General features: G+C 39.5%; 13 protein-coding genes and 1 long non-coding RNA gene across 17 annotated transcripts; 9 read left to right on the forward strand and 5 right to left on the reverse strand.

The window, feature by feature from the left end:
• Window positions 1-8,470: 8,470 nt before the first annotated feature.
• pth4 (parathyroid hormone 4) lies at window positions 8,471-12,454 on the forward strand. The gene is made up of 3 exons (XM_084745670.1): window positions 8,471-8,534; window positions 11,570-11,669; window positions 12,089-12,454. The coding sequence occupies exons 2-3, from the start codon at window positions 11,584-11,586 to the stop codon at window positions 12,357-12,359; spliced, it is 357 nt and encodes a 118-aa protein (XP_084601796.1). The 5' UTR covers window positions 8,471-8,534; window positions 11,570-11,583; the 3' UTR covers window positions 12,360-12,454.
• A 4,148-nt stretch (window positions 12,455-16,602) lies between these two features.
• On the forward strand, window positions 16,603-32,736 carry cept1b (choline/ethanolamine phosphotransferase 1b). 2 transcript variants are annotated; one of them, XM_084739817.1, is made up of 10 exons: window positions 16,603-16,818; window positions 18,686-18,994; window positions 20,478-20,652; window positions 23,309-23,456; window positions 23,546-23,687; window positions 27,318-27,402; window positions 29,522-29,653; window positions 29,874-30,032; window positions 30,854-30,979; window positions 31,814-32,736. In XM_084739817.1, the coding sequence occupies exons 2-10, from the start codon at window positions 18,804-18,806 to the stop codon at window positions 31,934-31,936; spliced, it is 1,281 nt and encodes a 426-aa protein (XP_084595943.1). In that variant the 5' UTR covers window positions 16,603-16,818; window positions 18,686-18,803; the 3' UTR covers window positions 31,937-32,736. The 2 variants fall into 2 exon arrangements, with proteins under 2 accessions (XP_084595943.1, XP_084595935.1); XM_084739809.1 differs by lacking the exon at window positions 27,318-27,402 and adding an exon at window positions 29,101-29,185.
• An 8,094-nt stretch (window positions 32,737-40,830) lies between these two features.
• dram2b (DNA-damage regulated autophagy modulator 2b) lies at window positions 40,831-47,555 on the forward strand. The gene is made up of 8 exons (XM_084739829.1): window positions 40,831-41,032; window positions 42,410-42,604; window positions 43,159-43,226; window positions 44,304-44,446; window positions 44,538-44,715; window positions 46,286-46,368; window positions 46,662-46,754; window positions 47,049-47,555. Exons 2-8 carry the CDS (start codon window positions 42,474-42,476, stop codon window positions 47,181-47,183), a joined length of 831 nt encoding a protein of 276 aa, XP_084595955.1. The 5' UTR covers window positions 40,831-41,032; window positions 42,410-42,473; the 3' UTR covers window positions 47,184-47,555.
• A 2,899-nt stretch (window positions 47,556-50,454) lies between these two features.
• Window positions 50,455-56,753, forward strand: c2h6orf89 (chromosome 2 C6orf89 homolog). Its single transcript, XM_084739842.1, has 8 exons — window positions 50,455-50,590; window positions 52,615-52,893; window positions 53,109-53,274; window positions 53,482-53,630; window positions 54,064-54,215; window positions 54,737-54,872; window positions 55,388-55,511; window positions 55,946-56,753. The coding sequence occupies exons 2-8, from the start codon at window positions 52,705-52,707 to the stop codon at window positions 56,026-56,028; spliced, it is 999 nt and encodes a 332-aa protein (XP_084595968.1). The 5' UTR covers window positions 50,455-50,590; window positions 52,615-52,704; the 3' UTR covers window positions 56,029-56,753.
• A 2,781-nt stretch (window positions 56,754-59,534) lies between these two features.
• LOC146332150 (uncharacterized) lies at window positions 59,535-60,604 on the reverse strand. The gene is made up of 3 exons (XR_014772104.1): window positions 60,476-60,604; window positions 60,151-60,229; window positions 59,535-60,072 (listed from the first exon to the last, which is right to left on the reverse strand). It is a non-coding gene; the product is annotated as an uncharacterized LOC146332150 (long non-coding RNA).
• Window positions 60,595-69,789, forward strand: nfs1 (NFS1 cysteine desulfurase). The gene is made up of 13 exons (XM_084739854.1): window positions 60,595-60,931; window positions 62,973-63,049; window positions 63,177-63,293; window positions 63,485-63,568; window positions 65,302-65,454; window positions 65,590-65,683; window positions 65,887-66,021; window positions 66,608-66,765; window positions 66,909-67,014; window positions 67,183-67,264; window positions 67,939-68,022; window positions 68,238-68,327; window positions 69,217-69,789. Exons 1-13 carry the CDS (start codon window positions 60,826-60,828, stop codon window positions 69,278-69,280), a joined length of 1,350 nt encoding a protein of 449 aa, XP_084595980.1. The 5' UTR covers window positions 60,595-60,825; the 3' UTR covers window positions 69,281-69,789.
• Window positions 69,790-72,686: 2,897 nt separating this feature from the next.
• On the forward strand, window positions 72,687-82,102 carry rbm12 (RNA binding motif protein 12). 2 transcript variants are annotated; one of them, XM_084739882.1, is made up of 3 exons: window positions 72,748-72,828; window positions 76,030-76,096; window positions 77,988-82,102. In XM_084739882.1, the coding sequence occupies exon 3, from the start codon at window positions 78,016-78,018 to the stop codon at window positions 80,728-80,730; it is 2,715 nt and encodes a 904-aa protein (XP_084596008.1). In that variant the 5' UTR covers window positions 72,748-72,828; window positions 76,030-76,096; window positions 77,988-78,015; the 3' UTR covers window positions 80,731-82,102. The 2 variants fall into 2 exon arrangements, with proteins under 2 accessions (XP_084595999.1, XP_084596008.1); XM_084739873.1 differs by lacking the exon at window positions 76,030-76,096 and having other exon boundaries at window positions 72,687-72,828.
• A 5,651-nt stretch (window positions 82,103-87,753) lies between these two features.
• Window positions 87,754-99,193, forward strand: cpne1 (copine I). The gene is made up of 16 exons (XM_084739895.1): window positions 87,754-87,893; window positions 90,830-90,955; window positions 91,051-91,230; window positions 92,040-92,114; window positions 92,251-92,322; window positions 93,313-93,396; window positions 93,741-93,830; window positions 93,929-94,027; window positions 94,120-94,206; window positions 95,200-95,259; window positions 95,495-95,628; window positions 96,048-96,102; window positions 96,279-96,333; window positions 96,624-96,757; window positions 96,842-97,078; window positions 98,768-99,193. The coding sequence occupies exons 2-16, from the start codon at window positions 90,830-90,832 to the stop codon at window positions 98,882-98,884; spliced, it is 1,605 nt and encodes a 534-aa protein (XP_084596021.1). The 5' UTR covers window positions 87,754-87,893; the 3' UTR covers window positions 98,885-99,193.
• A 5,538-nt stretch (window positions 99,194-104,731) lies between these two features.
• On the forward strand, window positions 104,732-136,721 carry fer1l4 (fer-1 like family member 4). Its single transcript, XM_084739907.1, has 49 exons — window positions 104,732-104,908; window positions 106,379-106,434; window positions 109,551-109,639; window positions 109,798-109,897; window positions 110,274-110,368; window positions 110,592-110,636; window positions 111,705-111,869; window positions 112,019-112,079; window positions 113,361-113,492; window positions 113,590-113,652; window positions 114,187-114,271; window positions 114,352-114,520; window positions 114,780-114,960; window positions 116,032-116,218; window positions 116,731-116,810; window positions 117,449-117,574; window positions 117,834-117,903; window positions 119,111-119,214; window positions 119,432-119,540; window positions 119,954-120,161; window positions 120,643-120,775; window positions 120,878-120,978; window positions 121,106-121,193; window positions 121,311-121,427; window positions 121,542-121,694; window positions 122,077-122,275; window positions 122,491-122,615; window positions 123,399-123,533; window positions 123,694-123,867; window positions 124,523-124,633; window positions 125,356-125,517; window positions 125,661-125,835; window positions 126,361-126,473; window positions 126,572-126,688; window positions 127,161-127,203; window positions 127,418-127,518; window positions 127,847-127,981; window positions 128,095-128,214; window positions 129,686-129,813; window positions 129,907-130,077; window positions 130,785-130,939; window positions 131,192-131,373; window positions 131,463-131,548; window positions 131,631-131,729; window positions 132,045-132,162; window positions 132,339-132,462; window positions 133,274-133,575; window positions 134,915-135,015; window positions 135,573-136,721. The coding sequence occupies exons 1-49, from the start codon at window positions 104,830-104,832 to the stop codon at window positions 135,751-135,753; spliced, it is 6,153 nt and encodes a 2,050-aa protein (XP_084596033.1). The 5' UTR covers window positions 104,732-104,829; the 3' UTR covers window positions 135,754-136,721.
• Window positions 136,722-138,646: 1,925 nt separating this feature from the next.
• unm_sa1614 (un-named sa1614) lies at window positions 138,647-176,336 on the forward strand. Its single transcript, XM_084739919.1, has 29 exons — window positions 138,647-139,598; window positions 145,146-145,218; window positions 145,293-145,438; window positions 146,225-146,299; window positions 146,615-146,664; window positions 149,246-149,375; window positions 149,629-149,714; window positions 149,815-149,890; window positions 151,136-151,216; window positions 151,340-151,437; window positions 151,573-151,642; window positions 151,890-151,977; window positions 153,723-153,771; window positions 153,897-154,069; window positions 154,378-154,511; window positions 155,433-155,524; window positions 155,636-155,822; window positions 156,554-156,639; window positions 156,760-156,875; window positions 157,161-157,228; window positions 157,325-157,432; window positions 158,132-158,411; window positions 158,566-158,729; window positions 158,890-158,954; window positions 160,367-160,410; window positions 161,287-161,441; window positions 161,733-161,858; window positions 162,459-162,728; window positions 174,571-176,336. Exons 1-28 carry the CDS (start codon window positions 139,473-139,475, stop codon window positions 162,531-162,533), a joined length of 3,021 nt encoding a protein of 1,006 aa, XP_084596045.1. The 5' UTR covers window positions 138,647-139,472; the 3' UTR covers window positions 162,534-162,728; window positions 174,571-176,336.
• A 2,469-nt stretch (window positions 176,337-178,805) lies between these two features.
• On the reverse strand, window positions 178,806-186,814 carry st3gal8 (ST3 beta-galactoside alpha-2,3-sialyltransferase 8). The gene is made up of 8 exons (XM_084739930.1): window positions 186,647-186,814; window positions 185,235-185,370; window positions 185,009-185,147; window positions 182,515-182,708; window positions 182,253-182,432; window positions 180,869-180,914; window positions 180,370-180,489; window positions 178,806-179,007 (listed from the first exon to the last, which is right to left on the reverse strand). The coding sequence occupies exons 1-8, from the start codon at window positions 186,795-186,797 to the stop codon at window positions 178,840-178,842; spliced, it is 1,134 nt and encodes a 377-aa protein (XP_084596056.1). The 5' UTR covers window positions 186,798-186,814; the 3' UTR covers window positions 178,806-178,839.
• A 31,503-nt stretch (window positions 186,815-218,317) lies between these two features.
• Window positions 218,318-242,826, reverse strand: LOC146332157 (protein SSUH2 homolog). Its single transcript, XM_084739937.1, has 12 exons — window positions 242,777-242,826; window positions 239,860-239,940; window positions 239,697-239,772; window positions 238,304-238,433; window positions 234,018-234,078; window positions 232,783-232,904; window positions 230,734-230,796; window positions 230,523-230,602; window positions 226,403-226,495; window positions 225,619-225,724; window positions 220,920-221,027; window positions 218,318-219,227 (listed from the first exon to the last, which is right to left on the reverse strand). The coding sequence occupies exons 1-12, from the start codon at window positions 242,787-242,789 to the stop codon at window positions 219,087-219,089; spliced, it is 1,074 nt and encodes a 357-aa protein (XP_084596063.1). The 5' UTR covers window positions 242,790-242,826; the 3' UTR covers window positions 218,318-219,086.
• A 9,969-nt stretch (window positions 242,827-252,795) lies between these two features.
• rem1 (RAS (RAD and GEM)-like GTP-binding 1) lies at window positions 252,796-264,817 on the reverse strand. 2 transcript variants are annotated; one of them, XR_014772120.1, is made up of 6 exons: window positions 264,570-264,817; window positions 260,935-261,335; window positions 258,425-258,507; window positions 256,450-256,657; window positions 255,916-256,346; window positions 252,796-254,026 (listed from the first exon to the last, which is right to left on the reverse strand). XR_014772120.1 is itself a non-coding variant. In XM_084739946.1 (5 exons), the coding sequence occupies exons 2-5, from the start codon at window positions 261,299-261,301 to the stop codon at window positions 256,069-256,071; spliced, it is 936 nt and encodes a 311-aa protein (XP_084596072.1). In that variant the 5' UTR covers window positions 261,302-261,335; window positions 264,570-264,817; the 3' UTR covers window positions 255,607-256,068. The 2 variants fall into 2 exon arrangements, 1 of the variants encoding a protein (XP_084596072.1); XM_084739946.1 differs by lacking the exon at window positions 252,796-254,026 and having other exon boundaries at window positions 255,607-256,346.
• Window positions 264,818-273,695: 8,878 nt separating this feature from the next.
• On the reverse strand, window positions 273,696-284,278 carry pnp4a (purine nucleoside phosphorylase 4a). Its single transcript, XM_084745682.1, has 7 exons — window positions 284,083-284,278; window positions 281,290-281,453; window positions 280,018-280,121; window positions 277,208-277,383; window positions 276,757-276,947; window positions 274,379-274,458; window positions 273,696-274,241 (listed from the first exon to the last, which is right to left on the reverse strand). Exons 1-7 carry the CDS (start codon window positions 284,103-284,105, stop codon window positions 274,095-274,097), a joined length of 885 nt encoding a protein of 294 aa, XP_084601808.1. The 5' UTR covers window positions 284,106-284,278; the 3' UTR covers window positions 273,696-274,094.
• Window positions 284,279-288,358: the final 4,080 nt, after the last annotated feature.

Genomic DNA, 288,358 nt, shown 5'->3' on the forward strand with positions numbered 1-288,358 from the left:
TATTTCACCCAGAAGCATTTTAGATTATGAAACCAGAGTTCTCGAAGCTTTGGGCTTTCACTTGGAATTTTGTCTGATATTCCAAATGTCGCAGCAAACCAGCAACTCCAGCGCATTTTATCCCTCGTTCAGACAGCGCGGTGCACATTTTGCATGTTCGTTGTTTAATTATTTCCATGCAGAGCTGGTGTTGTGTGTCTAATTTACATGATAAACAGGCCGCAGGTTAACTGCATTAACTGTCATAAGTGTTTGAGTTCACGGTGCTTTGTGCCTGTTATCTAATTAATTAAAGTGCTGGCTGTGTTCGATAAGTGTCGCACACAAGACACACACAACACCTCATCATGTAAATTAAATATGAAGAATGATGCAGCATACAAAATGACTTTATTAGTAATCCTTCCAAACACCAATGAAACTCATAAGCCTATATGGCGATTTTTCAACTAGTTTTCCTGTTTTGCCTCAGGAGAGATTTACCTGGCGGTGACGGGCTTAATCAGGATTCTGTGAACTTGTTTTGTAAGGGCTTGATGTTCATTTACAGTATATAAGTTCACAAACTTCAGCTTTAAATGTTTACATCTTCAATGGCGACAGACAGTGCACAGACAGGAAGTCAGAAAATACTCAGAGATGGATGTTTTTAGTCTTGTTGAGCTGACATTAATAAAAGTATAGAATAAATCCATTTATCTTTTATTTTATTTATTATAACCTTGTCTGAATCAATTTACTTTGAACAGTTTTTTATTATATGCCTTAGTGTGTTATTGCCATTATTACACCCAAAAGAACAAGACTCATCGTGTTTGATCCCTGTGTAATTTGGAAACTTAATGAAGTAAGTTATTTTTCTATGTTGTATCTTTTTGTTACACATCTTATACTCTGTAATATATAAATATATATATTTACAGCAGGATGGTAAGCAGCACAGAGCTCCTCTGCAGGATTGAAAGCCAGAAATCATATTTATATGGTGGGCATCTTAGATCACTACGTTACCATGGAAACGCAGCTGTGATCAACACCTGTTACAATGAGTAATAACACTCAGAGAATATTCCTGTGTGCCATTAATTGGTTTTTGTTGAAGGTGCTTAGGAAGACGACGACGCTGATGATGATGGTGATGATGATGGTGAGGATGTTAGTGAGTTCAACACTTCGGCTCAGAGAAACATCTCAACAACTCGTGGCCAGATGTTGGTGTTTTTCTTTGACCTGCTGAATCTTAGGGGTCATTTAGTGAATAATTAACACAGGAAAGCAGGAGGAAAATACTAAATTGTATTTACGATATCTGACTTTTTGCTTTTTCTTGTGAAGATTCTGAATATTTTTACCAGAAATCACTGTTTGCCTTCTATAGGGGCTATAAAGGGTCAGCAAGAGCAGGTGCTGATGGTCACATATTTAAGGGAAGACGACCTCGCCACACTTTTTTTCTCAGCTTCAATATAAATCCACACTTGTTGATAAAACACAATCGCTCGACATCCACATATATTTTTTGACATCGTGGGCGGCGCAGTGGTCCAGTGGTTTTCGCACTGTCCTGGGTTCAAACCTGCGGGTCGGCTGCCGGCTGAGGTCTTTCTGTGTTGAGTTTGCATGTTCTTCCGGGTCTGCACTGGTTCTCTCTGGGTGCTCCAGCTTCCTCTCACAGTCCAAAGGCATGCAGGTTGTGTGTGATTGTGAATTGTTGTTGTTGGTCTCTGTAGGTGTTTTCAGAGTAAACAGTTCTCGGGACTCTTTGAAGAGGAACTGCTCCTCACCAGGCAGCTCCCCAAGAACTAAACACCTTCAGGGACGTTTTTCTGTTTGCATTTACACCGACAAAGGGAAGGTTAAGGTGTGACGTAAGCTGGTCGCCAACAGTTCTTAGAACTCTGGAAAAGTTCCTTCCGTCTGAAAAGACCTCAAGTGTCAGCCCCGTGATGACCAGGCGTCCTGTCCAGGCAGTAATCGGCCTCTCACCCGGTGTCAGCTGGGATCAGCTTCAGCCCCTCACAACCCTCCAAAAGATAAGCGGTTATAGATAATGGATTGAATAATTGATTTCTGACACCAGGAGATCTTTCTATCTTCAGTGCCAGGGACTAAATCTGTGCTGCTGAGATGGAGTTATCTTAGCCTGAGTGACCTGGACTCATATACATTCATTTTATCATATAATACACTCAGATATCCTTCTTTCTGTCTTTCAAGACCCTCCCATCATGGTACTTTAGTTAATCTGCGACTTAACTGAGAATCACACCAGATTTACTGGTTAAAAACTTAAAAACACAACACAGAGTTTCGTCTCAAATCCTTTTTGTTAACTGGTTTGATCAATAATTCATAATGACCCTGTTATAAATTAACATCTGAACTTTTCAGATTGAGATAATCTTACATGCTTGTGTCTTTTCGATACTGATGAAATTATCTGTTAATGATGTTTGTGCTACATCTTATATTTGTGAATAATAAGATTTAATAAGATTTTATTTGAGCCACCAAATAAATCAAAGAGCATTTTTGAGACATACCCCAGAAGGTATAGTCTTTACAGTGTGTGTCTTGGTATCAAATATATATATGAAATGTTCAGTGTTAAAAATGTAATCTTAAAAGGATCCAGGTGACTCAGACAGAACTCCACCTCAGAAACACAACATTTAGTTCCTGGCAGCGGCGACACTTCGAACTCCAACAAATTTAGGTTGTAGTGTTGGTGGGCAGGAAGCCGGTGAGGGATCATGTCCAGGTCTGTGAATCTTCTCTCTGGCCAGTTTGGAAAACTTTTAAAGTTTAAACTGAACTTTATGATTAATTTGACTGAAAGAGACCTGAGCAGTCAGAGTCCAAAATGCAGCTGATCAGAGAAAGAGAACTCAGACTTTCCTTTAGAGTCACTGTCAGGACAAACTTTACATCTTTATAAAATTATGGCTGTAATGATCACTGCTGCATGTAGGGGGCGCTTTCTAACGGTCCTAATGTGTAATATGTTACACATTAGAAATTGTTTTTAGTCTCCTCCTAAATCTGCAGCTCCAGTTATGGAGAAACAAGACTTCCTGTTCCTCAGCGGCACTCAGCTGCTCGGTACAACACTGCCACCATGTGGATATAAGCTGCTTTACACCTGACAGACCTGCTGCTGCAGAACACCAGCTTTATAAACTGAGGCTGTGTATGAATGACAATAATAAATCTGTAAATAAAACAAGCCGATGGCAGTAAATATTGACTTGATAGAGATCATTGATCACCAGACGTCTGCAGGTCCTTAAAAAGTCTAAAATCCAATCATCTGAATTTAAGGCCTTAAAATATGATTTTGACAGGTCCTAAAAGGTGATTGATTTATGAAGTTTACTTTTGTAAAGTTGCCTTCATACAGCTTTTTGGGAAAATCTGTACAAATGACACCACTAATGCAAAGTGTGCTTGTTCTTTTTGGCCAGTATGGATGTGACTTGCATTCATAATGGTCTAAAAAGTCTTTAAAATCTTGAATTTACCTTTTTGAAACTTACAGAAACCCACTGATCTGTGCAGGAGGAGTAAAGTGCTGCCTTTGATGTTTGAACCACTGATACTAACACTTGACTACTTTTAGCTCTCCGACACGTCTGGTGGTTACTGCACTTGACAGCTGAATGAAATGTGGATGAGATTTGTAAATTAAGCTCTTAGACTCGAGACTCGGCTCTTTTTAACCCTGGCTGCTGCACCAACGCTCCTACTGATCCAGAGATACTTCAGCTCCTTCCCAGGTTATAAACAAGCCCTGATTTTAATGTCTGTATCATAAACACAGGTCTGTTACGCCTCTCTGGAACAAAAAGGTGATCTGTTAACTGTGTAAACATTATATGAAATACTCATCATCAATATTTGGATTTAAATCTGTATGAACTGATTAGTTAAACTGATAACAGCTTATTTGAATGAACAACTATTTGATCATTACCATTATAGCATTTTACATCTTTCTGCACATCTTTATCAGGGAGTTCCAATAAGTGGATCTGAATTTATAATCATGTTAACACCTGACCCAATTAATCAATTAAGTGTAATAATTTCTCCCTCTCTTTTATCATTGTCTAGTCAAGTCTTATACACTCCACACACACACCTGAGATCACCAAGGAGTCAGTCAGGAGCAGGTGAGTACGCTGATAAACTCCCTCATGGTCCCCCTCTCTACCAGGTTTGGACTGTAGTGGAGTAAAAAAAAGTATAAAAGTATTAATACCACACTGTAAAAATACTGGGTTACAAGTAAAACTGCATTGAAAATTGAACTTCAATAAAAGTATGTAAGTATAACATGGAACATGTGCTTAAAGAATTAAAAGTAAAAGCACTCAATGCAGACAAATGTCCCTTGGGACTGTTATACTATCATAGATACTCACTGGCCACTTTATTAGGTAAACCTGTTCAGCTGCTCATTAACGCAAGTATCTAATCAGCCAATCACATGGCAGCAACTCAATGCATTTAGGCATGTAGACCTGGTCAAGACGACCTGCTGAAGTTCAAACCGAGCATCAGAATGAAGAAGAAAGGTGATATAAGTGACTTTGAACATGGCACAGTTGTTTCTCTGGGAGAAAATGGGCTCGCCAAAATTGGACAACAGAAGATCGGAAAAACGTTGTCTGGTCTGATGAGTCTCGATTTCTGCTGCTACATTCAGATGGTCGGGTCAGAATTTGGCGTAAACATGAAAGCATGGATCCATCCTGCCTTGTATCAACGGTTCAGGCTGCTGGTGGTGTAATGGTGTGGGGGATATTTTCTTGGCACACTGTGGGTCCCTCAGTACAAACTGAGCATCATTTAAACACCACAGCCTGTCTGAGGATTGTTGCTGACCATGTCCATCCCTTTATGACCACAGTGTACTCATGATGGCTACTTCCAGCAGGATAACGCACCATGTCACAAATCTCAAATCATCTCAAACTGGTTTCTTGAACATGACGGTGAGTTCACTGTCCTTCAGTGGCCTCCACAGTCACCAGATTATAATCCAGTAGAGCAGCTTTTGGACGTGGTGGAACAGGAGATTTGCATCATGGATGTGCAGCCAACAAATCTGCAGCAGCTGTGTAATGATATCATGTTGATATGAACCAAAATCTCTGAGGGATGTTTCCAGCACCTTGTTGAATCTATGCCACGAAGAATTAAAGCAGCTATGAAGGAAAAATGGGGTCCAACCCAAAATTAGCAAAGTGTACTTAATGAAGTGGCTGCTGAGTTTATTATATCATTAGATTATTATTCTAATCTATAATTATTTTGTATAATTGTTTAGTTCAGTCAACTTCATCTCTCATCTCAAACAATGTATGTCATCAACATCAGTCTCACTGCCCTTTGTGACATCATCTTACCTGAAGTGTTTTATCAGTGGCTGCTGGTCCTTTTATCAGAGGTGGTATTGAGTCTGAGCTACGGGTGCACAAACTCTGCCTGTCAGGACATGAAGTCTGCCGTTTTCCTGACAGGAGAAGAGCGGGCGCTAGCTCTCACTCCTGGGTGTGTTTTGTGCAGGTGAAGAGGCGGGACGTCACTGCTGCCTCCGAAACTAAAATGGCGGTCTGACTGCCGGCTGACATTGACCACACAAGAACCTGACGTACAAAAAGTTTATCAGAGAACTGTTGTTCATGTCTCCCTCGCCCTCTCTTTCTCGCTGCTGCGGCGCTGCGTGTGGATTTTATAGGAGACAAGCCGATGCAAGACATGACTGATAAAAGCAGATATTCAAATATGAGCTGAACACAGGATTAGCTGTTGGCTAATCATCAAGACACCTGCCCGGTTCTCTGTTGACTCTCCTCACACCACAACTCGATTTCTCTCCCTCGCCCTCGCCTCGGAGGCTCATAACCATGAGCTTGTGGTCCATCATATTCATAAGAATATACATTTCCAACCTTTTCAGATTCAAAACTTGCATTGGGATCCATATTTATTCATGTTAATTATGATCTAATTCATCCTGTCCGCCTCGAACCATTTCACTTCCAGTTCGTTGTTTTTAGACGTGGAAAAGTCACTGTAGAAGCAGAAGTCACTGTAGTGTGTGTATATGTTTTATTTTTTTAAATCAAGTTTCTAAATCATTACACTGAAGACTGATTCACTGGAGGCTCCAACCTGCGAGTTACGCCTTAAGTCCTGTACTGTATTTGTACACAGATTGAAGAGACTGTTTAATATATTAATTATGAATATATTAGATGATGAAACGATACGAAATCAGCTGAAAACAAACTGATGCATGGAAGAAATTCTGCTGCTGCTGGTAGATGACGTACATCAGAGAAATCATTTAACAGGAGAATTTACTACCTCATTGACTGCAGACAAGTGACTGCCTGCAAAAATCGATGCAGCTTTATTTGTTGTTTGCACCCCTGATGAAAACCTCTGCGAGAACCTGAAGATTAATTTACGATGCGGCTCAGTAGAGTGTAAAGTTTTTCTCGTCATAAATCTGCAATAAATATTCTGCTTTCCTCAGGCGCCTCTTCACATTTGGAAAGTTTAGCGAGTATAAGGGCTTAGAACATCATGGTGGAAGTAAATGATGGTCATTCCCATGATGCTCTGTCATACGTTGTTGCAGCAGGTTTGGATTAAAGATTAAGATTTGGTGCAAAATTTAAAGGCAGAATCAGTAGACTTTGTGTGAGCTGTTCCTAAATGCACCAGAAAGATTGGTGATTGTTGAGTGTCATTCAAAACAACAACAACAACAAAACAACAACAACAACAACAACAATAATAATGACAAGCAAAAGTCAAAGGAACATAGAAGAACTAAGACAGAACGACAGACGAGATAAGACCAATAAGAGCAATAAAAATATTATTTTATTTCTTAACTCCTAGAAACAAAAGAATAGAAGGATAAAAAGGAAAACGTTGCATATAATGTCAATAGAAATAAATAGAAATGAAAAAGAATAAAATATTTAAAAGAATAAAAAGTCAACATTGTTTTTTAGGAAATGTTGCATATGATGTTTTTAACCATTTTTGACAACTCAATAATTAATTAAAATGATCAGAAATCTCTCAAAAATACCACATCAACACACCAAGGCCTCGAGCAACACCTTAAAAATTTCAAAAACCTCTGATAATTTGAAGATTTCTGCAAGAAAGAGGAGAATTTTTGGTGAATGGATGGCGAGAACTTGTGTTCTGGGGATCGTGCAGAGACCCCCTTACTATCATTGTACTCAGGAAACCCAAATATCCTCTGAATGCCACAGATCTCTGGTGTGTGGTTATAAAGCTTCATTAACGTTGTGATTATCCTGGAGATACAGTTGAATTCTTTCTCACACGATGCCAGTATTTTCAGTCCAGTGTGCGCTCACATCTGTTTTTGTATGGCAGCCATCTTGGATCTCCTCTGAACCAACAGACCCGGAGCTCTACTATTTTTAAGTCATTAAAAAAAACTTAATAAGTACATTATACATGTATGTATGTGTTTGAACTTGATCAGATTCAATCTGCTGTTAGAAATGTTTCTCCTCCTCACCACTCCTCTCCTTCCTCTCCGTCTGTCTCCATTTGCCTCTGAATGTCTTCACACCGCCGTCATTCGCTCCCTGATGGACTTGATCACTTGTCCTCGCTCCGTCTCTCCACCCACGAGCCTCTGACGGCAGCCTGCATTTCTCACCGAGGGAAACTCGTCCTGGAAGGTGTTGTCAAGACGACTGCGTCTCTAACGGCGACTCCGGTGACACCGCGGCAACCGGTGACTCCAGTTTATTTGAGTTCATTAGCGTTGTGGTGGTTGTTGGAGAGCAGCTCCAGGCGACAAGCATCTTAAACGTGTTTGGGAAAAGTTTAAACCTGAAGTGACAGACAGTTTGCTGACGTTCGGTTTATCCACACTGACTCATTCCTCTGTGTGCGTTTGCACCATCAACATCAATACAAACCATTCAGACTCCATTTCTCTAAACTCCTCTTTGTCAGGCGCCTGAATCTATCCGAGAGGAACGGGCCGGATTAGACCAGAAAATAGAAAAATGATAATCCCCCAATTGAATTTCATCCTCCTTTGCAAAACACCTGCTTATGTAAAGAGCGTGTGTGAGTGTGTAAACCTCTTCCACTGTCACACCGAGGTGCAGGAGGCTGTTTGTGATCGAATTAACACAAATAACCCGAAAAATGTTTGAGATTTTCCCTCAACAGACACAAAACCACATGTCAGAGAGACAACGGTGCTGACGTTTGTTTCATGAACAAATCAGACGCAACACTTTGAATTATTTGTGACACTTAAGCCTGTGGGAGGTCTGAATCCCGTGTTTGTGTGTGTGTGTGTGTGTGTGTGTGTGTGTGTGTGTGTGTGTGTGTGTGTGTGTGTGTGTGTGTGTGTATGGGTGTGTCAGGGAGCTTTATAAAAGGTCTGGAGGTCGAACCTGAAGTCCATTCAGCGTCTGATCATCAGAGGAACGTCTGTCACCAACAGGGACGATGTAAGTACCTTTAAAATACTCAACATTTAATAAAGCATGAAGGGTGATTTTTATTTTATTTCATTTTAACTGGATTTGTCAGTTTGTATTCTAGTTTTGTTTTTTTTCTGTGTTTTCTTCTGTAAAAGCAGCTTTGTGATTCTTTCAGTCAACAGAACGGATAAATTTCCCTCAAAAATCACAATAAACTCCAAAGCGCTCTCTTTTAAAACTAAATAAAATGCCTTTATTGTCATGCCGTGATCCTGTTAGGCTCCCTGACGAAGGCTTGATGTTGAAACACATCAGTTTCTTTGTTTTAAGGTTTAATATGACCATGATAGTAAAGGCATTTTAACTCCTTTGAAGGAGAGGATTTCACATGTCCCACATGTCCAAAAAGCAGCTCTAGCAAATGCTTTTTGAGTCCAGGAAGTGCTTCCTCCCAAACATTTGAAAGTATGATTTTTTAGGTCAGCAAAAAATAAAAAAAAAAAATCAATAATAGGTAACTGCATAGTTGAATTAACTCTCTAAAATGTCTGATTGCAGCTGGGGTAGGCGGTTTATTTTTGGCATCACTGGGACAAAGTTCTACAATAACCTTTAAAAATAATGTCATTCAAGTGGTTTAAGAGAAACTAGACTTCTGCTCCTCCTCTTGGCTGTTTTTAGGCTTAAGAGATCAAGACATCAGTATTTGACAACCTGGAAATGAGATGCAACAACATAATTTAAAAAAAAAAGAAGAATATTGAGAAATAGAAAATCAGAGTAGGTTCTGTTTCTATTTGTAGACGTCATTGATTGTCATGAAAGCAAACAGAAACAGTTTGCATGTTTTTTTCTTTTCCACTTTGGACCAATAGCAGTTCAATCAGTTGATCGGTTTGCTCAACGCTCAGGTCCAAATGATTTATTCTTAATATTTGGTAGGTGTCTTTGTCTCCTGTGTGACCTACAGTAAAGTAAAACTGCGTAAACCTGCAGATATGTTTACATGTATCTTTGGAAAAATTCAAAATCTTGATTTGGAGTCGATCTGTTGAAAGCGAGGATGTAGGTTTTCACTCGCGCTCGAGGTATAAGCTGACAGCCCTGATAACTTAACATCGTCAGGACACCAATCACCTCTCGCCTCCTCGGCGTCTGACAGCTGATGTTTCAAAAATCACAAGCTAAGAGCCTTCAAGCCAACTCCTTCTCAGCCAATCAAATAATGACATAGCGTGCCTAAACTTCTCGACTTGTCTCTCTGAGAGCGCACATTCAAATGATCTAATATGACCACACAGATAATGTGAACAAGTTCACTCAAATATTGATTGGAACAGTTCTGTCCTTCCGAAGTGTGTGTCCCTGCTGTGCATAAACAAACCCACACCTTGAAAGAAGAAAGCTCTGAAAAGTTTGTAGTTCAGTGTCAACGTGTGCACAACACATATTTAGGTGTAAAATGTAGATTATCTACACACTGGATTAAAGCTCCTAAAATTATATCCTGCTGACATCAGAGTTTATGATCAAACAAATAATCTGAGCATACAACCCTCCTACATTATCAAAAAGTCTGAAAATTATCACGACAAGCCTCCTAAATACTTCTGTCTGTGCTGCAAATGCAGAAACCAACACCCCCAATTACTATCTGGTTGTTTTGTGGTATTTTTTAAGGGAATTGTGGGGTTTTAGCAACCTGTAATTTAACACAGTGGTTTCCGACCTTTTTTCCTTGGATCCCACCCTGCTTGTATCTGAGGACAGCTGAGCTTAAAGGTTTGAAAAGTGCTTGAAACTGTTTGAAATTGTAATCACATTACTTTCATAATAAATTGCTGCCTGAATGAATTAGTTAACTTTTTAGATAAAGAAATAAAATAAGCCCAATATTTACTTAGCAAGATTGTACTTGATGTTAATGACTAGTCATTAATAGATTAATTACCAGGCAAGAATTTAACTGGTTAAACGTGTAATAATTGATCATTAATCAATAGTCTAAAAGCATTAATTTCTCATTAACTGTGCCTCATTTGACATCATTTTGTCTGGTGGAGCCACTCATTGGATAAGGGAAGTTAAGATTAAACTTGAAATAAGAAAAAAAGAGAAAAAAAAAATCAACTATTTGTTAAAATGCACAAAACTCACAACCCTAATAGGAAGTCAAGTCTACTTACAGACAGGTGACACATTTTGAAACATTAAACTTTGTCATGTTTTCATTTAATTTGTCTCTTGTCTGTAGAATTCTGTAACAAAACATAATTTTGGTTGGTAACAGCACAATAAAATCTGATTTAATCTGATGAAGAGGTGAAATAATCATTTTGTAAATAAATATGTAATTTATCAAAGCTGTAAGGTGCAGAAAAAGCTTGAAAGCTCAGAGCTCAGAGTCTTGAGGACCCCCTGTGACTTCTGGTGCCCCTCTAAGGGGTGCCCGGACCAAAGGTTGGGAACCAGTGTTTTAAAGCATAAAAACATACACGTGGTGGGTTTTGTTTGGCTGATTCCATTATATTTATATTAAACGGGGGATATTCACTGTGGATTTGCAGCTCATTTTAGACACTAAACAATCAAGTCTTATTTGTCATCATTTACTAAAGAACAAAACTTACTTGTGCAGGAAAAATGGAAAAAAAAATCTGTTGAGAATTGTGCATATAATGCATGTGTACTGTAAGGAGACACATAGTGACTTATCTGTCTCTGCTATAAAGAAATTATATTTATTTTGCTGACTTCTTAAAAACTCAAAAATAACACGAACAGCAATGACAGTGAGTCTTTAGGAGCACTGTGGTAGATCACTTGTAGACTGTGCAGCCCATGTCCTGTGCAGTGACTGTGGTTTGTTTCTACACTTTCTGCACTCTCTCTCCCTGCTTTCCTGTCCATCTTTGGCTGCACTCTATAATAAAGGCAAAAATACCCCAAACATATAGAAAATCTATCTTTGGTTGAACGGGTCACCACATGTAACCAATGATGATGAGAGAATAAAAGTCATATATCTTTATTTCTGACGAGTTTTGATGTGTTTCTCACAGTTTAGTTACAGAAGATGCAGATGTCCCACAGGCCGGTGCAGTGGCTCGCTGTCATGCTTCTCGTCGTTTTTACAACCGTCCGGTGTCAACAGAACGAGAGGTGAGATGCCTGATTTCTGCATTTTTACAAGATGCAAGCGGTGAATGATTTGTAATTGCTTTGACACAAAAAGTGTAGCAGTATGAAATGCTTGGCGTCAGCTGCAGTTTCAAAGAATGCTACACTGATGATTATATTTTTAAGATCCAAATCACAACAAAATACTTTTACATTTACATTAAACCATCAAAACTGGGGTTTGTGGGTCACTAATGAGAACTATAACAAAATCAAAATGAGTTCTCCTTGATGTAGTTTTTCAGTGAAATGTGAAAACATTGTTATATCTAGAAATGTCACTTTGTATGTGTGAGGATGTTTGATCCAAGAGAGCAACTCAAACCACATGGTTGAACAGCGAAGCCATGAACTGACGCAGTCCTGACAAACAGATGCTTCCTGCTCTCTCCTCCCTGCAGCCGCCGAGCTGTGACTGAACACCAGCTGATGCACGACCGCGGCCGAAACATCCAGAGTCTCAAGAGGCTCATCTGGCTGTCCAGCGCCATCGAGGGTCTGCACACCGCCCAGACTCGGTCCGCTGTTCTCAACCCTACAAAGGTCATGAACCTGGCTCTGAATCCAGCGCTGGCCCCTGCTGCTGGGAGCCCCCAGCCCACCCGGGTGCAGAGCCTCCTGAGAGACTTCTTTGATCCCTACCTGACTCAGCTGCCAAACACAGAGCCATAACATCACACTGATACACTAACATGAGGCTACTGTGTACACACACATCAAAAATTATTATTTGTGTCCATCGTTTGAACAATAAACCACTGAAAGGGCGACTCCATCTGCGTTCTTTAACAGGTTTTTCAAATGGAAACACTCACGCAGCCTTAGAGGTTTATATGTAACAGCAACTATAGACTGTATATAAAGATGGACGCTGCATCTCTACGTCCTCCAGCTGTAAAAAATGAAACCAAAATTTTCCGGATATGAACATTATCTTGCTGGTGATGTGCAGTAGAGATCAGGGTTGAGCCGCTGTTTTGCAGAAACCAACCAAAAATGTATTTGCAATGATTTTTCACTTCAGCTCATATCCCACCTGCGAACATGGAGGGGCGGGGTTTATGACCTGTACTGCAGCCAGCCACCAGGGGGCGATGAAAATCAAAATATTTTGGCTCTGAGTTGTCATGTCGTCCATCTTTATATATAGTCAACGGTAGCAACATCATCAGGTAGAAACATCTGGTCATGGAGGAGGAGGAGCCTTTAGAGGGGCTTGAGAACAAAGTATATTGATGCTAAAACATACGTAGTTTACGTAATAATATTTGAGTTGGAGCTGCCTGAGGGTAGTTTATCAGTGGGCAGAATCATAGAAACACTTTTTTTTCTTAACGTACGATCACATTATGGAGGGCTGGGTGATACAACAAAAACATACAAATGTTTCCAAGCATGTAGACACAGTTTTTAAGTGGAAACTGACTGACATGACTTTTTTTTGTTTTAATTTATCATTATTCAGTAAACACTGATTGCACAGAGCAATGGTTATATAGAATAATGACCGGGTTCCATATTAGCCTCACTTTCACAATACAAATCCGTTCCCATAGGGCACAATTTTTTCTGGGAAAATGATGTCTATATCATAAGCAAAATTAATCAAAAGAATTCTTGCTCATGCTTTCTCATGTTTTCTTCTTCCCTGAGGACAACCATGCTGTAGTAATTTGTTTGTGCAACGTAATAGGCTGACATTACTCAAACTATATTACTACTATGTAATGCTTTGAATTTGTCTCATCAGTGAACCTGCTTCTTTCCCCTTTATTATTTCCAAAGTGGTGTTGTGTTCAGGTGTTGTCTCTGGGGACAATTTCTTTTTTCTGTGTTTCGATCTCCTGCAGGACACTCACACTTCGACTGTCCGTGTTTTCTCATTTTCAGGGCTGAGTGCAGTTTCGTTGGACAGAGGGGCTGATGTGACCGTAACTTTATTGACATTATTTTCAATTTTCATGTATCAATTATTTTGTATTGCTAATGTGTGATTGCATTGTAACATACTTAAAGGATGAAATTTTTAACACAACAGCCTGTGGACTGATTTTGATGCAAAGGACTCGGGAGGGTTTTTCTGTGAAAACCCAGAAAATTACGCTGTTATGTGCGCTCTCGTGTCCTGCCTGTCTTCAGCTGTTCAGCTGTCCAACACCAGCTAACATCAGCTCAGAATCAACAAACATCTGGCAGCCACACACAACCTAACTTTACTCACCTCACCCATCAGAATGATGCCAGTCAATCAGTCATGTGCATCTATGGTACATCACTGCTTTGGCCAGTGCAACAGCAGCGCTGTCATTAATAACAAGGATTTTATGAAAATTCCACATAGTACCTTTAAATGTGTCTCTTAAAAATCATGTTTATACTCTTTATTTGCCCCATACCCACACCCACCCTGAATTCAACCCTTTCCAATGAATTAATCTGCAAAACAAATTTTGCTGCTGATCTTGTCCACAGCAGTTCATTGCTTAGCTTCCTACACCGGTACTCCTGCTGCTTCTCCAAACTGGGGGCGTGCCAACCGGCACCTACTCTCGGTAATGCACTGACTATGGAAAAGTACCTCATAAACTTCACTTCAAAATACCCCTTTAAGATAGCTAAGAACCTGTCCTTTAGAGCTACCACAGCTGAGGGACATGATATACAGTGTTATTGTTTAAATTATTGGATTTTATCAACATAAAACGAGTGAAATGTGCATGTTGTTCATGGATGTGGCAACATTGTTTAGCGTTTGATAATATCCATGTGCAGTTGAGTCTGTGTACATGTCACAGCTGTTGTTTCCTCAGTATTCTACTGACTACTTTTAATTAGTAGTGACTGAATCATATTCACAGAGTAGCATTTAAATTATACAGTATATGGTGCAGTCTGAACGTGCAGACTTGATGTATGGAACGACATTTATGAATACCATCTGATTAATTATCTTTATGCATGTATCATGAGGTGTGGGTTCACACAACGATGTAAATGCCTGCCATTTTATTTTGTGAAAATAAATATTAAACTTTGTGGCTGCACCAATGCTGTCTGTGTTTGTGTGTCAACTTTCTGCTCCAGGATGCTAAATATAATATTCAGCGATGCAGGTAGAGCGATTACATTTGCAGAGCAAATTCATAATACTGGTAAATGAAAATAGATATTTAACATTAAGTACCCATGAAGGTACTAATGCATCAAGAAGAAGAAAGGAAAGGCTCTGAGTCAAGTTCGAGTCCTGTAGCAACTCGTTGCTCACACGTACTTACATGCGTGAGCGGCCGTCCCGGCTAACAAAACAAAGAGACACTCGGATTACAACACTCTGTACCTTTATTCTCTGCTCAGGACACCATCACTCCACTATATAGAGCTGAAGAGAGAGAAAGACTTTGTGTAATGTTTTTTTTTTCGAAAATCAAAAGAGCAAAAGTATGAGAAACGGTTCAAAGAGTGAGTTTATCTGCTCCAACAAAAGATACTAACATTAGCATGCACAGCTAACAAGCTAACCACCAATTTACAGAAGTAATCAAGCAATGCTTCCAAAGCTGAGAATTAGCGTGTCATTAGCTAACTACCTATTGGAGTTTATGCTAATGCTCTTTATTATCAATTAATCTATCCAGCAGTGTATACAGTGGCTGAAACAGACCTTTGTCACAGCAGTCATTTTGACATGAAGTAGTAGGGTAAACAGGTGTTACCAGTGGTACTAAGCTCTGATACACTAAATAGAATGGGATCTTAATTAACACTGGTAACAGTGGTGGTCTCAGGCTGTCTGAGGGGCAAAGGGTAAAAAAATAAATAAAAAGGGCACCAGCTGTGACATGAATGTGCTGAAAGTCGTGATGCATTTCATCATATTTTGTCCACTGGAAGGACACTCTAGAGGACACTTTGTGAAGTTGTCTTGAACGCTGGGAAGCTGAGGGCACTCTTATCACATTTTGACTCCTGGGGGTGCACCAGAGGGCACTTATCCACAATTCCTTCAGTAGAAGACACTCAAGAGGCCACTTTATCATAATTTGCCCACTGGAAGGGCACTCTAAAAGAACTTTATTATGTTTTATCTACCAGACCCACTTTTTCATATAAATAAGGCTCCCACTGAAAAAGGTCTATTTCACTAATTATAATCCTATAATTTTACATATTATTCTGAAATGGATTCTGAAATGGGCCATTTTGTGTAAGGAATATTTGCAGTCTTAGTGCTTTCACTATATTTAAATACTACTACTTTTGTACTTTTACTTAAGTAAGATTTTGATTTTTTTTCATTACTATTGGTGGTGTTAGTAAAATTTGTATTACTACTCTTGCAATCAATGTTACAATAATTGTCAGTATTATTATTACTACTGCTACCATTACCATTACTTTGAATCTTAATAAAGAGCCTGGATCTGCTGTTTAAAGGATATTTTTCCAAACCCAGTTGCCTCAGTGTTTGCACTTGGTGGGAACAACTGGGTTTATAAAGAGCACAGGGCCTGCTCTGTGTGAAAAGTGTCCTGAGAAAACTTTACACACGATTTGGCGCAATGCAAATAAAATCGAAGTGAATTGAATTACTCCTTATACACTTTTTACAATATATTTTATGTTGTATTTCACTTATTTGAAACTCTATTATTGTTAGTGTGTCACTGTAATTTTGGAGAAATCTGGCACAAGAATTTCCTTATGGATTAGTTCTATCTTATCATATCTAATTAAACTGAATTGAGAAAATGAATGGTGATGTAAATAATAAAACATGTGGGGAAACAGAAATAAGCCTTGAATAAGCTTCCAGAAATCAGTGACGAAGGAGGAAGATGACGTCTGCTCGTTCCGCCTGCCTGCAAGACAAAACTCAGGGCGCTGAATCCGCCCACACACCAGACAGCTTCGCGAGATTTCCGTGATGGCTAACGTTAACTAGCCTGCTGTGACAACCACAGTGACACCGGTCGTGGCGATCCACCTACAGCCGCAAACGTTCCTCCGGTATTATATTAAGTCACAGAGAGAAACTGTGAACTAACCACCCACAGAGGCGTTCTGTCTGCCGGCCCGAAGCTCCCTCACAGCCTCTCGGACTGTCCGCGGCTCTCGTCCTTTAATCGGCCAGGTCAGTCCGTGTTACATCCGTCAGTTCAGCAACTTGCTAGCTGTCTCTGGGTTAGCTCGTCAAGCTAGCCGAAGCTAGCCGCAGTCAACACGGGAGGTGTCAGTAATATAGTCTGATTTAACCGTTATCTTAAATGGGAAATCATAGTTTCAGCAATGGTAATATGAAGAAGTGATAAGAAGCCAACAGCAAGCCAGTAACTTTAATTTATCAAACTGACACAAGTCTTCCGTAGCTGCTTACTGAGCGAACGTTATAAGCAGCGCAGCTAATGCTAATCTTCAACCTCAGCAGTACTGATGTCAAGTTAGCTTACAGCAAGTAGCTCTGCTACGGAGCGTTAGCAAACCGCTGAGGCGGATTGTTTGTTGTCAGTAGCTCATGTGTTGCTGACAGTCACAAGAAATAGTTTAGTAACACAGATATGGTCCATCAAGTCGATATTTCACACTGTCTTTGATTTGTGCAGTGTTAACACATAGCTGATTAAACTCTGTTAATTCAGATGTCTTTGGTATTTTATTCTGAGTGTAACATGTCATACGTATCAGGTTGTTAGGACAGTCATTTCGTAATAGCGCGATCCGGATGTAATCAACACGTGTGACAGTTCAGGGAAGTTTCTGACATTTTGGTCCCTGAGGGTTGATCTCTCCTGGTGCCCCTCCAGGGTCTGATCTTTGATCCTTTTGATTGCAGATCAACAGATAACCCAGTCAGTCATTTGTCAAGAAAAAACGTCAACTATTATCTGGTTGCACCTTCTCCAGTGTGAGGATTTAATGCTTTACTTTTTTAGGTTGTTGTAAACAACATAGAAACGTATGTTGAGTTTTGAACCGAAGGATGACAAATTGATTAACAAATGAAAAAAAAAAGAAGAATAATCATTAGTTGCAGCCGCAGTAAAATGGTTAATAGGTTTTGTGAGGCTGTATTTATATTGGGGCTGTGGCACGAATCTGGCAATAGGATATGTATAATGATACAAGGTTTATGATGATGATATTGTGATATTGTAAACAATATAATATATTGATATTTGAAAAACATACTACCATGTGCTTAAAATCTGGGTAATCAGAACAGTGAAGATAGATTACAGTCCTTTTAAACAGGACAAAATTAACCATGGCTATGAATCTTTGCATCTATCACAACATCATGATATAGTGTTTTTGAGAATTGATACAATATCAGAAAACATATTATGATACTCAAGTGTGTCAGTGTTTTCTTACACTTCTGATTCTGATTGATTGTTTTCACAATGCAATATAGTGATAAGGGCTGGGCAATATAGCTGAAAAAATGTAACCTGGAAAAATGTTTAATTTCAGTTGATTTTGGTCATTATTGATCATTTTTAATGGTCTATCTTTCATAAAGACCGGGAGAAAGAAGGTTAACTCTAACCACTTTAGTTTTAACTTAATTCCCTCACTTTGAATTTTTACCACTTAATTTATCAAGCCAGACTGGTGATAGACTTAAAAAACAAAACAAAAAGTATTTAAGTAACTTCATGATGAATTGATTATTCAGTTTATAAAAAAAATCTCAAAAGAATGTGAAAACTGCTCATCACAATTTCCAAGAGCCAAAAGTGATGTCTTCATTTTGCTTCTTTTGTCCAGTCAACAGTCCAAAACCCAAAGACTCTTCATTTACTGAAGTTTATTACAAAGAAAAGCAGCAAAGCCTTTCAGTTAAGAAGCTGGAACCAGCCTGAAATGATTAATGAATTATCAAAACAGTTGGCAGTTTTTTTTGCGGTGCCATGCACCAGTGAAAGGCAAATTATTGCCTGTTAATGGACAATAATGTTTTGAATCTTGAATCTTGACATTGGTTTCTTTATTTCTAGGTATTGTCCAGCCTGATCCAGCTCCACTGTGGATCTTTAGCCCTTCCGGCAGGACAGTGGCAGAGGCAGAGCCAGAGCCAGAGCCATCGGGGACCAGACCAGCAGGCAGCAGGGCTCCATGAGCACGACGGGGCAGCAGCAAGGGGGGGGCCTGCGTTCTCGCCGAGGCCTTGGCCGGGACAAGGACCCTGGGCAGGGCATGGGCATGGAGGCGGCCTGCTGGCTGGCCCCCGGAGTGTTGCGCCGGCTGATCGAGCTGCCTTCGCCCCCCCTGTCCAGACACCAGCTCAAGAGACTGGAGGAGCACAGGTAACAGTGATTTCTGTTCAACAGACTGAGACAAAATGAAGCAAAACTTAGCTTTATATGGAGGTATTTAATGTCATGCATGTTAATCTAATTCTGTGGTTTAGCAGTGATATATTTAGAACCATACATAAATGCCCAGAGGGTTATGCAGTCTCATATGGATGAGTTCAGTGTGTGTTGTGTGGATGCATCATAAATGTCTTCCCTGTCTTTCCTGTGTGAAAAGGGTGTTTGTGATATCTTCAAGTTTTGCCAGAGTGGAATCTTAAACTCAGTTCCTGTAGTTTAAATAGTCTGCACTCTTGAAACAGGACCGTGTATTTTCACAAACTTAACTTGTTTCAACTTGAATATAATTGAGTTCTATTGATGTTGTGCCAAATCATAATGGGCATCTCAGGGCCCCTTTCATATAGAGCAGTTCTGCACTGTACTCTATATTATTATTTACAGAGAAAGAGAATATTTCCCATCAAGAGCAAGAAACATGTTTTGATCATTGGCCCTGTAAAACAAGAACAAAGTTGCCCTTTTACTTCTGTTTTTTTTTCCTAATGGATCATCGACTGGTGAGGGTGGTGTCAAAATGCCCAACTTTACAGCAGAAATAAACATGTTTACAGCCTTTTACATTTATTTATATTTATTATGAGAATACATAAAATGTCATGTATAATGTTTTTTGCTGCATGGTTGTCCAGTTGTGGTCAAAGTAGAAAATGCTGATATATGAAATCTGACAATGATTTCATGTTGGACTGACGGCACTCAAACTGTTGATGGCTCTGCTGTAAAGCTGCTTGAGCCAACATCTTCCTCACAGTTCTGAGTCCTGGAGGTCTCAACTCAGAACGTGTAAGGTTTTGATATCATGTGATTAACAGTTTAACAGGAGACTGTGACATTTCTTCATGCCAGCTCTCTGTCCTTAATATTCAACAACTGTCTGAAATTGATGTAACGTGACCACCTAAATTATTCATGTAGAGGACAATTTGTGTCAGTTTTTTTTTGAACAGCAAAAAGACAAAACCTCTCCTTATTTAGTCAAACACTGAAATTATACAGAAGTTTTGTGTGTGAATGTACAGGTTCCAACTTGCTGAGAGCTAAAAATTAGAGCTATTAAAATACAAGACAAAAGACAAAATTATTTTTTTCTTCTCATGCAAACTACCAGAATTTCATCTGATCATCTACAGCTGAGATGACAGTTTTCACTGTAGCTGATCAAATCACTGGTTGTCAGCTTCGACTGTCACTTGCTAGACTGTCAGTTATGCAAGCTCTTATTTGCAGCTCATGCGATTTGAAAATGTCACTTTTTCAAATCATGATTTCAGTATAATAATTCAGTCATATTTATTATCACCCAGCTCTAATCATTATTCCAGTATTCTGTCATCACCATCAGCAGTGTTTCTTGTTTCTCCTGGTAAATCATCGGGGTCCTTGGGTCCTCACCTGTTGTCTGTCCCTGCAGGTACAGCAGTGCTGGGCGCTCCCTGCTGGAGCCTCTGATGCAGCGTTACTGGGAGTGGTTGGTGGGACGAGTCCCTGCCTGGATCGCCCCAAACCTCATCACCATTATCGGCCTCGCCACCAATGTCTTCACCACCCTCGTACTCGTCTACTACTGCCCAACTGCCACTGAACAGGTCAGTCATCATTCAGAGACATTATACTAGATGGACTTTATGTCACAACATATTAAACACACTGTGATTCAGGTTAACACAAATACTGTTCTAATGAACGTTATTAATCAACCCCAGTTGCTTCTACTTTGCTTTTTGCATTTTTTTAATATGCTACTTCCATAAAACTTTACATAAAACTTTGAAATATTTCAGCTAAAATATTACCAGAACAGTGAGGGATTATGCACTTTGAGCTGCTGAGAGGATTTAAAAGTGAAACATCTGCTGGAAATTTTTGTCAGTGAATGATTAAAAATGGCAAAGAAAAAAAATTAATGAATAAAACTGTACTTGTGTTAAAAAGAAACAGTGAGAGTAGCAGAATAGTGACTAATAAGTGTTAAATTAGCATTTTCAGCAAATTAAAACAGGAGCGGATCAGAAAACAGACAGGCATTTATTATAATATGCTTCAAGTAAAAAAAATAGTCACTACGGTCCTGATAAAATCTTTTGGAACAGCTCACCTGTGCATAATACAGAGTCAGTGACTGATGCATGCCGCTGTGGGTCAGGATTCTGGAGGGTTTCTGAGTGTGATCCTCTGCCATGGACTTGGACTGAGCAGGCGGAGATGAAAGTGAAAGTGTTTTTGCCTCGAGCGTCTGCATTGCTGCTTCGTTACCTCTGCCGAAGAGGATAGGTTTTCAGTGCCGCTTGGAAAAACAACTCGCCAGATCGTCATGAAACTTGACGGAAGTGTGTAACAAGGAAAAACCCATACAATTTTGGAATGTACCTGAATCACGGGGTGGATTCATGAATTGTTTTTCACTTTAATTAGCATTGCAAGATAGGGCGTTTGGAACCCTAAGTGCCCTTCTAGTTGACAGTAGTTTTATCAATAGGCTGAACCGTTTCCCCTCGGGTGTCGTGGGCCCTGAGTTTTTGGCTGTGTATACTTCCCAGCATCCAGCTCTGAGCGTATTTGATTATGGGGGACTGTCACAGGCCTATAAATGGGGCTTGTTCGGGAAAACTGACCTCCAACACAACGTCAAGCAACCTGTGATTTATCATAGGGTGTCTGTGAGAGAAAATTACTGAAATTTTGATTGCTGAATCACTTTTAAATCACCTCAAAGCAACATTTGGATGTGAGAGAAAAGTCAGACTCTCCGATCATAAAAAGTAGTAGACCTTGCGGTGTCTCAGTTTCTTGAGATATGCTTAATGAGAACTGGTTATGACTGGATTTTGGCTGTTTAAAAAGAGCAAGAGGAGCCACACATGCTCCTCTTCTTGACCTTGTTGTCATGGCAGCCTGGGCTTGATATCATGACAGGGACCCTGCCTGTATTAAGCAGATCCTACGCAGGCTGGGGTGCGTGGAGTCTGTTTCCTGGTGCTGGTACTGTAATAAATAATTTAAATTTAATAGAGACTGACCAGAAAGTGTTTTCTTTATTCATCAGTATCACATACACTATATATTAGAGTTGGAAATCACCAGAGGCCCCACAATATGATAGTATCATGGTACTTATGTTATGATATTATTACGCTGAATATTGGGTATTATGATGACATCTGCTGTGACATACTGTGATTTATTACCTTTTTCCAACTGATAATCATGTCCCCAAAGAAAAACTGTGTCAACATCTATTTTATCTAATAACATAAAGTATCCAGTCTGTTCATCTCACTGGAGTCATTATTTATTGCAGTAAAATGGGACTGTCAAGCAGACAGACTGACCGAAACATCATAAAAACCAACCAGTCCCCCCTGACCCTGACCTCTGCTGACCTCGTCTGAAAGAAGTTCAGCACCATCTAGTGGACTGAAAAAGAAACTGGATTTATAAATCTAGTACCAAAAGTTTAAAAATTAAAAAATGAACATAACTTCAAGACAATGCAACAACTAAAAGGCAGCAAATTTACACAATAAGCAGAAAAACTGGCAAATATGTAAACAATTTTACAATTAAAGCGAGAAATATTGTTTAAACAACAATACGGTTAAAAAGAAGAAAGGGGGGGAATAATATTTATACATGCACATCAAGAAATAATTAAACATCATGAATTAAATGTGATGACAGTTTCCTTCAAAAATCAGGCCACATTTTGTTTTATAAGAAAGTGAAGATGATCAACCTGTCGATTATTATATGAATGAACCTGAGAATCAGAACAAAGATGGTAAACACAAAGGCAAGAACAAATATGCGTAAATAAACACACATATCTGATTAATATTTATGTCATTTACTGAAAGAGCAGAGGCCTCGTTAGTTTGAGAGTTTCCAATTTTACAAATAATTTTTGCAGCAAATGAAGTTTATGAGGATTAGAGGGGTGTATATTTACCCAAACAATATTACTATAAATCAAACAAGGATAAACCACTGAACAATATAAAGGTAATGAAGATACATTAAAGAGAGATACACATGGATAGATAGAATATTGCCATGCGAAATATTGTGATTCTATGCTGTATTGATTTTTCTTTCTTTTACTTCCAACTCTTCTGTATATGGATCGCAATTCTATTTATTGATTGTTTTGTTGTGTCGCCTCATGTTCTGAACCTAAAGATCATTTCCAGCTTCATGTTTGCAAGCTTTGAGGTAGAGTGAGTGACCCATGCTTGAATGTTTCAGGCTCCTCTCTGGGCGTACCTGCTCTGTGCCGTGGGTCTGTTTATCTACCAGTCATTGGACGCCATCGACGGGAAGCAGGCCAGACGCACCAATAGCAGCTCTCCGCTGGGCGAGCTGTTTGACCACGGCTGCGACTCCCTCTCCACCGGTCAGTTTTCTCACCTGTTTGTCGTTGTTTCACTGTGTCCCAGTAAACTTGACGTCCTTTTATCACGATCTGTGTTTATGTGTCTGCAGTGTTTGTGGTGTTGGGAACCAGTATAGCAGTGCAGATGGGTACCAACCCAGACTGGATGTTCTTCTGCTGCTTCGCCGGGATGTTCATGTTCTACTGTGCCCACTGGCAGACATACGTGTCAGGAACGCTGCGCTTCGGCATGTGAGTCGATGAAAGCTGCTTGGTTTTCTTATTCTTTGTGTTTTGTTGTTTGAAAGTGTTTTTTTGTAAAGCAAGAATATAAAATTATTCACATCTCAAGAGTTAAGTCTTCAGCAGATCTGAGTGTTATTTTTCATCACTGCCACCAATATATACCTGAGTTTCTGTACTAATTCAAAAGGTTTTCCTACAAAAGCCTTTGTTTGCATTTAACAGAAATATTCCAAATGCATCTGTGTTTAAAGTTATCTGAGGACAAAGCCCTATAGAATAACTTTGTCTTAAGAAAATCAACAGCAACAACAACAACTTTTTACATGCAGCCATTTCCATCATTTGTTCCCTCCATGTTTTCAGTGTAGGAGTTTGAGGCTCTTTTATGGAGCTATATTGGGGTCAAAAGTTTTGAACTTGAAAAAATAAAATTTGAAACTGAAAATTCAAGTTTTGATCTTGAATTTTGAAAAATACATTAGCGTATTCAAAATAAAAATAAGTGCACAAAAATTTTTTTCAGGTTAAATATAATTATGATTCACTCTGGTAATTCTTTTGAATAAATTATTAATTTTCATTTTTCACTTTCATATGTTTTGATGTTTGAGATCTTATTTTTTTCAGATTCAAATCTTATTTTTTACAGTTTCAAAAAAAATTTTTTCAGTTTCAGATCTTTATTTTTCAGGTTCAGATCTTTTCTTTTCAGTTTCAGACTTTTGACCCGAATTTCGCGTGGGGGGCGTGGCATCAACTGAGAGGGGTGTGGAATCATGACAGACAGCTTAACAAAAAGGCTGGGGACCTTCCCCTATCACGTTGCCTTCAGGGAACGTAGGAACTAAAACAATTCAACTCAACACTTCATGTAGGCTACACAAGGTGATTGGCAGTGAAAAAACTGATGTCAGTGACAAACTTCCATTTGCACGGCGTGCAGGAATAAATCTGTTTTAATTTTCTCTGTAGGTCTAAAGCTGCTAATATGTCACTTTATATACGTTTTATATTCTTTAATACGTGGTAGGTTTGTCCAAACATCGCCTTTTTTGAAATTTAATCCGACGTTTTCGGAGATGTGAGATGTGAAAGCTGTTTTAGACAGTACTGAGGACCAACTGCAGAAGCGGGGGGATAAATTATGCCGGATTGTTCACTTCAACAGACACACTTTAATGCTTTCCACGTAGTACTGTGAATGCAGCACAGTGTCCGCTCGTAATGATGGCGTCCGGCTCTGCAGGCCGATCTGCTGGAGCAGCACACAGGTGAGACATGTTCAAAATGAGAGGTCGGTTTGTGACAACATGCAATGTTTCTGGTGTCTTAAGTGGTGAATTGGCAAAGCTGGAAGTTAAGCATAGGGCTAAAGCACTCGCACTGACACCATGCAGCAGCCTGCGGTGGAAAATGTTGATCCATGCTACAGGATGAATGTGGCCTAATGCTATCAGCTAGTGTTTGTGAAGTGTACTCCTTACAGCAGTGGTTCCCAACCTTGGGTCAGGACTTCAAATGGGGTTACCAGATAATTAGACTGATCTGATGCCCTGCTATTTATGTGTTACAGGTGACATAACGAATATGAAAAACAAACCAAAAAAAAAAACAACAACCCTCAAATAATAAATCAAAATGGGGGACACGGGATGTGTGTGCGAGTGTGTGGGTGTATGAGTGACACTATGAGTGTAAAGAAGAAAGCTAGCGACATGCAAATAAACAAGAACACGATAAACGGTTGCTATGGTAACGCTAAACAAAACCGCAGCTGGTATGGCTCTGGGCCCCGTTTCCCAGAGCCTTTGTAGCGCTACGTGCGTCGTAAGTTGTATTTTAAAGTCTCCCTTAAGGTTATGGGCTGTTTCCCAGAGTTGGGACAACCTTAAGGGAGACTTACGACGCACGTAGCGCTACGAAGGCTCTGGGAAACGGGGCTCTGGCTAGTTGTTGATCGCGAGTCCTACTGAGTTTATATCGCAAATAGATGCATGGTGTCAGTGCGAGTGCTTTAGCCCTATGCTTAACTTCCAGCTTTGCCAATTCACCACTTAAGACACCAGAAACATTGCATGTTGTCACAAACCGACCTCTCATTTTGAACATGTCTCACCTGTGTGCTGCTCCAGCAGATCGGCCTGCAGAGCCGGACGCCATCATTACGAGCGGACACTGTGCTGCATTCACAGTACTACGTGGAAAGCATTAAAGTGTGTCTGTTGAAGTGAACAATCCGGCATAATTTATCCCCCCGCTTCTGCAGTTGGTCCTCAGTACTGTCTAAAACAGCTTTCACATCTCACATCTCCGAAAACGTCGGATTAAATTTCAAAAAAGGCGATGTTTGGACAAACCTACCACGTATTAAAGAATATAAAACGTATATAAAGTGACATATTAGCAGCTTTAGACCTACAGAGAAAATTAAAACAGATTTATTCCTGCACGCCGTGCAAATGGAAGTTTGTCACTGACATCAGTTTTTTCACTGCCAATCACCTGGTGTAGCCTACATGAAGTGTTGAGTTGAATTGTTTTAGTTCCTACGTTCCCTGAAGGCAACGTGATAGGGGAAGGTCCCCAGCCTTTTTGTTAAGCTGTCTGTCATCATTCCACACCCCTCTCAGTTGATGCCACGCCCCCCACGCGAAATTCGGGTCAAAAGTCTGAAACTGAAAAGAAAAGATCTGAACCTGAAAAATAAAGATCTGAAACTGAAAAAAATTTTTTTGAAACTGTAAAAAATAAGATTTGAATCTGAAAAAAATAAGATCTCAAACATCAAAACATATGAAAGTGAAAAATGAACATTAATAATTTATTCAAAAGAATTACCAGAGTGAATCATAATTATATTTAACCTGAAAAAAATTTTTGTGCACTTATTTTTATTTTGAATACGCTAATGTATTTTTCAAAATTCAAGATCAAAACTTGAATTTTCAGTTTCAAATTTTATTTTTTCAAGTTCAAAACTTTTGACCCCAATATAGCTCCATACTCTTTCCAACTCAGTAGAATCAAACAAGTACAGATTATTAAGACTTTTAATAATCTAAAAGAAAATTTATTTAACAGTTTTTTGACCCCAATGAGACATAACCTTGGTGATCTGGACAGTTCACATTACAGTTCATCCATTTATTCCAAAACATTCTTGCATAAGGGACAAATCATGAGACATTCCAATACGCTTCAAACACAGGACCCGTCCAGGATTGTTCTTACACAGTCACCTTTATGTCCACCTGAGGTGGACCAACAGCATCACAGCTGCCAAGCATTCACAGCTGTATGCCTCTCAATAATCTGTTGAAGGTCTTTTCTTGATTTGTCTTAATTCTTTCTTCTTTTGCTTTGTTTTTTGTTGAAGTGGTTAAGACAGTAAATTCTCCCACAGTCTGACTCTGGTTAACCAGCACTTCATCTTGCACTTATTCATTCATTCACTCAGCATTTAGAAAGTCAAACAAGTATGTAGTAAATTCTCTGACCTGTAAAGTTTACAAAACAGATGAGAAGCATGACAACAATGAGGTGCTGGAAAAGAAGGACATTGAGCGAATAATACTCTAATAGAGTGGTTAGATGTGCAGGTGAAGTGGAGTAAATGTGGATGTATTCTGTGTGTAGATTTGACATAACAGAGGTGCAGCTCTGTCTAGCAGGATTACAGATGCTCACAGCCACTGTGGGTCCCTGTCTGTGGAACATGATGGTAAACCTCCTGGCTGTTGCTGCATGGCTCACTGCCGTCTCCTTCCACAGTGACTGCTGACCTCCATGGAGTCACAATGAGAGAATTTAAATTCACTGCCTGGTCTGCTTAAAGGTGCACTCAGTAAAAATACAGCTCTTCAGTAACATCACCTAAAAGAAACTAACTGCATGATCTCTGCCGAAACTCTTGCTGGGATTTGACTTAACTTGACATTACTAAATTAGAACTTGACAAATATCCATCTCAGACTGACACAGGTGACTTCAGCCAGCAGGGAATGGTAGTTTAAAACTGATAAGTATTGTATTGAAACTTTGAAGATCAGTCTACTGTTTCATGAGGTACGATTTGGTACGATGAGACACCTGATTAGAGTTTGTGAAATGTTAGTGAATAAGACACTGTGCGAATCTAACATATATCATCATGCTGGGTTGCCCCTCTCCTCTTTTCTGTTTTATATCATTGTAAACTGAATAAATTCAGGCTTTTGACTGTTGGTCATACAATACAATTTACCTTAGGAAAATTTGAAGGCCAATAAACTATCAGCCAATAAAAACTTATTCTCTGTCTGTCTGACAGCGGGGTGTTCAGATGGAAATCAATCTCGTGTTCAGTACAGATCTGGAGTCAGGATGTGGTTAGCCTGTCTGAGCATGAAGACCAAAAGCAGAAGGAAACTGCTGGGGTTGTTCAAACGTACACCTACCAACACCTCTGAAGCTCACTATTTAAAACGTTGTATGTTGTTTGTTTAATCCCTACACAAACAGAAATGTAAAAATGGCAAACTTAGGCTTTTACAGGAAGTTAGCTGCTGGAACACTTTCTTAGCAAAGGAAGTCTGGAGTCTCCTGGTTTAGAGATGCACTGATTGCAATTTTCTTGGCCAAGTCAGATTTTTTTTCAAAAGTTTTATCTGCCCATTCTGATTTCATATATACAGTATAAACACTAACTTTAATGGAAGATTAAATAATATGTTAATAATAAAACACTGACTATTAAATAACATTTACATTTTCTCAAAAAGTGCTCCAGGTTTCTGCCAGACCTTGTCCTCTTTTCTCTCTCCCTCTCTACCTTTTCCATTTTCCACCTTTCCTTCTCTCTTCCTTACTTCACACTTTCATGCCCTCTTTACTCATGTCCTCTTCTACTTTCCCTCTTTTTCCCCAACTCCTCTTTATTCTGGTCTTGGAGTCTATCACTCCTCTTTACTCAGACGTGTTAGTGTGCGTGTTGTGGCTGTGACGTTACATTCTGTGTCACTGTGCACATAACATGAACCACTGTGCGGTGCATGCATGTAAATCTGACTGACATAGAGTTGGATATCTGCCACTGACCAGCTGGTCACTCCTAATCTCTGATCAAATTGAAAACTGCTTGATTCTGATCACTGGCCAATCGATCGGTGCATCTTTACTCTGGTTGCCTCACAGCGATGACAAGAGCAGAGTGCTTTTTGTTAAAAGAGTCATTGAAATATCACTGATTGCATCTTTAACGCAGCAGCTTTCCACTTGAATCTTTAACCTCCAGATTAAATGTGTGGGGCAGGTGAATACTGCAGTGTCCCACCAGCTCCATGTCCAGCAGTGTGTTGTGGAAGAGGGCTGTAGGATGACTGTGCACTGGTAGACGTCACTAATCCTCACTGTCAACTCTCTGCTTTCTCCTCCCACTCAGCATTGATGTGACTGAGGTGCAAATCTTCATAATAATCATGTATTTGCTGGCCGCCGTGGGAGGATCTGCTTTTTGGCAGTCACTGGTAATTGTGATCGGTTCTAATTCTTAGCAATTGAGATGAATGATGATGTGATAATTACATAATGATGTTTATGTTGGTACTTAAAATGCTGCTTTAACATTGTTGTTGTGACTGTGTTACTATAATTGTTACCAGAAATACAAAGATCTCACTGAGTGCTTTTACCATTCTCTAACATTACTCATGATGCTTTCATTGTGGATGTAAAGGTGAATGTACTCACAAATTTACAAAAATAGATGGAAAATTATCGTACGATCAACAGATCCTTTGATGCTAACGTCTGCGTCTCGTTATCTTTCTTTAATTTAAGTGTTTTACTGTCTTGATTCCCAGATTCCGATCCTAAATATCCAGATGAAAATGGTTCCCGCCATCTGCACTTTTTTAGGAGCCATCTTCTCCTGCACCAATTACTTCAGAGTTATTTTTACAGGAGGTGTGGGCAAAAACGGATCCACAATAGCAGTAAGTCTGGAAACTTCAGCGTTTCTCCTGATAAGTTAGTTTTTTGTTTATAACGCTTTTGGCACAAACACGAGCAGCTTGAAGTTTTGGAAGAGAATAAGTAAATTGTTGTTCCACCAGCGTCAGTTCAAACTACAGATTCTGGCAGTCTGTCTCTACTGTTTGTTCCTACTGGCATTAAACATCTTTGTCTTTACTGTGTTCTTGTCTCTGTCCTCAGGGAACCAGCGTCCTGTCTCCAGTCTTACATATTGGTTCGGTTATAATTTTGGCGATGATGATATACAAGAAGTCTGCTGTCCAGCTCTTTGAGAAACATCCGTGTCTTTATATCCTGGCGTTTGGCTTCGTCTCGGCCAAAATCACCAATAAATTAGTTGTAAGTCAAACCTACTTTTTGTTCTTGTGGTTTATCCTGGAAAAGGGCAGATGTTCGTAACCATAAGCTCATAACCAAGACCTAAATTTTCCTCCTGAGTGCTAATACTCAGATAGTAAAAGTAAAAACTTAAAGGAGCATTCTGAAATATTTGGGTTTCATCTCTTTGCATCTGGTGCAGGAATGATGTGTTCAGTGTAGCTCAGTACAGATACTGAAAGCAGAGGGAAATTGTTAGCCTAGCACTATCAAAAGAGGAAAAAAACACAAACAAAACCCAAAGCTTACTTACCTGTTTAGTTTTAGCTGGCTCGAATTTTGGAAAAAACTTGTAAACTTGTTGCCAATAGAATATAAGCTGCAATTAAGCACAAAATTCAAAGTTCATATCAAAGAAAATATGAGACTGTTGACAAAGTGACTAGTTAATGAAGGCAGTTTAACATCCAGAAAAGGACAACAAAAAGTCTGTTTGCTTTCTCTAATTTCACCTGTTGATGTTTGAACTGTTTTGCACCGTTTATTTTCAGTTTAATCTTGACCTCCTGTTTTTACCACAGTTGTTATCAAGCGTTTTAGTTGAGGTGATTTTATTGTTATCACAATGAAAGTTGATAGAAACTAGACTTGAACTCACAGATGAGGCAACATTCAACACTAAAAAACATCATATTAAAAACTTAAAAATTAAAATATAAGATGAGCTAAAAACAAAATACACTTGTTACGCAGTGTCAAAAGGTACATTTTGGGATTTTAGTGCAAAGATATTTAAACATTTGTGTTGTTTGATGCTGATTGTGTCTTTTTTTTCCCTGCAGGTAGCACATATGACAAAAAGTGAGATGCATCTCCACGATTTAGCCTTCCTGGGGCCAGGACTACTGTTCCTGGATCAGTATTTCAATAGTTTTATTGATGAGTACCTGGTGCTGTGGATTGCGTTGGTAAGTACTTTAAATGTACTTTAAATGGTTGACATGCTAAACATGAGATTTCTCGGGGTACTCATAGTACAATTACGATCAGAATTATGAATTACTAAGTTATGAAACTACTAGAGGTCACAATCATGAGGTAATGAGTTAAAATAATGTGATTAAAATATTAGATCAAAATTACGAAATACTAAATACTACAACGATACTAACAGCATTGAGACTGAAAGTCATTATAAAATTTAAAAAGTCATAATTATGACATCAAGTGTCATTTTATAAGTTTCAACTATGAGATGGCAAATCAGAATTAAGAGAGAGAATTATGAAAGTGTGACAGTTTTACCTATAACAAAATTATGAGGGACAGGGTTCCTGCAAGACTTTAAAAGGTATTAAATCACTTAATATGAATATTAGGCAATAAAAATGTATTAGATGAGTTTTGACAAAACTGATTGGATTATTATTATTGGTTAACATTTTTATAAAGTTGCATTATTGTCAGTCTCACTTTTAGAAGTGAGAAAAAATTATTTTGATCATGCTGTAATAACTATTAACCAAAATCAACATGGACTCTAATTTTCCTTCATATCTTTCCTTGATGCTTTTTGCAAGTGTAGATGTGAAATGAGTCTTAAATTGTTCATAATGGTCTTAAAAACGGTCTTAAAAAGTTTAACCTATTGAAAGTAACACCATTGACTAATTTTTTTTTTTTTTACTTAAACTTTTCATCAGTTTTTGTTCTTTTCCTGTCAGTAATGTGTTTCCACAGTGTGTGAAGCTCCTATTTCCCTGCTTCAAAAAATCGTGACAGTGTTTCTTTCTCTCCTGCAGATCATTTCCTTTTTTGACTTGGTGCGTTACTGTGTCAGTGTTTGCAACCAGATTGCCTGCCATCTTCACATTTTCGTTTTCAAAATCAAGCCTTGTTCAGTGCTCAGTTCAGCTCCTCACTGAGGACACGCCGGCCATTACTGACTCTGTCCCCTCCTGTTAGTCGCACTCATCTTTTCTTCCCTCTGTTTTCCACGTAGAGATGCAGGGGATGACGTGGTGTAAAGTATGTGCTTCTGCCAACTGAATGTGAGGACAAATAATATATATTAAGATACTGGAGTATTACTGTCATTGTTTCTTTTTCACCAGTGCAGAATTGAATTTGTCACCAGTTTCATCTTCTGCCCCAGTAATAAGAGTCTCCTTCTGACAAACTCATGGTTACAAATATTTCAGGAGAGTACAGGTGCTACTCAGTATGTTCAACGAGAGAAACTTACGTGTGTTTTAACTGTTCTTGTGCAAAGAAAATGTATAGGATATGAATCAAACTCTTTGCTTTCATGATTATAATTTTTGTAATATTTGCATAACTTTACCTTTTGCTATTGTAAATACCAAACTGTTACGGTGTCTGTGCTTCTCTTTTAAGTTAAAAATCCTGCTTTGACACATTTATAAATCTTTCCTTCATGTATATGATTTGAAAACAACTTTATCTCCCGCACATTACACAAAGCTGTGCAACTGTCCCACATCAGCAAAATGCGGTTTTGGAGGAAACATAATGTCGACTTTATTATGGTTTTTTGTTACATATCCGAATGTTCTTCTGCAAAATATTCACTGCCAATGTTTTTCATTTAGTTTGTTAAGTGAAACCACTCGGTTGAAGTACACGTGGGATTTTTTTGGGGCACTATTCACTTCTGGGTTGGGATTTTATGTATATTTATTGTCATATAAAATTTATTCAGTAATATATTCATTATGACGTTTATAGTTTGATTAATGTTTCACAGAGTTAGGCTTCTTCTACATTTTATTTTTTTATTGTAAATAGATATGAACACGTCATGCACAAGAGGGGAAGACAGAAAAACTACAATCAGGTTTTGTTACATGTAACAAACATATCTAAACTGAAAAGTCCACTTACTTGCATTAAAAGGATATTTTGGATTATTTGAACTGGGGTTGCATGAGTAATAATAATTAATAATAAGTAATAATTATCCAGAGTCAGTGTGTTAACTACAGTAAATATGTGTCGACACGCCTCAGGTTGGAGGTAAAAAAAATCAAGTTTAAGTGTACACTATATTTAGAATATTTTCAGCACTCTACCTTAACATCTGGCAGCCTTTTTCAGAGTATCACTCTCTTCATCCAACCAGACTCCATTTGCAAAAACTGTCATTTTACCTCACACAATGTGGGAGTTGCTGGTCTATGGCTGCCTTGATCAGTCAGTTTGTGTGTGTTATTGTGTGAATTCACCAAAGTCACACATTAATGCAAAAAAACTAACAGATCGAGGCAGCGGTAGACCAGCAACTCCTGTGTTCTGCCAGTTAAAATTGCTGGTTTCATCAAATGAGTCTGGTTGCATTGGCGAAAGCAAAGTAACGGCGGTTTCCCATCAAAAAAGGCTGTCTGATGGCAAGATAAAGTGGTGAAAATATTTTAAATATACATTCAAACTGAAAGTGGCTAAAATACATTTAGTTCCTGACCCTGTCCATAGTAGTGCATTGGTTAGCTTCATACACCGGTACTCCTGCTGCTTCTCCAAATTTGGGGTGTGCAGACCACCATCTACTTTAGACATCAAATACATAAATACCTCATTCAGCCCCACTTGAAAAATCTGAACTATACTTTTAAAAAGCTATGCGGATGAAAGGTACGTCAGCTCTAAGGTCAATAATGTAATGCAAGGCCTGACGTTTTTCAGCGTTTTGCAGTTGATTCAAACAATAAGCTCAAGATGTTTTAAAGTGAGGCAGCTTAATGTGAACACGTCTGTCCTGGTTCCTCCTGACTGTGGCTGTTAAGAATAAGTGCTCAGATCAGATCATAGTTCCAGATCACTCCACCAGCCGTCATTATGCTTTCTGTCACCTTTCGTTATTGTTTCTGCGTGATTTTATTTTTCTATAGTTTTCTTATTGTCAACAAATCCCATGAAAACCAACGATGTGTTGGTTGTCTCGCTCATTTTTTGACTTCCCTTCTCTGGCTTTTGCACTCTGCCTCAAACTCATTGGTTCCTACTCCTGATGTAAGTCTTTAGAAACAATAATTTCCCCGAACAGCTGGTCGCTGTAGTTTTTAGCAAGTGTTACACAAACAGGAGGAAATAGTACATTTGTTGGAGACTATTTTCAGTGGTGGATTAATCCATCTTTTGTGTTCTATTGAGTTTTCCCGGCAGCAAAGTGTGTGTGTGTGTGTGTGTGTGTGTGTGTGTGTGTGTGTGTGTGTGTGTGTGTGTGTGTGTGTGTGTGTGTGTGTGTGTGTGTTTTCATGGTAATGAAGGAACAACAACAGTGTTGCTCATTGATGTGTTTTTAGCAGTTTTTTTTGCCAACAAAGGAGCTCTGTGGCAGTACAGAAGCGTATTGTTGCTGCGCCCGAAAAGGAAAAATAGATCACTATAATGTTATAACTGATGTTTTAACAAGATATGTTTCATGTCATTATGAAATACAAACTTATGTTATAGCAAGAAACTTTTCTCGTTCTAATAATATACTTTTTATCTCGTTTAAATATGAAAGGTTTCATGTTATAAACTGATAACTAATGTTTAAAATATCACATTATTAAAAAGATAAATGGTACATAGTAATGTACTAAGTTTTATGCCATAATAACATGAAAATATCTTGTTATAACATCATACTTTCTTTTTCTGGTGTGACAGTAACATGCTGCTGTAGTGGCACAGCGAATTAAGATGTCAGACTTTGAATACACTTGTTGTGCTCGTTGGTTTCAGTCTAACTGATGGGATTTGTTGACAGTAACCAGACTTCTCCTCTAAAATGAACGACTACCTGCCACCATGACGGTTATTTATGTGAATGTCACACTCCTTCCTGTGCTGCCGGTGGATGAATCACTGTTTTGAACATTTGTTCATTAATAACATAACCTGGTCGACATTATGTTTCTCCCCCCGCCAAAAAAAAAAAAAAACATACCTGCTGATGCTGAACAGGTGCACGTGGGCTGAATGTGTGGGCGATGAGGTCACACGATGACATCACAGTTTTTAAGGTGGTGACTGACGAGAATCGGATCAAACTTTTGTTCCTGACAGTTAATAAAAACCTGTTAATTTGAAGTGGCTGCTGCTCACTCCGCCTCCACGTCTACCAACATCATGTTACACTGTTAGACCGCCTCATGCTGAGTGGGTGTTTGATGTTGCTGCTTCTGAGGAGAACCTGTAGTGACGGCCTGTATTAATGTGAGAACATGTTTGTGCTTAACAACGGAGATCAGTTTGTTGCTTTTGCATATTGTGCCTGTTATATTTATGTTTTGTCAGACAGTTCCATCGACAGATACTTAACTACATCACTACAGTTTGTTTAAAATGTCGAAGATCCACAAAGTGTCGACTGTAGTGAGAGTCTTTAATGTGCAACAGCTTTAGAGCAGCGTCATCGTCTAAACTGGATGAGTTCAGGTCGTAAACCACAGTTAATCTGACTGTTGCTGAGAAAAAAAATGAGAAAGAAGTTGGTGTGATGCGTAGAAATAAGGCTTTAAAGGGTCACTTCACTTAAATCACAAACACATTTATCATCGAATGCCTCGTGGTACTTTAAAGGTCCAGTGTGTTACATGGATTTATTGGGAGAGAAGGAAGGTGTTTGCAATCTGCAAACTCACCACTAGATGCCACTTAATCTGACACACTGGTCCTTTAAAATGGAATATTAGTGCTCTTAAACATTATTATGAGATTTATGGAATAAAGATGTAAAAATATATAGAATTTATGTTGTTTAAAGCAAAACAAAGTTGTGTACAAAGTTGGAATTTGTGAGAAAAAAGTACTGAAGTGGTAACGGATATGGTTTTAATATTTTGAAACGGTAGTGAAAATAAAGTTCTAAATAGGTTCACTGCTTGAGAGAAAACAAATTTAATGTTTTCCCAATAAAATCAATATTAAACATTGCAAAGAAACATCATCATGAGAGCATAGTTACAAAATAGTCAAAATATTATGCAAGTGAAGATGTAATTTTTGAGGAAAAAATCTAAATGAATAAAAGAGGTACAAAGATAAGGTAAGACAAATGTTCCGGTGTTTTGAGAATAATGTGATTTTATTGTGAAAGAAGCAACAATTGTTTTGGAAAAGGCACACTGCCAATTTGACAAAAGAAATCTATAAAGTTTCTACAAAATGAGAATGAAGTAATCTTACAAAAAAAGATGTAATATTTTAAGAATAAAGTCCTAATAGTTTGAGGAAAAGGTAATATAAAGTTAAAGAAAAAAATTAAATGAGAAGAAAGTTGAATAAAGTGAAACAAATAATGAAATTAAATAAAGTTGTTCAAGATTTGTCACAGTATTTTAAGAAATAAACATAATTAAACGTGAATAAAGCTGTAATTTTACATGAAATTGTTTCTGAAAAGACCCTGCTGTTAAATTTTTCAAATGTAACTTTCCAAAACTTTGAGCACCACAAATTAATCCAATAAATTACACCTACCTGTTTTATTTTGAAGGAAGAAATCTCAGTGGACATCTGCGTTGTCGGATACTAACTGGGGATATTATGTTTGTGATTTGTGTGAACTGAGCCTTAATTTATCAGATCTCACTGGGTAAATAAATTTTGAGGTACATGATTTATTAAAGAACAGTGTTAACTGACAACAGTCGCTCCTAGAATGTCCCATTTAGATTTTTTTTGTTTGTTGTTTATTTTCTTCAGTGGATATCTCTGTACAGTCATGTCTGTTCACACGGGGTGTTTCAGGAGAAAATGGGAAATGAACTGATGCCCTAATCTGCATGTGTACTATACTGCTGTACAGTTTGTACTATAGCTGGAGATTCTTTGTATAACCCACAAACCTGAAACCCACGACTGAACAACTTTTCATAACAACTCTGTGAGATAACAGCATCAACAGCTCATGTGCATATAGTGACTGATGTCAGGTCAACTCTCTCATTGTTACTAGTAAAAGTTTGCCTTAAACCAGTTTGTTTTCTATTGTTTTGTACAGAGAAGAAGAAGCCTTTCATGATGAGCATGTTGTCACTGTGTGTGTCTCGACTCTGGAAAGCTTGTGTAAAAGTTTGTCTTCTGTTGGCCAGACTGCCAAGCTCAGGTATATCACCAGTGTGCAGAACAGTGTGTTCTTAGATTAACAAAAAAAAACAGAACAAAAATAAACAGAAAAGATCACCTGACAATCTCTCCTTCACCTACCAATGCAAATAAATTTCATACTCCCACCTGGAAGCAGCTTTCTTCTTCTGTGTTTGACTGGAAACTGGTGGATTCATGTCCTCGTTCCTCGTCCGTGGGGAACCACCGATGATCCTGCTGAAACGGCGTTCAGTACGCAGTGCCTCAGGTTCCAAGGGAGGGTGTGTTTCTTCATGATATAGTTCAGCAGGTTTGGAAATTCGCCGATTCCACTCTTATGTCCGTTAAATATACAACAGTCTGTCACAGCATCAAAACCACCTGCCCCTCATGCCACCAAAACAGCTCTGACCCATCAAGACATGGACTCCACAGGACCTCTGAGTGAGTCTCGTGGTATCTGGTACAATGTGTAGGATTTATGGGGGTTTTACTGGCAGAAATTTAATATAATATTTAGAATAATGCTTTAATTATTGTATAAGCACCTAAAAGTAAGAATCCTTGATTTTTCATGACCCTTTATCTACAGAGGGCGTCAGTCCTCTAATGGAGTCATGTCATGTTGCACCTCCATGCAGTAGAAAGGACAAACCAAGACTGGCTCTGTATATCTGCATTTGGTGTTCTGGGTGAGTTTGGCGACCAGTGTAGGTTCTCCTACACCCCTGGAACAGGACAGTGAGAAGGAGGTGTTTGCAATCTGCCTCACCACCAGATGCAACTAAATCCTGCACACTGTTTCTTTAAGTTGTGATGTTGAGGCTGCACAGATGCAAAGATGCTTGATCAGATTGAGATCCGGGAAATTTGGGAGCGAAGTCAACTTGTCGACACCAGGCCGGCCTCTTCTGTCGCTCCATTGGCTACATCTACCATGATTACACAGCTCCATACACAGCAAGCTACGCTGCACTGTGTGTTCTGACACCTTTATATCAGAGCCAGCATTAACTTTTTCAGCAATTAGTGCCACAGTATCTCTTGTGTGAGATCAGACCAGACAGGCTGGACTTCAGTCCCCACATGCATCGTGATCCTGTTTGCCAGGTTGTCCCTCCCTGGACCACTTTTAGAAGGTACTAACCACTGCTAACCATCACGATCTGGCTTTTGAAAGATCTTCCATTTTACATCACCTTGAACAAGTGACTGATCATTTGCTCCCTAATATATCTCACCCCTTGACAGGTGCTATGGTAACAAGACAATTAATGTTATTCACTTCACCTGTCAGTGGGTTTTAACGCAAACAATGCATGCTGGGAAATCTGGCAATATGCTAATCATGTTTCTTTGGACACTTGAGACACCCACAGAAATTTGCTGTCATAAGCGACACAAGGCTGATGTCTGATCGTGATTTTCAATTTGGAAAATTAATTTTAGCGTTAAAGTCATGAAACTATTCAATTCAACATGTGCACCACACAGCACTTTATACTGCTGTGGTATTACCATGTAAAATACCCTCTATATGTATGTTTAGGATGGTGCAACACATTAGCTGATGCCTCACAGACAGGTTTCTGGTTCAGACCTTTCTGTGTGTAGATCTCATGTTCTGAGCTCGCTCCAGTTTCCTCCCATGTCTACAGCTTAGTAATTATAATCATAATGCATTAATAATGTTGTTTTTCTTTCCCCCTTTTTCAGGCTGGCTTTTTTTTCCTCTTCCAGCGTGGTGAAATCATGACCTGCTCTACTCTGATTCTGATTGGTGAGCACTCCTTGCTTTCGTTGGTTGTGTTTGTTAGGTGTGTGAGGACTGAGACTGTTAGTATTACCCAAATCTCACACCTCGTGCCTAAACCTAACCACCCCAACCAGCGAGGGCAACGAACACCGTCCAACCAGACTCAGGTTATGCCTTTGCCAAACTTGGGGGAAAGAAAGTCACTTTCAGGACACCATGTAGGGTTGGTGGTTTGCATGTATTATTTCCCCCACAAGACTCTTCTGCCACAGTTTTCCCTGTGCAAAGTGTGAGTGTAAACTTTAACTTTGGAGAAGATGCGGTTATGGAAGATAAACTCTCGCAATCACATGGACACATCGTCAACAAGCACTAGCCAATCGCAGCTCAGTGGCAAGAATAGTACTGGTTCAGGCCAGATTGCTCTGGTTTACTCCCATAAATATATCTACATAGAATAATCATTAAAAAAATAATAATCACTGCATTTTTATTCAAGATAAAGAAGGCCTTCAGTTCATGAGGATAACTGAGCTTCAGTGCATGCAGAGGCAACGTCTAGCAAGTCATGCAGAGCTGCAACACCATCGATCACTCGGCTGGAGGAGTGACAGCATCACCTCCCTTAATATTCATGCTGCAGAGGCCAGCGGTGACTTGCAGCTGTAGCCTCACAATTTTTCACATGGGAGAGAAAGAAAGGACAAAACAGATACTGCAAACTTCTGAAGAATAACATTTGCATCTCAGGTGTCCCTTATGCAATAATTTAATGAATGTGGTATGATACTTCAACCAGTGCAGTGTATAAAAATAAACTTGAGAAATATAATTGTATATGATCTATTGTACACTCAGCAAACACTTATAATTTAACAGCTCTGCCATAAATATTTGTTTTATTAAGCTTTTCTCTGGTACACCACCATCACACTGATCTCAGTATTAAACATAAAGTAGAATTATTGTACGTGAAGTACAGGATGTCACTTTAGCCTCTATGAAATTGTGATGTGCATTTTTCCACATTTTTTTTTTATATTTTATAGACTAAATGATTAATCAGAAAATAATCAGCAGATTAATCGATAAGGAAAAAATTTTTGTTAGTTTCCCTCTCAATCATCTTTGTCCGATCCTTGTTTTGCTGAATACAAAAACATATACTGAGAAATACAGGCACAGTATTTACGCTACAAAATCTTTATTTTGAATTTTTATATTTGTTGCTATTTATTAGTAGTTTGAAACTTCACTGCCCAGCTAACCCATAACATTCCCATAACATTCCCATAACATTCCTTCCAGGTTTTAGTAACCAGAATATATATAACAAGGAATGTTAAGGGGAAATGTTTAAATAACCTTCCAGGAACATTCTGGTAATGTATCGACAGCCTTCTATGAGAAAAAAAAAAACAAAACAAAAACAAAACAAAACTTCCCAGGTTAACAGCTAGGAACTGTTATGGGGAAATGTTCAAGTAACATTCAGTTAACCTTTTGCAGAACAATCTGGGAACATAACAACATTAACTGTTGATCTAACATCTTGGAAATGTTATGCAGGAATGTTCAAGAAGCGTTCCCATAACGTAAATGCAAATGTTCCCAGAACGTTTTGGGAACCAGAACAGGTGGCTGCCACCCTGAGAACATAGAGATAAAACAGCCACCTTCAGTTTCCTCTGGCTGAGAGTCCGGATCAGATGGAGGACTCATGTCTATAGCTGGTTTTGCTGAGTTCACCTTTGGAGAAAAAAACCCAACAACAACAACATATTGATCTCTACAAGGCACTACAATAAATAATGGTTTATCAACACTGTAGTTCAACTGAGGCCACACCTCGCGCTGTTATTCCAGGGGACATTCGCCTGCGAGGCAAAGTACAGGACAGAAAAATTCCCACGCGGCTGTCGCTGACATGCGCATGCGCGTTTCACCCCTGGCTGAACTACTACTACTACTACTGCAAGGACGCTGTAGTGTTAACTTGTAGACTTTATTTTTTTTTAAATGGAAGAGTGACACACTGGTCCTGCAGCATACCGAGGATCAGTGACTTTTATCGGAGGTCTGAACACCAGACTCCGGTTTGGAAGGAAGTGATTCAAGCAGTTTTGTTGCCTGACGAAGATTATGGTCGCTGGAGGACTCGAGTAACGTGAGTGTCATTATGATCAGTTAAAAACCGACTGTCAGTCAGTGAGGCTGGTTCACGTGATGTTAACGTTATTGCTTCACCGGGACATCTGTGTAGTTCAACAGATAAAACTAGCTAGCTAAAAACGCTGAAATATAACGCTAACCGTTGATCGGTGAAAGCTGACGTTAGCTAGCTGTGCGCTATAATGTTAGCCAAGTGGTTTTAAGGTATTAAAGGTATTGATGTTGTAGTTATTGTATGCCGTTAAGTGTATCGTTTGGAGTCTGGTGTTTTCTCCGGGAGTTAATGCTATTTTGCGAGATGTGAAAGCTAAGTTTTTTGAAAAACCGTTAAACGGTCAGATTTTTAAATGGAGTTTGGTGCGCGCGAGCCTGGTTCTCTATGGCCGAGAATATTAACGAGGCAGTTAATTTTAAACACTTGAGTCTGACTTTCTGTTTCACTTCCTCAGTGCGAACAAAGGCACTTCTCTAAACGGCCCTATACACTGTTTCATATCGTCTCTAATCTCTTCAAGATAACGCTAACGAGTCCCAGGTGAAGCTGTGGATGGAGGAGCTTCTTATTGGGCTCATTTGAGATGAATTTTGCCTCTGGAAGTCACATTACTAGTCTTTGTAAACAATATTGAGCTCAGTCTACAATAGCTGGTGTTTTAACAGAGTCTGATAGATCAGAATATTAAAATTCCCTATATTGATAATCATGGTAGTCTTTTTAACCCAAATATGTATTAAATTATTGGTAGTTAATCAACAAATTAGCAGATTATTGTCAGACTATTAGCGCTCAAGGTGACGCCTTCAAATGTCTTGTTTTGTCTGGCCGACAGTCCAAAACACAAAGACATTAGTTTACAATTATATAGATAAGAGAAAGGCAGTGAATCCTCACATTGGAAAAACAGAAGCCAGAGAATGGATGGAGTATTTTAGTAACAAGTGACTAATTGATTTAATCACAACAAAAGAAAATTAACAGAAATGTTAGCATCAGCAGTCAAAAATGACACATTGATTTCAGAGCTGCAACGATTAATCGATAATTATTAATCGCCAACTGTTTAGATAACTGATTAATCGGTTTTAAGGGAAAAAAAATCTAAATTTTCTGCTTCAGATTCTGAAATGTGAATATTTTCTTAGTTCTTTACTTGTCTGTAACAGTAAAGTGAATATTTTTGGCTTGTTTTGGGGTTTTTGACACTTGAGGACGTCACTTTGAGCTTTGGGCAACATCGATCAACGTTTTTCATCGTTTTCTGACATTTAATAGGCAAATGACTATTCATTGATTAACTGAGAAGCACAGATGATGGTCGCTGCTGTCAACTATATAACAGTGTGTATATCACTGTTTGTGTGTTGCTTACAGGCCCAGTGAACCAGCAGCACACACACACACACATACACACACACACACACACACTGAGGAGGCCATGTGGTGGTTCCAGCAGGGCCTGTGCTTCCTGCCTGCAGCGCTGGTCATCTGGACGGCAGCGTCCTTTATCTTTGCTTACATCACAGCGGTGGTGCTGAGACATGTGGATCCTCTGGTGCCTTACATCAGGTCTGAGTCTGGACACACTCTCATATACTCTTTCTGCTCTCTAGATTTGGTCTGCACAGTTTAAAATGAGCAAATTCGTATTATTGCTTTTTTTTTCTTTTCAAATCTCTCCCCGGGAATGTAGCTGAAATTTGGGCTTATTTGCAATATTTATAATACACATTTATTTGATTAAATGACCAATAGTTTAATCAAACAAATGTTAGAAAATTGTTAAAAATCCATTTTGCAGTTTCTCAAAACACAAGGTGATTAATTGACCATTTGTTAATCCCCTTCTTACTGCTACCATGCCTCCCAATCTTTCAATATAACAGTGGCAGATTTAACATCTAAATTTGATTTTAAATATTACGTTATCTATGTGTCATTTGAATTTATTTGGATACTGATGACAACATATGGTACATCACTTTCAGTATAAACACTAGAATGAATCTTTTTACATTTCTTACATTTCTGTTTATGAACTTCTTTTTTTAACCAAAATCTTTTTTTCTTATTTATCAAAATAAACTACATTTCTCTGTATTAAATAACTTTGTATGTTGCAGTGACACAGGAACAATGGCCCCAGAGAGGTGTGTGTTTGGCATCATGCTGGACGTGTCAGCCTTTTTAGGTAACACACACACACACACACACACAATATCAACGTTCAAGGTCTTAATTTGTCAAGTGTACTAAACTACAGGCGTGGGAGTCATTGCAGGCTTGAAGCTTCCCAGTGGTACAGAAGATTAAAAAAGTAATGCAATAAAAATATATTATAGTTCATTTAGAGGACCCACTTCCACTGTGGTGAACTTCATAACCCTTCTGGTACGCAGGCACAACCTCCTACTCACACTACGCTCATCAAAGATGTTATGCAACATCTCAGCTGGAAAAAAAAACAGGTTCCACTGAGAAATACACAAACTTGGCGACACTTGGCCTGTCTTTGATGATATACAAGCTGAGCAACAAACAGCTTCTTAACTCTTAAATAGAACTAGGTTATATCTAATGTGAGATGCCAGTAATCCTCATGTAAAGCAGCTTTGTACCTTGGTTAATCTTCATACTGTAAATGTGCTGGACATGTCTGTTGTTTTTTATGTGTCTGTATGTAAATTCATTAGTTTTTTTTTACATTTATATGTATGATTTCTTAATTTGTACACAGTGCATACTGTTTAACTCAAAAACCATGAACAGACTTCAAATAATACTAATATTATATAGAGCTGCAAAGATTGATGATTAAATTATTTGCCAACAATTTGATAATTGATTAATCAGTTTGAGTATTCTTTTAAGGGAAAAAAGTAAAAAATGATTTGATTCATGCTTGAAGACGTCATCTTCATTTTATAGGCAAACAAGTATCAAATTAGAAAATAATCGACCGATTAATTGACTATGAAAATAATCCTTAGTAGCACCCTAATACTATATTAATAACTTATAATTAATACTTAAGTAACTGTTTAGTATCTTTGATAACTTTTATGATCAGTTGATTGTACAGCTGTTAAATATTCTGTCCTAAAACTTGTCTTTATTTACAAAAGTTCAAGAATTTTTGGCTAAATGTTTCTGAACAAAATATTGGCTGATATATGGTAACTGGACTTTGATTATTTTTGACAGATTGATTACTGTGTGTGTGTGTGTGTTTGTGTGTGTGTGTGTGTGTGTGTGTGTGTGTTTGCAGGTATGGCTACAGTGTACGTGCGTTACAAACAGGTAGAGGCTCTGACAGGTGAGGACGAGCTCAATCTCAGGAGACTGAACCGTTTCGGGCTGCTGCTCGGTCTGATCAGCTCCTTCGGGATGTGCGTCGTGGCCAACTTCCAGGTGAGTGCCGCTGGTCCTGGATCAGTTCACACTGTACGGTGTGTGAAGTGTTGATCGTGTCAGCAGGGAATTTGTGTGTGTGTTAGAGCAGAAGACCACGCTGTTCTCCATGCACCTGGTGGGGGCGGTGCTGACCTTCGGGGTGGGGGCCCTCTACATCCTGTCTCAGACGCTGCTCTCGCTCAACATGCAGCCTCACGTCCACAGTAAGACCATTTATCTGGTCCGCCTCGGCATCGGAGTCTGGACGCTGTGCAGCATCATCAGCAGTATCCTTTAATGTGGTGACAGCTGGAGACACAGCTGTGTCCAGCTGTGATGGAACAAGAGTTTATTTACACAAGAGTCAGTAAGAGCAGAGTTGTTTAGAGACCACAATGACTCAATGACAAGTTTCTCTTATTTCCTAAGTCAAAGCAGTCCTGAATGTGTATTTCCACAGGAAACAAAGTGATATTTGACTGACTGTTAAAAGGACAGTGAGACGACACGTGGACTCCAGCTTTTCTTGTGTGTAAAGACTCATTTCTCACATCTCTTTTCCACATGGGGAAAAACTTAACACGAGTAACCTGGAGCTTCCAAATAACTTGAACTCTCAAGAACCTGCGGGGCTTTTGTTGTGGATTCTTCATTGTGTTTTACAAACCATGCGACACGTGGACAAACGTCATTTTTATGAGCTGTTTGATGGATGAGTGCAGGTCATTTGTGCGACAGACGACAATAGAAGAAGTGTGCTAATATTATTTTTCCATTCCATTTAAACGTCAATATCATCAAAGTAATGGAACGACCTTACTTACAGTAGGAGGCAGGCAGATTGACAGAAAGGCCTTTTCCATTTTTGTTTTAATTTAATGATCAGTAGCATAACATGTCATGAGCTGTGTTTTCATCAACATATTTTTATGCACATTTTGAAGAATTACATTGGAAAAGCTCGATGGAAATGGTCAAATTTTAAAAAAATCCTCAGTTTTGCAAAAAAAAGGTTTTTATGCTTGCTTGAGGTGTTTTTTTCTGTTTTTCAGAAAGAGTTAATGCACTTAATTGGAGATGGAAACACTCTTTTCTTTTTTTAAGTAAATACTGACATAGCAAACATTAAACTCACATGACTGATCAGCTGTTTCCTCTGACAGTCTCCTCATGTCTCTCATGAATCTATAATACGTCCACGTTCACTCCGCACAGACCTGATGGAACCTTCGTCACATTAATAGATGAAACTAATAGACATGTCAGATTTCCATCCTGTACATTGTTTCTCACTGTTTGAGGTTTTGCTGGAGCGTTTAATGAAATCATCTTGCCTTGTGCAATGTTGTAATGGTTTTCTGACTGTAGAAGTGGTGCCACCTACAGCTTAACTTAATGAACCAACTCCTAAGAATTGCATAACAGAAGTGGACAGAAACAAGCATTCATTCATTCATCCATTCATGTGATACATTTGGATAAAACCCAGATATTGTCACAGTTCTACTTTTGATTTGTTTCAAGCAACTGGAACTAAATTTGCTTGGAGGCGATAATACCAAAGATTGATTTGAAACACACATATGAATATTTGAAACATGCTTTGTAAAACACAACTGAAACACGAAGCAGAACCCAGCAACACAACCTCAGAGGTTATTAAAAGTTCACATTACAGGAAATGTCCTTCAGGACAGTCAGCTGCTCTGTACCTTCAAATCATGCTGAATCATGCTGTGTATTGAAACACGCTCTCCTTGCAATGCTGAGCTTCACAGCGAAACACACTTCCTGTTGTATTAATGTCGTGTTGCAGAGCAGTCAGCTGTGATCCTTAACAGCGTCCTCTCCTCTCAGTGTTTGTGTCATCAGTCATCATGTACAGCAGTCTGCCGGGAGTGGACGTACCTCACAAACTGCACTGGACCCCTGGAGAGACGGTCGGTAATCTTCTGTCTGTGTGGTTTAATGTGCAGCATTAGAGCTGGGTTTCATTTCTTAAGTACAAATGCTGATATGTTAACTAAGTTTCAGTGCTGATACCGAAATGATCCCTCACTTTAAGAGACATAAACGTGTTTCTACCTTCTCAGATGTTACATGTCGTCTAAACACAAGCAGCTTTAAAATAATTTTGTCTAATTTAAATAATTACATCTTTTAGTTGGTAAGGAAACATATTCATGTTCGCAGCATCACTTCGACATTTAGGTTTGTATCTTGTCTTTTTCAGGGCTACACAGCTCATATTATCAGCACAGTGTCTGAATGGTCCCTGGCCTTCTCCTTCATCAGTTTCTTCCTCACCTACATCAGAGATTTTCAGGTACTCCACCTCATCTTTTCATCCACACAGCCGCTGAAGGTCCAGTTCGTTTTGTTTTTGTTCATCATATTCACTGTAAATGATGGAACATTATTTGGCCAACAAGTATCAATACTAAATAAAAAAGGTTCTAAATTCACTTCGACAAACGAGCGTCTTAATTACCTTGAAATGATGAAATTAATTTTTATTTCTTCTTAAAATGAATAAAGATAAGAGTTTTATTATCAGATTGTTTTATCCCTTCTTTTGTGTAATGTTTTCTGTTGTTTCTGTCTTTTTTTTTTAATGAAGAAAATCAACTTGCGAGCAGAAGTACACTTGCAGAGCAGCCACCTGTACGACTGGCCTCACGGTGGCGTCGCAGCGTCACACCACCACAAACGTGAAGCCTCAGAGTCATCTCCACTGTTGGCAGGAGGAACGTGACCAGCAGCACAACATCCTAAAAGAACTGCTTTTACACAGATTTTACTCGTTTTCCAGTAATTTTTAGTAAGGACCTTCTTAAAGCTGCTGTGGTGGCTCTTAAAGGATCAGTACACCCAAACATAATCCCTGTTCCCTCCACTGTATAGAGGTGGAGACAGAAATCTCAAAATTTGTACAAATAAAACCAAAACTGACAAAGGGGGAAAAAGAAGATTTAAAATTTTTTGTAATTTGTGTGAACTGACCCTTTAAACCCAAATATGACGCTTTGCACTTTTCCCTCAAACTGCATCGGTCCCTCTCAGGGACTTTGTCCACTTCAGCGCTGCACTTTATATCATTTATACTTGATATTAAATGTTAAAATGAGCCACGGTGTTTTACTTTCAGTTATAAGTTAAACCTGCTTTTCCTTCACGCGTCCATGAAGCCCTCGACGGGTCATACGGTAGAAAAACTGTTAAAAAATTATTGCTCGCACACAGAATATCAAACTGCTTATCAAAGCGCTGAGTTTCCAGTCCATGTACGGCACACGGGATTGTTTAATGTTTTCACAAGTTTTCTGACACCAGTTATCAATCTGTGCATTAATTTAACTGCATTACATTTGTTTTTGGGGGTATTTCAGTAAAACACCACTGAATATTACAGTGTAATTTCCACGTTTCACTGTGAAGGCCACATACATATTGCAGACTCAAATTATTACTTTTACCATCACTCAAACTATGCACAGTTCAGTCCCTCCAGGATTTCGTGAGCTTTTTGGAGGATTGTTGTGGCCTGAAATGGCTCGTGTGACGGCAGCTTTTCTGAAAAATTATGATGCATGTTGCAATGTTTTTAGGGGTTTTTGCTATAAAGTTGCCAGAGCACAGAAAGATTTTTTTTTTTCATTCATTTCTTTTAATTAATTAAAAGGCTAATAGATTCTAGCTGCTTTATTCATAAATGAAGAAATGCACCTGGGAAGTATTACACAAACAAGCAAGCGTTCGATAAATGTTGATAAAAATTACAAACCTATGAAGAACCCATGATTGGTAAAACTCATGGGAACCTACAATGATTGGTCAAATTTGGACAAAAGTTGTGACGTCGTGCAGAATTCACGAGGATTCAAACTAGTCTGACAAGAACTGAACAGCTGAAGAACTGAACAGCTGAAGAACTGAACAGCTGAAGAACTGAACAGCTCCCTGCTGGAGAATCAGCAGCCTCAGAAATGTCAGACGGCGGTGTTGTTGCGTTCCACCAGAATAATTATATATTTTGAATTAAATCTATTCAAATATATTTGAATAATAAATAAGCTCAAAATAAAACATTATAAAAAACACCATTACATTTGCTAAATTAATCATTCTGTTCCTTTATTCTGTCTTTAATGAATGAATGATTAACTGGATTAAATAACTGACCAAAGCATTTATTATTAAAATGTGTTTGCCTTTTCTATCTCACGGTTCGTTTGTCTACTGTTTTGATGTTTACAGTGATTCTTACCTTAACAGACTGTGTATTTTTGAGATCCAATAAACATATTGAATGCATTATTTTCTCAGTATTTACAAAGATGTTTTTAGCATTTTAAATCGCACATTGTTTACATCCACATTTACGAGCTATCAGTCGTCTGTGTCGGCACATTACTGACACAAACTGCAGATTAGTGGACCAGCAAGAAACAGTTGTCAGGAATGTGCGTCAGCAGCATAACCAGTCATAAAAACATCACTCCACAGCACGACAAGCGGTCAAAAACTCCTCAGGGGACCTTTAAAATCAAAGACAACTCAGGTTTAATATGAAGAGCTGTAGGCATCCAAAGTCCAAAACCAACAGCAGGCCAATCAGAACTGCTGCTGCTTTATGGGTAATTGTTTAGGTGGCAGACAGCTGATGCCTCTCTCTCTATCTCTCTCTCTCTCTCTCTCGCTCTCTCTCTCTCTCTCTCTCTTGCTCTTTTTTTTTTAAAGGAAATTGTCTCTAAATTTAATCAGTTTAAAACTTTGTAATTTAGTAATTATCACTGATCAGTGTGACACACTCCAGACTCCACCCTGAGTTGTTACTGCACATTGAGCTGTTTTCTGGTGACTGCTGACTGAAAAAAAAAAGATATTCTCACAAATATAACTTCATATTTAACACTGTATTCATAACTTTGATTTAAAGCTTCACTAATCAATGTTTTCGATATTAACATCAGCTGACTGTAAATGTAAAGTTGTGAATGCAGAGAATTCTGTCTATTCTACGGATATTTTAGCCTCTTTTAGCTCCTAGTTTTGATCAGTTAGAGGCTGAAGAAACTGCAACATTAAGCAGCTAAAGAGGCATGTTTTTTTTCAGGAGTTGGTGAAGCTCAAAGGAGAGAGAATGTTGGACTTTTGTTCATCATTTGGCCACAAACATGACAACTATGGGATGATAATGTTGATCTGTGACTGCAGGATGAATAACTTTTAAATCTTTTTAAAAAAGAAAAAGTATTTTCCAGTTATTTCAGAGGTCATAATAGCCTGCTTGTTTGTTAGTTGGAAACATTCTAGACTTATGGATGTGATATTTGCCAGCAAAACATACAGTATAAGATTGAGAGGATTGTTAATAAATTGTGAGCCTGTATTACAGTTCAGAAACAAGACCATGTCTTCTAATATGAGTGCCAAATCTATTAACACTTACATAAATCAGTAGAGCAACTTTTGAGAATAAGTGCATTCAGTGAAAAATGAGAAATTAGTTCAATTTCAGTTTTATAAAGAGAACATTCTGGAGAAATATCTACTTTATTTCTGTGCAATAAGTAGTGTGATAAGTGGTAATAAGTCTTAATGTGGACTTTTATTTTGGATGTGGAACTCAACAAAAATATAAATGCAACTCATTTGTTTTTGCTTCCATTTTTCATGAACTTAAGTAAAAGATCCAATACTTATTCTGTGTGCACAAAATATTTATTCAGTGTCCTTTTATAGTGACTAGTCCATGGCACATGTGCAGTAATCGTGCTGCTGAATCAGAATCATGCAACACCTGTCAGGTGGATGGATCATCTTAGCAAAAATGGGGTGTGAATTTTAACAAATCTGTGAACAAACCTTGAGATAAATAAACCTCTTGCGTGCATATAATCAGCCTATATTTCATTTAAACTCATTAAAATTTGAGCAAAAACAAGCGTTACGTCTTCATCGTGTATCTTCGTCACCAGTAGGCGGCGGTGATGCTGCAGTTTGTAAATAATCAGAAGAAGAAGAAGAAGATCCGGGTTGTTTGCTGTGGCAGCCATGCTCATTAACTAACAAGCTAGTTTGTTTTTAAAAATAGATTTATTTTGGATTATAACGTGAGGAGGAAGAGACCTCAATAACGGCGGTGTATGTCACTTTAAGGTGAGGCTTTCGGCTTTCTGTAGTTTCCTTCAGGAGACGTAAACTGACAGTTTTAACCAAAGCTAACAGTTAGCAAGAGCAAGCTAACATGTCAGTCAGCTGGGAGTTGATCACAGCAGCTCTGCCGTGGTTAGTTAATAAGTTTCTCTTTCGCCAACGTTAAATCATATGAAGTTAATGATCAGAAAAGTTAAATGGTGCCATTTTGGAGCTGAGTTTGTCGTGAGTTTACAGGTGACTGACGGTTTAAAACACGGTTCCTGTCTGACTTAACCTGACGAAACACGACGAGGGTAAAACTAAAGTAACCATAGTTTCCTTTACTGAGTCCACCTGAAGGTTTGTCGTTGTTCCTGTGTGGACATCTGCGAGTTTGTTATTGTCTCTATTAAGCTGGAGACACATTAGTCTATTATTGTCTCTCTACAGCCTCTTCTAGTGTGTCCACTGACAAGGACGACTGTGTTTACATATTTGCATAGCCCGACATCACCTGGCTTTACCCGGGGAGCACTTCTGCAAAATAACAGGAGGTCAGGACCCAGTTAATAATCAAACACTAATATTAATGTTATTTACCAGGAGAAATTAGTACAAAACATGAAAAAGGCCCAGTGTTGTGCAAGTTCAAACTTAAAGACAGCTTGGTCAAAGTTTGCTCACAGGACCAAGTTCACAGTCCTAAAAACTGACCAGTTCACCTGAACTGTTCTCCGTTTTTTGTCTGATTCTTTTATTTTATTTATCTGAAGTAAAACTTCCTCCCATTTGCGACACTGGAGTCTACATATCGACATTTTACTAAATGGTGGCCAACATTCATGTTTTTGCATGTATTTTATTTGTAAATGTAAAATTACTTTTTAATGAATTCAAATAACTACTAGAATATTAGCCTAAAAAACTCAAGTACCTTTATTAGATACTACAGCAGTAATGTGATTACTTTGAGAAGTGCTTTTATTTGAGACACAGTGGGTTAATGTGACATTTTAAGTGTTTAAACTGCCCCCAATCACTGTAACCGTTGCCCCCACTGAGGGGACGATGGTAACGCTCTGACTTCTTGAATGATTTTCAAAATTAAAATCTTTACCTTATTTGTGAAAAATAAATCAATTGTATTATTAATTATTGCAAATATATATGCTTATAACATATATAAGAGGTCTGTGACCTATGATGGAAGATTGAAAAAATAAAAGTTATAATTAACTCCTCAAATTCTTCCTAAAATTAACTGACTTACCAATTTATTAACTAAATGAACTTGATGGAAGGACTGACAGATACATATTATATTTTACTGTATTCAATAACTGCGTCTGTATTTTAGTCGTAAATAAAAAACTCAAACCTCTTCTATCCTGCAGAAATCACTAAACATAAACCATAATTATGAACTGTTTCTCCCAGAGACAGAATGATTAGCTTGTTTAAGCTCTTTTCGTATGAAATAAACATTTCTTCATAGCTTTTGCTCCTCTTAAGCTAATAGTTGTCTTTCTCTGCACAGTTCGTTTGATCCTATTGCACTTCAAACAGCCTGAAAGGCCGTCACACAAAGATCAGCCTTCTCTGTTAGAGCCGCAGTTAATCCATCATATAAAACGGACATATCTGTCCCTACACCCTTGAAAAACAGAGCGAGTCTCTTTATTTTAATTGTGAATTAGAAAATGGTTGGAGGGCCACCCAACACTGTATCAGGGGCCAGATTTGTTTAAAGTGTGTTAGTAGTCAGTTTTATTCCAGGATTAGGTTAGTCAAGTAAATTAATTTCATCTGTTTTCAGTTAACTGCTAACAGAGGCTGAAACATCAGTACTGTTGCTTTGGTAACCTGTAGTTTCTGATTTAGACAGTCAAGAATATGAGATGAGACAATATTATAAGTTACTGTAGGTGGTACGTTACAGTGTCAGGTGTTATAAGGATGCTCACCTGGACGACACATTTTAACATGTCAGTTATAATAACTAGCTGGCTTTTAAAGTTCTGAAATGACACCGGTTTTCATTTCAGATGACTTCGTAGGTGACACGATGCTCCTGGAGCCCGCAGCAGCTGAAGATCGACGCGTTTGACAGAGAAGCCGCCATCACCGCTGCCGTCATGGGGACGACGATGAGTGAGCCGTGTATCTACGACAAACTGTCCGAGAGCATCGACATCCTCCGCCAGTCGGGCTACCGCTACGGCATGTCGGAGAGGGAGATCGAGAGGTTCATCAAGCAGGTCCTGGAGACCAACGAGCCCCGGAGAGAGCCTCCACAGTTCCCCATCCTGAGGGCCACCATAAAGGTCAGGCTGATTAAACATCTATATAATAATCACTGAAGACCTTTATCACATAAAAATTCCTAAATATGCAGGTTAAAGCCTCTTAAATATGAGCATTTGGTTACTTTTCCCTTGGCTGTTGTAGCGTATACAGTCAGAGTCTAAAGGTTAATTCCTGCTTTGTGAGAGGAAGAACTCATCTCTCAGTGTCTGCGATGTCCCTGTTGTCTCTGCAGTTTGTGGTGGCTGTGGGTTTCTTGCTGGTGGCGGTTCTGGCCTTCACGTACCCTCAGAACGCCCCACAGCTCGGTCTGGTCAACCTGGGCTGTTACAACTGGTCGTCGCCCCTCAGCCACGTCCGCCTGCTGTCCCTGCCCATCGCCAAGAAGTACAACCTGCAAGGTCTGAAGCGTGATCACTCAGTCTGTCTTTCTGTGTCAAATTTCTGTCACCACCACACACAAACATGGTTTTTCACTAAACACTGAGTGTCTAAAGGAGGAAAACATTTAATATTCTACTACTTAAATGTATAATATGCAACATTTCTGCATTAAAATGTCTAAAATGACTAGACCTAAGTGATGAAGATGTGTGTGTGCTCTGCAGGTTTCCATGAATGGTGGAGTGCCGGCTCTCTCAGGCAGAATTTGGTCAACTGTTCAGGCTGTGCAGAGATCTCGTCAGTGCTTGAAGTCCCAGAGAGCCTCAGGGGGACCGTGACACTGCGACGGGGGCCGCAGCTCGTCCTGCTGAAGGTCAGAGGTCACAGACGGGGTTGGCCACTCGATGGGCCTTCCAATGTGACACCCATAGGTGCAGACTTTGTAAACGACAGCTTAAACGCAACACACATACAACATACAAGTTTACCTTCTGACCATCAGTTTGAATTACTTTGACATTATTTCCAACAAGTAAGGGTCTTTTAGTTTTTTTTGTCAGTTTGGTTGATGCCTCTACTGCTCCAGTACCCATGAGCCTCAGCTGCTGTTGCAGTGGAGAAGAAGAAAGATTTAATTTTATTGTGATCACAGTTAAATTCTTCGACTTTTAAATGTTTGCACTGTGACCCACAACAATTCCATGACGTTGAGCAGTCAAGTGTGATAAATGTCTTCCATCCGACCATTCTCTGTTTGTTCCTACTGGTTTCTGTTTATTTAAACTGGTTCATACTGGTCTGTGCAGGGCGGGGAGTCCCTCAGTGTCCAGCGGCAGCAGCTTGAGGAGCTCTACTTGGCCCATTCAGGCTCCATGTCCATCCTGCTGGAGGAGGACGACGGTTTGCAGAACCACAATGACGGCCTCCCACAAGGACCCGCCAACTTCACTCTGCTCTGGTACGCCGTTTTGTTCAAAGTACAGCTCTCCATGGGTCCATGACCCGACCTAGAACCTGAGACAGACGGTCCGACTTGTACTCAGTCAGATCAGGTTAGGTCTGGTCTCGTTTTACTGCTGCGGGTCAATATGTCTGACACAGAAATGGATATGCATTGATCTGCGTTTACTCAGCGTCCGCTTGGAAGAGATTGGATTGGAAAGAGTTTTCAATCGGTGTAGAGAGGAGTGGTGTAAAATAACCTTGTAAAAGTTTAATCTGATTGTTTCTCTACAGTTGATATAAATATATTCTTTCTGATGGTTTCAGTCAGATTGAAGAAGTGTTGTACATCTAAACAGAGCCACAGAGAGAAAATATTTTAGGAAATCAGTGGTTAGAAAAGCTATAAGCTGTAGATTTTTGCTTACAATAGCGAACTGCAAAAGTCAGCATCAACAGTGTAAATTTCACAGTAAAGGCCCACCACTGCCTATTTAATAAATGATTATGACGGAGGATTGTTGGTGTGTGTTTCAGGAGGTTCAGCTCTGGGACCAGAGAGAAGGTGTTGAGGTGGCTCTTCCCGAAGGCTGAGCTCTGCCCCCTGCTGGACAGCGCCGGCACCATCGTGCAGCGCTGCCTCGTCACCCACAGCACAAACTCCCAGAGCAAGGTGAGTCCAGGTGTCCAGGTGTCCCCACACTGACAGACAAAAGATGTTACTGTTACAGACAAAAGTGATGTTCTATTACAGTTTAAGACACAACACTGACTATTTACAGCATTTCACGCAGACTTTGGGTCGGCCGAATGTAATGCTGAATATTGAAAAATCCATATGGGACCGAAAACGTTGAACGTATGTTTTGGGATTATTGTTTAATGTTGTTTTCTTTTAATATTTGCACATCATTTTTCTTTTCTTAATTTAGTCATTTTTAAACGCAAATTGTTTTTTTTTCCATTGACAGCTGTTTGTGTCATAGATTTGCCCCCACCTTAAAAGATTACATTTAGATTTACAGGTGTATGAAAATACAGTTGAAAGGGTGTTCTCGTAGTCACGTGCAGTTGCCGGTTTGTTTAGTAGCGGAGTCTCGACCCTCTCTTCTGGTTTGTATCCCGCCATGGTTTACCACGTGAAGCCTCAGCCACGGTTCTAACTTTGAGCCGCCGCCTGTGTTTCAGGGTGTCGGGGTGTTTGGCTGGCTGGTGGTGGGCGAGGGGCTGCCAACGGTTCGAGTTCTGCCCGTTCAGCGCTGTCAGAAACACTGCAGCTCCTTCAACCTGTGGCTCACGCCTGGAGACATGGGTAACACCTGCCACACCTGTTTTCATCCACACATTTTCACTTCAGACATTAGAAAAACACTTTGGCTCTCCGCCCTCAAGATGACAAGATATCCTCAGGGCTCTGTGTAAAAGACATAAATAACTTGTGGATTACCACAGCAGACTGATCTTTGTATAATTCAAAAATACTTTTTCTCCCTCTGCCCAATAAATAAATGCATATGTAAATGAACTTTATATGGAGCCCCTAAAGATGTTTTTTTTTACTTTTTTAAATTCACAGCAAATTATTTTTGTGCACAAAAATAGGGACCCTTAACAGTCATTCAAAAGTTAAATAATTTGTGCAGTGTACATATATATATAAATAGATCTCTCACACTGATTTTTGTCAGTTACTGTCTGGTCTAAACACTCAGTTCATGGTTCTTCTCTGACCTTTGACCCGCGCAGTGTACGCTGACCCTCGGTACTGGCAGATGGAGCTGTTCCCCGGCCGAGGCCAGAACATCATCTGTGACGGATCGGCCTTTTAACCTCCAGGCGGAGCCAAGCGAAGGAGGACAGACTTCAGGACTGGGCTTTGACCTGCACGTCGCCTGTGAATGTTTGACTCCCTGCTGAGGCGTTTTTTCGGAGCTCGTTGGCCTTTGTGTGGCCCCGCCCACTGATGCCTTATAACCCTCCGGTCTTTTCACTGACGCCCCGCCCCGTCTGATTATCCTCCCAGTGTCCTCAGAGAACTGGAAACCACTGCACACATGACTTCAAGGGTTGAGGTCAGAGGATTGAGAAGAGACTTTTTTGACTTTGTCCTTGTGCAAAACAGCAGAGCATCACCGGTCTGTAAACTCTCTGCAGGCCTCAGATGTTCTGGATGTGCTCGTGCCATAGCTTCAAGCAGATGTCTAGCAATTAAAAAAAAAAAACCCAACATGAAATCATTGGGTGTGTTTCTCTTTCAGAAAGTAGTGAAACACCGTTGAGTACGTTCCCAAACCCCTGAATCACAGGTACAGCTACACTTTGTTCGGTGATTCAAAAACAGGTCTGGTGTTGTGCTCATCGATGCCTGTTTCCTTGGTTACCAGTCAATCAGCGCTTCATAGGTGGAGTTAAAGGGGTAGTTTGGATTATTTTATGTTGGTTTTATGAGCAATTAATCCATAGTCAGAGTATTACGTACAGTGGATGGTGTTCGGCTCAACCCCAGTTTGGAGAAGCAGCAGGAGCACTGGTGTAGGAAGCTAAGCAATGTCCTGCTGTGGACAGGGTCAACAGCAAAAGGTATTTCAGCAACTTAAATATATATATAACAGTATTAGTTTAAGTATTCGCTGTCAGTCACACAGATTGAGGCAGCAGTAGACCAGCAGCTGTTACGTTCTGTGAGGTAGAATTGCTGATTTCTTCTATAGAGTTTGGTTGGTTTAGAGAGAACAATATTTGCCTTTTATAACTGCAGTTTCCCAGCAGAAAAGGCTGTTTGACGGAGTTAAAATATCCTAAATATAGTGCTGAACATGTCCACAGCAGGTCATCGCTAAACTCCTGTGCTGGTACTCCTCTCTGCTTCTCCAAACTTGAGGCGAGCCAACTGTCATCTACTGTGAGTAATACACCGATCATCATACAGCCGCACTTCAGATAATCTGAACGACTTCTCAGCTGAAGATGATGTTGGCTTGATGGATCAGGAATTGAATGAGTTTGTTGTCGGGACTTGCTGGATGTTCACTACCTCCTGAAGTTGTGAGACACACCTGCAGCTTCACCTTCTGCTCCCCATCTGGTTCTTTTCTCCACGTTAAAGGGCCAGTTCACCTAAGTTACACAAAACCAACGTTCCCTCAGTTATCTCCGGTGGTACTTAAAACCCACTGTCAGCAGTTTTCATTGGAACTTAATTGCAATTCTCCTGACATATATTGTTATTTAAATAGATTATTTTCTGTAGATTAATTTTCAGGGTTTTGGCCATATGCATATTACTATTAAAACGGATATGCTTGTGCCAATAATAAAACTTATTTCTAAATGAAAAAGAAAATGAATAAAATTATATGCTGCTGATCGACAACCTCCAGAGTTCATTATTAGGCAAAAGACAAATCACAGCTTTGTAAATAGAAATCACTAATTTAGCTCATATATGAGATGTTAAAATAGTGCCTGTACTTGACATTGCTACCCAGTTATTTACAAAAAGAGAAGCGATATTTATCTTTGATTGTAACTTGGCATTAACGTACCTGCAGCTAAGTAAAGTAAAGATCTGAGAATAAACCCTGGGTAAATTTTTTGCAGCTCATTGACACATGAATGAGCACATGAGCTTTTGCGTCATTAAAACCTGCAGCCTTTTAGATTCAGGGTTCATTCGTGTGCTGGAAATCCTTGAAAATGCTTGGAACTTTAATGTTTTCAAGCTTTGAAAAGTGCTTGGATTTTGGATAAGGTGCTTGAAACTACAATAATAATAAATTGCTAACTGTCTAAATTGTTTGCTTTTTAGATAAAGAAGTAAAATAAGTTGGATATCTGCTCAGCCAGGTTATTTAGGACGCAGGTCTACTTACAGACATTTTGAAACATGTGACTTTGGTGTGTTTTCCTTTAATTTATTATTTATATCACAAAAACATCTGATTTAATGTGGTGAAGAAGTGAAATTAATCATGGAAGTGTATGTATATAAATATGTAATTTATTACAGCTGTAAAGTGCTGGAACAACTTGAAAATGCACCTTGAAAGAATCTGGAGAAGTGCTTGAATTTGACTTTTGAAAAGCTGTAGGAACACTATAAACTGTGATTTGACTTTGACAGTTTCTATCAGAGAAACAGCCCAGAAAACTGGCTCTAGTGGGTTCTGAGGATTCTCCAAAGTATCAGGGACACTGCTAATAAACCAGATCAGAAATCTTCTGGACAGAGATGTCAATACCAGAACAAAATAAACTAAAAGTATCTGACTTTGGAGAATCTTACTACAGGGAATAGAAAGAATGTGTATTTTTTGTAATTTTGACGAACTGACCCTTTAACACCCACTCACTAATCTAACCAAGCATTTTCATTTCCCTCCTTCATGTCATTTTTCAGGACCAGCCTCTGATCTTCTTTTTAATTGTGATTTTACTGATTTAACAGACAAAGCTGCTTCTCTAATTTCAGTGTCGTTATTTATTGTTATGATTGTATGTATATATCTGTTCAAGCCATTAATTTTAATAATAATGTGTTGTAATATTATTATTATTATGCTTTGATCGGTTGTGGTTATCAGTACAGCGTGCAGACAGAAGTTAACATCACAGTGAAGGAGATATTTTGTGCATAATCAGGGTTTCAGTGGGTCTTTAAAGAGTCTGAATGATATTAAATCAGTTTGCCAAAGTTGATGCCTGTCAAATCAGAGTTTCAGTGTTTAGAAGATGCTCTGCCTCATTTTGTTTTAGTGTCCCAAACCCTCAGGAGCGCTTTAACAAAATCAGGGAGAGAATCTTTTAAAATGTTCGCTTTGCATAGAAAATGTCATAGTTTTATGAGAAAATTAAAACTTGTCATGTATTTGCTTCCATCTGTGTGAGAGTTTTATTCTTTTTTTTTTTTGTGGTTGAAAACAAGGTGAGTTTGTTTTAGCTTAATGAGAAAAAGTTGTTGAACTGGTCCTTTTAATGAACATGTACTTTTACAAAAGACTTCCTGTGATAACTTTACTTACAGTAACAAGAAATCCACAGACTGATGTGAGAAAATGTACTTTATTTTCTAGGTAAAAGATGAGTTTTAATTTTTTCTTTGAAAAAAAATGTAAGTGAGCTGCACATTCTTAAAAGTAGAATCAGATCCAGGACGTCAAATACTGATATTTAGGGTTGGTAAAACATCTTGAGTGTAATATAATGAGAAAATAAGGAAATACAGGCAGAGGCCAGAGTCTCTGCAGATGCAGGCACCACACACTTCTAGTGGGCCATAAGTGGTGATTGAAAGGGATTATGTTTTATACGAATCTATACATTATACATGTAAATTTAAATTAAATTGAAGCCATTTTCCACGACTACACCTTCCTACTTTCCTAGTTAAATAATCTTATAGATCCAAGACAAAAAACTCACAGCGGGATGGGACTCAAAGAAAAGGTGCAGTTATTTCAATTTCAATTTTCACCATTTTCTGACATTTTATAGACCAAACAACTAATCGATTAATTGGGAGAATGACCGACAGATTACTGCATATTATACCGTAAGAAAAATAACAGTGGAATTGAGAGTTGTACAGTGTTTTGAAAATCCTGATTTTCATTTGTCAATTGTGCTAAAAGTAAAACTATAAATTGGTTTTACAGGGGGCTGAACACACGTTTCGTAAACTTTTGTCTGTCACCAATCACAGGGCAAAGAACGGTCTTGGCCCCGCCTCAAACAGCACCAAAACAACGGACAACAGCCAATGAGAGCGCAGCTTGTACAGAGGAAGTCCCGCCCCCTATTTCCGTTACTTGTGCAACCATGAAACAGCATCGACACCGGGCTGCGTCAAGCTGCAGAGAGTCAACAGGAACAAGCTGCAGAGAGGAGAAAGACATGTGATTGTTCATTCTGTGATGCATGTCCAGAAACATGTTCTCACAGTGCACCTTTACCAACAAGCTTTGGAGGGACATGTCCCGGTATATTCTTGATCATTTTGTCCATGTCTCTTCTTTGTACTGGGAAAAAGTACTGCAAAGACGATAGTAGAAAAATCCAAAGAACTGTACATATAAATCTGATGATCATTTTAGGCAAATTCCACACCCACAAATCCAAATTTAGCCATTCTAAACCTCAATTTGTAGTATTTGAAAATACAACCAAACAGTATTAAAACAATATATGATCCAGAAATAAGTAATATTGTAAATATTAAAATATTAAAAATGTAATATTATTTTGAGTAAAAAATACACATTTATTCAGAATGTTTACCTGAAAACATTTTGTTCTGAAGGGAAAACAAACTCGTCATGCTCGTCATCAAGCATTTTATTTTGAAAGGATCACCGGAAGTATCCATTACTATCATATCTACCTTGATATTGACCGAGTCTGCACTTGGATATAACTGACAGGCGGCAACGTTTCTTAAACCAAACCGAACTTTGCTCACATTTTACTTTTATTCTTAAATCGTGAATCTTCTTTTTCATTTTTACGGACAGAAACCAGTAGGTTAAACTGGTTCAATCCGGTTCAACTTCCACTGGTGTTGTGGTTGCAGTTGTCAGCGTGTTATCGGAGGTCAGTGGGTCTCCAGGTGAAACTAGCAGCCCGTGCAGATGCTTTCTCCGAGCAGGACCGTCTCCTCCCGGCTCCTCAGGCCGGGATCATGGCTCCCTCTCCGGCTGGGCTCTGAGCCGAGAGCCGCTAGCACCCAGCGCAAAGGTAACAACTGTCCGGAGCCAGTTCAGCCTGGTTATTTTAGCTCAGAGCAGCTTCAGCTAGCGTGAAGCTAATCCCAAAGTGACGCAGTTTACAGCAGCTGTAACCTGACTGATGAAACGTTACATAGAGACACATGTGAGCAGTCTATAACATTTAAAAATACATTAATACTATAAAACCAACTAAAAACAAGCTCTCTGGGACTAGCTGATTGACAGAAAATTAATCGTCAATAATTTTGATTCTTATTTGTTCATAATTTATCAGATAAAGTGTCTTAACAAGTTATGGTTTCAGTTTTGCTTTCAATTTTTAATATTTCACGTCTATACATATATATATATATTTTTTTTTACCTGGATTTGGTACATTTTTACTGCCAATTTTGATCTTTTGTTTTTTTGTTTTTTTTAAATTGTGTTTGTTTCAATGATTAGCTAATGTTGTTTGTTTCTTTGGACTGAAGTTCAGACTAATAAGACATTTGAAAACATTTTGCACTGTAAAATTTTTTTTTTCTCTTAAATAAATAAAATGTTATTAATTTCTTGGTAACTGTTCTTTAAGAACCACATTAATGAATCCATGTCAGAAAATTATTATTTATGGTCTGTGTATAGTACATCATGTAAGATTTTTAAAACTTTCAAATATCGAAATTGCCCTCAGAAGTCCAGTAACAGTCAGACTCTTGTCCAAACACCCAAAGAGGTTCAGTATTAAGGCTGACACAACATCAGATTTTCAGCAGCAATAACTAACGATATTATTGTGATATCTATAGAAAATTGGAAGTAAAACGTAATAAAGCTGTCGGTCAAATTCATCTTTTAGTTTTGTTAGTTGTGCATCTTGTTTTGTTTTTTGGCAATGTATTGAACTAAAATACTGTGTGGGAGGTGGAGAGAAAGTCTGTAACTATAACTGTACAAAAGCATATAAAAGGTGCAGTTACACAATGGATAGTGAAAAGGGATGTGTGTGTGTGGAGACAAAGTTGGTGACAGTATGCTTGAGGCACTGGATTATTTACATAATATTATGATATGTGTATAATTAACATAACATCAATATTTGATTTTCAAGTAGCATGGTTATAATACTGATATATGGTGACACCCCTATTCAGTATATAACCAAAAGACCACACTGAAGAAGCTGGAAGCAGATAATGTTTAAAATACTTATTGAAGAAATGCAGTGAAAATTTTCAAGATAAAATTTATCGTCATTCTCCCGTCCTGTACAGTACTCAGTGTACAGGACAATGAGGTGTCATTCATTCAGTGCTCCAGTCTACGCAAACAGGAGCAAAAAAAAAAAAAAAAAAAAAGGTACAAAATGGCAGTAAATTAATATCAACCGTTTCCTGTGGAGTTTTTGACCTCTTTTGGGGCTAAGGAGCTGTTTCTCCATGATGAGTGGGTCCCAACTTCCTTTATTTATATTGTGTAAGCACACAATGAGGCGCTTGATTGGTGACTCTATACACAGTCCTACTACTGTCATGTGGATGTAACATACCAGAGTGTGCTACTATCTGTCAGCAAAGACAGAAGAAAAAAAACAGAAATCTAGCAAACAAGGGTGTAAAAAAATCTGGATTTAAAATACTTAAAATGAAAACAGATGTTTTGTTTGTTTACAGAAAAACTCCACAGGACACCTTTAAGTATTATCATAGTAAACCAATGGAAAGATTGTAGTTTGAGTGCTTATAAAGTGCAGTCTCACATATGAGGATGTGCATTGTTTTTGTTATCTATAATAAACTCAACAAAATAGATAAAATGTATTTCTATATGAAAAAAGTAATACAGTGCAAGACAATACAACACATACAGCATATAAATATGATGTTCAGCTTTCATAACTTTACAGTTTTGTGTTCACAGCTCTGCAAACATGAATGACTCAGCAGGTACTGACCTGCCTGCTGCAGATATCTGACCACGGTTTTGGTCCAGAATCACACAGATCTGATTAAACTCTTGAGTGAAACCAGCTTAAACTGACTGTCTATTGTTGTTTTGTGCTGCAGAGTTGATAAAGAAGCAGGAACTGGAGAAAGATGAGCTCCGCCCCCTCTACATGGACTTCCAGGCCACCACACCCATGGTAACCATTACCAACCACATTGTCATGGTTACAGTCTTTACCAGCTGATGTCAGAATGAGAGCGTTATATACATTTAATACATTTACTTGCGTATATAGTTTAAAGTGTGTGTGTTTGTGGATGTAGGACCCACGGGTGCTGGACGCCATGTTGCCCTACCAGGTGAATTATTATGGCAACCCTCACTCCAGAACGCACGCCTACGGCTGGGAGAGCGAGAGCGCCATGGAGACAGCCAGGAAGGTAGAGAGACACACAGTTTGTACAGAGAGAGAGGGAAAAGTTTTTTTGTTTTTTTTTTAATAAATTCTGATTTTTTTCTAACTACATTGTGAACCATGTACAAGGGGCTGTGTATTTAATTGTGGACCTCATTTGATTAAATCAGAATTTGATAGAGAGACACTGAATGTGTGTTGTCTCTCTCTGAGCAGCATGTGGCTGATCTGATTGGAGCAGATCCCAGAGAGATCATCTTCACCAGCGGGGCCACCGAGTCCAACAACATGGCCATCAAGGTAAAACTCTGCTCCTCCTTTTCATCACTCCTTCTTTGTTAACCTCCTCTCCATCACAGCTCCTCTCACCACTACCGTGAGAACCGATCGAGAACTGAGGGAACACAGAGAGCACAGAATGAGAACAGACTGGAGGTCTAGTCACAGCACTAATTAGTCTGTGTCTCTTTGTGTAATGTGTGTTTCTTGGATCTTAGTGATGTAGTGACTGCTGGTGTGGCTCGTTGGTGAAGTGCTAATGCTAGTATGCTAACAAGGTTGGGTAATGCCAGTCAGTCACAACAGCACTACTAGCTTCTTTATATTTTCTCTGTACAGAGCTGTTTAATCCCCGGGGATTTTGTTCACCATTGTAACCCCTGTAATTCAACTTATTATGAAAGTCTCAATTTAATACTTTTGCCTCAACATGACCTACATAAGCAAACAAGACTATCAGCAAAAAGATTGGCTGTTTCTGTGTATGGGTTGGATTCTTGTTAAAATCCATTGAAATTATTTATGGCATGCAGAACAGAATGTTTACATTTTCCCAGGCCAAGTTACAGCGAGTAGTGCATTAGATAAATGTCTCTTTTCTGGATTAAGCTGAACATTTTTTTCTTTCAACAACCTAACAGATCAGGCTTTTACACACTCATCCTTACCAAAAGAAAAATTATGATTCATTATTACAGAGTTTGAGAGGTCACAGAGATGTGTTCTACTGAGTAACCTGCTATTTTTGAATGAGGACAAAAAATGTATCTTTTTAAATAGCTTTATGCTTTAAGCTTTATGTCCAGACATGTGCAAATCTAATTTTGATGACCTCAGAGGAGACAAAGTCAGGTTGGGAACTGCTGCATAAGTCAGCTAAAAAGAAGCAGGAGAAGACTTTTCTTTAGATTTTGTTTTTTTTTCACGTTATATTTTTCCAAAATCAACACAAGATAAAATAAAGCTGATGCGGATCAAACTGTATGAACATTTAATATGTCAGTACTATCGTAAGAGTTTTAAAAATGTGATGAAACTGTTCAAAAAGTAGTGATACACACTGAAATTATTTCCACAAGACATGTCTGCTAAACATTGTGCTTTTGTGAGGGATAGTTCATACTCTGACAGAGGATGTTACATATAACTGGATGATGGCACACAGCTTTGATAGTTACCTAGTTACATACAGTAGATTCCTCCACTTTGGACTCTCCAGCTCTCCATTCGGCAACGTAAAAACAGTTTGCATTTGGGCATTGACCTGAATTTGCAAAGTTCACCAGAGTTGACACAAAGAAATTGCATTGCCTGTGTGAACAAATCCACTGAAATGAATAGATCTTTTTCACGGGACAGTACAGGAAACACAGTGGAGGTTCTGTTCCTTTTGGTGTTGCAAATCCTTTCCAGTGAGCCAACATGCACAATAACAGTGCTCTGACTTTGTTTGACTTGAATGGAATGGGACCTTAATTAGTATCATGATTAACACCTGCGTTTACTATTTTACGTCAGAATGGCTGCTGTGAAAAAGGTCTATTGACGTCCCCATGGAATTTCACCATTTTATATGCTGGTGTGACCGTACACTGAGAACACACAGGGATCACTGAAAAGGCAAAGGTACAGTAAAACAACAACAGTGAGTCGTGATATTAGTGGTGACCCTTCCTCTCTCTCTCTCTCCCCCTCTCTCTCTCTCTCTCTCTCTCTCTCTCCCCCCCCCCCCCCCCCCTCTCTCTCTCCTGCAGGGCGTGGCCAGGTTCTATCAGTCCAAGAAGCGTCATGTGATCACCACGCAGACCGAACATAAGTGTGTCCTGGACTCCTGCCGAGTTCTGGAGGCTGAAGGATTCAACATCACCTACCTGCCGGTCCAGTCGAACGGACTGCTGGACCTTGAGGTACGTATGCTGAGTACACAGAGAGAACAGCCACAGAACGCACAGAGAGAACATGTTCAGCGTGTACAGAGAACATTCAGACAACATACAGAGGTCAGTGTGTGTGTATTAAGAAGTGTGTGTGTGTGTGTTCAGCTGTTGGAGGCCTCCATCCGTCCCGACACCTCTCTGCTGTCAGTGATGACCGTCAACAATGAGATCGGCGTCAAACAGCCCATCAAAGAGATCGGTAACTATGGCAACATGAACATACTCATTACTCAGAAATCAGATTTCTGAAACATCCACCTGCGCTGTGTTTCATTCATGTTTGAATGTTTCAGAACAAAGTACAACCCTGTGATCACGTTCAGCCTTCAGGGAGTCCCTGATCTGATTCAGTGTTCTAATCAAAACTATCGATTAATTGATCTTTGCTCTTCTCGTCCACAGGTCAGATTTGTCGTTCTAAAGGAGTCTTCTTCCACACTGACGCCGCTCAGGCTGCAGGAAAGATTCCCATCAACGTCAACGACTGGAAGGTCGATCTGATGTCCATCAGCGGCCACAAGATCTACGGACCCAAAGGTTAGCTGTAGCATTACTGTACATATACCCTCAACTGTTAGCTTGTTAGGAGAGGTAGTGCTGTTATATTTCATACATGTATCAGTTTAAATTGCTTTTAAAAACGGAAGAGAATCTACAGACCTCATCAAACTATAGGAACTACTTTCTTTCTACCACAGAAAGAAAGTAGTTCCTCATCAAACCGCTCACAACAAGGTCTGTGGATTATCTTGAGTAACCAGATCATGATTTCTGGAAAAATGCATTGCTGTCTCATTTTTTGGTACTTTGAGCGCCACAAGCAAAGTATTAGATGGGGATTGGCTTCCATTATATACCAAAACAATCCAGATGGATAAACAGCACTACAGGCCAAAGGAAAAATATCACTTTTTGATTTTGGGGTGAACTGTCCCTTTAATGGGGCCATAGTCACACGGACAAAGAGAAATGTAAATACCAGTATCTTCAAAATACATAATTCATTAATAAAAACTAAAAATCTGGCCTAAATGGAAGCATGAGTTCATGAAACAGAATCTTGATCCTTGTGGTTTTCCGCAGGTCATTCTGACTGTATTTGTGTGTTTGTGTTTGTGTTCAGGTGTGGGCGCTCTGTATGTGCGTCGTCGACCCCGAGTGCGTTTGGAGCCTCTGCAGAACGGAGGCGGGCAGGAGAGGGGGCTGCGCTCCGGCACTGTCCCCACCCCGCTGGCTGTTGGGCTGGGAGCCGCCTGCAACATCGCCAAGCAGGAGATGGAGGTAAAACAAACGCACCCAAACATCCCAACACTCAATAAACGCACCCAAACATCCCGAGACTTAGTGTGTGTGTGTGTGTGTGTGTGTGTGTGTGTGTGTGCGTGTGCGTGTGCGTGTGTGTGTGTTTGTTTGTTTGTTTACAGTATGATCATCATAGAGTGTCCATGCTGGCTAATCGTCTGGTCCAGAAGATCATGTCTGGGATTCCTGACGTCATCATGAACGGAGATCCAGAACAACGCTACCCTGGTACACACACACACACACACACGCACACAAAGAAGTGAAACAAAAACGCACCACTGTCACATGCTTGGATTTCACCCAACATGAACTTTAAAGTCAGTGAAAGTTGAACTAATAAGTTTCTGTTGAAATGAGGCAGAGCACTAACCTGACTGTGTTTGTGTTTTTCAGGCTGTGTCAACCTGTCCTTTGCCTATGTGGAGGGAGAGAGTCTGTTGATGGCGCTGAAAGATGTCGCTCTGTCATCTGGGAGGTCAGACACACACCTGTGTTAAAAAAATATATAAACAGGAGTGAAGCTTTATTTTGAGCAGCTGCTCCTAATGAGTCAGGCTGTTTAATCAAATTATTTATGTAGATTTAAAGATACCCTGTGAAGTTTTTGACCCTCAGTAGCAGTATGAAGCAATATTTTTGTAAATGGGTCCCTATTTTCTTTGTATCATTCTCATGAGGAGGTATGATTCACATCAGAGTCATTTTAGTTTTATTTTTTTCATTATTTATTTATTTATTTATTTTTTTAATTCAGATTCAGTTTTTTTAACTGCACAGTAATATGGGGTTGTATTTATATTCTGTTTGTTTTTGTAAGTACACAATATTGTTTCAACTAGTTTTTGTTTTTTTCTGTTTTTTTCCCTAAAATCTAGTTATTTTATTTTAGTTGAATAAAAAGTTTTTTTTCACACAAACTTGTAGTTTTTAGTTTAAACTAATTATAATAACCTTGATACACATTCCTACTGTCTGGTTGTTGATTAAAATTGGTAGAAATATATTCGACATGTTTGTTAGAAGTCAAGGATACACAAAGTGTGCTTTGTTAGCAACAACTTTTTGTTTACAAGTTAACAAAAACTTATAGAAGATTAATTAATATTCGTGTGTGTGTGTGTGTGTGTGTGTGTGTGTGTGTTCACACAGTGCATGCACGTCAGCGTCTCTGGAGCCATCATACGTCCTCAGAGCGATTGGAGCAGATGAAGACCTGGCTCACTCTTCCATCAGGTACAAACACTCCTCATAATAAAGAACTCTTAATACAACAACGTTTCAGTCAAAGACCATTTTTAGGAATGTGATGGTTTACCATGAAACCAGTAATCGTTTCATCCTTACTCAGCAGATTGAAACATCTGCAGCCTTTCTGCTCTCTGTTTTGACTTAAGCTGAATCAAACGTTGGTTAATGTAAACCTGTGTTTGTATGTTTGTGTGCGTTAGGTTTGGTATCGGCAGGTTCACCACAGAAGAAGAGGTGGACTACACAGCAGAGAAATGCATCCATCAGGTCACCAGACTCAGAGAGATGAGGTGAGTTCAGCTGGACTAATGATTCTGGTTTATTCTGGTTGGTTTGTGTATCAGTCATAATAACATCATAGTAAAAATATTCACCAAGGTGATATCAGACTTTCAGTGTATTCTGACTGCTCGTGTTTTTTGACCCATCAGACTTCTTTTTAGTGATGCCTCCATGTTCTCAGATAGTGAATAGGCACTGACCCACATGTTTTTGAGGGCTGACAGCAGTATAGATTATTTGTAATCAAGGAGACAATGAACTGATGAACGCTTGCAGTAAAGATGAAAATCTTGGAAATCTTCATGGAAATAATGTACAAACCTATGAACTTAAGTAATAAAAGTTAAAAATTACTCAGCAGGTAGTACATTAGCCAGTTCAAAGGAAGCAGGGGGAGATTTTTCCCCACTCCTGTCCTCTAAAATCAACACAAAACAAAAGCTCTTTGTCCTTAGCTTTAAGTTTAAGTTAATGTCTTTGCATGAATGGGTGATGGTGACATTACTAATGTGTTCTAAGTACAGGATATACTGTCACTGCTAATACTAATTTGACACAAAATATTAATTTAAAAATTATTTTAGTACTCCTCCAGAGTCTATAATCAGGTTTGTCCATAGCAACGGTCTGTTCTTCATATTAACGGTCTGTTATACAAAAAAAAACAGAACTTAGAAAGCCGTAATTGGCCAGTCAGAATGCTATATGGTAATAGTGCAACATGTAACACCCAACAACCTCTCTCTCTCTGTCTCTCTCTCTCTCTCTCTCTCTCTCTCTCTCTCTCTCCGTCTCTCTCTCTCTCTCTCTCTCTCTCTCTTCATCTCTCTCTCTCTCTCTCTCTCTCTCTTCATCTCTCTCTCTGTCTGTCTGTCTGTCTCTCTGTCTGTGTGTCAGTCCCCTGTGGGAGATGGTTCAAGAGGGCATCGATCTGAAGAGCATCAAGTGGACACAGCACTAGACTCCTCCCACTTTGTGTTTACTTCCTGGCTGAGGACAAAGGCAACGATGATGATGATGATTCCCAGTGAATTCTGGGATTAGACCAGCTTTTCCTTCCTGTATACAAACACGCACAATCTTCCTGTCTGACTTGAAGTCTGTTTGTAGCTGTATCTCTCTGTCTTTGTAGAAGCTCCTCTAGTTGCTCCGTCAGGAGATGTTGCTCAGAGAGTTGACCAGCACGGGGCGACTTCCGTGTGTTGTATTCTCTCTGCTGTCGATCAGTCGGGACAGGTTGCCTCTGTGTCTCGACTGAGAAGTTGTCAGAGGCTGTAACATCCGGATCGTGTATCATGAAGTCAGTTCCTCTCAGTCAGGCTCTCTTTGGGTTACTCTTAGGGCATGTTTACATGAAAGAGTTCTTAATTATAGCCAGTAACTGTGAAACCTGTGGCAACAAAAAGTGATTTACAATGAGGAGAAAAATATCAAATATAATAACACAACTAGAATAAAATAAGAAGTGGTTATAGGATTCATAGCCAAACATTGGCAGCAAAGGTAAAGGGCCGTCCACATCACGAAAGATAACAATAACAATCAGGAAGTGAGCAACCACACAATAACATTCTGTAATCAATTGTGCCAAGCACATGCTGAGGAAAATGGGCGTTAATGAGGTGTTACTGCTGTACAGAGAAACAAAAAGAAAAACAGAAGTATATGGGTTCACGAGATTCTTCAAAGACGGGAGGAGTTAGGAGAATCCAACACTCTGTTACAAGAGTTATCGTCTTTTGATGAAGACGAATTTTATTCATACTTGCGTATGAGCCAACATCAATTTGATGGTATCCTGACGATTGTCAAAGAGGACATCAGTAAGGACCAAACAAACTTCAGTCCATCAGTGCCAAAGATTGTTTTCTCAGGTAAAATTACGTTTTTTTAATGTGTAATTTGCAGCATGTTATATAAGCATTTAATAAATTGTATACCACAATATTTTATGATTTTGATCAGCTGTCAGTGTTTCTATTGTTCATTGAAACACTCTGAAACGGATCCCAATGATATTGTTCACCACTGTGGTCATAATAGCTGCAGCGTGGATTATTTTGAAATGATATATTTGACGTTATCGGAATCGTTATTGTTGTGGACGGCCCTTAAGTCTGTACATTGGTGTGTGACTCAGGATATTATAGGAATTCTGCCTCCATTTCCCAGTGATCTGACTGATCAGTACTGGACCACTGACAGGTTTTGACCTGATCTTCTGAAGTGAACTTGCTCTGGAGCAAGTCAACCCTGCACGTCTGATACCACGGTGATATAATCTGGTTAAAAGTGATTTAAATTGTGACTCAAATGCAAAGATGGATGGCTGAAATGCTCAACCCGCTTTGTGATACAGGTTCTGTTCAATGTGTGAAGCAACAAAGATAAACAACGACCAGAGTGGCAAGACACTAAGTGGGAACAATGGGCAGTGTTGCTTCACCGAGGCTGTGACGGCAACTAAAGGTAGCAGACCTAAATTCACTGAGTCGATGGTTTACTTAAAATTTGAGTCAGAACTTTTCACTTGACGATCCACATATTGTCTCCTGCTCTGTTCACATGTGATGCACTGTCCCGTCTGTCTCCGAAGTCACGCTTGTTGTTATTCCTTCATTTCTCAAATCGGTTTTCAGTATTTAATGAGCATCGTGTCAGTGATAGGAGCCACAGTTTGATTACTTTGTTAACGTCTGGAACACTCTACAAGACTGTAGCCTTGATTTGACCACAGCAGCTGTTTTTTTTGTTTTTTTTTAAGATGGAGGAGAGTAAAAAAAAACAGCTCAGATCCACATACATGTGTCTGTGATTTCTGACAGACAGGAATCTAAAGGGGATCCTGAAAATCTGAACACAAATCTCTGCATCTGAAAAAAAAAGTTATGTATTTTTTTTAAAGATTTAATAACAGTATTTCTAAAGTCTTGTATTGTGTTCCGGGATGTATTCAGCTGAGCCCATACCGGTTGTATTTATTAGACTCCTGCATCTACTGTCTTCTACTGTTACTCTCATCATATACATTATTATGCAATAAAGCGCTGCTTCATGATTATGCAATCATTTTTTGTTTTGTTTTATTTTATTTATTACTATGCAGAATTTCCCCCCAAAATTATGCACAGACTCAGACTAAAACAGTCTCTCTCAGTCATCATCCATGACCCTCCAGAAGTGTGTGTGGTGTGTGTGTTTCTGGTTTTGCTGTGCTCAGGACGCTTTACCGACTCATAATGCCTGTGATCTTATTAATGTTCATTTTTATTGATTAATTCATAGGTGGATCTGTGCGCATATTCACACAGCTCAACCTACAGAACAGCTATAAAATTATACAAAACAGACGGTGACGGTGGTCGAATATGTGGTACCAAAAACTGTGGGCATTTATTTGCTGCTGTAACAACCTCCACTTTACTGGGAAGGTTTTCCACCAGATGTTGGGACCCGTCTGCAGAGACTCGTGTAGACAGAAGGACATCAGCGAGGTCCAACACTGATGTTGGGTGAAAAATACGGCCTGGCAGTTCCTGTTCATCCCAAAGGCGCTGTATGGTTTGGGCTGAGGTCAGGACTCTATTGAAACAGTGTGTCCTTACATTTGTGGACATATAATGCATGTGAGTGGATTTTCCCCATATGTTCACCTTTGTTTAAAAAAAGATATATTAAAAATCTTTGACAATAACGAACAGGCATTATCACTGTTAAACTCGCCATCAATAATATTGGCCAATACATGTGTTGGGTTGATTCGGTTTAGATATGAGGAGTGATTAATCAGGGTTAAGATTAAGAAATCAGAGGCAGAGTAGGGCGGGTCATGATTTTGCCTTTTTTTTTTTTGTCCAAAGCACACCTGTGCAATAATCGTGCTGTTTAATCTGCATCCCTGTATGCCACACCTGCTAAGAGGATGGATTATGTTGGCAAAAGAGAAGTGCAAGATTTTAACAAATTTGCAAACAAACTTTGAGAGGAATAATCCTTTTGAAGAGTTATTTTTTTTTAAATTATTATTTATTTATTTATTTATTTATTACTTCAGCTCACGAACAAGGGAAGCAAAAACTAAAGTGATAAATTCATAATTTTGTTGTTTAAAAATAAGGGAAAAAGTAATTAGCTTGACATTTAGGGGTTTTAATCAATAAATAACACAACATAGTTCTTTTCTAGTTTTTTAGGAACTGAAAGGAAATTTTCAGCTAATTTTAAATACCGCAGTTTGGAGCAACAACACTGTATCACACTGCATCTCCTCGACACTCTGCTATCAAGCTTTATTAGCACTGCTCAGCCAGTAGGGGGCGATGTCGCTCTGACGTCAGGGAAACGCACCAATACGAAACACAGGGCGCAGTCTCGCGTCATCACGTCTGGTATCGCGGTATTTTCGCCGACATTTCGTGCCGTAGCAGCCTGCAGAGAGACAGAGGAGAAGAAAAGAAGAGAGCTTCGTTCATGAGTTAAACCTCAGTGTGTTTGTTGACAAATTTCTCGGTAAGAATCCAGCAGCGGCAGCCCACTCAGTGACGCACTTACACCGGGAGCAGAGGCGAGAGGAGCCGCTGAAAGCGTGAATCCTGCTCGCTTCTCCGCTCCAACACACACACACACACACACAAAGCAAGGCTCTCAACCGGCTAGCACTAGGTGGCTAACGGAGCGTTAGCCTGTTCAGATAGCTAAGCTAAACTAACTACAGTCGGCATTTCTGCAGGGAATTATCTAGTTTCCTATGACTGTTAGGGTCTCACTTTGGAGTCTGCATATCGGATATCTGCTTATTATAATGACTGATTGTGTAAAACGTTCGTGCAGGTTTGTTTAAAATGGTGTCTTATACGTAGCTAACGGCTATTAGCTAGCTAACCGACATGTAGGGATAGGGTTTAGTTTTCAATATTTTCGTGTATTTTTCAGCACAATTCATCTACCGTTTCTTCAACGTAAGGGATGATATGATGATGAGGAGGCGTGAGTGAGTTTGAGCTCGGTACTGCTTTGTTTTTAGCTCAGTTTCAGTTGATTGATTCACTGCGGTCGGTTGCTGCCCACTGAGACCACAAGAGCAAGCCACGCCCCCGGGCCGTGACGCCACACGTCCACTATTATACGATCTGTACTGTTGATATAAGCAGATAGAAATGATGAACTGTTGATATGAGCAGATACAAAGATGTTTAAAACAAGTGGCAGGTGTCATGGAGTCTGGGTTTAACTGCCAGCGAGGAGATTTACTGACACGAGCCCCCTTTAGACATGCAATCAAGAAAAATTTGTCAAAGTATGTCATCCAAACATAAGCCTCTGTGATTTGCCTTTGTATGTAAAGAAAATGAATATCGGCCAATTCAGCATTAACAGCTTGCAACAGTTAATCTATTAGACTGCCAAAAGAAAATTAGTTGCCAACTCTTCAGATGATGGTTTCAGTTCTGTTTTTTTCTCAAGGAAATAAACAGTCAAATATTTGCTGTTTCCAGTTTCTTCAGTGTCAGGATTTGCAGCTTTTCTTTGTCATATACGATAGTAAAGTGAAGAGTCTTAGGATTTTTGACTGTTAATGGGACCAAAAAGCACTTTGAAGATGACTTTTTGGGGTCTGGGGACTTAGGATAAGCATTTTTCTAGTTTTTGATATTTTATAGACAAAATTATTAATTAGTTGTGAAAATGTTGGCAGATTTGTTAGTAATGAAAATACTGAATCAGTCTTACAGGTCCAAGCCATCAGATTGCAGTTGTGACTTGCGCTTAAAAATTTACTCAAACATGAGACTGACATAAAATAGCTTAGATATTTATATAACAGGATGCATATCTGAAAGGGGCTATAGTTAAGTCAGTGAATGATACAGTGAGTTTTTTGTGGAAAAGAATCATTACCATGGCACATTTTCCTGTGTGGCAGTTGTTTCTGTTTTTGTCTTGTGCAGGTCAGTGGAGTTCTGTACTTCTGAAATAGATGGAAGGATGAGGTCTGGAATAATTAACAAACTGCAGCCGTAGGCTTCATCATGCCAGATCCTGTCTCATTGTCCTGTCTGTTGAGATTTGAGCTCCAAGTTGGCTGATATGTGGAGATTCCCTCATGTTTGTTTAAAGTAGTCTATCTTGGTGTCTCGTTATATGCTTCTTGTTAATCCCATTATTTTTACTGTGTTTTGCGGCTGACAACAACATGTGGAGAGTTAACTATTTCAGCTTTAAACTGAGAAATTGAGGTGATGTTTGTGCTGCATTGAGAATTTGCTGTATTTCTGGCTGTTTGATGGACATCATTTTCTGTCTCCTATCAGCTTCATTTTGTTTCTTGGTTTTATGTGAGTGCAATCTGCAGCTTGAGTTGAATCTTTTCACCTTTCTGACATTATTAGCTGTTATCGTTTCTTCTTCTGCTGTTTTATCCTCTTGCTGCTGTTGATGTTTCAGGCATACTGTTAGCAGGTTGATACCAACAAGAGGAGTGGATGTTCTGGATGAAGATCCATTAACAGCCAGTCTTAATGAAGCATTAGGTGAACTTAGTGTAGGATGTGAATTGTCAGTGTTGAGGATGAGCACTGAAATCTATGAAGATGTGTGGCATCATGTTGAAAGCCGTGGTGAGCTGCAGGTAGCAGCCTCACACATAGACCAGGATTTTTAAAAGTTTTGTAATTTGAAGTTTCAAACTAGCAAATTTATGAGCTGAAGAATGGCTGAAATGTCATTTGTGTAAGTAGAGGATCTTGGATGAATTGCTCCATCTGCTATTGGACGTGTTTTTATCAGCGTTAGCTGACATGTTGCTCTGCACCTTGCTTCTCTTTGCTTTCTCTTCTGATCAGCTGCTGTCTTTGGTGCTGTGCTGGCAATCAGTTGCTGATGTTGCTTTGGTTCACCTAATGCTAATGTTGCTCTTGGTGATATAATGCTAATGTTGCTCTGGTTGACATGATGCTAATGTCGCTGTTAAAATGTTGATGACATTGCTCTTACTGCTCTGGTTGATAAGTTACTGCTGTTGCTCATGTTAACATGATGCTAATGTTTTGTTGACGATGTTGCTTGTGTTACGGTTTTCTACAACCAGTTGCTGATGTGCTGCCTGCTGATTTGGTGCTCCTTGAGATTTCAGGAAGCTGGATCAGTCTTGTTCACCTCTGTGTTGTTGCTGGCCTCCTGGATGCTGGATTGGTCCTTGGTTGTTGCTTGGTGTTTGCAGGGAGTTGCCTGCTGGTTGTCAGGTGGTTTCTGGCTGGTTGAAGCTCAGCATGTCCTATCGTCAGTTTGCTTAAGTTTCACATATTCTACTCTTTTTTTTTTTTAGGAAAGTTTGAGTTTGGCACTTGGTATACACTGCAAGTTTTGGTTTTGGACAGGTATCTTTCTTCTATCAGGTAGGCGAGCTGCTGCAGTCTGATTCTGAGATTTGTTTTCCTGCTACTCGACTGAAAAGTTTCTTGTGGCTATTAAAATTGATTGTTAAAGACAATCTTTTAGTAATACCTACAGCTGAAATCATATATCACACAATGCTTTAATATTTGACACTTTGTTGAATCCGAATGAAAGCCAGTTACTGACACTGATTAAGCAGAAGCTGTCAAAAGCTGAAAAAACCAATAAACATCGGTCAGTGGAAGCTAATGTCTCTTCTGTGAAAAGTTGAATTCCATCAAGATCTATTGTTTGTTTTTCTGACCTTTTCACCAGGTTTCAGTATCCTGCAGAAATCCTCTGTCTGTTTAACAGTGAAACTATACACAGCTTAGTTGCATTGGTGAGTTGCAAGTTGCATGAGACTCATGAAGGCTTACTTTTGCACGAATTATGTCAGATTCTTTAAAAAGTAAAGGCAATATCTTTGTACTGCATGGAAGATAACGGCAAGAGTAACTTTAAAGAACCAAATTGCACACAACTTTCTCTGTTACTATATTCCCAATTCCAAAAGAGGTGGGACATTGCTTAATACATAAATATACATAAACAGAAGGCAATGATTTGCAAATCATTTTCAGCCTAAATTTAAGTGAATATAGTACAAAGACAAGGTATTTAAGGCTCAAACTAATAATCTTAATGGGTACTTGTAAATCTACACTCATTCTGTATTTGATGCCTGCAATATGTTCCAAAACAGTTGGGACAGGGGCTTGTTTACCACTGTGTTACATCCTTTTCTTTTAATAATACCTGATAAGTGTTTGGGAACTGAGGACACTAATTTTGAAATTTTGAAAGTGGAATTCTTTCTTATTCTTGCCTAATATACAACTTCAGATGTTCAGCAGTCTGTGGCCTCTGTTGTCATATTTTGCACTTCATAATGTGTCAGACATTTTCAGTTGGAGACAGGTCTTGACTGCCAGTCTAGTATCTGAACTCTTTAACTACAAAGCCACACTGTTAAAGCTGTAACACGTGCAGTCTTGGCATTGTCTTGCTAAAATAAGCAAAGATGTCCCTGAAAAAGACATGGCATCATACATTGCTCCAAATCCTACTCCAATCTTGTATGCAGCTGTGCTTAAAAATTTGAACATTAAATAGGTAATTTCTAGTTTTTGTACTGTATTCAGTTGAATATGGTCCGAAGGATTTGCAGATCATTTAAATCTGTTTTCATTTACATTGTATGCAGCGTCCCAGCTGTTTTGGAATCAGTGTTGTACATGCAGGGACAGATCGAGATACACAGAGCAATTCTGTTGAGATCTAAGGTCTTCAGTAACCTTGAGTGAAATTTGGTTATCATTTGACATTTCATCGTCTACTTCAACTTAAAAAAATTGTGGATTTCACCTTTGGAAATTAGGTTTCAGATTCCAGCACTTTCGTTTGAAGCATACTATACATTAATTTCCGTCAAAATAAGTTGCATCAGAAAGTTTCCTGTGCAATTATAGTACATTTGGTTGGGCTGATTTATTGAAACGCACAAGGGAAATGATTTTACTATAACCAACAATGAGGTACATCAAAAGTTCGCATAAACTTAAAAATACTTGTTGGACAACATAGAAACTGTATTACTTGTCAATCTGATCCGAGTTATACAACCTGGCCCTGGTGCACGTTTGCTTCAGAAAAAATGATTAAATTGGTAAATTGGTTAGCTTAGCTAGCTAACAACATGTTGACCGGACTCCGCAATAAATGGTGTCACAGATGGCAAATGTTTTGCGCACATTTTACACTGTTTAAATAGGTAACATCAGAGACAACTGAAGAGATAATGTGTATGTTAGTCTATATGTGTGTGTGATATCAGTGCTCTCCCTTGCCATGTATTTGTTTTACAATCAAAATTAATGATCAGTAAGGCAATGTTAATGCTTAAGATTGCTTCTGTTGGGGTCTAACATCATGTCTGCTGTGATCTGATGGCTGGAGACTGTTTCAATTTAGCTTTCTTTGCCAGTTTCCTCCAAATGTTTTACCCCTCTCCCCAACCCCCTTCCAAACACCACTGGTTTCCAAATGTCAGAACCTAAAATTGGTTGTCTGAAGTCTCTGGGTTATTCTGAAGAAACTGAAATGTAAGCAGTGATGGCTAAGCCGTTATTGGCATGCCGAGTCAAGAGTTGAGTTTCCTGACAAAACATCTGGAAACCACTGGTTGCCTTCTTTCTGCTCTTCATCTGACAGTAGTGTTGCTTTCTCCCCAGGTTGTAGGGCTGTTGTTTAGCAGTCAGTATGGCGGTAGTCATCAGGCTGCAGGGTCTGCCCATAGTGGCCGGCACCATGGACATCAGACACTTCTTCTCTGGCCTCACCATCCCTGACGGTGGAGTGCACATCGTAGGGGGTGAGCATGGCGAGGCCTTCATCGTCTTTGCCACGGATGAGGACGCTCGGCTGGGAATGATGCGTACAGGTGGGTCCATTAAGGGCTCCAAAGTGTCGCTCTTGCTTAGTAGCAAGACAGAAATGCAAAACATGATTGAACTCAGCCGCCGAAGGTTTGAGGCTGGGGCGGGTGCTGTGGAGACGGCTGCATCTACTGCAGGAAATGCCAACCGACAAGTGGCTGCCCCCATACCTACAGTGCAGCCAGGGGCAGGGGGGAGAAGTGGTAGCCATGGAAACCAGGGTTTCAGTAATACCCCAGCCTCAGTAACAGCAGCAAGCTCATCTCAGGAGCCACCAAGCAACAAGGCAGTGGCCAGCGTGGTGCCCAGCTTCCCCAACAGCTACAGTTCTGCTCCCACAATCACCACAGCTCTGGCATCACTCAATGCTCAAGGCCCTCCACCCATCCCTCCACTTCCAAGCATGCCTTCCATGCCCCCCATGCCCACACTGCCCACCATTCCTGTTCCTCCCCCAGTGTCCTCCCTCCCACCTGTCCCTACTGTTTCCCCACTGTCCCAAGGACCTCCAGTCCCCCCTATGTCACACCTTCCCCACATGTCCTCCCTGCCTCCTTTCAACCCATCCCTACCTCCCCCAGCGGGACTGGGCTCTGGCCTCCCTCTTGGAACACCCAACCCCATGCTGTTCAACCCACTGTCCCCCCTGGCCTCTCTTGGTCTCCAGGCCCATATGAAGGCGGCTGCTGCTGCAGCCACTGGAGCAGGAGCGGTCAATCCTGATGAGTTGTTTGTCCTCCTGCAGAACCTCCCATTCTCCTGCTCAGAAGTGGATGTCAGGGGTTTTTTCCGGGGTCTGGGGGTTGATGGGGTTCGTCTGATGAGGGATGGGCAGGGCCGGCCAACTGGCAGAGCTATGGTCAAGTTCTTTTCACCCCAGGACAGCTTTGAAGCTGTGAAACGAGGAGGTGGCATGATGGGCCAACGGTTTATTGAGATCACCCCAGGCTCTGAGCGGCAGTGGGCCAGTCTCAATGACAACGCACCAGGCCATGCTCCGCACAACAGCAGCAAATCAAATAATGAGTCACAGGACCCACAGCACCGCCGAAGTAATGCTGGGTCAGGGGCAGTAGGCAGGGATCAGCGAGGAAGGTCACGATCTCCTCACCGTCAGGAGTTCTGTGTCTACCTGAAGGGCCTTCCATATGAGGCAGACAAGAAACAGATAAAGGAGTTCTTCAACAATTTGGACATCATAGAAGACAGCATCTACATTGCCTACGGGCCCAATGGGCGCGCAACAGGAGAGGGTTTCCTTGAGTTCAAAACAGAACAGGACCACAAGACTGCTCTGGGCGCTCACATGCAGTACATGGGCACTCGATTCATTCAGGTCCACCCAATCAGCCGGAAGGGAATGCTTGAAAGGATTGACACCATCCGCAAACGTGAAGCAGCACAGGGTGACGGCAAGAACCAGGATGGCTTGAAAGCTCCCAGAAATTGCGCCCACATCACCAACATCCCTTACAATGTTTCTAAGAAGGATGTCCGTGCCTTCCTGGAGGGTGTGGGGCTTTACGAGGACACTTTGAAGGTTCTGACTGATAGTAATGGCAACGGTTTAGGCCAAGCGATCTTCCAGCTGCGGACTGAGGAAGATGCCCGCAAAGCTGAGAGACTGCACCGCCAAAAGCTCAATGGCCGCGATGCCTTTGTCCACCTGGTGACCTTTGAGCAGATGAAAGAAATTGAGAGGAATCCTCCTCCCCAGAACAAGAGGGGGCAGCGCAACCAGAACCAGAATCAGCACCAGCTGAACCAAAATCAAAACCAGCACCAGCAAGCCCAGCCTAGTCCCCAGCAACCCCAGATCAACCCGTTTGCTGGTATTAGTGGTGAGGAGTTTAACTTTCTCAGAAACACCATGGGGAACCTCAATAGTGCCCCCTTTGTGACTCCATTCTCGGCCCCAGGAAATGGACTAGCAGGCCCACCTCCTCTCCCTCCTCTAGCAGCAGGGCTGGGGGAAGTGAATCTTGGTGTGGCTCCTCCACTTGTTGCTGGGCTTCCTGGAGCTCCAATACTGGAGCCACCAGGCTTTAGACCCGGAGCCGCAGGAGGAGCCCCATTTAGCCAAGATGGACTGAGAGGGTTGGTGCCCTTTGAGAATGCCAACAGAAAAGGAGGTGGAGGAGGACAGAACAGAGGGGGAGGGGCTAACAACAACCAAGGACGTTCAGGGGGCGGGGCTGCTGGTGGACAGCAGGGTTTCACTCCAGGAGGAGCTGATGGTCTCCGTAACCAGCCAGCCCCAGGAGGATCTAACAACCCGAACAGTCAACGCGGTGCTGCTGGCCCGACAATAGTAAAGCTTCAAAACATGCCGTTCACTGTAACTGTGGATGAGATTATGGACTTCTTTTATGGCTACCAGGTGCTGCCAGGTTCAGTCTGCCTGCAGTTCAGTGAGAAAGGCCTTCCAACTGGTGAGGCCATGGTGGCCTTCCAGAACCACGAGGAGGCCACTGCTGCTGTCATGGACCTCAATGACCGACCTATTGGAGCGCGTAAGGTCAAGATAAGCCTGGGTTAAAGCCCCACCCAAAACAGACTGACTATAAAAACCCTGACACCTACCTGGATTAACCTTTTACATGAAACAAAGCCAACATGAACCACACCTGATTTTGGACTCGGACTCAGCTGTTCAAACTCAGTATAGACCTTGTCCCTGTCCGTTGACTGTCAGTCATTACTGAAGCCCCTCCCCATGTGTGTAGATAATGGAAGGTAAGCCCTGCCTCCTGCAGTCTGTTCAGTAGGAAGACTCATCCAGACTTTGCTCTTTTCTGCAGCTCCTCCACTGACTCTGATAGCACAAACTGATGATGATGATTGATGTTGGTGGAAATGTGGTCTTTTCTTGTCCTGTTTCCAATGCAGCTTTTTGTCATGTCCAGAGTTGACACACTGAACATATTCACCTGTTCTGTTGCTATGGTAACATGATGATTATGAGGCTGACAAACATTGTTGCTGTATGCGGTTAAATATGCTGTGCTGCTGTTGTTTAAAATGTACAAGCTCTGTTGCTGTGGTAAAGTGATGATGAAAAGCCACAGTATGTTGCCACAAAAATGTTTATGCTCTGTTGCTATGATAACATTTGTTGCCATGGTAAAATCTTAACATGCTCTGTTGCTATGATAAAATCTTAACATGCTCTGTTGCTACGCTAAAATCTTCACATGCTCTGTTGTTATGGTAAACATGCTGTAGATGAAAAGCTTTTCTATCACATTGAAATGTTGCTCTGGTGCTGTGGTAAAGTCTTACATTCTCTGTTGCTCTGGTAAAACTATGATAAAAAGCTATGTTGCCATGCTCAAACGACAATGCTCTGTTGCTATGGTGAAATTTTGACATGCCCTGTTACTATGGTAAAAAAAACTTAGACTGACATCAAGTTCTGTTGCTATGGTGAAATGTTGACATACCCCGTTGCTATGGTAAAAATTATACTGATATCAAGTCCTGTTGCTATGGTAAAATGTTGACACAATTATGTGTTGCGACAGTGCTCTGTTGCTATGTAGAGGATGTGGGATGGGCAGATTGCTGATTTTATTTTGTACATAATGACTTTGGGCTGCAGAATCTTTTTTTTTCTGTCACATTTTTCTAATGTTGCTGTGTTTGAACAACCCAAATCCCACCCCCTCCCTCCTTTCCACAGCACAGGCTCAAATAGGTGTTTGGACTCTAGAGCGCTGAGATGAAGACTGTAGCGTTTTTTAGTTTTCGTAGCTTTTATGTTTGATAATGTTTTGGATGTTTTCACGTTCAAGCTTATTTTTGTTTCTATTGTCAGTGTGAACAAACTTGTATGATCGTATTACCATACATGATGTGGAGTTTCCTTTGCTTTGGCTAATAAAAGGACATTCCTGATGCACACCTGCAAACCTGCGATCAGCCCTCTCTGACTGTCTGCTCTTCACTGTGTGATGATGGAAACTTTCTGAGTACTTGGTTTGCTTGAGTAACTGACTTGAATAGAAGAGTAGGTTTTGTTTGGAATACAGATGACCTTCAAATCGATATCTTCAATCCAATATAAGGTACTTGAAATTAGAGTGCCTAGTACCTCGAGTAACAATTGCTTTAATATTTGAGATTTGGCCACAGAATTTCTTTGAAGTAAAGTCAACATGAAACGACCACCTCTGTTAGGAGCTAGGCCCAATGTTTAGTTTTATTTTTTGACTGAAACAGTGCCTGATGTCTGTTCTGTAGAATCACAAATCTGGATTCAAACATTTTTGCATTTCCATGATGACTTTAACCCAAACTAGTAGATTTCTGTTCTGTTGAACCTGTGAATTCTGGCACATTTTACCGTTCATAGTAACTCAACTGAGCAGATTTCACCTGCACTGTTTCCCAGCATTAGTAAGCACCTCCACAACAACAGTTAGACTAGTGCACTTGCTAATAGCTAGACCAACTGAATAGCTGACAGGCCAACAGTCAAACCTGGCGCATTTTCCACTAGATTCATTTAGCATGAATCACTGTTTCATATCATAGCCAGAAAAAATAACATGCTAGAGCATGTAATAACTGGTATATTCCAGGTAGTTTATGGCACAGCTGTGAGCTGCTGGGGTAATTAAATTTATTTATTTACATGAGTTAAGAGAATAGAAAGAAAAGAAATTGCATTCTTTTGCAAAACTTAAATAGTTCTTTGCAATTATGTTGCACCCACTTGTGTTGTGGTTACAGATATTGGCTGTAGATATTACAGAAGCTTATACTTCCTCCAGAAATTTGGATCAGATGAAATATGCAAGACGTAGCCTATTGTGAGGTAACTCAAATGTTGTGTAAATTGTAAATTAGTTGCATTACTTTTAAGTAGTTCACTGTGAGTTTGAGGGGACTTGTTAGAGATCAGTCTAATTTAAGTGGGGTAGATTCATTAAGGCATTAAGTCAGTTACCCTGAGGAAACAATTTCATTAACAGGTTTATCTAAATAGTTCAGTAGCTGTCAGAAACAAATGTCATGATCTCAGAATAACTGTTTTTCGTCCTTCATGTTCTTTCCAAGTGGGATTCATCATGAAGCCTTTCCCGTCCTTGACCACCGAACAAAGGAAAAAGCAAAGATATCAGAAGAAAAAGATGGAGGGCTGCGTAGAATGTAACTGTAAACAACATAATTGATCCCCAGATAGTAAGATTTGTAGGTTTTGAACCATAGATCTTAACTTTCACAAAAGTAAATTTTTTCTTCAACATTAGTGACCTAACTGACCTCAGTCTCTTAGCCTATGTGATATGCACAATGCTGCAAATTTGAAATAAAGCCTCAATTATTTCTGCTTAGTCCACATGAAATCTCTTGTATGATTTTTGTAGTTAAGTTTCTGAACCCAACTAGCAGATATCATCTGTGGAAGTAGTTTTATTTGAAGAAGGACTCTGCTGCTTTCAGGAAGTGGTTAACCTCCAAACTGGTACACTGAAAATGATGTTCAGCTGGTTGTGCATGCAGTTTTGATAAACAGGCCTTAATAAAGTGAAGTGAAACACCCTTTAGATAAATGTTTTTTGATAAAGATGATTGTGTCTGTGTTGTGGACCTGGTGTTCGGAGAGAAGGAAAAAATACATTGAAATAAAAGAAAAATCCTGATGACAGACTTGGCTTCTGCGAAGGATGTGAATCTGTATGGGTGGGTGAGTGTGGGACAGAGATGAATGAGACACTGAGCTGTCAATCACCTGTTGAGACCCCCCTGTTTCTGACTGATCATTATACAAACAAAGGCAGCACTTGCAGGTGAGTGACAGACATAAAAATGCTCCATTCAAAACATGATAAATTACAGATTCTGTATCAATAATGGCTTGTTAATATTCAGTCATAACCATCATCATCGTCAACCTGAGATTCACCTTGAATAACCGTAGAGTTTATTTATGGCCATTTTTAATATAAAAAAGTTGATAGGTGTAGATGGTACTTGATTCATAGTATGTTATAGATGGTATATGTTAGCCTGTAACCGGTAGAATGTAGGTGGCCACTGAATTGTGGCTGGTTGCTTCTAGACTGGTAGCATTTAAAATAAAGCTATTGGCCTGTAGGTAGGGAACTTTTTTTTCTCCCATGATGGCGAAGGCATGGCCCTCTCTGCTCTGCCTCTGATTGGCTTACCCTGATGTTCTTACCCTAATCCTGCTCCTTGTGCCTAAAGTAGGAGTTGGGGGTTGGGGTCATGACTTAGCTTTCCTGGGGAAAAACTATGGCCTGTAGATGGTAGTGTTTAGATGCTGTGTAGTGGCCTCTAGATGGTATTTGGTAGCCAGAAGATGGTGGAATGTAGATGATAATGTTTGGATGGTCAATAGTGGCCTGTCGGTGGTAATGTTTGGATGGTAGATAGCAGCCTGTTGATGCTAGCCTTTAGATGGTAGTGACCTGTAGATGGTTGTGTTTGAATTTTAGATAGTGGCCTGTAGATGGTCACGTTTGGATGGTCGATAGTGGCCAATAGATGGTAGCATGTGGCTGTCAGGTGGTGGCCTGTAGATGGTAGTGTTTGGATGGTAGATAGTGGCCTGTAGATGACAGTGTTACGATTGAAGATCGTGCCTTGTAGATAGTAGCCGGTAGATGGGAGAGTTTAGGTGCCCAGTGGTGGCCAATAGATGGTAGCATTTAGATAATGGATGGTGACCTGTAGCAATAGATGGGAGCCTGTAGGCAGTGGCTTGTTGACAGCAATGTTTAAATGCTATGTGGTGGCTAATAAGTTGTAGATGGTGGCCTCTAGCAGGCATATTGTGGAATGTAGACAGTAGTGTTGAGATGGTAGATGGTAGGGTTTAGATAGATGGCGACCTTGAGGATGGTAGCATTTAGGTGCTGGTGGTGGCCAATAGATGGTAGATGGTGGCATGTACATGGTAGCAAGTAGATGATGGATGGTGACCTTTGAATTATGGCATTAAGATGGTGGTGTTTAGATAGTTGATAGTAGCTTATAGAGTAGATGGTAGTGTTTAGTTGATATCCTGTAGATAGTAGCACTTAGGTGCTAGATTTGGGCCAATAGATGGTATCCTGAAGATGGTGGTATGCACATAGTAGAATTTAGATGTTTAGTAGTCTAAGGATGGTATATGGTGGCCTGTAGATGGTAGCATTTGGATGCAAGATAGTGGCCTGTAGATGATAGTGTTTAAGTGCTACGTGGTGACTAGTAAATGACAGATGGTGGCTTGTAGATAGTAGTGTTTAGATAGTGGATGGTGGCCTGTAGATGGTACCCTGCCTACACAATGTAGTGTTTATTATATAGTGTTCTGTAGATGATGGAGTTGAATTTTCAGCATAGTTCATTAGGCCCAGTGCAGATATGTATGATTGAATAGTTTTTATTTGTTTGACTATTGACTATTTCCCAAGCAAATTTAGAAATGTAATAGATTTAAAAAACTGTTGTCTGAGTTTTAAATTTCTTCCCATGGTAGCTTTAATGTAGGTCCTGAAGTGTGGAAATGAAACAGAATCCTGACTGCTGTGTCTCCTCTGTAGTTCAACTTTTGCTGCTTGAGGAATTAGACTTTTTATAATTGGAGAAATATAATATCGTTTAATTTATTTTCATGCAATATGATAAATATGGCATGAAAATCCTAAAATTAGAATAATTGACATCCAGTTTACCCTTCTTTCCCCTTCAGTGGCTTATGTCTGTTTATCATCTTATTCCACCCTGTCTAATATATCATATACAGTATATCGTGTGTATGTTTATTCCAGGTCTTTGTTAAAGTTGTATGATGTTATTCACACCCAAGACTACATCATTCTTCAAAACCTCAGTCTGACAGATCTGAGATCTTTGCCTCCACTAGAATTTAAAGTAAAGTTCTGAGTTTGAACAAAGTTTAGACTCAGCTTTAGCTGGTAAAGATGCAGAAAGTGGAGAAGTATTTACGAGTTCAATAAATGATGGGAGGTGAACTGTTTGAGCATGATGTGATATAAAGATGTGTGAGGTTTGTGTGTGAATGTGATTTACAGGGTTTAACAGAACACTGATTCTGCATAAAATGGCCTTTTTCTTGTCAGGACTCCATTTTTCTGTGTTTTTGGGCTTTCCTGTTCTGTTTCTCATTTCTGACGTGACGCACTGCTGCTTTTTCTGACTCCACTGTGGTTCTACTGCACAGGATGAATAAAATGAACGTGTGTTGTTCTCTGTGAGGAGGTCGGCTCCTCATGCTGTGTTCAGTTTGTGTTATGTGCTCTTACTTTTCTCAGGGTTTATGGTTTTATTCTCCCATTATCTCAGTACAGCTCATCATATGAGTCATCACACACATAAAGTATATTTTGCTTTAACAACTGTACTTCCGGCTTGAGTGTTTGCCCTTCAACATAAAAGCACAGAAATTGACTTTTTAACTAGTACTGAAATTGGTTTGTTTTTGTCATTAAAAGCAGTATTTTGACCACAGAAATTGTAACCAAAGGTCCACGGATGCTGGATACTGTTGTCAGTTGTCTCAAACACTGTATATCACTACCTATTAACTCGAACAAGCCCCATCTACCTACATCCCCACCTGGTCCAAGTAACGTAGTATTGTAATATGACAGTCAAAAGACTGAAAGCACACATTAAAACAGGTCTAAGCAATATAAATAATATATGAAGCTACATTTTTTTTACATGTAAAAGCTTCATGTATTATTCAGTCATCTAGCCAGAGCAGTTTCTAAATTAGATGTTGCACAATTAATCTTGTTTTGGTAACACACAACTTGACCATATCTTGCTAAGCTGCTTAGATTTGACTACTGCAAGACTGACTATATATATATATATTTATATAATACTCCTAGTATAATAGAAAATACATCAGAAAGTCCAGTAGTGTGTTTGTTTGGCCAAGTATTGCACTCACCCTTTTATTTATTAAACACTGGAAATCCCAGAAACGTACGTGCTTACGCCAAGAATTATGCCTTAAATATTATTTGTACTTTAAGACTGAAGAGAACTCACAGTTTTACAGGATTTGCAATGAATGTGAAGTGGCAGGACTGTGGATTATACTAAGGTCATTAAACAAAAGCCTCTGCCATCCGTTTTGTCTTTGGCAATAGGGTAGGGATTTCTGGCACAACTTCACCTACTTTTAATGTGAATCGAGGAGGAACAATAGCAATAAAGTTGTTCTATATACTACTAGTGCTGCTAGAGTTTTTATTTATTCTTTTTGGCTTTACGGCCTAGTAAACTTGCACCTTTAAAATGTCAGTATTTGACGTTTGGTGTATTAGAGGTTAAATGTAGCAAGGCACTTGCTTTAAATGGATTTAATTACAGACTATCCTGCTGTGAGAAAAGGATTTAAAAGGATTTGTTGTGATGTCGCTTTTATTCTGAAGGAGTCTGGGCGGAAGTCTTGTTCCTGCTACCTTTTTTTCACACGTTAGATACGTCACTCAGTCGCCCTGAGCTCAAAGGGCGTGACTGACAGTCGTCTTGTCCAATCAGAACATGGTTGTGAAACTGTCTGTCCAATCAGAGCGCATCCTGTCTGTGAGCCGCTCCCTGTTAGCTAAAGCTACCGAGCGGAGACAAACGGCTGCTTTCTGCATCGGTTACAGTCACAGTGCAAACTCCAGCTGCGGTTAACGTTAGATAAAAGTCTAACAGAGTAGTCAGGTAAGTCTTACGAGACTCTCGGTTGTGTTTACTCTCACTGAATAAGTGTCGTTTGTTTCCTGGTCCGGACTGTTAGTAGTACAGTAGTACTGAGTAGTTTGCCACCGCCTCGGTGTTTGCTCCTGTGGTCTGAAGGGGGTAGCTAAAGTATAACTGCTCTGATAAGATGATTTACGAAGTTTAATATTGACATAATACTGTGTGTGTATGTGATAGAGTGAGTGGGAGAGAGCTGGTGTGTGCTTACTGTGCTGGGATAACTGGCTTACTGGTTTTACAGTCTCAGATAATCCTTCAAATCTCATGCTGGTGGTGTTGCCTTCAGGTGCTGCTCGCTCAATTCATTCATTTTGAGGAGAAAACTGTCACAGGTACATCAGTGGCGTCAATTCAGCAACAATCCAGTCACCTGACAGCCTCAACATTATTTTGGCCAGTAAACAGTCACGTTTGCTCGGAGGATCCCAGCAGAGATTAGGGAGGAAAAGTCTGGCAAGTTTGGGTGTGTCATTTTTACTGTCTGTGTTCATGTGAAGGCACATGTGATGGTTATGTATCAGATGCGGTTAGGTTTGGTGGTCCTGGCTAAGAAATAATTTAATTACTTCAAATGATCAGTTTTTATTTACCAAAGTGATAAACATTTTTAACATCTTGCTCAGGGAAAGGACAATGGAAATCATTCTTTGGTTGCATCATCTGTAATGTGATGATTTACTGCTTTTCTCTGTTTTATTTAAGGGTAAAGGTCAGCTCTATTGTCACATAAAAAAAATATTCAAAGTTCAATGTACAGTGAGATTTGGCCTCTGCGTTTAAAATAGATTTTAAGTTAGGAGCAGTGGGCACCTGCTGTGCATTGCCCAGGGAATAACTCCAGCTGTAATCTAGTGCCTTGCTTAGGTGTACTGACTGGAGAATTCACCCAGCAATCATGTTTTTAGGTAGTGGGAACAACCAAATCGGGATTTGCATCTAAGATATGTTATTGTAAATCCAGTATTGTTGGGTTTTGGACAAACAAGACATTTGAAAGTATGACCATGGACTTTGGAGAGACATTTTGTAATCAGTTATTTGAAAGATTTATTTTAAAAGAACAATAGTGGAAGTGCGACTATGATCTGACCACAATGAAACACAAAGTAGATGCTCCCGTTGCACAGGTGCATGTTATGTCAACAAGAAATGGGTTGAATTGCTCCTAAAGATTAAGGGACACTGCTTTGTTGTGACATATTTTGGTCACACTTAACTTGTTTTTCATTTAGACATAAGAACAGTGACTGACCACAGCTATGAGAGTTTATTCACCCAAACATTGTACAGAGAGCCACACCCTAGTTTATAACTGCTGATGAATGAGATTCTCAGAGGCTTCAGCTGTGGTTCAGTAACTTAATTCAGTGTCTGTTTGGTGACTGACAGCCTCCTTTGCATGTGGAAAAGATATGTTTGTACAGTAATGCATGTTATCTCAACAGACTCACCATAATGTAAGGTACATTTATTGTAGAGTAACAAGATAAGTTGATCATAGTGGAAGACACCTGTCAGCAGAACTTTTGTGACTCCACATCAGAGAAAAATCACACTTTCTTCCTCACTACAGACTGTTTATGACTTTATATCTGCAGGGCATCAGTGAAGTAATTGATAAGACTTATCCTAATTCAGACTGAAGTTCAAAGAATCATATAGAAACTGTTTGGATTCACTCCTGAGCAGCTGATTTAGTATCTTCCCTTTAACTGACAGAACCGTCCTAAATCCTTTAATATAAGACAGAGACGAGCAGGAAATACTCATGACTTTGAATCTGGACCTGGAAATGTTATACTTTAATAAAAAAAATTAATTATTTTTGCCTGACAGATAGCATAAATGATTAATAAGTTATCAGAGTAATAGCTTAACATTTCTGTCAATTAATGAATCATATTTTAGCTTCAGCTCTAATTTTCTGGTCCATATTTGACTGAGACTCAGGATGTGGTAGTGAATGGTGGCTTGTGTGGGTTGTACTTCTTGTCCTCGCTGTTGAAAGTACCTGGATGTAGTTTTACTTGAGCAGAGCTAAAGGATGCATCTCAGCTTCAAAGTGTGCACTGACTCTATGAAGGATTTGAGTCTGTGGTATGTTGTCTGTCAATGGAAAAAACAACAAAGTAAAGTATACTCAAAACACCCATTATGCAGAGAAGTTCCTTCTCAATGCAATGCATGAAGGAAACTGTGTTTGGAACAACTGGAGCTGCAGAACAATCTTACAGAGCAAATGCATTAGTATTAAATCAATGAGACTTTACTTTAACCTCCTCTAGTTTAGCATTTGAATTATGAGCACTTCAATGTAGCCATATTAAAACACAGATGTAATCATGTAAGACACATCTGTAATTATGTAAAACACAGCTGTACTTGTGTAAAAGTCTTTATAGGTGAAGTTTTAATTGATTACAAATACTTTACACTACTAAGTGCTAATAAATGTCCGTGCAACTGCATCATGGTGTATTATAAAAAGTTTTTTCCAATGTAAAAGGGGGGTTGTGTCAGTGTATATAAGGCATCATTTATTGTCAGTACAAAACAGAGAAGTACATTCATCTGTTCTCTGATAACTGCAAAAACAATATACTGTGACTGTGTGATTATTACAGACTTTAAGGTGATGAAACAGAGGAAGTGACAGTGGGCACATATTGTGGTTCTGTTTAAGTTCTTGTTGTTAAAAAAGAAATCTCAGATTGTCACTGAAGCTCAAACAGAATTTATTCAATTTATGGCTGCTGCTTTTTGAACCGTTTTCAGTTAACACGCTCTTTTTTGTAGTTGAAGATGCAAGATGGTTTTGTAAACTGCACAAACTGCAGGAACGTGTATATTCAGATCTGAATCCTGATCGGAAGGTCTTTCTGTCTGTCTCTCCTCAGATGGCGGACTGCGTCTCTAAGGTGGAGCTGAGTGTCTCCTGTGCTGACCTGCTGGATAAAGATGTCGGATCAAAGTCTGATCCTCTGTGCGTGCTGCTGCAGAAGTCAGGAGACAACTGGACTGAGGTAACATGGCCATTGCACCACAGGATACATTTATTTTATTTCTGACTTTATGTAAGATAAATTCAACATCTGTCCCTTCTGTCTGTCTCTTTTAGCTGGGTCGTACGGAGCGTTTGAATAACACCTCCAGTCCCTCCTTCAGTCAGCGCCTCACGCTGAATTATCATTTTGAGACAGTTCAGAATCTGAAGCTGGGGATCTACGACATCGACAACTCCAGCCATGACCTCGGTGATGATGACTACCTGGGAGGGGTGGAGCTAACGCTGGGACAGGTACAGACCACACCAACTTTACCAGACTCGATAGAAACACATTTTGTCCAACCAACTCAACCAGTCAGGAAAATGATTTGTTTCAGTGAAAGTTTTTAAGACTTATTAACAGATTGGACCATTATGTTCAGGTTGCAACTAAGGATTCACCTGATTGTCGAGTATTCTGCTGATTATTTTCTCAGTTAATTGATTAATAAAATGTCATGATTCAAATTATTCAATAAGTTTCAGCTCCTCAATATGTTGAAGATTACTTTGCAGTGTTTCTTGTGCTTGATGTCCAGTGAAGTGTCAGCTCTCTCTGGAGGTCATACCGAGTCGTGAACGTTGTGTCATGTATTGTCTCTGCTCTTTGTCTCTTGTCTCTTTTTAAAAATAAAAGTCAACAGATTTTGAATGCAACATGGTGAAGGAGGTTGTTTGTGTCACAGTAACAATTAAAAATGTAGTCAGACTGGTGCTGCAGGTTGGAATCAGCTTTGGATTGTAAAACTTACGATGATTAATCATTTTATATTACAGTTTTACATAAAGTCATAACCAAACTGTTCAGCAGAGATCCTAGATAAGGTAGATAAATTACAGAGTTGTTACCAAGAGGCAAACAATAAAACTTAACAAAGTTTTATGAGGTCCACACCACCCTCTGCTGGACAAACTGTGTAATCACAACACACTGTCATAACTGGACCGTGTTTATATCGCTTTCTCTTTACAGTTGCTGTTGTCACTACAGGACTGATGCACTATGTTAAACTGTTTTCATGGAAGTAACTTAAGATGAACCTCCTCTGTATGTATTTTAGATCGTATCCAGTAAAACTTTGACCAGACCTCTGCAGCTGAAGAAAGGCAAACCTGCAGGGAAAGGATCCATCACTGTATGTACACCGTGTGTGTGTGCGCCATATTTTTTTAAATGTATCATCAGAATCAATTCTGAGCTAAATGTCATACTATATGTCATATCATATAGTGTGTGTGTGTGTGTGTTTGTGTGTGTGTGTGTGTGTGTAGGTCACGGCAGAGGAAATCAAGGACAATAGAGCCATTGTGTTGGAGCTGGAAGCTAAAAACCTCGATAAGAAGGTAACTCCACTCCTTTTCCTCACCTCTCCACGTCTTCATTGTTATTTTTCTCTTCATCTTCTGCTTTCTCATGTTCATCTTCTCCACCATCACCGCTTCAAGAATGTGTTGCACCAGTTTGTGTGTGAAGGCCTTTCTTAACTGTTTGTAATTCACTAAATCAGGTTCATAAAATCGGGTAAATCAGGCGTAAAACGTATCTGTAAACTGGTTGCTAAGAAACAAAAGCCATCAACTGATGCAATGACTTCCTGCAAACAGGAAGTCTACAGGAAGTCACTGCAGAAGTTCAGTCAACAGTTTCACCTGCAGTTAATAGGTCTAAATATATCGTAACAACAACCTAGTGTGCAGGACAGCTGGTGTGACTGGTTGAAATTATCACTCTAGCATGTTTCTTCACCATTTAAATAACAATAAACTGTAATGTAGCGCTCACAGACAGTTGAGAGTTAATTGTCACTCAGATTAGTATTTATTAGTTATTATTTATTTACCAGGTTACTTATTACCTTACCTGATGTGTAAGATCAGCTTACTGAAGAAACAAGATAGTAAACGGGTTACTTAAATGTGCTACAAAGAGTTTTAACTGGTTATGAAACATTCTGAATTTAATATTGACGCCTCTGTATGACCTACATAAGCAACGGAAACCATCAATGAGAAATTAATGCCTGCCACTGGGTTGGAGTCTCATTGAAATCAGATGAAATGTTCCTATAGTTACATTTTCCAAGACAAAGTTACGGTGAATAGTATGTTAGCCAGTCCAAAAGTAGCAGGAGTTTTTTTTTAAATACAGTTTTATTTTTCAGGTTATATTTTGTGGTTATTACAGTGGAAACACTACTGTTTTTGTTCATAGAGAAATCCAAAAGTAACACATTATCGGAGTTCCTTGTAGCTGCTTTAAACACACAAGTTTACTTAATAAAGTTATTTAAATACATGTAATGAGATATAGCATGTTGTCTTTTCTCTAATCAGGATACATTTGGAAAGTCTGATCCATTCCTGGAATTTTTCAAAAAAGGAGACAACGGAAAGTGGCAGCTGGTTCACAGAACAGAGGTACACACACACACACACACACACACACACACACACATACACTATGGATACATTTATACACTCAAAATTCAGACACAAATAAAATGGACAGACAGTTAATGTAGTGCATGAGATATTAAACTGGAGTGATTTAGAGTAAATAAATAATTCTGTTGCTTATTTAGTCATGAATATTTAATGTTAAAGAGAGCTATAATTAGGAGAGAAATATCAGACAAAAGTCCTCACTTTAATGGTCTAAAACCATAATTAATGTAAGTGAAGAGCACAAACACACAGCATGATGTCAGTGTGATGAAGACTATGAAAAACATTTTAAAACTGATGAAGGTTTGTGTGTTTAGGTGGTGAAGAACAACCTGAACCCCACCTGGAAGACGTTTACTGTTCCTCTGCAGACGTTCTGCAGCAGCAACCTCGAGGGAGAGCTGAAGGTTCCACCAATCAGAATCCACCTCTATTCAAAACAACCAATCAGAATCCTTCAGCTTCAGTGGTAACAGGTTTTACATGAAATCTCCTCCTTCTGCAGGTGGACTGCTCTGATTATGACAGCGATGGATCTCACGATCTGATTGGTTCTTTCACCACTAAAGTGTCTGAGATGCAGAAAGCAGCACACGGTTCACCGGTGAGCTCACCGATGATAAAACAACTGACATCTTTCTATTGGCTGGTCAGAGGTCATGAGGCCATTAAACTGTCTGATGTTTTGTCGCCCAGGTGGCATTTGACTGCATCCACCCTGAGAAACAGAAGAAAAAGAAGAGCTACAAGAACTCTGGAGTCGTTTCAGTGAAGAGCTGCAAGGTAGAGACCACATTACCCAGAGTTCCTGCTGGGAGTTTCTGCTTTGTAAAGCTGTCAAGTAGAACTTCTTTTCAGTCTGAGAACAGATTATTCCTTTGATCAATCAAAGCCTGTAGACCACACTTACTCAAGACGCCCAGATCGATGGCCACCGATTGTTATCGGCCGATATTCAAGATTTCTAGTCACTGATTGTGAAAAGTGATCAATGCTGCAAAAAAAAAATTAAGCCAAATCTCAGCTGAGTTGGTGTCTTTGTTGCATGCTAACTCACCCAAAGGAGCACTTCACCCTCAAAAATTACTCACCCTGTGTTGCCTTGTTTCGCCTCCACTTTAATGTAGAATGAATCCAAACCTGACATCCAGGCTTGTGGAAGCTGAAGGTGCTCCTGTTCTGAAAATGGCACAAGTTTATCAAAACTCTCACACCACTCACGCAGTACAATCCAAGTCTCATTTGTGCAGTCGTAGGCAAAACTTCTAAAACACTTGATAAAGAAATAACTTGACAGAAAGCCCTCAAGGCAAACTAGTACTACACACCTGTGGTTGGTAGATGATTGTGATCAGCAGCAAAAGAAAAATGATTATGGTATCCCTAACATTTACACTTAACCACTTATGTGTCTTCAAGCAGATCAGGTAGTTATCTGGGACAAAAAAATGTATTGATGTAATCCAGAAGCATCAGAGACTGGTTGAAATCTGTTTGAGATGCACTTTAGTCAGATTTTTTAAATGCATCTGTCTGTCCAAGATGCATATATAATGTTTACTCCTCTCATGTAACTGCGTCAGTAACTCTGTGGTCGTAGAGACTTTAAAGTGTAGGACATGATCAAACATTCAGTGATGATCTCACATACCCTAACTGGCACAACAACTCAGGTTTCACTCACACGTTTGTGTGTTACCACAGCCTGAAATTTATTTTTAACATACACCGTGATGCTCTAGATTGATTTGTGTCCTTGTGTGTGTTTGTTTGCAGCTGGTGACTCAGTACACCTTCCTGGACTATGTGATGGGAGGCTGCCAGATCAACTTCACCGTATGTCAACAACAAAGAACACACACATTTTAAATCCTTTATTTTGAGCCACCAATCCTCAGGCTGTTCTTATAGATATTTCAGTTATTAATTATTACCCCTTAATTACTTTTTAAAACACGTTGTATAAACTGGTTGATCAAATTAACATGTAAACAATGTATTTCAATAATGAATGCATGAATGTTTATAGGTGGTGATTGATGAATGACTGAATGTTATATGAACTCTGTAGGTGGGGATCGACTTCACCGGCTCTAATGGTGACCCTCGCTCGCCAAACTCCCTGCACTACATGAGTCCAGACGGGTTGAACCAGTACCTGAGTGCTCTGTGGTCTGTGGGTCAGGTGGTCCAGGACTATGACACGTTAGTACACACTCACAACCTGCACCAACAACCATGCAGATGCACAGGTCCTACACCCTTAACACTGAATCCTACACCCTACATCCTACACACTACACTTATACCCTAAACCCTACAACCTAAACTCTACACCCTTACCTCTAAGCCCTACACCCTGAATCCTTCACCTATAACGTAACCCCCATATTCTACACCCTAAATTCCACATCCTACTACCTAAAGCCTTTGTTCTGCACCCAAAGACATATACCCTAGAATTTTCCTGCAACCTACATCCTGATTCCTACACCCTAAGCCCTAAATCTCATAGGCTGATCCATTAACTCTGAATCCTATTAGAGAGTAGAACCGTTTTGTTTGTTTTTTTTCATTTATGTGACTGTATTGTGACAGTCGTTATTTTCTGTTTCCTGTTCCAGTGACAAACTTTTTCCAGCGTTCGGCTTTGGAGCCAAACTGCCTCCAGACTACCAGGTCAGCTTTCTAACCCACCAGTCACAACCTTATTGGTCTCTCAAGTGTGTCTGCAGTGTAAAATGATGTTCTAATTTTGTGATTTGGTTGAACTCGGTGACAAAATCAGTTTTCTCAGCAGCCAGTCAGTGTAGCTTGTAGATCCTCATTAAACTGTTGTGTTGTTGATCTCGCAGGCTGCACACCACGAGTTCGCCCTCAACTTCAACCCCACTAGTCCCTACTGCCAAGGTACAAACACACACACAACAGGAATCTTCTGTTCAAATTATTACTTAAATTAAGTACTTGTATGGCCCCTGGACTGAAATATTATGATACATGACAATATTAGAATATTAAGTAGCATTTCACAGTTGTTTCCAGATGCATCTAGTTTTAGCTAATTTATTTATATTGAATTAGTTATCATTTGAAAGCCTGTTCTCTCTCTATCCATGCTTGCTAGGATTGTTTCTGATCCTCAACATATGTAAAATATTTTTATCTTTGTTAAACTGCTTCCCATCTGTCTCTCTCAGGTATTCAGGGGATCGTTGAAGCCTACCGGATGGTTTTGCCTCAGCTGAGACTCTCTGGACCCACAAACTTCTCTCCCATCATCAATCACGTTGCTTCCATCGCCGCCGACGCCGCACAGAGCAACACTGCCTCTGTGAGGACACACACAAAAATTATTACTAAAATTAACCGAAAAACATACACTCTCACTGAAACTTATGTCTGTGTCCGTTTGCAGCAATACTTTGTCCTCCTCATCCTCACTGACGGTGAGATCACCGACCTCGACCAGACCCGGGACGCCATCGTTCGGGCGTCTCGGCTGCCGTTGTCCATCATCATCATCGGGGTGGGGCCAGCGGACTTTAAGAACATGGAGCTCCTGGATGGAGACGACGGCGTGCTGAGGTCGACCGTGGGAGAGGCCGTTGCCAGAGACATTGTCCAGTTTGTCCCCTACAGACAGTTCAGTGATGTAAGGCTGTGTGTGTGTTACTGTGTGTGTGTTACTGTGTGTGTGTTACTGTGTGTGTGCATGTCAAATTCTTTTTGCTGTGCCTCCTGATGATTGATTGTTGTATGAACTCTTCTGTGAAAACAGAACGTCAGAAAAAAGGGAAAAGCCTTCATGGGAGGTTTGAGTAGGTCCATGCAGGACTGGGACACAGCAGCTGAAGTCACGACAGTGTAGAGTCAGAGGAAGGTTTAAAGGACAGGGGCACAAAACGATACTCACGTGCCCATGTGAACACTGAAACACATTTTTCTCGCTGCTGTCCTCCTGTTCATCCAGGTTCTGGCTCCTTTCTGATGTGTTTTCACTGTAAGTGAACGGGGACAAAATAAGCAGTCCTTGTTCTGTGCATGAAAAAGTAGCACTTAACTTTGCAGCTGTGTCATAACATGGTAATAGTGAGGCAGAATTTTGATACTGAAGAGGTAATAAGTAATACGATGTAATTACTAAAGTAGTAAACAGGTAATAGCTTTGCATTAACGAGTATATCTGGGTGATATTAAACTTAATTTCATTTAACAGGGTAATAGTGGGGAAACATTTAATTGGGGGGGGGGCAACATCACAAAACTTTGGATAGTGTCACGGTTTTGAGTCACGGATTGGATCATTTTTCGTATCTGTGACTAGCATGTACAATTTCTCACTTAATCCACTGAAAATCCCTGAAACCATGGTTGGGATTTTGATGGAGGTGAAAGTAAAGGATTTTAAATCGGTCGCTTTTCCATTTTTAAAGACTCTGTGTCCCACAGCACAGAGCCTCAGAGTAAAACACAGCACCCATCTGTCTCAGCTTTTCACTCTGCATCAGAAATTAAGGGCGTTATTACTTTAAATAGTAACAGCGACAGTAAAACTGTGATGGTTACTTTTAGCCTTCATATATATGCCAAATCATTGGGGGCGATTTGTACCGGGCCACAGACCAACTGCGATGTGTTGGTCAAGTTAGTGCAATATTTTGATTAAAAATGGTAATATGGTGACCTTAATGGTGTAATAACCTGGTTATAATGATGTAACAAGCTAAAGCCTTGAACCTTAAGGATGTTTGCATAAGTCAGATTTGATAATTGCCATATTACAGTGCTGAACTCCATCCTCACTTATTTAACCAACATTCCCTCTTGTTTCAAGGTAATACTGTACAAATTATATGTTATATATTTAATGCAAGGACACTTGTTAGTGTCTGTAGTAACTATGAGTCAGGGCTTCAAAATGCTGCTGGTTTCTTTTTTAATTCTCACTACTTTCAGATAAACACATTTGATGCTGTTGATGCCTCCTGCATAATTTACATTTCAGACTTCAAAGGAGTGCCTTAAATGAATAATGTATTTTTAATGGGATATTCACCATTGTTTACCTTACATAATATGAATGGATAATTTGAATACAACAAAAAGAAAAATCACTGCAGTCTGAGCCACACCTGAAAATAACTAAATGAAAATTTGTTTCTCACAGAACAGACATTTGATTTTTGGGGCAGCGTTTAAATTAAAATTACAGTAATTTTTTTTTTAATCACCATGCCTCTTGATGTTTGGTTTAATCTAATGTTAACACTAAATAGGAACAGGAAGTTCAGCTTTTCGGAGCCTTGATTGATGGTTGATTCTCTCTCTGTCTCTCTGTCAGGCTCCCATGACGGCTCTGGCTCAGTCTGTCCTCGCTGAGGTTCCAAACCAGCTGGTTTCTTACTTCAGGATGAGAGGCTTCGACCCTCCCAAACCACAGGCTGCCCCCAAATCCTAAACGCCGCTCCTGCAAAGCTTGAACCCCACCGGCGCACTCCCCAGGCCCACCCAGAAAGCTGAAGGCCCCCCACTCATCTCATTCCAGGATCAGACCACACCCCCTTTGCTCTGGCCCCACCCACAAATTGACCACCCTTCAGGGACCAACCTGATGCGTTCCATGAAATCTCAGCCAATCACAATGCAGCACTGAGCTGTCAGCCAATCAGGGTGCCATGGGCAACCATTCCCAGTTTTTAAATCAGTTTTGTAATCACTTTGTTTTCTGAATCATTTCTGCAATAAGCGGATTGATAATGATGTAGTATAGATGATTGATTATTGATTCCTCCTGCTGCTTCCTCACTAACTATGCAGATCACATGTGGTTACACACATGTTTAACAATTACAGAGTCATACACACACACACACACACACACAGAGGAAAAGTGTCAGCATTTGTTGGCTCCGCACTCTGTCTCCATTACCGTTGCTATAGTAACAGAAGAAGGTCAATGATCTCCTGAGAATAAAAACTGCGTTGACTTTGTTTAGAGAGAAGTTGGGTGTTTATCCGTTAACCTCAGTACAGTCAGATTGTCACAGCTGCACCTTGTGGACAGTAGAGGAACTGTGGCTGCAGGTTCTCAGGTGTCCATGTTGCCATGGTGACTCTGTGCAATCTGGACCACCTGTGTGTGTGTGTGTGTGTGGCTCTGATTAGCTGTATTGATCAGGTATTTTGCACTTTGCTTTTGCTCCAAATGCTGGAAAATTATATTATGAATGACACTATATATTCTCTATCATAGCTTTACTACTATAGCCTTATTATAGAACTTCACTGTAGCCTTACTGTAGTCTGTAGTGTAGCCTTAGCACGCTGCTTCAGCCTGAATGTTTCCAGATTGTTCTGTCATGACTCTCAGTGGTTTGTTGATGCCGCCCTCTCGGCTCCCAGTGCAGGACTGATCTACCATCAAGCCATGTTCAATCCGTGTTTTATGAAATAGGGCTGATCCCTGTTTGACTCTTAAAACACTGGAGCTGATCACCTGCAACATCCCATCCATGATCAGTCAGTATTATGTCATTATAATATTTTTTATCTTTGACTCTGAGTCAACCAGCTGTGTGATTGTAGTTAAACCGCTGTAGCATCCGTCTGAACGCAGCTCGAATCTATTCAGAGGTCAGACAAAGTCCTAAAATGGACACTGACAGCAGATACTACACTAGCTGTGTGCGTTCAAGGATGTCCACACGTCTGTCAGTCAAGTGTGTGACATACACAAATTCTGGTCATGCAAACGCTTTGCTGCCACACAGATGTATAATTTGGGCTTCAGACAGTGGAGTCACTGATTAATCTCACAACAGGCGGTGAAAAATAAACATCTCCTTCAAAAAGATAGCAATAAACGGTAAAAATAATAAGAGTCATGGAGTAGAGTGAAGTCTGCAGAGGACAGGATGTTTCTGAAAGTAGAGACGATGTCTCAGAGTGAAGTGCCTTATTGAATAAACCCTTTGACAGACAGTAGAATGTAGTAGAATGTTTGAGTGTTTGCTGGGACTTGGAGCCAACATGGCCGCCTCGGTCGTGATGTTTTGATGCTCTGCTCAGGTCATGTGAAAGTTACTGCATCATGTGTAGCTAAATTCTGATTTAATGCTGTTTTTATCATGTCATACATGGCCTCTGCCTGTCGATTACGGATCATCAGCATGTGTTCAGACTGAATGCGATGATTGCATGTCAAGTCGATAGAAACATTTAAATTCCCGCTGTGCGGTGTGAACTGAGGCAAAGGCTAAATTTAAGTCTGTAGAGACGACACAACGGCTGAATAAAAAGGGACTTCACAAAACAGTTTAGCAGTTAAAAGAACTTCACATTCAGTCTGAACTCATTTTTAGACTTTAAGAACAGGATGTCTGGAAGTTATGATTGTAACCATGGTAACCCCTCTATCCCACATGACCATAGCGGAGCATCTGACAAGACTGAGCAGCATCTCACTGAGAGTCACTGAACATCTGCTCTGTTTCTTTACCAAAGATTATTTCCTGATTGTCATGATTCTTCCCACACGGGATACTGGAATGACCTTAAAACACACTGTGTCAAAATATCAAAATGTGTCAAAACTCATGTTTACTGCAGCAAAGCCACAGTTAACCCGGTTAAAACTCCACTGCTGCTGTTACTGTTACTGCCAACACTTCACTTAAAATAGCCCCGAAGCAATGTTTAATCACATTTTAACCACTTAAAATCAACACTTTGTGCTGTGGATGTTGATAGAAATGCCAGAATAAGAAGGAAGTGTTTTTTGTCTATTTTTAAGGAACATTTTTGGCTTTTTTCAGGGTCCATTTTTATTAAAGTGAAATACTTGTATTGCGTATTATTTGTAGTGCTTAAATGTTTTTTTTTTTCTGTCTTCATGTTTGGGAGCAGTCTGTCACAAAATAATCTCTTACTAGTTTTTGTAGCTTACGACTGCAAATGAAAACAAGTGTTGTATTGCAGTTTAACCACATCTCATGGTCTCGATCAGCAAATGGAGCTTAAACTGGAAGTGTGCTTCTCTGGGATGCAGGTAAGCGAATGTACAAGGGTGACATTCAGACATGTTTCTGTGGGCTTGAGGGTTTAATGCGTCTGTCCACTAGAAAGCAGCGTCGAAGTTTATTAAATCATGATGTAAAGAAAATGCAGAAGAAAACAGGAAACAAATAAATAGATGGGACAATGATAAAATGGCCAGCACTATTAAATGTCCCAGAGAAGAGTTCAGTTTTTATACTAGAAGATCCATTATGTCAGCTCCTCCGACACTTACAGTCATCTCAGTTTGACCTCGAAGTGGGAGAGAGAGTCCTCGTCAAAGTCGCACAGATCCTGATGTTTTCCTGTTTTTCCTGCTTCCAGCACGTGATCTTGAAGAACTATCCAGTCACTGATTGGTGCCATAGTAACAAGATAATCAATGTGATTCACTGCACCTGTCAGTGGTTTTAATATTGTGGCTGATCAGTTTTAATTTATTTCATCCTGGTGACACCTGAGGGAGCTCCCTGTGCTAGAAGACGGTGAGATGTGGTTGAAAGCTCTGGGATAAACTTGTAAGTAAAATAAGTGAAGATTATTTTGCCAAACATATCAGTGTTGTGTTTTTTGTTTTTTTTTTAACTTTTCTGTCTGCTTCTGTGGTGCCAACAGTGTGTGCTGCTTCAGACTGTGTGTTTGGTTGTTTTTGGATCAAATTTGTACCAATTTTCTCTCCAAGGGAACAGCAGAAACGCCCGTCGCCTGCTCCGAGCTCGTGTGAACTTACTCCAGGAAATAAGGAAAAAACTGAAAAAGATGCTCAAGTTTTTAATTTCTCAGACATCTACTGTGTTTTCAGAGTTTTTACAAACAGTTCAAATCAGTATCCCAGATGTTGAACTGGTCGTACTAACATATCAACATACTTACCTGCTGCATCAAGAGTTGTGACCATTTCAGCAAAAAGCAAAAAAACAAAAAGCACTTTCTGGGAAATTTTTAATAATATGCAGAAAAATATCAACCTACAAACAAAAGAATCTGCATAAATATTAATTTTAACATGAAATGTAGCACTTAAATTCCTGAAAAAGCTAACTAAATGGACCACGATGAGTTCTGATCTTTTTGTTTTTTACATTATCTCATTTTGAGGCCAAACCGCAGCAGATTCTGTAGCTTGAAGTTTGTCCCTGTCAGGCTGCCATGCTGTCATCTCTCTTTGTTTTCTGATTCTTTGCCAAAAACACATTTAGTTGAAGGGAAATTCAGTTTTCAACAACTGATTTAAAGTGCTAAAAAGAGCAAGGGCCAAAAATCTTCACTTTTCATTTCAAACAGACTGTTAATGGAGTAATCTTTTCAGAATCAGCATAGAAATCTGATGAGTTCAGCTGTGTTCATGCTGTGATGTCACTAACCCTGACTGTGTGGTCAAATGGTGCTGTGAGGTCATCAAGTAAAGAAAACATTTTATCCAAACTTGTAAAAGCTGCCATCACCCAAACATCACAGGGATGAAAATCAGCTGAAAGACAAGACAAAAAAAAAAAAAAAAAATGCAAGAAAATGTGGGCCGCCTTGATAAAGAACTGCACCTCCCATCATGCTTTGCTCCACTATTCTGCCCACTGTAATCAAACATCTTTAAACCTCTTACATTATTCGTCACTCTGTAAATGTTTGATAAACTGGTTGATCGACAGCATCATGTGACCACCTGCCCCACTGCTCACTTACTAACCTCCTATTAACCAACCAGTGCAGCTAAACCAGTATAACCAGTAACACGAACTCTGCCTGTTACCATATTATAATAATAAAAAAAACTTTGGAAAAGATAAAAAAAAAAAGTTTCTTTACTGTTTCAATGGAGAAAGTTGCTGTTGTTATAAGATACTGAAGAGGTTTATCGTTGTTATCAGTGTTTTGTGCACATTTCTGTTCACGTTCTTTATAATTTGTTCTGGTTTTGAGTTTGAGCTCCAAAAGCATTTAGCTTCTTTGTGGAAAACATCCCCCAAGTGAACTTCTTCATTTACATTTAAAGATATTTTGTTTTAAATTTTTATTCATTTAAATTTGCTTTTTTTTTTTTTTTTTCAATTTTCACTTGCTGCCATTTCTTTGCAAAAAAAAAAAAAAACACCTAAAAACATTGCAACATGCATCCCAATTTTTTAGAAAAGCTGCCATGATATCAGGCATTTTAGGCCGCAGTAATCCCCAAAAAAGTCCACGAAATCCTGGAGGGACTGGTACGTCTCAAATCTTTGCACAAACATCCCAAGATCTAAACTTGGAATTTTGTGTCCTAAACGAGTCACAATTCGCTCTTCACCAAATGTAATGCAAACCTGTTGTTGCATGTCCATCTATTTTTATGCTGCAAATAGTTTTTCGTTGACCACAGCATGTTTTCTGTTTGCAAACAAAATCCCTGGCATCATTTTTTTCTAACTGGAGTTTAGTAATAAAACCGTTCTTCGTGGTTCTCTGAACCAAACCAGCAAATCCAATCAAGTTGCAGCAAACAAAGTGCATCTGGGGAATTAAGTGTCGATTTGCTGTGAATGAAGAGTGTTAACTTTGGGGAAATGTGTTGATTTGTAGATTCACACTTTTTAAATAACTGGCTTTTTAATCTTTGGGTTTGGGGGAAGGCATCAAGTATTTTCAAGTCAAAAGGCTCAAGTCCAAGTAAACTCACATGTCAGTGGTGTTAAAGTACAAGTCGAGTTGCAAGTCTGTTTGGATTTTGTCACGTTGAGTGTAAAGTGGTTCTGAAATTTACTGAGTAAAATTAGTAAATTAACAGTTTGCAGATTTTCTTTGGTTCTTGTTGGCAGAGAAATTCAGATTTGCTTGGAGCTCAGTTGTTTTTCCAACCAGACAACCAGCTGTCAATGAGCACAAACACCAGACTTGATAAAGAAAAGAGTCGTGGAAATTCCCTACTTTCTATTCTGCTGCTTTTGGTTTTCAGTGCAGAACTTTTTTGAGTTTTTTTCATGTTGTTCTACTAAAGTAAATGAATGGAGAGTTGCTTCCACCATCGTGTTTTCAAAGGAGGAAACTAGTTGAGCAACTCTATTTGCTTTCTCAAACATTAGAGAGGACCTGCCCTAACAGACTCACACACTGTACACACACACACACACACACACACACACACACACACACACACACACACACACACACACACACACATACACACTTTAACAAGCCTCCATGTACAGTTACACACACACACACAGGTACCTCCCATCACCCTGTTCAACAGAAAACACAGTTAGTTTCCAGCTGCTGAAGAGAAAAGACAGAAGAGAGCTGATGAGACGACCTCAGAGAGACATGATGTAGACAGACAGGTGAACAGGTAGACAGGTGTGTATCAGGATCATCATGTCCATCAGTGTGAATCTGAGGAGGATCTCCAACCTGCCGGGACGATCCGACAGAAAGGTTGAACTCAGCTTCAGAGGTCAGTAACGCACACTAACCCACGTTGTACAGGAATAAAATTTCTTCTAATGTCATAAAAGTAGATGGACCACCTTGTCTTTAGTGCGCTTTTTGTTTTCCTGGTTCCTGGTTTTATTTACTTAATGATATTTTAGACAATACTAGGCTTCTAACTTTGTGACAGCAGGTTTGTAAGAAGTTTTCAGATTCTTTAAAACTGGAAATATCTCACTGCACCAATTCAAGTGCAAGTCCTGCTTTCAAAACATCCATAGTGAAAGTACAGTAGTATTAGCAGCAAAGTAGGGGACAGTTTACCTGCCAAAAGGTCCAATCCAGCCCACTGGATGACTTTGCAAAGTGTAAAATTGCATTTAATTTGCATTTATTCCAGAACACAGCTCTCTGACAAAAAACAATGGATACGTATTGTGGTCATATTTAAAGATATTGAACATTGTGGTGAATATTGTCAATCAGCAGCTTCAGTACAAAATTATCTGTATCAGACATATTTTAAAACAATATCGGTGGAAACCTTTGATTTGTAAATGCTTTGATCTCTGTTGTAAGTGGATGGTTCATTAAGTTTGAACATTTTAAGAATGTACCTCTACTTCTTTACACTTGAAAATGTAAACATTAGGAGGTGTTGCTGCTTATGTTATCATGTGATGGTTTTACTGGTCCGGCCCCCCGTAGATAAAATATGTAGCCTGTGACCTTAAATGAATTTGACACCCCTGATCTAGTTCTTGTTTTTTTGTGAGTTGCAGAGTTTTGGAGATATCAGCTGTAGAGATGTCTATATAGATGTCTACTATTTTGGAACTAGATGATGCCAAAAAAATCGCCAAAAAAACCCCCATATTTGAAAAGGTCAACTGCAACGTCTCTGTCCAGAAATCATGACCTGGTTACTCAAGATAAGACACAGACCTTGTTGCAAGAAGTTTCATGTAGGAACTCATGGACGAGAGGTTACAGCTCAGTCAAGGAGGACGACATTAATGTTCATATCACACGCCGTCACAAGCCTCTTGTCCATGAGTAGATGCACACTTCGTAACAGGGTCTATAGATTATCTTGAGTAACAGGTTCATGATTTCTGGAAAGAGACGTTGCGGCTGAGTCCGTTTAGTTTTGTCCCATCTGCTTCCATTCTATTTCCAACTCACACTTCAGCACTCTAGATGGATAAATAGCACTGCAAGAGGAGAACATGTATGTGTGGAGACAGTGGTTAAGTTCCTCGGTTCCTTCAAAGGTCCCTGGTCCTCTGGGAGAGTTCCTGCGTGAGTGACTGCTGACAGCTCTTTGTGTCAGTTTGTGGTCTCATCAAAGGTCTTCTGTGCTGAAATCTTCCTTCATGTCTTACAGTACGGTTGTTTAATCCATGGTGAAGTTTCATCAGTCAGCAGGCTTTTAATAGAGCCTGAAGCATCTGTTCTGTTGCTATGGTTACCAGTCTGTCTGTCTGTCCTCCAGGTTTCACCCATAAAACCAGAGTCCTGCAGTGTGAGAACTTGGCTATCTTCAATGAGGTCAGTAAACCACATCGCTGATGTGATCTGTCCACTGAGGACACATTCGGACCAATCAGAGCGCAGAACAGGGTGATGATGTCATCATTATAACCAGTCAGTTGATGAGAGCAAAAAATAAGAGCATGTTAATTCTGCTAAAATGCACTTATTTGGTCTAATTTATGAAGGAGGCAAAAATGAAAAAAATATCCAAAATTTAACATGGATATGTTTTCAGTAAAGTGACAGCTGAGGTTTTAAATCACATGACTGTGTGTGTGTGTGTGTGTGTGTGTGTGTGTGTGTGTGTGTGTGTGTGTGTGTGTGTGTGTGTGTGTGTGTGTGTGTGTGTGTGTGTGTGTGTGTGTGTTACAGCAGGTAGCTGCTGTTGTTTGTCTGCTTCAGATTGAAACTATTTTAATGGAGCTGATAGGAAACTGTACCACTCCTACAGAACACACACTCACACACACAACCGCTCCTTCAACACACACTCACACCTACAGCTGACGTGATTCTATTTTATTCTACTGTCCAGCGGGGCTCCTGGAAAAAAGATCACAACAAGTACAAACAAAATGAAAGAATTCATGTTTAAATACCATTTTTTATTCCACATTGGTGGTTCTCTGATGTTGACTGGTTCTGTTTGATGGTTGTTGGCACCAAGCCTGGAATTTCATAACTTTCAGTGAGGCCACTTGGCCTTTGGTGTTAATAATGTGCAATATATCATGAGCTAATATCACAGAATAATGAGAAACTTTCTCAAAAAGTCGGTGACTGATAATGAGATAATTCTCTCAGTATTTTTAAATACTAACTCATTATTTTGTGATCATGACTCAAAAAGAAAAAAAAAATATATATATTCTCATAATAATGACTTAGAGCAGTGTTTCCCAAACATTTTCATGGGGACCCACTTTTTAAAAATGATAAACCATTGCAACCCAATTAACAAAAGGCTTTATCAATAAAATCTAGGAAGAGTTCAGTTTAAAAGTTTCTGACCATTTTTGCTGCCATTTCTGCATCAAATTATATTATCTTGACACATTATTGAAAACATATTATATATATATATATATATGTGTGTGTGTGTGTGTGTGTGTGTGTGTGTGTGTATACATATATATAAACTTTAGAAGTGAGAAATAAATGCATTTAGGCTGAGTTAACGGGCCATTTCATCACTTTTATTTCCTCTCATCAGAAAAACAATGTAGGACATTTAAGCCCACTTCATAAATGAGACAAAATAAGTGTGTTTAGGCAAAATTAACGGCCTCTTGATTTTTCCATTCATCAGTAAAACAATATAGACATTTTGAATGCTTTATGAAAAGATGTAAGGCAGACAAAAATCTTAAATTTGCAGAATTTCTTCCATACTTTTTAATTTATTTGGGGACCCAAATAAATGTCCTGTGACCCACCTTTGGGCCGTGACCCAGTCTTTGGGGATGACGTACTTCCCTTTCCTTTTCATCACATTAGTGTTAACAGGCTTGCATAGAGAGGGGACAGTGCATGGACGGCAGCACAATGACACGTTTCATCGTGGAGGCTCAGACGAGTTCGTATAATGCAGATCTAGCTGTTTGTCTAGAGGTTCATACCATGTGCACAGCGTTTTACTTGATGTTGTCCAATCAGAATCTCAACAAAAGACACTGGTGTCTAAAATCTATACTGGCAGGAAAGAGGCAGAGGACAAAACAGCAAAGTCAACTGTGGCAGTGCGGGTGAAGCATCAAGGCAGATCATTTTTAGGGGCATAAATTTTTGCCTTGGTTATGTGATGTAGTCCCGACATTCATGGCCCCAGAAAATAAATGTTAATGACCTCGATGATCCTCTGACTTTTCCTCTAACTCCACCATGAGATTGAAGTTTATGGTTTTGAGTTAAATATCTCAATAAAAACTGATCACTTTTGCCATGAATTTTAGCCCAGACATTTGTGGTCCACAGAGGATGAACTGTAATAACGGAGCGAGATAAAGTTAGGGGATCACTAAAGTCATTAGGATTTATCCTCTGGCGATCATGAATGTCTGTAGAACCATGGAGCTGCACCCATAATGAACTATCGAGTCAGGTTATGTTGTAGGGCCGGACAAATATGGGACAAATGACTTTAATTTCACAACTAGGAGTAGAGGCATCGCCATAGCAACGACCACTGAGTGTGATGGGTGATGTAGTGTTTACAGCCATGAAAGCATGAAAACATTTCTAGTTCATTATCAGAAACAAACCGTACAACACTTTGGCTCAACGATCAGACGACTCTGGAGTTCTCCTGAAAACAAACTTTATTATGTGATTTTTAAAAAGGGAGAATTAACTGAATACATCACCACCTGTTTGTTGACATAACGTAACACAGTAACCTCTGTGTGACGTCAAAACACAGCAGCGAGTCCCGAGTATCAGAGTTATGTTTCTGTGTGCAGCCACTGAGTCAGGCTGCTGTTTGTTCTTCAGGTGTGACCAGGTGTGTTTCTGTCTCTGAGTGTGTGTCTAAATCTAGCACATGGTGATTAATAGATTGTGCAGAAAAATGTGTTGAGTCAAGACAAAAACTTTCTGTCGTTTCTTCCGTCTTGCTCTGATTTGAGTTTTTCTTTGTTTTGAAGTGAAGTTAGCAGCAGTTTGCCTGATGTTAATGTTAATGCAGCAGCTGTATCTCAGCTGGTAGAGCGTGTTGGTCATTAATCACAGGGTTGGTGGTTCAATCTCCGGCTCTGACATGTTGTTAGGCGAGACATTTCATAACTAGCATGATATATCACTCACATATAAAACAGAGGAGAGATAATAAAACTCAATAAAGTTTTAAAAAAAACATGAGAAAAATCAAAATAAATAAATAAAAATATGTAATAAATAAGAGGAGTCCTTTGGTTCTTTGCAAGTTTAAGTTCTCTTATTAAGTTACATAGTTTTAGTGTGTTCCTTCTTGAGAAGTTTCTTGTGAAATATAATACACATACTGTTCCTGAATGTTACAAACTTTTATGTTCCACCCGCAAAACTTTTACTTGCTTTTCCTTTTCTTTTATTTTAAAGCATAATTGAAGTGATTAAAAGGAAAGTAACCTGTACGTGTGTGTGTTTGTGTGCAGCATTTCCGTTGGCCTCACTATGGTAAAGTGATCAGAGATGAAGTTTTGTCCATCAGTGTTTACAACTGCAGTAAAGTCTTCTCCAACAGGTAACAAACACACACACACACACACACACACACACACACACACACACACATACACACACACACACACACACACACACACACACACACACACACACACACACATTATTCTCGTATTAGTTATGCTAAAAGTGTGTGTGTGTGTGTGTGTGTGTGTGTAGACTGCTCGGTAAGCTGGTTGTCAGCCTCCAGCATGTCGTTACAGCAGGGAGGCTGTTGCTACGGGAACCGCTCACTGATGCAAACTACAGCCTGACTGATGTAAGTAAACACAAACACAGGAACCTGAGTCAGACTCAAGTCACATGACTTTGACTAAAATCAGACTCAAGTCACAAATTTTGGTCAAGTTAGACTCGGCAAATAATAACAGACTTGCAGCTTGACTTGGACTTTAATGCCAGTGACTTGTGACTTGACTTGCACTACAGCCTTTTGACTTGAAAGTACTCAATACCTTCCACCAAGCACCAAAAATGAACAAGTGTTTAGGGCTCAAAACTCAAACTTTAGTACTTGGGACTTGTCAGTCTTGACTTGAGATTTATTTGTGACTTGCAGAACAGTGACTTGGTTCTGCCCGTGCACTCTGCTCTATAATAGATTACTGATGTTATGTCTTTCTCCCTGTCTGTAGATCTATATCGAGTTGGATATTCGGTATCATCCACTCGAGGGAACGGCAGGAAGCTGGGAGGGACTCGACTTCCTGAGAGTCGAAGACCAGGATGAGTAAGATCAAGTCCACACTGAACCAGAAACATCTTTTACACTAAACTGTAAAACAAAGACCTCTATCTTTGGTGTGGATGAGGAAAACTCAACTTTTTAGTCACCGTTTGTGCATTAAGGGAGCCCGCTAACATTTATTGGTCCCTGTCTTTGTGAGAATTGACTGACCAAATGATTATTTTCTGTCATGTCATTTTGTTTCTCTTCGCTCCTTCATCCTCAGATCAGCTCTGGTTATCAGGAATGAAGGATTTAATGACCCTGAAAGGTGAGAAGTTACACAACTCAAACATTCATTCTCACAGCTGGAGCAACACTGGATACTGACGCTGACATATCTGTGAAAAGACAATATGGGCCAAAATATTCAGTATTTAAGTACAAGTGTGAGTTGGACTGATCAATATAAGATACAGTATCATCTTATCTAGATGATAATAAATCAAGTTATTTCATTATAGCATACAGTCTTTTATTGTCTTGGCTATTCTGACTAAATCAAGCATGTTTTATATTAATTATTTTTTATTATTATTATTATTATTATTATTATTATTATTATTATTATTATTATTAAATGTATGGAATAAAAAAGATAATATCTCTGGTTTCTGGTTGTGCAACACTGATATTGATTTTTTTCATGATGGCACCTCCCATCAAATTTTGCATAAAGCAGTAATGTCAGCGTTTCTGTCACAGGCAGAGCAGACGGTCACATTGAGTCACACAAGAGCCACAACCACATTAGCTTTCTGCTAAAATCTCTTTCATATAATATAAACAACCAAAATGAATACACGTCTTGTTCTGTATTTTAGCTTGGTGGACGAGTGATCAAACAAACGTTCATCAGAGAAAAGTGTAGAGCTAAAGTCAGAGTTCAGGCAAGTTAGCTAATTAGAAAATTAGACAGCATGTTTACACACCTACAAATGTCACTTTAATCTGGTTCACTGCTGATGTGGTCCTTATCCTTTAATATCAATAACATCAGACTGTCTGTTTGTTTGTTTGTTTGCTTCATCTTTCGTTCCCTACAGTGTAGGACCAGCTCTCTGGTAAACCCTCCAGTGGAGCATTTCTTAAATTTCCCCAAAAGACTCTTTAAGCACAGCTTGACATTAGTTCTGAATACAAAAAGGAATAACTGAACATGATTTTAAATGAAAAAAAATAAACATTGTCACAAAGTAAATCCCTCTGTGTATTGGCCCTTGTTGGTAGAGCAGCCCGACATTGTGTGACCCATCAGTGGTGCCAACACACTGTGGCAGAACACCGAGATTATTTGGGGAAACTATTCATTACTCTCTCTCTCTCTCTCTCCTGTCAGTCAGCCGACTGTCACTCGACCAGGTCAGCTGGAGAGAGAGGCTCGGCGTCTGGGTCGGAGCCTGGTCCGGACCGGGGATGAAGATGAAGACGACGACGATGATGATTATGATGATGACCTGATGGACCTGGAGGCTTCAAACATCATCTTCACTCCTCTGCTGAGGTCTGGTTACCTTTCTGGCTCCTGTCATCTCACCTGACTGCTGTAATACTGATCTGTTCTCAACAGTGTGTGTGTGTGTGTGTGTGTGTGTGTGTGTGTGTGTGTGTGTGTGTGTGTGTGTGTGTGTGTGTGTGTGTGTGTGTGTATAGTCGTTGTAGGCCGATGTCCAGAAGTGTTGCTGCAGCGATACCCAGAGTCCAGAGCTTCCAGGTGAGTTTGTTTATCCATCAAAGGTGGCCCAGACATCATATTTATTTTAATTTTTTCAGGGCTGATACGGATTAGTAATCGCCGAACCTGATATTTGGAACCAATGTACATTTGCAGCTCTGGTGTTGCCAGAAAAAAGACTGTGGGTGGGCATCAGAACAATTTGGGTGTCACTTCTAATAGACAAGACTATTATCTACACAGCTCTCCCCTCACTGACATTTACATGAAACTTTACTGGAACACAGCCTGCCTCTGCAAGCTGACAGCTTAAAAGGGCGAGACGGCGTAGCTTGGCCCTAAAATGATTATTATTTCAATTATTTCATTAGACTCCGACTCTGTTTTTAACATCAGCATCAAGAGGGTATTTAGTCATCCTGTGGCCGTGGTTGTTCTGCTGCTGGATTTTGTCCTGTGGACTGTGGAGAACAGATGCTGCTTGTCACAAGTAATCTGGTAAAAACACAAGTAAACTGTTCGTGTTGGGAATACATCTTCAGTTAAGTCAGATCAAGATGCCCTCAGTCTGTCGGTCCTTCTTTGCCAAATCTGTCCTTGTGATATCAATGTTAAAGTGGTGGCTTTAACAAAAGTGACTGGGGAAACCTGCAATTTGGAGCTCAGATCCTTCTAACTGCCTAAATTTGATTGGCTGGCAGGCTGTGCATTACAATGGATGCCGTTTTTTCGTTGAAAATAATTAAGAATCTATTTTACAACTTGTAATTATTATAATTAGACCATAATAACCTTTAACCATTCTGAACAAAAAGTTGTAGTAAGGCTGTGACTGAAAATTCCTTTTGTATGTGATTTCTGTGTGCCAGCTGCCTCTTTGGATGGCACAGGCACACCCGCGCTGCTGTTTGCAGCAGAATTGAAAAATCATAAGCCTTCTTAAAAAAAAACATGAGAGTAAACGGACAGACTCCCATGAACCCTCTTACAAGAATAAAGAAGTCAGACAACTGATCCACTTCAGTGAAAGAAACAGAGGCTCCGCAATCAGCTGGAGCCTCTTTTCCAGCAACCTGACGTGAACCACCTCCACCTGTCAGTCCACAGACACTGACCCACTGAAAGGTGATGAGGGTTCATTCAGTTTCAGCTTTTTTGATGCTCCTCAAAGGGAGATGAAGTTAGCAAACAGACCTCCAACCATTCAAAAGGAAGCATTACATCACTTATGTGTGTGTGTGTGTGTGTTCTGTGTGTTCTGTGTGTGTGTGTGTGTGTGTGTGTGTGTGTGTGTGTGTGTGTGTGTGTGTGTGTGTGCAGGTGAATGTGAACATCCTGGAGGCTCAGAAGCTCGTTGGAGTGAACATCAACCCTGCAGTTTTCATCAGAGTGGGAAATCAGAAAAAACACACAGCGACACAGAAATCCACCAACTGCCCCTTTTACAACGAGGTACAGCAGGAAGAGAGAACAGGAGAACACAGCACAGTACAGTAGAATACAGTAGAACACAACACAGCTGTTTACCTCGTCTCTTCTTCTCTTTCAGAATTTCCAGTTTGAGTTTCAGGACTATCCACAGATCCTCCTTGATAAAGTCATAGAGATAAAGGTCAGTTCCCCCTTAAGCTCAGCTGAAGTGGACTTGTCGTATGATGTCATTAAGTTTTATTACATTAGTAGTACCATTTGAACTTGTCATAAAGATGTCATTGAATGTTGTAAAGCCAGTTTGACGACAGAGTACAGTACCAAGGTGATTTAGCTTACAGAGTGACCTGATGGACAGATAGTGGTTAGCTAAATTAAGTTTTGCAAAACTAGGCTAACTGGTGTTTTCTGTGGCTAGTGTTAGCTAGTTAGCTTAGTTAGCTGTGGAGGTAACTGCTTAATTAGCTGTCTCAGCCCTGTGGTGCCAGGAGCCAATCGAACAAGAAAACCACCTTCGTACTGTACTCCCCGTCGTCAAACTTCGATAATGTCAACTTCGCATTAAACATGACATAACTGACCAAATGACATTTAATAACACCAGTCAAACATTCATAAACATGACAGATATTTTTTTTCTCATTTCTGTTTCTACTGCTGTTATCATGGTATCCATTATGTACCCATGAACACCTGTAACGTCACCTCCTCTCAGGTGTTCCACAGGCGGACTCTGGCCTTCCTGTTGACCCACATTGGAACCTTTAAGATCGACATCTCCACCGTGTACAACCAGCCAGGTACCAGTACTGCTCACACTGCAGCGCTCTGATCAAAGTACTGCAGTGTTCGCTGACCTCTGACCTCTCTGCGTCTCCAGACCACCGCTTCTACCAGAAGTGGGCTCCTCTCACCGACCCCGCAGACACCAGGTCAGGGGTCAAAGGTTATGTCAAGGCCAGTGTCAATGTGCTGATGAAGGGAGACGCTCTGAGCATGCCCAGTCTGCCACCGAGCTCCTCATCCGGAGCCAATGAGGACATAGAAAAGTCAGTAATAACACATCGTAAACATCGTAATGCCTCGCCATATCAGTCATTATTACTGTGACCTAACTTTTTATTTTAAAAAAGCAACTATGTTAAAAAAAAGGACAAAATTTAACATGATGGTAACCCTGAAAAAAATTAGGTGTGTGATCGCCCTGGGCTTTTAGCAAAGACTGTACTATACTGAGGTTTAGTCTGAACATATGAACAGCTGGTGCAACCGACTTTCTGAGGTTCTGATGTTGTGTTTTTCTGGCAGGAACCTGCTTCTTCCTCGTGGTATGGCTTCTGAGCGGCCGTGGGCTCGGTTCCGTGTGCGGATCTACAAGGCTGAGGGCCTGCCCACCATGGAGTCAGGGCTAATGGGCAAGATGTCAAAGGTCACTGACCGGACAGTCTTCATTGACCCCTACGTACAGGTGACCTTCGCTGGACAACAGGTACTCAGACACACATATACACGCATATATTCTCTCAAAGCTCTAGCAGCCTGCACCAAAAACCTTTTGAGGAATTTAGCATTTGCGTTTCAACTCAGTTTAGCTTATGTACAATAGTTGAAGGGTTTGACAGGTTGGATAGTCCAGTGGTTCAGGAGCTTTGTTTTTGTTAGTATCTATAGTCTTGGAGTTGAGGGACTTGTACAAGAGGGATCTCAAAAACTCTAATCAGAGTAATCCTCTCACAGCCTAGATTAAACTTTTTGTCCACTTTCTGTCTGTTTTTGGGTCGCCTGTCCATACTGTCCATACATTTATCCATCCTTCCCATTATTGATTAAAGTGAGATATAACAAGAATATCTCACTACCTTGTGCCATATCTCAGCAACACCTTGAGAGAACACTGATTTTGGTGGTCAAAGGTCAAAGTTAACGTCATATCCATCCCATTCCCGGGAAGACAATATCTCAGGAACCTCTGGAGGGAATTTTGTTACATCTGGTACAAACGTCCACTGGGACGATTCAAATTTGATGGTCATAAATCAAAGGTCAAGAACAGCCATGGATCTAAACTACAACTTGACTGGCTGGCAGAGGTATAAAATTGCAGGGTGATAATTGTACTTCAGCAAATTGCTATGTTGTCTGGAAAATCTTGAAAATATTACTTTCTTTTGCAGAAATAAATACACTGCTTTTCAACTTTTGACCCCTCTTTTCCTTGTTACTAGTCAGACCTGAGTTACCTTGAATCCCACAACACAAAGTCCCATGTAGAAAATGAATAGGGGCAAATTATGCGCCACTCCACGCCACACTCTTCATGGTGAGATAGCAGGACCACCGCTTAAGAAAGTTAGTCATGGGTGTCCTTGTAGTCCAATCGTTATGGTTCTCCAGATGTAGTGGGAACACAAATAGGAATATGCAAAAGGGATTTTAGTTTAGTTTATCTGCTTCCATAGTTCTTGGAACTTTTTGGTTGAAAATTGCTCATTACTACTGCTAAGAGTTGCCAGACCAGAATTTTTCTAATTGCCTATTGTGTGTTTGTTTGTATATACAGGGGGAGACATCAGTCGCCAGCGCCACCAGCTGTCCAGTTTGGAATGAGGAGATTTCCTTCATTGAGCAGTTTCCTCCTTTAGCCCAGCGAATCAGAGTCCAGATCCTTGATGATGCCAAGATGGGAGACATTGCTCTGGCAACTCACTTCTTGGACTTGCAGCAGATTTCTGATCCCACCAGGAATGGTTAGGAACAGTTTACACATGCTCAGTACAATACAATATGCATTCGTTTTCTTTTTACTTTAATGGTACTGACACAGGCTTATATCAGGGACAGGCCTTTATTTCATATTTTGTACATCTGATCATATTTCAGTAAATCTTCCTATTTTGTTTTTGTTTTTATGTTCCTTTCTTTAGATTGCTGTTAAGCTCAGTCCTATCCCATTTAATATTAAAAGCATGTTTGTGTTTCTAGGGGTATAATTCCCCTCTTTTCTGACAGGCTTTTAATTTGAAAATCTGAAGGAAGTCTTAAGTTTAGTTGAAAGTAGCTTAACAATAAACAGAAGTAACTGGAATCAGTGAGAGACAACAACATTACTGTTTAAGATAAGAGTTGTTGTTTTTTTTAGCTAAATGCTGTGACATGACTTTGTTGTTGTACTGATGGACTTATCTGTGAGATGAACAGAGCGCAGCCTTTACTTTTTTGTGAGAATTATGGTAACAATGAAATATCTGTCTGTCTGCAGGGTTTAACCCCACCTTTGGTCCAAGCTGGGTTAACCTTTATGGTTCCCCTCAGAACTCCACCCTCGGAGACGTCCATCAGGTAAACACAACCAAAGCAAACCTGACATTTAACACAACAATTTGAAATTTTGGGAAACACACATTAGATTTTTTTCTGAGAGCTTTGCATTGTGCAAAGGCTGGAAATATAGGAAACAGCGAGCCTGGCTGTCTCCAAAGTTTAACAAGAGACTTACTAGGGACTTACTTCCACTCATCCATCCACTACATCCAGCCTAGTAAGAGTCCACCACATGACTCCCACACAAAACCACAACTTGACTCTTTACCACTTCTTTTTGTGTACAGATTAAACAAATTAGATATAACCAGTTAACTGGTGAACTTTTAAAAACCCTTAATGCAGAACTGAGCTAGTCTGTATTCTAAGCTAAGCTAACCTGCTGCTGGCATCTTATATTTACCATACAGAACAATGCAGATCTTCCCAAATTGTCCTTTAATGTCCTGACCTCTTGTGAAATCAGTAGCAGTGGTAATTGGCTGAGCCATAACTCTAAAGTTTGCACTTAGGCAGGCTGCACCCAGTACAGGTTGTAACCCCACCATGTAGTGTCCTTTTCAATCCACTTCTTACAATCAACATTTCTGTAGGATTACAACAGACCAGTGAAAACTGATCCAGAATAAACTGGACTAACCCTCTCTCTTCTCTAGGCTTTGAATGAGGGACTGGGTGAAGGAATCTTCTACCGCGGTCGAATCCTCCTCGGTCTCACTGTAGAGGTTTACTCCTCCCCCTCCGCAGTCACCACGGATACAGGCTCAGCCGCGTTGGGAAAGGTAGCCTACCTCCTAATTTCTGTTGAATTGTATGAGCACTCACAACATCACAGTCTGTGTTACAACAGTCTTTTAACCGGAACAACACACAATTTTAGCCGTAGCTGAGGATGTTGTTACCTTGGCAACAACAAAACCTAATAAAATTTTATGTGACCTTAGTGACACTCCCCTGATCTAAGCGAGTTTCACGTCATCTAATCAAATCTCATATGACCTCACTGGCTCTTTTGTGACTCCTTCTTTTGTGTCTGTGAAGGTGAAAGGTGCACTGGGGAAGCTGGCACTGAGGAAGAAGAGGAGCAGCAAGAAGAAGGAGAAGAAGGAAGGTCAGTCTACTGAGGAGAAGCAGGCGAAATGAAAAACACAACTTTAAGGGGGATAGAGGGTACACTCCAACATTTAGTGTCAACATTTAGAGAAATCATCTTGTTCCCTGTCTTCTCCAGAGTCAGATGAAAAGATGGATAGCTGTTTCAGCCTTGCTTAGCATGCAGACTGCAAGCAGCAGGGAAAATGTTTTGCCTAGTTCCATTGAAAGAGAGAAAGTTCACCTTCCAACAACTCCAGAGCTGTCTGATTCACTACTGTGTTTCCTCAAATAAAAAACAGTAATCAAATAAAAGCTGGGTCTCAAATATTGGCAGGGGCGTGGCAACACAAACAGATAAAAGCCAGGTCCCAAATACCAGCGAGTCACGCTATATGCATGGCATATATACATTTCCATCGCCTTAATTTTCAGCACCTTGTTGTTCTGGATTGGTCACCTTAAGTGTTATTCTCCTGTTTCAGTCACTGTGGATGTATGTGTGTTAAAGTCCCAGCCAAACTTTATATTGTAGTAACACACAAATGCCACCGTATGGCAACCTTGAAAGTCAATGACTTTCCCATAAAATGTTTCTACAAATGTTTCACAATAAAAGACTTGTTAACAAATAAAGGATTTCTGTCCACCGAGATGCTAGAGGGCTTCTAATGAAAATGAAATGAACAAAAGAGGTGTTGAGTTTGTATTGAAAGCATAATGCAGTAACTTTAACGGGGCAATTGAGAATGGATCAAAACAAGGTGTCGTACTAAAATATGACCAGCTATAATTATCAAACAGAGGGGTTCAAAATAAAGGCCTGCTTCCAGTACAGGCCTGTTACTTTCTGCAGTTGATGTATATAAAGGCCCTGGTCACTATTTAGGAAAATACAGTATTTAATTTATTGATTCTTGGTAAGACTACAACTGTAGTCTAAAGAGATTCTACTAATGCTTTTTAAATTATGTTTCAAGGGTAAGCTTTGGATGGTCAAACAATGAAATGATGCGATTCTACAATACAAATGTTAGTGATGTCTGACATTTCGGCTACTAAAGAAGTGCAGAGTGAATAAATCCTGTCAGCAGAAACACAGTCAGTGTTGATCATAATATTACGCCTCAAACAGACACATGGCAGGCTACAGGCCTTTTTATGGTTTGAGAACTCTACATGTATGTATGGTTTATTCATTGGTTTGATTCTCGCTGTTGCCGTAGCGTCTGCGACTACCAGTAGAATGGCTGACGAGTCAGGAGAGGCGGGAGTTGAGGTACCAGAGGCTGTGACTGTGGAAGTTGAGGAGACTCACCCACTCCCTGAGGTCAGTGCCATCACTAGCAATACCATCCTCATCATCAATGAGCCATTACTTATATTTGCGATATCTAATTTTTCAGAATAAATAAGTGCCTTTACAATTTAAGTCATTATTGCAAATCAAAGACTGATGTTTGGCGTTCTTCCGGTCTTTCTTTTTCTCCGTCCATGTGCTTTTCTTGCTGGTCTTGTTTCTTTGTTCTCTTCTTTCTCTGATTCAGGGTTTCTTGGGAGAGAGGGAAGAGTTTCTGCTGTTTGCATCTCTGTTTGAAGTGACTATGATGGACCCGTCTGTAGGAACCAGGCCGATTAGCTTTGAGCTCTCCATAGGTAAGCTGTGTGTTCTATGTGTTGGATTGTTGGCTTTCAGACACATCTGGACTTGGGCTGCAACTAACAATTATTTTCATCATCAATTATTTGCTGATTAATATTTAAATTTTCATTTTTTTCAGGCGAAAAAATAGTGATCAATCACAGTTTCTGAGATCCATAAGTAATATCTTCAAATTCCTCTTGTGAAGAGCATGGGTAAAACAAAATAAACAAAAATAGATTAATTAATTCTAAAAAATCTAATTTGGATTATAAATCAGTTCGACGTATTTTAGACCTGATTTGGGCACAAGTTAATACCTGATTCTGGATTCTAGCCAAACTATTTAGGCTACCAGGGTTCAGATGTTGAATTTTATATCCAGCATCAAGCCCCTGAGCTCTGTCAGCTGTTCTGTTTCTGGCAGGGAATTATGGGAAGGCAGTTGGGGTTGGGAAATCCAAGAAGAGCCAGAGCAAGGAGGAACTGAGGAGGAGCAGGGAGGATCTAAACGAGGAGTCACAGGGTCTGCTGGAGTCAGAGGAGGAGCTGGACAGAGAGGAGGTGCTGAGTCCTGAACCTGAGAACAAATCTTTGTCTGCTCCCATGAGACCCCAGCCCACTGAGTACGACAGGTAAATAACCACTGAGGCAAGTGTTGCACACTTCATCCATTTTTGCCACTTCTCCAGCTGCGAGCTGTGGTGGCAGAGGGCCAAATACAAAAGCCTGGACGTCTTTCACTTCAGCCCTCCAGTTTCGTGATACCAGACGATGCAGCTCTCACTGTCTCACCAATCCTTTGAAGATTTAGTTAACTTAAGATGTGACTATATATTGCTTCAACAGGTTCCCCACCAAAATCTATTGACAGTTTTCAGAATTTTTCAAAAACTTCTCAAAACTTTTTTCAAAAGTTTTCTTGTCAACATAGACAAGCCTACCGCACAGCATATCTAAGTATAAGAACCAGGGCAGGAGAAAGTCAACCGAGGTACGAAGTTTACTCAACTGTTATTGGAGCACAGAGCAAAAAGGGTCGGGATTTACAAAGGGCCGATTGTTGTCTGTCTGCTTAACTGCCTGTGTCTCTTTACCTGTCTGTTTGTCTCTTAGGTCATTCCAGTGTCTTCCTCTCCAGCCTCCCTCTGTGAGACAAAAACCTTGCCTGTTTGTCTGGAGTCAGTTTGAAGATCACAGCTTTCGTCTCTATCAGGTTAACTGGCTCAGCAAGATGGCCGACAGGCTGGTGAGAGTCAAGTGATCTTTCATTAACATCAAGTGTGTCCCCCAGTACCTTCACACTGTGGTCACATTTCATCTTCTCCTCTGTCCCACCATATTTTTTTAGGAGCTCGGTCTTGATGAGGTGGAACGTCTCTTGAGGAGGCCGAGGAGTAACGCAAAGGAGCGTTTGGTGGAGGTGCTGCTGGAGTTGGTGGCTTCCTGCAAGTAAGTCTCCTCCGTCTGAAAATCTGATACGGATAGATTAAGATTTAACTGGTTTGATATGCCCCATGCCTGTCTATCTGTCTGTCTACCTGCCTCTCCCTTTGTCTGTCCCTCTGTCTCTCTGCAGACAGTTCAGTTTTTTCTCAGACAGGAGGTCTCAATCTCGTCCCAATAACCTGGACAGATGCAGGAAAGAGTTTATCAAGAAGAATTTGGTGAGTCTGTTCTCACTTGTCTCACTTTCTGTTACCTGTTTACCTGTCTCTCGCCACCTGACACCATGTGTCTGTCTTCCTGTCTGTCTGTCTAACTTGATGTTTGTCTGTCTCCAGTTCATGCTAGCCAGACAGGCAGTGAGGGCCAGGCGGAGGATCACAAGGCGGACGGCCAAACAGCGTTTGATGGATAGCAGGAAAATCCTGAAGAAACTCCGCCAACTGGCTAAAGAGGTCAGAGGTCATACTGTAGAGTGGTCACCATAGTTACCACAAAGACATCAAAGGTTGCTATATGTTCAGTATGACTCAGGTCTGACACCCCTCCATCCGCCACCTTCTCTCCAGCCTCAGACTACCATCCCGGATGCGTTTCTATGGTTACTGAGTGGGAGCAAACGATTGGCTTATGTCAGGATACCAGCCTATGCCATCCTCTTCTCATTGGTGGAGGAGCAGAGGGGGCGGGACTGTGGCCAAGTCAGCACCCTCTACATGAAGGTAACCGTTCTAAGGCTGACGTCTGTCCTTGAATCAAAAATGATACTCATCTTTCTGTGCCTAATATCATAGGTCGAAGGTTTCCAAAGTGGGAGGCGGGTCTCCCCGGGGGGGTACTAACTCTTCTGAAGTCTGGTGGTACAGCAGTGGATTACTTCTGTATCTCTTGCCAGATGGCAGCAGGGTTAAAAGGCTGTGTCTGTGTTAGGTTTTGTCTTTTCCACTGATGACGCTCACCATTCTGTCTCTAAAATAATCAATGATGCGAATGATGCATCTTTTTCTGTCTCTGGAGATCACTGATAACACTTGCCTGTTCCCTGTTCTGTCTTTAAAATGATGGGTGATACTCACTGTATTGTCTGCCTCTCTGTCCTTCTAGTCTCCAGGAGGTTCAGCGAGTGAGATCTTTGCAAAGCTGGAGGTCTACCTGTGGCTCGGTCTGGCCAAGTACAGTAAAGAGGCCACCAACTCTTTGCCAGAGGAGTTTCTACCCGTTTATGAAGAGGAGGAGGAGGAGCAGCAGAGGAGGCCGCTGTCCCTGGGGAAGAGGAAACTTCCAATCAGTCTGTCATGCCAGGGTGGGTCAGCTGACATCATCCAGCAGGGGTCATGGATTCTGGGCTCAGGACTTCATGTCTGTTTTTAGAGAATGGACAAAAAGTTTGTCCTTCAAAATAAAAGACCAGTGGTTAGCTTTATATGGACTTGTCAACCATGAAGCTTTACCTGAACTCAGCAGCAAACTGTTCTGATCAGATGAAGGTAAGACCTTTCTTTCTCTTTCTCTCTGCAGACAGCAGGTACTTCCAGCTACGATGTCACCTGTACCAGGGACGTGGGCTGATGGCTGCTGAAAATAATGGCCTGTCAGATCCCTTCGCCAAGGTCGTCTTCTCTACTCAGTGCCAGGTCACCAAGGTAGGTAAAAATGAATCGTCTCTTCCTAAGCCCCACCCCTTTTTGCTCTGTGCTCCAATAACAGGTGAGCAAGCTTGGTACCTCTGTCAGCTTTCTTGTTTCCTTTTTCCTGTTGAAAATTAAACCAAATTTTGGAGATTGTTAAAAGACGTTGCTTAGAGACCTGTAAAATCATCTTAAGATAGTTTGTAAAACGCTACCTAACAAGCTAGCTAACATTTCAATTAGATAGCTAGTTAGCTAGTGTCTTGCTAACATTTGACCTCAGATGTAACTAGACTTGAGATGTAACTGGAGTTGACCAAGGTTCTGCCTGGTACAATTCTTGCACAAGTGTTATTGGAGCATAGAGCAAAAAAGGGCGGGACTTAGGAAGGCTCAATAATAAAGGACGTTCTGTGTTGAGCTTGAGATCTGTGCCAGTACCAGATGGGACCCAGCGGGTTTGGGTCGGGCCAGGCTTTATACATTTTACAGATGCATGTCATGTTCGGGCTGTGCTATATTTGTTTATTTATTTATTTATATTCATTTTTATCCTCAGTTTAGTTGTTGCAAATTACAATTCCCCACATGTATTGGTACATAGAGGGAAGCTTGTTAAGAAAAATGCTGGGCAGTAATTGGGTTCAGGGTGAAATGCACTAATGAGGGTTGGTTCAGACAGAATTTAGTTGGCATTGGGTCTCGATTTTCAGGCACAATTAAACTGAACTTCATGTGTAAAATTGGGTGCCCTTGAAACACACACATTTTTATACGTGTGTGTATGTGGTTGTTCAGGTGTTGTCAGACACACTCTCTCCAGCCTGGTGTGAGACGTTGTTGTTTGACAGAGTTCTGCTAGAGGGAACAAAGGAGGAGCTCCAACAAGACCTGCCCCTCATCATCATCAACATCTACAGCTACGACGCCATGGTAACACTGGCGTTCTTATTATTATCCTCCACATTCTGCTTCTGTCTCTGCATATTCAGGAAGTGATGTAATAAAACCCTGTGTGTGTGTGTGTGTGTGTGTGTGTGTGTGTGTGTGTGTGTGTGTGTGTGTGTGTGTGTGTGTGTGTGTGTGTGTGTAGGGCAGTCCTAAGCCTCTCGGTCGGGCCTTTGCTGAACCCGAGTTTAAGACTGTGGAGCAGCTCTACCAGAAGCCCCGCCTCCAATTCTATGACATCAACATGGGGAGGGCCCCCGCTGGCGAGCTACTGGCTGCCTTTGAGCTCATCGAGCTGGACTACTCCGGTTTTGGAGAGGTGACACCTGCTAATCAATCAATCAGTCAATCAATGAAGACGTTATTACAACTTATTTTAGTAGTTTTGACCATAATTTATAGCAATAATAACATTGTCTGTAGCTGAGATCTGGGAATACTGTGCCTGATTAATCAGCTGAAGATACTGATTAAGTTTTCATGACCTCACTTAAACTTTTGTCATCCATGGAGGGTGAAGGTAAACTTTTTAGGCGGTAGCTGCAGGTGTGCTAATGTTAGCTGCTGCTGTTGCTGTTAGCTGGGGAAACCAAAAGTGGTGCAGCCAGTCAGCATCCTAGGAGAGATTATTGGCAGCTCTTGGTGTGGTTTTAGGTGTAAAGACAGCAGGAAACATCCACGGTGACGAGTCTTGTATGTGGAGTCTGCAAGTTCCCCCTGTGCCTTTAAGCTTTCCTGCATGTGCTTTGATTTCCCCCACCATGAAAAGCATTTATGCATATCAAGCCAATTCTCCAATCAGTACTCCAGACCAAGGTGCTGGTTTAGAACAGGGGTGGTCCCTGGGTGCTGTACAGTGCCTGCCCACTAGGATGGGTTTAATTAAATTCTATAACTGTACTCTGTAAAATTGTATAATCACAAGAAAGTTGACATTACCTTAACTTGGAAAACTGTCCCCTTGCCCCCTGCAGCCCTGTCTCCCCCGCAGTGTGGACCCTCAGGATCTGACCTACTTGGAGGAGCAGAGACATTACATCATCCCAGAAGGCGTCCGACCTGTTCTGAAGAACTTCAGGATTGAGGTTTCACACACACATTGTTGTTGTTGTTGACTTATTGCTGATGTGTTCAAGTGTTTTTGGTAGGGCTGGACCAAAGTAATTTTTTTTTACATTGGTACTTGAATGAAGCTTTGAATGTTTGCCATATATTATGATCTCTTTTTTAAAGTAGAGCTGAAATAGTGTTTTAAAATTTATTTTATTTTTATAAAATTGCTGCTAGGCCACCCTGCATGGTGACTCCCTTCTTGTGAGGCAAGCGGAAACAGTTTTTTGACTGCAGTGGAAATGCTGTTTTTGAAAGGCTAAATGCCAACAAATATGGACTGAACCAGGATACGTCATGGGATAAAAAAAAAACATGTTGTGAATTTGGAAATAATTACATCCATTTTTTCCACAAAGTTTGACTTTTGGACTCTGCAGTGTTTTGAAGTTATTAAAAGTGTTTGGATCACATGATTCGGAAACAATCTTGGAATCTAATTCTACAAATAGTCGAATACTAGTAATATTAGTGTAGCCTACCATTTAACTGCAGCTGTGCAGAAATACTGGATTTAAACACAATGAATAGAGATGCCAAAAAATGCTGAAATGTGTTCAAATGTTGATTTTCAATTCGTATGTCAGCATCATGAATGAAACTTCATAGCTTCAAACTCTTTGGTACCGCTCTAGTTTTTGGGACATCATAACTCAGACTTTTATGATGCTAACTGTGCACTTTCGTGTGTGTTGAGGCGCTGTTCTGGGGTCTGCGGGAGCTGAAGCGGGTGGAGCTGTTCGAGGTGTCGCGTCCCGTGGTGAAGATGGAGTGTGCAGGACAACAGCTGGAATCTGAAGAGATCGAGAACTTCAAGGCTCACCCCAACTTCAAAGAGCTAGTCCGCTACATCGACGTGGTCAGTTTCTTTCATCAGTGATTGTTGTGAAATGAATTGTGAAATTCAGCCCTCTTTCACTGAATTTGGAGGACACACCTGGTAAATAGAAACAAGCTAACATACATCATCCTGTTTCCTCTTCCTGTGTTTGGTCCAATCAGGAGCTGCCAGAGCAGGCCTACCTCCACCCTCCTCTGACGTTGTTCGTGCTGGAGCAGCGGGCCTTCGGTCGGCTTGCTCTGGTCGGGTCCCACGTGGTCCAAAGCCTCATGGACTATGGCCCGCCTGAGCTCGGGGGGGAGCCAGAGGAGGAGGAGGAAAAGCCCAAACGGAAGGGTAAGAGCTATGAAAGTAATGATGGTAGTATTTACAGTAGTACTGTCTATCAGTTATTTGTATTGAAAACTTATTTATAATATTCAGACAGGTACTGTGGATCTTTTTGCCAAAAGTTTTAATCAACCATTTGCTTAGCCCAGCCTCCTTAGTTACTGTTGCTATGCCTGTCAAGTTTTCCTTTCTTGCACTGCACATAATGCAGTTTAGAAAGATAAGAGTAGCAGGTGTATCATCAAAATTCTTACTAATTTTTAAGCAGTAGGTCCTTGCTTTCCTGCAGAGGAAGACAAAAAAAATCTTCTCATTTCAAGCTGGTGACTTTTGATTTTGTCTCCTTTCTAAACCATCTCTGATTCAAATTTCTGAATTCATCCAGTGAGTTTTGCATCGGTCAGCCTGTAACTTCACACTGCTGTCAGCTGCACAACAACTGAATCTGAAGCTCTTTGACTGGATGTTTCTCACAGCTCTGTTCTCGGGGATTAGTCTTTCTGGACACAGTTTCTCTTTGTGTCTCTCCAGTGAGGCAGAACACGATGAAGATCAACCCTCTGAAGTCAATGGAGAATATCGGACTCAGCGGCCTCTCAATTAAACAGTCAAAGATCCCCATCAACCCCATCAAGCTGGTTAATGTACGCATGTTAAACTGCTCCTCTTTCTCCTTTATTAATCCAGATTTTAACCATAAAGGCTCAAAGAATGAGTTGACATTTATACTTTGCCTCCTCAGGCTCCTCTGAAGAAGCTGATGAAGATGGGGGAGGAGCTGGAGGAGGAGCCGCCTGAGAAGGAGGAACTGGATTGGTGGTCCAAATACTATGCTTCACTGGAGGAGATGGAGAGACAGGCGAGACGCTGATTTACATGTTCACAAACTTCAGCTTCAAATAAGAGAATAAATTCAGGTTCAGGCAGTCAACTCGAGCTGCACCACAGTCACACGTGACACGCCTCACACGCTGTAGTACAAACCAAACGCACCCTTCCAATCTGGCGGTCTATTTAAACCGCTAAAACCTCCAATCTCTCCCTCCGCCTGTCAAGGCCATTGCTGCCTTGCAACAGCATCACTGCGTGCTCATGCAGACCCACCACCACCCCAGCATCCACCTGCAGGCTCCGACAGGGGGTCCGAGATATGTGTTCATCACTCCTCTATATGTAAATATAATCTGTGAGGAGGGATGAGGTCGGAGCCTAGACGCCAAACTCTAACTATGTTCTGCTGCTGCAATAAACATCCTTAAACATAAGTTGTCTGACAGTAATCGATAAATCAGTTCTTAACTCATCTTGTCTGATGTGTTGACTGTTTGCAGGCTGCTGAGGAGGAGGAGATGGAGATGGAACAAGCAGAGTCAGGTACAGTTTCAACTCCTACTTTGATATTTCAGTCATAACTACATACTTCATGTTTGTTTGTTTAAAATATCTATGGCTGACATTTCCAATCACCATCGTTTACCTTCTTCTTACATGGCTCCTAAATAAAAAATAATCTACATACCACAAAATGAAACATCAATAAATGAAAAACAATGTTAACAGAGTGGCGTTTGTTTTCTTTTGTGTTCAGATGGAGGGAATCTGAGTATGGCAAACATCGAGGAGGAGGAGGAGGAAGTCGTGGTGGTGGAGATTGAACCCCCCAAACGCAAGAAGATCGCCACATTGAAGGTGTGAGGTCGCTGTGATCGACAGTTTACAGGCCAGTCTGTCTACAGTGTGTTTTAGCCTTTTTTGTAGTTCATAATTTTGCTTTTAAAGAATAATTAAAGACGGTTTAGTCTCAGCACTTTCATCAACTGTGTTTCCAGCAGAAAGGCAAACACACTTAGAGAAAACAGTTAATGAGACACAAAATGTTGATATCGTATGTGCATTTTTTTTACTATTTTTAGCCAAATTTCCGGACACTTTAAAGTTCAAAGGAGTAGCCGTATATTTAAAAAAATTCTGCTTCTGTTTGTGTTTTTTTTTTTTTTTTTTTGGTGTGTGTGTTCAGCTGTATGGAGGTGATCTGGAGTCAGAGTTCAGTCAGTTTCAGGACTGGCTGCAGATCTTCCCGCTGTATAAAGGCAGAGCAAGTGCTGAGGATGACGAGGAGGATGAAGAGGAGAGGCTGATGGGAAAATACAAGGTACTGTGGCTGGAGAGCTGTCTGTCTGTCTGTCTGTCTGTCTGTCTGTCTGTCTGTCTGTCTGTGTGTTACTCTGCAGAGAAATGTTCATTATTCCATATTTCCATCTCCAGGGCTCCTTCCTGGTTTATCCGATCGATTCAGGAGACGAAGAGAACACCAAGTGTCAGATCATCAACGGAATCCCCAAAAACTCACCGATCAAAGTCTTGGTCCGAGTCTACATCATTAAGGTACCTGTCTGTCTGTCCACCCACAGCCTGTCTTTGTCCAGCACCGTAAAACTTAACATCTGTGGTTCCCAACCATTTTCCTTAAGAACTTCTTTTTCTATCGGAGTAAACTGACGACTCCTGACAAAGTTATGGATGTTTCATTTATATTCAGTGTATAACAATAGCAGTACGGAAGCTGTACAGTTAACCCACACAGTAAAGACAATAACTGCAGGAAGTTTGCATAAAATTAGTGATTTGGATTAAAATGTTGAGATAATTATTTCCATGAATATTGCATCAGAGATATGATTTCTTGTTATTTATTTATTTTTTTTACTTTTTATACAGTTCTCTGTTTGTATTATATTTTTACGATCACGCATACTTAATAGGCTTCTTTTTCAACAAATTCAGCCATTGTGTGTTTAGTTCTCTTTCCTTGTTTTAACTGTTTTACTTCTCTGAAGCAGGATGAGGCTGTTCAGCAGAGAGTGAAGGCTCTCTGAATATAGCTTGTGTTCAGGTGATTTCCTGTGAGATTTCTTTTAAATTTAAATCTTAAATAACCCTGCGATCATCTGCAGATGGTTTATTGGAGGTTTCCAAAAACGGCCACAAGAAAAGCTCTGGAACACACTTCCTATGATGTCAGAGAAGCCAGCTCACTAAATATTTTACTTTTCAAGAAAGCTAAAATCTCTTCACTTTAGCCTTTAACTAGCTCTGACTTTGCATGTTGCTTTGCACTTGTGCACTGCTTTGAAGATATGATATTTTCCTTAATTTTATACATTCTATACACAATTTTTAGCCTTATTTTTTTATTAATATCTCAATAGATATTATTTTCCATCTTATGACATTCATTCTATTTTATCCTCATTTTTTAAATCATACTATTACTAGTATTATTAAGTGGTGTGGGATATGAAAATATTCTATTTTCATTTTATCTTATATTCACATGGGAGTTTTATTGTGTTCATTCCATGCCTTTTCATGTGAAGCACTTGGTGCATGTAATTTCTTTGTTGTAAAGCACTTTGCGCTGCATTTCTTGTATGAAACATGCTATACCAATAAAGTTTTTAAACAACAATTTTACTTTGCTTTAGCCACAGAAATTAATAAAATGCCGAGATATAGTCTTAGTGTATTTTTAAAAAAAAGAAAGAAGGAAATAAAAACATCTTTTTCTACACCCCAAATTGAAGAAGGTTTCTCCATGAAGCTTTTGCCAACATTATTTAATCGGGGGTCTCGGGCCGCGGGTTGGGAGTCGTTGCTTTACACTGTTAATACATTCAAGATTCTCAGACATCTGAGATATGAGAGTTGGCTGCTCAACAACAACCTTTTTCATGTCATGTCATTCTGTCTGTCGTAATGTCCCTGCCTACAGGTGCTTTATGGGTTGTGTAGTGTTGTTATGGAACAGTGTTTGTATTCTACTGTGTGTTCTACTGTCTCTGTTTGTGTCTTGCAGGCCACCAATTTGGCTCCCACAGACCCGAATGGTAAAGCCGACCCGTATCTGGTGCTTCGAGTTGGACAGCAGAGTCTGGACAGCAAAGAACGATACATCCCCAAACAGCTCAACCCCACGTTCGGAGAGTCAGTACCTGTCTGTCCACCAGTACCTGTCCAACACCTCAACGTACTGTCTGTCTGTCTGACTGACTGTGTGTGTTTGACTCCATCTTTCAGGGTGTTTGAATTCACAGTGTCTTTCCCGCTGGACACAGAGTTGGTTATCAGAGTGATGGACCACGATCTGGTGGGGGCTGATGATGTCATCGGCGAGACGCGGGTTGACCTGGAGAACCGGTTCTACAGCCGCCACAGAGCCTGCTGCGGTCTGGCTGTTTACTATGACGCGTTAGTACCACAACTAAATCACACTAGTGTCAGAACTGTGACGAGTTAGAACCAGTACCAGAACATGTTAGTACCAAAACTACAATATGTGACCAAATCTGACACTTTAGTACCAGAGCTGAAACACATGAGAACTAGAATCCCAACAAAAATAGAAACAGTACCACAACATGTTAGAACCAGTATCATGATACCATGACACCAAAACTAAGAAACTTTAGTACCAGTGCTAGGACATGTAAGAACCAGACCTCAGGCACATTAGAAATAGTACTATGATAGGTTATAACCAGTACTGACACTTAGACCTACCATAATGCTGCAGTCTAGTTCTTCTTCAAGTAGAAGTAGATTTTTAGAAAAGTGCAACACAGTAGAAGTAGTTCCACTCAGTAGTATCAAAAAATCTGTTACTACCAAACATGTGACACTCAAGTACCAAATTTAAGAAATGTTTGTACCAGTACTAGTTAGTATAGGAACTGCGACGCACTAGTATCAGAACTTGGACATGTTAGAAAAAGTATTATGAGAGTCTACTAGTACCAAAACTAAGACACCTCTACCACTATGACACATCAATAGATACAGTAAACTGAGATTCCAGTAGACACAGAACAAAAAGGGTCAATTATGAAATATTAGTACAGTCGTTACTCTCTATGTGTTAAATGTTCACCGGTACCTCTACTTGACCCTCTCTGCAGTAACGGTTACAATGCTTGGCGCGATGCGAAGAAGCCGTCGGCCATTTTGGCCGAGCTCTGCAGGAAGAACGGCATCATGTCTCCAGAGTACAGACCATCTGAGGTCAAAGTACTCAACAAAATCTTCAAGATCCCACTGGACGCAGTACCTGAAGGTAGGACGGACAGATAGACCTTTTCTGAGGCGTCCTTATGTGCAAAAATAATGTAAAAAGTAAACAGTCTGTATATATACTATATACAGTGGACACATACAGTATACACACTGTATAGATACACCACAACCACTGCTCAGGCTCTGTTGCTGCTACTACCACTAACACAATAACACTGTGGTGACCTCCAGCTCTACCAGCTCTAACAGTAACGTGTGTGAACAGCTCTGACAGCAGTGTTCTTGTTACCAGCTCTGCTGAAGAAGAACCAGCGGTCTCCAGAGGAGCAGGCAGAGATGGAGGAGCACGCAGCCCTGAGCGTGCTGCATCGCTGGGGGGAGATGAACGAGTTCCTGCCCGGAGCGCTTCCTCTCGTCCCGGAGCACGTGGAGATCCGGTCCCTGCTGAACCAGGACAATCCTGGACTGCCACAGGTAACCACAGCACAAACAATAACAGTACGGACAGTCACAGTAATGACAACATACTGCTACGAGTACTACAGGTCCTCTTTGTGTTCCAGGGTTACCTTCACATGTGGGTGGATATGTTTCCTAATGATGTCCCAGCTCCGCCCCCTGTTGACATCAAGCCCCGCCTACCTGAACAGTAAGTGGACACAGCATTGAGTCAAATACAATAGAAAAGAAGTTATAATATGTAACCTTTGTTGTTGTTCCCATGACAACAGGTATGAGCTGCGTGTGATCATCTGGAACACTGATGACGTGTTTCTGGACGATGTCAACCCGTTCACCGGTGACCCGTCCTCCGACATCTACGTTAAAGGGTTAGATTCATAAGCACACACACATGTCTGGAGACACATTTGGTTCTCGCTAGCTGGAAAAACCAACTAGCATGATTAGCTTGGTTAGCTAAACCTAATAAAATCTGTCTTTTATTAACTTCTGTCTGAAATCAAGGACCCTTTGTTTGAAAGATTACTTATTTTTTATGTGTCATTGTTGTCAATTAAATTGTGAGATTGGAAACCTGGACAGGTGAAGTGATAGTAATGATGGTGGGTGTGGTTTAGTGAACTAATAAGGAAATTTTTGTCTCTGAAGGCTCAGTGTTTTGTTTGGTTCTGTTCTCTGTGCAGCTGGATAAAGGGACTGGAAGGAGACAAGCAGGAGACTGACGTCCACTTCAACTCTCTGACTGGAGAAGGAAACTTCAACTGGAGATTTGTGTTCCGCTTCGACTACCTTCCTACTGAGGTACAGACACACACACACACACAAACACACACACACACACACATACATATATTTTTCCAATAAATGCATCATCAGGGTTGTGTGTATTTCTATTGTGGCTGTAATTACACTACAGGCGCAAGGGACAGAATTTGACACTGTCGGGTTGTTAATGGAAATCTCTTCTTGTCCTGTAGAAAGAGATTGTGTATAAGAAGAAGGAGTCCATTTTTTCTCTGGAGGAGTCGGAGTTTCGACAGCCAGCTGTTCTGACGCTGCAGGTCTGGGACTATGACCGCATCGCTGCCAACGACTTCCTGGGTGAGACTCAAACATACAGGACTATTAATTCTCAAACATTTATCTTTACTTAAACAGGCTTATATTAGAGACAGGCCTTTATTTCTAATTTCTGCAGCTTTGTTACTATATTTGATCATATTTTAGGAAGAATTCAACACTTTTTCCATGGTTATGTCTCAATAACTTCAGTATAGTGTCGCTCTTTACACCACTATGTTGTTTTACTGATGTCCACCTCTTTCAAACAGAAGTAGTGTTTTCATTCATTAATTAATTCCTACTATGCTTTACTTTTTTTGATTGCTGTTAAGCCTGTCAGTGAAACTCAACACTTCCTGCAGATGCTTCACAATAAAAGCACATAATCCTACCTGTTTCTGATAGCCTTTCAATCTGCAGCATCTGCAACGTTGGTTTTCTGACAGTAGCTTCACAGCAATTTTAAAAACATAAAACAAACAGCAAAGTAGAAGCGACTGGAATTAAACAGTGAGTCATTTGGGCTAGTAATACTTTGAGAATTTGAGAATTTATAATTCATAATTCACAAATCCCAAGGTCAGATTTTTTTTTTAATTTAGCTACTAAAACACGGAAACACTGTTTCTGAAGATTTTATGTTTTAAATGAAACTTTTTCCAACACTGTGAGCAGCACAGGAAATTCAATTCAGAAAAAAGATATCTCCAAACATATTTTTTTTTCATTTAGGTGAATTAACCCTTTATATTTGACATAAACTGAACCTTGCATGCAGCCTTTTTATCAAAGATGCATTATGGGAAACAGCACTTTATAATATGGTCCTCTTTTCTTTTTCTTCTTTCAGGCTCTATAGAGTTACGCCTCAGCGACATGGTGCGAGCGGCGAAGTCGTCCACTAAGTGCAGGATTGACATGGCGAAGGATCGGGCCAGCCCTCGTTTCTCTATCTTTCGCGCCAAGAAGATGAAGGGCTGGTGGCCGCTGACGCGCCTGAAGACAGCCGAGGACTTCGAGAGGGAGGAGAAGGAGAAGGAAGAGGCCAAGAAGAAGGGAAAGAAGAAGAAGAAGAAGAAGGACAAGAGGAGCAAGATGAAACCTGAGGACATCCAGTACACTGACAGCAGCGGCAACACTTTCCTGCTAATGGTACAAAATGTTGAATTTTAACTACAAGACAGGGCTGCAGAAGTCTAGATTATCACCAGGATCCTTTTTTTGTTTGTTTGTTTATTTCATTGTTTTTGTCAGGATCATTTTTGAAGTGTTTGTTTTTGTAATCCTCGTTCTGGCCACAAGAGGTTGAAACGCATCATTTACCTCATTGTTCTAAACAGGACTAAAAGGATTCATGTTTTGTTTTAGGAACAAGTTATGTAGGAATGGTTGTTATTGTGAAATAAATTTCACAATAGCGATGTTACATCATTTGCTAACTCGCAATATATGTTATGGATGCACCCAAATCCAAACATGTTATTCGATACAGCACAAATAATGTGATGTGAATCTGACTACTTCCACTTTTACCTAAATACATTTTTACACAGGTAATTAAATTTAATATCATAATAATATTCTACTACAGTGAACTGCAGTAAGATTTACACATGAACGCAGCGTTATTGCAATTTAAGATTATTCCTGCAATTACATTGTCAATGAATATTTGGTTAGAAACTACAATATTTTCCCAGTTTAACGCAGCTTTTAATATAAACCACACCGACCTCTGGTGTTCTCTCTCTGAATACAGATATAGAGACAGATAATTGTTGTTAGGTGAACAGACAGATACAGATAATGACGTACAGGTCCAAAAAACAAACGACACTTATTGCTCTCTGGTTGTATATCGCTGCTCAGGCTGCAGAAACTACACTGAGTAATCACTACTGTTTGTGTTTTGGTCGACCACCAAATATGGACGGAAAAATGGAGATGTGACTTTGAACATGGGAAGAAATTTTTTCTGATTTATAGTGTTAATGTTATGTTTCAAAAAGAAAAAAATGCAAGTCATAAAAGCCTTCCGGCAGCTGAACAAACATAATACTTCTCTTTCCTGACAGGCTTTTGATATGAAACATTTGTACAGGAAGTACTGAGTGTCACTGACTTTAGGGAGTGTGTGTGAACAGGATTAGTGTTAAACAGAGACTAATGAATTAATGCTTTGGAAATGTACATTATACTGAATTTATGACATGACATTATAGTACAAGCAGTTCCACCCATCAGTGTGTTTTACCAGGCCTTTATAAGAGACAGGCCTTTATTTGTTTATGTTGGTCAGTATTTGAATAACAGCTTCAGCTGGAAAATTTACAGAGCAAATGTTAATGCAAATGTAAATAATCATACTAATTTAACTTTAAGTTAAATACCTGTGGTGATGTTCAAACTAATGCTGAGACTGTGTGTGTGTGTGTGTGTGTGTGTGTATGTGTGTGTGTGTGTGTGTGTGTGTGTGTGTGTGTGTGTGAAGGGGAAGGTGGAGGCGGAGCTTCAGCTGGTGACATTAGAGCAGGCGGAGGCCAACCCTGTGGGACGGGCACGCAAGGAACCGGAGCCTCTGGACAAACCAAAGTACGACACACACACACACACACACACACACACACACACACACACACACACCATCCTTAACAATAAAGCAAAGGTCAGGTGTATATGAAAACAGGTTTTACTTGCTGTAATCTCCCTCCAGGAGGTTGTGACGTTGCGATCACAACAATTCACGCAAATTCAACCAATCCCTGTGAATTCTGCGCGTCCTTGTAATTTTGTCCAAACTGTCTCATGTCTCAATGAACCCAGTCAAAATTTTGTTTTATTATTCGCTAGTTTTTTGCATCTATATTTTTTATTTTGTCACAGGTACTGAAAAGAGTAGCAGGTTTGTCATTGTTATTGACATTAATCAATCAAAGCTCTTCTTCATCTACAAATAAAGCATATTTTGTACGAGGTTTTATACTTGTGAGCCTGTTTGGTGAGGTTACTTAAAACACTCAGAATAGAGTGTGGTTTTGTTCTCTCTGGAACAAGTTGCCCTTGATTGTAATTTATTATGTATAGATATATAAAAATCAGTCTACTGTAGACTCAGTCCAGGTGTAAAGTGTCTCCTGTCCTCTCTCTAGTCGTCCCACCACCAGCTTCACCTGGTTCGTCAACCCGATGAAGACCTTCATCTTCCTCATCTGGAAGAAGTTCAAGAAGTTCATCATCGCTCTGGCCATCCTCGCCGTCCTCACGCTCTTCCTCGCCCTCATCGTCTACACGCTGCCTCAGCAAATCTCCTCGCTCATTATCAAAGGATGAAGAAACCTGCGGGGAGTCTTCGTCACCTCGTCCTGGATGTCGCAGACTGTGTCAGGTCTCTGACCCTGAACTGATCCAGTTTTACGCCTGACTGAAGTTTTATTTAGCCTCTCTTTTCTGTTGAACCAATCAGTAAAATTCATGATTCAGTTTTAATGTTTACACTGACTGCACTACATTACCCAGCATCCTCATTTATATGAACACAACCTGCATCATGAAAGCAATAATCAGGGATCTATTATTGGACATCTATTACTGCAGATTTATATTTATATTGTGTAAATTGTTTGAAACTGTCCTGCAGCGCTGGAGACATTTGTGTCAAACAAACAGCACAAATCTGACCGGATGAATCAGCAGCATCTCAATACAAACATTAGCCTGCTGAATACAAGTGTAATTTTGTTGATTAAATGTAGTTGTGGCTGCATTTTTTTAAATTTCATTTTAAAGTAAATAAGTAAATAAACACTTTAATATTTTAATACATTTTTAGTACATCAATATTTTTGTTTAATTTTGCACTGAGTCAGAACTGAAGCTGATATTCTCATTTGTACCACTTTCAACGTTCTTTTCAACTGAATGATCAATCTGAGTGTTAGCCATTATTTTTTAATAAATAAGTTAAATATTCAACGGTCCAACTGCAAATAGTGAACAAACATTCAGTTTGAAATAACCTCTGAGGCTGGATTTCATGAAATAGGAAATAAATTCAAATTATGTAACCTTGAGAAGTGTAAGGACTTTTAATGTCACAGAAAACACACAGTCGTAATATTACACTTCATGTAACTGTCCTTAATTTGATTTTATTCTACATATTTAATACTAAATATGTAAAGCATTGTTTGACAAGATGGTTCTAGGTTACAGTTATGATATAGTTTGAAATTAATCTGAAATGTTGCTTGCTACAGGCTGCAGTGTTTAGACACGAAATAAATAAAAAAACATTGCAATTGTTTAGGTTATCATTTAAATAAAAAATATATCCTGGTGCTGGAGTAAAGGTCAAGGAGTCATTAAAATTTAAAATCCGCCCACTGGAGAGCAGGAATGTGATGAGGACATTACATGATGATCTGTCCAGTAGATAATGAGACGTCTGTGTGTGGACTCCAGTTTAATGCAGATGGCGGGAATAAAATAAGGACACCAGACTTCATCCTCGTGTTCAGGCGGATCAACAGGAAGTCCAAAATGATTTGTTTACAGACGCTCACTCTGATTGTTTCCTCTGAGACTCTGATGATGTTGGATCACGTTGGCTCGTCTACAAAGGAAATGATGTCAGAGGGCCAGTATGAGGTTCAGTTTGTGCCAAAAATGTCAACTGCTGTCAGACAGTGCCAGGCTAACAGCGCGGCTCGAGGGTCTGTCAGGCCGTCCGTGCACCAGTTTGGTCAAGATTGAAATATCTTCACATTTTTTGGATGGATTCCCGTGAAATTTTATACATTTAGACAGTCATGTTCTCCAAAGGATGAATCTTGCTGACTGACTTTTCCTCTTCCTCTAGTGGTTTTGAGTGAAATTTCTCACCAACTATTTGACAAATTGCTGTAAAATTTGTTTGAGGAATTCAGATCTCCATCCACTAACTCTTAAAGGTGGATTACCAGTCAGTGTTGATGGTAAATGTAATCAATTGATCAATGACTTGCACAGTGCTGCTATATTGACCAAGAAAGTTGATTTCTCCTGCTGCAAAATCTGTTGTCACAGTGATGCTGGTGGTGTTAAGGGAGAACTGCAGGCTGTTTCATCTTGGATTTCTAGTCTCCACCTCTTGATAGCCAGGAGTCGTGCTACATGAGTATTTTCAGCAGCTAATTCTATGTTTTGGCTAACAAAGTAATTGCTGTAGGGTAGGGCGGTGACCATGGATGTATTACAACACAGGATACTTGATGCAAAGATAGCGGCCATTCAGTTCAGTGAGATTTGCTCGCCTGGTGTGTAAACAAGTGTTCTGTCCTCCAGGTTTTCTTCTGTGGTATGTGGCCCACTGAAAATTGCGTGGCAGTGGTTCTCCAGCTGGCCCCGCCCACAAGTTCCTGCTCAGCCCAAAGACTTTACATTGTGATGACATCACAGATTTTTAAATCTCTTTTCTCAGCTCTAGGAAAGTTTTACAAATACAAAACACCCATGGGTCAAAAATTCATAATAGAAAGAGTCTTAGCTGAACTTGTTTGCAGTCTGAAGTGTCCTGTTTACAGTTTTACAGATGTCTCTTTTATGATGGCGGCTTTTGAGCCACAGGGGAATTTGTCGATGCTGTAACACAAGTGGTCAATGGAAAAATGTTGAAGCATGGCTGAGCGACAATGCTGTGTCAAGAGGTGTGTTCCAGATGCCTGCACAGAATTGATCACTGGTGATCGCCGCACAATGCACGCCGGTTAAATTTGTGTCTGACTTGAGCTCAGCTTGTTCTGACATCATGTCCACACGGGCAATGATAACCTCACGAGATCGAGGCGGCTAGAGTTTTTATTATACATAAACTTTGGCATGTTAGCATGCTGACAACAGCACTCCTGTTCTCCCTACCAGCAGGTATGTAGACTCTTTACAGAAATAAAATTCTTTTCTTTTTTTTTAACTTTCATAAAAAAAACAGTAATATGAGATGAAGTATTAGAGCCACATTAAGACTTTTTTTAATTTTGTATTTTGATTTTAAAAAAAGTAAAAATGTCAACATATCATTTCAACTTTATTCTAAAAAAGAAAAAAAATCTTCCCGCTCCTTTCCCTTCTATGCCTGATCCTAATACTCTACTAAAGCCATAAATAAAGATTTTCAGATTATGGTTCTTTTTTTCTTTTTTCTTTTTTTGTTAAATGTATATTTCTAAAAAAAAAAACGGTTTGGAAATGTTAAAACTACGGGTTAATCCTTTTTTCTAAACTGTCTTCCAGTGTGATTGTCATGAATCACGCACACACAGTGGTGTAATGGGGTGTTAAGTCCACCTCTGTGCTCGGTCAGCAGTGCGCGCTCCCGCGGCACACAGCCCCGCCGCCGTGCACCGTGAACGCGCCTCTCCATGCGGTTTGAATAAAGAAGAAAAGCAGGAGAAAAAAAAAAATCAGCTGATGGTGAAAACACATGAAGCGGTTCCCGCAGCAGAGACCACACGCCGGTTTGATCCTCTCATCTGGACCCGGTCCCGGTGTCCGGTGGGGGGGGTTCGGGTTCTCCGCTCAGCTCCTCCGCTCTTTGTCAGCAGGTTCACACACGGACACCCGGGCGGGTTTCAGGGTTTTTACTCTGAATGAAGCGGCTCCACCGGGGGGAGAGACCGGTGGATTTGACACGCTGGTGACCGGCGGTGTGTTAATGTGACGGGTTTTCTGTGAATCTGCGCAGTTTGGATTAATTTCAGCTGGATTTAATCACCTTTTGTTTGTCTGATGCTGCGGTTCACAGTGAAGTCACTCTGACGGAGCAGATCTCTAATTATCGCTTTTATCTGCCCGGTTTATCTTCACTGAACTGTGTGTGAGAGGAAACAGCGCTGATGGGATTATTTCACCTTAAATTATTATTCGTATTATTTTATTATTTATCATAATTGGCTCTGGGGATCGAGGCTTTTGGGGTTCCGCCTGGTTTCCTCAGCTGGTCTTTTGTGTGGAACTGATCTGTCAGTCCAGGACTCTGTGCGTCTGTCCCGGTGTGTCCCGGGTTGAGGATCACCATGCCGGAGTGTGTGTCGGTGTCCGAGTTCCTGCAGGAGGTCCAGGAGGACTGGAGCTCTCCCACCACCTCCTCCTTCACCTCCAAGATGATCAGCTGCAGGAACACCGTCTACCTGCTGGAGGAGGTCAGTGCTCACACACGGCTGGGAGTAGTCTGTAGTAGTAGTAGTAGTAGTAGTAGTAGTGGATGGGAAATGTAGTGTACCATCTATCATCTGGGAGGTTACGTCAGCCTGATGAATGAACCAGTGGTGTTGGTTTCTCCTGCTCTACATTCAGGGCCGGACTGAACTGCTTGAGGCCCCTCAGGGCAAAAACGACCCGCAGGGCCCCCATTAAGCTCCCCTTCACTGTGTTCAGTTTTTCAGGATACAAATCAGAGCACTTAGTAGCATTTTCAACCATATCTTCTGGAAATTACATTTATATTTTCTAATTTGCAAAAATAGGATAATTTTTTTTACATTTTTGTCAAATTAACAAGTTGCTCATGATGCTGTGTGGTTTTGCTGAAGGCCAAACCAGTGCAAGGCTTTTCAGTTTTCTAGCTGGTCCAGTCTGAAAACTGGGAATGCTGCTCGATTGTTGGTCATAGAGTCGGCAGAGTAAAAGGAAAACGGACTCGTCTCAGTTTCTACCTGGATATCGTCCATCATGGAGCACCGTCAGGTTCTGCTCATGTTGGTGTTGATCTGGAGTTTATATCAGCAGACTTTAGAGGATTGCACATGTGAACGTCTCATAAGGCAGCAGGTATTAAATAATCTAATAATGCAGGTATTTCTCACTTCGTCATGAGTCCAGGAGTACGTTCAGTCTGAAAAAGTTGTGCACTGTTTGACACGTTTCTCTCAAAAGTGTGCAACACGCTTTGAGGCACGTTTCCTCTTGTTTGGTGGGTGTGCCACAAGTGTTACCCAATCAGCAGCGATGTTAACACCGCCATATTAAAAAGGCAGTAAAGAGCAGTGCGTTTACATACACAACAGCTCCACACCATGTCTGTTCAAATAAACGTTTTGCTACGTTCTGTCAGGGCTGAACGCGTCCCAGTTTTGTCCCCTGCCAGTTTTGTCCCCTGCACAACAGCGTGCGGGTTTTCAGGTACATTTTCTCTCATTTAGTGGATGTGTCAGAGGTGTTATCCAATCAGCAGCGACGTGTAAACACCATAACCATATTAAAAAGGCTTTGCGCTTTCATTCATAACGGGGTGTTCAACACACCGCTGTTTCTGTTTAAATGTTTTCCTACGTTATGTCAGGGCTCAATGTGGCCCAGAAAAGCAACAGAGTTCTCTCAACAGTAGTCCAGGACCGCATGTTCAAGTCGGGCCAGAGAGCGGCTGATTGGTCCACACCAAAATTTGAGTCGTGTGTTCACACCAACCCAAACTAATCACACTAAGGGAGGTAAAAACTCCAGGGTTTGGTTCAATTGCGTTAAACAAGGCTGTAACTGCTGTAAAATGCTGTATTAAAGGAGTAATTTTATCCAGATATGATTGAAGGTCGGGTTTATTTTGTTAGTCCACAAAACACTGCTGGAGTTTCACAGGAAAACTGTGCTGCAGAATCTCCTGAACAATGTAAGTGAAGGGTGACCAGTTTTCAAACGTAAAAAACAACTGGGAAAAAAAAAACATGAGATGTCTCCATGCTGCTTGTTTGGCATAATCCAAAGTCTCCTAAAGTCCTGACACGCTGTTTGCACGCTGTCACACTGCACACACACAGTTCAGACAGTGTGCACGGGAACATGGCTCCAAGCTAAGGATCTACAGTTAAGATTCAGGCTAAACACATGATGTGTAAATAACATTTATTTGAGTAAAATTGGCATGTTGGGGCTTTAGGAGACGTGGATTACACCATACAAACAGTATGGAGGCTTTTGACATAAACACTAAACCCTTCAAACAGCGTGAGGGTGAGAAGATAATGACTGAATTTTCAGTTTTGGGTGAACTGTCCCTTTAATTTATCTTCAAAATCGCAACGTTCACATTTCATTTAACATCGAATTACAGAAACAACAGAATTTTCCTCCACATGTAGCTTTTTCTGAAGTCGTCTGCAGTTTAAAATGAATAAATAATAATCCACCATTTTATGAAGCAACTTGTGGAAATGAATTAATCTAAATTATCTCAAGAGCTGTTCGAGTGATCAGAGTATGATTTATTACTGCTGAAATGGTTGTCGTGAAAGATGCAAATCATCACTGTTACAAAGATAGATTTTCCCTGTCCTGCATAAACTCCCTTTCACTTCTTACTCAAAGTCAGCCAAAAACATCTGTCAGAAATGTATGTTTTAATAACTTCGCTGTCATCAAAGAAAATCTGCTGTCTGATTTCCATCTTCTGCAGCCCTGGACCGGTTAGGTGTCGTCTCAGCTCAGTGGTTCAGGTCGAACCACCAACTGAAAGCTGTTTTTGACAGCCGGGAATGAGACTCAACAATCAGCCATCTTTCTTGTCCTTGTACAGTAGCTTTAAGTAACTTAAAACGTTTTTCCTCTCAGGCCTAAAACTGGGACCATTTTTTTTTTTATGTGTCGCTTGATGGCTCATTTTTGCCTCAGGGGCTCCTTGAGGGCTCTGCTGCTGTGAGATGTCTGTTTGCGTGTGTGTGTTTGGGTCGGGGGCCCTTAAAACCAGCGGGCAACAAACCCCCCAGTTCACACACACACACACACACACACACACACACACACACACACACACACACACGCCGTCGGTCAGAGGAGTCATTGACCCGAAGACTTGAGATCCTCGACTGGCCTGAAAACAGAGACTCAAACCGGCCCCCTGCCCTCATTTTACCCCCAACGGAGTCGGCATATGTTACCACGACAACAGATTAGTCCTCATTAGTATTCAGTGTTATTGTTATTCAGTGGTAATGAGGAGGAGTCAGAGATGGTTATTAATGAGGATATGAGTTAATCTGCAGCCTGCACACTGATCCCACAGTTTATCAAAGCACGAGTAGAATAAGTTCTTAAATGTTTTTTTGTGAAGGAACTGTGGGTAAAAACAGGAAAGATGGTATTTATCTGTGTAAAACATGAAGTAAACACTCATAAATCTCACCTGCTTGTGCACATACAGACTCATTACATAACGAAATGCCCCAAAACATGGTGAATAACATTGAGGCTATGCTGTAGATTTAATTGTTGTAGACGAAAGCAGCAAATGAGACAAATCAGAGCCAAAAACAAGTCGAGTGTGCAGAGAAAGAAAGTTTCCTAGCGTCCACTGGAGCAAAGGACTCATGGACACGTCAATAACCTTCTTCACAGGAGCCATTTTGACATGAAATAGTAGCGTAAACTCAGGTGTGACCATTGATACTTAAATAAATGAACTGTGAAATGTTTCTGAGCTGAAAACACTGCAGCTCCACATGAAATTCAGAAAAACCAAACTGTTTTTTATTGATACTTTGACAAGTGGCTTGAAAATAAAAGTCACATAAGGAGAAGTACAAATGGATTCATTTTACCTGATAGACAAATAAAGAATTTATTTAATGCAAGTCACAGAAACACAAACCCCGACTCGACTGTCAGCCATGTCAGCATGATTGATAACATAGTTCTCATCTTATTTATTTTTTTTTTTTTTGTAAAACAAGGTAGTTATTTCTTGGGGGTGAAATTATGCCATCAGTACGTCTGTTTCATCTTATTTCTCTGCATCACTGAACACCTGTCGATCCTTTAAAGAGTTAATCCATCTATTACGTCTCTGCATCATTAATTTCAATTGACTTAAGTATTTTCTGTTATAGTGAAAAGTACAACAATAAAAATGCAAATATGTGATATTGTTTATTTATAGTCAAATTTAGGAATTGGTTAACCTGCCATTATACATCTGTGTCACTGAGGCCCTCAAGAATGAGATAAATCTGAGTCTGTGCATAGAAATGAGCGCACAGTTGATAAATGAGGCCCCTAATGTTTGAAAATGTGGTGAGCAATATTCATAAAATCCTCATCATATCATGATGCTGTGAATATTCTGTTCATTTATTGAGAAGCTGTTCATGGATAAAATACAAACAGAGTGATGTCTGTTTTTGTTTAAAAGAGTGAATTACATACCTAACAAATCAAAACACTTCATCACACCGATGCAAAAATCATTTACATAAATCAGTCCAAGTGTCCCAGTGAGCTGAGGCAATGTGACAGTGAGTCAGCACCTACAGTACCACGACCCCGATACTGAGGCAGCTAAATGGAATTCAGACATCATTAAAGGGATAGTTTGGATTATTTAAAGTGGGGTTGTAAGTCCTGCGTTACCTGCAGTAGATGGTGGTCAGCACATCCCCAATTTGGAGAAGCAGCAGGATTGCCGGTGCAGGAAGCTAAACAAGGTGCTGCTGTGGACAGAGTCCGCAGCAAAACGTATTTTAACCACCTAAAAAATTATAAACGCACCCTATAGTTAGAATATTTTCATTGCTTTGCAAGAATAAACAACCTGTGTTTGATGCGTCTCCTCAAACCTTTTCTCATCCAGACTCGTTTAACTTCTGCTTCTGTTTTTCTCACTGCAGAGTTTCACTACAACTGCAAACTGTTTCACCGCGTCTGTCTCTGGTTTGTTTATATCTGCTTCCACATGAGATCATCCCGTGAGATCTCACGAGAGTCCATGAGATCTCATGAGATCATGTTCTCTCTAGTACATGATGTTAATCTAATAATATATTAAGTCCTGGCTGTAACCTGGAGGACTTTGGAGAAAATGTAAAATAGTATTTAATGAATATTTAATAGTCAGTGTTTTATAATGAACATCCAATTTAATTTTACAAGAAAAGTTGCAAAAATGTTTGTGAATGCTGTCAATTATAGTTCTTAGAAAGACTGAAAATCGGAATCAGCAAAAATCTGAATCAGCAGGTCAGATCCCGAAAAAATCAGAAATCTGAATCAGCCAAAAAAATTGTAATCGGTGCATCTCTAGTTTTCTGAAGTCTGGAGAATAATTTGCTGGCTGGGAAACCTGTAGCACCACAATATTTCATTTAAAATGTTATTTTGACATACATTTCACCTTCAACAAGTATTGCAAATCATCCAAAAATTGCAGTAGATTATACTGTAATTTTGATCAAATTTCGATTTATTGTTCGACCGTCATCTACTGTAGTTAATGCCTCATCCAACCCCACTTTGAAAATTTGGATTATCCCTTTCATGATGGCTGAATTCCATTTAGCTGCTTTGGTTTCAGGGTCCTGGTATTGTACGTGCTGACTCACTGTCACAGCTTACTGGAACACTTGATTACAACAGCAGAGTCATTGTTAATGCTGCTGGTAACACGTGTGCTTTTCCTGCCATGACAAGTCAAAGCGTCTGCTGGGAAAAACACAGAAACACTTTCTCGTGATTATTGTCGTATCGTCCAACTCGACGAGGGACTAAGCTTCAGTTTAAAAAAGCCAGACTTCAGCTGCTTCATGTGGAAATTCAGACTCACACAGGATTGAATGCAGCTGTCTGTTGTCAGAGAACAAAGCTCATCCTCTGTGTGTGTGTGTTGAGTCAGCAGGTGAATTAGTGCCACACACTCACACACACACTCAGCAGATTCACACGCTGTTTTCTCTTGTGCACGTGTGTGTGTGTGTGTGTGTGTTCAGGTTCTGGACAGTGACCGGTTGGTGTTGCAGAAAATGAAGAAAGCTGCTAAAGCCAAATACGCAGCCGGACAAGGTACTCACACACACACGCAGATATAGAAACACACACACGTCACTTCCTGTACTAACGGTGCCTCCCTCCGTCAGATCACGTGACTCACCTGGAGCAGTACATCAACTCGATGGAGAAGCTGTCGGTCAACTGTCACTCAAACGGAGAGACGGAGGTCGGCTCGGCCTTCTGCCGACTGGCGGACTTTTCTAAAGAGCTCGTCTCTCCCATGAAGAACCTGGTGAGTCATCGGTGACAGCAGTATGATGTCACAGAGGTCAGAGGTCACAGCACCCAGCAGCAACAGACGACTGGCTTGAAACCGGTCCGTTTTCAAAGTTCACTCGAAAACACCTTAAACTCCTTTTTCAGCTCATTCCAAACTCCATAGTGAAACGCTCTAATTAAAAACCTTTGATTAGTTTTGCCTGGTGCAGTTCGTTCTCCACTGGGAAACGGGTGGGTGATGTCCACCAAACAGGCACACGACGGCGTCCGCACTGAAACATCATGATGGGCGATGATATTATTGCTGGGTCTAAAAGACTTCTTGTCTCAGCACCACGTGTCTGTTTCTTAGTTGTGTTTAGAACGAAAATATTAAACACAATATGAAGATGTAGTGCAGCTTCTTTATTTCAGCTTCTTATTGTCTGGTTTCTTTACTCCTCTATGACAGTAAACCATCACCATTTTCTGACAAACAACTATTACTCAAGAAAATAATTGACGGTTAACCTGACATGAAAATAATCGTTAGTCACTACTTCAAATACAGAAGGCTTTTAAATCATGATGTTACGGTGGTACAGGGCTCAGCCGTCGTGTTGGATGATGGCGTCATCCATCGGCCAAACCTTACGGGGAAAACCTCTGAGTAGAAACCACCTGGATGTGGTTGTTTGTCGCCCATTAACGTTGTTAAACGTACAACATGATGGGTGTCGTCCCTGATTATACTTACAATCCTTTCAGTGGTGAATTTTCTCCAACATAGATGTGTGTTTGTGTGTGTTCGTGTGTGCAGTTAAAGAGCATGCTCCACAACATCAACTTCTTCCTGGACTCTCTGGTTAAAGGAGACCTGAGGGAGGTGAAGGGGGTGAGAACTTCATCTTTACTTAACTGCTTTCATATCACCTGGATGATACATTTCAGCTATTTGCAAGAGTTATTATCATATTTGCTCCTTGAGGCATCTCAGTAAAGTTCACGATGCTGATCAGATGTTGGATCTGTGTGTTTACTTTCTGTCATAAAGTCTATTTAGTGCGCTGAAGAGAATTCATCTTCAGGAGCAGGATTGTGTTCAATAAAGTTAATAACAGTAATTAAAGTGTTTGCAGCCTCATCGGTGCAGTGGATCTAAAACTCGGTTTCCTCCTCTGTGTCTCGGTCTGTCTCTGTCTCTCTGTAGGATCTGAAGAAGCCTTTTGACAGAGCATGGAGGGACTATGAGAGCAGATTGTGAGTAAAGATCACACTGAAGTATCTCTTATCCCAGTGTTTACATGCACACTAGTCTCTCTATTATTATTATTAGGATTTGGAGTACCTGCTTATGTGTTTGTGCATGCAAATATCATCATTATGGTTTCAGAAACCTGGAAAAGGTCTTGTGTAGTTTTTGAGAAACCTGAATATGTCTGCTGCAGAACTCTGAATTCTTTCTCTGCTGGAGTTTTGCTGGAGTAGTAGTCGTTAAAACAAAAAAACAGACATACATGGAATAGCACTCTTGCTGCCACTGAGCAAACATCTTTTTATGCATGCAGCATCTATTTTATATGAGACAGTTCATGCAGCTGCATCTGTTCCCTTAGACTACAGCATGTACTGCAATGAGAAGAGAGGAGCTGGGCTCAAAAATATCAAAACATATTGGCTCAATTTGCAAAACTGGCCAAATCTCCATTGCTGTGCAGGATTTTACGAAGCCAAGTTTACCTTTTTCTTCCTTTTATTGGTTATATCAGTGGGACAGCTGTGGGTTAGAACTGATGCTGGTTCATGTTGTAATTAAGTCCATTTGTATCCTGATTTAAACTGTGAAAATTCAATAGAAAGAGTTAAATTTAAAAGCTGGTAGTAAAACCGTGTACTCCTCTGTGTACTCTGGACCATGATTGGACTTAAAACCAGCCCTGATCAGTGGCTACAACAGCAGTGAGTTTAATATTTACAAGAGAGCTAAAACTTGACTCGGCTGCTTTGTGGATATAATATCCACTTCCGTCTGAAACGTATGGAAGCCGTGAGAGGAAATGAGAAAAAAATTCTGATGATCCATTTTCTAAGTCTTGTTTTCTCTCCTGTGTTTGTGACTTAAAGCAACAACAATGAGTTTTTAACTGGTTATGTAACAGGCTGAGTTTATTACTCGTGCCTCTATATGACCTACATAAACAAACAAGACCATCAGAGAAGAGAAGTTCGGCTGTTTCTATATAATTGTTCTTAATGGTTGGATCCTCTGTGAAATCAGATGAAACGAGTCTGTGTTTACATTTTTCCAGGCAAAATTAAAGTGAGTTGTATGTTAGCCAGTTAAAAAGGAGGAGGAGGAGATTTTTCTTGAGATAATTTTATTTTTGATGTTACATTTTGTGGTTATTACAATAGACTACTGCTTTGTTCTAAAGTTAACAAAATATGAAAGTTTATTGTTGTAGCTTTTAGAACAGATGGCAAAAAGATTTTGCCAGGATAATCTTTCTAACTTACTTTTTTTTTAATCTTTGAAAAAAAGGTTTTGGCAGGCATTTTTTTTCTCTCAGTTTGTTGTTGTAATGCCCATTTTGACCACAAGAGGCTGAAGTGGACCACTATTAAAAATGTATGAAGGGGTAGTTTTCATTCAGTCTCCTCTCTCCTCCGTCCACCCAGAAGTCGTTTCCCCTCCGACATGATGAAGGATCTTCCACTTGCTTAAATGCACCTGGAGGAGGCGAGGAGTGAGGATAGAGGAGGCTTAGGGAGGATCTCAGATTGAGGAAACACTGGGGTATCCTACACGGAAATCCATTATTAAGAGGCGTGATGCTGTTTGGACAGTTTCGGCGACTGTCATCCTGCATCATCAGGACACACGCAGGGAAATTAAATTCTGACTGACAGAAGTTTCTGCAGCACTTTAATGATTCTGATGTGAATATTTATGTCCTTTGATGTGACAAAGAGCTCATGAGGAAATAACTGATTATTAGTATATTAAACTGCAAATCACCGCATGTTCTGTATAATGACACAAACAGGATGGAAAGGCGTCTGGGAGATTATTACTGTGGGATCACTGTCACACACTTTTTAATGAACTAATGAGGAAAAATACCTGCAGTGGTGTGTTTACTTTATAGTGTCGTGTACAGTGATCTACAGATAATAAAATAAAACACAGGTACATGATGAGATGTGATGTAATGCACCATCATGTGTCGACGTCTAACACTTTATAATAAGTTAATTTCATTGCAAAGAGTTGTGGCATCACACAGCAGCAGTTTTTTTTTTTAAACCAATTTCACAATAAAATTGACAAACAGCTGTTTGTGTTATTGTGCAGGCAACAATAATAAATAATAAAGTAAATAAATAGCCTGAGTAAACAAACATCACTGATCTGTAGCCGATATAAGTTTTAAGATTTAAAAGGAATATTAAAAATGACAATGAAAGTCAACATCAGGAAGAATACTACTAATAATCAGCTACTTTAACTTAGAAAGATTATCCTGGCAAAACCTGACTTGGAAAATGGATCACCAGATTTTTTTTTTTCTCAGTTGCTTTTCAGGGTTTCCATAGAGATGTGATGTAATAATGTACAAACAGCCCTGTGTGACGTCAGGACGGTTTAACATCTCTGAAAATCAGGATGTTGTTTCAGTAGATGAAGGAGAGAAGGTTTGTGTGGAGCAATGTAGCGAAAGCATTAATGTGTGTGTGTGTGTGTGTGTGTGTGTGTGTGTGTGTGTGTGTGTGTGTGTGTGTGTGTGTGTGTGTGTGTGTGTGTGTGTGTGTGTGTGTGTGTGTGTGTGTGTGTGTGCAGTAAACAGGTGGAGAAGGAGAAGAGGGAGTTGGCTCGTCAGTATGGGATGGTGAGGAGCGAGGTGAGCGGAGGAGAGATCGCAGAGGAGCTCGAGAAGGAAAGACGCTCCTTCCAGCTGAGCATGTGTGAGGTCAGTGACTTCACCTCCTCCTCTTCCTTCACCTTCACCTCCTCGGTCTTCGTCTTCTTACTCTTCCTTTTTTTTACACTCCTCTTTCTGCTCCTCCTGATCCTTGACCTTTGCTTTCTTAAACCTTTCTGCTGTTCTGTCTGCTCCTTTTCCTTCCTCTGCCTCCTGATCTCACTCACACCTCGTCACCTCCTGCCTCTGCTGCTCCTCAACTACTGTCCAACAAATAAATGGACTCCTCTCTGTCTCTCAGTATCTGATCAAGGTGAACGAGATAAAGACGAAGAGAGGAGTCGACCTGCTGCAGAACCTCATCAAACACTACCACAGCCACAACAAGTAAGAACACACACACACACACACACACACACACACACACACACACACCGACATGCAGTATATGGACATGGTTGTATTAACTGTACCTGTGTGTGTGTAGTTTCCTGCAGGAGTGTGTCTCCACCACTCAGAGGTTGAAGCAGTACATGGAGGAGCTGAACGGCGTCCTGACGACGGTACGACAACTAGAAAACACTTTAATACTGCGGCTGTAATGAACCCTGCTGCCAGTAGGAGGCGCTCGCAGACTTTCTGTGTTGTGTTTGGTTGATTTATTTTTTTCTCCTGCAGTTAGAGTACGTTTACTCAAGTACTGTATTTCAGTACACTTTTGAGGTACATGTAGTATTTCCATTTTATGCTACTTTATACTTACAGTCTGTTTCCTTTTTTATCCCACTACATTTTTTTGGTAGTTTTAGTTGGTGGTTAATTTCTAAGTATGGATAAAGATACCACCTTTATTAGCTCTAAGACCAAAGTAATGTACATATTAATGCATCAATAATTAGAATTCAATATAACAATATACATCAGTCTGAAATGAGACACTTTGCATAATGAGTACTTCTACTTTTGGTACTTCTGTGGAAGTGTGTAGTTTGGCATACAAGATTTAAAGGTCCAGTATTCCATAATCTCATATTTAACAATTCAAAAGAAAAACAAACAAACAAAAAGCAGCAAGATATACCTAAAAATTCAAACAAGCCCATCCACCCAGGAGATTTCCAAGCAATAAGTATTCTGCAAAGTGCCAAAAGAGTGAGAAGAGAATTCATTTCTAATTCACTTTCCCTTTAGTTTTGATTGCAGAAAAAATATTGATGACAGTCATATTCTGAAGTATTAATATTAGAGTCTATTCTCCTCAGTTGGATTTGTTTCTAGTGTTTGAATACAGGATATTTACTTATAACAGAGTATTTTTACACTGTGGTATTGCTACTTTTAAGTAAAATATCCAAGTAATTATTCCACCACTGGAGGCTTTCCTACACCTAAAATAAACTGCAATCACATGGTCAGAACTCAGCCAATCATATGAGAGCTTATTTTTACCAGTCCTGGTCCTCAGGGCTCACTGCCCTGCATGTTTTAGATGTTTCATGGCTCCAGCACACCTGATTCAAACGATCAGTTGTTTATCAGGTTTCTGCAGAGGATTGATGATGAGCTGATCAATTTGAATCAAGGGTGTTGAAGCAGAGAAACATGCAGGTTTGATTGATTTGGTCTAAGATGCAAAAATCGACCCTGTGACTGTGTTTGACTGACCAAATTAACTGGCAGCTGATTAACAGGATTATTTTAGCCTGATGGCAGCATGTTAGTCTGGATGAATTAATCCACATTAATGAGTGTGTGTGTGTGTGTGTGTGTGTGTGTGTGTGTGTGTGTGTGTGTGTGTGTGTGTGTAGGTGAAGCAGCGTCAGGAGGAGGAGAAGAGGCAGCTGGTGTCTCTCAGAGATCAGCTGAGGCCAGTCGTCCACACAGAGCAGGTCAGAGACACAAACACTGACAATTAATTTTCTAATTATCTTTATAATGCTGTTCAGCAGGTAATTAGTGTGTGTGTGTGTGTGTGTGTGTGTGTGTGTGTGTGTGTGTGTGTGTGTGTGCAGGACTCTTTACCTAAGCAGGTGTACAGTATGCATCAGCTGCTGGGAGACAAACAGTACGGGACAGAAAGAGCAGGATTCCTCTACAAGAAGAGTGACGGGTAGAAAAACAAATTAAAAATAAACAGAAAAAAACTGAAACACTCAACACTGACCATCATCAGTATAAGTCATGAAGTTGTAGTCATAATAATATCACAAGTAGGACTATAATAATGTTTGTTTTTGTGTTTCAGGTTGAGGAAAATGTGGCAGAAGAGGAAATGTTCAGTTCACAACTGTTACCTGACCATCGCACACGCTACTGTGAGTTCACCTGAAATCCCACTGTGGTGAAAAAAATAACGTTTTTCTAAAGGTAGAGTCAGGAAGATTTGTCCAAGCTGTTCGTGAACGCACCAGAAGGATAGTTGATTGTTGAGTCTCATTACCAGGAACATTTTGGGTTGGTTAAGTGTCCCTGCAGATTTAAATGTGTTCGTTTTTAAATAAACTTAAATGAGAGGTGAAACTTTAATTGATCCCGATGAACATCCTGTCTTCTTTCTCTCAGCCGAATAAACCTCCAACCAGACTCAACCTGCTCACCTGTCAGGTTAAACCCAGTGTGGAGGACAAGAAATGCTTCGACCTCATCTCTCGTAAGACACACACACACACACACACACACACACACACACACACACACGAAATAATAAAACTCAAGTTTTACATTATAAATACAATCAAGCATAGAGTGAAAATAAGCATAAATCTAATAATAACTAATAACAATACATATAATATCGTTTGTGATATAAATATGATTATCATATAATTGTTTCATATGTAATTATTAATATCCAACAAATCTGTATTTGTTCTGTGATTGTAAATGATGAGCTGGGGGCTAAAAACTGCCCATGTTCAAATCATGCAACGTTCAGCCTTGGAGGGTATTTTCATGCATAAACCATGACCGCTTTACACGCTACACGGTAGATTTATGTATAATTTAACAACACTGGGTCATATAACAAGATTAAGTTGTAGTTTCCTGTTTGTTATACAAAAAATCTGTAGACAGTAGAATGTATGAATAAATAATAAGTCATAGAAATGAAAATAAAAACTAGATATTTTTATGGTGGGATGCGAGCATGAATTAAAGAGGTGGATGGTTTTAATCAGCTGCTGCAGAGTCCTCCTGTCCTGGACCGTTCACATCCCATAATGCCCGTTTGTGACGTCTCCAGTCCGTTACAAGGACATGATGCAAGAATATTTCCATAAGAAATACAGCTGTTTCTGAGCCTTCTTTACCAGGGTGGAGGTGTATGATGTCTATGATAGATGATTCCCAGGAACCTAAAACTGTTCACCTTCTCCTCCTCAGCTCCACTGATGTAGGCAGTGGTTTGTGTCTTTGACTGTTTTTGTTCCAAAAATCAGCAATCGGCTCCTTGGTTTTGCTGACGTTGAGCAGTAGGTTGTTTTCTGTGCACGACTCTGCAAGACTGTTGATTTCCTCCTGATATGAAGTCTCTTTGTTGTTTAAAATCCGACTGATGACGGTGGTGTCTCTGTGAGTTCTCTCATTTTCGGGTCATTACTTACATCAGTGGTTTTCAGACTTTTTTTTCCTGCAAAAGGCAACTTTTAAAGAGCAAGCCAAGCCAAAATCTCATGGCGCACCTGTATTCATATTCATGCAGGATAGCCTCTTTCACCAACTTAACCAACAGAGGTTCTGTGATATTACAAACGTATCACTCAGCAGTTTCATTTTTAGCGTCTTTCCTCGGTTTCTAATCTATATCGCACATAAAGGAAGGAAAATAATTTTTTTTATGTATGATTTAATGTGAAACTCAGAACATAACCTGCTCCTGACCAGGTTATGAGTTCAGCATCAGTTACCATGGTGATCTAGCCAGGTTAAAAGAGAGCCACCTTCGTGACACTGAAAATCCTGGGTTTAGATTCAACATACCTCGCTAACACATGAATCACACTTCGTAATACAGCCCTCTGGTGGGAAAAAAGGTTTCAAATTTAAAAATGTATTCATAACGTTTTGTATAGTTAGTCATCGTCAAGAAAAAAATCTTAAGGTGAGAAACACATAAGTTTTAGACATACATCTTTATGTTTAAAACATTGTTTTAAAGCTGTTTATCTTTGTTTGTTGCCGGTGGTTACCTAAATAACCTTAGCTCAAAGCTTTTCAGACTCACTGTTGCTGTCATCAAACAAATATATTGAACATGTGTCCAGCTATACTGTCTGATAACTAAAAGTTAATCCACGCCTTCCCGCCAATCAGAATCAAGAATTTTATAGATGCCATGTGACAGTTTCATGTGTTAATATATAATAGTGTATTAAAAGATATTTTGCCCTCCAGATAATCGGACCTATCACTTCCTGGCTGAAGATGAAGCAGAATGTGTGGCGTGAGTCAAAAATGTTCTTTATTTTTGTCATAATCTGATACTGGTCCTATCCTTATGTTGATTATCATAAAAAATAAAAGTATTAAATGTGTTTTGTGTGTATATCTTTGTGTGTCTGTGTTCAGCTGGATCTCGGTGCTCAGTAACAGTAAGCAGGAGGCTCTGAACGTGGCTCTGGACGGGGGGAGGAAAGGGGGAGGAGGTGGGGAGAGCAGCGTGGAGGATCTGACCCGGGCCATCACTGATGACATCAGACGGATGCCAGGAAACAACAACTGCTGCGACTGTGGAGCTCCAGGTAGTCTCTGTCAATCAATCAGTCAATCAATCAATCAATCAGTCAGTCAATCATGTGCTCTCTTACTCGACCTCATCTCCACCCTCCTTTAACCAAACATGGACTCTCCTGCTCCAGTAGAAACTAAATAAAAACAATTACAAGAGTCACAATAAACATCAGTTATCTACATGTAATGATTACAGGAATAATTTTGTAGCCAACTGGCAGAAAATTAATGATTATTTGATAATAAAACTATTTTTTCTATCACTACTTTCAACGCTGCTGTCAGTGACAATAAACTTAAATTCTCTCTCTCTCTGTAGAACCAGGATGGCTCTCGACCAACCTGGGTATCCTGACCTGCATCGAGTGTTCAGGGATCCACAGGGAGATGGGGGTCCACGTCTCCAGGATCCAGTCTCTGAGTCTGGACAGTCTGGGGACCTCAGACCTGCTGGTAGGTCTCTCCTGCTACCTAACAAGCTAATCAATTTGCAGTCCATCCTTTAGTCAGCTGATTTAAGTTTTTGTCAGGTTTAAGCTGCAGATTGTGAAGCCATTTTTTGTTAGCTGTGCACAAAATCAAAACTGAAAGCTCTGTGATTGGATGTTTCTTATTGGTTTACATCTTGTGAGTCATAGTTTACATCTCATGTTACATTTTCATGGCCACCGTCTTGTACATGTTGATTTTTTTTTAATTTAAAAAGAAAAGATATATTTCTAACACAGTCAGTTTTTGCACTAGAGAATTTAATGTCTATGTAAGCTGAGGCTGTGCTCCAGCTGTGAGTCACCTTAAATATTCTCTGTTATTATTTTCACAAAATGTTGATTTTTAGGCAATTTTGATATCCTCATGTAAAGAAGGGCTCACAAAGTGCTGAACTCCTCGTAATACGAGATGTGATGGTGGTGATGGAAAACATTACTGTTTCTCTCTGTCTCCAGGTATTAAATGAATAATCCTGTAATGTTGATTTATTCTATCAAACCTCATTGATTGTTATTTTGTTTTATTTGATATCGTCTTCTGTCATACTTTGAATTGCTCTTGTGTGCACACTTTACCTCTCCCAAAATGTACAAAGTTCTTACATTTTTAAACAATCTGTGGCCAGCAGAGGAAATAAAACTGCTTTTGTCCTGATGTATATTTTGTCATACAAACTAACTAAACCCAGCTGACAACAGGATGGACTGAAGCTTCTTGACTAACAAGATACACCATGTAAAACAGACAGCTTTGGAGTAGTTGGAAGTTGGATTTCCCTCAGATGAAGCCAGTTTAGCTGTTTCTCCAGTTATTCTGTCTCTGTTGTCAGAATTATGAGGTTAACTTCAGACCGTAGATATGTCTGTCTTCACTCTTTCCCAGTTGGCCAGGAATGTTGGTAACTCTGGTTTTAATGAAATACTGGAGGCGAACCTGCTGAGTCCGTCGCTGAAGCCTTCCCAGCACAGCCACATGTAAGACACACACACAGGTGCATGTTATCTTACTGCAGTTAAAAAAAAAAAGTTTTTATTTAATGGATCTGATGCAATATATTTGTGTGGCATGTGTGTGTGTGTATGCAGGTCGGAGCGTAAAGAATTCATCCTATCCAAGTATCAGGACGTTCATTTTGTGAGGCGGAGCCACAGCTCTACCGCAGCGCTGCGACTTGGCCTACAGGAGGCAACCAAGAACTGCGACATCTACAGTCTGATCCAGCTGTACGCTCAGAGGATGGACCTGAGCCAGCCACTGCACACACACATACAGGTACATACACACAGGTAGACATAAAAGTATACACACATACAGGTACACACAGACACACAAGTATACACATGTACAGGTACACACAGGAACACACACACACATATAGATATACACACATACAGGTACACACAGACACACAAGTATACACACATACAGGTACACATGTGTGCAGGTATACACATGCATACACACACGGGTACATATGCACACACGTACAGGTATACACCGGTACACACATACAGGTATACACTCAGGTATGCACACATACAGGAATTCACACATGTACACACATACATACATACAGGTATACACACTGAGATGCATACATACAGACACACACATATGCACACACACAGGTACACACACATACAGGTATACACACTGCTATACACACATGCAGGTATACACACAGCTATGCACACAGGTACACGCACACACACACATACAGGTATACACATAGCTATACATATGGGTACACATCCATACAGGCATACACACAGGTACACACACATATATGTATCACACAGATATACACACACATATAGGTATACACACAGCTACACACACATACAGGTATGCACACAGGCACATATAAATACAGGTATATACACAGGTACACACACATATAGATATACACACAGGTACACACACAGGGACACACACATGCACTCACACAATAGCAGGCAGACTCCTATAAACATACACTCAGTAGTGTGTTTCCATGCCAACAGGAGAAAGGGGAGACGGCGCTCCACCTAGCTGTCCTATTGGCTGACAGGACATCGCTGCACATCCTGGACTTCCTGGCTCAGAACTGGTCAGTCTGCTCTGACAATGTTTATGAGTGATTCCATCTCGGTGTGTTAATGTGTACACTTGTGTGTTTACGTGTGTGTATATGTGTTTGTGTGTATGTGTGTGTGTGTTTTTTCTTCAGCTCCAATGTGGACATGCAGACGTCATCAGGAAACACGGCGCTGCATTACAGCTGTCTGCACAACAAGAGCGACTGTGTGAGACTGCTGCTGAGAGCCAGGGCCAACACACACATCAGTAATACATACACACAACAACACACAACACCAACACACAAATCCATCTGTACACTGTTTGTGTGGACCCTTGCCAAATTTCCCCTCCTCCACCCTTTAACCCTTACCTAAAGCCAGTTTAAACATGGACCCTGAAAACAAGTCTTAACCCTTTTAGACAGAATATTAAAGTTACTTTAAAAAAAATGTTCAGCTGGTTTTCAGAAATGTAGACATACATGTACTTTCCTGTGGATGATTATCATGACAGAGAACATCTTAGTAATACTGTCACTTTTTTTGACAGAGAACGAGTTGGGGGAGACCGCTCTGGACGTGAGCCGCAAGTTGAAGCATAGCCACTGTGAGGCGCTGGTGAGGTCACAGTTACACTTGTCTACATATGACTGACTACTACTACTACTGACGTCAAGGTTACACTCAGTGTTATGTCACTGTGTTTTTGTGCAGCTTCAGCAGGCCCAGTCCAACCAGTTTGACCATCACGTCCATGTGGAGTATGAGTGGAGGCTTCGACATGACGATCTCTATGACAGTGACGATGACTTTGACGACAAGGTAACCATGGCAACTGAGAATGCTGATATATCTTCTTAATTCCATCTTTGTTCAAGACGAATAAGTTGCGTAAAATGCAGTTCTGTCTGGAATGGAGCCCTTGATTTGTAAAAATCCCGCAGGATTTGTGTCCATTTCATTCATTGCAAATGGTCAAAATCTGGGTAGGTTTTATTTGGAAAATCCAGGTTTTGGATTGGCCAACTCCTGTTACCATCAGGGGAGCTTTTATTTTTTGAAATTCAGCCTTATCTGCGGCCCCTAGTCAGCTTCTGTTATCATTACATGGGCCTTTTATTTTGAAAAGACAGCCTCCAATAGAGTGCCCAGTGTGACTTCCTGTTACCCTCTGAAGGGACTCTTATTTTTCAAAACCCAATATTGTCTGTGGCTACCTAGTGCGTTCCTGTTAACATCTGGGAGCTTTTATTTTGAAAATCTGGCCTCATCCAAAGCACCTGGTGTAAGCTATTGAAGTGTGTGTTATTCATCTCCATATAGTTGAGGACATACTTTATTTTGGCCTCTCAGGAGAAAAGATGTGACTATGTGCATGAAGCTTTGGTAGTTTTGTATATTTATGAAAATGTAAACAACAGTCACGCCCACAATTTAAGTTTAAGTTTTGGTTTAGTGGTGTGATTCTGCTAGCCAATAAATTATTGATAAACTAACATCACGCGTCCTCTTGTGTTTCAGAATGGTCCTGTGAAGAAGGAGCGCTTCTCCTCTTCCTCGTCCTCCTCCTTCACCTCCTCCTTCTCCTTCTCCTCCCGTCCCTTCAGCTTCAGTCAGTCCACCTCCTCCTCCATCACCCCTTCTTCCACTGGAGTAGCAGGAGGAGGTCTGCTCAGTGTGGGGAGGAGGCTCGCCATGGCGATGGAGCTCCACAGCCGGCCCTCTGGCTGCGGCGCCGCCTCCAGCCCCCCTCCTCCTCCCCCGTCCTCCCCTGCACCTCCGCTGCCCCCGAGGATGAAAGGTGAGCTCAGACAGTGAGATTTATTGTCACATCTGTAAAGTTTCCAGATGTTTCTTTGAGGGAAAAATGGAGGAAGTGCTGAGTTTTCATTAACAGCAAATTAAAACAGGAAACAAAATATAATCAAACATATCTATTTTCTCTCAACCTCCAGCTCCCAATGTTCCTCCTCCTCCCCCTCCTGCTGGGGGGGACGGAGTTGGGGAGGAGGACGAGGAAGAGGGGGAGGTCTTCCTCTCCATGACAGGAAACAGAAAGACGACCCCTCCCCCCATCGCCGTCCGTCACAAGAGAAGCTGCTCTGAGTCAGGCAAGCACGCTAACATCTGAGACACACTAATTAATCTGTCAGTGTGATTCTGTGCTATTAACTGTGTGTGTGTGTGTGTGTGTGTGTGTGTGTGTGTGTGTGTGTGTGTGTGTGTGTGTGCGCGTGCGTGCGTGCGTGCGTGCGTGCGTGCGTGCGTGCGTGTGTGTAGATTACGGGTTGCCAACCAGTCCCAGGATCTACAGCGGTCCAGACTCCTCCTTTAAGAAGTGTGTGTGAGTATCTTGACACACAATCACATTTTATTTTATCGAAAGGAACAAGGCGTCTGATTGGATCTGTAGCAACATGATGTCATGCCAGCCAAGGTCAAAGACAAACTGAATTGTACATTTCTATAAAACCGTTTTGGGGCTGATGTGATTACATCACGGTTTTAGCTGGAGAAAAAACTAGAGCTAGACACAGAGTGGGTGCCAACTTGAGTTGAACACTGCAGGGACAGAAATGTCGGCCTACGTTGTTGTTCGCTGGTGTGACGTGGTGAGGAGTAGAAACATTATTATTATTTCATTTTCTATCACACTATCCCGATGTATCTGGGTTGCAAACCTGAGAATGTCAGTGTGTTATCTGGTGTAATTAATAATTATTGAGGCATCTATCTAACAAGTTTGGCTGGAGGCAGAGTTATTGCAGCTAGTAAGCTAGTCTTAGTTAGCCAGACATGCGAACGTTTGCAGCTTATGTTAGAGCAGATGAAGGTGTGGTCTTGTGTTTCATGTTTTTGAGAGACAACGAAAAAAACGTCACCGTCCAAACTCATGAAACGCAGAGTATCGCTCTTCTTAGAGCCTCCTGCACACCTTCAACATGGAGAGAAATGGAAAGCTTGACAGCTCTAGTTACGGTTGCTAAGCTATGATTGGACAGTTGCTGTTTGGAGGTGGGGCTTAGCAAAGGTTCGGTTGTCCCACCCTATGGCAATTGTTGAAAGATGGTCCCTCCCACTGAGTGAGCGTGTTCGGGTCAGGCCAGTCTGCTCCCACTAGTTAAAAGGTGAACTTTATGAAATAACACTTGCAGTTCTGGGGAGTGAGTGAGCGTACATATTCAGAAAAACTTTCGATTGTTAAAAAAAACAAGCATCATAATATTTACCAACAGAAGAGGGGTTTATAGACACTTGTTGGCTGGGAACCATGGTCACAAAAAGTGAAATTGCCAAACTGTAAAACCTCTGATAGTTTAATCTTTATAAAAGTGTGTTGTTTGTTCAAACGTTGTCCAAACTCTCAGAACTTTATTTAAAATTCTAGTGAGATACCAAATACGTCTGGCTGGATTTTTGTGAAATGATACAGCAGATATGAAATATTTCCATCGGATGGAAAGGTTGAGCCTCATAAACACGAAATCTTGTGGAAACAAAGAATTTTGACAACAGGATACACAAAAGTTTTCCATTAAATTTTAAATGAACAGAAGAAGATATGTGAGGTTAAAGTTAGATTTATTCTCACCAGTGTGTGCTGAAGCATGAAGACACTGAAACAGCTCCCCTTCAGCTGAACAGAGAGACTGTACTGACCTCTGGTGGACTGAAGCTGAACTACACCTCTGATAATAAACTTATCTCCTTCTTTCTCTGTCTGTCTCTTTCTCTCTGTCCTGTCTGTCTCTCCAGGCCGTCTTCTCCTCTCAGCTCAGTGGCTGAACGACCCGACAGAGGTACTCCCAGTTCTTTCCCCTCGGATCCACGTCTGTTTTATCAGTCTGGAGTCTGATGAATTTATCATGTGTAACTGATAGTAATGACGGCTCACCGTTTTGGACCAGAAGCTTAGACCAGAAGTTCAAATAGCAAGGGGACGATAAAGTTAGATTGTAAATTCTGGTATTCGATCAAATGCTTTACACATATTGGTTCACATTTTTCATTCATCATATCATTGTATTTTATTTGCTATACTTCACTGTTGAGTTATTTGATCAAGAGATTGCCAACTATTTCCCGTCAGTCGCTGAACTTTAAGAACATTTGATAGTTCAAATGTTTCCAAATTTTCCTGGCCCCTGGTTCCTTAAGATAGTAAACAGACAAAAGCAATTTTAAGATGTCACCTTGGACTTTGGCAAACTATTTTACTCTGACATTTTAAGGAGAAGACAGAATATATTCTGCAGATTAGTGAACGTTACATTTCTGGCTGCTTCTTTGTGTTATAAAATGCAGATGCATTTTGGCATTCCTGCAACATTCTTCATGGGTTTTTTTTCACCCTTTTTCCTTTGTTTATAAGCAAATATATATATTTATTTATATATGTAGAAAAGAAAAAAAATATCACATATAAAAAATCTTAATCTACTGGGTTATCTTTAAAAGATATTATTATATTAGGTTAAATTCAATCAAAAATATTATTATTAGAAAAATATTTTAACAAATGAAATTAATAAAATGACTGACCTGTCAATTTGATTGATCATTCGTATTAAAATTCATACAATGAATCTATCACATCATTAACTTACATAAATTCACCTTTTATTCCAATAACCTTGATGTTGAAACATTTATATTAACTTCTCTCTCTTTCTGAGGTTTTCGGAGGGCCGACAGTGACGGTAGCTCCTCCCACTTCCTGCAGCCTGCCAGTAAAGCGCCGCCCAACGGCTCTCCCACCAGTCAGCGCTCTCAGAGCTTTGAGAATGACAGAAGAGGCCCCGCGCCCCAGCCGCTTCCTCGCAGATCATTGGTGAGATCTTCAAAAACCCCACCTAGAACCTTTGAAACCATCACCATAGCAACAGCCTTCAACTGCCTAGCAACCCCCCCTAGGAACATAGTAACCACCTACTAATGACTTAGCAACCATGTAGCAACACCTTAGAGACAAAATGTGATGGGAGGTACCTAAGTATTTTTACTAAAGTAGTGTACTTTTTTAAGGTACTTGTACTTTTTCTTGAGTATATACACATTTTCTTTTTCTAATAATAAGTAATATTTTTTTGAGTTGACTATTCATGTTATTTATCTCCATCAGCCCCGGGGTGCGACGTCCCGTCGCGTTGAGGCGCTGTATGACTGTCAGGCTGACCACCATGACGAGCTGAGCTTCTCTGAGGGACAGGTGCTGGTGGTCCTGGGACAGGAGGACAGCGATTGGTGGGTACGTATCATCATCCTGCACTCTGATTGGTCCTCCCGTTGGTGTTTCAGAGAAAGTGACTTCAGCTGGTCCTTGGAGCTGCTGACTGTACCTGTTCGTTCATCTTTAAATATCAGGGGCTTAACCTCAGTGTTCCTTGTGTTAACACAAACTGTGATGAAAAATATTCAACCCCCTTTTCATGATGAATTAAAGACTTAAAGCTGCAGTAGGTGAGGTTTTCTTTTGGCATCATGTGGCAAAAGTTTCATGATATAATTCAGGAGGTCTGTCAGAAAACTAGACTGTTTTCAGAGCCAGTAGGAGGAAGAAAATCTAGCCTATGACTGAGGACTCCAGCCAATCACAGATCAGTAAGATAGTTGATTGTTGAGTCAGAAGAAAGTTTCAAAACAAAAACTATGATGAAATATATTAAATTTTTTTGTCAAGAATAAAAACTAAAAAATGTGAAAGATTTACAAATTACTGTTCAAAGCAAACTTTCTCATAATGTGGTAAAAGTTAACCTATCGTGTCTTTAGTTCTTGTTGACTAAAACTAACAATAATCAAATGTCTAAAATGTGACTAAAACTAAAACGTGTGTGTGTTTATCCAGCATGGTTACATAGAGGACGAACCAGACCAGAGAGGTTTGTTTCCATCCTCCTTCGTCCAGCTGCTCTTAGACTGACGTGAACCAGGACCTGGACCGGTGCAGACCCTGGAACCAGTTCAGATCCAGACCACATGAGTCAACCTGGAGAACCAGAACCTGGAGCTCAGGAGAACCAAACCAGAACCAAACCAGATCAGCGCTGAGCGGCTGAAGCTGAACCTCTGATCCAGGATGGACCAGGTCCTGGGTCCTGACCAGCTCCAGCAGCCTGTGAGTCACATGATCACTGCTCCTACAGTTCCTGTTGTTGTAGCAACCAGGGTTTCCTATGCCTTCCGTTACCATGGAAATGTAACAGATGACCTTTCGGGGAAGAATCTAGACCAGACTAGATCTTTGGGTCATATGATAATGTTGCCATGGAGACGGCCTCGCACAAACCGATCAGCGATGATTCGAGGCTGATGTTGACGATACTTTTATTTATTTATTTATTTATTTAAATTTAAAAATGATATTTTATTAAGCGCACAGATCACACCAGGTCACTTCAAAATAAAACAATCCTGTTGAGCTTTTATTTTGAAGTTCCACTGAACGACTTTTTTTTTCTGTCTTAATTTATTCTTATGTAATTATTGTCACTGATCCAGTGGAGATGCCTCTACTCAAGCCGAGTCTGTCCCATTTGAGGCTCCGCCTCCTTGAAGGGAGCGGGGCTCTAAAGGTCTAACACGTCATAGACATGTGAAGATGCTGCATTGGCCTTTGGACTGTATGTCAGTGTTGCCACAATTTTGAACAAGGCAAGATTGGTCTTTGTGGAGTAAATTCAAAACCCCCCCAATTTTTTTCTGACTCCATCTAGATCATAAACCCTTGAACATAACATGACTATGTATGTATGTATGTACTAACTCTCTCCACCATGTATGTATGTATGTATGTATGTATGTATGTAAGTATGTACCCACTCCCTCTCCACCATGTATGTATGTATGTATGTATGTATGTACGTACCCACTCCCTCTCCACCATGTATGTATGTATGTATGTATGTATGTATGTATGTATGTACCCACTCCCTCCACCATGTATGTATGTATGTATGTATGTATGTATGTATGTATGTATGTATGTACCCACTCCCTCCACCATGTATGTAAGTATGTATGTATGTATGTACCCACTCCCTCCACCATGTATGTATGTATGTATGTATGTATGTATGTAAGTATGTACCCACTCCCTCTCCACCATGTATGTATGTATGTCTGTAACTAAGTATGTACCCACTCCCTCTCCACCATGTATGTATGTATGTATGTATGTATGTATGTATGTATGTATGTATGTATGTACCCACTCCCTCTCCACCATGTATGTATGTATGTATGTATGTATGTAAGTATGTATGTACCCACTCCCTCTCCACATGTATGTATGTATGTATGTATGTAAGTATGTACCCACTCCCTCTCCACCATGTATGTATGTATGTATGTATGTAAGTAAGTATGTACCCACTCCCTCTCCTGTATGTATGTATGTATGTATGTATGTATGTATGTACCCACTCCCTCTCCACCATGTATGTATGTATGTAAGTATGTATGTACCCACTCCCTCTCCACCATGTATGTATGTATGTATGTATGTATGTACCCATTCCCTCTCCACCATGTATGTATGTATGTATGTATGTATGTATGTATGTAAGTATGTACCCACTCCCTCTCCAACATGTATGTATGTATGTATGTATGTAAGTATGTACCCACTCCCTCTCCAACATGTATGTATGTATGTAAGTATGTACCCACTCTCTCTCCACCATGTATGTATGTATGTATGTATGTATGTATGTATGTATGTACCCACTCCCTCTCCACCATTTATGTATGTATGTATGTATGTATGTATGTATGTACCCACTCCCTCCACCATGTATGTATGTATGTATGTATGTATGTATGTATGTATGTAAGTATGTACCCACTTCCTCTCCACCATGTATGTATGTATGTCTGTAAGTATGTACCCACTCCCTCTCCACCATGTATGTATGTATGTATGTATGTATGTATGTATGTATGTATGTACCCACTCCCTCTCCACCATGTATGTATGTATGTATGTAAGTATGTATGTACCCACTCCCTCTCCACCATGTATGTATGTATGTATGTATGTATGTATGTACCCACTCCCTCTCCACCATGTATGTATGTATGTATGTATGTATGTATGTAAGTATGTACCCACTCCCTCTCCAACATGTATGTATGTATGTATGTATGTAAGTATGTACCCACTCCCTCTCCAACATGTATGTATGTATGTAAGTATGTACCCACTCTCTCTCCACCATGTATGTATGTATGTATGTATGTATGTATGTATGTATGTACCCACTCCCTCTCCACCATTTATGTATGTATGTATGTATGTATGTATGTACCCACTCCCTCCACCATGTATGTATGTATGTATGTATGTATGTATGTATGTAAGTATGTACCCACTCCCTCTCCACCATGTATGTATGTATGTCTGTAAGTATGTACCCACTCCCTCTCCACCATGTATGTATGTATGTATGTATGTATGTATGTATGTATGTATGTATGTACCCACTCCCTCTCCACCATGTATGTATGTATGTATGTATGTAAGTATGTATGTACCCACTCCCTCTCCACATGTATGTATGTATGTATGTATGTATGTATGTAAGTATGTACCCACTCCCTCTCCACATGTATGTATGTATGTATGTAAGTATGTATGTATGTAAGTATGTACCCACTCCCTCTCCACCATGTATGTATGTATGTATGTATGTATGTAAGTAAGTATGTACCCACTCCCTCTCCTGTATGTATGTATGTATGTATGTACCCACTCCCTCTCCACCATGTATGTATGTATGTAAGTATGTATGTACCCACTCCCTCTCCACCATGTATGTATGTATGTATGTATGTATGTATGTATGTACCCACTCCCTCTCCACCATGTATGTATGTATGTATGTATGTATGTATGTATGTATGTATGTATGTATGTATGTATGTATGTATGTATGTACCCACTCCCTCTCCAACATGTATGTATGTATGTATGTATGTAAGTATGTACCCACTCCCTCTCCAACATGTATGTATGTATGTATGTATGTATGTATGTATGTATGTATGTATGTACCCACTCCCTCTCCACCATGTATGTATGTATGTATGTACCCACTCCCTCTCCACCATGTATGTATGTATGTATGTAAGTATGTATGTACACACTCCCTCTTCACATGTATGTATGTATACATACATGTATGTATGTATGTCTCTCTCCACCGTGTGTATGAATGTATGCATGTATGTATGTACCCACTCTCTCTCCACCATGTATGTATGTATGTATGTATGTATGTATGTATGTACCCACTCTCTCCACCATGTACGTACATACGTATGTATGTATGTATGTATGTATGTATGTATGTATGTATGTATGTACCCACTCCCTCCACCATGTATGTATGTATGCATGTATATATGTATGTACCCACTCTTTTTCCACCATGTATGTATGTATGTATGTATGTATGTATGTATGTATGTATGTATGTATGTACCCACTCCCTCTCCACCATGTATGTATGTGTGTATGTATGTATGTATGTATGTACCCACTCTCTCTCCACCATGTATGTATGTATGTATGTACCCACTCCCTCTCCACCATGTATGTATGTATGTATGTATGTACCCACTCCCTCTCCACCATGTATGTATGTATGTATGTATGTATTTATGTATGTATGTATGTATGTACCCACTCTCTCTCCACCATGTATGTATGTATGTATGTATGTATGTATGTATGTATGTACCCACTCCCTCTCCACCATGTATGTATGTATGTATGTATGTATGTATGTACCCACTCTCTCTCCACCATGTATGTATGTATGTATGTATGTATGTATGTATGTACCCACTCCCTCTCCACCATGTATGTATGTATGTATGTATGTACCCACTCCCTCTCCACCATGTATGTATGTATGTATGTATGTATTTATGTATGTATGTATGTATGTACCCACTCTCTCTCCACCATGTATGTATGTATGTATGTATGTATGTATGTATGTACCCACTCCCTCTCCAACATGTATGTATGTATGTATGTATGTATGTATGTATGTACCCACTTTCTCTCCACCGTGTGTATGAATGTATGCATGTATGTATGTACCCACTCTCTGTCCACCATGTATGTATGTATGTATGTATGTATGTATGTATGTATGTATGTACCCACTCTCTCCACCATGTACGTACGTATGTATGTATGTATGTATGTATGTATGTATGTATGTATGTACCCACTCTCTCTCCACCGTGTGTATGAATGTATGCATGTATGTATGTACCCACTCTCTCTCCACCATGTATGTATGTATGTATGTATGTATGTATGTATGTATGTATGTACCCACTCTCTCCACCATGTACGTACGTATGTATGTATGTATGTATGTATGTACCCACTCCCTCCACCATGTATGTATGTATGCATGTATATATGTATGTACCCACTCTTTTTCCACCATGTATATATGTATGTATGTATGTATGTAAGTATGTACCCACTCCCTCTCCACCATGTATGTATGTATGTATGTATGTACCCACTCCCTCTCCACCATGTATGTATGTATGTATGTATGTATGTATGTATGTACCCACTCCCTCTCCAACATGTATGTATGTATGTATGTATGTATGTATGTATGTAAGTATGTACCCACTCCCTCTCCAACATGTATGTATGTATGTATGTAAGTATGTACCCACTCCCTCTCCAACATGTATGTATGTATGTATGTATGTATGTATGTACCCACTCCCTCTCCACCATGTATGTATGTATGTATGTACCCACTCCCTCTCCACCATGTATGTATGTATGTATGTACCCACTCCCTCTCCACCATGTATGTATGTATGTATGTAAGTATGTAAGTACCCACTCCCTCTCCACATGTATGTATGTATGTATGTATGTATGTATGTATGTATGTATGTATGTATGTATGTATGTATGTAAGTACCCACTCCCTCTCCAACATGTATGTATGTATGTATGTATGTATGTATGTATGTATGTATGTATGTAAGTACCCACTCCCTCTCCACCATGTATGTATGTATGTATGTAAGTAAGTATGTACCCACTCCCTCTCCACCATGTATGTATGTATGTATGTATGCATGTATGTATGTATGTATGTATGTACCCACTCTCTCTCCACTATGTATGTATGTATGTATGTATGTATGTATGTATGTACCCACTCTTTCTCCACCATGTATGTATGTATGTATGTATTTATGTATGTAAGTATGTACCCACTCCCTCTCCACCATGTATGTATGTATGTATGTATGTATGTATGTATGTAAGTATGTACCCACTCCCTCTCCACCATGTATGTATGTATGTATGTATGTATGTATGTATGTATGTATGTATGTACCCACTCCCTCTCCACCATGTATGTATGTATGTATGTATGTATGTATGTACCCACTCTCTCCACCATGTATGTATGTATGTAAGTATGTACCCACTCCCTCTCCACCATGTATGTATGTATGTATGTCTGTATGTATGTATGTATGTATGTATGTATGTATGTACCCACTCCCTCTCCACGTGTATGTATGTAAGTATGTACCCACTCCCTCTCCACATGTATCTATGTATGTATGTATGTATGTATGTATGTATGTAAGTATGTACCCACTCCCTCTCCTGTATGTATGTATGTATGTATGTAAGTAAGTATGTACCCACTCCCTCTCCACCATGTATGTATGTATGTATGTATGTATGTATGTATGTACCCACTCCCTCTCCACCATGTATGTATGTATGTAAGTATGTATGTACCCACTCCCTCACCACCATGTATGTATGTATGTATGTATGTATGTATGTATGTATGTATGTATGTATGTACCCACTCCCTCTCCACCATGTATGTATGTATATATGTATGTATGTATGTACCCACTCCCTCTCCAACATGTATGTATGTATGTATGTATGTATGTAAGTATGTACCCACTCCCTCTCCAACATGTATGTATGTATGTATGTATGTATGTATGTATGTATGTAAGTATGTACCCACTCCCTCTCCAACATGTATGTATGTATGTATGTATGTATTTATGTATGTACCCACTCCCTCTCCACCATGTATGTATGTATGTATGTATGTATGTAAGTATGTACCCACTCCCTCTCCACCATGTATGTATGTATGTATGTATGTATGTATGTATGTATGTACCCAATCCCTCTCCACCATGTATGTATGTATGTACCCACTCCCTCTCCACCATGTATGTATGTATGTATGTATGTATGTATGTACGTATGTATTTATGTACCCACTCTCTCCACCATGTATGTATGTATGTACATATTTATGTATGTATGTATGTATGTTAGGGCTGAACGATTTATCGTTTTCTGATCGAAATTGCGATTTCAGACAACGCGATCACGTGATCGCCAAAGCTGCGGTTTTTTGCAGTGCTCCTGAGGGCTGTACTACGAAGCAAGCTCAACACAGCCAGGCTTTCTTTGCATGATCTGGATCGACAAAGCCTAAAACCGCAATCAGAGATAACGGGTATCACGACGGTGGTTATCAACTCACTTTGTTAATCCAGGCTTTCATCTTCAGACTCTGTGCGCGCTCACATAAAAGGGGCGTTTGTTGCGTCATTTCACTCTTCTTCCACATGAAATGAAGCGATCGAGCCACTTAAGTCAAAATGATCAAGTTGTTATAATTATGAGCTGTGGAAAGTATACTAAATACATTACGGCAAAAACAACATTGTTGCTGCAAATAAAGCAGGAGAAGAAGAATGCCGTCAGAAAATGACTGATGGACTAAATGTGGTCTTAATGCTGCTGTTTATTCTAACATGAAAACTGCACATTAAACAATAAAACTCGATACAGCAGATTTAAACATGATGAAGTCTATCTGACACTGTCCTATGATGACAGAGACGTGGACATCACTGAAGTTTTTGGCTAAACCAACGTAAAATGAGTGTTACTGATTTAAGGCTGTGATAAATGATGATGAATTTTCTAATCAGTGATCTGAGCTGCAAAATCACCGAGACAAAACAGATAACAGTAAAAAGTATTCAAAGTGTCTGTAGTTGTTTCATCATTATTTTAGTGTGTGGATTATATACCATGTCAATTTAAAGTGTTAATATGATCTGGAGCAAACGGGGAAAATGACTCTGCATCACCAAACGGAGGTTACCATGACAACATGATGCAGACAGTTTGTGCTGCTGTTTCATTTTTACATTATATGGATTCGTTCAGTGATATTATGAACATACAGCTCAACAACTTTTCATTTTTAATGTCTTCCCTCAGTTTAAAAGCTATATCGCTCATAAACAACCTTGTTAGGACAATTATAAGTTAAAGAACGGCGCGTTTTACTGACGATTTAATCTGAAACTCTTAACATAACCTGCTGCCGACCAGGTTATGAGTTTAGCATAAATTACCACGGTGATCTAGCAGGTTAAAAGAGAGCCACTTTAGTGACACTGAAAACCCTGAATTTAGACTCAACATAGCTCGCTAACACATTAATTTCGCTTCGTAGTTACACCCCTCTGACGTGCATCATAACCAACAATGCAGCGAACGTCATATGGAACTTAATGAATGGACCAGACCTGTGTGTGTGTGTGTGTGTGTGTGTGTGTGTGTGTGTGTGTGTGTGTGTTTATTAATTTATTTATTTATACGGATTTAATGTGACGATGTGTGCGAATTGTCTTCAGTATAGTCAGTAGTTTTTCTCTTAATGTTATTTTTCTTTGAAGCCCTCACAAATACCTAGTTTGAATCATTAATAATGATTGTAAATGTTACTATACATTGTGAATATTGCACTGATGCTTGATTTGAAGAAAAAATCGTGAATCAAATTGAAATCGCAATATCTGCCAGAAAAATCGCAATTAGATCTTTTCCTAAAATCGTTCAGCCCTAATGTATGTATGTATGTATGTATGTATGTACCCACTCTCTCCACCATGTATGTATGTATGTATGTATGTATGTATGTATGTACCCACTCCCTCTCCACCATGTATGTATGTATGTATGTATGTATGTATGTATGTACCCACTCTCCCCAACATGTATGTATGTATGTATGTATGTATGTATGTAAGTATGTACCAACTCTCTCCACCATGTATGTATGTATGTATGTATGTATGTATCCACTCCCTCTCCACCATGTATGTATGTATGTATGTAAATATGTACCCACTCTCTCCACCATGTATGTATGTATGTATGTATGTATGTATGTATGTATGTACCCACTCTCCCCAACATGTATGTATGTATGTATGTATGTATGTATGTATGTATGTATGTAAGTATGTACCAACTCTCTCCACCATGTATGTATGTATGTATGTATGTATGTATGTATGTATGTATGTATGTATGTATGTATGTATGTAAGTATGTACCCACTCTCTCCACCATGTAGGTATGTATGTATGTATGTATGTAAGTATGTACCCACTCTCTCCACCATGTAGGTATGTATGTATGTATGTATGTATGTATGTAAGTATGTACCCACTCCCTCCACCATGTATGTATGTATGTATGTATGTATGTATGTACCCACTCTCTCCACCATGTGTGTATGTATGTATGTATGTAAGTATGTACCCACTCTCTCCACCATGTATGTATGTATGTATGTATGTATGTATGTATGTATGTACCCACTCCCTCTCCACCATGTATGTATGTATGTATGTATGTATGTATGTATGTATGTATGTATGTACCCACTCTCTCTCCACCATGTATGTATGTATGTATGTATGTATGTATATGTGTATGTATGTACCCACTCTCTCTCCACTATGTATGTATGTATGTATGTATGTATGTATGTATATGTGTATGTATGTACCCACTCTCTCTCCACTATGTATGTATGTATGTATGTATGTATGTATGTATATGTGTATGTATGTATCCACTCCCTCTCCACCATGTATGTATGTATGTTTGTAAGTATGTACCCACTCTCTCCACCATGTATGTATGTATGTATGTATGTATGTATGTACCCACTCCCTCTCCACCATGTATGTATGTATGTATGTATGTATGTACCCACTCTCCCCAACATGTATGTATGTATGTATGTATGTAAGTATGTACCAACTCTCTCCACCATGTATGTAAGCATGTATGTATGTATGTATGTATGTATGTATGTACCCACTCTCTCCACCATGTATGTATGTATGTATGTATGTATGTATGTATGTATGTATGTATGTATGTATGTAAGTATGTACCCACTCTCTCCACCATGTAGGTATGTATGTATGTATGTATGTATGTATGTATGTAAGTATGTACCCACTCTCTCCACCATGTAGGTATGTATGTATGTATGTATGTATGTATGTAAGTATGTACCCACTCCCTCCACCATGTATGTATGTATGTATGTATGTATGTATGTAAGTATGTACCCACTCTCTCCACCATGTATGTATGTATGTATGTATGTATGTATGTATGTATTGATGTATGTATGTATGTACCCACTCTCTCCACCATGTATGTATGTATGTATGTATGTATGTATGTACCCAGTCCCTCTCCACCATGTATGTATGTACCCACTCCCTCTCCACCATGTATGTATGTATGTATGTACCCAGTCCCTCTCCACCATGTATGTATGTATGTATGTATGTATGTATGTATGTATGTATGTATGTATGTATGTACCCACTCTCTCTCCACCATGTATGTATGTATGTATGTATGTATGTATGTATATGTGTATGTATGTACCCATTCTCTCTCCACCATGTATGTATGTATGTATGTACAGTATGTATGTATGTATATGTGTATGTATGTACCCACTCTCTCTCCACCATGTATGTATGTATGTATGTATATGTGTATGTATGTTCCCACTCTCTCTCCACCATGTATGTATGTATGTATGTATGTATGTACCCACTCTCTCTCCACCATGTATGTATGTATGTATGTATGTATGTATGTACCCACTCTCTCTCCACCATGTATGTATGTATGTATGTACCCACTCCCTCTCCACCATGTATGTATGTATGTATGTATGTATGTATGTATGTATGTATGTATGTATGTATGTATGTATGTACCCACTCTCTCCACCATGTATGTATGTATGTATGTATGTATGTATGTATGTATGTATGTATGTATGTATGTACCCACTCCCTCTCCACCATGTATGTATGTATGTATGTATGTATGTATGTACCCACTCTCCCCAACATGTATGTATGTATGTATGTATGTATGTATGTATGTATGTATGTATGTATGTATGTAAGTATGTACCCACTCTCTCCACCATGTATGTATGTATGTATGTATGTATGTATGTATCCACTCCCTCTCCACCATGTATGTATGTATGTATGTATGTAAGTATGTACCCACTCTCTCCACCATGTATGTATGTATGTATGTATGTATGTATGTATGTATGTACCCACTCTCCCCAACATGTATGTATGTATGTATGTATGTATGTATGTATGTATGTAAGTATGTACCAACTCTCTCCACCATGTATGTATGCATGTATGTATGTATGTATGTATGTATGTACCCACTCTCTCCACCATGTAGGTATGTATGTATGTATGTATGTATGTATGTAAGTATGTACCCACTCTCTCCACCATGTAGGTATGTATGTATGTATGTATGTATGTAAGTATGTACCCACTCTCTCCACCATGTAGGTATGTATGTATGTATGTATGTATGTAAGTATGTACCCACTCCCTCCACCATGTATGTATGTATGTATGTAAGTATGTACCCACTCTCTCCACCATGTATGTATGTATGTATGTATGTATCTAAGTATGTACCCACTCCCTCTCCACCAAGTATGTATGTATGTATGTATGTATGTATGTATGTATGTAAGTATGTACCCACTCTCTCCACCATGTATGTATGTATGTATGTATGTATGTATGTATGTACCCACTCCCTCTCCACCATGTATGTATGTATGTATGTACCCACTCCCTCTCCACCATGTATGTATGTATGTATGTATGTATGTATGTATGTATGTATGTATGTATGTATGTATGTATTTATGTATGTATGTATGTTTGTATCCACTCCCTCTCCACCATGTATGTATGTATGTTTGTAAGTATGTACCCACTCTCTCCACCATGTATGTATGTATGTATGTACCCACTCCCTCTCCACCATGTATGTATGTATGTATGTATGTATGTATGTACCCACTCTCCCCAACATGTATGTATGTATGTATGTATGTAAGTATGTACCAACTGTCTCCACCATGTATGTAAGCATGTATGTATGTATGTATGTATGTATGTACCCACTCTCTCCACCATGTATGTATGTATGTATGTATGTATGTATGTATGTAAGTATGTACCCACTCTCTCCACCATGTATGTATGTATGTATGTACCCACTCCCTCTCCACCATGTACATATGTATGTACGTATGTATTGTCGTAGTAATTTCTATCCAAAAAGATGGTAGCTCCCCTGTTCGTCACAGGCCAGTCTTGCCTGGTCTAATATTGCGGCAACGCAGACAAATCGCAGTAACAGGGCGAAGTGGTCAATGTGGTGTTAATGTATATATGTATATGCAACATATGACCAGAGCACAATGGATTGTAGGATACTGAAGACCAAAGGGCTCCGGCAAAACGTTCATTTAAACAGCAATGATGGCGCACTGAACTCCCTGTTCATATGAAAGCGCACAGCCTTTTAATACAGTGGTGTTTATATACACATCAGGCCTGTTTATATTTATAAATCCAGTTTCACTCCGTTTAAAGGAAACATGTCCTTCAAACCGTATCAAATGAGTGCACACCATGTTCAGATTGAATGTGCCCATTTTCTGCTTTAAATTCAGGTAACATCAGTTGGTCTGTAAACATGGGCATCAGAGGGGGCGGAGCCTAAAATGGGATACAGCTGATGCTTCCAGCTGCCTTATACAGTTCGTCACAAGATATCAACACCTCAGTGAGTAAGTACAGCAGTGTATTGCTGCCACTGTTGCAAAAATAAACTGCTCAGTTTTTCGTTAAATATAAATATTATTCATGTTATAGTGACATTTTTTCTTATCACCACTACATACCAAATACTTCCATTTTAACAAGAAACTTTTATATAACTTATTATTTCACTGAACTTGACTGGAAACTGAGCTGAATGTTGTTTTTCTATGATGGTGGCAGCAATAGACTGAGGAGGAACTTTTATAGACATCAGATTTCTCATTCAAGTTTGATTGTGTCAACCTTTTACCTCCAGAGTTTTTGATGTGAAGGAAAAAAAGAAAAAAAACTCTTGAATTTTGTTTCATATTTTTTTATTTAATTCAAAGTGACAGCGGTGGATTTATGTTGTTTTGAAGTATCACAGTGCTTCTGTTTGTTTGGTAACTATGAATGGATGAACAGATGATCAGCAGGTTTGTTAAATGAAACTGACATTTCTTTCTCTTTTAACAGAGTCACAGTTTAAACAGCTGAATTAAAGCTATGATAACTGAACGTACGTCATACATACATCTCGTTTGGTTAGTGTTTGTCGCTCTAAATCTTAAGCTCACATACAGTCGCTTATGATGGAATTAGCAGGCAGCTGATCTGATTTAATCTGCACCCTCCTGCATTCTTGATGAAATTAATCTCCAGACTGCAGGGACTCTAACAACAGCACAACTTTGGATTTATAAGCACAACAAACGTATTTTTTTCTTTCAGTGTGAGGAAGTAAATGTTTTTTACTAAAACCTTGCATCCAGATGTTACGTCCAGCTCAGGACTCCAGAGGGTTGCTGCTCTGTCATTTAGTGGCTGAACGTCCTCGTAAAGTGGATAATTTCCCAGTTTACCAGCAGGGAAGTTTTCTCGGAGAAGCCAACAAAGTGTTAAATCTCAGCAATGAATGAAAACAAGCAGCAGATGTTTCCTATAAAAAACATAGCTTATGATGATTCAGCACGCGACCTGTTCCAGACAAACAGGGTTAAACTTTAAACTGCAGCCGAGCTAACGACAGAGCAGCAGCCTCCAGAGAATGATTCAGCATTTCTGATTATTTATAGAGGCCTCAGTCTGCTTCAAACGAAGTGCTTGTGGGATCATCTAACAGCGTCTGAAACCTTCCTCTCCGACAGCTGCTGCATCTGACAGTTTTTTACCACTTCGAGGGGAGACTGAAAGTGCTCTGTTGGCCCCATTTGTACGATTCATGGCACTGGGACTAAAAAGACTTGTTGGACAGAGCTCAGGGAGGCGGTGGGACGCAGCCAGGGGGGAGTCCGACTGCAGACTTTTCACTCCACTCTCCAGTGTGGCTGTTCGGAACAACTATAAACACTTTGGCCTTCGGACGTGGTCAGAAAACGCTTAACACAACGCGGCTCTTAGACTTTGTACCAACAAGTTTGTTTGAAGCAGACCGAGCTCTTAACCTGAACAGTTTTCACACAGGCAGTCTGGTCTGAATCTGGAAACTGATCATCTAAATATTGAGTGGTGTCAACAGTTTTCCTGATGCCAAGACTGAGTCGACCTGAAAGTGGTCGCCTCAGCTTGGTGCCTGCTGAGTAAAAAACAATTTGTAATCTCAAGGGGAACTTCAAATCCACATTTGTGGCATTTTTAACAACAAAACCAAAGTCTGACATACAGTCAATCACAACCGTCAACAAATAAATGCAGAGCACTGAGGTTAGAGTGAAACCAAGCTGTACATGTCGACAAGTAGCTGCAATACAAACGAAAACATGAAGCATTTTTGGAGCAAACAGTTCCGCGGCCTCCCTGAAAGGAACTGCACACAGCTGCAACGATTAACTGATTAATCAATTATTAAATTAATCACCAACTATTTGGATAAGTAATTCTTTTGTTGTTTTAAGACAAAAAAAGTCAAAATGCTCTGATTCTAGGCTCTTAATTTGAGGACATCCTCTTGGACTTTGGGAAACACTGATCGACATTTAATACCATTTTCTGACATTTTATAGGCAAACAGCTATTAATCAAGAAAATAATTGACCGATTAATCAACTATGAAAATAACAGTTACAGTGCTAGAACTGCAGACCTTCAAGGGCTTTTGTTCTACTTGCGTTCACCCCACCAATAAGAAGATCAGGGCTAAATTATCACTGGTCACCAGCAGATTATCTTCCTTAAATTAAAAAAAAAAAAAAAAAAAAGAGTATATATGCACAAGTTAATTTCGTAAAATTTTCAGTGAGAATTTGGATGCATTTTTTCCATAAATCTGTTACTTTTTCCTTCCAGTAACATTAACTAACATTACTTGGATTACAACGAAAATGAAGCAAAAACCAAAAAGCGACGCCTTAAAAAAATTTGAGTTTCTTTTGGTCAATGCATAAAAACTTAATGTGAAAGGTGGACGAATTAATTACCGTGTTAATCCAGCGTATGGGTATGTGCTGAATACACGTACAGTTATTTTTACATTCTGATGTAAACTGAACTAACTAGTCATTGATGTGTAGCGTAATTAGAAGCACAAACAGAGGAACACAGGATTAAGGGATTTGCCATCCTGCCAAGCACAAAAGCGCAGCCTAAAAAACCCAACATAAGCGCTCCAAGAGAAATGATCAAACTCAGATTCAGACTCAAACTGACTCAGTGTGAAAACGTCCTGAAACTCCTCGTTGTGTAAACGAAGACGCAAACATTCAGATAACTGTGATTGACAATCAGCAACAGTTTTTTGTACATTCACAGTACAGGTGTGACAGCCCTCTGCACGCTGTCGTCATCCAGCAGACAGCCGATGCAACGCCGCTGCTGCCTGCTGGACTGGTCAGTCCTCTTCATTCATATGGTTGGTTATTTTTTGGTTGGACTTTAGTACATTGCACTACAGCTTCCATTCATTCATGCACCGCACACACTGGTGATGTTACTGATTGTTTGACTTTGTACTTGTTAAGTTTTATTTAATAAATCTTAAGTTAAAAGTCGTGCACGGTTTCCTTGTCTTTGTCACTCCTATCAGCAGAGGATATACATCACGTCCGTCCACAAAGTTCAACAGTCTGCAGCTTTACACACTTTAAGTTATTTTGTTGAGTTTGACTTTACCACTAACTAGGGAAAGTTTCTTGAGACTAATGTCACCGTCGCTTCAGAAATTCAGAATTAGACTAAGACAACTATCAGCTGAAAACCTGCAGACTGTTGAATCATCGTGGGACACATGGACAAGCTCTAACACAGGCTGAGAACATCACACAGGCTCCTCCCTCTTACCATCTCCATCTCCATATATGGTCGAGATGGGCGGCGTCATTGGTGGCATAAAATTTAAGAAACTGTTGTCTCGTTTTTCCAGTTCGAGTCTGTCAGGACAGAAACATCCTCCAGATCAGGACGGTTTCCATTAAGATTCACTTAGAATAAATGGATGGATTATGAATGATATAAAATACAAAAAGTCTTGTGATGTGATTGGACAGAGAAGCAACAACTCAGCCTCTTTGTGTCAAATCTTTTCAGGGCAAAGTGCTTTGATAAAAAAAAAAAAAAAAAGAGGTTATCCCTGTAAAACGTCTATAAAATCCCATAAAAAATATATAAAAAGTCTGTGGTTGTTTCCCGCTCAGAGCAAAACTTGTGTGGTCGATCCTCGTAGTCGCAGACGGCAGGACGGTTTGTCTGTTTGAGCAGTGGAGGGTCCCGAAAAACAGTCAAGCTGAGCTGGAATTAATTTAATCCAGCAGGAGTCTGTAAAGGGAGCATATCTGAGCCCCGTCCACCAGGTGAAGGTAGGATTTTTAGCTCCTCCCACCCACAAAGGCTCTGTCCACAGGTAGTCCAGGTATGTGCACACATCAGCACACCTGGGTGTCTGACCTCAAGGCAGACGTGATGATTGACGTGCAAGAGACACACAGGCATGATTCCCGTCCACATGTCCAAAACAAGACAAATCTGGCCGCCAGATTTCGGTTCAAATTAGTTTTTTTCAGTGCCAGAAGACGGCCGGGCAAGCCAGACGAGATGTAGGTGGTTCTTGGTCTCAACAATTAAGTGGTAAGTGATCTGCCGGTCAGCGAGCAGGTCAAAATGTCTGTCGACAGGTCTGTTACTTTGTCTGTAGCTCAGTGGTCGTGTCACAGGTGCAGACTGATCTTTCCCTCCTTTGCGAGTTGGTGGATGACCTGCGTTTCGAAGTCGGCGCTGTGGACGCCGGTCTTCCTGAAGGCTCCAGCATAGCGATTCTCTTCCCAGTAATGATGCCAGTTCCCCTGCTGGTCGGCACCGTAACCGAACACAGACACCTGAACACAGAGAGGAAGTGATGTCATGACATACTGCAGCATTATAAACTGTGAGACACACTACATAACAAAGTATGACATGATGTACTGTCAAAGTAAAAAACAAAATAAAATAATGATAATGGTGTTGACAAATACAATGACAAAATACAGAAGATTTAAATATACATTCATACAAACAACAGCATGGAAAATAATGCATTCTAAAATATCCTTGATATTAAAAATATAAGTATTAAAAAAAAGAAAACATGTAAAATGATCACAACTAGAATCAGTATTGTTTTTCAGTGTGTCAAGTTTCAGTGTACTCTAAATTATTCCAGAAAAATGGAGCAAAATATCTAAAAGCAGCTTTCTTTCCCAGATCAGTATTTTCTGTTGGCACATATAAAGTCAGCCAGTCCTGAGAATTCATGTTTTAAGTAAAATGTTTGAGGCACTTGAGTGATGATGAATATATTTCTGTCAGTTCTGTTCTCATGTCATGATGACGCTTTTAAGAGCAGAGACTGTTCAGAAATCTCTCCCTATCCGAGTTACCCTAAATGCACCGCAGGGTGCAGGGGCGCTCAGACAAAAATAATCAGAGGTTATAAAAGAAGGCTGAATCCAAACGTCTGGACTTTTGTGGGTACGTTCCCGGGAAGAATGTGAGTGCTGAGGGACGTCCAAACCAAAAGTTCATCCAGTTCACTACAAGCCTCAAGTGGACTTTCTGCAGACTTCCAGAGGAGTCTTTCCCGATTAAAAAAAAAAAGAACTTATCATGGTTGTGAGAAACAATTACTAGGCCAGAAATAATATCCAACCACATTATGACACAGAAATATGTAGAGGCTATAGAGGTAATCAAAATGCATTTTATTATTTAGTCTTTAAGTGATAGAAGCCTATAACAGCTCTTCAGTTTGATGCCAAAAATACAGGCCACAAAAAATGTCCAAAAACCAGCAAGAGGCAGCCTTCAAATCTAAGGAACAATTAATTTAGCTAGACTCTTGATCATTATTTACAAATATTTATGTATCTGAATGTGTCTATAGAACTACCAGTAGCCTGTCTATTTACAGTCTTGTGCCCTCGCAAATGTGACGTGATGACAGTGAACACATCACAGTACACTCTTGGTCAAAAGTCCCAAGGGTGGACATCTGGATTCAGCCAGAGAATGTGAATTTGGTCATTCAAAGTGTCCCTGAATGTATCACCAGGGCGAGTTCTCTGCACAGTCTTTGCTGCATCATGACAGTTCATTGTGACAACTTAAGTTTGATTGAATAATTGAATGGACTAAATGTTGTGTAGTATGTGCGTGCAGGTGGAGACACAGGCTCCGCCCCCCCTCTCCCTCCCTCCTACCTGGTCACAGGTGTGCAGCGCGAAGATGATTGCCAGCATGCCGGTGGACGGGTAGCGACCGTGACGCTCGGTCCAACGATCGTTAACGTACTTAAAGAACACAGGATTGACCACTAGAACCTAAATACACACACACACAAACAAACACACAGTGTTACCATGGTAACAGGCTTAATGGGTTAGAGTTCATTGGCTCTCTGACAGCTTTCACATTTTTCAGTGGAGTGTTTTTATTAGAGCCTGATAAGAACCTGCAGCTTGATTTTCTAAACAATCTGAAACCAGCTGAACTAACTGACATTTTACACACACACACACACACACACACACACACACACACACACACACACACACACACACACACACACACAGAGTCATTCTTGTAATTCCTGTTCAGAGAGTTTTTGTCCGTGAACATGTGAAAACACTTTGGAGACTTGTGCTTCTTTTCTTCACCATTACGTTTTGATTAAGTGCATGATGGGAGAATTAACTTTACCTTGTCTTTATCAGCCTCCACTCGATCTTTAACCCTCATGTAGGTCCTGAACACACAGAAAGAATTACTGGTTAAAATATACTTCAAGAATTACACATTAGAACAGACAAGCAAACAGATAAAGAGAAACATAAAATGCTGTATGTATATATATGTATACACTACAAGTTTAACATACATTCACATTTGATCCTGTTTGATGTAAATATTCACCTTCATATATAAGTTTATATTCATGTCATTGAAGTTTGGATCAGACTTATCTGAAATCTCACATGAACTCTCCACTGACGTTCTTTTAAGAGGTTCCTAAAGTGTCCAACAAGAACTCTGGTGAGGCTGCTTTCTGACTTTATGGCCCTAAACTGTGAAACATCCTCCCTTTAGATCTTAGAACAGCAAACTCCCTCAGGACTTTTAAAAGAATTTAAAGACTTCTCCTCTTAACCTGACTCTTACTTTGGAGGATAACTCTGCTAGATATCATTGCTTTTTTTAAAAATTGATGTATATACTGTTCCTGTTTCCCCTGTTAATAGTGTTGATGTTTATATTTTTTATATTTCCAATCATTCATATGTTTATATTTACTCTTGCTCATATGTTTGTTTGTTTTTTTTAAATAATTCTTCTTTATGTTTTTGCTATCCACTTTGCTGCTGTAAGTGTAAATGTCCCTGCTGTGGGACTGAAAAAGGAATATCTTCTCTCTTTAATCTGATCTTTTGTTAAGTTCTTTGGGCTGCATCTTTTCATGAACTTGGATTACAACAGACATCTAATCTGAATACTTGTGGATTAATTTCAGGTTACTTTAAAATTAAATATTGAAAATATTACAGTTTATACTAGAATGGAAGCACCCACAGAAATATTATTTTTTTCTCTTTAAATATCTCAAAACATTTTCAGTGCAAATAAAACACATTTTTGTATAGGGCTCTCTTTTCTCCTGCCATGTTGGCCACAGACTGGAACAGCTGTCTAAAAGTCTCCACACGCTTTTCATAAGTTAATAGAGTATACGTTATCATGAAAAAAGTGTAACTAAAATCTAATTACACATTTTTTCAAATATAATCTGTAACTTTCTGTACATTCTATGTTTATTTTCATTGAATTTTTAATGTATATATGTTAAGTTTTGAGTGATTCAGTAATTTTGAGGGTTTGACGTTTATCTTTCTGTACTGTAAGTTTGCATTAGTTTAGCATTTTTATGTACAACACACACAAAAGTCACTTTTTTCTGTCTGGTGCATATTCATATTCCATGTCCGTCTTTGTAGGAACATACAACAGTATGATGAAACGGTTTTAGTGAAGTGTTGATGCAAACCGTGCAGTTCAGTGTATTTCTCTGTATTTGAGAGTTATTTCATACATTTTGACTGTGCCGGTTGACAACGCGCTGGTCAGCCACTCCAGGTCTCTCAGTTTGAACGGCAGGAGGACGAGGCTCACGCCAGGTTTGATGTCCACTGCGCTCTCTGGGTACAGGAAATGATGCGTCGTCCGATTCCCGACATCTTTCTCAAACCCTCGAGTCACTGCCTTGTTCATCCTGTGGAGGAGAAAAGTGAGGAAGATGAGGAGGAGGAAGATGGGAAGGGTAAGACATGCGTGCTGGGACTGACAGTACACACCTGATTACATAGTTGTGGGAGTTGATCAGGTCGCCGTTTCCTGATTGTCGCAGTTTGCCGGAGTTGCCGACCACCGCACAGCTACGGCAACGGGAGGGGAGGGGCCTGAAGTCCACAGTGGGCGGGGAAATGACCTGGAACATTTCTGCCATCACTTCCTCTAGAGTCTGGTCGTTACCGGACCGCTGAAGACCCTGTGGAGAGGTGGAGCATTACTACACTGTTTGATCATAGTTTTATTAAAGGGGTAGTTCAGATTATTTAAAGTGGGGTTTTATGAGGTACTAGTCAGTGTTATCTACAGAACATGGTGGTCAACATGCCCTGATTTTGGAGAAGCAGCATCAGCATGGAAGCAAAGCAATGTACTGCTGTGAACAGGATCAGCAGCAAAACGAATTTTGGCCACAAAATAATCCAAACCAAACTCCATTGATGAAATCAGTAATTTTACCTCACAGAAGACTGGAGTTTCTGATCTACCACTGCCTTGATTAGTTAGTTAGTTTGTGTTATTTTTTGACTTTGATGTTTTAAAAGGTTAGTTCAGATTCACCAAAGTCACAAAAAAACAACAAACAAACTAACGAATCAAGGCAGAGGTAGATCAGAAACTCATGTGTCACGCTAAGTAAAATTACTGATTTTGATTATGGAGTTTGGTTGAGCAGGAAAGAATGATATTTTACTTTTATAACTGTCTGAAAAGGCTGTCTGATGGCAAGATAAAATGGTGAATATATTGTAAATATAGCATACACTTAAACTGATACAGATTTTTTTAGCTGAGACATTTTTTTTAGGTGGATAAAATATGTTTTGCTGCTGACCCTGTCCACAGCATTACATTGCTTCGCTAAGCTTCCCACACTGATATTTCTGCTGCTTCTGCAAACTGGGGGTGTGTCAACCGCCATCTACTGTAGGTAATACACTGACTATGGATAAGTACCTCACACAAATCCAAACAATCTCTTAATACTTTTTTATATTCATATTTTCTTAATCAAGTTCCAGCAGTTATAACATCCATTCTTCTTTTTTGTTTCATGTTGTGGATTGTTTATACACGCTTCTACAGTTTCAGTGTAACTGTATCATGCAGCTGTGGTTAGAGTATATACAGAATACTGTGGATCAGACTGATGACGTTAGCAGTATTACTACACCCCCCACCCCACCCACTACCTCTATTTAATCTACTAATGGTTTCTGCAGCAGGACTGAATCTATAAGTGCAGGAAAAAAGACTCAGATGCTTCACTCTTCATCCAGACTGCTGACAGCTTTGACAAAAACAGCTTAAAGAATTTTTACATTTCAATTTCCTGAAAATATAGACTTTCTTTAATGGTCCTGACTATTAACTGAAACACGCTGTATGACCATCATGCAGTATAATACACTTTCTTCTCTGGTATTTGGTCTTTTGTGATTCAGCTGATTAACCAGTTCTCAGTGTTGACACATCGGTTTAGTGCTGTCAGGTTGTTCCCAGTCTGCAGCCTGCAATAATTTTTTCTGTACAGGGGCTCACGCTTCGTTACTGCACAGTCAGTTAGTAAAGAAAGCAAAAAGAGACACCTGAAAATCTTATTTATGTACTTAAACAAAAAAAATATTTGGGTTTTTCACGGCTGCTGCTTTAGTGCTCTTCTCTTTCTTCTTCTCTGCTCCCTTCCTGCCCCAGCCAGTGAGAGATCTCCAAAAACTGTCTTGACATTAGGTCATTTTATTTTTGATGTTAAATTTTGTGGTCATGGCAGAGGAAATGCTACTGTTTTTGTCCACAAGGGCCTCCAAAATCAACACAACATGAATGTTCTTTGTAGTATCTTTAAATGTTTATGTAAAGTATTAATACTGACATTAGGGTTATCTGCAGTTTAATGACTTATAACATAATGCAACAGTGACCTGAATGGCTTTTGGATACATACTGTAAAGGTGCTGTACATAATAAAAACTTGCACTTATGTGCTTCACTTACAAAAACAGCTCTACAAATGTAAAATGTTTAATTAACGGAACTGAATTAGTTTGTGGTAATAATACATCTTAAGCTTGGACCAAAATAAACCCTGAAAATGATCGTTTTTAATCCAATCTGATTTTTAAATTGGATTTCAAACCTCAGACTATTTAATCATTATGAAGGAACTCAGTGAGAACCGGTGTTCTACATCTGCACATCTTTTCTGGATTACTATCTGGCACATTTCTAATATTCTTATACTGCATACTAACATTGCACATTCCTGCACAAAACTCTTTAATTTAAAAAACATATTGTATTCTATTTATGCTTCTTTATGCTCTATTTGCTTTTTATCTTTTTTTACATTTTTCTATTTACTATCTTTATTGCTATTCATCCGAACACGCAAGCAAATTTGTATGTGTAAACCTACTTTACAATAAAGCTGATTCTGAATTTAGTTTTGTAGCTTTATTCTATTCTAGTAGCAACAGAAACATTATTTTTTGTCCTCACCAGCCACCATCTGAGCGCCTCGGGGTCAAAGTTGTTGTCAGTATCTCTGAGGATGGGCTGCTGTTTGGGGTCGTAGCGCTGACTGAACCAGTCTGACCCCTCCAGGTCTGAAACACACGACTCAGCACAACCACACGGCCTGAGAGAGGACAACACAGACAGAGTCAGACGGGGACAAAACAGGGAATCATGGGATATGCAGAGTCTGTGACCACCTGCATGTTACCTCAGGGTATACAGCTCCTCCTCCTCTTCCTCCTCCTCCTCCTCCTCCTCGTCTTCAGGTTGTGTGGTTCTGGGTGGAGAGGGGGTCTTGGGGTTGTGAGTGGCCAGATCAGCAGGCGGCGCCGTGGCTTCAACTACTGCTAACAAACACAGACTAAGAGTTAGAGAGCACTGCATCATGGGAACTTTGCTAACACTGTTAGAAAGTCAATGAAACAATCTATTACTATCTATCACTATAACTGCAACTAATATTCTTATGGTGCAAATTTTCTGCACCAAACAGCGGCACACTTGATGTTAAAATAGTCCATCTGATTGATAAACGGTTCCAAAATTGTCAGTGGGCTTCCTACTGTGAGGCAAATTAAAATTAAATTGATCAACAGTTGAAAAGTTGGAACAGAAAAGGTCACAGAGAAAAAGAAAGAAATCTTGAGGCTATTTTAACACATTTATCATTTTACAAATTATGTTAAATATGCCAATGCCACGCAAAATCCTGCGAGCTGCAGTGATGACATTGATGGTCCACCTGCGTCAAAAAAAAGTGATCGACCAACAAAAACTGCTTGCTGTCTACTTTGCAGATATTTTATAATTTCAAAAGATTATTTCTATTTTTTAATAAATGACTAGTGCAGCACAATTGATCGCAATATTATCAAAATGGCAATATGACCAAATGCAATATCAAAATTCGCAGAACCAGAATGTAATATTTTGAAAAAGGAACAATGTGTGAGAAAACAGCATTATGATGAAGTACTGTAATGCTGCAGAGATTCTATGGCCTAAAACTTATTTTTCAGATGAAAGAAAACATTTCTGTGTTTTGTTTGTTAGTTTGGTACAGGCCCCAACAAATATCACATCAATCACAATTTAGATTTTTAGATTTTTTTCTCGGTAAAAATTAAAATTGTAATACAAAAGTGATCATTCTAACTAACATATCTCAATTTCTGTCAAAATAATCACATTATGACTTTTTATGCATAACCCATCTGTAAATCATGTTAATTACTGTCAAGTTTCAAAATATAAACAAGGAGACTTACCAAACACATATAAACATTAGAAACAAGACTATAGTATTGCCTATAATCACATAAATGCTGTGTTTGATTATGCTATAAACTGGCTTCAGTTATTATTTGGTTACAAAACAAGTTCAAGTTTCACAAAGACATTCCTTTGCTATTACTGTGGACACAGTTATGTGTATTTGTACATTATCTGTGTTTGATCCAGATAAGGATAACTGCAGAGGTATATTAACTAGGTGAGGCGATCAATTTTTGGCACAAGAGTTGTCCAGGAGAGTTCCTGTGCTGTAAATCCCGCTGTCTTGGCTGATGGTACTATAAATCTCACAGCTTTGTCACATTTTCATCATTTTCATCTCCTCACCTGTCTCCCTGCTGGTGGGCGTGGCCCGGCTGATGGGCAGGGCTAAAGACAGAGGCAGGAAATGTCTCCTTTGGATGCTCTGACTGGCGAGCATGAGGAAGAGGATGGCGGCGATCACCACGGCAACGCACATCTTCCTCCTCAACAACATGGCTGGACGGTGGATGAGCGAGGACGTGTTGAAGTGTCAATCAACCGCTGGGCCTGCTATGTCAGCATATCCGGACGTGTCATCTGGACGTGTTCCCCAGTTCTGTTGTCTCTCTACTCGGCTTTATCTCCATGAAGCCTGAGTGTGTGACTTCCTGTCCTGTGAACCACGGTGCTTTCTGATTGGTGGAGACGGGGTCTGTTGTCACACCTGTGATCAGACAGAAAGAAACAGCGACATCAGCATAAATAAAAAATAAACTGATTAAGCAGAAAGGTCAGGATTAATAACCCTTTGCAGTATTTACATGACAGGTTTGTACTTTTGTAAAAACCCTTAATGTCTCCCTGCAGCTTCAGACTTGTTGAACTCCACGCAGCTGGACTGATTAAAGGAATAGTTTGGATTATTTGAAATGGGGTTGTATGAGGTACTTATCCATCGTCAGTGTATTATCTAAAGTAGATGGCTGTCAACACACCTGCAGTTTGGAGAAGCGGCAGGAATACTGTTAAAAAAAGCAATCCAGTTTAAGTGTATGCTATAGAATATTTTCACCACTTAACTTTGCTGTCAGACAATCTTTTCTGTCGGAAAAACCACCATTGCACAAGCTAAATGTCACCCCAACCAAAGTCCACTAGGAAAATCATTAATTTTACTTTGCAGAACACTGGAGCTGCCGTTTTATTGCTGCCTCGATCTTTTTGTTTATGTGTGTTATAGTGTGACTTTGGTGTTTTTAAAGATTAGTTCGGATTCATCAAAGTCACACAATAACACAAATAAACAAACTGATCGAGGCAGTGGTAGGTAGGAAACTCTGTGTTCTGCAAGGTTAAATGACAACTTTTGCAAAAGAAGTCTGGTTGAGTGAGAAAGAGTGATGTCTGGACCATGGAACAGCGGTTTCACCTTTGAAAAAGCCGTCTGATGTCACAGTAAAGTGGTGAAAATATTCTAAATATAGCGTACACTTAAACTGATATTAATACTTTTAGGTGGGCCCTTTGTTTAGGAGGCAAAAATATGTTTTGTTGCTGAGCCTCTCCACAGCAGTACATTACCTAGCTTCTCTCTCCTCTTGTCAGCCACCATCTCCTGCAGGTAATAATCCAAACTATCCCTTTAAACTCAACACAGCTGGGCACATTAATGAAAACTGCGGCAGCAGTCTTGATGTTTGGCTGCCTGCTCAGTCTGTTGGCCTGCTGCAGTAATAGATCATCCATTACAGGCATCATGTCTAAATAAAGTTAGCTGGACGACTGAACACACACGTCCTTTTTTTAAAATTTAATTTGCATCACCATTTCCATTCATTCACTTCAAGAAAATTCTGGGTTTTACTCAGTGCAGTTATTAACTATCTATAAAAAACTATTTATGACAAACTACAACAGATGAGATCACCACAGCTTCTCTTCATGCCGAGAAAACTTCAATCAGAACCGAGGAAACTTAAAAAAAGAAGGAAGGGTCATTACATCACTGTGAGCACACACTCGACGCCACACTTGAAAGCTCGCGGTGCCCTCAGAACAGCAGTGAACGGACAGAACGCTCCTTCATCCCCCCAGTCTGGGTGATGGAGGCACCAGAAGCAACAACTTATATTAATGTCATGGTAGATTTATAACAGACTGGACCTCCTTATGCATATGTGACTGAGGTTAGAAACAGACCGGTTTTGTTTTCTGGTTATCAAGTTTGTTGTTACATGTTTTTTGTTCTGATAGCTATAAAACAACAAGCATATATTTAATGGCTAAGGGTTAGTTTATCGCTTACCGATGCACGATTAATAACCAGCAGAGGTTTGTAAACCATCCATTTGGGACAAATCACATCCTAAAGAAAAAGAAATAAATATTAATTCCATCACTCCAATTTCAATTTAGCTGAAAATGTATTCTTTATAAGTGTAATTTATAAAATGTTTTGGTTTGCTTTAATTTTTAAAATTTCTAAACCTGTTCTGTGCCAGAAAACACCATCACCCCGGTCAAAAATTGACAACTTCAAACAATTTAAAAATGTGTTAAAAGCCTTCAAAATAGAAAACTAGCTACTGATAACGAAGCTGTAAAAATGGGACATTAAAACCACCCTTGTAGATTTTTTTGTGAAAATGTTGACCATTTACAGTTGTGTTCCAGATTTCCATTAACTCAGACAGATTTTTACAAAAACATGTTTTTTTCAGGTATAAAAAGGTTTAGTTTTACCCTAAGCTCACCTCCTGGTTTTAAAAAAGGTGCGAATGCTGCTCAAGCACTATTAAACCTCCAATTTTTTTAACTCATCAAATAATGTTGCTATCAGAGGCATCCCACCCAGACTTTTTATATATAAATACCAGTCTTTCTTTATATACTATACACATAATTTCATTTAATATATACATACAGTTGATTCTATGTGCATCTATCCTGTATGTCTACATTGTGAAATCCTGTGCAATAATTTCCTCATATGGTGAAACAACACTGTGAATTTTAATACTTGTATCCTGTGCAACAGGTCTCCATCTCTGTGCAATTTCCTTCTTTTTTTCCATGGCAATATTTATCTTTTTTTTGTCCTTGGTATAATAAAGAAAGGGAATAATGAAGTTTATCTTGTCTTATATCATGTCAACTCCTCAGCCTTTCTAAATGAAAGTTAAACAATAATTATGCTGTATTCAGATAACCATTGAGAGAACTCTGAGCAACTTCAAAAACTAAAATGGCTTAAAAAAAATCTTAACATTTTGTTAACTTGACGCCTACATGTCCCTTTACAAGGTGTTACAGTCGAGAGTTTAAACTTATGCTGGGACAGTATATTTTAAAAGATCAGAGTAAAAATCAAAACCCTCTTAAAATACGGTTTTATCTCGACCCTGATGAATGAGTGAAACATGAATGCCTGATATTCCCACAACATTAGCTGTTATTGGCCATGTCAATTATTGTAAAGCAGCCTCAGGATAAAAAGAAAAGGACAAGAGAAGGAATGAAGAGCACAAGAACATTTTCAAAGGACACTTGCAACTTTTGCCAAGGTGAGCATCTTGCAGCTGTAATTTGACTCGCCATGAGCCTGTGCAGTATGCCTAATCATCTTGTTGGGTTTCAGTGTGCCTGCATCTCCCATGAGCTTCAACAGAAGTGGCACCAAGCAGAGAAAAGAAAGTTGGTTTTCTGATGTAATGATACTTCCTGCTTTTTTGGTTTCTTTCATCAGAATAAGGAAACGACAAAAAAAAAAAAAAAAATCTTAGCAACAACAGCAACGTTCAACACAAAGAACATAAAGCCTGTTATTTCACCAAACCTGTTGTGTTGTTTTTGATGATGTCATCATTGCTGTTGGTGATTGAAGAGTTTTTCTGTAATGGTGACATCATCTACAGCAACAATAACAACAACAAACACAATGCTGCTACCTCCAAAAAAACACAGAAAGAGAGAGAGAGGTGCAGCCTTTGATTTCCGCTGATGAATGGACCCTCTTCCTCCCTCTTCCTCCTCCCACCCTCCTCTTCCTCTTCCTCTTCCTCCTCCTCCTCCTCCTCCTCCTCCTCAGCACACCTCCTCTCTCCTCCTGCAGGAATGTCTCCCTGCAGACAGACTCACTCTCTGAATACCAATCAGATCTGGATTCAGTTCAGCTTCTCCTGTTTCAGCTCTCGCTCTCCTCCTGTCTGCTTCAATGTCTCTCTCCCTTGCTCACCGTGCGTGTGTGTGTGTGTGTGTGTGTGTGAGTGTGTGTGTGCACAAGTGGTCTGAATCGGCTGATCTGTACGTGTGTGTTTCTTCACTACTCTGTTGTGTAAGTGATATTTATTTCATAATGTTCGTTGTAACTGGTGGTTCTCCGCAGGCATGCATGTGCGCGCGCACGCACACACACACACACACACACACACACACACACACACACACAGTGTTAATACTGTTACTTTTCCTTCTACTCACACACTAAAGCTCCTTTCACCTTGTTACATAAATGTGACGACAGTTTCACATCTCAAGTCCAGAGCCGTGGCAATTAGTCGATTAATTTACTAGTTGTCAACTATTAAGTTAATCAACAACTATTTTGATAATCAATGATTCGTTTTGAGTCATTTTAATTGAGAGAAAAAAAGTCTAAATTTTCTGATTTAAGCATCTCAGATGTGAATGTTTTCTGCTTCCTTTAGTCCTGTCTGACAGTAAACTGAAAATCTTTGGGTTGTTGACAAAATGACAAAAAAATAAAGAAATAAAATAAAGAACTACTACTGACAACGTTACCTTGATTTTGTAACTGGTTCCTGAAGGTTCTGCCTCCCCACATTGTAAACACTGTTTAAATGTAATCAGAGTGCAGAAGTAACTAAGCACTTTTTTGCAGAAGTGCTAATAAATTAAAGACCTATGTAAATTTATTTTAAAAATCTATTTTAAAAAAAAGAAACTTACAATCCTCACTACTGTACAAATCTTTTGTTTAATTTTGCAGCTGCCTTTTCCACTCAAAGCAGTTTCATAGCATAAAAATATAAACCTATTTATCACAATGTGGTTTAAAATAAGTTGTCTGTTTCAGTTCTTTAGTTTTACGTTTCAGCACTTTGGCTTTTTTTCACTCAACGCATAGTTAAAGAAATGTGGTATTCAACGACAACGCACAGACCTAGTCAGGCTTTTGGGAAACATTTTTCATGATTTTTGGATTTTTATTCACCAGAAAACAATGAATTCATCACCAAAATATTTCACAGATTACTCACGGATCATTAGTTGCAGCCCTACCCAGGTCTGACGGAGCTTCCACACAACAAGTCCTGACAAAAATCTGACGAGACTGGACCCGTAATATTTTTTCAGCACTTAAACTGGACTCAAGTCTGAAGTGAAAGTGTCACATTAACATAAAGCAGCACCAGGGTCAATACGCAGAGATGAAAAACACGTCATCTTCAGCCTAATTAGGTTCCCTGCAATGAATTTATCACTTAATTACCTCCTGCGCTCGAGGAATATTAAATCAGTTCAACAAACCGCACACAAATCTGATAAGAATTAAACTTCAAGCGCAGTGTTTCTGTGGTTGATACAAATCTCGCTCTGAGGAGAGTTAATTCTACAATTTGGGAAAAACATTTATTAGCTTTCTGTTAGGTGCCAAATGAGACGATCAATAGCACTCTCATATATTTCAGTTTAGTAACAGCACCTCTGAAGTTCACTAATTAACAAGCTGTTTGTTTTTCTCAACAAGTTCACAAATCTCTGAAGTTATTATAATTCATCCTGAAGGAGACATAAAAAGACCTGTCCCAATAATTACATATATCATACAATATATTGATTTTTGCTGATCTCAATATAGCCAGTTGTGTTTCCATGTGTGTTTGTATTTTGTACCAAATGTTTAATATTTATTTAGGTGACATTTTTTCGTAACAGAGTCCATTTTGTTTATTGTTTTGGTTGTGTGGTTTTATTTGACTTATTTTGGAGTTTTTCACTGCTTGTTGAAAGGGTGTACTTGCATTCTGGTGCCATTTTATTATCATTGTATCATAATATATGGCATAAAATGGTCTTAACATGACAATTATATCATTTAAAGTAAACATTCCTGGGACAATATATCATCCAACTAAAGCAGTTATCATGTAAGGCCTAGACATGAATGTCTGAGACAAATTTCATGGCAATCCATCCAACACTTGTTAAGAAATTTCAGTATAGAGGTGGTGGATTTCAAAGAGATGCCACATGAATATTCATGTTATATTTCGATGCAGAAATTCATTTTCACCTTTCTTGATGTGATTTAACAGTATCTCACCTGGGGTTGTCTTCATGTACAATATTAGACGTTTCTCACAGCCGCTATTTTGACATGAGATATTTGGGTAAACACAGGTGTTAGAAGTGATACTGGCTCACTGGAAAAGTTCTGCATTGGTAACACCTGTGTTTAGCTGATTATTTCATATCAATATGGCTGCTGTGAATAAAGTCTATACATGCAGTTCTAGATATTCTAAACTCAGCATAAAAAACTCATAAGTCTCTATCGACTATATGGAAACAGCACTTTTATTTATGCTTATTATTCTAGGGCAAGTCTCTGCTTGCAAGATTTGTCCTCCGAGACTGGGACAAAAGAGGTAAAAAAAAAAAAATCAACACAAATGTCCAGCTGACAATCATCACAAAGTGTTTTGGCTCTTTCTGTAACAGTCATTCATGTCTGAATGCAGCCAGAACCAACATTTACTGACAGACAGGCTTTACTGTAAGAGGAGACAAAAATGTTCTGCATGTCCCGTCTTTAAAGAGCTCAGTTCGACTGTAACCAACTTAGAAAATCACAGCAATTACTTCCATACTTCTACAGCCACAGGAACTGTGATTTTAGAAAACAGGACCACAGGAGACGAGTCAGGACAAATACGGATTATCAGATCAACACACTCACTCACGTTTGCTCAGTCCTCCCCAGGCAGGAAAGGCCAGCACTCTCTCTTTCTCTTTCTCTCTCTCTCTCAGGAGAAAGTCTGGGAAAAGTTCCTGACAGGAAGCTAAGCTCCTGGATTGGCATCTGTATTAGCATGTAAGCACAGAGCTTGACTGTGAGCCATGTTTACTGTGCAAAAACCTGTCCTGGTACAAAGGGCTTCAACACAGAGGCAGCTCAGAACAAAGTGATCAGCTGGATGTTTGATCTGGATCAGTCCACACAGAAAACAAGGTGGATCAATACGTCTGTTAAAGATTAATTCATGGATTGAGATCCAAAGTTAGTTGAAACTTAGAGTAACAGACATGGCCTTTTTCTCTTCAGAACAGACAACATCAACAAATCTGTTAATGTTTTCTGGCATCCTTTCATTAAGACAGAATTCAACCAGCCATGGATCCTGTCCGGCCAATCACAACCATTCATTTATTATGGGGCGGGTTTTATATGATGATTGACAAAGAAGCATCACTGGTCCAGATTTGAAAAGTCACGTGTCACTTGTTTCACTGCTCTATCCCAGAGGTCAGCAGCTTTTATGATCAAAAGAGCCACTTGGGGTTGGAAAAGGAGCAGAAACTATTAAATTTTCTATTTTCCTCAAAGACTTTTCTTATTTTTGATTTGGAATCCATAAATACTCAGTGCCACAATTTGGAGGAAAATGTGTCAAGCTGTAGATGCACATTTTATTTGACAAAATATTAAAACATTTTCTTTAAATTTGGAATATTGGGTACACATTTCTACAACTGGAGAATGTAAGAACCTGTTGGGCCTGCAACAATGACAAAGTATTAAATAATAATATATAATAAACATTATTCATTTCCATTTAATTTTTTTTTGCTAAGTCACAGGGAGCCACTAGAGAGTGTCACATGTGGCTCTGAAGCTGTAGGCTGCAGACCCCTGGACTATCCACTCGATAGGTCCGCCTTTGCAACGCCTCAGGCTCCCAAAGCTCTTGATAATGCCCCTTGGAAATTTAAAATGAACTGATAAATTCCAAGCTGCAACACTGCTAGCCTTGTTAAGATGAGACAGAGGTGACTTTTTATATATGTTCCTACCAGACTATGACAAGGATCATCAGTCGAGAAGCTGAGTCGAGTCACATTTTGTCAGTAGAATCACTGTAGTTATGCTTTTGTGTCAGTGTACACAGAGCAGCGCAGATTGATAACTGACGAGACAAGACTTGTTTGTAAAAGTTCACAAACTAAACTATGAACAATAATGGAAATTTTAAAAATCCATATTGTGCATCCCTATCCACCACCATTCTTTTTCAGCCGAAACTTAAAAAAGACTGCTTAAAAAAGTAGTAGTTTATGCACCCCTGAAGGTAGGAGAGGCTAAGATACAGTGAGGAAAGATGGATGATTTAATATTCCACAGCTCTGACTGAACCAAAACTGACATCACTATGACAACAAAAACAAAGAGCAGCTCTGACTCTTCAAATATCATACATTTTTTCTAGTACATCAAAAAACTTAAATATACTTTGTCTTTTCTCAAGCTTTTTGACTAAGAACCTGTCTAATGAGATATTATTACAGCACATATTTATCAACTATAATTTCATTATCAGAATGCTACAACAAATAACATAGTTTCCCATTATCAGATGAAATATTGCCGGCCTTGGTATTTATTGTGCATTACTCATGATGGAGACAGAGGGCAGAGTGATTCAGAGCAGTGCAACTATTTACTGCCTCGACGCTGCTGAATGCAGCAGAGTTGCTTAAGAACTTTTCTGCTGTCCAGAGTTAATAACTCTTCAGCTGTCAGCTGCAGAAGAGACTTCATAACACCATGTTTCCACTGCATGGTACGGCTCAACTTGACATGCTTTCAGTACCTGGTTCCTTTTCTCAGTTTCCACTGCAGCTGGTATCTCCTTCACTGTAGATGGGGATTCTTTACCTGATCGTCACGGAGACGCTGGATGAATCTCCCATGACGTGACAAAAACACACAGAAACAATGAAGGGGATCTTTTTCTTTTGAGATTCTTTCAGCAGCAACCAAACAGAGCAACATGTGCACTTCTTTAATTGAACGCCATGTCGATTTGGTGGTGACAGAAGTAAAAGAAGTACCAGGTACCAGGGCTAAGTGATTTTGCAAAAATATCTGACTGCAATTATTTTGACTGATACCGCAATTGTGATATGATTTACGATACTAGAGGGAAGGATAATTTCTACATCCTTGCTCTTATTTTAATTGAAAAACATTAAAATTACGCTGTGATTCTTGCAGGGATTTCTACCAAACAAAGATATTCTCTTCTGTAGAATTTGATATACATATATATGATACTGAATATGTGGGCCAGGACATCTCTGCAGCATGACAATATTTAATTTCACCCTTAATAAATATTGCACCTCCTGCCATTTGAAAATTGGTGTTGGACATATCGCGATTTTGGTTCAGCTCTACCAGGTACAATCCATAACTTTTGCCAAAGGAAAACCAAAAAAAAGAGCAGTTCAAAGTTGAGCTGAGTCAGAGTCAATCAGCCAAACTGATTAATCAGTCAGCCTCAATAACAAACATCCAATCACAGAGCTTCAGATTGTGCACTGTGCTCTGCTGCCCCTGAGCTGAAGATAATCACACTCTGCAAACACTCTAACTTTTTTTTTCCTGGTTATCTTCAGGTTTATTTAAAGCTGACCACCAAAATTCCAGTAAAAAATGCTTGATGAGATTATAAGAAGACTTTGAGATGAGACCATTACAGGACAGAAAGACAGATAAAGTTAAGAGGACAGTGGACGTTTAGCGGCTATCAGCTGGGTCACAGTGTCTGTATGTTATTTTAGGGTTCAGAGGGCTGGGGGGGGGGGGTGACGGGGTTAAAAGGTCACATGGTTTCCTGTGTAGAGAAAAACATGTGACAGCACTCCTTCCTGGCTCCCTGTCTCTTTGACCTCTGACCTCTGTGTTGACACCAGAATGGAAACCAGCTGCTCTGTTGACGGAGTGCAGCAACAAGCTGGAGAACAACCACACCACAGAAGAAGAATGGTGTCAGTGCCACCACAGACTGCCACAGTGATTAAGACTTTAACTTGTTCTATTGTTTACTACACAGATCGACCGCCCACAGAGAAGAGGGGATGATAAGGCTTTACACTGTTTAACTGTCGGCTTTCAAGCAATTTAGGAGCTTTTCTGTCTTCATTTCATAATGAACAGTATGACACGAACTGAGAGGAGACGAAGTGAAACAAAACATAAAAACATGAATAAAAGGTTCATATTAGGGGTGACACTTTTTGCTTTATTCTTCTTCAGGGAGCAGCTGACATGAATGAATTTAAGAAAGTGGTTTATTAAGACAGATTTAAAGTCAGTTTGACCAAATTACAAAAACATATTCTCTCTTTTTCACTATAGTATCTCACTATCTAAGAACTATAATTGACAGCTTTCACAAACATTTTTGCTACTTTTCTTGTACAATTAAATTGAATGTTCATAATACTGTGCTTGTACTTGTTATTAGTAAAACTAAACTCCTGTACTTTACATATTACATTCCTCAGATTTTATATTTTTTAATCTATACATATTTTCTACTTTTTATATTAATTTTTATAAGTATTTATTGTCACTTTCTATCTGTACGGCTTGAGCTGCTGTGCCAAGTGAATTTCCCCGGTGTGGGATCAATAAAGTTTATCTTATCTTAATAAAGCGCTGACTATTATATAACTTAAACATTTTCTCCAAAAGTGCTCAAGATTATAGCCAGGCAGTTTTACGTGATCTTCTGTGGAAGCAGATGTAAATCGGAGCGGTGCAACAGTTTGCTATAGTAAAACTTTGCGGTGAGAAAAAAAGAAGCAGAAGTTTAACAAGTCTGGGTGAGAAAATGTTTGAGGAGCCGTTCGATCGGTGCATCTCTAGTTTTGACACTGAAGCTTGTTGAGTTGTTGTATCAAAAATCTTTTTTTAAATGATATCCAGCTGTACTGAACAGCAGAGAGTCACTGATTTAACTTCCTGTAAACACATTGCTGTGCTCACACTGCCTGACTGCACATATTCATACATTAACACTGTGATCTACAGTATCTTTTAGTGTGACCACGTCTGCACTGAGCCACGAAGCACATAATTACAGAGAAATTTCCAGGTCCTCAGACAGACTGTGACAGAAACTTAAAATAAAAAACAACTCAGTCACGCCTTATTTGCCTGAAAACATATAAATTTACACATAGAGCAAGTTGCTTGAATTCCATGTTACACAAAATTACATCTTTTAGAAAATGAAAACACGTCATTTCTAGTGTTCTGAGTGTGTGTGGGAAAAGTTGGTGAAAATCAGCAACACCACACCCTTCAATGGAGTTTCATGTTAAAACATCACATAAATAACTTGATGAATAAATGTAATTTGATCCTGAGACAGTTGATAAATACGGGCCCTGGTGCAGATGTGAGCAAAAGGTGCGAAAAACACATAGTAACACACACACACACACACACACACACACACACACACACACACACACACACACACACACACACACACACACACACACACAAAAGGACGTAAAAAAAAACACTGTCATACAACACAAGTGTTGAGAGTGACAAACATATTTACACCAAGCTCGAGTGTTGAAGAACTGCAGTGAAAACTCCACAAACTCAAGGAACAGAAAAAAAATATTTAGGAAATAAAGTAAGAATGTAATATAAAGTTAAAGAGTCTCGGGCAGAGTATGACTTGTCATTGTCTTACTGTGCAGCTGCTGCAGACAAAGACTAATCTGGGTTGTGGTGAACATAAAAAGAAGTAAAAGCCACATCTGTTGCAAACCTGTGCAATACAACCACAGTGAATTTAAGGATTTCACCTTCTAACCGCCTGTGTTCAGCCTTAAACCAATAAACACGTTCAACAGATTGTGGCAAAGCTTCTACATGTTGAAGCAAACACTGTACTGTATTTAAAAGGGAAAGACATGTCTGCCTTTTCTCCAATATAATGTGATTAAATGGCACTCACCTTGAGGTGCTCAAGGCACCAAAAAATACCTCAGAAAAATTTAAAATGAGCGTCTCTTTCCAAAAATCACGATCTGGTTACTTAAGATAATCCACAGAACTTGTTGTGAGCAGTTCCATGTAGGAACTACTTTCTTTCTAATAGAAAAAAGTAGTTCTGGTAGAATCTACTGTAGAAAGAAAGTAGTTGCATGAAACTGCTCATAACAAGGTCTGTGCATTATCTTGAGGCATTTTTGTTATGCTTTGAGTGCCATCTGGTCCCATTACATAGGACAGGAGAAAGACTCTCCAAAACTCGTCAATTCAACTATCTGGATGGATGAAGAGCACTACAGGCCAGGGGGAAAAATGCAGAAGCATTTTTGATTTAGTTTTTTGAAATTGTTCCTTTAAAGCAGAAGTCTCAAAACTTTTATGTCTGCAAATCATGAAAAACCAGCTTTCTGTTCTGAGCTTCTATCAGCTGATCCAGAAACAGGTCATGGTACACAAAATCTTATGTTGTCATATTAAATATATTTTGTTATACTGACCTAGTAATTTTTCTCTAACTTGTTTGAGACGTCTGTGGATAAAATAAGTATTTTTGGTAAATTAAGTCCTTCATCACATTACAACTGAAGTGTGAATGAATGTGAACTTAGACATAATTCGTTCAACTTTACTCAAACCCGCATGGCCTGTCATATCCTAAAATACACTGTGGCTGTGGTCACACCGGATGTTGCCCCGCCAATGGCCCCTGCCACTTCGATAAAGATGGGTGGGACTGACCTCAGAGTCAGGAAATCCATATTTTTGTCTTCGATTACAAAACTGCTGAGGAAATAACAGAAGCAGCAGATAAAGAGGGAAGTTGGCTGCAGTGAGTGTAAGGACAACGCAACATGCTACAACTATTTGTCTATTATTCAATTAGTTGACAAACAACCTCTAAAACATCTTCTCTGATAAATGATCAATTGTTTTAGCTATTTTTCAAGCTAACTGGTTCCAGCATCTCAGGTGCACCTGCAAGTTCCTGCACCTTTTCTGAAGTCAAATTTGAGCACTTTTCAAGATTTTTTTCAGGTGTATTTTTGAGCTTTTCCAGCACCTTAAAGGGGCAATAAATTACTAATTTATATACATATATTCTAAATGATTATTTTACCTCTTCATCACTTTAAATTATATGTTTTTCGTGCAAAAAAAAACATACAAAATTGTTTTGTCCATTCTACAGGAGGGTGATAAATTGAAGGACAACACACCAAAGTTTCATGTTTCAACGTGTGTCACCTGTCTCTAAGTAGATTTGGCATCATACAAAACCTGAAAAAGGCAATAATCGATTTATTTTATTTCATTACCTAAAAACTGAAATATTAGGTCAGGTAGCAACTTATTATGAAAGTAACTTATCCAAAATCCAAAAGAGTTTTCATGGACGTCCTTGTAGGACCCGTATAAATCCTTTCCTTTCAGATTGTCTGCTTTTTATTGCGTTTTATATCATGTAAACTGAATGTCTTTGGGTTTTGGACTAAGGATGTTCCAATGACTCCGATACAGCCTAAAATGCTTCAGCTTGTAGTTTTGATCCTTTTTCTTAATGCGGGTTTTATATACAAATAATTTTAACTCTATTTGTGTTTTTTACAATTATTAAAAATACTAGTGAAAGTTTAGTATTTCAGTGCCCTGACATAATATTGAGCAGTGAAGTATCCTGCCTCCTATTTGAGGGATCATTGTTAAAAATGTGTGTTTATATTCTATATTCTGTATACTGTATTCTTTATTAGGACTGCATAATTAATAGAAGTATTATCTGAATCACTCTATGGTCAGCTACAATATCCAAATAGCTGAACCTTGCAATTATCTGATTAAGTAAAAATGTGATAAAACAGCATTATAATGAAGTACTGCAGTGCTGAAGAGATGCTCTGGTGAGCAAATCATCTTCTCCAGATGTAAGAAAATGTTGTTTTGTTACAGACCTCAACAAATGTCACATCATTATGATTTTGACAGTTTTTCATTGAAAATTAAAACTGTGGTGCAAAACAAATCATTCCCACTAATCGTATCACATATCACAATCGCAGCTTCTGTCAAAATAATCAGATAATAGTCGATATCAGAATGTTTTTACTCCCGAATATCATTACCAGTCCTCGGGTGTGAACTTAACTTATTAGCCCTGAAACAGGACCCTACTACTTCCCAACTGTGTCCCATGCACCTTTTTTTTTTAAACCTGAGCCAGGCCATTGCAGATGATATAAACTGCACGCGTCATTTTATTCCCCACATTTGAATGTATAAATAAAGAGGGAGATCCAGCCAGTCTACAGCCATGTTAGTGGCTCTGTGAAGGTGTACTTAAAGTGATAACTATACCGCTAGAACTAGATCTCTGAAGAAGTTTCGATGCCACTTGGTCCTGGGTTATTATGGTATTAAGTACTGATAACCAGCCTAAGACACAGCGGTGGTTTGATCGTGGTTTGCTACCACGAAAAATGCTAACATGCTGATGTTTAGTGGGCATGACGTTTACCATCTTGGTTTAGCGTGTTAGCAAGTGAACACTGGCTTACTAATTAGCACCAAACACAAAGCACAGCTGAGGCTGATGGGAGTGCCATTAGTTTTGCAGGTGTTTGAACACAAATCAAAGTTCTGGTTTCCATGGACACGGCAGAAACAGGATGTCACGCCACTGACCAGACACACAAGATGGAAAAAATGTCAAGAGCCAGAGCTCGGAAAGGTTTGAAGGGACCAGGGGAAAAAGTTAGACACTCGGACAAAATTACACTTCTCAGAAACACACCGACGTCTTGTTACGATGCTGACTCACAGACAGTCACACACTTAAACTCAGTGACTTCATATTTCAGCGTACAGTAGATTTGCACTCTGCGTGTAGTAATTGTCCTCCTGGTCCAGCTGTCTGCTCTGTAAAGGCAACACCTAATTCCTGTCTGTCTGTCCTGGAACAAAGATCTCCTCCTCTGTTGCTCTACCAGACAGATTTTTTTTTTCATTCCAGCGAATCCAGGCTTTAAGGATAAAAGGTGTCACATGTCGGACAGACTGTAAAGATCTCTGAGGAATCTGTAGAAAAAAAACTGACTCAAGGCAGTCGGTGACAATCTGTTTCTGTAGTTCAGATTTAGAACCAAGCCTCTATAATTACATCTGTCCAAATACAGCTGAGGGAGGTTTGACTCAGAGACCACACAACCTGTCTCTCTGACATTAGCATGTATGAGTTTTAGCATCCTGTTTCAGACATCGCATCAACCACACAGAGTCACACATCACAGTAAACACTGCTATAAAAGCCAACACAGAGAAAGAAGTCATATAAAAACAAACCCGCACTGAGGACCAGAAACACACCTCACATTTCTACAGAAATACTACAGGTCACAAAGAGCAAACCATAATGGGAACATCAAAGACAAAAAGTACATAAAACAGCCTAAAAAGCATAATGAAGTCACTGATAGTCATTTCTGAGGAGCAAAGAGCAGCATGTCTGTTAGAAATTAGAATAATAATATTTTTGAAGCACTAAACGAGGTTACAGTAATGTACCATGAGGTCAAAATGTTTCAGAGACATACTTTATAAGTATTAGGCCTATAGAAACAACAAACAGTCCAACTAAGTAAAAGATTCTTGAGCTGCAATGATTGGTTGATCTATTGATCTTCCTGGATCGACAAACAATTATTCTGCAAGACTTTTACTAGTAAAGTTTTCAAGAAAAAGAGAGAAATTCTTTTGATTCCAGCTTCTTAAATGTGAATATTTTCTGGTTTCTTTGCTCCTCTATAACAGTAGTTTGAACATGTTTCGTTTGAGGATGTCATCTTGGGCTCTGGGAAACGGTGCTCAACATTCTTCACCATTTTCTGACATTTTATAGGCAAATAACTATTAATCAAGAAAAAAATCAACCGATTAATTGACTACTAAAATAATCGCTAGTTGCAGGCCGACACTGTTTTATGTAACTGTAAGCTGGTTTTGGTCTATTAGTCGGATGAAAGACGTCTTAAGACTCAGGGGAAATCGTGAGGGACACTTTTTGTCATTTTATGAACAAAGCAATTACCTGATTAACCAAACATGGCTGTGACCTTTGATCCCTCAGGCAGCACTGCATTAAAAACCAACATGTTTAAATAAAGATATTATTAGATAGGCTTGGAAACTCTTAACCACCACTGCTGGAAAACCACTACTTCCAGTTTGTCGCTGCATCTACAGAAGCAAGTTAAGACTCTAAAGTGCAAAGTGAAAGCCTCATATCAACAACATCTAGAAACACTTCAGACTTTCTGTCTCTCTTTTTGTTTATTGCTTATTTTGCTAATTTTTTTTTTTGTATGTTAAGCTTGTACAGCACTTTTCTTAACTGTGGCTGATTTTAAATATGCTACATAAATAAAGTTGACATTGACTGTCCAAACTTTTTTGGTATTTAAAAGCAGTTCAACAGATTCAGCCTGAGACTGTAAATATATCAGAAAAACAGCAGAAGTCATCACTATGAAGGTTTACAGTAAGAACAATTATTTTCATTATTGATTAGAGTTCTAGAGATAGAGTCGACAGCTTGGCCTTACTGGTTAATTGCTGCAGCAATACAAACTATTGAACTATTTTAGGAGGTATATGTGATTCTATATTTTTCAGGACAACATGTATGACAATCTGCCTATAACTTTATATTACAATATTGACATTTATCTCAAAATATTGAATTGAGGACCTGCCAATGGATAAAATAAGTAGACAGGAATGTCTAAAGGAAGGACAACTCTGTACAAACTGTACAGCAAAACGTTGACAAATTTATGTAGTCTGGCAGTGTTACGATTATATAATATTATAGGAATGGGAAACAGCTGACTGACCTACTAAAATTCTGAGAGTAACAGAATTCAAGAGCAAGAGCAGCAACGACAAACTTAAAGTATCACAGAAAAACTGCAGGAGATGTTATAATGAAGTAAACCCTTTAATAAGATAACTACAGAGTACCAGCTAACTACAGCTAATTATAGACATACTGCAAGACATAATCATACAGTAGAGTACCATAAAGTCCACATAGAGTACGACAGACATATATGTTTGGTAAAGTGTAGGAGATGAAATTACAGTAAAGTACGATGAACACCAACACACTCAACTGCTTTGTTGTAACAGAAAACTGTAGGCCAGTGATTCCCAAAGTGTGGGCTGTGGACCACTGAAGGGTCCTGAAGGTCCTGCAGGAGGACATTTTCAAGTTTCATGTATTTAATTTGAAATGACCATAAAATATTTATGAACCAGAACTACTAAAGCTATGCCATGTGATTTAAATTAAGTGTTATTCTTGATTTATCTGACCCACTTTTACAGGTGTTAAACCATGTTTGGTGACCTGTTTAAAAGGCACACCAAAAAATACATTTGAAGAAAATTATCTATGACCTAACAAGAATTAAACGTCCACAGAATTTTTTCAATTGTGCAACTAAAATTTATTCATTTTTTCCCATTTAAAAACATCACAGACTGTAGAATATGTTAATAATGTTCGATATTCAATCAATATATTTAAAACAAAAACACTGTATCATAATAAGGCACATAATAAATGCAATATAAATTAAAAAGTTATGTGATAAAAAAAATAAAACTAAATGAATATGAATAAAAAAATACATCTTGAACTTTTTAAAATTATATTTATCCTATTCTACTCATTAATTTGGAGTGCTGCCATAATAGTATAGATTTGTTAAAGGGGGGATTCTCATGTTATTCCACTGTACAATGAGTTTGAGATCAGAGGTGCTACAAACACGCCCACACAGCCTCTGATTGGTCGACAAGTCAGGAAGACAGCCTTTGATTGATCGACAGACTCAACCAAAGGCATCGTGGGATTGGCAGTTGACAGCTAACAAACACGCTAACAACAAAATAAATAGATAAATAATCACAGACGACATTCAGTGTTGGATTTATCATTATGGAAATGTTCAGGTTCAGTTTACCGCGTGGTCACATGTTTTTTTTTTATGGGTATCATAAGTGATATCTGAAGAGCAGCTTCACACCAGTCAACTAATGCTTCTTTCTCAGCATTCAGACAATGATATCTTTTAAAAATCTCCACTGAGTGGAAATAATTGGCATTAGACACTCCAGTCAGTCAGGGGAATAACAATTAACAGCCAAATATGGGTTTTGCACATTGGTACAATTAGGCTGGTGTGTTGATCCAAGTTGTGATTAAACACTTGGGTGGGCTGCAGAAGATTTTCAGATTTAAAACTGGGACTTGGCATTCTTAAGTCTGCTTAAAATAACTATAGGCTACTCTCATATAAATATTATGGGAATATTATAAAAGATTAATGTTATACCCAGAGGCTGCTCTGTTTCTTGTGCTGCTGTGATGCTAAACTGTACCACCGTGGGGATCAGTGAAGTTTGATCTTGATCTGGAAATCAATCTACTTAATTTAAAACGGTGAGCAGATTAATTTTCATGCACACAGAGCAGACACATCATGGAAATATTTAGGGGGACTAGCATACCTGTGGTTCTATACAAACACTGTAAAACTATTGTAGAAATGCTGCAGGGGATTACAGTTAATAAGATTCATGTCAAATTGATCCAGAGACATACTATTTAATTTATGAATATCATGGAAAAAACTGCTGGACCAGCTATTTTTAATGGTGTAGGAGAATACAGGAGACTGTAGGAGTGTAGAGGATACAGTAAAGTACAGTAAAATAAAAAAAAGACAAACTGAGTAGAACAGACAGACTCAGGAATATGATAATATGATCATGAAATTACTTCCTCTCTGCTGTTTGTTGTGCTGCTGCAATTACCTACTGAGGATCAATACAGTTTTATTGTGTTTCTGTAGCATCTGCAAAGTGTATAGGAGATAAAACGACTTACAGTGTGCAGTAAAATCAGAGCAACAAACTGTAAGTATCTGGAAATTGTACATTATGATGGAAGAGACCTACAATAAGATAACTACAGGCTAAAGAAAGATGAATATTACAGGGATATTATTAAAGATAATAATACAGTGGAGGCTAAACAGACTATGAGCAACAGAAACATGTCACAGGGGTGTGTGTGGTTCTTTATGAACTCTGTATGAATATTAAATAAAAAGTGAAATAGGGCTGCAACTAAGGCCACAGAGATACTTGCTTTTTAACCATGCATTTGCGTATGGGCGGGTTAATTTTTCTTTTTTAAATTAAACGAAAAAATTTGATATGTACAGCATCATTACATCCCACCACTGGAGATGACAGAAGCTGAATGTGTGGTGTTGTTCTTTTACAAACTTTTAAATAGTGCTATTTTGTGCAGAAAAGTGGGCGACACACCTTAAAATAGGTACTTTAGATATAAGTTTCAAAGACATTTAACCACAAAGTCACTGAGACATTTGAATCTCTTGGGGAGAATTAGATTCATAAAATAAATTCTGAGCCACAAGATGGCAGTTTTTCAAATTTCAAGCATGGATATGTGGGACTTTTATAACTTAATATCAGGTTATTATTTCTACATATTAACCCTGGCCTCTGATTAGCACAGCTTACCAAAAATTATTTGGTCATACCAAAGCAAAAGCCAGTAATTTCCATTTTATCTGATCACTTTATGTTTAACAAGCAGTATAATGACCAATATGACAAAATCCTCAGTCTGATAATGATGTAAAATGAAACTGCACATTTTACTGTTTTTCCTTACATTATAGTTATCAGTTACCTTTAAAATCAAATCATTTAGATGAACTCTTGGGGGTTTCTGAACACTTGAAGCTACTAACATTTACATTCTGATTCTGGAACTTTAAATAAAAAAGGCAATGCTGCAATAGAAAAAAATGTAAAAAAAAAATATATATATATATCACACCGCTTAATTTTAAGTAAATGCATTTTCACACCTCGGATTACAGTCGTGTAGTGGTGAGTTAAAGAGTTATGAGTCTTATTTTAGTATTTTTCTATACTGTTGTTATGCACATAGTTGACATATTTCTTAATGTTCTTGTGTTTTACATGTCTGTTCTGGCGGTTTGCCTTGGTTTCTCCACTGCAGTTATTGTAATTACTATTTTCTCCTAAATAAAACACATAAAACACGTGTATTTAACGCAGCAAAAATAATTATAACTCGTGTCTTTTTCCTTTGTAGGACCGTAAAGAGCAGTACACTGCGGTAAAATAAGGTAAATATCATGCTACAGGATAAAACGGTGAAATAAAATGAGGAATAATGTGAATACTGTGGAAATAAGTGACTAACCGTCTAACATGAACATGAGTCAAGTACAGTGACGTTAAAACAGACGTGGACAAAACTGCAGCCGTTACGTTATAACGGTAAATTGTAAGAACCGCTATAATGAAGTTAGCCTACAGTGAGATATGTACAGGCTACATGCTAACTTTTTAATTAGCTTTTACAGGATTATGACAAGAGTTCGTGGTTTAAAAAGACAGACCAGGACCAAATACCCGCTATGAAGGTAACATGTTGTAATGTAACGTTATGCTTAAAAACTACATTATGGTCAGCACAGACGAGCTACAGAACTGCCATACGAGTATCACACGAATATCTATAGGAATTTTAAAGACAAAGTAAAGACATAAAGTCTGAAGGCAGATTGTCCCCCCTCGGCCCCCTCCTCCTCCTCCCTGTCTCTCTCGTTTTTATCGTTAACGTTCTCCTTTTCTTTTACACATTTACACACCAAACTACAACAAACGACGCCGACAACACGTGAAAAAGCCCGAGAACGCCCAGCGGCAAAATCGACAGAAAACTGCACGGAGTTTGGTGGAAACTTTCCGAAGTTTCCCAGTTAAAAAGTTTCCACCATGCTCCCACTTTAACGTTACACACGCAGACACACAAACATGCACATGCACACAAGGCGGAGGTTGTAACCGGGTTCAGACACACACCGACCCGGTAAAGAGCCGGTTAAAGAGCACAAATCTCTGTAGAGAACAAACTGAGGAGGACTCACATGAAGGAGCAGCGGCAGCGGCCGGATGATTTTTTTTTTTTCTTCTTCTTCTTCTTCTCCTTCTTCTTCTTCTTCTTCTCCTCTGTGAAACTGCAGAGTTGAGAGCATGATGATGCAGAGCAGAGGCCCCGCCCACCCAGGGGGAGGGGAGAGGAAGAGGAGAAGGTTGAGAAAAAGGGGAGTTAATCTCATTTTTGTTTGTGGTTTTTTGGGTGTGTTGTCAACGTCCTACCTAGTGTGTGTGTGAGACACTTCTGATCTGACATTTCAGACTTAACACCGGTTAGTTCACCTAAAAAGAAAAATCGAAATTTAGTCATTATCTACTCACCATTATGCTGATTAAAGGCCGGGTTTATTTTGTCAGTCAGCAAAACACTGCTGGAGTTTCACAAGAAAACAGTGCCAAGCATAAAAACAAACAAACAAACGAACAAACATAAAATGTCATAAAAGTCTCCTAAAGCCCAGACATGCCGTTTGCACACCGTCACAACACACACACAGTTCAGACGGTGTGTATGTGCACATGAACGTAGCTCCAAACTAAGGATCTACATAACTTTTTTAGTCAGTTTGGCATGTTGGGGCTTTAGGAGACTTGGATTACATCAGACGAGCAGTATGGAGGCATTTTATGCTTTTATTTTGTTGTTTATTCCATTTGAAAACTGGTCAGCATTCACTTCCATTGTTTGGGAGATTCTGCAACACTGTTTTCCTGTGAAACTCCAGCAGTGTTTTGAGGACTAAAAAAACGAAACCTGACCTTTAGTGAGCATGAGGGTGAGTAGATAATTTTATTTTTGGGTGAACTATCCCTTCTCCCTATCTGAAGGAAGGAAAAGCTGATTTTTGGGTCAGAGTTAACTTAAAGGTAGGCAGGTCGTAGTAATGGTTATTAGGGTTAGTTAGTTAGTGTGTGTGTGTGCCCATGTAAGATGAGTTTCACAACAGTGTGTGTCTCAAAAAAAAAAAGAAGAAGAAGAAGAAGAAACATTAAAAATGGCGCCAAACATCTGTGGTTTACAATAAAGCACACAAAACTGTCAGCCATACTGAAAAAATCTGGCTCATATTACAAAATATGTAAACACCAACAGCTGAGTTTCATCAGCATCACATAAATTACAGCAGAAATCACATGTTTACATCCAATTTTCATTTCTATGGTTTTGGTTGTCATATTTTGAGTTCTGTTGTCATCAGAATAATTTAAAGCAGTGTTTCCTAAACTTTTTTTTTCTGAGAACCAGACATTGCGATCCAACTGAAAGTAGGACTTATCTATAAATCTAGAGAAGAATTAATTTGTGCATAAATTAACATTCCTGACCTTTTATTTTATAATTTTATATTATCTTGACACATATTTTTTTTTTTTATAAGACACAAGTTAAACACTTTATAAATGAGAAATAAATGTTTTTAGGCTGAGTTAACAGGCCATCTCACTGTTTTTATTTCCTCTTTTCCATTTAAGAACACACACATTTTAAATGCTTTAGAAACGTGGTCTACAGATATGAATCTTACTTTTGTCAAAAAAAATTTTCACGGTCTTTTATTTATTTGGCGACCAAAAGAAAATCCCCTGGGTGCCGTGACCCAGTCTCTGGGAATGACTGATTTAGAGCACTGTTTCCAAATCTATTTATCTCGGGATCCACTTTTTAAAAATGAAAAACAATTCAAAATAGACCTTATCGATAAATCTTAAGAAGAGTTAAATTGGGCATAAATGAAGATTACTGATCCTTTTAACTGAAAACATATACCCATGTTAAATAGTTTAGAAATGATGAATAAATGCATTTAGGCTGAGTTAACAGGCCGCCTCGTCGTTTATATTTCCTCTCATCAGGAAAACAATATTGGACATTTGAGCCGACTTCATAAATGAGACAAAATGAGTGCGTTTAGGGGGAATTAACAGGGTCTATTTTCTCATCAGTGACAGTACACACATATTAAACGCTTTATGAAAGCTGTGCTGCAGATATAAATCTTAAATTCTGAGATTTTCTCCCAGTCTTTTATTTATGTTGGGACCAAAACAAAATCTTCTCTGACCCACCGGTGGGTCATGATCCAGTCTGACAGTGAATGATTTAGAGTGACACTGAACCGTAACGCTTCTTTTCTGAAGCAAAGATTGTTATTAAGATGTAGAAGCTTACAAACAAATGTTTAAAGATATTTTGATAACATTAAATGTGGACATTAAACATCCCACAGGATCTACACTGTAGAAGCAGTCCATACACATTAACTTACATTCATTTAATTAATTTACATTACATTATATTAATTTCCTCCTGCAGTCGTGACTGTACTGTCATCTGACGGTTTAATATCAGTCAAAGTCAGTGCAGTACACACAAGAAATACTCATATTTAATGTATTTTTAACAACTAAAAACAGGAATTATAGCCACAAGTCAAGTCAAGCCCCACAGCATACAGCTTTTGTTTTATTTTGTTATAGACTAACTTTGTGGTTAATTTTGACAAACAGGAAATGAAATGACAATTGTCCGTTGAAGATTGTGTTGCTGCTCTCAGCCTCTGTGTTGCGCTTGCTTCTTTGCATGATTTATATTTAAATTACAGAAACACTTGACTTATTGTCTTTGTATCTTGTTCATTCTTTCTTTTCATATATGCACCCATTTTTTCACCTAAAGCCTATCTAGAGATGCAGCGTCTCACCTGACGAGCTCCGTTCTCTGCAAAAATGCACATAAAAAATGATCTTTTCACAGTCATATCAGCATCATTCCAGCAATATGACACATCTCACTACAGTTTCACTGTCAATATCTGTAAAATATGTGACAGAATGTGAACAAATTGAGCGAAGGGCAAAATTTTCCCAGTGCGCTCTCTCTTCTTCAGAGCAATGTGAATAATCAGACTTGTTTCTGGTCACATCTCTTTTCTTCTCCTCTAAACTCAAGGCTGGCAGTAGCAGCGGTGCAGCAACAACTCTGCCTGCTGCTCCAGAGCTACGAGTTTGAAGGCGTATCCTCTAAAAATCATCCGAACGTTGGACCAGAAAAAGTGCCAGTTAGGTTAACCCTAACGGACCCCTTTTATACCCGCGTATTTTTAACATCTGAGCGTGGTTAGAGCCCATCCCCGAGGGGCAGGGTTGAAACCTCAGAGGATAGAGACCACTCATAACACAGCTAGCTGCAGTATCCATCCAGCTACAGGACCAGGCCTGTTAGCAAACCGTCATGCAGCTGTATTTGTGTGTGTGTTACATTTGCATAGGTCTATCCTCAGAAAAAAACATTTCATTTAAAGATTTGGCTTCACGCCTGATGCACACGGTTCTCAGCAAAAAATACAAAGTAACAGTCATGTCAAAATTGAGACCGTTGACAACAGCAATATGACACATTTCACTACAGTTTCAATGTCTACATCTGTAGAATATGTGACAGAGATGAAATAATCAAGTGAACGACAGAATTTTCCCAGTGCGCTCTCTCTTTCTCTTTTCTCTTTCTCTTCCCTCCCACCGTCTCTCTTTCTGAATGAGGGGGAAATCACAGTGTTTTCTGGTTACAGCTCTTTTCTTCTCCTCAAAACTCTTCTGCAAAGTCAGTGTAGACAGATTAGCTGGCAGTAGCAGCGCCACAGCAGCAACACTGCCTGCTGGACGTGCTCCAGAGCCATGAGTTTGCAGAGGCATTTCCTAAAAATCGACTTCACTTGGGACCAAAAAACATTTTTACCTAGATATACAGTTTTATCCTTAGAAGCATCACCTTCACCTGATGTGCACAGTTATCAGGAAAAACGGACAAAAAAATTATCTGTTGACAGTTATATCAACATGACACCTGTAACATGACACCTCTAACTACAGTTTCAACGTCTGTATCAACGTGATAAACATGAAAAATTGAGTGAAGGGCAGTATTTGTTCCAATGAGCTTGCTGTTTTTCTTTCTCTTTCCATCCCACTCTCTCTCTCTGAATGAGGAAAAAAATCACCCTGCTTTCTGGTTATAGCTCATTCGTTCACTTTAAAACTCTTTTGCACACTCAGTGTAAAAAAGAGGCTGGCAGCAGCAGCGCTGCAGCAGCGACGCTGCCTGCTGGTCCTGCTCCAGAGCAGGGTTACTCCCGAGTCTGTGGTGTTACCGCCTCAAAATCGAATAACATGGAGCTAAAAGGTGCCAGTTAGGTTAACCCCGGATTAACAATATGTGCAAAAAGTGTCTGAAGGGCTTTGGGCACTGCATTGTGTGTGTAGCTTTGCCTTAAAAAAATGAAGAAGAAAAAAACTGTCAGAATTTCAAAACCATTAAAAATGATGCCAAATGTCTGTGGTTTATAATAAAGCACACAAAACTGTCAATCATCTGAAAAATCTGGCTCATAACTGAAAGCAGCTGAGCAGCTGAGTTTCATTACCACCACAATAAATTACAACAGTTATTACATTTTACATGTCTATGGATTTTGGTTTTGGCATATTTTGAGTTCAGTTTTCATCGGTTGATCTCAAGTTGCAAACACAACAGCTCACATATCTCCTTATAAAGTAGTTTTAGTCGACATGTTTTACTGAACCATTGAAGATGGTCCTGCAGGTGGCAGCCTCTGTGTTTAAGTCTCCTCTTTGCATGATTTATATCTAATGACAGACATGTGGTCATTGTATGTCGCTGATTCTGATCAACCAGTTTTCATCAACTGTAGCTACATAATTAAGCTAATGATCGATGCTCCATTAGCCAGCACTTAATGTTTCCAACTGACTTGTTCCAAAACAAGAACCATGTAAAAGGGAATATTGATGGTCCAAGGCAAAAGAGTAGTTAGTCCTAGTATAATAAATATGATAAATAAAAACATATCAGATTTCCTTTGATCTAACATCACCCTGTTTGGTGATGTTTCTCTTCTAATGTTAGAACAGAAAAGGGTTTGAAGATGAGAACTGAATGCTATTTTGGATAACGGTGGTTTGCTGCAGTGAGAACGTCCCCAAAATGATATAAATCACAGAACGGAGATGTTATCTGATACAGCACCATACGTTTCCTGCCTGTCTTTACCTCTGTGTTCTGTCTTCCTGTCATCTATATTTCCTGTAAATAATTTTTTGAACTGTGTATAAATACATAAGAGCATAGCCAATAAAGACAGTTCTGATTCTGATCTAACAGTTTTATCAGCTGTAGCTAGCTAGCTAATTAAGCTAATGTTAGCACTATTAATTTAATGCTGCCTGAACAATAACCCTAAAATAAAACATTTCTTCAAGCAGATCAACTATGTGTAGCTTAACTTTTTTTTCTTTAAAACAATATCCACCAATTATTATGTGAGTGAATCACATGAAAAATAATTTCAGGCAGCAGTGAATCAGGAAGTGATCAGTGGACGTCTCCTCTTAATGTGTCTCTGACTGTCTCACATGTTGGACTTCCGGTGAGCAGCAGGATGGATGGAATTTAGCTCTTTATCTGACAAATTGGAACACGTTAAAAGCCTTGGAGATCAGCTGAGAGACACACGTCTTCTTTATCTGACAGGACAGACAGGAAGTGAGGCGCCTCATCTGCTCGCCTGCAGCGGTGAGAGAAGGGGGGGGGGTTTCACACAGGAAACACAACACAGGGAGAAAACTACCATAAACTGTACCAGAGAAGAACACATGACGACTAGTTTCTTTCGAACAAACTGTTTGAGTTGTTTTTGTTTCTGTGCTGCAAAGCATTCTGGGATGGACTCTAGACAAAGAGGACATCTCACAGTTGATCTGACGATGTGATAGCAGAACGTCAGACAACACGGAGCGATGTGATTGGTGGATTTAGTCTAAATGAATTAACACGACTGACAGTAAGAGAACAGATAACAGGCGCAGATAGACGAGAACCAGCTCAACTTTCAGGCTTCTTCTCGACATTTTCTACAACGACATCCTGTACGTCCACTAAAACAAACCATTAGAGACACTTTTACATTACAGAGTAGTTTGATCCATTGTTAAAAGAACAGTTCATCCCTAAATCAAAATACATCCTTTCCCCCTGAACTATAGTGCTGTTTATCCACCTAGATTTTTTGGCTCTGAGCTGCAGAGTTTTGGAGATATCGACTGTACATGTCTGCCTCCTCTCCAGTATAACGGGACCAAATGGCACTTGGCTTTTGGCGCTCAAGTGGTTACTCAAGATAACGCACAGACTTTGCTGAGAGCGGTTTCATGCAGGAGCTGGTTTCTTTGTGGTAGAAAGAAAGTAGTTCCTGCACGAAACTGCTCACAACAAAATGTGTGGATTATTTTGAAAAAACGGATTATGATTTTGGAACTGGACACTGGTTTTGATTTTTTTGTTGTTGTTATTGTTGTATTGTTATTGTTTTTGGTGTTCTAAGCACCACAAGCTGAGTGATATTTTCAGTTCTTCCAGGATTTCATGGGCTTTTTGGGGGGGATTTTTGCAGCCCAAGATACCTGATGTCACAGCAGCTTTTCTTAAAAACTACAATGCATGTTGCAATGTTTTTAGGTGTTTTTGTTTGCTTGTTTTTTTGAAAAAAAATAACAGGAACAAGTGTAAATTGCAGAACAGTCCGTTCTGTGTGTACTCTTGCCAAAAAGGCTCAAGATTTTCTCAAAGAGAAAAAATAAAAGTGCACATTGATAAATGTCAATAACAGTGATAAACTTTGTGTTCTTTTCAGCACTCATGACAAAACAACAACAACAAAAAAACCAAACAATAAAAAAGTAAATAATAAAACACTGAGTCAGTTCACTGGGACGTACATGTATGATTTTAACGTGGGGGATTGCTATGATTGCTGGAACTCCTGAGAAACTACAACAATTTGCGGAAAATTTTCAGAAAAGTTGCGATGATTTGACACAATTGTATGGCCGTGCAGAATTCATGGGTATGGGCAGACACGTCTACAGCCAGTATCTTCAAAACTCTGCAGAAATTAAACCTGTTTTTTGCTTTTAAATAAACTACTCAAGACAATTCTTGTATTGTTTTTTCAAATCTAAAGTTCCTCTTCAAGTTTCTGACATGTCGTTAATCTGAACTCTTTCAGTTCTCTCAGAAGTTCAGATGAGGGTGAGCTCCTTCCCTTTTGCAGTTTCTTTTGTGCAGAAATGCCCCGATCGCGGTCTTCACACATATTCCACAGCTGCCCAGTACAACCAGCAACTGGTCCACTGAACCGATGACCACAAGCTCACTTCTTTAACTCAGGGCCGCCACTGCCCACATCCAGTATATCTCCATATCATACAGCATATTCTGATGTTTATATACAGCATGTTCTAAGACAGTGTTTCTCAAACGTTTTACACCACATACCACCTCAGAAAATAGTAGGTTCTCCAAGTACCACCATTATGACCAACATTTAAAATGTAGTGGTGTAGGCCTCCTCTGTTCAGCCACTGACAGTTCACAAAACTTATTTTAAATTAACTTAAATTTAATTCAATTATCTCATATTTAGGCATTTTTATGCAATTAATCTTAGTCTTTTGATAGTGTTATGTTTTTTTTATTATTACTTTATTTCATTTTCAAGTATTTGTGGTATTTCTCCGTGTACCGCCTAAGAGCATTTGCACACCACAGTTTGAGAACAGAGGATATAGAGCATGTGAATATCCTATAAGTCTCTCACCAATATACACAACATATCAAATACAGTATATGTACATATACACCAGATCACTTGTATCATAACATATGAATAATGGCAAAAATAATATAGATGCTGAGATAAATTTGGTATGAATAAATTGCTCCTTGTTCCTGTACCTATCTTGCAAAAAGACATATAAATATTTATATTTTAACTTTTTTACCTTACAAATAGTTGAAAAAAGCAAAATGCTTTTTATTTTCCCATTTACCACCAATTAGTTAGAACAGAGAAATCCACTTTACTACACTGCTCCGTTTTATATTTCCCTTGCTCAGTTTATTTTTCAGATAGCTGGCTGAAGCTCGCTATCATCACACACCAGCTGGTGCACAAGAAAATTTTATGTTAATAATATTAATCTGCCACTGCACTGCAAACACCAGCAGCATCAGTGTGTAAAATCTGCAGACAAAGTAATTTTGCATTTTCACCTGCAAGCTATCGTTAAAGTTAGCTAACTAATGCCACTCAGAAGTTCACAGATGGGAAAATGAGAGGGTGAAATAACAAGAAAACGCAACGAGCTAGTGAAAGATAAATAAGAGAAAAACAAATTAAGTTTTATCATATTTCATTAAGTGATCAAGTGAAAAAAATAAAAGTTATTTGGTGTTTTTACCTTATGAACGAAGGTTAAAAGTAAAAGTAAAAATACTTATATTTCATTATACAGTGAACACAATTTTTCAACTCAACTCAAATTTTTGACTTTTCTGACAACCTTTTATGGCTGGGCTGCATACTGTGAATGTTTCCCATGTATGGATGTAAACAGATGTGACAGAAGCAGGTGAAACTCTAAGAGTTTATTTTCAGTTTTAGCGGTAATATACAATTAATAATCTAGTGCAACAACAGATATTACTGAATACTAACAGAGTAATAACATCATAAGGTCCATCAGGTTAGTAGCAGAGCAGTTTGTTAGTCAGAATATTGTTTGAAGGCATTTAAAGGACATTCCACTCAATAAAGGTGCATCACATTCCAGCAGCATCACTTTAATTTGTGATAATAAACAGCAAAGTCACGTTGACGCCATGTTTAGTGTGTTCAACAGCGTTCTGACATCAGAAAATTAACAGTCACCTGCTGAAAAATGTCCCACTGAAAATATAAAAAAGTGTAACCTGAATTGAATAATGAACCAGCAAAGTTACACATTAAGCAGCTCGGTTATCATGAAATGCAGAATATGAATTTGTTCCAGCAAAAAGATCACTACTAAAACTATGAAATACATGAATATACTTGAAAAAACATGTTTTGCAGTTAACAGTTAAAAAAAAAAAAGATAAACCTGAAGTGGCTTCATCCCGTTTGTCACAGATAAACTGGTTAAGGCAGGAAACAGCAGAGTGTGTCACTGAGTGAAACACAGAGCGCCCTCTACAGGAGCTCTGCTGAACTGCAGGAGGGCAGTTTAAAGGGACGGGTCGTGAATTTTTTGTCCTGACTTGAACTGTGTCAGCTGAAACTGGAGACCAGCAGAAGAAACAAGACAACAAGTTTCTTCCATCAGACAAAGTTATGAGGCAACAGGCAACATTTAACTGCTTGCTTGGTTTCAGACTTGGTAAAGAAACAGCTTTAGTCTGGTTTGATGTTGCAGTGCCATTTCAGATGTCTCTGCTAACTCTGTCCTGTTATCTGCTGTTTAGTTTTTACTGGAAACCAGCAGCTTCAGTCCTGAATTAACTCTCTAAATTACATGACCTCTGCAGGTCTCTTTCTTTCTCCAAATTTATTCCTGTGACTCTGGCCAGATTAATAATCTTCTTTTTAACCTACTCTTCTTTTGAGGTCTAACAAAAACTTTCTTCAGCATTGAAAAGCTCATCAAGACTTTAGGTTTGGCTAAAAGTTGTTTTTAAATGTTTTTTTTTTTTTTTAACTTATTCTGTCTCTAAACCAGAACAGCCTTCTTCCTTCCTGCCTTTCTTTTACCCAGCATGCCTCACAGACTGTTGCTGCTGATTGTCTGCCACAGACGCAGTCGGAGAGGTCTTAACAGACTTAATGCAGGACGGGAAATAGGAAACAGAGCCAAGCAGAAACTGATGATAACATGTATTATAACATCATGATGTAATAAAAAAAAAACAGGTAAGAAACATTAAGGAATACCATGTACTGTTTGAACACTTGGGTGAGGTTTGTTTGTCGTCATTATACAGCTGAAAGTGACAAACATCAGGTAGATTATGTGAAGCACCTTGTTTTTTTTTTTAACACGGCACATTGTGAGGCAAGTTTTTATACTCATAACTAAGGCTGTTATGGTAATCGGTTCATTCTTCCTGTCCAGAAAGCCAAGGCGTTTACTAAACTGTAAAACAATCAAACAAATATAGGCCCTCATCACACTAGAATTAAAAATTTTGTGACTAAATTAATTTCATTGGAAATACTGCGATCAATGTTTCGCGTGTTGAATTCAACACAGGAAACTGTTTTGACCTTCAATGTGTGAAAATATTATGGGTATGTATGAATATATGTTGTTTTTTCAAATTATTTTTATTGATATGTTACTGTGTTGCATATGCTTGATGTTTTTATGTCCTTTTTAAGAAATTTAAAGCACATTGGGTTTCTCTTGCCGCACTGACTTGCCTTTGATTAAACAGAGAGCTGGAAAGTTCAAAATGGAGGAGGCTAATTTTTATTTAACTAATATGTTGTCACCATCCAGTTTATTTAACCTCCTCAGTCGGAGTATAAACTGCTCCACAACAGAGCCATGGTTTACAAACCGGCAGCGGACATCTGACAAATAAACTGTGCGATCTTATTGTCCCATTAGCGACTGAGCTAACTAGCTTGCTAACTGAGGTTTAGCTGACAGTTAGCTAACTGACGGTTACCGAGTTTCAACTGGAATGAAATCATGTTTAATCCTGAGAATAAAATGACACAGAGGAATAAACGGCCAAGTATACAGAAAGCAAAAGCTTGAAGAGCTATTGTGACTAACTCATGCTGGCGTGTTAGCCATTAGCTTGGCAGCTAGCAGTTCACCAGCTGGTCCTGTGAGCAGTCAGTATGTCGCAAAGTTTCAAGACCCAAATATTTAGTGAAGACGCACAGATTAATTTAATTATGACACTTTCTGGTGTGAGAGGGCCTATAATATATTATCATTTTTTGCTCCTGAAGTCATGAAAGTCTTTGATCCGCTTGTGGTGAAACCTCTGATCTCAGCATTTTAAACAGTGAAGTGGTTTCTACTTTTAACATTAAATATTGAACCACAGGTAGAAGTACACAGGAAGAAATAGATTAAATATTGTGTTGTTGTTTTTGGCTAAAAGTGAGGTCAGATGTCAGGAGGACATGCTCCTACTGACTAACAGCAATATTGTAGATGTTGTTCCATGCAATACTGAGGCCAGTATACTGGCACATACTGGCAAATGTTTTCAGCAAGATATTTAGTAAAAGTGTAACAGGAAAATCTTTGGTATGTGGTCATGGCGTCAGAGACGTGATGGTCGACACAGGTGAACACACACAGAAACTAATGGACTACGAGGAGGGAGACAGCAGGACGGTTTAAACCGCAAAATTAGTTTTTTCCCTCATATATAAAGAATATAATCTTACATTTTCAATTGTAAACAACAAAGAAACAGATAAATCCAGTCTCTACAGGATTGTTTAATTAGAGCGGCGCATTTTATGTTAGCTGTGAATTTGTGCGACTGGATTAACGTTTGACCTGAACACCAAACGGCAGCTCTGAACTGATGTTTACATCTGGAGAATAATTGGTCACAACAATTCTTCTTATTGCGCCATTGTTGTGGAAAAATCTCAGTGATTGGTTAAAAGTTGTTCTGGAAGGAGGGAAGAGTATTTTAAAAAAGAAGCAATTACGAGAAAAGCGGTTTAGGACAGTTGGGTTCAGCTCTGTGTGAGTGTGTGTGTGTGTTTACAGGATGACACAGCAGCAGGTTTCTGGGTAATCGTCGGCGCTGACTTGGTGCTCGTTGCCGAAGACAAAGTAGACGTAACTGTTGCCTTTCCACTTGTAGTTCACCTTAGTGATGGGGATCAACTCGACTGTCTGCCTCTGAAAGACAGAGATAGTAATGTTACAGGAATACTTTCATGTATTCAGACGGATATCAATCTAATGAAGCTGGAGGCGGGACGTTGTTAGCCTAGCTTAGCAATAAAGACCGGACGCTGAGGGAACAGCTACTCTGGCTCTGTTAAAAGTTCAACAATACATCTACTAACACCTTTAAAGTTCAAGCTTAACTGATACTTCAACTGCTCGACTTCTTACATCCCAACTGTCACTTCAAGTTCTTTCTGCACTTCTACGTCATGTGACATTTCAACTGCTTTTGGTGCTTATGTCAACTGACATTTGAACTTCAACCGCTTACAGTGGAAACACTTCAACTTTCTCTAGCGCTCCGACTACAATTAAATTTTTTTTTGACATTTCAGTTTCAATTTCTTATCCTTCAACTGACAGTTCGACTGCTTTTAGTGCTAATACATCATCTGATATTTCAACTGCTTTCGCTTCTTACATTCTGACCGACACTTCGACCTGTGCATACACTTCAATTTTCTTTAGCGCTTTAACTTAAATTTCAAATGTTTTGTCAAGTCAGTTTTATTTTTTATAGCACCAAATCATGTCGTCGCAGGGCTCTTTTCATACAGAGCAGGTCTGGACCGTACTTTTCATAATATTATTTAAAGAGACCCAACAATTTGTGTCTAAGGTTTCAACTTTCATCTCTTATTCGTCACATGATGATTCCACTGCTTTTAGTGCTTATACATCAGTTGACATCGCTGATGTTAGATTAGATTAGTTAGTGTGTGATGCGACAGCGATGAAGATTGCGTGTTTGTGTTTTGGGTTAATGGATTTTAAAATTGAATTCTACGGTCCCTATGATCATGATGGTATTAACAAGAGCCAGGGGTCTTTCGATGTTATCACCGCGGTGCTTGAGACTTCACATTAGTTTCGCATTATTTTAATTATTGTTTTTATTATTATTGGAATAACTAAAAAGCAGCTGCACTCATAACTGACTGAAAAAAAAAACCCTCTCATCTAAAACTAACAAACACAGTCTGCGACAATCTACTTTGTAAAGTAGTCTCAACTGTGGCATTGACAGAAGGATTTAATGGACTTAATGGACTTTACCATGCTGGTTGCTATGGAAACAGAGTGCTCATTAACTCTCCTCATATGTGCCCCGGTCCTCAGCTAAACTAAATAACAGTTTACTGCAGCAGATATGAGTTGGTTTTGTTTCCCAAGTTGATTTATTTGATTGCAGTTGGTTACCTTGACTACTAACTAATGCGATAATCCCTGTGGAAAATATTTAAAATCTACATAGTTATGTACACTATGCAGACCTATATGAACACCATATCTATTGCATTCGTGCCTGACATTACTCTTTTTACATTGATGTTATCTCTCATAATCTTCCGCTCATAACACCGAGGCATGTGCGCATCTTTAATGGGAGACTGGGATAGATTTTTTAATTTGGCGTTTTACAGCTGTCGCATGTCCTCATCTCCACACAGGCACTTCAAATGATGCTACTTGACAAAAACTGCTTTAATTTACAAAAACAACCAAACAGACAGACCACAGGGACCTCAATGGTAGCACAGATACAAAACTGACTCTGGAGAAGACAGATAGTATGGTGCCTAAATGCTATATACTCGACACACAGACGCGACAGACAGATCTGTACATCTGAGGACCTACCTGCTGCAGGATCCTGGAGTTCTGGGCGTACTTGCTTTGGTGCTCTCTCACCAGACGCTCGGAGGCCTCAGAGATGGCCGGGTTTGGGAAGCCGATCAGTGGGTAGACCTGGGAGGAGACAGACAGACCCGGTATTAATATATGTTCTCAGTGGACAGCTCTAAGTACGTCACTTCACACTTGGCATAACAATGCGTCTCTAGGTGCGTCCTGAGTGACCGCTTCCTTCCTTCTTGCAAATAAACACTTGGGCTGTTTTGTCAGTTTAATGTGCATCACTGTCCTTTCATTTTTTTATTTGAACACCACACCAAACTCCTCTAACAGCCCACAACGAGCCTCATATTTTTACCTGCATTTTCAGCAGCCCGACAGGAGAGACGCATCACGGTCTGCAGGGATTTTATAAATGAACGATGATCATGAAGATGCACACATTTACTTTTTCTGACTGTGTGGAAATCAATCGTTCTCATATCACAGATGCCAACGAAAGGCATAAATGACAGAGTCAGAGAAAGTAAAGCATTTGTTCTGGTGCTCCTACCTGCTCTTCTCATCAATATGAGGTATTTTTATGAGGAAAAAAACAACTTGATGTTCTGCATTTAATGCTGAATTTACAAGAAGGCATGAATGATAAAGAATTCGCCATTGTCGTTTTATTTCCCTGCTGTGTAAGCGAATAAACATGTTTGCAAAACCTGCTGCTGTTTGTAACCAGCAGCTCACTGGGACAAATAAACACAATGTGTTTTCCACAAAGAAAGACATTAAACATTTGCCAAATTCACAAAACGGCCCGAATAATTAAGAATTTGTCTTAGACAGCATTTCACAAAGTTTTTAATGTTTCGCCTCACTCAACAATTCTCAAAATAATTCATTTTTTTAATGGAGTCGGGGGTTAATCTGTCTGCTGCAGGTAATGGGACAATGCACAAAGGAACAATTGGTGTACTTACAGGATGTCACTTAAAGGGATAGTTCACTCAAATTGAAAATTCAATCATTATCCACTCACCCTCATGCCAATTAAAGGTCAGGTTTAGTTTTTCAGTCCACAAAACACTGCTGGAGTTAAACAGGACAACAGCACTGCAGAATCTCCCAAACAATGGAAGTGAATGGTGACCAGTTTTTAAACATGAAAAAACAACTGAGAAAATGACATAAAATGCCTCCATACTGCTCGTCTGATGTAATCCAAGTCTACTAAAGCCCCAGCATGCCACGCTGACTTGAAAGACGTCATTTGCACCATTTTTTTTAGCCTGAATCTTCTGTAGATCCGTAGCTTGGAGACATGTTCAGGTGCACACTGTCTGGCCTGGGTGCATGTGGTGTGACGGTGTGCACATCCAAGTGAACGCCATGTCAGGGCTTTATGAGACTTTGATTACACCGGATGAGCAGTATGGAGGCATTTTATGTTTTTTTCCGTCTGAAAACCGGTCCCCATTCACTTCCATTGTTTGGGAGATCCTGCAACACAGTTTTCCTGTGAAACTGCAGCAGTGTTTTGTTGACTAAAAAACTGAACCTGACCTGCAATTAGCATGAGGGTGAGTAGATAATGACAGAATTATCATTCTTGGATGAACTATTCCTTTAAGAAAGTTGTCTTTCAATGTAGCCCAGGCCATATTTGTGTTCCCACTGCTCAAACAATGTGTTGCATGCAGCCCAGACCACCTCTGAATGAGGTCTGAGCGATCAGATTGCAAATGCATCCTGGATGCGTTCACACCGTACCCAAAGCCCTTTTGTCTGGCGCCACCTGATGGACAAACTTCACCTGTCAGAGGTGGACTTCCTGCATGATGTCTTTCGATGACTAAATATAAATATTGAAATATTTTGTTATTTTGAAATGTTTCAATTTATCTGGGTCACATAATGAAAGGAGGAGAGTCACAGTTTACTGCAGCAGACTGTAATAACTTGGGATAAATAGTGCTTCCACTAACATCAGAGGAAACGATTGCAATTTGAGAAATATACAATTAGGCTCATTAAGATTCAGGGAAAATGGACAGTGGAGCCACATGACGCAGCAAAAATCACGTATTTAATGAGTGAGGAGATTTTTAACCCATCATCTAGTCTCTATATTGATTATATTGATTATAGATGAGCAGTACTTACTGCCACTGCAACCTAATTTATAATTAGTGTGTTTTGGAGTCTCTCTTTCCACTTTATCATTATCCGAGGCAGACTTTGTGGCCTAAACTACACTCCTACCGAGGCGCCTGACATTACTGAAGTGGAAATCCCCGACTCCACTCCACCCTTTCATTTTCTATGGATCAGAAATGTTCTTCATTTGATTAAACTGGAAAGAATCAGATGTACAATGAGAGGTTCATCAGTCTTTCCTCATGGTAGCAGATAAAACAGAGCTCCCGACTTCCAGCACTTATCTTCAACCATCTTATGAAATCAGTTGGGCTTGTTTGATATGTATAAAGGATTATATTATTTCTCTTACATGGTTGGAGTATGTATATAAATCAGACATTATTGAGAACCTGGACAAAACTGTATTTTTAGGGGGGGTTTATTTACTCTTCAATTATGCTGGGAAAATATACTTTAAAAGATCAAAATCTTGGTAATTATTGTTTCATTCACTCATAAATGACTCTTTTGCATTTTTTTTGATAATAATACTTTGCTAGACTACCATATTCAACTAAACAACCCCTCTGCCCCTGCACTTCTTAGAGGACAGGGAGGAAAGATGGCAAGATAACAAGGAGGATGTATTTTGGTCATTTTGTCCCACATATCCAAATTACAAGTTATTCCAAATTTTCCAGCATTTATCTGAAAAACCTGACCTGAGCAACATTTTTTCAGGAATCTACAGATTCACAGTTTCGTTGACAGCAGATTTCCTCAGCTTCCTAACCCACCTGTTGATTCACCACTGGACACAGTCCTCAAGCCAGTACCAGCTCTGAGAGGGACGATATCATGCATTTATTTCCTATGTGTGGTTTCTCTGGGAGGATGCCCTTGATAAAGCCCTTGACAAAGTACACTAATCATCTCTCTGTGCAAAACACGGACTGATTCGGCACAAAGCTGCGCACCGCGCCCACCTCACACAGGTTCAGCTCCCAAGAATTTATAAAGATGTGCACCAACGTGTGACAGGCGTCACTAAGCACCGGTGAGCCATGTTCACATGTTCTGGTCTTCTCTTGTCTTTACAGTCCCACTGGGAGGAAATGTTTAGATCACTGTCAAAGCTTACCGAAAACCTGATTAACCCTAATGGTATGATTACATTATCTGGTGCAACTCCACCTGCAGCACCACTCTCCTCTGTACAGTCAGCCTTTACAGCCTTTGTAACACATTTTGCCAGTAGAGCTACAACAATTTATCAATTAATTAATTATTAATCCACTATGAAATTAATAATCAATTATTTTGATAATTGATTTATCATTTTGTGTAATTTCTATGAAAATACGCACAAATTTTCTGATTTCCGTTTTTTAAATGCAAATATTTTCTGGTTTCTTTACTCCTCTATGACAGCAAACTGAATATCTTTGGGTTGTGCACAAAACGAGATATTTGAGGACGTCGTCTTAGGCTTTGAGAAACACTAATCAACATTTTTCACCACTTTCTGGACAAAACAACTAATCAAATAATGGAGATAATAATCATCCAATTAATCAACAATGAAAATAACCGGTAGTTGCAGCCCTTCTCTCCAACACCCCACTTACACAAGCTGTGGATAAGAAAGGTCCTAAATTTTGAAGAATCAGGTGCCTCACAAATGGCTCCCTGATGAAGGACTCTTTTTTCGACTACATACAAGAGCTGGACTTGTGGGAGATTCTTGAGTGACTGATCAGGTATCTAACCTGCATCACGTTGTGACATGATGTGCTGCAAATGTCACTGCATTTTTTGTACTGTTATTGTTCATTTGCATGATTTGGAAAATAACAATTAATAGATTTTGTCTATAATCTTTGGGATTCTTACCTGAAACACACTGGACCTACACTCATCCTTTAGACTGCAAGGACTTAAACCGGTCTGGCCTGTCATTGTACGTTGTTTATTGTGTAACCAGGGTAACCTTGTTGTCTACTGACTCATTTATGCATTTCATGTTGTCAGTTTCTGCGGTGGGGGATATCGAGAGTAGGGGTCGGATATGATGCCCCTTTATTTTTTAGTTAATTTTTTTATTCATTCCTGTCTTGTCATCTCTGAGCTGCTCTGTTCTGCCTTGTTTATGAAAATCCAGTCAAAATATTACACAAATAAATAGATAAAGAAATATATTGTGAATAAACAAACAAACAGACAAAAAGCCACAGTCCAATATTAAATCTGAAAATCTTCTCGGCCCACTCAAACCTTTAATCACAACTCGAATCAACACATGAGACCAATCACACTGATAATGAGATATAAGATACGTTCAGGTTAATGTGACTGATCACTGGCCTCTGATTACTTTCTAAAATTAATCAAAAATATGTTATGGTGATTTCAAACTTAGAAAATTGAAACCCTCATGGCCCAAACTTCACTGGCCTGAAGCCACTGAGAAACTGAGATACTGATCCATGTATAAATGTATTGAAACCTTCAATAAATAAAACTGTGAAAAAACAAACAAACAAATAATAGTGTGCATGTATCTGTGTGTAAATACCAGGTACTGGCCGTTCTTGAACAGCTCCTTCCCGCTCACTGACTGAAGATTTTCAATGTTCAGACCAGACTTCTGCTCCACCACGTTGTCCTCCACATTGTTAGTCCTAAACACACACAGACACACTAATATAAACACATGCGTTCAGTCTGTACATACCTGTAAACAACGTGTGCCAATTTAAGTTCACGTCATGCAGGTTTGTTGTTTAGCCACCAGAGGACAGCAAAGGACCTCAGGAACGTCTTCCAGGACCACTGGAATATAAAGCTTGAGTATGTTCTTTGAGGATGCTCCATGGGGTTCTTGAGAGGGTTGAAAGGGGCCTTGGAGACCTTCCAGGTTGTCTGAGTTAGCTCAAGGGGTCCTTGGATGTTCCTGTTGAGTTCTTGATATTCTCAGGACACCTTCACATAGACCTGGAAAGTCTCCAAGGCCTTTTTAAAGCTTCCTAGGAATCCAATAGAACATTTTCAAGAACCCCTAAAAGCTCCTTATAGTTTGGCAGAACCTCCTGAAGTACTAATGCAACTTCTTCCAGGACTCAGAAAATCTCTTCAAGGATCTTTGGAACGCCTCAAAGAGCCATTTGATCCTCCCCACTGAGTCTTGGAACCCACTCAGTGACCTGGTGGAACACCATCAAAGACCTCTAAAACCAACAACAACCCCCTGAGCCTCTTCGAGACCCCCAGAGAACCTGCTCATGGACCACCGAAATTTCTTCCAGGGGTCCAGGAACCCGTTCAAGGACCTCAGGAACAGTTGTAGTATTAGAACTCACCACTCCACTTTGAGATTGATGAAGGCCAGCAGTTGTCGTTTTCCTTTGCAGGTTTCACACTGCTTCGTTCCCTGACCGTTGCACTCGGTACAACTACACACACACACACACACACACACACACACACACACACACAGAGAGAGAGAGAGAGAGAGAGAGAGAGACACACACAGTTAGACATGTGACACACATGCTTCACATTCTTCAGTGATCTGATCCAAATGGACGGACTGATGCCGTTTTTTCATGTTCTACTTTTCTTCTGATTTGTTGTGTGGTCTTTAAAGTTCATTCAGGGACACTCCCGTCATAGATTTAAACACTTAGTGCAACAAATGGAAATACAGTTATTTTTGTCTCCCTAACCAAGTGGCATGCTAAGCTAAAACAGAGAGACCCCTGGGTATACAAGAGCAGGCCTACGCAAGACATGATATCGTTTACCTTTGAGCCATGTTAGGACTCTGAACTTGAGAGGTGGAGGCTGGGGTGGTAGATAGGGATTCATATTTTTCATATTTTTCAGAAGCCAATTTTCCCAGAAAAACCCTGGGAATAAACTTTTTTTTTAAAAGACATAACTTCAGCTAAGCTCTGGTCATTGCAAGCAACACTAAATGCAAAAAGAAGAATTATGCATACATACGTTCCTAACCTGACATTTTTGTGTATTATTTTGATCATTATTAAAGGCAAAAGAATGAGCTTTGCATCCAGCTTGAACTATATAACTATATCTGCTGCTCCACTGCGACGGCCAGAATTATGAAACGGCAAGTTTATTATCTGTGATTTGTCATCTGAGAATAATAATCTCATGAAAGCGATATTTTACAAATCTTCTATGGCTGCTCAGCTGATGCAAGCAGAGTTTGCGAGTGTGAGCTTCCTGCAACAGATGAAGTCAGCCGATCGTATTAACTACGGTATTGGCACAATCACAAAGGTCATCCTGCAACAGAACGAATCTGATGGGCCAAAAGGTGTTACCGTACTACCTACAATAAAGGCTCAATCCCACAAGGTCAGACTCAGAGCATGCATGTGCTTTTTAATCATTGCACTTTGTGTTAATTAATAGGCTGTGCTGTGTTTAACTGGCACACAACACACACACACACACACACACACACACACACACACACACACACACACACACACACACACACATCTGCTGCATGTTTTATGACAGTAAACTGTCTGCCTGCATTTTTCTGCATATATTTTAATATGTTCTGTGTTTAAAAAAGATAAGGAAATGAAACATTTTTCCTGTTTCCCGTGATTGTACTTCCCGGAAAACAAGAAATGCCTCTCAGGATTAAACCCTAATGGTGGAGGCAATGATTTGCAAGCAGCAGAATAAGTGTGTGTGTGTGGCAGCATACATGTGCAGGAAATTCATGTGTGCAGGCACAGGTAAAAATTAAATAATAGCAGGCCGACAGCAAGCGAGAACCATAATATAACATACAATACAATATGTTTTTTTCCCTGGTGAAAAGTGAAAATAATTACACAGTATTTATATCATTTACATCTGCTAATACTGTAATATGAAGCCTACTAAGCCAGAAGGCTGTTTTTGTAAAAGCCTGCGTCACAGATTTTGAACCCACATCCTGCCAAACAACAGGATGTCACTGTTTGATTCAACAGCGATGAAGGTTAGCTGCAAGCAAAAACCGACAACATAAAGGCAAAATTAGCTGGCGGATAAATCCATCGTCCAAGGCCAAGTCAGATGTCTGGGAGGATTTTGGTGCGCTTAAAGACCGTGACAATAATGTTGTCACTGGCTTTGCTGCTTGTACAAAGTTTCAAAAGCTATTAGCTTTTGATAGCTGCAAGCCAAGTTCGTTGTCACTATGGAAACACATCAACAACTGCAGAAGCACAGATGCTGCGCCAGTTGAGAACACAAGAGAGTGACTGTGTGTGTTAAATCACGGGTATGGGTCAGGTCACGGGACTTAGATTAACAGTTCTGGGCGGATGTGAATCTGACTTAGAGATAATAGCGGGTAATTTTTGCCTTTTTTTCTATTAGACAATAGACAGTAGAGAGCTGACACGATATAAGGGGAAAGAGATGGGGGATGACATGCAACAAATGTCTGTAACTGTCTGAAGTCCTGACCCTTTTTGTTCTGGGCTCCAGTGACAGCTGAGCAAAGCTGGTGGAAACCTTGGTGAACTGTCGCCTTTTCTGTTTCCTGTACTCAGGAAACAGGAAAGACGAAAGTTCATGTTAAAAGGCTCATTCGTGTTTAAAAGAAAAGCACATTTTGAAGATGGTTTGAAGATGCTGCTGAGGGACCGGTAAAAGTAGGATTGGATCAATGTGGAAAAGTAAGGGGTGTCTAGCCAGTGGCCCCATGCACAGGGGATGCAAACAAGCGGGAGGGAGGGTTGGTGTTTGTGTCAGACTCTTCAGTTGTGATTTTTTTTGTGCATCAGTTCCTCTGCTTCTCTCAACCTGAACGTGAAGGAAATACAAAATGTTTGGTCTGTCAAAAACTCTGCCCTCACACTGCTTGGACATGATAGTCCTCCTCTGAAAGTTGCTTCAGGTCGGACAGTCCGCCATGGGATACAGCTAACACCAACATTTAAAAAATGCGTCTGAGTCTCTGTAACCACAGCAACGATGACACTGAGTGACACACAACTAGCTAACTAGCTGGGTAACTAGATTAGCAGCCTAGCTAGCTAGAATTTTGCAAACATTAGCTATCAGATGTATCTAGTTAGCAAACAATATGACATGGCTTAGCTAGCTCGTTAGCTACAGTTTTGCTAAAATAAGCCAATTTAAGACGATAATGCTTTATGACACTTGTGCAGGTGCCTCAACAACATTCGTCATTTGTTAACCACCTTAAAAATTTGTTTGTTTGTTTTCTTTTCAACATAGATGTGTCTGGCACATACAGCAGCATATCTAAGCACAGTTAACAAGAAAAGGGAAAGTTGGAAGAAGTTCTGTGAAAAGGGACAGCATCATGAAGTGATAATCCAAGATTTCTTAAAATCAAATCCTGTTTTTGATTATATTTAAATGCCTTTGTGTTCCATCTCGTAGTTTTAATTAGCGAGGGCAGAGTCGGCCATTCCTGCTCTGGATTCAAACTGCCTTCCCACACTCAGGGGATTTACAGGAAATAATACAGCATGTAATCCAGTGTTACATGGAACTCGTGAACTCGTAATTATGGCGTGGGAGTTGTGAAAAGAACCAGGATTGAAATCTTAAAGAGACAATTCAGTCCAAAAATGAAAATTCAGTCATTATCTACTCACCCTCACACTGATTGAGGGTCAGGTTTATTTTGTTCGTCTGCAAAACACTGCTGGAGTTTGACAGGAAAACAGTGTTACAGAATCTCCCAAACAATGAAAGAGAATGGTGAGCAAGTGGAAAAAATAAAATGCCTCCATACTGCTCGTCTGGGATAATCCAAGTCTCCTAAAGTCTTCATGTGCTGTTTGCACACCGTCACACCGCACACGCCCAGTTCAGACAGTGTGCATGTGACTGTGGATCCAACATAAAAATCTACAGTGAAGATTCAGACTAAAAACATGGTATAAATAACATTTTTTTAGTCAACTTGGCACAATGGGGCTTTAGAAGACCTGGATTACACCAGACGAGCAATATGGAAGCAATTTATGATTTCACTCTGTTGTTTTTTTTACATTTGAAAAATGGTCATGATTCACTTCCTTTGTTTGTTTTCCTGTGAAACTCAGCAATTAAAACAGTGTTTTGTGGACTAAAAAAACTAAACCCAACCTTCAATCAGCATGAGGGTGAGTGAGGATTACAACTTTAAACCCTTTAAGTCAGTGGTTCCCGAACTTTTTGGTTTGCGACTCGCTCCCAAGGGGTGTTGAGATACCTGTGATGGGTTTATCTTTCTGACTTTTCTATTTTTCTGTGGAAAAAATGGATAGTTTTACTGATTCGGGCATCTAAAATCTACTCAAATAGGAAAAATCTAAAAGGAAAAGTAACTACAGGATGTGAGTGGACTTTGATTTAAGGGTCACAAGCCAAAAAAGCTTGGAGTCACTCCTGTGGAGCACCAGAACTCCCCGACGCCCCCCTTCAGACCTGTCTTTGCCTGTAGCATTACAGCGACTGCAGTTCTCGTCATCCCTCATCCCAGCGCCGTTACACACCCAGCACGGTTTCTACAGAAACACACAAAGACAGGAATATTAAAACTGAGAGTTTGATTTGATATATCCATGTTAGATTACTTCTGATTGACTTTACATATGTTTATTTATATTTATTCATATTCATTTAGTATTTTTCTCACAGATCCATTTCCATTGCATTCCTGACACGGCATCGTTCCCGAAGCATGGCAGCTGTGGCACTCCTACAAACACACACACACACACACACACACACACACACACACACACACACACACACACACACATACAGAGAGTTAAAAATAACTTTACGGTCTGTGTTGGAGTCACACTAACACAGTGAGGCTGTCAGAATGCCCCACTTCAGAATCCTGGCCTACGATTGGCTGTAAGCCTTCTGTTAAATTCTAACATAGTTAACAGTTTAACGTCTGTTCTGAATTAGAGCATGAGGTTAATTTAACTGCAGGTAACCATAGCAACAGCACTAGAACTTCTACTAAAACGTCTAGAGCTCTCTCAAAGGAACCCAGTCACCTCCTCGAGGACCCAATGAAAGCTGTTCATGAAGACCTGGAATATCTCCAAGGATATTGGAACCTCAGGAGGATCTTCGAGGGCCTCTGAAATTGCCTCAATGACTTCTTAAAGAGCATCTCAACCCCCCCAAAAGACCAAGGAAGATCTTTAAGGACCCCTGACATACCTCCAAGAACTTCTAGAACCATTGAAGCACCTCTGGATCCCCGGAAGCTCTACGAGGCCTCAGTGAACATATAAAATCTTCCAACATCTTCCATGACCCAAGGAACACTTCTAACATTTTCAAGAACTTCTGAAACTTTTCGTGAATTTCTAGAACAACCTCAAGGACATCTAGAAAATCTTCAAGGACATCTGGGACATCCTCAGATAAATTAAATGACCCCAGGAACCTGATCATGGAGCCCTGGAACATCTCAAAGAACACCAGAACCACAAGATGATCTTCCAAGGCCTCTGAAACCATCTCCAGGAGAACCTCAACCTGAGCTTCTTCAGGTGGGAGGAACTTCTTCAAGGACCCCTAGGACATATTCGAGAACTTGTGGAACATTTTTAACAACCTCTGGACCCCTGCAAGCTCTATAAGGCATCACTGAACCCCTCTGAGGACCATTATAGCATCTTGCATGACCCCAGGAACAATTTAAAAGACACTTCTGACCCCAACCCTCTCTTTGCCTTCTCAATGACCTCTGAAACTGCCAAAAATACATTGGATCTCTTTCCAATCCTAAACTTAACCCATGGAACCTTCCCAAGGACCACTGTAGCATCAAGGACTCAGGAAATAGCTTTAAGGACTATTTTGCAGACTTCTAGAACCTTGTCAAGCATCTCCGGAACCCTTGCAGGCCTCACTGAACCTCTACAAAAAACACTACCACATCTTCCATGACCCCAGGTAAAATTTAAAAGATATTTCGAACATCTCCAAGAACCTTTGAAATATTTTTTATGGATTTCTGGAACAATCTCTATCAGGACCATCTTAAAGAACTTCTGGCACCGCCTCCAGGACACTTTGGACCTTCTCAAGGACCCTTGGAAAGCCAAGAACCTTTTCAAGGAACCATGGACCCTTTTGATTGACCTCTGAAACTGTCACCGGTCCCTAGGAGCTCTTTATAACCCTGATCAGATGCCCTCCCATTGAACATCTTCAAAGAACGCTAAATTCAGGACTGTTTCAAGGACCATTTGAACCTTCTAAAAGATCGTTTGAAACACTCAACACTTTGCTTAACTCCTCAAACAATTTCCAAGGAATTCTAAAACATCTTTAAGATCTTTTAAAGCACCAAAGGAACCATTGAAAGCTCCCCAAGAATTTCCAGGACTTCCAGGACGCATATAATGTCCTCAAGGACCACTGGGACCTCTTCAAATGCCTGTAAAACCTTCTCAGTGAACCCTGGGACCCTCTCAAGAAACACTAGTATGTCCTCTGAGAGACAAGAACGAGGAATATTCAGACTCTAAACTAAATTAACCCCCGAAAGAGAGAATCCTGCTCTCTGATTGGCTGCCAGTTGTATGTTAAACTCAAACATAGTTCACATCAGCAGTTGTAATTCTGATCTAAATCAGAACTCAAGGTAAAGCAAACAACAGGTAACCATAGCAACAAAGTGGTCTTTGACAGACAGCTCCTGTTAACCAATCACCTTGATGGAGGAGGTGTAGGGCACACGGATCTCCTGCTTGTGATTGGTGAAGAGGCTGGGAGGGTTGGCCTGGATCTCCCAGGGCCGGGGGGCGGTCTGGGTGTAGAAGTCAGCCGGCTCACCTGTCAGTCACACAAGAGAGAGACGTGACACCAGTCAAAACACACCTGAAAACCGACGTTACAAACTGGAGGTGTGACGTCTGAAAGACTCGGGTGTTTAATGACATGGGAGGAACTACTTTCCTTCTGCAGTAAAATCTACCGGATCTACTTAAGAATTTATCTCTTAGTTGCAAAGCCATGATCTTTGGAAAGAGAATATAATCCACACAGCAGGCAGTCGAAAACCGTTTGAGCTTTGTTGTAAAACTTTGTTAATTTAAGCTCTTCGCAGTATCCCTGTCACGAGTGTGTACACACCAAAAGTGGCGTCATTGTCCCCTGTTGCGTTGTTATCTGTTAACTTCTGTGGAAATAAGTCAGAACTGTTCACACCCAGCGCTGTAGAGCTCTTCTTTTCTGCTTTCTGTTGTTGTGTGTCAACAGAACAATTTTTGACTGATATGGGAAGACAGGGAATCTTAATTTTTACATCATATTCTCATTTTAATTGAGAAACAATAAAATGATTATGGTGTAATTTTTGCTGGGATCTGTACCAAACAAAGATGTTTTCTTAAGCCTTATCTATAACGTATAGGCCAGGACATTTCTGCAGCTTACTTCAGCAAGATTTCATTTAAAATGGTATTTAGACCAACAATTTAAACAAATATTGTACTCCTGTGATTTGAAAATCGCAGTCGGCCATATTGGGATTTTGAGAGAAATTTCTATTAATTGTCCAGGTGTGGTTTTTGGGTTGAAGACCCAATAAACTGGACAGTCAGCCCCCATGTGTGTAACGAAAAGATCCAACCAATAAAGTCACCACACCTCCTGTCCTATTAGATAAACAAGACTAGTAAGTGGCAAGACCATTTATGGAATGAGGGCTTTTAATTTGAAACAAAGGATTTTCGTACAGGAAGTGGCAGCATCTATGATCCACAGGTTCAAAGTTCAAACCTCCAGCTTGGCTGCTACATTTCTCTCTATAACTGATAAACCAGTGGTTTACACATAATGTGTGTGTGTGGGTGTGTGTGTGTGTGTGTGTGTGTGTGTGTGTGTGTGTGTGTGTGTGTGTGTGCGTGTGTGTGTGTGTGTGTGTGTGTGTGTGTGTGTGTGTACCTTCATGAGGTTTGGTTGCCCACTCAGTTGACCTGTTCTCAGTGAACGTCTCCAGCCGATACTACAGAGCAGAAAACACACATCAGCCAGAGACACTACATGTGCAGTGCTGACAGAGATAACAGAGATGTAACAGCTACAGAAATGGTTATATTAAGAGGTTACAGATAATTTTGATCAGATGTTGTTGCTGATCAGTGCTGACCAACGGTTAAGACGAACAAATAAACATAGTTCAAAAACTGTGGAACTTTCCCAGAAAACAGAGTCAAGTGGAAAAAAATAAAACTCCAGCAGCACACAGACAGCAGGAAGTGTGTTTTAAATTGCAAGCAGCTGGCGAGCTAACAGAGACATTCAGGGTTGTTTTTTTAACTAGCAACTGATGTACAGTTATACAGCGTTATACAGTCATATTCACAGTTTTTCCTGCTGTTAGACAGACAGAACAGACAGACAGAGTCCTCACAGGTGCAGAGAAACGCTTAACATATGGAATAAAGATTAAATGGTTCTCCTGCTGTTTTTCTATGTTCTTACAACTGGATTTATATGGTTTATAGACAAACAAAATGAAATTAAAATAAAACAAAACTTCACTCCAGCTTTAAGTATTAATGCTTGGAATAAAACAAATTAGAAAAAGATAATAAAAGATACATGTGTGATTCAGAAAGTGAAGAAGGATTCAGATCACTTCTCTGTATTAGTATGAGGATGGCAGGGCTCCATGTTTTAATAAATATTTATTTTAGTGTAAGTTCCATCTGGTAGATTTCCCAGAGCTTCTCAGCAAACATATTATAGGTCGAGAGGGGGGGTCAGGTTTTAACCACTTAATTGTGGTGCATTTAATTGCTGCTGTTATCAACATGCATAAAATATTATTCAGCTCTTCCATCAATACCCAGCGGTGTTAATCTTCTGTAAGATTAATAAAATTTTGGGAAGAGTTTTATTAATTTAGTGCAAGTCCACGATATGGGGGTATGGGTGCCAACGTGTGTCCCGAAAATTTCTCCGACAGGAATTTTTGCGGATTCTTTCTGGTTAAACAAAGACTTTTGTTTGTGTTAACCAGCCAGTCAGCCTGATCTTCTGATGTGACACGTTGACGCAAACAACAGCTTGACTGTTGTTTCCTAACTTCAGTGTGACTCACGCTTCCAGAGAATTTCACGATCGCTTTTGTCCATTAAAAGAAACGGTCCTTAAATCACAGGAAAAGGGCGCTCCGTTGAACACCAGAACTCACCTTTCTAAACTTGTCTCTACATATTTGTGACATTGCAAACAAGAACTGCTAAAAGCTAACTGGGCGTAACGGACTCCACGGACAAAACACAGGGAAAAATGTATATCCAAAACAGAAAAAAAGAGTAATGACATGGGGCAGGATGGGGGTTAAAGACAAAACAGGCCACATGCCATAAACCATTTATGAACAAATTTTCTCTTATTTTTGTTTGCACCCACATTATTTTTTAGTACCCACTGATTTCTGGGATTCACCAGTGTTTTCTTATTTTTGCTCTTCATATTTTTGCTCATCTTGACATTTTACGAGTGAGAACACTCACCAAAATAAAAGAAAAACATCTTGTTTTCACACTTCACTAACTGTTCGTCCAATGCAAGAAAACACAAGTTTAAAAATCTTTAGTTATTATTATTATTTATAATAAAAATGGTACTTATTATTTATATATGATTATTTGTTATAATTAAAATATCTATAGTCATCCTTTTAGTCCTGTTAACACTTAAAGGTTTCATATTTTAAGTCTTCTCACACATTTATTTTTCTGACAATTTTTAACTTTTACTCCCTTCATTTTAGCCCAAATATCTGTACTTTCTACTCCTTACATTTTCAAAACAGGCTCATTACCTTCGTTTTAATGTGAGACGAAAACAACTTAAAAAGACGGTGTAAAAGACGTAACAAGGTGAAAATGACATAATGAGACAAAAACGACTAAAAGACAAAACAAGACAAAGACAGCGCAAAAGGTGTTACAAGACAAATACAATGTAACAAGATGTAACGAGACGAAAATGACACAAAAGATATAATAAGGCGAAAATGACACAAAGACGTAACAAGACGTAAAAGATGTGAAAAGAAAAAATGACACAAGACGAAAATGACGTAACAAGACAGAAACAACCTGACCATAGGCAAAAATGACACATGACAAAAACAACATAATGCATAACATGGCAAAATGACGTAACAAAATGTAACAATATGAAAACAGCGTAACAAGGTGTAACAAGACCACACGGACAGAGACTCAATCAGAAAATAAGATTCAGTTAGCTTTGCTGCTTCGCTACCTTTCACTTTTATACTTTGATTACATTTCAGTTCGCGTTCTTTTAGTAAAGAAGTAGTATCAGTACTTGTCTTTTTAAATTTTTTTTTTTACAAGTATCTGTACTTTTACTTGAGTACAGACTGGGTATACTTTTGCCACCTCTGCTGTGTGAAGATTTGGATTCAAACAGAAACGTCTCTGTTTCATCAGACAGATCAATGAAAAACGTGCCGACAGGCCAAACAAACCGAGTCAGAGAGAACTGGATTTACTGTCTCAGGCTTCAAGATGCTTCATCAGCTCCAGACATTTAAATCATCATGGTTCACATTTTAATGTCACATCTCCGAGGTCGCATGACCGTCAGGATGATGTCATACCGCTTCAAACTGTCCTCTGTCTCTGTGTGGACACGTGCAGTCCTTCATGTTAAGTATGGAGAGGAGGGTCAACAGGTGGGCCAGCTGAAGCTGACTCATGTTCCCTTATGTCCCCCTGGTATGAACACATGATCTGTGTGTGGATATGTGATCTGGATCAGGACTAACTCATGTTAATGCAGGTGAAAATACAGCATTACATTGAGAATGTGATCCGATCCTCCAGACCACATTGTGATCATGCTTCTCATTGTGATCAGATCCCAGCAGATTATTGGAGGGTCTGGATACATAAACAACAAAAAAAAATCCATCTAACATCTTGAACGGTCATCCAACTCCTTGCAAATCTACACACAGTAGACAGTATGTCTTTGCCAACAAAATGTTATTTCAATGATGTCACGTGTGCAGCATCACCAGCAGCTCTGTGGGGCTCTAAGCTAAATGCTAACACCAGCATCCTGACATGTTCATTTTGCAAGTATAATGTTAACTGTATTCAAAATCTTAGCAAGTTAGCATGCTAATGTTAGCAATCAGCACAACACACAAACATGTCAGCTCACTTGTACCCCTTTGACTTGGCTACTTGACTCGGTTTGACTCGGCTTGACTCGGCATGTCAGCCCAGCACAACAGGGGTTTGCATTTCCATTACAGCAGAGCCGCCCGCCTGAAGGTGTGTCTTTTTAACTAAAGACAAGCTTAGATTGAGACGAGCATCTGTGAATCAGTGAACACTTCCTATAAAATCTTTACAACTAAAGTCCCGTGTTATTTTGTTATTTAAAAGGTTTTACCATGAAGCAGCTAAAGGAGGCTGAAAGTGACATGAAACTGTAAGATAGACAACAGTACAGGATAGACACTAAACTTGAAAACGCAGAGATACAGACACTTTTCAAAATCTTGTTCTCCCACAGCTCTGCGTGATTAAAGTGGTAATGGAAATGCAAATCAGTGCGGCACAGTTAGACTCGGCAGGGCCAAAAGCGCCAGTGGAAAAGCCCCTTTGGTAGAGCTTTTGGTAGAAACTGGAGAAGTATAAATTTAAATGCAGCAGAAGTTCATGATTTGTACTTTGGACATAATGTGAATGTCTTCAAAGCTTGAAAAAATAAGTGAATGAATAAATAACTTCTTTAAAACTTAAATTATAAGCTTTTAAATAAACAGGTTCACTCTGTGCCAAATAACCTTTCAGCCTTTGAAGACAGTAAAAGTTATAAGACATGATTTTCTTAACTTTGTTTTAGTTAGACACGTAAATTTATGCTTCATCACACAGAAAAAGGTCTGAACTTGTGTTTCTACATGGACACGAGTGATGAGAGCTGTCAGGAATTCTCTGACACACAGCTAAATTAAGCTCAACAGTTAACCTGCCACAGAGCAGGCTAGTTCAGGGGTATCAGTTACCATGGTTACTGAGCAGGGATCGCTGTAAACTACAATCGTGGGACGGATCTCTCATTTAAATTAGCTAGACGTATCAAAATTAGACAGACTTTTCCTTTATCCACATTGCTGGACAACCCCTGAGCTGCTAACAGCATCATGAGGAGTGTGAACGTCAGCTCACCCTGTAGGTGTTGAACGGCTCCATGCTGGTGATGACTCCATCGTTGGCGGGACCTGAGCTGTAGCAGCACCGAGCGGACACGAACTCCTTGAACGCCTCAGTAGCCGCATCCTCCGACAGAGTTGGGATGCTACGACACACACAGAGAATAAACACACAACCTCATCTTGAGCTGAACCATAGATGCTTTATACGACAAGATGATGCATCACAAGCAGCGCCAATGGAATGCAATGAGGTACAACTCCTGTCTCCAAAGTGGGCGTGGCCAGAAGCGTTTGAAGTGTTTAATATGTGACCTGTGGTTGAAGCGAGTTGTTTCCCCTCGGCCCCCTCCTCCAATGAAGTGACAGTTGTTTGTAACTGTCACTTGTCTGTCATTGTAGAGTTAAGCCTGTTATCCTGAAAACAAAAACCCACTGCTCTGAAAATACACACTCTGGAGTTGGAGTTCAGTTACTGCCCGCCAAACTCCATCAACGTTTTGCTCAATTTAACGGTTTAACTAAAAGATTGTTAATTTAATTTTTTAAAACTCACTCATTCATTGAAAACTCCGCACTAATCTGAACTCTTATTAACATGAAACGAGCAAACAAAAAACGTTATTCCAGCCCGGAGCAGCCACAGCCGTAGCGTTGTTGTCTCTGATGATGCATTCTGGTATTTTTATGATGAATTACGGTAAATAAATCACAGATTTCTCCTTTAATATGCTTGATATTGTTATAAAGCATATCTGAATTGTCAGATCTTGTGACAGTGTGTGGGTGTGGCCTGATTTGTCCGTTTGAAAATTGCCATTTTGGTGAATCTTCAGATGAAAAAATGGTCCAGTATTTACTTTGGTGACGAGAGCTGGAAGAATCAGTCCTACTCTGTGTTCCACTTAACCTTTTCCATCGGAGTGAAAGCACTCAGGATCTGCTGCTAGTCTCCTAAAGGGGCGGGGCAGTGGTTCAAATACAGGAAATTACTTTCCTCTCTAAACTGTCTGTGGTTAAGCCAGATTATTCTCTGAACACAGCCTTTTTTTCACCGAGCAAAGCAACATGAGCATTACTCTTAATTACGGCAGCCGCACTGATATGAAACAGTAGGGAACACAGGTGTTACCATAGAAACAAATTAAAAAACAAACTAATTAAAGTCCCATTTTGTTTGGTGTAGCAGAGCCTTTCCAGTGAGCCAACATGCACAACAGCAGCCTTTGTCAGATTCTTCTTGACCTGAAGGGACCTGAGCTTCAGTATTATTGTTAACAGCTGTGTTTACTCTATTTCATGTCAAAATGGCTGCTGTGAAAAAGGATCTGTTACTGCAGGCTGGGATTGGCCGGCTGTCGCAGGCTCCGCCCCTTTCTGCTGAGCCGCTCGGTGATGTCAGGTCTTACCTCCAGTCTTCAGGTGCAGGACCAGGCTGGGGCGGGGCTATAGGCTGCAGGGGCGCGGGAGGGGGCAGGTAACCTCCTGCAGCCACAACAACAAAACTTTAAGCAGATGCAGAAACATAAATATTACATGAAGATCAGTGGGCTGGAGTTGGACTCCTCTCACCTCCTCCCATCACGGTGCCTTCGTAGCCGGGCACGTTGCCGAACATGTTGGCTGGAGGGGCGCTGGGAGGGGGATACACAGCTGGAACAAACAACAGAAAACAGTTCAGATATCAGATCATCAGAAAGCTTTTACAGGAAAACATCTGTGTGGGTGGAGCATGGACGTGCAGGACCTTTAAAGGACCATTTCCACAGTCAAGAAAACTTTATTTATACGCAGCAGCCTGTGAACGCGAACAGAGTGAATCTGTCTCAGTTCAATATCATGACACCAAATGATTTGCTTTAACCGAATTTCGTAAGTTTATAACATAAAGAATTTTAAAATATCACTTCTATGCGGCTGTTGAAACAGACAGTGACAGATCGATGAGGTTTAAGTCAAAATAATGAAAAAAGATTGATGTAATCATTTCCAAAATTCACAAGATGTTTTTATCAAACAACAAATTCAGCTTCAGTCCGTATTTTTTGGCATCCAGCTTTTGAAAAACATTTTCACTGAGGTTAAAAAAAAAAAAAATTTGCTCTCGGCTTTCGCACATACCGTGAACAAAGCCACGAACCTATGTGGTGTACCAGCTATCTAACAGCGCCGCAAATTACATTTATATATCCACAATAATGACATACATTATTATTATTACCACTGCAGACGAACTCAGCCGCTCAGACTGGTGATGCAAACACAGTTTTCTTCTTGCTGTATGTCGCTCAGTTCCCCGCCATATTACTTTAATTTTCATGCCGTTCTTTTGAACAAGAAAAAGCTGAAGCATAATATTTCTGACCTTACGATATGGTCGCGTGATAATAATTAGGCTGGAGTTTATTTAACGTCTGCTTTGTCAGTCCAGCAAAAAGTGAACCACAGTAATCCAACCTAATGGAAATAAAAGTGTGAACCAGCTTTTCGGAGTCTGACTGAGACAAGAAGCATCTAACTTTTGATTTACTTCTGAGGTGATAAAAGTTAGTCTTAGAAATATTAGAGATGTGCTTCTGGAAGTTAAGATCAGCGTCTAAAATCACACCTAAGTTTTTGACAAGCTCACATGGCTTCACAGAGACTGAATATCTTGCCTCAAAGCCTTTGGTCCGTCTAACAGAATCTCTGCTTTGTCATGATGAAGCTGCAAAAACTTCTCCACCAACCAAAGTGTGATAACTGCTCGGCACTGGATAAGATCATTTCCTGAGCTAAGATTAGTGATGAAACAGATATGTATAACTGTGTGTCATCGGCATATGGTTGATATGAAACATTATACTGCTGTATTATGGACCCAAGCTGAAGCATGTTAAGATTAAACAGGAGACAAACAGGAGCACAAACTCTTTCCGTTAGCCAGATCTACAGACCTACATGGTGAGGCAGAAGGCGCGGCTCAGACGCCGTTGCCTGCTCTGGTGAGTAATACCTGAAGTGGCCACGAGATTCAACATTTCGGTCATTTTATTGTTAATTATATTACCCGTTTTGTACCCAAGGCACACCAAAAGGTGAGCCAAAACTTCAAGGCACACCTGCGTTTGAATCCACGCAAAACAGGCTCTATAACTCACCTAACCAGCGAAGGAAATGAGCGTTAGCCAATCAGAGGCAGAGTTTCTGGAGTGTGGGTGGGCTAACAAAAACAAGATGCCAGTGAATCAGAGCCTTTGATGTGTCACACCCAAATAATTCCCACCATCTGTCAACTGCATGAATGATGAAAACTGGGGTTCACGCTGATGGAAGTGAGCCAGTGAAGGTGAAGGCATAAAGTGAAAGTACAAAGTATTCGAAGGTCCGAGGATCCGTGCCGGTGCTGGAAATCCTTGAAAATGCTTGAACTTTAATGTCATGTTTTCAAGGTTTGAGAATTTGGGCTGTGTTTTTAAATGACTCAAAACAGTTAATTGATTAAGTAATCCTGCCACAATCTTTTCACTTGAAACATAGGCACATATTTGGACCTATTTTTCTGTAGCAATTTCCTGCAACAATTATTTTCATTATTAATTGACCTGTTGATCACTTTCACCACTAACTGATTAGTCCTTGGGTCCATAAAATGTCCAGAAAAGGGTGAAAAATGTCGATCAGTGCTTCTCAAAGTCCATCATGGCATCCTCAAATGTCTTGTTTTGTCCACAGCCCAAAGAAATTCATTTTAGAGGAGTAAAGAAACCAATATTCACATTTAAGATGCTGAAATCATATTTCATATTTTAGATACAATTCATGGTTGGATTTAATTTTTCCCTTTACAGTATGTATTGATCTCTTTTCTGATATGGGCCTCATTGATTATTGATAGCTCTCCTATAGCTGTATATTCTGCTGCTACACAGTAAAACCGCAGGGCGAATTAAAGGACATAGGCTTATATTTTTTAAACTCTTGAATGTATTGAATGTTTTATTAAAATTAATAGCGGAACACTGGTTAAAGGAAGTATTCAAGCCTTTTCAGAGAAATCTTGATGTTGGTCAGCTGGATTTGAGATATTTCTGTAGCTAGTTATGGACAAATTTGTCATTTTGAATAACGGATCCGGAAAAAAGGAGGTAGACAAGGACAGTAGGAAGAGATGAGGTAGGGACGGAGACACAGAGGAAATGACAGATTAACTTTTTTTTGTCAATAAAAATAAATGAGTTCCAGATCACAATTAAAAACGGAAGCACGTAAACCGGATTTAAATTCACACAGAGACCTACAGACAGATTTTAGAGAAACTACAGACAGATTTAAACCTCGCTGAAGTTGCGTTAAACCGTTTAGTGTCTTTACAAAATATTTACAGGCCTTTTTTTTGGCTGCTGACGGACGTTTGAGCGTCACCTGGTGTCCTGCAGCAGCTGGTGGTGTGGTGGTCAGTTTGGTGACCCGTGAAATGTTGTGTCCTGTGGTTTGTTTCAGTTCTTACCTGCGCTGGACATTTTGATGCACGTTGTTCCGCTCAGTAGGAATAAATCCCGACCGCCGTTAAAACACGGCTGGTGCTGCAAACGATCTAGACAGCGACAATAAAACACGACACTTCCGGGTAATCCTTCAAAAATAAAGCTCTAATTGACAACCGACTTCCCAGGTTTTCCTTTTTTTTTTTCTTTTTTACTTTTAAGGACTCAAAGTAAGAAAGAAAAAGGAAATAAACTAGCATGCTGTTAAATTAACGAAAAATAAATGCATAGAAATCATATCAATGGAAAAAAAGACAAAAGAAAATATGAGCTGTGATAAGACTGCAGATGTTAAGTGATTTCAAACACACTGGTTGTAAGCAGATACAAGAAAATAATCATTTATTAATTAATCATTTATCATATCTAGTTGTCGGTGCCCACAGGACTTATAGCCTGCTGTTGTATGACGTATATTTAGGTCTCTAAGTTAAAAATGAAAAATTTGATACAATTTTATTTAAAATAAATAAATAAATAAATAAATTAAAAAAATGATGCAGTGTTTCATCCAGAAATGTCTTCCTCAACCAAATATCCCTGTAAAAAAAAAAATAGGCAGCTCCACCTTCAATTTGGAGATTAAATTGTTTAAAATAACAGCTCACATTTGCTATGTACAAAAAATACATAAATAAATAAACACACACACACAGTGTAACCTAATACACTTTTTTTCCCCCCAAATATGTTATTTATAAAACATATTTAGATTGTTTATTTATAGTGCACATTATGCCCTTTTGCTATGCCAAAATTTGGTCCATCCCACATGAGGCTATGATAAAATAAAATTAAAACAAACAAACAAACAAACAACAACAACAAAAAACCAGTAACATAAATATGCAACATTTCAAATTAGTTGTGCACCAAATAGCAGAATAGATGCTTTGGCCAATTTAACTAGATTAATCTGAAACTAGATAAGTGCATAACTCCTCTTTGCAGACTGTTCTTGTTTTGTCTTCAGTTTTAGTCACAGCTCAAAATGTTTCAGTGTCTGTCTGTATTCAAATGTAGTAAATTTATAAAATGATAATATATCTGTATATACAAAAGGTAAACAATAACTCTGGCTGAACTGGACCAGCATCTATAAATTAAGGGTAATGAGTCAACAGTTTACTGTGGCTTTTATTTTGAAGGATAGTCTTCTTTGTTAATGTGACTATATTTTGCTTGACTTGACGCCTGCAGGTCTGCAGGAATGTGGACCACGCCCCATCTGGAATGGATTACAGAGCTGAGCATTTAATGTAGCCGGGTTTGCGGAGTAATAGATTACATGTAATTGGATCCAACAGTTACAGATAAAAAATAATAAAAAAAATTGGATTTTTAGTAGGATTACAATACATTACGAGAAGGAACAGCTGGACAGACTAATAAATCTACAACAAACATAAAACATTTAGAGCTGCAACGATTAATCTATTATTAATCATCTATTAAATTGATCTAGATCTCTTTTGATAATCGAATCAATTAGTTTTAAGCCATTTTTTAAATTAAAAAAAAAAAATCAAAACTCTCAGATCTCAGCCTCTTAAATGTAAATATTCTCTGGTTTCTTTTCTTCTCTCTGACAGTAAACTGAATATCTTTGAGTTGTGGACAAAACAAGATATGAGATCAACATTTTTATTTTTTTTTTACAATTCTATGACAATTCACAGACCAAACAACTAATCAATTAATTGAAGAAGTAATCCAAAAGTAATAGAAAGTAATCAAATTACATTACTTAAATATTGTGATACCTGGATTAGGTTACTGATTGCATTTTTTGAACCTGTAATTAGTAACTGTATTGGAAAACATTTTTAAAATAACCATCCCAACCCTGAATGGGTTGGGATGAAAAGAGCACCTGGGGTGGACAAAATAACATGAACACCTACAAACCGAGCATCAGAGGATTCACTGAACTGTGTACTCATGAAGCTGTAGAGACAGAAATGTAATAAACAAAGGAAATGTTGGACTGCTCCTTTAACATTTAACACACCTGGAGCTGTTCTCTGTGAATCGGACATGTTCAGGCAGTTTGTGTCTCCTGAAAGTAAATATTTCAGAGGTCAACAGGATGCAGCTACATGCACTTCTGGCAGAGAGGAGCAGGGTTGAGCGTTTTCATTGCAATAAAGTCTGTCTGATCTCTCCTCCCCATCGGGATTATAGTTAACAAGAAATAAACTAAAACCTAAAGCTATGAGTGAAAAAAACACCTAAGTCTATATGAAATCCTGAGGAGGCAGTGGTGCATCTCTTTACTGAGAATGTGAGGCTTCGCAAAGTTGTGCTTGTGTCGTCATAAATGAACTTGTTAAATCTTGCCCCTGACAAACACCCCCATATTATAAGGAAACGAAATAAGAACTGGGACTGAAATTGATAACAGCTCAACCATAACCAGGCTTGATGACTAAGAGAGCAGGGTTAGCAGGATTACAATTTTAAAATACATTTGAAATAAAGATTGAAATACTACCATGTGCATTGCCACTAATATTAGCTTCACAGACCAACTGCTAACATGAGCTCTATTAGTAACTGGGATGTATGTAAAACAAAGTTTTTTGTTTTGTTTTTTTCCATCAAAAATGTTATTTATATATGTTTCATAGCATAAAACACTGGGTCAATATATTCCACTAAAAGCACATTACAGAGCATCAGTTTGGTGATGATACATTTTAATTTGCTCTGTGTTTATATTTCTTTATTTCTCATTTGATGATGTATAATGGCTGAAAAGTCCCAGAGACCCGCACAAAGGACATGGGTTAAAATATGTATTTTTAAAAGGCTTAAAATTAATATACATGTTGAAAATCTTAAAGTAATATAGGTAAGATTTGCATAATTTAAATATATATAAATATTTCAGTGAAGATCAGAACAATATATCTTTGTAAATCTGATTATTTAACATTCTTTCTGCCCCAAAACATCGTTTCTGTGATTGCTATTTTGAAAAGACAGAAGATGTGCTCTTTTGGCCACATCCACATGTGTTTTACATCAATCAATGAGCCCAGAAAGTGTTTTTTAGATGACATTAGGACTCAAATAAACTACATACATGGTGTTTGAAATAAAGGCCTCTTGCCCCCGGAGCCGCTCTCTGTGTATCGGACGTGTTCAGACAGTTTGTGGCTCCTGAAATTAAATATTTCACAGGTCAACACAGATTAAGTCTTTGTAACGCTGAGGAGGCAGTGGTGTCTGTGTTTATTGAGACTGAGGCTTCACAAAGTTGTGCTTGTGTTGTAGTAAATGAACTTAAATTTTCTTGCCCCTGACAAATACCTCCATATTATAAGGAGACAAGATCACAGTTACATTTAGTAAAAATTAGGATTATAGAAAGATTACAGTTTTTAAAAACATTTGAAATACTACCATGTACATTACCACTAATATTGGCTTCACAGACCAACTGCTAACGTTAGCTTTATTAGCTTGTTTAGTGACTGGGATGTAAGAAACAGACCACAAACATTTTGTTTCTTTCCTGAAGAAATATTATTTATTTATGTTTTATAGCATATCCCTGGTAGTGGACATTGGGTCAATAGTTTCCACTAAAAGCACATTACAAAGCATCAGATTGGTGATGATACTTTTTAATTTGCTCTTTGTTTATATTTCATTCTCTCTCATTTGAGGAATTAAAGTATAATGGCTGAAAATGTGAGGAAAGTCCCAGAGACCCCCACAAAGGACATGGGTTAAAATATGTATTTTTAAAATTAATATACATGTCTAAAATTTTCAAACAATTTTCAAAAAAATAAAAAAATAAACACAAGCAAGCAAACCAGCTCTGGAAACCAACTGAAACTAAACTGGGTTGCAAACAAAAACTAAAATTGAAAAAACAAAACTTTAATCAATCTGCTAGGAACCTTTGGAGGAACCGAGTGTGTTTCCACTACAGAGACCAGAGTCTGAATTAAGTTCTGAAGACAGTTCCGAAGTTTACCCCCTAAAAAGTCCCAGTTCAGAGGGTGGTACTTTCCAGAAGAAGAGGAGCTTTGGATGTTGGGCTCACAACACTGAACATTTCTGGTTTGGCTGAGCCATATTATATTTCAACCATTTTATTAATCGGCAACTGAAATCCAGTTTGTTTTTGGTTAACTGTGTTTTGACATCAACTTAAGCTGCGTTTCCACCTAAAGTACCCAGAACTTTTAGTCCCAGGAACTACATTTCAAGGGACTAAAAGTTTCTTTCAGCCTGTTGTTTTATGCATTTCCAAGAAGGTCTGAAACACTATTAGTCCGCTGATGTATGAAAAAAGCTACAGCTGTTTTTACCCACCATTTCTGACAAGTAAAAACAGATTGTAACAATGTCCGTCTGTTGAATGGTTTCTTCTGCGGCTTCATGATGATGTGTTGAAGCACAAAGAACAAAAAAAAAAAAGAAAGAAACTGGTTTGCAGCTCCAGATTTTTAAAAATGGTGGCTGAAATATAGCAAGAATGCTGCAAGCCCCGCCCCTAAAGTACAACCTCCCCCAAGCATGGACTAGTTGGAGTTGTTCCCAATGGTTCCTGTAGCAAAGTGTTACAGACAAAAAGCATAGAACAGATGGATTAACAGTTTAAGTTGTGCATTGTTATTCTATAGTCTAACAGCAAAATAACATTAAAAAGAGGTGTTGCATTTTCATACATTTGTGGACTAATTTGCTTCATCTTTGCATGTTTGGACTGCAGTGGAAATGCAGATAAGACAGGCTCGAAGTTCCTTAAAGAGTTTTTTTGTTGAACTACATATTCCATGCAGCTTACACAGGTCTAATCATGTCAGTTGATGCTGTGTCTCAAACAGATTATTTCTGCCGTATAAACGTACTCATACCTGCTGGCCCTGAGAGGACCGTGCTCCCGCCTGCCTGAAATTCATGCAGGGGGTCTGTGGTATAAAAGGATTCAGGCAGCATACTTGGAAGCTTAGGTGCAGAGTCAGGCATGTTATGTCAGGTCTGTGGATGAGGTTCTCCAAGTCCAACTAGACGCCCACCTCCCTGAGGCGAGAAAAACATTTTTTAGGATATTTCCACTGCGTTTTGTTATGACGTGATAATACAGTTCATGTTAAACCAGAACACTGTGGTGCTGCAGGCATCTGACATCATCTGCTGAAGAGATCCACCAAATCTGACAAAAAAATAAATAAATAAAACAGACATTTTTTTAATGTGGAAATGAATAACTAAACATTGTCATTGTCATTGTCTGCACTGAACTTGACTTTAACTTATTAAAAAGCAAGTTGCACTCAGTACAACTGAGACAGGTAACGATTTAAGCGTGATATTTTCATAAAAAACAAAGATTCTCAGTGGGGTTCAGGTCTGGACTCTGTGGTGGACAATCCATATGTGAAAATGATGTCTCATGCTCCCTGAAACACTCTTTCACAGTTTGAGCCCCATGAATCCTGACATTGTCATCTTGGAATATGTCCGAGTCATCAGGGAAGAAAAAAATCCCCTGATGTAAAAACCTGCTCATTCAGTTTATTCAGGTAGTGAACTGAACTCATGTTTTTTGGGCTCATAACGTTGCTGAGCCTCGACCTGAGCAACTGAAGCAACTCCAGATCATAACTCTGCCCCCACAGGCTTGTACTGTAGGTGCTAGGCATGATGGGAGCATCACTTCATCTGCCTCTCTTCTTACCCTGATGACCCCATCACTCTGGAACAGGGTAAATCTGGACTCATCAGACCACATGGCCTTTTTCCATTGATCCAGAGTCCAATCTTTATGCTCCCTAGAAAACTGAAGCCTTTTTTTCAGATTAGCCTCAATGATAAGTGGTTTTCTTAAGGCTACACAGCTGTCTAGGTGGTGACTTCTTTTTGGCAGGCAGTTTATTATCTCTTTTATATACTGTAGTAGAAGGTATATATATATATTTTTACATATCTCCTATTTTGTATTGCTTTTATATACTTTCTATTCTTGAACGGGAGCATCTATAACTTCAACAGTTTTAATAAAGTATTTCTGATTCTGTCATTTGTCTGTTTAGCCGACACGGTCCAGCCAGCAGGGGGAGCCACAGTCTCACACACTCCAACACTTAACTACTGGCTGAGTCTTCAGTTTACATTCCTGTAGTTCTTGGCACTGTCGGTGTGTGTGTGTGTGTGTGTGTGTGTGTGTGTGTGTGTGTGTGTGTGTGTGTGTGAACAGGGGCAGAGTTACAGTACAGAGGTTTTTACAGTGAACCAGAGACAGACAGAGAGGAAACTGTGCAGTTTAAATAAACACTGGGGGGTGTTTGATTCTGCTCTCTGTCTGTAAATCTGTAAATCAAACGCACCTCAAAGGGGCTGAAATGTTTGAAAGGCGCTTTGGAGTAATGTCCAGGTCAGTGACGCTGTGTTCACACACAGATACTCTACAGAGAGTTTCAAGTCTGAAGCTTTCTGAAGCTCAGTAATCAGCTGTAAAGTGTTTTCTGATGCCAGTAAAATGAGGAGAGAGTTGGCTTGTCGTCCTGTGTGCTGTTGTTTGAAGAGTCAGTTCATACTTTTTAATGTTTTGTAAAGAAAACTTACTTTACAATATATTATCCTGAGCTGAAAAATCCTGTTAGCTCTGAGTTTAGGCACAGGACCACTGTTTGCTGTTTTTTAAATGAACAATGAGGAAAGTAAACAAAGTTTTTTCAGGGTTGAGTCGGATTACTTGGAAATGTAGTCAGTGTCTCAATACAAACTATGTGGCTTTTTCTTTTTTCTTTTTTGTAATTGGTAACATTCTCCACTGAATAACAAAGAGTGTCATCTAATGCAAACGCTTGATTTGTTTTGATTTCATTAGGTTTGGTTTGATTTGATTTAGCACATATATAAAAAAAAAACATTAAAAAACAATATAAAAATATAACAAGACTAAAAGCCCACAAGGTTTATCATGGTTCTCCCCCAGTTATAAATTGGAGCAAATCAAAATACAATTACAATTACTGATCACGATTTAGAGTCTAAATATTTAGATTCAGAACCATAAGTCCCCTTTTTACAGTGTAGGACTAACACAGATAGGTAATATAAAAAAGAAAAAAGTTAGTTAGTTCTGTAATCCAGTTAGTTCTGGATTACTTCAAAATCAGACACTGAAAATGTTGCACCTTGGACTAAACTACTTAAATCAGAGGCTTTAAGTAGAGGACAGAGGAGCGCTAACTCAAAATGTTCATCTTCAGTTTTCAGTGTAAGTAAAAAGGAATAAATTCTCCATAAATCATCATTAAAAAAGCAAATATTAACTAAATCACCACTAACAAAACAATCTGTGAGCAGTAATTTATGTTAAATGTGCTTTTTATGAGTTAATAAAGACTTGGTTATAAGGAAAAAATTAAAGATGTAATCAAAAATTTAATCAAGTAATGTAACTATAATTTGATTATGTTTATTAAAATGTAATCTATGATGATATTTACATATTTATTTGGTAATCTGATTATATAATCCCAATTACACGTAATCCTGTGGACAGTTTTGGCTGCTGACCTGCATCATCAGAGATAAAAATATAAAATAACCGACAGTAGTGACAGAAAACAGACAAAAACATAGAGACATTTCATAGAGTAACATCAGCAGTGTTAGTTACTGTGTTTTCACTGCGTTTCACTAACTTTTGATCAAGAAACTGCTAAAACACAAAGTAGGAGCTCAACGCATCTTTTTCAAACCCTGTTTCACTTCCTGATTGATCAGGGAGAATCCTTCATTCATCACCAAATCATCTTATATAAATACGGGCTTCACTTAAAGGTGCAGTGAGCGACTCTGGAGAAAGACATTGTTGAGTCTCATTCCTGGATCATTAAATGCTGATGTTTTGTGAATGAGACTATATAACTATCAGCTATCTTAACGACCTGTGATTGGCCAGCGTCTTCTGTCATGGGCTTCATTTTCGAAAACCTGAAAGCCAAGAGGAGAAGCAGAAGTTTAAAAGTTATCCTGCAGCTTTTGCACAGTGATGCCAAAAATAAACTGCATATAGCTTTAAACAGATCAAGAGGATGCTTGCTAACTATTATGCAAATTCAGATATCTTCTAGCATAAAATCCTGGTTGATCCACTTTGCTTTCAGCCAGAAGCTCCTTAAAAATGTGTGGAAATTTTGTGTGACAGGTTGAAAAAGTTGAGAATGGATAGGAACATGTTAACACCAACATACAGGCTCATTTGCGATCCAGCATAATAATGGAAAAACATAAAGCCATTAGGAGAGAAAGAGCTCATCAAATGGGATTTTGTAATGTCAGCTACAGGTAGATATTCTGTTCTGGATCATTTCCCAGTGGTTAAAATGCTGCCTGGAACAGTGAGTTAAATTACAGAGGAGCACAGTGAATTTTTTATTCTTCACCCCCTTTTGAATATTGATGTCATCTGAATGGGGTTCTTGTCCCCTGATGGCCCTGAGCTAAGATGCTAAAATAGCCTCATAGTCACACTGGATTAAAAGACACTAAGCCTAAATCACTTCCTTTCATTGTGTTTTGTACTGATAAGTTCAACCAGATGCAATAAAAACAATGATTATATAGCTCATCATTTATTCCTGTATGGCACTTTTGCAGCTGATTTTCCATCCAGTAGCCTTGAACAGACCAGTTTTGCACAAATATTATTTTCCACACCTGCATATAGCTGCCAGGGTGATGAAAATTTCTTAAACTGCCCATTAGGTCTGTCACAATGCCAGATTTTCACTCCCACGATTATCACGGCCAAAAGAATTCACAACATTACTATATTATCATGATGTCTACAGAAAATTTGAGGCAATGTTAAATCTGTGTCATCAGCCTTTAAAATCTTCTCCACAACTTTTACACCTCAGACAGGAAACGCTGAGGAGAATTTTCTGATGTTTCTATTTCTAACAGATTCAGGAGGGAGCTGAACTCACAGCTCTGAGCCTCTGGTCCTCCTCCGCTGAGAGGATGTTTACACATCACTCAGTGTGTGTGTGTGTGTGTGTGTGTGTGTGTGTGTGTGTGTGTGTCATCCGGGTTGAGCAGAGTCATGCATTTTTTCCATTACCCTCATCAAATCAATGTTAAACACTCCTCCACTCCATCTACTGTCCCTGTACAACCAAAGTGTGTGTGTGTGTGTGTGTGTGTGTGTGTGTGTGTGTGTGTGTGTGTGTGTGTGTGTGTGTGTGTGTGTGTGTGGGTGTGTCACCAGCATGCCTGATCAATAAGCAGATAGGATATTTGATCAGTAAAAACTGGGACAGCCAGTCTGACAGCTGTGGTTTCCAGATAAACTGCAGCTGATTTAAACCAGTTTGTTGTTATTTCACAGCAGCTCGGATTCATTTCTCTTCACTTCTAAAAATAAACGTTTGATGACTTAAGTGATCTCCTGACTTTTCCTCTTTCATTATCAACTTGTTTTCATCCCAACTTGTCAAATAACAAAATTTGGCATGACCCCCGGCGTCTCATACAGGCACATATGAGACATACTTGACACCTTAAAAATGGGGAGGTTTCACAGACTTTGTTTGATGCTTTCTGGTGACATTTAAAGAATGAAAATAACAAAGTACAGCATTTTTATGTTAAATACTTTTAATTTTACTTAATCAGTTATATATTATAACATATATAATATGATAAATAAAAAAAATGTCATAAATCTGGAGAAATAAAGGAGAATTGTGGTCCTGAGAGTAAATACGGAGAGAGCAATGAAAAAAGGGACAAAATGTTGTTTTTGATAAGTTAGGAATGAGAACAACAAGCAGATTCACGTTTGTGGTTTTGAGTGAAAACAAATACTGGATGGATCACCATGAAATTTGCTAGAGACATTCACGTCCCCCTCAGGATTATTCCATTAACTTTTTATTTAGTGCCATTATCAGGTCAAATTCAGAATTTTGTCCATTACTTTGGTTACAACTTGTGTTTTACTGCAAATTAGCAAATATTAGCATGGAAACACGCCACACCAAGAGCCTACAGCCATGCTAACCGCTCTGTGAGGCTGTACTCGGACACAGCGGTACTTTGAGCTAAATGCTAACATCAACATGCTAACGTGCTGATAGGAATGTTTCCAGTGTTCAACACAAACTGTTGTTACACCAAAATTGACTCCCTTACTGTGCCCAGGAGAGGAGTTTGCCTCTCTGTTTTTTTCTCACGTGTTACGTTTGGCGTCACGAACAGGATGGAAAAAAGTTTAGTAAACTTGTTGGTGCTAAATATCTTTTTCTTCAGCCTCTTTCAAACTCAATACAGACTAATTTTGAATGATTTTCGAGCGCTGCTTGAATGGAGACAGATGGAATTTGTGACTGAGATGACAGAAGATACCGGTGGAAGCAACAAGCTAGGAAATTAATGAAAATTAGCATCCACCCTGGTGTCATGTGTCCATCACTGCCAATCGGAGCTGGAGTCGATAAATACCTGCGACCGCTGTGGTCATTTGACCTGTGAATTAATGATGATTGTACTGTTTCTCACTGAAGACAAAAGCCAGACATTAGTGGTTGTCAGTGGGTTTTATGTTCAGTGTCGAAGTCTAAAGTCATGTCAATTTTATTTATATAGCAAAACAGAAGTTATGTCAGGGTGCTTTTCATATAGAGCAGGTCTAGGCCACACTCTTTGTAATATTATTTATAGAAAACAAATAATTCCTGCCAAGACCAAGAACTAAGATGACAGTAACAAGGAAAAGCTTCCTTTTATCTTTTCCTTTTAACAGGCAGGAACCTCGAGTGGAACCAGACTCTGTGGTGGGTGTCCATCTGTCAGGACCAGTTTAAGGGACTATATTAAAATGTAACATCGTCTCCTAGTAGGGTCAGTAACGCAGGTAATCAGACCGTGTATGGTTACCAACGAGGTCTGTATGCAGCCTGAGAGGCTAAACTCGGGGCAGAAGAGTCCCATGGAAGGCACTGTCCCATCAATCAGCCAAACACTCGGCCTGTTTTTTGTCAACCCCACTGAGGTGTCAGCGTGCAAGCCCGTCGTCATGACGACTGCTCAGTAAACCGCCGCTTCTTCCAGTGTGGCTAACGGTCCACAGGTCACCATGGCAACAGTAAACATCCAGGAGGCCTGGGGGGTTGACGTGGCAACCTGAGTGTGTTTATGTCAAGTGGAACACAGAGGTTTGATCCCTGCAGCTCCTGTAGAAAATAAAATACAACTTCATAAAAACAAAACACATGAGAAGATTTGATTAATAAGTTTACATTAAATTAAACGAACAATTAAAAAAAAAAAAATACAAAAAAACAATCTGATAAACACAGGGAAATGTAAGATAAAAATTAAGGAAATACTTTGAGAGCTGAATAAAAAAAACAAAAATGAATTTGCTACAAACACAGTGTGTCCCTGCAACATCGTGATGGTGACATTTCATTTGTTGAAACGTTTCTGCAGCATCACAGTTACATTATCAATAGTTATGTTGCTACTATGTCGTTTAAATGTTACAGTGCAACAGATATTCCATGATAAGTCTTTTCAGTGTCCTCTCTATGACATTTCCTGTATTTTATATAATGACGTTGATGCAATGTTGCTAAAACGTGACAGATGCAGCTGTGTTTAAATGTCAGAATTAAAGACCTAACTGTTAATATGTCAGAGTATAATGGAAGAAAGAAAAGATGCATGAAAATATTATTTATTTTTATCATTTAGGACAACTTCACATTCACTAAGCCCTGTCCCTCAGTTACTGTTGCTTCGTCTGTCAAGATTTCCATTCTCACTCTGCACATGTGCTGTTTACAATAAACAAGATACATGAAAATATTAATAATATGATAAACAATGGTAGTTTTAGTCAGGAGTTAATAAAAGTTGCCTCCAATCTTGAGCCGATAACCGTCAATTGTTCTGGACTGACAACTGTCGCCAGATGATTTTTAACTTTATTGCAGTGTACTGAGAAGTCAAATAGTCCCTGTTCTTTAGTGAACACTCAGCATCAACAGCCTTAACTGTTATACTGATCTCAAACTTGGAAGTATTGAGAGACACTGTGTGAACGTTAAGCCTTATTTGAAGCAGCTAAATAATGCAGGTAACTGTTCTGTGATGTTGCTTTTCGTGTTTCATCCTGCAGCAGAAGTTGTATTAGCTTTGTTGTTGTATGGAAGCTGGCTGGTTCTGCTCTGTGATCTTCTATGTACAATGCACGTTTACTTGATAGACATGGCCTGAAGCTAACAATATAGCTAGGTGTGAAATAAAGGGTTTCATTTGCAAACTTGTGTAATTATGTCTACAATACAGCAGCTAGCTTGCTCAGACCATAAAGTTGCCGCTGGACAGTGAGGTGACATCCACAGAAAACATTACACTGAGCGTTACTGCACCAAATTATTTCATCTATCGTAAATTAAGTTATTTGCAAAAGCAAACAAAAGAATAGCGTTAAGACTGTGCTGTTGCTGCAACCTAAATAACAGCAGGGGGAAGCCCTACTTACAGCAGATAAATAAATTGTTTAAACAACGTGTTTGGAACAGGCTAAAAAAAAGGACAAGCCTCTATCTGCTGTGCCTAGTTATGATTGGACAATCACTGGAGGAGCAGTCAGTTGTAAATTATGAAAACAAAAAGAAATAATATAAATAAATACAAAATAAATAAAAAATGAACAAAAAGGCATAAAATGAAATGAGAAGTGTATATAGATCATACTGTTGTTCATCTGTATTTGACGTCTATGAAACATGATTTGAGAGGACTGTTCCTTTAAGACTTTATTCTGCACAGCGTTGAACTGAAAACAGTAGAAACCTCAGGAGGACAGTACAGTGGACACAGTGGAAACTACAGGACTTCCTGAACAGTCATCTGCTCTCTCTCTCTCTCTCACACACACACACACACACACACACACACACACACACACACACTGAACCTTTAACCCTACAGTGATGATCTTTTTACAGTCACTCTTTTTTTTTTTCATGTTTCAGTCATGTGGAGGAAAAGTCTGAGACCCCGAGGTCAAAGAGGAAAATTAATTGGTCACAAACATCATCGACATACATACAGTCCGAAACTGTCCGCAGATCCCGTTCGCTGCTCATCATTTCTGTTGTTGACTCGCTGAGTGCGAGAATCACCGCAGACGCCATCATCCACGATATCACAATCGAGAGAACTTCAGCACGTCCAACCTGACGCCCCTAGTGGACATGTGTCTTCAGAGGACGGCCAGGTCGTGGCAGCTCTTGGACCGCGCTTTAACAGCCATGCGCTGGTTGTTGCGCGCCACCAGTCGGTCCAGGAAGCGCCGAGCCTTCTGGGTAAGGCTCTCTTTGCGTTTGTAGATGGAGCGTCGGCGCTCGACGGCCTTGCTGCCGTCCCGGCGTAGACGGATCTGTCGGACCACGCCCTCGAACAGCTCGGCCACGTTGTGCTGTAGAGACGCCGATGTCTCGATGAACTTACAGTCAAACACCACCGCACACGCTCGGCCCTCTGGGAAAAAAAACCAAAACACAAAACAGAGAGGAAAAAATTCTTAGCATCAGTATCAATTCGTTGTGTTTGTACATACACCCTGTGACCTCTGACCCCTCACCTTCCACAGCGACTTCTCTGGACCGGACCAGGTCGCTCTTGTTGCCCACGAGGATGATGGGAAGGTTTTCAGACTGGCGGGCGCGTCGCAGCGTGATACGGAGCTCGGAGGCGGAGTCGAAGCTGGAGCGGTCGGTGACGGAGTAAACAATGACGTAAGCGCTCCCGACCTTCAGACAGTCGTCCTGAGAGGAGCCGTCCTCGCCCTCCTGACAGGGACAGAGACATGGACACAGAGGACGAGACAGAGAGACATTTTAATGTCTGTTAGATCCAGATTTTGATTCACAACTTGGACACACTAATATAATTCTGTGTTGCTGTTTATGTTTTCATGTAAGACACAGCAGCCTCGTTGTTTTCTGCTCTGAATTCTTTGTTGTGGCGTTTTTCTTAAACTAATGCTGATATTTAGACAGTAGGGCGGCTGAGGTACGAAATATGATGTCAGAAAAGAACTGTATAAATGTAGAAATGTATAATTATTTCATGCACATTACAATCTCATATAGATGGTTAACTTGGTCAGTAACATGTTTTAGATGAAATTTTTATTAATTAATGAAATACAAAAATGTACTGTGTTATCTTGTAGATTTCAGACCATGACTGATACTTACTGCATTATTTTATACATTATGTGAGGGATAATGGTATGTGGAGAAATAAACCTGCTCACTGTACATTATCCTGCTTATTAGATGGTTATGTGTCTTCCCCCAAAAATCAATAATTTGATACAAAATGTTAATTTAAAAAAGATTTTATAGATTTATAATTGATATAATTGCTCATCCAGAGTCTATTATCAGCCTGTCTCTTATTTGTTGTGCTATAAGTTTACTTAAATGAAATATGTTGGTGTTTAGATGGTATGAATGAATATAAATCCAGTTTTTCATATTGTGCACCTGCAACGTGGAACAACTTGCAGAGCATTTTAAAGCTTGACTCATTTTTATCCGTAGGGCAATTTAAATCTTTATCTGTATCACATTTTACTTCTAGGTGTTCCTGTTTTACCTGATTAATGTGTTCTACATTTTAACCGTTTTTATTCATTATTGATGCTTTTATTTTTACATTTTTAATTGTGATTTTACTGTTTTTTAAATTCTTGTTGCCACTTTTATGTAAGTTTCTCTTTGGCTTTTTCTGTGTCTAAGTGCTTTTATTTTTTATTGTATGTATGTATTTCCGAGTTAAAATAAAGGTTGAATGAAGATATTATGAATGTACTCTTGCTGTTTCACAATAAAAGCCCCTGTATGGTGAACCATGGGTAGGCATTTATTGTGAAGGAGTAACAGAAGTTTCCTTAAGCACAGACTTTAACAACTGAGGAAAATCAATAATAGATATCCACATCAACATTTGGGCCTTCTTCTGAGTGGTTAGGTGTTGTGATAAAAAAAAAAAAATAATTTAAGTAAAGTATATGCAAAGAAACACCATGTGGCCTCACAAATTCTGACTTATTGTGATAAAACTTTCTTACACCAAAGGGCTATAAATTATCAAAAGAGCATTTTGTAAAATATGCAGATGATTTGACTCGGTGCTGTGCAGATCTGGTCCGGCTATTTGAGACTAGACTAGTTTCTAAATTTATTCCTCAATGGGAGCAACAGTGATGAGATCCAATGTGCCCCCAGGGATCAATCACATATTTCTGATTCTTAAAAAGTCTCCTGGTAAATAGCATTTTGTTATCTAAACATAACAAGCTTAGAGTAGAGTATTTTCATCATCACAACAAATTGTTTGGCTTTTTATTTTACGATCTTGACAAAACTATCAAAGTCTAAAGTGTGAGAACATTATTGTTGTTATCTGAACATGAGAAACACTGAAAACAAACCGTCCACACAGGTTTGAAATCGGCCATGCCACCTTTACCCATAATCCTCTGCTTTAACCTAATGCTCCACAACTTCACTTCACTTCATCAATACACACACACACACAGACTGTACCAGTTTGTCGTTCTCCCAGGTATCCATGACGATGAGTGTGGTTTCTTCTCCATCTACTGTCAGTGTCCGCTCGTATGTGTCCTCTGCAACAAACAATAAACACAAGTAATAAACACAGAGACCGAGAATCTGTGAGGCCGTACTCAGGAGCAGCAGTGCACTGAGCTGAATGTTAAGGTCAGGTTTAATGTTTACAGTGTTTATCATCCTGTTAGCAGGATAGAATGCTAACACTAATTAGCACTAAACACACTGAGAGTGATGGAAATGTAAAAATGTAAACCAAAGAACCGCACACATTAAACAGACTATATGCACGCTACGCCACCAGGTGTCTCTCTCGCAATTAAACAGTAACAAAAGACGTAGTTTGATGATGTTGTGAAGTAGCGTGGGATCACGAAAAATCTGTCTGACATTTTCCAGGGAATTATAGCTACTAGCAGCTTGTAGGAAATGCATCGTTACCTTGAATAAATTTTGTTGGAAACTTTTGGGATAACAAAGGGCTGACATTTTTATGCATTCAATGTGGAAATGTTCCATATTGTAGCTTTAAAACCTGATGAAGGGGGTATGTGAAAGGTCAGGGGGTCAGAGTTTTACAAATTTCACAGCAGTTTTATCCAATAGTTGTTGAGATATTTCAGTCTAGAGTGGTGGATCAGCTGACCTACATCTTCGTCTCTGGAGCCACGACCCAAGCAAGGCTAGAAACAATAAACAACATGGAGGACAAACAACAAATTATAACTGCGATCATACGGACATAAACAATAATCTGGCAAACAACAGTAACAACACTGTTAATAACTTGTAGCAAACAACTGCATCAGGACTCTGAGCTCTACAGCAAGAGGAATAAAAATGAGAAAAACTAAAGCAAAGAGTGTCATCTGGTACAGAGCTCAGTCAGCTTCAAAAATTAGCAACAGTCAGCCTCTGCCCCCTCACACTGTCAGACAATCAAGGATCAATACGGGCTGTCAATCATGGCCTCAGGCCAATCACCACGTGACACAGGAGCTGATCAATGCTGTCGGGTCAGTCAAGGTTGTGATGATCAGAACAAAGTCAGGGACAGAAACTGAAAACTGATCTGCTGAGGACTGAGCTGGAGTGTGAAAGCACAACAAGAAAACATGGTAAAAACACTGAGAGACTGTCACTTCTAGAAAGTTGTTGGACTTGTGAGCGCAGAGGTCACAGGCTGAGAGGAAGGAACCTCACTAATTAAAACTTATTTGTTTTACCCATACAAAAACGAATCACCGTGTTGTGAGAGGGGTTATGTGCTGCACTATTTTATGGCGGGGACCAGTTTCCCACCAACCAGGAAGGACTGCAGGAAGTGTTTTGAACAAGATTCATATTAAGTGCCTCCTCAGTTCTCCAGTGCTCCAATAACAGTTGAACAAGCATGGTACCCAGCAAAACCTCAGTCAACTTTCTCCTTTTCCATTTCCTGTTCTGTACGAGGGTTATCTACGATGAAAACTTTGAAGATGGTTAAAAAATGTCACTAGGGGAGCTGGAAAAACAACACAGGCCTGTATAATCACATCTCAATTTAGCTCATGTTAGCAAAACTCTAGCTAACTGGCTAGGTTGTGACTGACTGTTAGCTAGTGTTTTGATAAAATTATCTATGAGATGCAACTAGCGAGCTAACAAGCATTAGCAAGCATTTTGCTAATATTAGCTACGTTAAGATGTCACTATATATGCTGCTTTTAAAGGTTCCCCTGCATCTTTTAACCATCTTCAAAATTTGATTTTCTATTAAGCATAGACGAGCTTAACACATAACATATCTATGTACGAGAAACAGGAGAGGAGAAAGTTGTTGAGGATCCAACGAGTACCACGCCTGATCTACTGTTGTTGAAGTACAGAGTAACACTGTGTTTGTCTAGAGTCTAATAAAAGAACATATTTCTATCTAATTTGATATAAAGTACAGCTTGTTACATATCATTAGAGTAACGTGTTTTTAATTGTCTAATAAAGAACACATTCTTTTTAGTTTTTGTCTAATTTTATAAAAATTACAGCTCATTAATGTGCTGTAAAATAAAATGGGACCAAGTTGGCTAACATTAGCCACCACAAGCTACCAGACCATGACAGACTGCAAAACCCCTGTTAATGTGTTGAACTATGCAAAAATGCATTTTAGCACCTCGGTCAAGGTGGTTTTGATTTTGGTGCCATGTGTCTGTCTGTTAGCAGGATTACAGAAAAACTACTGGCTGGATTTTCGTGAAAATTGGTGGAAGAGTGTAGCACAGGCCAGGGAAGAACCTATTAAATTTTGGAATGGATCTGAATTGCAGGGCAGATAAACAAACTATTTTTCACTTTTGTTAACATTGTAAGAGAAGACATTTGTCCTTGGCAGAGGTCTGTGCTCTCTGAGTGGCCGTCGAGTTGTTTATGGTATTTGTTTAAAGTGAGAACATTAAGGATTAACAGATAAACTAATCAGACAACCAAACACAACATCCCACCTCCAGGCTGTTCATCTTTCTCTGTGATCCCAGCAAAGATTCCCGCGAGGCTGGTCTTCCCGACACCATGGTCGCCAAGCAACACCACTCTGTAGACACAGTCCGAGTCGCTCTGCGAGTCGTCCTCCGAGTCCGAGCTCCACTGGGCACGGTAGTGGAGGGACTTGTCTCCAGGGTGGTAGGACGCCGACTGTCCCAGAGGAGGGTGGCTGCGCTGGGTGCGGGGCTGCTCGGGGTCGGGCTGGGTGCTGCTGGGCGGCCGAGGGTCTCGAGTCCAGGACGGGTGCTGGTAGAAGTGGGCAGGAGGAATCGGCGTGCTGCCTCGCCGCCGCAGGGGCTCCTTCTCTCTCTGGGTGTTGAGAGTCATGTTGCTACGGTAACAGCATCAGGACAGGATGGGCCTGAGGGACGAGAAAGGAGGATTCAAGTTTCAGAATCAAGTCTGGTTCACTTTGGTCTTTAAGATTCTGAAAATGGCTTTTAATTCACATTCAAAGCAACCAAAAACAGAGAATTGCTTTGGTGCGATGAAGGAAACAAAGTCTTTTACTTTTTAAAACAAACTTTTTAAGTTCTAATTTCAGGTTTACTGTAAAGCTGAAACATGTTGCAAGTTCTTGAGTTTTGACCAACACTTCTGCTGACCTCCAGTGCTTTAACTTCGACTACTTCAGGGTGTGTCAATACCATTGACAAAAATAAAGATGGACTTCCTCCCACTGGACGAAAACAGCACTATATATCACCACTATGAACACCGCCATCTTGTACAGGTGACATCATTTGTCTGTGCAGTGGTGATCGAGGTCGACGGGCCGACTAATGAAAACCAAACTGGTCTAAAAAACGAACACTTGAACAAAAATCAGCATGATAAGAATAAAATATTTGTTGCATTTGTTGCCCATGTCTTATCCATTAAAACAGATGTACTGTACTGCCTGTACTGCAACCAGCCACCAGGGGGCGATTGAGATGTTTTTGCTTCATTTTTGAGGAGCATGTTCTTCTAAAGATATGGGAATGGTCCGTACACACTGACATCTGTGAAACCCTATAGAGTCGTCACACCAAAAGTGCAAATGTAACCTTGTGCTGTTTAGCCATTTTGGCCAAGACCGTCTTATAAAAGAAATATTTAATCACAAGAGCCTTCCTTAAATAAAAGACAAATAAATAAGAAAAACAAATCAAATTACTCAGAAAGGAGAGGGGGACTGTGCTCTGTTGATTTTCTGCCTGGTTTTAGGGTCAAAATACACTTGACCCTCACAACGTGTGTCAAGTAGGACTCTGCACTGATAGAGGAAGACTAGAGGAAAAGTTTGTTTTGTTTATCGCTGAATTCTTAGAGTTCTCAAACTCTTCTCTGTGATCCTACAGGGACTGTAAAAAACAAAATCTCAAGCCTCGTGGAATATATCAGAAAAGACGGGAATGCCAGGATAGAAAATGTGCATTATGATTCTTTACTTTCTGATACGGTCTGCAGCTGCTTTGTATGATTATCAGAGGAAAAATATGTATTTTTAATTTTGGGGCGAACTGCCCCTTAAAGGACCAGTGTGTAGGATTTAGTGCCATTCAACATGGCGGCCACCATGGACGAGGACCACAATTTTTCTCATTATCAGGTGATTACACTAATGAAAGCATATTTGTGACTATTTTATTACATGGCTTGGTTTAATACCTGTTATTTCTGTATAGCAGACAGTTGCTATGAAGAACAGACCGTTGCTATGGATACAGTATTAATCATAGACTCTGGAGGAGCAATTAAATAATTTTCAAATCAATAAAATCATTTTAAAATTAATAATTTGTGCCAAATTATTGATTTTTTTGGTGAGTAACTATGACATAAGTTGGATAATGTACGGTGAGTACGCCATTATCGTGAAATAAACCCATTCCATATTTAATTTCTGCCATATTTACATTCAATAGATCCACCAGTCTTACATACTGAACCTTTAAACCCTTTTAAGCGGGTCAAAGTCGCTCCGAGTTATCCAGATTTGTCTGGAAACAGTCAGACAGATGGGAGAGACTGATGACAGAAGCACCAGGGGAATTTATTTCTGATATTTACACAGGAAGCAGATTTCCTGTGACTACATCCCTTTACATTAATGATGTTTTAAAGTTGCTGTTAGTTGGACTAAATCGGGGTACAGTGTGATTACAGATTACAGCTGCAACGATTAATTGATTATTAAATTAATCGCCAACTATTTTGATAATTGGTTAATCGTTTTGAGTCCATTTTAATAAAAAATGTCCAATTCATTTGATTTCAGCTTCTCAAATGTGAATATTTTCTGGTTTCTTCAGTCCTGAATGACAGTAAACTGAATATCTTTGTGTTTTGGACAAAACAAAACATTTTAAGCCGTCAAACTTGGGCTTTGGAAAACAGTGATCAATGATTTTTCACCATTTTTTGACGTTTTATTGACTAAACCACTAATCGATAAACAATCGATTCACAGAAAAAATAATCAACAGATTAATCGATGATGAAAATAATCATTTGTTGCAGCTCTAGACCAGATGTACCTATGAAACCGTCTAGCAAGCATAAGAGAGCACAGACGCACAAACAAACCTCCTACAATAAATAATTCAAGTATATGAAGGTGCCAAGTACGACAGTCAGTGATGGTGAGGTCGAGTCCAGCCAAGTCAGATCTCCTGCCCCTGGGGGTATTTAATGAACTAGTCACTGTGGCTGCAGCAGCAAATAACGATTAATGTCATTGTCGATTAATAAGTTGATGACGTTCTCAATCAATCTAGTTAGTTGTTTAGTCTATAAAATAAGAGAAAATAGCGAAAAATGTTCATCAGAGTTTCCCAAAGCGACGTCCTCAAATATCTTGTTTTGTTCAAAATCACAAAGATATTCAGTTTACTGTCATAAAGGAGTAAAGAAATCAGAAAATATTCACGTCTGAGAAGCAGAAATCTCAGAGGTTGGACATTATTATCTTTAAAAAATGACTTGATTAATCAGTTATCAAAGTAGTTTATGATTAATTTAATAGTTGATTAATAATTGATTTAGTGATTAATTGTTGCAGCCCTAATAGTAATAGTTAAAAAAAAAAGTCCTCCAAAATCCTCAAAAATTACTTGTTACCACTCGTAATTAAATGTTAAATTTGTGCTCATTCATTCAGGAGAACCCTTTCAGACTGTCAGGAGGTCAAATGTCACCGATCTCTCATGTAAAATGTCACACAGTGTGTGACTGAAAAGACTAAACAAACAACTTCAGGCACTTTCAGTAAAGTGAGATCGACCACAAACTCCAAAACAACACATCCAAAATGTTTGTTTTCACATTTACAAGTTTAACTACACGTGTAAAATGTCTTCCTGTGAAATGTTATCACATGTGAAGTGTCCAAAAATGTCCAAAAGTGTAAAATATGTTTCACATGTTTTTTTTAAATGTGAAAAAATATCTGAGAATCACGTGTGCTGATACAATGTGAATTGGTTTTTGGACATTTCACAAGTGAGTGAGAATAATTAAAGTGTGAAGTTTGTAAGAGGCAGCTGACAAACTTTAAGAATTAAAAACATCAGCAGTAAACAACATGTAATAGACAGATGGAGTAACTTACCATACACCCCATGAACAGTGTTGTGTCCGTCCAGCCTCAGAAAACAACAGAACTGAACTGAACTCTGTCTCTGTCTCTCCCTCTCTGTGTGTCTCTGTCGGTGTAACAGTACCCCGGTGCCACAGTAACCCGCCTGGAAAAAAAAAAGTTCCACAACAGCGTTAAAAATTCAGCAGTGGAATCACAGAGTTATCTACCTCCCTCTGTGTGTGTGTGTGTCAGAGTGACAGCAGAGGAGAAACAGATAACTGAGCAGGGAGTGTGTGTGTGTGTGTGTGTGTGTGCACGTGTGTGTGTGTGTGTGAGAGAGAGAGAGTGTGTTATCAGTGAGGAGGATGAGGAAACTTTGGTCACTTCCTGTTCGACCCATAAGACAAAGTTTGGCTTCATGAAACTTCAGTCAGGACGGACGAGTTTATAAAAACATTATATGATAATTTATTTATTTTTTTCCTCATACTGGGGTTGAGATGAGGAGCTTTAAAGTTATCAAAATAAACTTTCAAAATACAGATAAGACAATGGACTGGATAAAAGCTTGTGTTTATTTATTAACTTGAAAGCTAAATAACTAGATGTTTCTTTCAGGACATGTTTAAAGAGACACTGATACTGCATACCAAAGAGATGGCTAATGAATAAAAAGTGAAATAACTACCAAGAAAATGAAGGACTAGCTGATGCAATACCCTTTTTTAAATAATCAGTTTACTAACAGATTAAGTACTGGCGATATGAAGAACCAGTTAACTAACTAGCTGTTTACTGCCTAGCTTACAGATAAAGGAGCAGTTTACTAGCTAACTGAAAAAGGACTGGTTTGGCTTACTGACTAACCTAACTAGCTAATGCAGGACAGACTGATAAATATACCAGTTTTAATTGATGAAGGACTAACTGACAACAATACCACTTTACAAATTAGCTAGCTGATCAAAGAAAACAACTAGCTAACAATTGATTTTAAAAAAGCTAACTAATGAATCACCAGCTTACCTTCTAGCTAGCTGAAGAAGGATCAGTGTATTAGCTAACTGACAAGGACCAGTTCACTAACTAGGAAGGGGACAAGGTCCAATTTACTAGTACGTTACAGAAGGACTTATTTATAAAAATACCAGTCTAATAACTACCTAGCTAATGAAGGACTACCACAAAATACCAGTTTACCAGCTAGCTAGCTGACAAAGGACTAACTGATATAAATACCAGTTTCCACTCTCTCCTTCCCTCTTTGCTATTTACATGGAAACACTTGCCACAGCAGTCTGCCAAAAATAATCTTATAAAAGGTATAAAAGGTGTACAATATACCACGATTAATCACAAAATAAACTTTTATGCAGATGATGTCTTACTCTATAGAACCCACAAGTCATTACCAGAAACTGTTCAACTATTCAGTAGATTCATTGCAATTTCACTACTAAATAAACTACTAAACTAAAACTAAACTACTAAATAAAGTGTTCAATTGAGCATTTCTCCCACCACAGACACCATAAGATATCTATCTTTCAACCAACTTATCAAAACAATAGAAGACAACACAAACAGATGGACGACCCTATCAGTTTCATTAATTGGAAGAATTGCAATCATCAAAATGAAAATACTTCCCAAAATAAATTACCTTTTCTCAATGATCCCAGTACACCCACCCCCCACATGGTTCAGATCTTTAGGCTCTACAATAACAAACTTTTACTGGAAAAACAAAAGACCTAGAATTGAACCGACTACATTGCAAGCTGGGAGGAGGCCACGGGGCAGACTGAGGACTAGGTGGAGGGATTATATCTCTGCCTGGGAACGCCTCGGGATTCCCCAGTCAGAGCTGGTTAACGTAGCCAGGGAAAGGGATGTCTGGGGTCCCCTGCTGGAACTGGTACCTCCATGACCCAATTTCGGATAAGCGGTTGAAGATGGATGGATGAATGGGAGGATAAAGACATCACACAGCTCCAACACATAATTGAAAACTTAGCTTTCAATCTTTTCAAAGAATTGATTCACAAGTACGAAATAGATCACAAATCTTTTATCCAATATGTGCAGCTTAAATCAGTCATAACACATAAAATTAACTAAAAACAATGCAATATTCTAACATCCATACTAGCAGAAGAAACAAACAAACTTACAACACCCAATAAAACCCTCTCCACTGTACAGACTCATCAGAACTGAGCTAACAATATCCCTCCCAACTATTAAATGGGAAGAAGATTAATCTATAACACTAGATAATGACTTTTGGACAAACAAATTTTCAATGACAAACAAACCCAGCATCCAAATCATACAGTACAAAATCAACCATATCAATCAACCCTTAACACCTCAGATGATTACATCCACACACTATGGCACTGCACACCTGTACAGCACTTCTGGAAAGAAACGAGAGAAACTGTCCCTCATATTGGGCTGCTGGAGTCCACTCTGCCTGTTAGGAGACTTATCTTAAAACGCAATCACAATTCCCAACCACAGCATAAAAATAGTACTCATCGCTCTAACTGTCGCCAAGAAAACTTTCAAAGCTGGAAAAAGCAGGAAAAAAATTAAACATCTCATTATCTATAGACCTCTTTGGAAAAAACTAACTGCATCTATTAATCACAAACTGCATCAGTTTGAGAAAGTTTGGGAGCCGAAACTGTCTGCATTACTTCCTGAATGACCCACACAGCTTAACAGTCACTTGCACTCCTGGCACCTACTCCTTAATAACCTCCTTTTCTCTTTTCTCTTTTCTCTCCTCTCCTTTGAACAGACACACATACACACACTTCTGCGCTTTCTATTTCTATCGTTTCTATCTTGCCATTACCGCTACTGTTATGATTAATTTTACTACTGCGGTAGCTGTTGTTTGTTGCGGTGGTCCACCTAAATATAGCTTACTATAACAAACTGTACGGACCCATTTTACTAACTAGTAGGCTGATGAAGGACTAACTAATAATAAAATTAACTACTCTAGCTAACTGGTAAAAATACCAGTTTAAAAGCTGTTTGCTAGCTTGCTAGCTAACAAAGGACCAGTATACTAACTAGTAGGCTGATGAAGGACTAGCCTAAATGATACTGATACCAGTTTAACTAAGCTGGGTAACTGATAAAAATACTAGTTTAATAGCTGTTTACAAACTAGCTAGCTTAGAGAAGGACAAGTGTACTAACTAGCCAAAAGTTTACCAACTGGATAGCTAACAAAGGACTACTGGCAAAGATACCAAAAGTACCAATTTATTAGCTGTTTTCTGACTAGCTAGCTTACAAAAGACCAGTTTATTAACTAGTTTGCCAACTGGCTAGCTGACAAAGGACGAACTAACAAAGATACCAGTTTACTAATAGCCTACGATGACAAGTTATAGGACCCAGTTGGCTGATGAAGAAAAAATTGATAAAGATAAAAGTTTAAATAAGCCGGCTAACTGATAAAATATAAGTCTAATAACTGTTTAATGACTAGTTAGCTGACAAGGATCATTTAATGACTGGGGTGATGAAAGACTTATTGATAAAGATATCAGTCCACCAACTAGCAAGTCCACTTAAGTCTGGATTTTCAGACTGGGAGGGTGCAATGAAAGAGTTTTATTGTGTGTAGGGTGTTTTTTGTCAGGATATCTTGGTCTATACTGCACAGAAGTACCTGTTTGGATCAGTTTTAACATTTTAATTTAATCTCTGATAGTTTGGATATATCATAGTAGAGTATTTTCATTTTTAATCATTCTTAACTGAATTCCTTTTTCTGGCAGGAATGGGTTTCCACAGTTTACACATGAGCTGACATGGAAAATTAGATTAAAGAGAAACACACTTCACTTCCTCTTTGTCAGAGTGAGTGCTCTTACTGAAGCCCAACACATCACAGATGTTTAGATTTTATCCACCCCCTCAGTTTGAAAGTTTAAAATTTAAGAGGAGGAGTTTCCTCCCAGATCACCATCACCTCATCCAATACAACGAACCATTCGGTTACTAGAGGCCAATAACTGATTACCAACCCCTTTTATTATTACAGCCAGCTGCTTAAAGCTCTGCCAGCAGCCCAATCACTCCCTCTGCAGGTGTGGACTGATATTACTGACTGAGGATCAGATCATGTTTCTTTGTTTTAATTTTTGATGCCTTAGAAAACAAATACATTTCTCTAAGTACTGCAGTAAGAAAATAAAAAGTCCAGAATCTGCACTAATGTTTTGTCTAGTTTGCTCAACAACAATATTTTCTTAAACAAGCATTGTAATCAATTATTTTTAGGTACATCTATGTGGATCCAGAGGGTTTACTGTATTAGTAATTGTACTGATAGTAGTAGTTGTATTGTGTGGAATATTGGCCTCTGCTGCCCCCACATGGCCACTGGAGGAAATGCAACAGTGAAGTTAATATTTTTCAGTGCTGCTACATTCAACCTGTGTACGTTTGCATCTAAACGTATTTTCTTTTATCATTTAGTCTGCTGTATCCTAAGCCAGTGGTTCTCAAATATGGGTCCAGGGAGCCTCAGGATCCATGACAGTCTGAAAGGGGGTCAGTGAAAAGTTTTCAGATTCATTGATTTAAATGATCTTGATATTAGAAATATTATTTATTTATTACAAAAGGCTTCAATATAGCCTGCATTTATTTTGCTTAAACTTTTAGCAATCATTACCTATTTACACAAACTATTTTATATACCTATCATATTCAATTCTCAGCCTTTTTTACTGTCTTTTTTACTTTTCTATTTTTTACATGATATAGTTTATAATTTTAATGCTATATTACTTAAAATGATCAGATTCAGCATTTTACTTTCTGTATGCACTAAGAGTGGTGTGTGTGTATGTATGTTAATGGTATTCTGTTTTTTTTAAATACATAATAATAATAATAATAATAATAATAATAATAATAATAATAATAATAATAATAATAAATGTTGTTGTTGTTGTTATATTTTGTTATTTTGTAAGGGGTCATTGACTGAAAAAATAGAGCCTCTGTCCTAAACATTAGGATTAATGTTAAGCCTATTTGAATGTATTTGGGTCTTTTATTGCACTTTATTGCAGGCTTTTGATGCAACCGTATACTTAAAATGGTTTGATATATTATCAGATTTGTAGGCTGCCCATGTACACGGTCATCATATTAAAATGAAAGTCTTTATTTGTCTTTAAAGTTGTGACTCCTCGTGTTTCTCCTCCTCCCAGAAGTCACTGCAGGAGGAACACTAAGAGGACAGAGAGACGTGCTGGGCTGCGTCCAACCGCTCAGGACCGAGGTGGTCGGTTTGATCCAGACTGGTGGAAGAATTAGGTGGAGGAGGAGTTTCTACAGTGGATGATATCAATGTAAAATCAAATGATAATTATATGTAATAAAGAATTACACAAACTTAAAAATTATAGCAACAGCAATGAAAATGCTGTGAAGAATTCTGTTTGTTATTTCTGTATGCAATTGTTTCTCACCTGGAGGAGGACTTGTGACAGTGATCCATTTCCTCAGCTTGTCTTGCAAAGCATTCACTGCTGCAGGAGAGAAACAGATCTACCTCAACTTTAAGCCAAAGCTACTTAAAACCTGAATAATTCAGAGGTTCATTGTTTTGTCATGCAAAATTCTGAATTGTAACCCTCTGTAATTCATCTCAGTGTCAGCAGGTGGAGCTGCTGCTAACTGAGTGGACTTCAACCCAGGGAATGACTCATCAAATTAAAAAAATTAAAGAAAAAAATTGAGAAATAGAGCAGGTTGCACAGGCGTGTCATATCTGTGTCTTTATATAAGCAGAACTGTTCTGTAGAAATATAATTCTGTAGTATTAGATTGAATTTGATTCATATTTCAGTTTGTGGGCCCTGTACTATCTTAATTTAAATTTATTTCATTAAATATTACCCCATCTATTTCCCTGATGCATTTATTCCAGTTTCTTATGAATTCCTCTTCTGTTTCTCAACCTATGAGTGATTATTTCCATTTCTTTAATCTCTTCAGCTGTTAGTTTCCAAGCATTAGATTGGATGATCGTAATGAGCTTTTTAAATGAAAAATGTTTGTGGTTTTCTCCTGAACTGCCTTTCATAACCGGACAAAATTCCAGGCAAATTCTTTTCAACATTTCAACTGTGTTGTTTTTAAAATTCTTTTACGTTTCTTTCCAATCGTCTTCCTAAATAGTTTGTTTCCCACACATTGTTTCTGCACACATTGAAGTTGAAACTTGGTATTAACTTAAACATATTCAGCATTCTAAATAACAGTTTGCCTGTTTTTACCGACAGGGCTTAAACCTAAAAAAAAAACCACTTCAAATTACTCTTTAACTTGTTTAATTTCTTGCTTTTTAACCAATTCTCCAAGCATTTGGACTTTAACTGATCCTTGAACTAATTTTAGCATTTCCCTTTCAACTGACACTTCAGCTCCTTCCAGCCCTTACACTTTAATTGACCCTTCGCTAAACCCCGCCCCAGACAGTACCTGTCCAATCATAGGTTAGCAACCGTAACTAGGGCTGTCAAGCTTTCCATTCCTCCACATGTTGCAGGAGGCTCTGTGGGGTGCAATACTCAGCATTTCATGAATCTGGGCGGTGGCGTCTTTTTTTGTAGTCTCTCAAAAACATGAAATATAAGAGCACACGTGGTGAATGAATTAAACCCCGTCTCCAGCTGCTCTAACATGACTGTGAAAGTTAGCATGCCTGGCTAACTAACACTAGCTTACTAGCTGCAGTAACGTTACCACCAGGCAAATTTGTAAGATACCACTGCATCTGCATTTGTCCTGTGGGGGTTTACACTTATAAAATCTGCTTTCGAGTCATTATTCTAGCCAACAAAATCCACGGCCCTCAGCTAGAAATGAGAAGCTGCTTTTGTTTACGTCTCTAAGCATAGACCTCGTGTTTCAACAATTACTTCTAATTTTGACGTTAAATCCACCACTGTTATCACCGTAAACTGCATAAATGCAGTGCAAGAATGGAAAGCTTGGCAGCCTTAGCAACAGTAACTAAGGAGGATGGTGCAGAGCGAAGGGTCAGTTGACTCGTTTCATTTCTTTCCATTCAGATTACAGACATTTCATCTCCCACTTCAAATTCTTTCAGTGCTTTAAGCTTGATGCGACAATGACCTTTCAACTTTTACTTTTACTGTTCCTCCTGCTGAATATTCAGTGTCACCTACCTCTGCTGGGAAGAGAAGCTGCTGTTGGTTGCTGTTGCTGCTCTGGGTCTGATCCAATATGCAATGAACTTTCTCCTCCAAGTTCCTCTCCAGGTTCTTCTCCAGGTTCTTGTCCAAGTGTGTCCCCAGATTCTGGTCCGGGTTCCACCTGGAGAAAGATTCGGTCCAGCAGGTGGTCCAGCAGCTGGTGGGCATTGTGTGGCTCGGTTCTGATGGTCAGTTTGCGAGCGGGTCGTCCTGTTGAGATCTTCAGCTCTGTGAAGTTTCTGAAGAATCAGAACCCACAGAGACGATTCAGAACTTTGAACCACAACCAGTGTGAATAAAAGATGGATGTTGATGCTGATCTGAGCAGCTGATGTATGAGGAAGTTGTTGGTTCTTACCTGCTAGTGCTGTGTCTGAGGACCCAGCAGAGAACCATTAGAACCAGCAGAACCAGCAGCAGAACCACCAAGGACACAACAAAGAGTTCAGATGTCAAAGTCTGGGTCATCGTCACACTGATACTGAACAACAGGGGGAGTGATGAGCTCTGACCCTCAACACTAGACACCTGTTTGAGGAGAAAAAAGTAGATTAACATTAAGATTTAGAATTTATTCTTGATCTTGGAACCAACAGGTCCATTTAGAAACTGTTCTGGAGCTTTTGATTGTACCACACAGTCGTCCTCAGAAAATGGAGTTTGAACATCAGCTGAAAATTTCAGTCTGATGGAGGATAACGATGCTTTAAAATGCACAGGAAAATGGAAAATTGATCTTCTACAATTCCATGACAGCCGAGAAAACTCTGTCTGGTGATGAAGATCATATGATATGATCGATCAAAGTCCGCCAATCCCTCCGTCCAACACTTTGGTTCACACTTTAGATTTATAATGACCCGCTGACCTTTAACTCCAGCTCCACCCTCAGGACGAACTTAGCTCCACTGTTATTTGGTCACATTGTGGCTGGTGAAACTTTCAGTCAGTGAAATGTACAACTAACAGTCATAACTAAACAAGCATGTATTGACTTGCATGTTTAACTTACGTCTCTTTCCTGCTGGGGTCCAGTAGTCTGAGGGAAATCAGTTTGTTGCTCAGCAGTTATGAGAAAGGTGAAAGCCTCTGTCATTCTGAAGAAGTTGAGAGAAAACATTCTGTTCTGTTTGAATTTCAAAACCAAACAGAATTGCCAAAAGGCTGTGGCCTGGTGAGCAGGTGAATCTACCAAGCTCATGTTTTCATTTGCTCTTGAAGACACATCTCCCCCACTTCCGTTCAGAAAGAATTCCACCGGTATTGGACCCGGTTGACCAAATCGCAGCCAGTAATTTTAAAGTTTGGCAGGTTCTATACAATGACTGACAAGAGGAGTGCCACCAGTCCAGATTTGAAAAGCCACATCAGCTGCTCAGGGCCCCGTTTCCCAGAGCCTTCGTAGCGCTATGTCTGTTGTATTTTAAGGTCTCTCGGGCTGTTTCCCAGAGTTGGGAAACAGCACGTAGGCTAAAGGGAGACCTTAATCCACATCCACTTCGCCTGTAAGTACGGCCACACAGAGCCGCTAGCATGGCTGTAGGCTTACTTATTGTTTGAATATGTAAAGTCAGTGTTGGTGTCATAGCTTTTTCCAGTTCTGATTCTTCAATGTAAATTCTTATTTGTCATTTCTTGATTTATCATTTAAAACTCTTAATACCATTTATTGGTTTCCTTCATCTATGTCCTTGTCATATTTACGGCCTTATTGTCCTTAGAAGAGCAAAACTGTCTTGATTTTGCAGCGACAGCGTTTTTCTCATTCACTTTAATACAGTCAGAGTTTTTTCAGAGCACCACCTAGTGGAGATCAGAGGGACTGCAGACACTGAGACAGACTAACATTCAGTTGTAGACTAATCGATCAGCACAAACAGGAAACATGGAGTAGGAGTTGTGTCAGCATGTTTTAATCAGATTATCAGGAAGTCAGTGATTTTTTTTTTTATAAAATAAAATATCATATTCACCATAATTCAACAGGAACAATATACAAGATAATGATATTTAGAAAAGTCTTACTCTCACATCTTAAATTCTCATATATTAAAGCACCATTAAACACAGTGGTCATCGTTATATTAATCTTTAGAATTAACATATTATAAATGAATACTTACATACAACTTTACCCTGATAGAGAATTATTAGGCACCATGTTGATATAAATAAAGTTTTTATTACAGCAAGTAAAAAATAAAGGGTGATAATAGAAAATAGGAGAAAGCTCTAAAAAATGTTGCCGATACAACAATCAAATATATACACAGTGTGTATGTGTGTGTGCTCAAACAGCATTATTGGTGTTGTTATTGATCTCCATCCTGCTGATCAGTTCGGTCACCAGCTGCTGCACAGTGTGAGAGCGCAGCCGGCCGACCTCCAGGACGCCCTCATGGTTCACACTGTCTGAGTCCTCGTAACTCTTCACAACCTGTCACAGATCAATAAATCAATCAGTAAATCAAACAGTAAACCAACCAACTAACCAGTCTTCATCCTTGTAAATCTTCTGCACCTGACACAGAGTTGTAAATCAGTAAGTATTGATGCATTGATTGGTGTGTTTACCTTGTTGGTGATCAGAGAGAGGCCGAAGACTCTCAGACCACAGTGAGTCGCCACAACAACCTCAGGAGCTGTACTCATACCTGTAAACACACAACACCTGAAGTTACTGCAACAGGTCACACCAGTACTGCTGATACTGATGATAATACTGTGAATAACATTACTGTTACTGTTAAAATCAGTACTGACACCTCTACTTGGTGCTTAAAGGATATTTGCATGCTACGTAAAACTTTGAATGCAAAGATATTCAAAGTGACCTCACTTGGAAAGACTGAGGTGAACGAAAAAAGAAAAATTTAAGTGCAACTTTGTTTTTGAAATGCAGTATCAACATTTAGATTCAAAGCTTCATTGCAATGATAACCGATGCCCAAATCAGTACTCAGATACTCCTCTATAGCGTCTCTAGTCTCAAAACCTGTGTACATAAAAGCCAGGGGTCGTCACCAAGCATGCAGAAAAGCATCTCCACCAGAGAGCTCCATGTGCACAGTACAAATAACAAAGTAGTAAGGTACGATAGTTTCTGTTGTCCTCCACCACCCGCCGAATCTTTGAATATCCACAGCGAAGGCTCACTGAAGCATCAAAGCTCCAAAAATGGTATTTGGGTCAGCTCTAAACGCGCCCTACAATGTTACTTAATATTGTGCCTGTCCTTTGCAGTGTGAAAGAAATCAAATTCTAAGACTAACTTTAGCTCAAACTGCTCTCAAAAGGTGCATTTATTCCAAACAAAGTTATGTTTAATCAGTTTGTCTCTAACTAACACCCTATGCCTGGTGGCATTCAAACTAGGATCATGTGCTGGTTGCTAAATTGGTAAAGTACAGGCTGCAGTTACAGCTGCGGGCACTGCAGTTAATCCACAGATCTGGTGTGCCAAGTCATAAAAATTTACTTTCTGATTACTATTGGATGAGTTGTGGGTAGGAAATAGGGTCAAGTATCTCCCTGTTAAGAGAGACGTTATGGTTGCATTTACACACGAGGTACAGCAGCGTAACTTCACTGATTGTTTAATTCTGTTTCCTCTGACGAATCTCCTCTGTCCTGCCAAGTTTAGAACCACAATTTTTAGTTTTGCTGCTTAAATTTCCCACAGTTTTTGCTACAGTGACATGACTGTGTGCATGAAAATGTTTACTGAAACCAGCCCCTCCAATCGTTAAATAAATCTTTAAAGAAAACAATACAACACACAATCAAGAAATCACTTGGAGAGCTCACGCTGCTCAAGATAATCGAAAGATAATATAGCCAACATAAGTGAAATAAGTTTGTAATTTAACACAAGCAGCAGCGAACATATAGGCTTGTTTTCACAATACTGTGTACATTGGTCGATTTCATTTTGGGCAGCTCTTCTAAGCACTGAGTGTATAAAAGAGCCATAGCAATCCATTGTTAGCTTGTGGCTAGCTAATGTTGCTAATGGTTAATCTGTATATCAAGCTCAGTGATGGTCTGTAAAGCAGATATACATCACACAACATTGTGCAAGCAGAGAATTTTAGTGTACTGTTTAGCTGTAATACATGAAAGATTGCAACCAGGTGGCCGCCATTTTGCACACTGCTTGAAAATGGACCAAACACCACTATGTCATGAATTTCATTGCTCTGATTGGTTGTAGGTGTATCCAATTGCAGGAAAGCATGATAGCTTGTGTTGTCCCTCACTGCCCGCCAAAGCTTTTGCAGGGAATTCTCACTAAGGCTTTAAAGCTCCAAAAATGGAATCTGGCTCAGCCCTAAACTTGTTTTACACTATTACCTGATGTGTTGCCTGTCTTTTGCACTGTGAAAGAAATCAAATTCTAAGACTTGTTTTAGTTCAAACTTCTCTCAAAAGGTGCATTCTTCTAAATAAAGTTATGTTTAATCAATTTGCCTCTAACTGACACATTGCAAACCCTATGACTGCTGGAATTCAAACTAGGATCATGTGCTGGTTGCTAAATTAGTAATGCACAGACTGCAGTTACAACTGCAGGCACTGCGGTTAATTCGTAGATTGAGTGGGGCGGGTCATAAGAATTTACTCACTGATTAATCGCAGATGGGTTGGAAATATGGTCAAGAATCTCCCCATTAGGAGAGAGGATGTGTGCGCTTTTACGCACAAGGCACAGCAGCATAACTTCACTGATTGTTTAATTCTGTTTCCTCTGGGGAGATTCATCTGTTATGTCAAATTTAGAACCACAGTTTAGAGGGCTACACTGGGAGCTGGATAACTTATGAACTGGTGCAGCTCTTGCAGGATCGAGAAGTTTCAACTTTGCTGAGCGGGCAGTTAAAAATAAGCTGTGGCTCCTGGAATTAATAGGACTTCACAGTGCACAGTTTTGAAAATTTCTCTGCGTGTCTTACCGACAGCGTCCACCCCGAGTCGATGCAACAGTCTGGCCTCAGCGATGCTTTCAAAGTTTGGCCCGCCCACCATGGCATACACACCCTCCTGCATGATGCCGGCCACGCCCAGCTCCTTGGCGATCTCCATCGCTATGTGACGCAGGCCTTTGTCATAGCAACCTGACATGGCTGGGAACCTAGGCCCAAACCTGTTAACAACAAATAATGAACAACAATAAACAACAAGATCAACAACTGAAACAAAACCCTCAACAGCAACACAACAAACTCATGACAACTTAGTTTACATAAAAAAACATTACAGTATGATTGCAATAAACAACAGTGTGACAAAAAGTCACACAAGAATTTAAAAACAAACAATTTAAAAAAGAAACAAGACAACAAACTCAACAACTCAACAACAATTACAGAAACAAAACGTTAACCAGATTTATATCTGAGTTACTTTTCGTCGTTGGGTCCACACAGCGGGTTCAGACCAACCAATCCGGGGAAGTTGACATGGTCTTTGATGATCATGATGTCACCAGGCTGGAGGCCGTCAGCCAATGAGCCGGCAGCGTTTGTCACAATCAGAGTCTCCACCCCTAACAGCTTGAAGACTCGGACTGGAAACGTCGTCTGATGAACAGACAGACAGACAGACACACACACAGGTTGGTAATCATTTATCTTTCAAACATGAGAAGATTTGTGTGAACGGAATAGGTCAGATTATTTGATGTGGGGTTGAATAAAGTTCGTGTTGATAGTTAGGATATTACCCACAGAAAATGGTGGTCAGGAAGCCTCTAGTTTGTAGAAGCAGAGAGGAGTATCAGCAAAGGTGTTTTAGATACTTAAAAATAGTCCACATAAAAAAAATCAATATCAGCTTAAGGGTACGCTATTTTTAGAAATCTTTCACCATTTCATTTTGCTGTCAGACATCCTAATAACGCAAACAAACTAACAGATCAGAGCAGCAGTAGAGCAGCAACTCCTGTTCTCTGTAAGGCAATATTAATTTCTGATTTTGCCAGTGGAGTTTGGTTGGTTTGTAGAGAGCGATATTTGGATTATATAATGGCAGTTTCCTATCAGAAAAGCCTGTTGATGGCAAAGTAAAGCAGTGAAAACATTAAAAATATAGTACACACTTAAAATGATATTGATTTTTTGAAGTAGCCTAAATACAAATTGCTTCTGACCCTGTCCAGAGCAGAACATTCATTGCTTCAGTGCTGGTACTCTTCTCTGCTTCTTCAAACTGGCTGCATGTCAACCACCATCTGCTGTAGTTAATACATTGATTTAGGATAATTACTTCATACAAACCCACAATAAATAATCCCAACTATCCTTTTAAGGTTTGTTGTTATGGCAACAGTAGTTATTTACATGTTGCAGGATGTCCCATTGTGCTTCGCAGCATGTGTTTTTTTTAATCTTCAGACATTTTTGCTCTCTCAGTTGAATCTCTCAGGCAATTTCTCATGACAATTACATAATTAACCAATCACATGACTGTTAATAGTTATGGGGATTTTTTTGCTCTCAGTGCAGCCTTCCAGGTAAAAATATTCTTGAGGCCTGTGTAAAAATCCTGCTTCCACACTTAAAACTGGATAAATCTTCTGAGGTAAAATAAATTGTTTCAGTTTCATAGTTTTGTTGAGAAGGAGACTGTACAGAGCGCCAATTAGAGGACAGTCAGGTATTCTCAGCATGACACACACGAGTGTGTGTGAGTGTGATATAGTGGGAAACAATAGCAGCATTCAACAGTCTACTAAAAGGCTGCATGTGACCAAACTCATGCATTCCCTGAGCTGGGTTCACAAACGCAGACACACACACATGCACTGACATGTGCACACACTCAGACACACACACACATGCATGGACACGTGCACAAACTCAGACACACACACACACAGGTCATGTTTCAGGTTAAGTCTCACGCTGCTGATTACAAACAGTTATATTCGTGTTACACTAAGGTTGCATGACTAAGGTGCTTTAATCAGCTCACACACGGTGTGTGTAGGTGTGTGTAGGTGTGTGTAGTGTTTCCCATACACAGCATTTAGCTGTGTTTATTGTTTATTGTTCTGTAAACTGGGTAAAAACAATGAACTGGCACGCTAATTTGTATTCTTGTGGTCTGAAAAAAAGTGATCTGGAACCGGAGCCCAAAATGAACAGAAGTAAATTGTGAACCTTTGTGAAACACTGATGTGTGTGCTCTTATGCTTTTGTCTTTTTATGGTCTGAACTAATGTATAAAACTTGGCAGTTTTAGGTTAACAGGTTACTTCATGAGATACACTGGATCCTACATTTTATATACTTATATTTAAAAGTTCTCCATTTATCAGAACTTGTTTCTATTTTTATTTCTGCCTCTGCAACACCTGAATTTCCTCTCTGGGGATCAATAAAGGCCCGTCTGATTACAATATCTTATTTCCATAATGCAACTCATCTCATCTTTCACGCTCCCCGCCTCCAAATATGAGGCCACTGCCAGCCGTCAGCTAACTTAGCTTAGCATAAACACTGGAAACAGGGAAGCTGCTAGCCTGGCTCAACCAGTAACTCTGAAGTTTGTTAATTAGCATGTTAAAAAGAATTGCAGCTATAAAATTAAACAAACTGTTTTTTTACAGGGGGTTTTGTACTGGAGCGTTTGTCATTGCTGGAACCAGTTAAACTGGTAACTTAAGTGCCACAAAATGGCACACAGTGTTTTTTTTTTCACTTTGTTTTTGTACATTTTAAACAAATGACCTTCAGACTGAGCCAGGCTAACCGGTCCCCCCTAACTCACACATCAAACTTACACCCACAAGGGAGAACAACTGCATTTTCCCAAATGTTAAACAATTCCTTTTTGGTTAGTGTTGCGAAATATATTTTTCTCTCCTGTTTACATTCACACTCCAAACTCTGAAATAACCTTTTTATCCGAACTTGACTCATGTTCCCACAAGTTTTTTCTATCCTTCACTTGTCCCATGCTTCACATTTTAGAACTACCTCCTTGTTTCTATGAACTTCTTTCTTGTCTCAAACTTTATGTAGGTTGTTTTAAATACAATTGAACTTAAGATTTCTACTTAGTGTCACTTTGCTGTCTGAGCGCTCATTGTTTCCAGAAATCAACTTTAAAGGGTCAGGCCTGTAACGGAGGAAATAATCAGTTTGTGATAGAAACGTGTGTGTGTGTGTGTGTGTGTGTGTGTGTGTGTGTGTGTGTGTGTGTGTGCATACCTTGCAGAGTGAGTGTCCTTCATACATGTGGAAGCGACCCTGCATGCACACACACGTCTTCCCCTTCAGCTCCCCAAAAACCAGCCGACCCGCATGACCCTGAACTGCAACACAGAGTCGGGATGAGGGTCAGAGACGGGCACAGTGATGGTAATTAACCAACATTATTACATGGCTTTGATAAATACTCGATTCTGATTGGTCAATTACAGCATTTTAAGGTCTGTTATTTCTGTATAACACACTGTTGTCATCCTGTCAGGATTTATTTCACAATAACAACCTGCTCCCTGTACATTATCACTTACTGAATTTGCAGTTGACATGTAAACCAGACCTATGAGCTATGCTAGCAGTTTCCTCCTGCTTCAAGTTTAAGCTAGGCTTAACATGTCCTGACAGTTACGGTTCATGCATTTTATAATTAGACAGACTCTTTTGGGTTTTCTTCCTTTTCTTTACTAGTTCATGTTCAGCTTGATATTTAATTAATTTAACTGTACATGTCATGCTAGGCAGATGTTGCACAGATTAAAGGTGAAATATTTAACTACCTAGTGTTCAAAAATGAGTACTGCAGTCCAAATAGTGAGTTGAATATTGGATATTAGCAAGTTGTGTCTCCCCTCTTCTTCCTTCCCAGACAGTTCAGGGAGGTTGCCTGCAGGCTGCACTGTGAGTTGATCAGCTGTTTATAACTCTGTCAGTTGTTAAGCCCTCTATCCTAAAAACAAAAGCCCACTGCTCTGAAAATACACACTCTGGAGTTTGACTACCACTTCTGCAAGATTATTAATGATTTCTTGTGACTCATAAACAGACACTTATTCCTTCTGCAAACTTTTGGCATTTATTTTAACTTATTTCAACTTAGCATGGTTCCTACATCTCCAAGGACACATCATTGTCATTTTATGATTTAGTACTGTAAATATATTACATATTTCTCCTTCAAACCAGATTTTAACCTTCTGTTGCTTGCCCCCGAGTAATTTTATAATCAGGATCAATTCATTCCAGATCAGCTGTGGTTTGAGCTCGAGGGGGATTGATGAATAATTCAGCGATTGTTCAACAATCTGGCTTTTTGATTATCGGATGAATTTCTGGCACATCACAAATTCTGTAGGTCTTTAAATGAACAGTTGTATATAAGTTGTATATGGAAACAATACTTTTTAATTAATAAATTAAACTTTAAAATATATTAAAAGTCAGCTTTGAATCAGAACGATCAATCACACCATTCGTTATTTATTAAACTTAAAGTACCTGTGCTCTGTGGGAAGCCCGGTATGTCAGAATAAGCGAAGGAGTCCTGACACTTGAGGGTGTCAGCGAGCATGCCCAGTCCGGACCCACAGATGATCGCCACCTGGGGACGGTGCTTCGTCTGAGACATCAACCATTCAGCTGTCTTCTGGTATTCGTCATGACTGCAGGCAGGAATAAGAGAAGACAGGAGGAACTTATTAATTTCAGGGTGAATTAAGTCCAGGGTACAGTCAGAACTGATCACATGGTGCATCGGTGGAGCTGTGGAGGCAAAATGGATCAGGTCTACTGTATCTTTGGGTTTACTGGGACCAGATCTGGCTCTCCTTTGTGTCTCTTTTTTTAAAATACATGTTGGGTTTAGCTAGTTCTCTTCATCTACTCTGAAGACCTTGACGCTCTATTCACCAAAATACTGAAATATTACTGTTATCATTTGCCATTTAGAAAGAGAGCATCAGCTGTTAAATATGCATCACAAATTATGAAAATTTCTCTTTTTTGTCCTGTAAAATGTGATTTATAAGAAGATCCTCACACTTTCTGCTCCCATAAGTTGAACTGGTCTAAGCTGAATCAGGATGTAAAGCTGTGCAGTAGGTAATAGACCTTAAAATTCAGTTCGGTTTAGATAATCTGCTTGAACTGTGGCTTTGTTTACAGCCTGTGTGACCACCTGACTGCTCGTGTTGTTGTCCTGCTGGACTCCATGATGCCGCCATGTTTACATGTCACTGTCATGAAGCTGCGGAGCAAAATGTTGTCGAAACTGACAACAATGATTTTGATTTGTCAAAGTGTGAAATGTTTAGTCACAAACACACTAATATTGTAAGATGAGATTTATTTTCTTGAGGACATACTCAGTAGTCAGTATCTTATTTTTCTCTGTTCTTTATTTTGAGTCTACATAATTTAATTAATGGCAACTACATTTATAAATATTTTATTCTGCTCTTTAATTTGGATCTTAAACTATATATTATGGCGCACCTTACATACATGTAATGAGACTTATGATTAAGATTGATATGGAGTGATATGTAAGAAGTGAGATGCCACTTTTGTTGTCAGTATTCAGTTGTCCTACATTTTCATTCAGACATTAAAGTGGATCGAGTTACACAGACAAAGTTTCTCCCATGCTCTTGTTTAATCCACAGCCCTTCAATAGTTAAATTCAGCTAGCCTGGCTCTGAAGGTAAGAAACATCCACCTACCAGCACTTCTAAAAATCACTAATTAGTCATAATAAGTCATTAATCAGTACAATAACTTGGTTGGAAAGAAATGAATTTGAAGTTTTTCAGGGTGTAATCTAGACTATTTCTTGGCTGGGACAAGTAACTTCCTGGAGTCGTCGCTGGTTGTGCGGCAGACACAACCCCATTTGAACGCACCGATACAGTTGTGAAGTGGGAGGAGCTATTCGAGGCGCTTAAAAATTAAAAGTCTGATTAATTTTCCCCATGAACAACATCACATGACTCACTTCTACAGCTTGGATCATCACGAGGTCAAAGGTACAAGATCGTCTGCATAAAAATTTCAAGCCAGAAGTTAACTACGACTCCCAAGGTGCATTTTGGGAAGAAACATCCAATCGCTGAGCTTGAAATTCTGTCACATGCACTGCTAACAGCAGGACGAAGGTAAACATGACTTAAATCAGTTCACTTTCCGTTCCAACCTTCGCCTCTGACTGGCTTCTTCTCCATGGCAACAGTGCTCGAGGCTCATGAGTACTGAAGTATTTAATGCTGTCCACTGTGCCCAAAGTAACGGACACAACTTCTTCAGAGCCGACGGTCATTAAAACCATGAGTTCGTTAGATCATCTGGGAGACAACTGTGTTTCTGTTAACTAACACTGAAAGCATCGTTTGGAGAAACTTTTCATGAAAAGGGCAAAACAAGACTGCAGGAAACAATAAAATCATAATTTTAGAGAAAAGGAGTATTAAATAACATTCTCCAAAGTCCCTCATTGTTCCAAGAATTGTTCTCTTTTTCTCAAATCTTCCGGCTCCAAAACTACTTTTCTGTACCTCAGAATTGGTGTGAACCCCCGTTATCAATTGGGAACATAACCTATAAATTTTAAATGTTTTTTAATTTAATCTCATCTGAGGTTCAAGTGATTTTCCCAAAGCCTCTTTTTGTTTTCATACCGTGGCTTATTAAAATGATTAAATAACATTTCACCGAAATTTCTTTATATGTTCTGCAGAATATCACTCTTATTAACACCATATCCTCCAAACACTCCTGTACCTAAACTTCAGAGTATTATTTCTCCTTCCCTCTAAAATACCCAGTTGTTATTCCCACGTTGTCTTGTTTTCTTCTTCTTCTCTTCTCCTACATGTAAACACAAGTAGGCACCAGATTCCTGACTCATACAATGAAATTACACTGTAAAAATCAGGATGTTTGGTTGGTCCTTGAGTTACAAACTGATTAACAGAACAAGAAATCAGGAAAATAAAAACCAATTAATTTTCAAACCTTCCTCTAATCTCACTTTTTCTTGTGAGTTGCTGATTAACTTTACAATTTCTGGCTTCTGAAAATTATTCAAAGAAAACAAAGAAAGGAAGCACGTCTTGATCAAACTGGTTGCATTAGAAATATACAATGACGAAGGGTCACAAGCCAAAATGTTTAGTGAACACTGGTCTATTATTTGAAAGGTAGACGAGTATTAGTTATAAAACAACAGCACATCAATAAAACAAACATTCATTATAAAATAAACATAATACAAACGTGATGAAGGAGTTTTCTTACCTGATTTGTTCTTTGCTGTGCATGATGGACGGATAACAGATAACCAGCGATGATGCTGAATATGAAGCAGACTGATGTGTGTGTTTCTGTGAGCAGCCTCTGTCACTAACTGTGTGTGTGTGTGTATAAGCGCGCGCGCGTGTGTGTGTATGTGTGTGATGGAAGGACCAACAGGAAGGACAGTCAGAGTGCGTCCAGCTGATGCTGACCGGCCTACATATTAACTGGTCACATGCTCCTGATTGGTCAACAACTTGCCCATTCATCAGCAGCAGCAGCCAATGGGGCTGCAGCGTTGTAGAAATGTGCGTGTTTGTGTGTCCGTTTGTGTGTGTGTGTGTGTGTGTGTGTGGATTCCTGGGATTGTTTTTTTTTTTTTTTGGTTGAGTAAGTAGGTTCTAGTTTTGCGTCACGCCCCCGCTGACAGTAACGTGATTTCATTTCAGTGTTAACGCACTCTAACTGATCCTGAACCTCAACACACACACACACACACACACACACACACACACACACACAGTCAGCTGTATCTGGTTTGTGACCTCCAAACACACACTCATACAGTAAGACTTTAGCTGGAAGTATATGAATGGATTAAAAAATAGCAAATATTTGCACAAACATGGCCTACAGTGTTTTTTTACAGCCAGTATTTATTTTGTTGAAGAACATAAATCAAAGCCTTGTTCAGTTTTCTTCTTTGTATAGTCTGATTTCAGTGCAACATCATCACAGAGATGCAGGGAGCAGAAAGCACCGCTTGTCCACATAGAACAACTAGTGTTGCCAACAGATTTAGCAACTTCACGTCGACACCCTCGCTAGTCCGCATCAGAAATACTAGTCGGTTAAACTATTTATCAATATGTTATTCATGCATTGCGCCAATTAACGGTTGCCTCTAAAGTCCGACAGCACCATACGCCGTAAGCATGTATGCCCCGATAGCCTAGGCGACCATGGATGTTTTTAATCAGCAAAGTCAGGCAGCTCATAAAACCAGCGTGGCTTGGCAGTGTTTTAATCTAGAAAATGGAGATAATGTCCTCTCAGTCAGTGCTAGTTTAGGATTGACTGAGGGTGGGTTTGCATACTGGCCGAACAGGTTCTCTATAATCACATTTTAACATTGTCTCCACACTTGTTGCAAGTACCACTGATTGTGTTTAAAACATTGTTGAACAGTGGCCCTGAAGTGTTTCCAAAACAGGAAAGTATAGCTGATTCACCTGTTTCTGTTTCCTTCTTCGTGTTTACTTGGTACAGGCTGCCATACAAACGCCAACTGACTTGCAGAATGTTGGCGTCCCCCGACTTATAACTGGTCCTCATGTTTTCCGAGCATTTAATCAGTGACTCTGGGACATTTGTGGCCTGCTAGTTTCACATCATTCAACAAAACAGACGCCTCCACAAACCTACGATGAGGTGGCACCAGCAGTCAAACGGGAGGTCAGGCTTTAACAGCAGACACGTTTTTCCATCTACAGGCCCATCTTGTAGTAAGACAGTTTGATAAGTTCACAAAATGACATTATTGCAATGCAGCCTTTAAAAACAGGAAACAACAACACTTATGCTGTATCATGATATACTGTATCTGTATCCAAAATCTGTCATATCTAGTCTCAAAACATGAAACAATATAATATTGATATATTGCCCAGCCCTAGTACATCATGTGGCATCACTGAAGCAACTCGCAAGATAAAAGTCACATGATGCACGTACTGTTATGTACCTTAAAAGTTTTCATTCATTTTGGTTTTCACATCGGACATGAAGTGCGCTCTCCTGGGTGAAAGTCATGTATTTGTTTGAGCTATCCATCCATACACCTCGTCCAGGCACGAACTCCTCCCTCTTTATACTGCGTCAAAAGCCCGGTATGTCTCCCTTACAGTAAACCCACCGACCAATCTAACGGCCACTTTGCTAACACTAGTTCCCTACAGAAAAACTGATCACTTCAACCATATATATATATATATATATATATATATATATATATATATATATATATATATATATATATATATATATATGTATATAATGTTAAATTAGTCATATACCTACATTTTTAAATTTTGAGAATTAACTTATTTGCCTTCTTGCCAAGAGTCAGATGCAAAGATTGACACCACTGTCACATGTGTATGGTAACTATGGCAACAGCTGCTCGCCATTTTTGGGGGTGTTTTGTGCTGGTTTATGTCTTGGCTGGGAAAAGTAACTTCCTTGTGTCTTCACCGTTGTCCTGGCAACTATCTGCGTCTTGCTGGGGTCCATAATAGGTAAGTGAACAACTGACTGATTGACCTGATCAATAATTGTCCTAAACACACACCAACAGCGCTTTTTTACAATCTACTTGCACAATTAGCAAATTATCATTAGCTTAGCTTGCACATATTGTGTAAGGCCGGAGATATACTTGCTGTTTAACCATGCGTTTGCATTCGCGTATGCGTAGCGTTAATTTCTGAGGACGCGCACAACCATCGCTCGAAATGGAAGCAGGATACGCGAGGCAGCCATGAAGCGTAGCGATGCGTAGGGGTGCGTATGCGAACGCATAGTTTAAAGCAAGTATATTTCCACCATTAGTTAGGTTGAAGAATTAGTAAGAATTTGTAATATCCTGAGCTGCCCATTCATTTAGGAAGTTGGTGATTCAAAATTTACTTGTAGCTTCAAATGAAGCTTGACATCAAACATTGTGTAGCACATATATATTTTTATTTAGTTTATTCTTAAAGTATTTTTTAAAGTAAAGTATTTTATATTTGAAGTTGTCTACCTGAACCTCTTCATCCCTGTTAGGTCCAGACTCTGAGGTGCCAATCAGAGCTGAGTTTTGGCGGTTTAACAAGCAGCAGCTCGTTCTGCGGTTCGGTTTTAATTGAAACTCCACATCGAGTCTCATGACCACTTACACACCTCACATGCTGCTCTGATCAGCTGCTGCTAATGAGGCTCATGTGGGTCTGATGGACTGAGGCCAGAGCCGGACTGGAACCACAGCTGAACTTTAACCAGATGGTCCAGACTCACGTCCATCTGAAAACCTGAAATCGGCCAAAAACTGAGCCTCAAGCTGATCTGAAAGATTTTAAATGCTCAGGACCAGAAATTAAACCAAAATTCACGCTTGTACAAATTACAAAATCCAAAAATTGTTTAAACTTAATCAAAACTCAGAGGTCACATTTAGGAGAAGCTTCACGTGACACTGATGATGCTCCTGTCTTCTCCTGTCAGTCACTCTCTTGTGTTGTAGTTTGACACGTGCCACGTGTGTGTGTGTGTGTGTGTGTGTGTGTGTGTGTGTGTGTGTGTGTGTGTCTGTGTGTGTGTGTGTACATGTGTGTGTGAGTGTGAGTGTGTGTGTATGCGTGAGTTAACAGGAGCCATGTGGAAGCTGGTTAGCTGGTTAATGAACAGAGCACAGCTGGTGGTTAGAGACACAGGCTGAGAGACAAAAAGACTGACTGATGTCACGTTACATAAACTAAAGTATTCATGCATATATTCCAACCAAACTTCTCTGTTTTGCACTTTCACCTTCATTACCATGGTCATAATTGCACACCCACTACACATTTTATTCCATTTTACTTGTGTGTTTTTTTTTGTCTTTTTTTTTTTTTTTTTTTTTCTTTTTGATATTTTACCTCAGCATTTTTTATATTTTTGCACAGTGTTGTGGTACACTACCTGTATTTTGTATTTGGTGTAGTGTATCCTTGTTTCCTTGCTTATTTGTGTATATATTTTGTATATTCTCAGACATTTTATTTTTCGATCTACTGCAGTAGCTCAGTCTGTAACGACTTGGCTTGGGAACCGAAGGCTCGCCAGTTCAAGTCCCACACGGACCAAAGTACGGAGTTTGGACTGGTAGCTGGAGAGGTGCCAGTTCACCTCCTGGGCACTGCTGAGGCCCCTGAACCCCTAACTGCTTGGGGCGCCTCACTATATGTATAAGTGCAGCCCCTTCACTCTGATACCTCAGATGGATGTCTAAAGGTTCTGTTTGTGCATGTGTGTATATTTTGGGACTGTGTATGTATGTACAAAAACTACAACAGAGTGAAAAGAATGTAATTTCCCCTCAGGGATTAATAAAGTATGCCTTGTTCTTCTCCTTTGGTGTTTACATGTATATTTACTGTCCACACTGGCTTGCTTCTTACTTCTCCTTATTTGCTTCTATTTTAGAATAGTACCTGCATTGTAAAACCATGAATAGATCTGTTAAGTGGTTACTATCATT

This window comes from Lutjanus erythropterus, chromosome 2 (assembly GCF_056507025.1).
Source record: "Lutjanus erythropterus isolate fLutEry1 chromosome 2, fLutEry1.hap2, whole genome shotgun sequence".
Lineage (NCBI taxonomy): Eukaryota > Metazoa > Chordata > Actinopteri > Lutjaniformes > Lutjanidae > Lutjanus > Lutjanus erythropterus.

What these genes read in the sequence shown, in the direction of transcription:
- pth4 (XM_084745670.1), top strand. Translation starts at nt 11,584, where the DNA reads ATGCAGATGTCCCACAGGCCGGTGCAGTGGCTCGCTGTCATGCTTCTC. An exon ending in CGGTGTCAACAGAACGAGAG is followed by an intron (nt 11,670 to 12,088) that starts GTGAGATGCCTG and finishes TCCTCCCTGCAG; the next exon opens with CCGCCGAGCTGTGACTGAAC.
- cept1b (XM_084739817.1), top strand. Translation starts at nt 18,804, where the DNA reads ATGAGCACGACGGGGCAGCAGCAAGGGGGGGGCCTGCGTTCTCGCCGA. An exon ending in GCCCAACTGCCACTGAACAG is followed by an intron (nt 20,653 to 23,308) that starts GTCAGTCATCAT and finishes TGAATGTTTCAG; the next exon opens with GCTCCTCTCTGGGCGTACCT. An exon ending in AAATCACCAATAAATTAGTT is followed by an intron (nt 30,033 to 30,853) that starts GTAAGTCAAACC and finishes TTTTCCCTGCAG; the next exon opens with GTAGCACATATGACAAAAAG.
- dram2b (XM_084739829.1), top strand. Translation starts at nt 42,474, where the DNA reads ATGTGGTGGTTCCAGCAGGGCCTGTGCTTCCTGCCTGCAGCGCTGGTC. An exon ending in GCGTCGTGGCCAACTTCCAG is followed by an intron (nt 44,447 to 44,537) that starts GTGAGTGCCGCT and finishes GTGTTAGAGCAG; the next exon opens with AAGACCACGCTGTTCTCCAT. An exon ending in ACTGGACCCCTGGAGAGACG is followed by an intron (nt 46,369 to 46,661) that starts GTCGGTAATCTT and finishes TGTCTTTTTCAG; the next exon opens with GGCTACACAGCTCATATTAT.
- c2h6orf89 (XM_084739842.1), top strand. Translation starts at nt 52,705, where the DNA reads ATGGGGACGACGATGAGTGAGCCGTGTATCTACGACAAACTGTCCGAG. An exon ending in CGCAGCTCGTCCTGCTGAAG is followed by an intron (nt 53,631 to 54,063) that starts GTCAGAGGTCAC and finishes TGGTCTGTGCAG; the next exon opens with GGCGGGGAGTCCCTCAGTGT. An exon ending in GCCAACTTCACTCTGCTCTG is followed by an intron (nt 54,216 to 54,736) that starts GTACGCCGTTTT and finishes TGTGTGTTTCAG; the next exon opens with GAGGTTCAGCTCTGGGACCA.
- nfs1 (XM_084739854.1), top strand. Translation starts at nt 60,826, where the DNA reads ATGCTTTCTCCGAGCAGGACCGTCTCCTCCCGGCTCCTCAGGCCGGGA. An exon ending in CCAACAACATGGCCATCAAG is followed by an intron (nt 63,569 to 65,301) that starts GTAAAACTCTGC and finishes TCTCTCCTGCAG; the next exon opens with GGCGTGGCCAGGTTCTATCA. An exon ending in TCCAGAACAACGCTACCCTG is followed by an intron (nt 67,015 to 67,182) that starts GTACACACACAC and finishes TGTGTTTTTCAG; the next exon opens with GCTGTGTCAACCTGTCCTTT.
- rbm12 (XM_084739873.1), top strand. Translation starts at nt 78,016, where the DNA reads ATGGCGGTAGTCATCAGGCTGCAGGGTCTGCCCATAGTGGCCGGCACC.
- cpne1 (XM_084739895.1), top strand. Translation starts at nt 90,830, where the DNA reads ATGGCGGACTGCGTCTCTAAGGTGGAGCTGAGTGTCTCCTGTGCTGAC. An exon ending in AGCTGGTTCACAGAACAGAG is followed by an intron (nt 93,397 to 93,740) that starts GTACACACACAC and finishes TTGTGTGTTTAG; the next exon opens with GTGGTGAAGAACAACCTGAA. An exon ending in GTGGTCCAGGACTATGACAC is followed by an intron (nt 95,629 to 96,047) that starts GTTAGTACACAC and finishes TTCCTGTTCCAG; the next exon opens with TGACAAACTTTTTCCAGCGT.
- fer1l4 (XM_084739907.1), top strand. Translation starts at nt 104,830, where the DNA reads ATGTCCATCAGTGTGAATCTGAGGAGGATCTCCAACCTGCCGGGACGA. An exon ending in TAGCTTTGAGCTCTCCATAG is followed by an intron (nt 119,541 to 119,953) that starts GTAAGCTGTGTG and finishes TGTTTCTGGCAG; the next exon opens with GGAATTATGGGAAGGCAGTT. An exon ending in CTCAACCCCACGTTCGGAGA is followed by an intron (nt 129,814 to 129,906) that starts GTCAGTACCTGT and finishes TCCATCTTTCAG; the next exon opens with GGTGTTTGAATTCACAGTGT.
- unm_sa1614 (XM_084739919.1), top strand. Translation starts at nt 139,473, where the DNA reads ATGCCGGAGTGTGTGTCGGTGTCCGAGTTCCTGCAGGAGGTCCAGGAG. An exon ending in TGGGGACCTCAGACCTGCTG is followed by an intron (nt 154,512 to 155,432) that starts GTAGGTCTCTCC and finishes ACTCTTTCCCAG; the next exon opens with TTGGCCAGGAATGTTGGTAA. An exon ending in GACTTCCTGGCTCAGAACTG is followed by an intron (nt 156,640 to 156,759) that starts GTCAGTCTGCTC and finishes TTTTTTCTTCAG; the next exon opens with CTCCAATGTGGACATGCAGA.
- st3gal8 (XM_084739930.1), bottom strand. Translation starts at nt 186,797, where the DNA reads ATGTTGTTGAGGAGGAAGATGTGCGTTGCCGTGGTGATCGCCGCCATC. An exon ending in GCCCACCAGCAGGGAGACAG is followed by an intron (nt 185,371 to 186,646) that starts GTGAGGAGATGA and finishes GTTTGTTAGCAG; the next exon opens with TAGTTGAAGCCACGGCGCCG. An exon ending in TCCCACAACTATGTAATCAG is followed by an intron (nt 182,433 to 182,514) that starts GTGTGTACTGTC and finishes TCTCCTCCACAG; the next exon opens with GATGAACAAGGCAGTGACTC.
- LOC146332157 (XM_084739937.1), bottom strand. An exon ending in AGCCGTTCAACACCTACAGG is followed by an intron (nt 234,079 to 238,303) that starts GTGAGCTGACGT and finishes TCTGCTCTGTAG; the next exon opens with TATCGGCTGGAGACGTTCAC. An exon ending in CCTACACCTCCTCCATCAAG is followed by an intron (nt 230,797 to 232,782) that starts GTGATTGGTTAA and finishes GTGTGTTTGTAG; the next exon opens with GAGTGCCACAGCTGCCATGC.
- rem1 (XM_084739946.1), bottom strand. Translation starts at nt 261,301, where the DNA reads ATGACTCTCAACACCCAGAGAGAGAAGGAGCCCCTGCGGCGGCGAGGC. An exon ending in GAAAGATGAACAGCCTGGAG is followed by an intron (nt 258,508 to 260,934) that starts GTGGGATGTTGT and finishes TGTTTGTTGCAG; the next exon opens with AGGACACATACGAGCGGACA. An exon ending in CCTGGGAGAACGACAAACTG is followed by an intron (nt 256,658 to 258,424) that starts GTACAGTCTGTG and finishes TGTCCCTGTCAG; the next exon opens with GAGGGCGAGGACGGCTCCTC.
- pnp4a (XM_084745682.1), bottom strand. Translation starts at nt 284,105, where the DNA reads ATGCACAGCAAAGAACAAATCAG. An exon ending in TGTGGACCCAACGACGAAAA is followed by an intron (nt 276,948 to 277,207) that starts GTAACTCAGATA and finishes TGTTGTTAACAG; the next exon opens with GTTTGGGCCTAGGTTCCCAG. An exon ending in ACTCGGGGTGGACGCTGTCG is followed by an intron (nt 274,459 to 276,756) that starts GTAAGACACGCA and finishes GTGTGTTTACAG; the next exon opens with GTATGAGTACAGCTCCTGAG.